Source organism: Megalops cyprinoides, chromosome 2, assembly GCF_013368585.1.
Source record: "Megalops cyprinoides isolate fMegCyp1 chromosome 2, fMegCyp1.pri, whole genome shotgun sequence".
Taxonomy (NCBI): domain Eukaryota; kingdom Metazoa; phylum Chordata; class Actinopteri; order Elopiformes; family Megalopidae; genus Megalops; species Megalops cyprinoides.
Window position 1 is genome coordinate 63,547,161 of NC_050584.1, and position 288,358 is coordinate 63,835,518.

General features: G+C 46.0%; 4 protein-coding genes across 6 annotated transcripts in view; 2 read left to right on the plus strand and 2 right to left on the minus strand.

Moving 5' to 3' along the window:
- Nucleotides 1-7,891, plus strand: part of galnt11 (UDP-N-acetyl-alpha-D-galactosamine:polypeptide N-acetylgalactosaminyltransferase 11 (GalNAc-T11)) — a 32,776-nt gene extending 24,885 nt beyond the window's left edge. For 2 of the 3 annotated variants that reach the window (XM_036521055.1, XM_036521056.1), the window contains exons 9-12: nucleotides 997-1,215; nucleotides 5,035-5,139; nucleotides 6,125-6,262; nucleotides 6,696-7,891. In XM_036521055.1, the coding sequence (XP_036376948.1) occupies nucleotides 997-1,215; nucleotides 5,035-5,139; nucleotides 6,125-6,262; nucleotides 6,696-6,827 (594 nt within the window). In that variant the 3' untranslated portion in view covers nucleotides 6,828-7,891. Of the gene's footprint in view, nucleotides 1-996; nucleotides 1,641-5,034; nucleotides 5,140-6,124; nucleotides 6,263-6,695 lie in introns of those variants that run through there. The other variant, XM_036521057.1, reaches the window with a different exon arrangement.
- A 2,978-nt stretch (nucleotides 7,892-10,869) lies between these two features.
- Nucleotides 10,870-144,132, minus strand: kmt2ca (lysine (K)-specific methyltransferase 2Ca). The gene is made up of 61 exons (XM_036520305.1): nucleotides 143,449-144,132; nucleotides 125,743-125,913; nucleotides 109,877-109,965; nucleotides 105,335-105,515; nucleotides 101,831-102,031; nucleotides 97,874-98,031; nucleotides 96,676-96,785; nucleotides 90,061-90,223; nucleotides 89,401-89,569; nucleotides 87,196-87,310; nucleotides 82,889-83,061; nucleotides 80,488-80,651; nucleotides 73,943-74,038; nucleotides 72,637-73,412; nucleotides 69,321-69,440; nucleotides 66,713-66,829; nucleotides 65,894-65,995; nucleotides 65,418-65,522; nucleotides 62,546-62,727; nucleotides 61,535-61,699; nucleotides 60,968-61,077; nucleotides 60,086-60,184; nucleotides 59,204-59,416; nucleotides 57,143-57,271; nucleotides 53,867-53,986; nucleotides 53,481-53,611; nucleotides 51,290-51,485; nucleotides 49,733-49,837; nucleotides 49,170-49,217; nucleotides 47,318-47,455; nucleotides 46,111-46,143; nucleotides 45,598-45,720; nucleotides 45,074-45,224; nucleotides 44,512-44,744; nucleotides 43,746-43,819; nucleotides 42,372-42,566; nucleotides 39,171-41,156; nucleotides 38,648-38,991; nucleotides 36,623-38,367; nucleotides 36,048-36,159; nucleotides 35,886-35,949; nucleotides 35,713-35,776; nucleotides 35,159-35,391; nucleotides 31,132-32,718; nucleotides 29,432-29,635; nucleotides 27,503-27,667; nucleotides 26,651-26,792; nucleotides 26,333-26,477; nucleotides 25,309-25,487; nucleotides 24,561-24,697; nucleotides 23,837-24,029; nucleotides 22,491-22,630; nucleotides 20,144-20,251; nucleotides 18,281-19,406; nucleotides 17,617-17,753; nucleotides 15,713-15,855; nucleotides 14,625-14,793; nucleotides 13,424-13,540; nucleotides 12,430-12,503; nucleotides 11,670-11,778; nucleotides 10,870-11,377 (listed from the first exon to the last, which is right to left on the minus strand). The coding sequence occupies exons 2-61, from the start codon at nucleotides 125,910-125,912 to the stop codon at nucleotides 11,285-11,287; spliced, it is 14,970 nt and encodes a 4,989-aa protein (XP_036376198.1). The 5' UTR covers nucleotide 125,913; nucleotides 143,449-144,132; the 3' UTR covers nucleotides 10,870-11,284.
- An 11,337-nt stretch (nucleotides 144,133-155,469) lies between these two features.
- On the minus strand, nucleotides 155,470-157,858 carry xrcc2 (X-ray repair complementing defective repair in Chinese hamster cells 2). Its single transcript, XM_036520317.1, has 3 exons — nucleotides 157,783-157,858; nucleotides 156,987-157,068; nucleotides 155,470-156,215 (listed from the first exon to the last, which is right to left on the minus strand). The coding sequence occupies exons 1-3, from the start codon at nucleotides 157,819-157,821 to the stop codon at nucleotides 155,470-155,472; spliced, it is 867 nt and encodes a 288-aa protein (XP_036376210.1). The 5' UTR covers nucleotides 157,822-157,858.
- A 1,594-nt stretch (nucleotides 157,859-159,452) lies between these two features.
- Nucleotides 159,453-174,444, plus strand: actr3b (actin related protein 3B). Its single transcript, XM_036521285.1, has 12 exons — nucleotides 159,453-159,648; nucleotides 160,780-160,835; nucleotides 161,491-161,615; nucleotides 162,074-162,184; nucleotides 162,511-162,606; nucleotides 163,064-163,171; nucleotides 165,202-165,345; nucleotides 167,132-167,305; nucleotides 167,997-168,089; nucleotides 171,078-171,203; nucleotides 172,748-172,831; nucleotides 173,534-174,444. The coding sequence occupies exons 1-12, from the start codon at nucleotides 159,605-159,607 to the stop codon at nucleotides 173,627-173,629; spliced, it is 1,257 nt and encodes a 418-aa protein (XP_036377178.1). The 5' UTR covers nucleotides 159,453-159,604; the 3' UTR covers nucleotides 173,630-174,444.
- The last annotated feature ends 113,914 nt before the right edge of the window (nucleotides 174,445-288,358 follow it).

Sequence of the window (288,358 nt, forward strand, 5' to 3'; positions counted from 1 at the left end):
TTTTATATCTTCATCCGCTCATGAAAAGCTCTGGCCTGGCATCAAATGCTTGATCAGACCGTCAGATCAAATTAAAATGTTTCTCCTCTGAGAGAGCATTTTGCGTCTGAGGAGAATGTTCTTTGTGTTGTGCTGTGAAACACAGCGTTAAGCTGGCGCCGTTGTGGTGATGTTTGTTGTTTGATTGTTGTTAGTTTATTTTTGGCTGCCTGCAGGACAGAGGTGGCTGAAGTCCTGCCAGAGAGAGCAGGTTCCACAGAACAGCTGTGCGGTCAAAGGGGAGCCAGAAGGCAGGGCCGTGGTGCATTCTGGGAAAACCAGGCAGTCGTGGGACAAAAGGGGGGGGGGCAGAAAGGGCTACAGGCGAAGCCATAGCGTGAGCAGAGATGTGTGCCGTATGTACTGTCTCACAGACAAGATGGATGGAGATGATACGTCGTCGCTCTCATTCTCTATCACGGCTCTAATTGGTCTCCAGGGAAACGAGTAGCCGGTGTGGCAGTGGAGGATAAGCCAAATTCCGTGCTGGAAAACACCGGGGTGGCAGTGCCTGCATGAGCTGCCCCTGACGCGGCCGTGTAAGGACATGAAGGGCATTTACATTTAACTACATTTAATATTTTGAAACATTAAACATTAAACATTAACATGGAGGGTTTTTTGAAATGTTTTTATTTGAAATCTTTTTGAGATGCAGTATTTGAAGCTAATACATGCTCTTAGAAAGTTATGTCTGTCTGTGTGCATGTGTATATGTATATATATATATGTATGTATGTGTGTGTGTGTGTGTGTGTGTGTGTGTGTGTGTGTGTGTGTGTGTGTGTGTGTGTGTGTGTGTGTGTGTGTAAAATCAGTATATAGCAGTATATTTGACTTTGTTAGTAGGTAGGGTCGTGGAAGTAATGATGTTTAGCTGTGGTGTGGTAATTGGTATAGTAATTGGGACCTGTGAGGACCTCTCCTTCCCTTTCGACCCCCCCCCCCCCCCCCCAGGAGCAGTACTTTGCCCTGCGGCCGGAGCTCAGGACCCGTAGCTACGGCGACATCAGCGAGCGGCTGGCGGTGCGGCGGCGGCTCAAGTGCCAGTCCTTCCGGTGGTACCTGGACAACGTCTACCCCGAGATGCAGGTGTCCGCCCAAAACAGCAAGGCGCAGCAGCCCGTCTTTGTCAACAAGGGCCTGCGCAGGCCCAAGGTGCTTCAGCGGGGAAGGGTAAGAGCTCCGCCCTCCTCTGCCCTCCTCACAGGGCCCAGTGCTCAGCCCCGCCCACTCACGACTGTCAAGCATAAACACCCCATCCACATCTGACTCAGTCATAAACATCTCGCCCACATGTGACTGTCAATCATAAATGCCCCGCCCACATATGACTGTCAGTCATTATCACCCCGCCCACATGGAACTGTCAATCATCAACACCCCGCCCCCCATCTGACGTCCCGACTCAATGAACAACATCTGCTGTCTGTTGAACATAGCTTGTGTTTTGTGACTCCAACTGGCTGGCCTTAGGAGAGTCTTCTTCCTTGTCCCTCTCACTTGCTGACTGTGAGGGCCCCCCCCAGGCCAAGGACAGTACCTTCATTTCACCACTAGGTGGAAAAACAGCTCCCTAACAATGTCTGCTCTTGTGCCTGATTCTCATGAATGATTGGGAATTGACCAGGCACCAAGGTGATGGAGTCAGCTCTCAAAAGAGTGGTGTTTATGTGGTGATTAAATGGTGTGGAAAAACACAAGCAGTTCTTTACATTTGGCTTTATGCACTGAAGCAAGTTTGTGTTGTGTTTGTCTCCTGTCTGATCAGCTCCTTCTGTTGTGTCTGGTACACTGTGCTCAGTACATTCAGTTTCTGTGAGCCTCTTGACTTTTTGTAACTCTACCATACTCGGATACATATTCAGCTCCTATTTATGCTTCTGCATAAAACACTATGTATATTTTTACATTTAATCCAAAGTAATAGCTTCGCCTGGCAAAAGTCAAACCACCTTTCAATACAGGCAGTCATAACTGTGTATACTGCAGTACATTATTGTCGTTTAGCAGATGCTTTTATCCAGAGTGACTGGCATATTAAAGTAAGTATGTAGACTTACGTAGGTTACAGTTTTATCCACTCATACAGGTATCTACTGAGGCAATTGTGGGTTAAGTACCTCGCCCAAGGGTACAGTAGCAGTGCCCCTGTGGGGACTGAACCAGCAACCTTTCGTCTCCGAGCCCCACTCCTTACCAATACGCCACCGTGCTGCCCTACTACACTGCACTGCATTCTCTCTCGAAACTTGCTCCATATTCAGAGCCAGTGAGGCCACTGCGGTGCAGTCCAGAGCATGCTTTGGGAAGGAGGAGTTTTCCTGAGCCGCGGTCGCTAATGACCCCTCAGGAACAGCTGCTCTTGGATTATCTGTCACATGTCTAAAGGCTTCTGCTCACCATTCATCCTCCAGCTCTCACGTGTCCACTTTGATGTGGACAGCGACTGACCTGGGATCAGCTGCCCGGAGAGGGGGGTGGATTCCAGAAAAGCAGCTGTGTCTGGATCATCTGGGGTGATAATGGGGCATTTTAGAAGGCAAACTACACAGAGTCTAGTTTTTATCTTTCAGTAAACTGGAAGCATGAGTCAACCAGCAGGTGGCAGTGTGGTGATGTGAATTGAATCGTGCATGTTTTATGTGGTCTTCTAAGCTTCTCCTGGACAAGGGAACCTGACAAATAAACAGTAACAATAATAGTAACTACTATAAAAACAAGATTCAGAAATAAAAAGTGGAAAATCGTCACGTCTATAAGTTTTAATTTTGACAATTTAACATGGCAGCACAGCTACATTTCAAAGTGTGTTGTAAACGCATCTCTCAGTTGTGTTCAGGTAGCCAGGACGTTGTGCCTGCCAATCACAGAACACGTGAGTCACATGACACTCTTTTTCCCCTCCCCTCCCCTTTCTCATTGGCTGCAGCGTTTTGTGAGGTCAGTGGAGAGTTAGGGACTGCCTGTGTTCCATGTACACTGTTGGTCTGGAGAGGAAGAACTGTCTGAGAAGAATACCCAGAAGTGATTCTGACACCTGATATCTACTGAATTTTCCTCAGAGTAAATCATGGGAACAGATTAAAAGATGTTGAAAACAGTCGCTTTTGTTGTATGAGGTATTTCAGTCAAACAATGAACTCATTTAATGTTAGATGTATTTCAATTGCCAATGTTGTTTAGAAGAGGAAGAATAGTAAATTTGTATATGGAGGCCCTAAAGAGAGACTCTGTGACCAGATCTGCCTCGTTCTAGTTCTTGTAACTGGCTAGCGTCAAAGGGCCACAGTGTAGCAGGTAATAAAATGATCTTTCAAGGAGGAGTGGAATTATACCTGGAACACCAGGTGCGATGACGTTCTCTCCCAGTGAGGAGACGAGGCAGAGGGTGGACCAGCTGACCCTGAAGATGCTTAACATTGGAGCTCTATTCGGCTGGACTTTGTTACATGAAACCCATATGACAGAGTGTGTTCTTCAGATAGATTATAAAGATTCTGTATGTTTCCTATACAGTACAGATGGATTGACTTGTCAGGAAGTGAGGCGGGGGGAGTGGCTGTAAGCACAGTGATTTCCCACCCTGCCCCAGGGAACATGGCACACACCCTGGTCTCTGAGGTTGCCTATTCTCCCAGCATTGCATCGCTGGTGGTTTCACGTCTTTGACATGGTGTGTGGGAAATGTGTCTCAAGGAGAAAGGTTCAAGCAAAGGTGTTGCATTCATCTGAAACCCTTAAGTTAGGAAAGCAGACAGGTATTCATCTTTAATTATGTAAATTAATTAGCTGCTCAACGAGGCCTTGGACAACTGATTGAATTACGAATTAAACTTAATTGTGACAGCTGTACTGGATTATTTCAAGGGACAAATAACAATGAAAATTTAATGAATGAATGATTAGGCCACTTTATATGAGGGCAAACGCATATCTAACACATTTCGTTCACAGAGAATTTATAGAAGACGAAATGTAGAGATGTCAGATAAAGAGTATCTGGGAAACAGCTCAATGAAAAGCAAGATGGAGCACAAATGGACTGGGTGTGGTGAATGTGTCAACAAATCAGGCCACGAGTGATATGAATATGTCAGCCAATCGGGTGTAGCTGAATGAATGTGTCAGGCTGGGAGTAGGATGAATGAGCAAATGAATCAGACCGGGCATGGGAAATATGTCAGCAATTTGGTTTTGGGGTTTGATGAATGTTAATGAATCGGCTACATATATATATATTACACATACAGTAACTATGCATGTATTGATCGGATTCAGATGGCTGATATGAGTATTTCTAGTTCTTTTCCATTGCAGTGCTGGAACCAGGCTGACTCATTAAGTTCATATCCAGGTCACAGTTTATTTTGCGGATACTGGGCCTCGGCCTGCAGTCTCATCAATTCCTATCGTTCAGTATGAGCACGATGTCATGTGACACAGCTCTGGTGACCTACAGCGTGGTGGAAAAGCAGCCGTGCCATGACCGGCTTTGGTTCCAGCTCTACCGTGGGTGAGGGGTGTTACTGACCTGTACAGATGCATCAGAGCTGCAGTGAGCCTGTTTGGCCTGTAGGTGTCTCTTAAGCAACAGCACTGTGGTCCACTCTGTTGCGAGGAGACTGTGTGTGGATCTGTCTTACTGATCCAGGATGCCTGCAGTAAGACAGCTTCAGTCACCTCTCTACAGTGTTTGTATGTGTATGGATCTGTCTTACTGTTCTGGGATCTGTCTTAATGCCAGCAGCTGGCTCTTTGGAGAGTTTGAAGCAGTGTGTATGTGTATGCTTATGTACTTGAGTGTGTGTGTGTGCATTTGCCAATGCATACACACACACACACACATTCAGACTTGTTCAAGAAGGTAACGTTGTCTAAGCCAGTCCCTCTACGCTGGGTGTTATGGGTAGGGTTAGAGTTGGACGGTCAGCGTTTTCGGTCCCCGTTTTACTGTTTTACTCTTCTCCCATCCTCCTCTCTCTGCTTTCTCAGCTGCGGAACCTGCAGGCTGACAAGTGCTTGGTGGCGCAGGGCCGACCCAGCCAGAAAGGCGGCATCGTGGTGGTGAAGGAGTGTGACCCCAGCGACTCCGAGCAGGTATCTCCCAGCGGCTTACCCCCACCAATCCCAGACCCTGGCACATGCGTGCGTGCGAGCGAGAGTGTCACTTGATACTGCCATACATGAGTGAGAGCGTTAGCATCATTGGATACTGCCATACTTGAGCGAGAGCGTTAGCATCATTGGACACTGCCATACTTGAGCGAGAGCGTTAGCATCATTGGATACTGCCATACTTGAGCGAGAGCGTTAGCATCATTGGATACTGCCATACATGAGTGAGAGCGTTAGCATCACTGGATACTGCCATACTTGAGCGAGAGCGTTAGCATCATTGGACACTGCCATACATGAGCGAGAGCATTAGCATCATTGGACACTGCCATACATGAGCGAGAGCGTTAGCATCATTGGACACTGCCACTGTAGGCGGTGCGGTGCGGTGCGGTGCGCTGAGGGGGAGGTGGGCGGGGCTGCGGCTTTGAGGATTAGAGGAGAAGCAGGCTGGAGGTGAGAGAGCGTGCTGACATTCACAGCAGCGCGGTAGAAGAGTGAGGCGTAGGCGGGCGTGGAGTGCAGCATTGTGCAGTGAGTTACAGGCAGCACTCAGCCATGCTTGGTGTTCCTGTCTCTCTGCCTCACTGTCTGCCTCTCCCGTGTCCCCTCTCCATCTCTGCCTCTTCCTCCTTCCTCCTCTCCCTTTCTTTTCCTCTCTCCCCTTCTCTCTCCACCACTGTCCCTTCCCCTCCCACTCTCTCACCACCTCTCTTCCTTTCTCTCCTGCCCTCTTTCTCCCTCTCCCCCACTTTCCTTTTTCTTCCCTCCCTCTCCCCTCCCCCTCTCCCCCCTCCCTGTCCCTTTCTGTCCCCTCCCTCTCTCCCCCGTCCCTTTCTGTCCCTATGTCCATCTATCAATCACCCTCATTCTTCCCCCCCCCCCCCCCCCCCCCCCCCCACCCCACCCCGGGTCCCTTTCTATCCCTCTCTCTCCCCCCTCTTCTCCCTCTCCCTCCCCCCTGCAGGAGTGGGCCTATGATGAGGAGCATGAGCTGACTCTGGCCGGCCTGCTGTGCCTGGACATGTCGGAGATCCGCTCGTCTGACCCGCCCCGCCTCATGAAGTGCCACGGCTCGGGGGGGTCGCAGCAGTGGACCCTGGGGGTGAGCTGTGTTTCGGACTCGGTCACTTTCGGAGGAGCCCGCCTCGTTTTTATGCTGCAAACCCTCCTGTCAAAGAAAAACTACACAACCATATACACAATGTATGCTAAGTCTGTTGAACACTGTATAAACCCATCTTGGTCATTGTGAAAGAGGAGATTGTGTTGTCTGTCAGAGAGCTGGTGCAGGGGTCCCAACACCAGTATGATTGGAGGTGAAATAGATACTGTGTGAACAGGACATTACATTTCATTGCTGTCATTTAGCAGACGCTCTTATCCTGAGTGACTTGCTTAGGTTACAACTTTATGTGTTACCCATTTATACAGCTGGATAAATAACGTCCAAACACAATAAGAAGCAAAGCACAGGATTCCAGTGTCCTGTTTTCACCCAGTACCGCCCCCCCCCCCCCCCCTTCCTCCACTTCCAGAAGAGCAACCGCCTGTACCAAGTGTCCGTGGGCCAGTGCCTGGCGGTTGTCGAAGCGCTCCGCCACAAAGGCTACGTCGCCATGGCGATCTGCGACGGCTCCCTATCTCAGCAGTGGCAGATGGAGGACTGACCCTTCCCAGCGTACCACGTTCATCCCGCCGGCATCACCTCAGCAGTCCCAGGTATCGGGGAGCGTCACCGGGTTCCTACATGCAGGAGGAAAAGCACACTTCCTTTTGTTGCCAAACGGCAGAGCTACTTTTACCAGGAGCGAAAACAAAACAAGCCCTGGTTTTACAGGTAGGATCCAGCTGCAGGCTTAGCCGTTAGCGCAAACTGCTCGTGTGCATTATTCATTATTTTTTTTAAAATTTTGTTTTGTTTTTTTCCCCTGGGAAAGTGTTTTCTGTTTACAGAAAGTATTCTTCGAATCTTTTACCACAAGTTATAATTCGTTTTTATTGCAACATGTTATTTATGATTTTTAATCAGTTTTGACCCTCTCATCTGAGTTTTATGATTTTGCACAGCAAAAGTAACTGGTGTTTCATTTTTTTTTTTTTTGGTATAGCAATCCCAGATATGTTTACAGAGTAGTACTGGCTGACAGTACAAGACCCCCGTTTCATATCGAAATTTATAAGAATCTGCATTGCTACACAGAAATGAGTTATGTAAAAAAGGCAGAATATTTCAATTTCAAACACAAGCAAGAACTAGTTCACTGGTTTTAATGCACATGTCCTTGGGAGGGGGCAATTTGAATTTCAGAACTTTAAAATTTGAATCACAGCTTTTAGAAACCTTTTGGTCATGGGGAGTGACCGTTTTTTTTTTTTTTTCCCTCATAATCCATCTGAAGTCACTGCAACGTGAACATACGGAAAGATTAGGAGCTGAATTCTGCTTCAGTGGTAGTGATGTGTGTACTGTGAGGCAGGAGAGGGACAGACAGCCGTGTCTGAGCAGGCCGATGCCTGGGCGGCCAGCAGAGGGCGCTGAAGGCTGTAGCCTCCTCCCTCCAGGCCCACCACAGAAACATAAGAGCTCGTATAGCAGACAGTCTTCTGAACTTTAGGCGTAAAGTGTCTGTTTAATGTGAATGTGAAAGGTTTTAAAAATTTGAATATGCAGTATTTTCTGTTTGTTCTTTGTTTTTGTAAATGATGCAGCCAAATAAAGAGGTTTTAATTCCCCGCCTGTTGTGTGATTTTATTTATTTTCCTCCAGTAGGGCAATATTTACCCGAATTGATTGGAAGACACGTGGGATCTCTTCAGGGCCGTAGCCTTGTGTGTCTTAGGTGTCCGTGAGAAACCAATTTAAACAGAGAGTGAAGGCCGTAGGAAACCCTGGTCATAACACACAACCGCGCCCGAGAGGTTTCTTCTGGTTTTGTTGTCTGTTCTGAGCTCTTAATTGCACACCATAGCTGGATAAATTATGCTAAATTAGGTACTCGGCATCTCATCAAATCCACATGGTCACCTGAACGAGTTCAGTGCAATAGCTGATCTGATTCCGGAACCAGGAGCTCGGGTGGCATGAGCGAACAGAACCATGCTTCAGGATCGGGGTGGAATGAGGTGGAACACGGTGGCCTGTGGCAGGTGCAGAATGTGACCCGCAGTCAGCTTCCGAAAACCAGCCAGCCCTGGCTTAGGAGCACACATGCGCGCATGAACGGGACATTGAACACAGACATCCACAGTGTTTTTCTGTGAGTAATCTAACAGACCCAAAGTGGCCAGGGGACCGTCTGGCTGCTGTTACAGGTGGGGTTTGGCTCTCTCTCAGCGGTGGGTGGGTGCAGAGCACTGTCCCGAAAGCGTCCTGCTTAAACTCTGTCGTCCAGGCTCCGCTTTTGTATTTAACATGAAGTTTCCAACTGGCTATCGTCCTGTCAGTCACGTGTCCCTGGGGGAAGGCGGGGAAAGGCACAAACAAGCCGTCGTGATTGGATGCCGGCTCAGAAATCTCACCCAATCCTGGCCAAGCAATGACGTGAGACTGAGCCATAATGCGCAGCATCTCAATAAAATTCTTCACAATCTGAGAAGTAAGTATTATACACTGCATAGCTGTCTGCTGGGCAGGCTAGTGTGGATACGCAGCACCTGGTTTGGTGCAGTTCCGCAGGGCAGTCCAGCTCAGACCAGGGTGGTTCTTTAACTGTTAAATTGGCATTTTCTGTTGGAGTTGCAAAAAATGTGCAAAAATCTGCAGGAACGGCTGAGCTGTGTTTCTGTTGAATGATTTATTTAGATGTGGCCTCTTCACCCCCATTAGTTTCTGCAGAGAGAAATGCAAGGCCTTCCCCAGCGTATGTGATCAAAGGAGGGCAACATTATAGAACACATTTGGTTAATTCAGCACAGCCTCTTTTCACTTTTGATATGACCTCCTACCGTATGGTTTAAGGACAAAATAAGCCTACCGCCTCTGAAAGTGCGAGTGAATCACTAGTGTTAGCCTGGTGTTTGTGACTGACTGAAGAAAAAGCGATGATGAAATAGATGTAAAATATTTTATTTTTTTGTAAATGCTCCTAAGTCTGGTTCCACAAACTCCAAAACCCATAACACTCTATAGAATTCAAAAAGGCTTCATCTCTTTTTTTTTTTTTAAAACAGATACTACTATACAGACCAAAGAAAAATGATGGACAAATACTGGTAAGATGTCAATATTGTACAAGAGGAGCAAAAAAATATCCAAGAAACAATTTCATTACAGCTGTTTATCAAGGAAAAAAAAAAACATATATACAATTGATTCTGCCGAAAGTTAAAAAATACATCATGCCATATACATTACAAGTTCAAGACTGTGTCTGGATAAATCAACAATTGCACAGTCCTCTGAAGTTGTGCACATAAATGAAAACTTCATTTCAAACTAACTGGTTTACAGAGTGTCGGTACCAGATTGATTTCTTCAAGTCCAAATAAAAACATACCCTAATTCAGACTCTTGTACTTTTTTGACCAGCCAGAAATAAGTCTCTTAAATGTAAACAAAATCAGACCAAATGATTTTCCTTTTTTTCTGATTCAGTGTGCCTAACCCCAATTTCTAGGCTCCTGCAACTTACAAGCACAAGGCAAAAGGTTTCTTTCCAAATACCTGGTTCAATGACGACTTCTGAAGTCTGCATGATGTGAAAATTTATGGGAGGGACTGTTTGTGCCTACATGAGATTCAGAAGCTCAGAGATTCTGTTTGGGTGGTTAAAAAGAAAAATTCACAGTTATCACTAGTTCTAAGGTCAAACCCGAGGTGTACTGAGATAGACGAACAGTGAGAGATCCGCGCTGCCTAGCAACACTGACCACCACACAGTTTCATCGAAGCATCTTCCCAGCCTGTGACTGCTGGAGTTCATCTCTTTCAAGAAAACGTTTTACGGTGAACTGACAAGGAAAAAAAAGTTTAACCTTTTTGTTTGTGTTTGGGAGAATAAGCGTGTCACAAATCTTACTGCGGCCCCCCCAGATTACACAAGTCAGGATGAACACTCAAAGCAAAGAGAAAATAAAAAGTTAATGAGTTAGAATTTTTTTCAAGTGGTCAGAAAACAATTTCCATCACAACAACGATACTATATTCTAATTACAACGAAAAATACTCATTTTCATTTTACGAATTCTGTACATATTTATACAGTAAATATCCTCTCAGAATGGCAGGGCGTTCTTACAATAATGTTGTTGAAAGAAAAATAAAGCAAAACAAAGACCACCCAAACAGCCTTGATGTTAAGGTAGCATTTGGTCAATCATTTTCTTTCAGATGATTCTTCAAAAAATATATATATATTTACACTTTGTACACAGTGACAAGATCTGTCCAAGCTGCCAGCCATAGCAGCAGTTTGGCCTTCTTTTTTCCATTATTTAAAAAATATCTTCATTCATTTAATAAATACAAAAATGTTCTCTCTTATTTTACAGAAAATCAACAAAGGAAAAAAAATTATAAACTGACTCACGGAATCAAGTATTTCAATGAATTTTTAGTGCAAGTTAATTTTCCCTTAGCTTTATCCCTAAGGAAGTCTTCTAAGTACATTCCTTGTTCAGTGGTGTCTACATTTCAGTATGTACATGTGTATGTGTACACACATACATACACATATACACACATATACATATATACACATACATATATACATACATAAACATGTGCATACATTTTATATACATATATATGTGTATAGTATATATTCATTTCATTACACTTAGAGGGCCTGCCCCTTCAGACAAATAAGGCGGTGGCCAGCACAAAACACCCTCCAGTCCGCTGGTGAATTCTGTAATCCCCCTCCCCTCCTCCCTGCTGTCCCCAAACTCCCCCCCCCCTCACTCTGCACACTTAAGCCATTTGACCTTCCTGCTATCTGGCTTCAGAAAAGAAGAATAAATCCCTAATACCACTTTCCTCCTGCACTAAAGTGCCATTGATTCACCAATTTGCGCCTCTATCCCATCCCAGCCCTCCCCCAGAAAAAAAAGCTCCATCACTGTGCCTTTTCAAAAAAGGAACGCAGGTAGGGTTTTTGCCCCCTCTGCATCTCTTTCCCTCTCCTTAGTTCATCCACTTTCGGCAGTTGACTGCTCCACAGTGACACGGAATCTTATGCTGGTCGTCCTCGAGGTCGAACTTGTAGTCATAGCACAGCTAGTAAAAGGAGAGGAAAAACTGTTTGATAGAAATCCTTTTTTTCTTTTAGACACACTTAAACAAGAACTTCACTTTGCACAAATGTGTGTGAGAGGTTTAACGGGCATGACTCAGAAATGGTGGGATTCATACGCAGTATAAGGGTATCCGGGTAAACTAAAATGTTCGGGTGCTCTGTGTTAGAATAAGGGAGTTTCGGCCACTGAAGTGGTCACGTTATGTGTCTCATACATGGTGATTGCTCTGCGCTTGTTTCGAACGGTACACAATATAAGGGGACATGTCCCACCTCTTCTCCTCTCTGAATCCGACGGTTGGAGCTGATGATGATTTTGTGGCCTTTTTCAAATGTCACCGCCTCGGCAGTGCAGTTAGGCGCACAGGAATGGTTGATATATCTGCAAAAAAAAAAAAAAAAAAAAAAAGATTGTTGCAGAGCACTGTCAGCATGATATGAGGATTTAGTACAACTGTAAAATATGTGGTAATACTTTATATTAATCTTTTACCTTATAAAAGTAGCACTTGACTAAGTGGTAATAACATTGTTACGTCCAGGTAACTAATGTGTAAGTAAACTGTGAGCTATAGAAGCTAAGAAGAACTTACAATAAAGCAGAAATTAAGATCTTAACTGAGGAAACTACATCACTAGTCCAGCGTTTCACACACGCACCCACACATGCAAAAGGATGACGCCCTGACGCATGAGAGGCATGGCCAATCCCTGACCTGGACATGTCAGCTTAGTCCCGCCCACTGCTCAAAGAGAGGCCTATTACACCTAAGAGCAGCTTGCTGATTGGCCAAGCTGTATGCACCCAATCACATCTGCTGAATGAAGGACCACCAATCAGCCGCAATGATTTTTTTTCCCCCACGCACTGAGGGCCGCAGGGAATTGAGGCAGCTGCCGAGGGGGAGGTGTGCGTTACGCTGAAAATGTACACCGCTGCACAGCCCTAACAGCTCAGTCTCTTCTGCTGCCATGACACCCCCCACCCCCGCCCAATGCTGTTGGCCCGTTCGCCGAACACGGCGGCTCCTACCTCGCCGGGCCTCCTGTGATGGTGGCGTCGATGACGTGTTCGCTGTCGATCCGGAACATGTACACCCCGCGGTTCTGCCAAATCAGAGACGTACACGTTAGACAAGCTACTCTACGTTACATCATCGTCATTTAGCAAACGGTTTTATCCCGACCAGCTCACAGAGGTTACAATTCTTACATGTTATCCATTTATACAGCTGGGGCGCAGCAGTGTAGCACAGTGGTTGAGGAGCAGGACTCGTAACCGAAAGGTTGCCAGTTCGATTCCCTACTGGGGCACTGCCATTGTAACATTGGGCAAGGTGCTTAACCTACAATTGCCTCAAGGAAATATCTAGCTGTATAAATGGATAACATCGTAAAAACCTGTGATTGATGCAAGTCGCTCTGGATAAAAGTGTCTGCTAAATAATGCTGATAATGTAATATGCAATGGATGTTTCCTTGACGCAACTGTAGGTTAAGCACCTTGCCCAATGTTACAATGGCAGTGCCCCCACAGGGAACCGAATCAGCAACCTATCGGTTACAAGCCCTGCTCCTCACCACTACACCACACTGCTGCCCAATATGGCCAATACTATGGGACACTATTCAGGGACAGAGCAACTGAGAGCAAGGCACCTATACTGATTTACTAATGTCAGAAAGAGGAACTATTCCACCACTGCAGTAACTCAGCACAGAAACTCTGCTGCCCTTATTTCACATAAGGATCTTTTCATATCACAATCATACCATAAACACAGTGGATGCAGTACATTACACTCACTTCGCAGGCCCTCTTACCCAGAGTGACTTCCAGCACAACAGAACAGAAATGTATCCATTGCAGTTGAAAGAGCAACAGCGTCAGACCAGGCTATGGATGTCCTCACACTCTGAATATGCTGCTTCCCCTGTTTGTTTAAGGCACCCGGTAGCACCTGACTCATTTCTGACGCCTTGCGGAGCTTGTGAAAAGCACGCGGGACGCACTTCGTATCTCTTACCTGCGACTCGTACATCTTCTCCTTCCTGTTTGCCACCTCGTTGCGGATGATGGTCCCGATGTACTCGATCACCATGGTGTACTTCTCAATGTCCTTGGCAGCGTACAGCCCCAGACCCTGCAAAGGCCAACGGAGTCGTCCGCGGGGTTACTTTTGAATGCCAGCGCCTGTGTCCCCGCCTCTGTTGTGACATCACTCATTTTATAATATATGTTTGTATTTCTCTTTTCCTTTGCCTCAAATAAAAGGGCAACGTCTGTCTTAGTCAGCCTTAATTAATTGTGCAATTACTTGCTTTAGGTCAAATAACAATGCATTACTCTGCAATCATGACATTAAATTGAAAAATGAATTATTAACAATTTGGTGGAGGTACATTTTAAAAGCAAGATGAACAAATTGCTTTTTTAACACCTTGCCACCACACAAATTTCTTTTTCAAACAACTGACTGTCAAAGATCAGTATTTGGCTGGAACAAAAAAACATGCAGAGTCTAGTTTAGCTCACACCTTTCTCCAGTGTGACGTAGCAAGCCTGTGCTCTGCACCTGTACAGCTGAATATTAACACTTCTGGCTGTGTCACAGCTCAGATTCAAACCTGCAACCTCATTGGCTGTGAGGCTAGACCACAAGCGACTATGTCACAATGCTGCACTTATGTGAGGGCTCAGGCACATCTGGCTCACTGGCCAATCAGGTTTCAGAGAAGCATGGATACTGCACGAATAAGAGAAGAGAATGAAGGGAAAGCGGAACATGTGAGATTTCACTCTGCTCCAAACCCGGTGAGCTGGCCCTTTTTTTTGACTTATTCCTAAAAGGAAGGTGTATATACAGGGTACACTTGGATGAGATGTCATCAGTGTTCAAATATTGGACAGCATGCGATTAATCTTCTTCAGCGTCACAGCCGACTACATGGAGGAAAAAGCCCTCCTTAACATGATTTGCTCAGCAGACAACCTTATCCAAGCACAGCTCATACATCTTACCATTTTCACATACTGTCCGTTTACCTAGCTTCATAAGCGCTGAATCGGTTCAGGCTAAGCACCCTGCTAAACTGTACAGCAGAAATCCCAGTACCTAATCGCTACACCGCCTCACAGTAAAACTGCCAAAACTCCAAATCAAGCGACACACAAAAAGATAGGCTGTTTGCTGATTGGTTGGATTCGGAGGGGTCCCGCCCACCCACCTGGATGCGCGAGCGCGCCAGGTACACGTTGCTCTTCCACTCGGTCTTCATCTTGCGGTACTGGGAGGACTTGGAGTGGACAAACTGCTTGCTGTAGGGGGCGCTGATCTCCCCCGTCACGGTGCTCTGGAAGGACTTTGAGGAGCTGGTGCTGGTCAGGGTGTGTGGCCTGCAGGGGTGGGGAGGGACCGGTACACAGCAGAGAGACACCCTCAAGCTTTTGCCTCAACCCGCAATGGATATCAAAAACGTGATTGGACGAGGACATGCATGAGAGTAAGGGAGTGGGCCCCACCGCAGCGGGGGGAGAGGACAGACAAGAGGTGAGGCCGGAGGCTGGAGGCTGGAGGCAAACAGTGTACAGGCACAAAAGGAAACCCTCGACATCGAAGGCACCACAGAGACCACGCTAAAGGGCAGAACATCATTGATCTAAAGTGTTCCTAGAAGGCTACTGTGAGCCACTCATGAAGGGGTCTGTGCTTATTTTCATCATATGTCCAGAAAGACTGATGTTTGGTGCAACGCTGTATTCACCACCCCCCCCCCCCCCCCATGTGAAACAAGGTGCTTCATATTATGGTTCCCATTTGAGTAGGCTGTCTCAGATGGATGCAATGATGTTACCTTTTCTCCCAATGTCAATTCATCTCTATGTATGTATATCGAGCAATATATACAGGAATGAAATCAGGAACACCGATCTTTTAGTCGCCTATCTGGGAAGTGCTATCTGTTGCATACTGTCTGCTCCTACCTCCTGTTTACTTCAATTTTCACCTTCCCCGGTGACAAACTGGTAGAATGGTGGCAATAGTGTAGTTTCATTTTATTCCGTCTTTATATCAGTTACACTGATCTCCCATCAGCAGTTATGATACGCACCGCATGGAAAAATGATTAATGGATTATTGCTTTTATTGAAGCATATTAGGAGCACTTTGAGGAACAGAAAATGGAGATGGGGAAAAACGAAGGAGAAGCATCTGGGGTGGGGGTGGGGGGCAGGAAGACAGGAGTCGCAGGATAGCAAGACACGACAAGGGGGGAGAGGGGGGAAAAATCAAATTTAAAATCATACAGAATACCTTAACACAAACCTCTTGACATGGGAGCTGGCCTTGGGCTCGGAGCGGGCGCAGCCGGTGGGGTTGACGGCCAGCGGCAGCTCCATCAGGGGGTTGCGGCCGTAGCGGAAGGTGTACCTGTCGCACGCCTCCACCCCCGGGAGCTGGAACATACAAGCAGGGGGGCGCTCAGGTGGGGGCCGAATGGGGTGCATCGCCAGGTACAACGCACACACATTACACTGCATTACTGTCATTTAGTAGACACTCTTATCGTGAGTGACCTACATATATTACCATTTTATCCATTTATACATCTGGATAAGTACCTTGCCCGAGGGTACAGCAGCAGTGTCCTAGCGGGGAATCGGACCGGCAACCTTTTAGATATGAGCCACTATGCCACACAGCATTACATTACATTGATTTAGCAGACACTCTCATCCAGAGTGAATTCCAGCAAAAGAGAACAAAAGTGCATCTATCATCCAAGTTAAATTAGCAACAGCGTCACCCGGGTAAACAACACTCCCAGACCAGTGAGCGTGAGCATAACACCATTGAAGCACTACCACAAGTTAACTTGTGCTAACCTGAAACTAGACAGCCTAGAAAACTAAGGGAGGTCAACCACATACAGCACCATATATTGCACAATCAGAAAATCACAGTAGCGCCAAGACATTACATGACAATACATTACTGTCATTTAGAAGACGCTCTAATCCAGGGCAATTTACAATGTGATCCATTCATACAGCTGGATATTCACTAAGGAAAATGCTGATTATGTACCTTGCCCAAGGGTATAGCAGCAATGCCCCAGCGGGGAATCAAACCAGCAACCTTTGGGTTACTAGCCCTGCTACTTACCGCCACATAACACACACTGCACAATACTACAGGTAAAATAAGCAACAATAAGGTACACATGACATGGACCTCACTTAGGGGCTGGAACAGTTAGGTGTCCCAGTCCAGCCCAGGTCTAAGAGGCTTTGACCGGGCCTGTTCCAGCTCCGCACCCAGAATCACCCAGAATCACCCCTTTCCAGCACAAGGCTCTCGGGTGATGCTGGGAGGAATAACTCAACTTCAACTCAACTTCGACACTGACGGAGGTGATCAAAGTTAGGGCTGCCGCTACCGCTAAGCCGCGCTCGGCTCATTTGCATTCCCTTCTGATTAAACCGAAGTTTTCACCTGAGGAACAAAAAAAAAAAAAAAAAAAAAAAAAAACTTCATTCTCATTCACAGGCAGCGCGACCATAAACGCCAAAACGGAAATTACGGCCCCACGTTACACCTCCCGAAACGGCACACGGGGGAATTCGTTTTACACTCTTAAATGTCTTCCGCCGCTTAACCTTAGACTGAAAAGGGCATTAAAAGCTTTCAGCAAATCAATCACAGTGCTGGGTAAAAATTGAGTGTCTCGGGAGCATGGAACTATCCTTACTGTACAGCTCTCTGAAGTATGAACTTCAGTTTTTGGAACTTTTCACTTTTTTTCTTGCTCATAAACATCACATCGGATGCTAAAAAGACAGACCTCTGTTGATATCATACAGAGGGGCTGCTGAATCAGTATCCAATACGGATGGGATACACATTAGATTACACTGCTGTCATTTAACAGATGCTCTTTTCCAGAGTGACTCCAAGGTTTTTACATTTATACAGCTGGATGCTTACTGAGGCAATTCTGGGTTAAGTACGTTGCCCAAGAGTACAGCATCAGCACCCCAGCACAGAATCAAACCCACGACCTTCCGGTCACTAGCCCTGCACCTTACCATTACGCCACACTGCTGATCCATTAGTGGATGTGAGCAGCTCCTGCTCTAGGTTTGTGTCCGGGAACACGGCGACAGCGGAACCCGCTGGTTCAAACGCAAACAGGCGGCAGCGGCGATCCCTCTTACCGACTCCACGATTCTGGTGACGGCGGAGACGGTGAGGCCGAACAGGTCCTCCCCCTTCAGGTACGCCGGGAAGAGCTTGAGCGTGCCGCACTCCGCCCTCCGCTCGGCTACTGGCTGCAGCACCTTGTCCCAGACCCCTGCGCAACACGGACAGAAAAAAAAAAAAACATCAGGAGAGGAAATGAGGCCTGAGACGGCCCGTCTCGTTAGCCGGATCCGGCCTTCCCTTTCCTGTCTCCTCAATGGCAGTTAGAGTTTCTCTGTTCCTCAGCAGTCTAAGTTTTAGAGGTGTATAAATAGACTGTTATTACTCATACGATCCTTTTAATTCCCCATCTTTAAGAATATTTTGAGACTGTCTGTCGGCTTCATGACTGAACTGGGAGCTGTGAGAAAACCCTGACACGTACACCTTCTCAAAAAAAAAAAAAAAAAAAAAAAGCATGCAGGTCACTGGACGCACAGCTACTGTCTGCTCTACAACGCTCAGTTATAGGAGGCCACATTCCATCTGTTGGAAGGGTTCCAGAATCCCCCACTTGGTTTCTTAATGGTTACGTTGATCGAACCAACAACCTTTCAGTTACGAGCCCTGTTCCTTACCACTATGCTATACTGCCACCCTCTTTACCGCCCCTCACCTGAGAACCGAGAGGTGCCTCACCTTTCGGGGTGGTGTCGGTGAGCACCAGCTCCTCGTGGCCCTGCTCCAGCACGCGGATGCTGAACTCGGGCCGGCCGTCCTTCTCGTCGATGCCGCAGAGGTAGCGGCAGCGCCGGCCGCCGTGGCGCATGCTCCAGTAGATGCGCGTGGCCTCGTAGCCCACGGGGAAGATGGCGGCGGGGGCGTGGAAGGCCCGCATCTGCTGCGGCAGCAGCTGGCCGACGGCGTGGAAGATGAGGCTGCCCACCCGCAGGGTGTGCTCCCGCTCGCCGCGCCGCACCACCCCCGCCAGCTGCCGCACCTCGTCCCGCTGCACGTAGACGCGGCGGAACACGGCGAAGTAGCGCAGCTCCTGCTCCTGGGCGCACCCGCGTGGCCGGTGCTGGTGGCACAGCATGGTCTTGTCCTTGAAGAAGGTGCACTGGGCCTTGAGGGCGCAGGTGAAGTGGTAGACGTTGGCGCAGCGCAGCCGGTGGCAGCCGCTGGTGGCGCCGGTGCGCTGGCAGTAGGCGCAGCGCACCGACAGGCCCCGCCGCAGCGCCAGCTCCACGTTGATGAGGGCGCCCGCCTGCGTCTCGTACACCTCGGTGGACCACAGCGCGCAGTTGAGGTGCACCCACAGGTCCACGTCCAGGTTGAGCAGGCGGGCGGGCCCGTCGGTCACCCCGTCGCCCTCCTCGTGACAGAAGCAGCACCGCCGGAGGTCCCGGGGGAGCGGGTCGGGCCGGAGTGACGCCCCCAGCTTCTGCAGGAGCTCGTCCACCTCGTCCTCGGCCGGCAGCCGGGGGGCGCCCTTCGGGACGAGCACCTGAATGCTCCACTTCCTCCAGCGAGAGCCCTTCCAGCGTTTTCCCTGTGGGCGGGGCCCCTCGTCCGAGCCGTTGGCCACCGCCCGGGGGCGGGGCTTCAGCTTGACCGTCACCTTGAGTGGGTCGGGCTTGGGCTCTCCCTTGGCCTCGGACGCGGCGGAGGGGAAGGAGATGGGCGGGGTGGAGGGCGGGGACTCCTTGGGCTGGAGCTGGGCCAGGCAGTGCACATCCAGGGCGGACATGTTGTTGCTGTACTGATGCTGGATCTTAGAGGGGCTCTCCTTGGTGGCGGAATCGGAGGGGGCACACAGACCGTGCTGCAAAATCGGCAAGAAGGGAAAAGCTGAATGCAATAAATGCTATCTCTCCAGTTTAATTTGCCTCAAGTGTGAGCGTGACTATCTAATTATCTGACGTGGAACACAGCAACCCGAAACACGCACCTCAGTGCTTTTCCTGGGCTTCACTGCAGCTCTGAGGAGTGAAATGATCCCATAATGTGTCTTTATCCCCATCAATGGAATTGCAGCAGTAAAAATTTCCATATAACCTCTCCATACTGTACCTGCTGCTGTAATCCCTAAGGTTACTAATCACTCACACACTCTACTGTTAAATTACTGACGGGCACACGTTCAAAATGCGCTGAGGTCGCCTTCGGTTAACCCTATGGCAGATCAAGCAACAGCCGCTCCCACCCTGGCCGATATGACAACATATACTTCCAACCGCAAAATCATTTTCCCGACTTTTGTTTTACATATTGCACTGGAAAGATCTCACCACTGCAATCCATTTTGCGCATTTTAAATATTCTTCTAGAATTTACAGATCTCAGAATAAGGTTTGCTGTCAGGTGTACTACCTAAGGCTTCCTGTGTGTACATCTGCCTATGCATGGCCTTTTAAAACATTACAGGGAAAAGCCATTAGAACAGTTTGCAAAGGGTCTCCCCTTGTTGAGGCAGGGACTGATGTTCCAGTTCTCAGCCCACTCCCCAAAAAAGCCAATGTGCACCCCAAAAAACAATCACGGGGTGTGTCCAGGCCGTACCTTGGTGTCCGCGGCTTTGGGCTGCTTGGCGGTGGCGTGCAGCAGGAAGCAGTTGTGGCTGCAGAAGACGAGGCTCCCCTCCGCTCGGCCCCGCCCCTCCGCAGAGTCCTGGCGAGGAGAGAGAGCGGGCCAAACGTGACACCATGTTATTTACGTTATTTACACGACTCACGCGCTCTCTGCAGAGGCCCATATCTGCAGCGGCACACGCATCATCCGTTTATACAGCTGGACATTCACTGACATTTAAGCATTCGGCCCGAGCGAACTGCTGAAGGGTACGCCCACACACCCACTCGGGAGCGGAATTGAACTGGCAACCTCTGAGCTGTGAGACCTGCTCTTTAACCACCTCTGCTCCAGGAGAGGAGAGAGAGAGAGAGAGAGAGAGAGAGAGAGACTGGGGGGCGAGAGGGTGGGGGGGGGAGAAAGATGGAGAGGGAGAGAAAGAGGGAGAAAGAGAGAGAGAAAGAAATGAGATGAGAGAGACAGAGTGAGAGACAGCAAGAGAAAGAAGAGATGAGAGACAGAGACAGAGAAACAATGAGATGAAAAGACAGAAAAAGAAAAAAGAGAGAAGATGAGAGAGACAGAGAGAGAGAGAAAGAGACAAAGAGAAAGAAAGAGATGAGAGAGGGAGATGGACAGAAAAAGAAAAAAGAGAGAGCAAGAGAGTGAAAGAGACAAAGGCAGAGAGACCATCATCCGCCTCCATATCGCTATAAATTATCACTGAAATGCAGGCCGGGTGACGCAGGAGGAATCAGAGATCAAAGCCTCCTTCCGCACAAACCTTTGTTGATGCCAAAAGGAGTTATTAAATTTACATATCGCAGGCACATCAAAGGTACCTCACTCCTGAATTACCTGAACTTCAAGGGCTTAACCGTTTGCGAAACTCGAGCTGCCTCCTCCCGCTCGGGGCCCGAGCTCAGCTCGCCTCGTGTCCTGACTTCCCTCCTTCCACTGCTCCTGAAGGTTAACCCCCTAATTGCTCTGGGACGGCGCGGTACGCTTGGCGCGGGGCGGATTTGCATAATCACAGAGCCGCCCCGCTCCACGCACCCCCGAGAGTAACCCTGGAGCCCACGCTTCTGAAGCCCCCCCTCGCCCCTGCTGCCCTGTTCACGGCCTGCTTATGTAACCCGCCCCTTCCAGAGGGGATCGAATTACACACGGCTGGAGGGTGGAGCTTCGCCGACCACACAGTGGGAGGGGGCTTACAAATTGCTGTCAATCAACTTTGTATGAACCAATCGGAGGCCTTTGGCTCTCCACAGCACTGGTGCCCATGAAACCTCACTCTAACTAGCCATCACGATTTTTCACATAGATTTTCACATAGTTTCATATGGATACATATTAAACTAATTGCTCAGCACATGCTCTTACCCAGGCACTAACAAAGCTCACATCTAGCTCACCAATTACCCGTTCATTCAGCTAAAGGTTCACTGAAGCCAGCCACAGGAAATAAAAGGGCCGTTCTGTCCCACCTGCAGCCATTAGTGTGCAACAGAGGCAGCTAGAGAGATGAAAAGGGGCCTTTTAAAGGATATGCCTTTAATTCATCTCATCGTGTGAGCGACATATGGGAGGGAAAAAGGGCCAAGGACATCTCCCTCATTATGGGGAAAATAAAGCAAAGTTGTGTTAGACTGTACTGCGTCGTGCCGAAGCATGAAATAGCAGGGGCATACCTGGGAGTCACACCTGAAATATGTCTACTACAAGCACAACTGCTTAACCTTAAGCTTCAGTAAAATACTGCTCTGCGTGAAAGGACAGGATTTAACATGTGCTGTAGGTCACTGTGGATAATGGTGATATATGGTGGTGAGCGTATTTGACTTCTCTTAGTTCCTCTAGGGTGTCTAGTTTCAGGTTAGCACAAATTAACCTGTGGTAGCGCTCAAATGTGGCCTCGGGAGTGTTAGCTTGGTCTGATACTATTACTGCTGCTCATTTAACTTGAATGGATAGACTTCTGTTCTATTGTGCTGGGAGCAGATAAGAGTATCTGCTAAAGGAATTTAATGTAATGTACTGTAATGCCTTGTGGCACAGTGGTAAGGAGAAGGGCTCATAACCAACAGGTTGCTGGTTCAATTCCCTGCCGGGGCACTGTTGTTGTACCCTTGGGCAAGGTACTTAACTTAACCCACAGTTCCCTCAGTAAATATCCAGCTGTATAAATGGATAAAATTGTAATTTACTGTATGCTGTACAGATAACAGCATCTGCTAGATGACAATAATGTAATGTAATGTAATGTCTGCCAGGTAAATGGATATGGTAAAGCAGCCATGCAGGGCCAAACAAGGCCTCTCAGGTCCGCTGGCGGTACCTGTGCAGCTCCGGGCAGGTCCTTGGTGGACTTTCGGACTCCGTTTCCCAGAACCACCACTTTGCAGTGGCAGCACCACTGCGGCCTGAGCTCAGGGTTGGCCTTCCCCAGTGGGTAGTCACCTCTGACCCCAGCTGCACCTGGAACACAGACACACACATCAGCTAGCGCACCCCTGACACGCCCCGTCGCCCAGAGAGGACAGCGCAAGGTTTCTGCCAAAAAGACACATCACTCACAAAATCACTTAGCAGTGACAAGGCCGTCGGAGAGACCTTCAGGACATCTTTTCGGTTTAGGTTCAAACTCCAATGATTGAGAGCTCTCAAAACGCAAACACTTCATGCTGTCACAAAAATATGGATTCCTGTGTTGATCTGAAACATTGACAGTGTTGCCACTTTAATTTTTGTTACTTTCAAAATTTCTTTTAAAATGTTGTACTGTGCAGTGTTCATATTTCTTTAGTGGCTGGGGCATTGTTCGATATTTAATCATTTTTACATGAACCAAGATTAAGTTCTGAGGTCCACTGCATACAAAGAAAGTTATTCTGATTAGAAATCAAGGCAACTGAAGATTATTCTTTCAAAGCACTCAAAGAGCCTTAAATCTCGTTTGGACATCCAGGCTGATTGGCTTTACTCATTAAACAAGATCTGACACCAAGGACTTAAAAGCAAGCTGTTGCGTGCTAACGAGCTCCATCTAAAATTGTCACTCGGTTAGGATTTTCTGCGTTATTAATAATAATGTACGTCTATATCCCTCACCAGCAGCCTTCTGCTTCAGACAGAGGGTGCTGTCCAGACACCGAATAATCATTTAAAAAACACTTAAAAGGGATTAACTATTTAACCCTTTCGCGTGTACGGTCACACCGGTGTGATTAGCCGTTTAGTGTGTACGGTAAAACTGGTGGGATTGGAACACTAGATTGAAAAAATTCTAGCTAATTTTAGCTTTTAGGAAACAGCGATTTAACGTTAAAAAATATAGCAAATGTGGCAGTGAAAACTATGAGAAGCTTAATAACGCTAATGAAAACACAACAAACCATGTAACGTAACACGTGCTACATAGCATAAAATAAGTTACGTGCAAAAGGGTTAGATGAAATGTAATATCTTTAATCTTTAACATATAAACCAAAAACCAAAGCATCTAACAATGGAAAAAAAACACAAAAAATGAAGTTCCATTAAAGGCCACACCCAAACACCCAAATGACCAATCCCATGAGGTAAACATCAAAGGCCTGCCCTAAACCCAGAAGCACTCTGAGGCACATGCCATCCCCCCGTGGAGTTTACAGCAAATGGGGGTGCTCCTCTGTCTGTGCTCACCTGTGGAGGGGAAGAGGAGCTGGGACTGCATCATGCCGGGGGGGCCGGGGGCCCTGAGGATGGTCATGCCCGGGTGCCGGGGGTCTGAGCCCGGGTGCGAGGGGCCTCGGTCCGGGGAGCTGCTGACTTCGTAGCTGCTGGGGATCTTCACACACAGAAGGTCCGCCACGGCTGCCACCACGCCCGGGATGTTCTGCATCACAGTCAGAGGGCTCGGTTAACATGGCAACATCAACCCCGCAGTGTAGCATAGCAGTTAAGGAGCAGGACTCATAACGGAAACGTTGCTGGTTTGATTCCCTGCTGGGGCACTCCTGCTGTACCCTTGGGCAAAGCACTTAACCCACAGTTGCCTCAGTAAGTATTCAGCTGTATAAATGGATAAAATGTAAAAACTCTAACCTATGTAAGGTGCTCTGGATAAGAGTGTCTGCTAAATACCTATAATGTAATGTATGGTTCAGTTTCCCCATCACCTCCAAACACACTAACCCATAGGTTCGGGTTGGTTCCTTGTTGCCCCCCAAAATAGAGACCCAAAAGCCTGGGGAGTCCGAGTCAATCTCCCCTGCCTGGGTCATGATGACTCAGAGATCAGGACCGTCAAGAGGCTCACCTACTTGGCTACCCAAAAACTGCATCCTGAGCCCCATTCTGAAATGAAAGCCTCAGCAGACAGTACCCCAAAGTCCTCCACTCCAGCTCCACCCTCGTAGTCACTCACCTCTGCTGCAGCTGGGTTCAGGGTGATCGCTATGGAAACCAGTCCGGTTCTGGAGCAATTCGGAGGATGCCCAAACTGCGACCCGAAGAACACGCTCTGTGGCTCCATCTTCACTTCCCTCTGCCGGGCCTCGGATCCTAAGCGACAAAATGAGACACAATGCTGCTTGAAAATTTTAAAAAATCTTTATTAAATGCATATTCATAAATGCCCACTCATTGGTGGCTTGGTAATACACTGGTCTCTTTTCCTCTTAATGAGGAACTTTCAATTCTTTGATATATCCGGCATGGTAAAACAGGCTGGAAGTGAGGATCTTTAATTAGTCAGCATATAAATAAATGAGTTCCTTCTAACCAAAATATATACTCCCCATACTTTATTTTACTTATGTAGATCCATTATATTTCATGTTTTAGTAAAAAAAAAAAGTTCTTCAATATTCGTTTTGTATAATTTTTTAAAACTTGCATATGAAAATTGTTTGCTTGTTTATGTGAAATTTGCTTTGGCAATACTGTGCATATGTGTGGTCATGCCAATAAAGCCCGTCTGAATTTGAATTTGAATTGATCAAATGCAGGGCCAAAGCTCACTGACAGCAATTCCACAGACTCCAGCCAAAAGTCAGATCAGACTTAGCAGGCATCCATGACACTGTGCCTCAGAGTCATTTTACTGCAGTCATCTAAATCCAGCTCCTCACAGACCAAAGGAGGGGGTCACTTTCTGGTTTTGGGGTGCCCACCTTTCCCGCTGGAGCTGGGCAGCATGGGGATGACTGGGGAGGGTGCGGGGGAGGGGGGCTCCTCCTTCACCAGAGACAGGTCCGGGTAACGGCTGATCTCCATGCCGACCACACTCTCAGGGGACGAGGAGGGGACGAAGCTGTCAGGGGTGTCCCGGTCTTCACAGTGTTCATGTCCCCTGTGTGTGTCACAGAGAGAGAAAGAAGAGAGATGGTGTGAGAGGGACAGACAGAGAGAAACGGAAAGAGAGAGGAGTAGAGAGAGATAGACGGCATGAGTGTAAGAGACAGAAAAAGATGCAATAAGCGAAGCGGAGAGGGAAAAGGGTGACAGAGTGAGAGATGGAATGAGAAACAGAACAGAATAAAAGTGCATGAAGAGAGAAAGATGATATAAGAGAGATGGAGAGACACAGAATGAGAGAAAAGTAGAGAGAGAAAGATGAAATAAGAGAGAGATGGAGAGACACAGAATGAGAGAAAAGTAGAGAGAGAGAAAGATGATATGAGAGAGAGATGGAGAGACACAGAATGAGAGAAAAGTAGAGAGAGAGAAAGATGATATGAGAGAGATGGAGAGACACAGAATGTGAGGAGCAGAGAGAGAGAAAGATGGTGTGAGAGTGAGAGATGACGAGAAATAAAATGAGAGAAAAGTAAGGGGAGAGAAAGATACCATGAGAGATATGGAGGAACGATGAGAGAGGAGCAGAGAGAAAGCTGGCACGAGAGTGACAGATAAAGACAAACACAATGAGAGACATGGAGACAGGAGTAGAGAGAGAGAGAGAGAGAGAGAGCAAGAAAGGCAGAAGAACAGAGAGCCTCCATGGCTGGACCCCTGAGTGCAATTAGGAAATGACTGCGAACTGGGAAAAAAGCGTAACCGGCACCTGCTGAATGCGTTTCGCACAGGGAAAGCAAGTCACAGAGAGTGGCACAGCCAGAGAGAGCGCGAGAGAGAAAGAGTTAGATCCTTCACACTGGGACCGTCACCTGAAGGGCATTCACAGACGGGACCAACCTGAGTTCCTCCTGGTTGTTGTGGGGAGGCGTAGGGAGAGAGGCGGGCACGTCCACGCTCTTGGGCCCCTGAGCGATCGCTCGCGCCAGAAGGTCTTCTGGTCTAAACGGCGTCTGGAGCTGCTTGGGCACAAGGCTTTTGGTCACTGTAGGGGGGAGAAAGAGAGGAAAAAAAAAAGAACAATTTACTTATGTGGTATAATAGTCATGCAACATTTACCTTCTTTATGCTGTTTATACCACATGCAGCAACCAGCAAAATGAAACAGAACCTGATCTAATTCAGTGTTTCTTGGGAGTGATAAAACCAGGACCTTACCATCATGGCCGCCCATGACCGCCGCCTTCCTGGCCAGCTCCTCCGTGGTGGCGAACCCGTTCACCATCTTCTGCCGAGCCACGGGGGGTGGGGTGGGAGGCAGGGAGGCCGGCGGGGTGGGGGGGTTGCTCAGGTTGTTCTGCTGGAGAGGGTAGAGACAGAGCACACCGGTGAGCAGAGGGCAGCCACAGGGAGCAGGACACATCACGTGACTGACAGTCGCACACTAATGACACCGCAGTGCTCCTTTGCTTAGCAGATAAACTTATCCTGGCTCACTTACACACCACGCATTTCACGCGTTCTCCAATAATATGGGCAGCTACATGCCGAAGCACTGTGCTATACTGAGATATAGTGTATGTATGTGTACTTGACGTCCCTTAGCTTTCTAGGCCGTTTAGTTTCAGGTTGGCACAAGTTAACTCGTGGCGGTGCCTCAACGGTGCTGTGCTCCCGCTCACTGGTCAGGGAGTGTTGTTAGCCCAGTCTGACACTGTTACTCATTTAATTTGGATAGACACACTTCTGTTCTTTTGTATGAAAAGTCACTCTGGATCTCTGATAAATGAATGCAATGTAATGTAATGGTAACAGCCCATTACTCAAACCTGCAAGCCCAGTTCTGAACCGCTACGCCACGCTGCTGCTCTGACCGGAGAGGGAGGATGCACAAACCCCATGATGGGTGGAGATACCACGCACAGCCAATCACAAACAGACTCTGTGCAACAAAATTCTGATTGGTTTGAATCAGAGTGTAACTGATTCATGGTAGCTCCGCCCACTTCAGGGACAGGGAAGCCTCCGTTCCAGAGCTCGCGGGCCAGCCGGCGCTGTGGGCAGCCGTACCTTGTAGATGAGCTGGGAGTAGTAGTCGGACACGCCGTCCAGCGATGCGCTGCCGAAGGCGCCGGACAGCCGGCTCTCTCCATTCAACTGGCCGCTGCCATAGGGGGGGAAGTGGGCAAAGTTGACCCCGATCATGGGCTCCATCAGTGGGAGGAGGGACAGCTGCTGTGTGGGGGAGGAGGGGGAGGAGGCGGAGAGTCAGAGGAGGCAGAGAGTCAGAGGAGGCGGTCCCGATGCAGCTGCTGGTCAGTGATAACACGCCCCCCGGCCCTCCCAGCCCAATGACTGAGCAGTCACTTTCCAGAGGCTCCTCCCTTCACTGACTGGGCTACTGAGTTTCTATTGGCCAATTCACTGCAAATGGTAAAAGCTGAAAAATGTACTCGCCGAGCTTTTCACCAATCACCTCACGTTTCTCTCCTGTTGTCTAAGAACGTGATCACAAGATTACACAACCTCACAGCTCCTTTGACATTTGTTCTGTGCTGAAAATATTCAAATAATGTTCCATCATGTCTTTTGCCCCTTTTTCATGGGGAGTCCTATGCACCCATATTCATATATACATAATAATCAGAATTTAAAAGTTGCTGCGTCTTACTTCTCTGAAAAATTTGAAGGCTATGAGGACCTTTTCCTTTGTTAACCGTTACAATATAATTATGCTCCATTTTCAATTTAGATCCTATTTATGTCTCCCAGGACTTCCATCAAATGCATTTTCAACTAATTATTCCTTACCAACACGGCAATTAACGTTTAATGAAAGTAATTACTTATCAAGATGACTGAAATTAAATGGGTAGATTAATACAAAAAAGCAACTTTCTGTCAGAATATGAAAAATGCTCGTTTAAAACATTCATAATTGCACTGCCAGGCAAACTGATGTTAAACGAATGCATGGTACCCTTAACAGGCTTCAGACTGCACACGGTTCAATATTTACTTTGAGCAGCTACGTATTTTATTACTTTGAAAATATTCCTTTCCTCATTTGAAAGTAAGCTATTTTGCAGATGTATTTGTTCTCCAACCGTCACTAGAGCTGCTCAGGTTGCACATAAAGCAGAGCCTTTCACTGTTAGGGAAACAATGTACTTATTTCATCAGTAACAGTAACAGTAACAGTAATTTCTTTGCTGCTGCAATACTTTGTCACAGCCATTTAAACAGAAACGAGCCACTGAAAAGTGAGCCTTCAGGAACTCTATAATGAACGTGCCCAGCACGTGCAGTCAATCACCAACTTGTCTGAACCAATCAAATGGGCTGTGTTCTCCGCAGCATCAAAGACATGATTGGTTGGTATCAGTGAGTCACTGACAACATGCGACAGCCCCTCCCATTTTGTGGCTCATAAAGGCTTCCCACTCCCATCACTGGCTATAACTGCCCCTGCCTGGACGTCATTGGCTGGGATTTGGTCACTGTGCCACGGTCTGGATCTACAGCTGGGATAGGGTACGATATGTGCACCACAGACAGGTGACATATGTCAATAAACGAAGGCATTACATGGACGTCACCTTGGCTGGTAAGCCAGGTGTCAATCAGGTGCTACCTGGACAGTGACTAAAACCTGTGGGACTCTGGGATTTTCTTTTAAGCCCTGGGATGGAACTGTCCTTCCCTGGTGCAAAGAGCTTAACACCGCGATCGATGCGTCCCTGGTGACTCAGTTTCAGCTCACCGGCCTGCATAACACAAGCGGCCCACATCAATGTCGCTAATCCATTGAAAATGCTTTCTTTCCTTCTCTGCATTAATTGTTCACCGAATGGCCAAACTGACCAAACGAATAAAACCCAATCCGATCCTTTCTCCTGAGCAGTTTTTATAGCCGCTGAGCATCTGTGCACTACGGATAAGACAAACCAACGCAACTCGTCTCGGGGGGGGGGGGTTCCGCCCGCCGCGTGGCGTTACCTGTTTGAGCTGAGTCATCAGCGTGTCGGTGCTGGAGAAGACCACCTGCCGCTCCTCCTCCTCCTTCTTCCTCTTCTTGTAGCGGGAGGCGGGCTTCTCGCTGCTCTTGGGCGCCCTCTTGGTGCGCTGCTTCTTCTTGCCCTGCTCGGACATGGCCCCGCCCACCTGCCTCGGGCTTCCCGCCGGCTGGGCGTCGGCAGCCGCCTGCGGGACACAGTTAGACCGTAAAGACTGCGCTCTCTTCTTTAAGACTGGAAAATCTGCGTTTAGCTAACCGAGGTCACTCTAGAGAGTGCAGTTTGCCCTGTATGAACGACAGAGAACGTGTGGTTAACTGATGTCAACTTAAAGAACACTCTTTAACCTCCCAGGCTGGAAAAATCTGTGTTTAGCTGCTGAATTCACCAGCACCACCCAAGGCTGTTTGAATAGCGTAAATGTTTCCCTCACAGAGCCTGAGACACCAATAATATCTATGAAAAATTATCAATGCCCAATAAAGGGGACGATAACATCTACAGTTACAGCTATATCAACACCTAAAAAAAGACATTAAGAATGTCAGTTTGCAATAATTTATGCTCGTTTTTTTAGCTAAAAACCTTTTAGTTTTGAGGTCTAATGACATCAAAATCTTTATTCCTCCTCTGCTTTGGTACTGCTATGGCTAGCGAAGACAGCATTCAGGTGATGTTAAAGATTAATTCTTTCAGCACACCACTCCTCTTTGTACAGCTCCTCTGGAGTGTGAGATGGAGGCAATATGAAGAAAAATAAGTATATTCATGTTACCGATCCATGAAATGCCTTTCAAAGAAATGCAACTCTACCTACCAGTAACCAAAATTCAGATTTTCTCTGTTAAATGCCCAATTGTGTGAGGGTCAGGAGTGTGAAAAAAAATACAGACACTCAACATTTGTCACAGGAAAAAAAAGGGAATAATTATATTATGACATCATGCACTACTCCCCCCCCCCCCCCCCCCCCGAATGTCACGTGTCTGGTCTGCTTTATATTTTTATATTTTATGTTTCCATGCCAACAGAATACTCCTACCCTTTTGATTCTGCAGTGCGAGCTTTTTTTGGGTGCAAAATTTCTGTGTTAACAGACAATAAAGCATTATCTTATTTCATCTGATCTACAAAAACAGATTTGGATGGATTTTCTGCTGTGCTTACTAGACCAAAACTTAAATTTGATGTTTGTCACAGGGAATTATTAAATCAATTTCTCATTTAAAAATATACGTACTAGTAATATTTGTTGCTGTTACTGTTTTTAGTTGTTTTTCATTAAAGATAAATGCCAATAATGTAATGAACTGTCATCATTTTAGATATAATCAACATAACTAACCAAGACAGACTTGTTTTTGTCAATGTCCTCCTTTTAACATTCTCAAAATAAGCATATGGTTAAGAATTTAAACTTTGACAATTACGTAATTTCCAATTTTGCACTTGTTCCGAAAACATTGTTTGCCTTTTCAGAGTGCACAGGAGGTCACCTCTCCTAACTGTGCAGAAACATGTTTTCCACTCCTGGCTAGCGCGTATTTCCTCCTGTGTTTCTGGTAGCCTTTCCCAGGCCAACAGTAGAAACTGTTTTTTAGTGAGTCAGACGTTTGCTTTAAACCGGAGGAGGAGATCGATGCGCAAGAGCAGAACGGGGAACTGAGTCATCCCCTCACTCACCCCAGCGGGCTCCGTGGGCGTGTGCCGCTTTTGCAGGGCCCTGCCGTCCGTCGAACCCTCGTCCTCCGAGCGAAGGCCTTCGTCCGATCTCTGGCGGGGTAGCCCCGCCGCGGGCGCGGCACCCTTGTTCTTCAGCAGGTGCTTGAGCAGCTCGTTGCTGGACTCTGCCCCCTTGGCGCAGTGGGCGGGGCTCTGGCCCGCCAGGCGGGGCGAGACTCCCTCCTTCCCCTCCTCAATCTTGACCACCCCTGTTCCCATCCCCTCCTCTGTTTTCGGGTCCACGGGTCCGCGGCAGTCGCTGGCCTCCGTCCTCTCCAGCTTGATGTCGCAGAGGGGTTCCTCAGCCCTGGGGCCGCCGGCGGGCTGAGGGCCCAAGGCCCCGCCCACGCCACTGCCCCCCGCGAGCTCCCGGGAGGGGTCCTCAGACGGGTCCTGCTCCCCGGGGTGTGGGGCGGTCCTCGTTGGGGTGGAGGACGTGTCGGACACGCAGGGGGTGAGTGGGGCGGTCAGGTCCGAGTGCGGCGTGGAGGGCGTCTTCACCGACTCCGCATCCTCGTCCTTCTTCTTCTTGCGGTTCCTCTTCTTCTTGCCCTTCTCCTCGGGGATGATGTTGGAGTACAGCTGGATCAGCGACTGGCCTGACCCCGGGTAGCTTGGGGGAAGGGGCATGGACGGCTCAGCCCCGAAGGGCGGCCCCTCCCCAGCCCCGCCCTGGGGTATCGCGCCGGGCCCCCCGAACCCCCCCGCGGGTCTGGGCTGACCTGGGGCGAACCCGGCCCCCGCCATCATGGGGTTTTTTGCCCGGAAACTGGGTCCCATCTCAGGACCGAACGGTCCGTTTCCCTGCATGGGCCTGCGTTCCCCTCCCTGCATGTAGGGGGCGCCAGAGAAACCCGGCTGCATGCTCTGCTGCTGCTGCTGGGGGAACATCTGCCCCTGCTGCTGCTGGTTCTGGGGCCTCTGCGGCTGCATGAAGTCGTGGGGCAGGTCCGAGTTGTAGAAGGCCATCTGGGAGAGCGGCTCCCGGTTGGCGTCGGCTCCCAGCATGCTGTGCTGCTCCATCTCCAGCCGCTGCTGCAGGGCACGCTGCCGCTCCACCTCCTGCATCAGCTGCACCCGCTGCCGCTCCTGCTGCTCCCGGAGGCGCTCCTTCCTCTCCCGCTCCTGGAAGCCCTCGCTGAAAGGGTTGTTGTCGTCGAACTTCACGTGCGGGGCGCCACCGTTGCCGTTGCTGTTACTGTTACCGCCAACGCTGCTGCCACCACCGCTGCCCGCCGGGGGTTTGGCGCCCGCCATCGGGTGCTGTAGGGGCATCTGCGGGGGCAGGTGCCCGGGCATCCTCGGCCCGCTCATGGGGGCGGGGCCTCCCGGCTGCCAGCCTGCCGTGCCCGGCATGCGGACGGGGTTGGGCTGGCCCATGTGGTGCTGCATCGGCATCATGTGAGCCATCATGGGCGGGGCCCCCGGCATCATGGCCGCCTGGGGCTGCATGCCGGGCATCATGGGAGGCTGGAGAGCGCACTGCTGCTGCTGTTTCACCCGGTATTCCTCGATCAGCTCAGCGTGCTCCTTCTGCTGCTTACGAATCTTAAAGGAAAGACAAAGAAATAATACTCAGCACAATAAAACAAGAGCACTTTAGCTGGAAACACTAGACTGATGTTAACATTCATAAGATTCAGGTGAAAGGGTCAAAGGATCTATTCCACTTCAGGGAAATAAGGGTATTAGTTATCTTAGTATGATATAAGTGTATTGCTTTTAAAAGTTAATTGTTAGAGAATATATTTCTACTTTATGTTTTCATTTTAGCACTGATTTTCAGATTCATTAGCAGTCTTAAATCATTTTTTTCTGGGCTTTGTGTCTCCATTCCTGTTATCTGTACCGGTTGCACCTGTATTGTGCTATTGTGTAGTGTGCTTTGTGCATCATGCTTTATTAGCATTATAAGTTGCCCTATATTAAGCCAAAAATACTCATTTACAAGCTCTACATTCATATTTATAAACACTTCTGTACCCTTATTTATCTGCTTATGAAGGCAATGTGTCCATCTACACAATACCCCTTTAAACAGAGCGTCGCCAGTTCAACAGAACACAATGACACGTAAACCCCCATAAATCTGCTCCCAGCCATCTGCGAACCAGAGCGGGCGAAAGAAGCGCTGGAAAGATATCAAGGTTGTACCGGCTGTATGAAAAAGGCCTTGGGACAAATGTTGACAGAGGGAAGTACAGGATCTGAAAATGTCAGGGTATAAATTCATCAGCGGTGCTCTCCAGGGCACCGGGCTGGAGCGGGGGTCTCCCTGCGCTCTGTCACCGAAAGGTCAGAGGAGCCGGGAATCATGTGAGGAATAAACCAATTTCCACCAATTGGGGGGGAAGGGGGGGGGGGGGGGGGGGCAAAGTACGATCTGTAGGATTTATGTTTTTTCCCTGGATCCTACAGCAAGGAACCTTCATCAGAAGTAGCAAGCAGTTCTATTACAGCGAAACAACACTGCACAGTTCCTTGTTAAAAACTCTCTTTCTCCCTCTCTGTCTCTCTCATGTCCTTCTCTCTCGTTTCTCCGGTCCCTCTTTCTTGTCTCTCACTCTCTCTCACTCTCTCTCACTCTCTCTCCTGTCTCTCTCTCCTCTCTCTCTCTCCTCTCTCTCTATCCTGTCTCTCTATCCTGTCTCTCTATCCTGTCTCTCTATCCTGTCTCTCCTGTCTCTCCCTCTCCTGTCTCTCTCACTCTCTGTCTCTCCTCTCTCTCCTCTCCGTCTCTCTCTCCTGTCTCTCCGTCTCTCTCTCTCTCCTGTCTCTCTGTCTCTCTCCTGTCTCTGTCTCTCTCTCTCCTCTCCGTCTCTCTATCCTGTCTCTCCGTCTCTCTCTCCTTTCTCTCTCTCACTCTGTCTCTCCTCTCTCTCCTCTCTCTCTATCCAGTCTCTGTCTCTGTCCTCTACATCTCTCTGTCCCGTCTCTCCGTCTCGCTCTCCTCTCGTTCTCCATTTAGCAGAGCCTCATGCTTCATTACAGGCCGAATCCACTCTGTTGTGCAGATCATCCTAGTCATGATGTGACACATTAGCAGTTTTGTTTTTCCCCCTTTATAAGGGGATTACTGGGTAAATCTGCAGGGAAAAACAATATCCAATATGCTAATCGTCTTCAATTACCAAGTCTGCAAACGCCTCGGCTTGTTTTCCAACCAAACAGAAAACAATTTAATGAAATACGGTTGATCTTGATCAGCCAAAAGACCATGCAACTGCACTGGCAATGATAATAAGGACAAAAGCTTTATTTGGAGTGGAGCTTAAGCCGTGTGGAACGCCGCCCATGCTAATTTCATTAAAGCCATGTGGAGATCTGAGGCACTCGGCACGTCTGGAAGTGGTATTAAGACACTGGGACAGGCACACTCTCCCCTGTCACATGACCACACCAATATGGCACCACTGAGTTTAAAGAAAGAAAAAAAACCACAAAACAAAAAAACCACATAACCAGCTCTGGAGTTGCTCAGTGGTTAAGGTGCTCACCTAGAGCACAGGTGGAGCTGTACGGCCTAGGTTCGATCACAGATGTGTCATCGGGCCGATGGTGACAGCGCACAAAGGCAGAACAAACTGGCTTTGTTCCACCTGAGGTAGGGGTGGGAATGCCAGCAGCTTGCTTGTCTCATCACTCTAAGGCACCCTGTGATTCATCAGGAGATGCTTGGATGATGTCAATGAAGTAGCCCCTATCCTCCAACGGGCGCCCACTCCACTCTGTGCTGTGTGACTTGGAGTGCAAAGAACAGCCACTGGCTGTGTGTGAGTGTATCAGAGCACTGCATTCATCTTGCCCCAGGTTATCACGGTGAGACGAGCCTAGTGTACAATTGGTGAATCCAAAAAAAGGCAAAAAAAGGACTAAATAAAAGACAAAAAAGCCCAACAGACCCTGGTCAGCGGTTGCAACTGCTTTGCCAGACTTTCTGCCATCTAAGGAAGGTAGTGCAGTTGCTTTGTGGTTGGGGGGGGGCTACCTGCTCCAGCTGCTTCTGCACCATGCTCTGCTGCTCCGTCACATGCTTCAGCTGCTCCAGGTCCTCCTCGGGGAACTCGCGTCCCGCCTTCTTGGCCGTGCGCTGCTTGGCCGAGAGGGCCTTCTTAGACTTCCTGTGGGCCCCGATCTGGTCTTCCAGAAACTTCTGCTGCATCTGCAGCAGCTGCTGGGTCTCCTGCAGCCACTCCTCGTATTGTTTCCTCTGAGCTTCGTCTGCAAGACAGGAGGCAGCGTGTTTGCCTGGGGTGAACAGAGCCACGGATGGACAGACAGCAGCCTGTGGACCTCCAGCACCCCGTGTGGGGATGACATGGGGAGTGTGGAGAGTGATTACAACAGGGTGCTTCAGAAATCATCCTGGGTTCTTTTCCAAATGTCTGGAAGACGTTTTATTACATATTTGCTTTCCAAGTTTTCTTTAATACACGTATACACATAAATAAAATAATCCACCAATTCTACATTGACTGTTTTGAAAGGACCATCCATCATCACCAGAGCTTTACTACACTGAATCTTTGGAGATAAACTTACTGACAAATCCAGGACCAAAGTTTGGAGGGGTCGGTCTCGCCACCTGTGGCTCCAACTTGCTATCCTGAAGCACATTTTTATGGGAAAAAAAAAGACAAAACAAAGGAATGAGGTCATGTTACTTTGTGCTGAAACGATGTACAAAGTGAGGACCAGAGAAGAGCAATCTATACCAGCCCAACAGGAACTGGAACAGCGCCTCCTTCAGGATGCTGAGCACCAGGCATCTGCTGAATCCTGAATACATGAAGTGAAGCACATTCAGTTAGCACATAAAGCCAAGTTTAATCAACCCAACAGTGAACAAAAGCTAATAGTGTTGTGACGGTTCCTACCTGTTCATGACCATGGGGGACATTCCCATTGTGCTTTGCACCATTACTTTGTTGATCCCTTTCAGGGCGACCATCTTTGCTTTCATAATCGGGTCAGTGATGGCATCGAAATCTAACGGGACGCAGAATACAGTTTCAGCAAAAACTGAACATTCACCATAAAATAATTGTTTGGATTACTTCAAATATTGCTTCTTAAAACAATTTTTCATACGGACTTCACAAAAATTCAGAATTTTCCCAGTCTGATAAAGGCTCAAATTTTCACTCATGGATCCTCCTCAAAGGTTTCTGAAGTTATTCTTATTGTTCAGTTGTTTGGAGGACACTCTAACCCATGATGACCAACACAGATTAACTTTAGTCTCTTCATTCAAACTGACACACAGCAAAGCACTTCAGGTCGAGCACAGTGACCTGCTTTACAAAAGCTGTGCCCCATCTGGAAATCCAGCCAGTAAGTCCCAGCTTCCCAGCCAGGTCCCTTATGGACAATACCATCCTGCTGCCCTTCTACCACAATGACAGACACACTGACACATCAGCAGAGACCAGGTGGGAAAAGACGCGCTTACCGACGTTGGGGAAGAAGGTGTCAGTGGAGCGCTGGCGGATCATGGCCTGCATCTGCCTCTGCTGCTGCTGCTCCTGCCTCTCCTGGTCCAGCAGGTCCTGCAGCAGGAGGGGCTGCTCATCCAGCAGTAGGGGCCTGTTGGGCTGGTTCTGCTGGCCCATGGGCTGGGGGAACATGCCCTGCTGGGCCGAGGCCTGGGCCGGGGACGCAGGCGGGCCCAGGCTGTGGGGCAGTTGCTGACCCCCCATCGGGAGGCTCTGATCCACCTGCGGGACGGCAGGCCCGAAGTTCTGGCAGGGAGGCTGCCCATGTGAGAAATTTGGGTTTACCAGCCCCGGTCCCTGAGGGAAAGAAGGATCCATTCTGTGGGCGTGACCCGCGGTCAGGTTCGGGTTCATCGAGTGGTCTGGGATTGGTCCACCTGATGGCATCATCATGACAGGGTTCTGCTGCAGGCTCGTGACTTGGTTCATCGGAGCCGCCGGGTCAAGGGGACCGCCGGAGCCCATCGGCGCCATCCCAGAATCCTCCATTTTATCCTTGATGAGTAAACTGGAGAGCACCGGGGCAGAGCCAGGGATGACAGCAGTACAGGGCACGCCAGCCTGCTGAATGGACGCTTCTGGGAGGCCTTCATGGCTACTTGCGGGCCTTTCACCAGCTTGGCTCAATCCTTCTTTGACCTCGGTTTTGATGGTCGGCACCGCACACATCGGATTAGAGGTCCCACTGGGACTTTCCCGCTTGACGTGCCCCTGCTCCAGTGGGTTAACGGATTTTCCCGCCAGAGGTGCTGGTGCCGAAGGGCAGGCTGTGGAGGCAGCGCTGCCAGCGCTGTTGTTCCTTTTCTCTGACAGCGCTTTCTGCAGGTCGGAGGCCTCGCCGTGGTCGTCGATGGGATCGCTGAGGTCCAGCTCCTCATTGAACATGTCCTTCTTGTCTCCCAGGTCGAGCTCGGGGTCGGTGTAGGCGAGGATGTCGAACTTGCCGGACTGCAGCAGGTCATCAAGGTGCAGGTCATTCCCGTCGTCCGGGTCCAGGTTGAGGTTTTCCAGGTCTTCATCATCCAGATCTTTGACCTCCACGTCTTCGAGGTCCTTCACCGCCGCATCATCGGCGTCCAGCTTCTCCTCCATCCCCTCGGCCGCCGGTATTGGGATCTCGTCCACCTGCTCTGAGGCCACACCAGGGAGAAGAGTGGGTGGAGCGACGCTGAAGGTTTCGCTCGTCACCGGGTGGCTCAGGGACCTCATGAGGGGCGGGTGTTCTGTCCCAGCATTCACTGGCACCGGCTGCTGGTGGAGGTTCTCCATGCTAGATGACAGCTGAAGGTGGCCTGCTGCACCGGGGGGCTGGCCCATCATCGGGTCCGCCATCCTGGGACCCCTGTTCCCAGGGAACCCCACCTCCTGTCCGTCCAGGAACCCCTGGGGTCTCTGGGGCTGGCAGGGGCCATCCGTGGCCGGGGCCCCGAAGGGAAGCCGCAGCCTGTTCTCAGGGGCCCTGTGGCGGAGCTCAATGAAGGGCTGGCCCATGATGTTGTGCTGCTGCACAGGCAGGCCTCGCGGGGGGAAGTGCTGCGGGAGTCCTGCCGCGTTGCCCCCCAGGGACCGTGCCAGGTCCACCGACAGCGACCTCCTCATCTGCTGAGGGACGTCCATCATTGGGCCCTGCATGGGATGGGGAGGGCGGACGAAGTGCTCCTGACCCCCGACTGCCCCCTGACCACCAGGAGGGAATCCAAACCTGGGAGGGGGGTAAAAATATTAATATAAATCTGAAAAATGGCAATGAATATTAATACTGAAAGGTAGGCATTTGCTCTGAAACTGCTACCTTAACATGGGTGGTTGAGAAAGGGGTAAAATGTTATGCTCTCAGTTTTTTCCCACTTATGTCTGAACAATGTTTGATCAATGGCATCAATAGCGGCAAATGCTCATTCTGCATCAAACAGAGAATTTACCTGAGTCCAACCTTGGACAAAAGTACCGTCCGAAATCAACCTGCTGTCAGAAGCAATTACCTTGCAGCGTGTGGCCTCATGCCCATGTTGGCCATGTCTCCGGTGAACTGGGGTCTGGCAAACTGGCCGTCGTGGGGAAAGGGCCCCCGCTGGTCGCCGGGGAACGGCCCTGGGAACCTCTGACCTCCGGGGCCCATCAGAGGACCACGGACCGTACCCGGGTAAGGGGGAGGAGGCCTGCTGAAGAGCTCGTTCTGGGATCCAGAGTCCTCCTGAGACCAGTGTCGGGGAGTCCCGGGCGCCGCCGGGGCCTGGGACATGGGGGGATCCTGAAGGCCCTTCTCCTGCCGAATGGCGCTCTTCTGCTGCTGCTGCCAGAGGATCAACTCCCGCAGACGCTGTCGCTAAACAGGAACAGGAAGAGAGATCAGCAATGAGAGCTCCCTGCTTCAGCCTCATTTTCCTGTTCACTATTTAGCATGTGAGGGCCACTGACATGCTTGCATCTTAGCCACTACCTTGAATTTCACATCTGTAAACTGTTGACTTGAAAATACTCACAACCTCTTGATCAGACTCTTACCTGTCTGAGCTTCTCCTCAGTGTCCGCCAGAGGTGGTTGCATGCTGCTCTGAGCTTCCGGGGCATTCCCAGTGGGTTGTGGGAACTGGGCGTTGCCCTCGTGCACCATCCCTTGCTGGTCTTTGACCTCGTGAGGGAGCCTCTCGCTGGACTGTGGCTGCAGGGGCACCGGTGCCTGCTCAAAGGGGTCATGAAGAGGGGTCTGGTTTGGATTTGGCTGAGGCTGGGCGAAGCCATCATCAGACATGCCGGAGTGCTTCGGTGTCTGAGAGCCGGGTGCCGCCGGGCGGACGAAGGTCTCCTGCATTCTGTTCTGAGGTGGCGAGAAGGGGTCCTGGTGTGACGCGGGTCCAGGCCTGGCTGCTGGTCGGATGAACACCTCAGGGCCTGCCCCGGGCCGAGGCGTCCTGGGAGGCTGGGCGTAAGGATCGTTCAGCACTGGTCTCGGGGGACCAGATGGCTGAGCGTATGAATCACTCTTTGCAGGTCTTGGTGTGCCCGGAGGATGAGCATAAGGGTCTGCAGGGTGTGAGGGCGAGGGCCTGCAAGTGGCCGGGCCCTGCTGCTGCTGCTGCTGGGGATACTGCTCCAAGCTCACTGGGCGGGGCGTGCAGGGTGGCTGGGCATAGGGGTCAGAAGATGGTCGGGGGGTACCTGGGGGTTTGGCGTAGGGGTCAGATGAAGGTCGAGGGGTACCAGGGGGTTGGGAGTAGGGGTCAGAGGGTCGTGGGGTACCAGGAGGTTGGGCGTAGGGATCAGATGATGGGCGGGGGGTACCAGGGGGCTGGGCATAGGGGTCAGCCGATGGTCGGGGGGTACCGGGAGGTTGCGCATAGGGGTCAGGCGACTGCTGGGAGTAATCTGGCCTGGGGGCTTGAGCGAATGAGTCTCTGGATGGATGTCGTGCCATGGGCATGGGCTGAGAAAAGGGCTTTCCCTGGGGGTGCCGAGCCATCCTGGGAGGGTTGGGGAAGCCGTCATTCATGGATGGGCGGGGAGTGAGGGGAGGGTGGGCGTAGGGGCCACTCTGATCATTCTGAGAAAGCCCCTGCTTCTCATACGGGTCACTGGGCCCACGCCGCATTGCTGAGGGGGCAGCTCCGTAGGGGTCCTGAGACTGCGGCGGGGGCATGGGGGCCTTGAAAAGGGGCAGGGAGCCGGACTCGTTACTGCCGGGTATGGGCGTCAACAGGGGCCTGGAATACGGGTCAGAGAGGATCATCCGGTTTTGGGGCATGCGCTGGTAGGCCTCGGCTCGGAGTGCCGGCCTGGCGAACGGGTCCCCGCCGCCACGCCTCCCCTGCTGCTCGGGGGTGGAGCTCACCCTCGGCAGCCCCGTGGGCTTCAGGAAGGGGTCAGCGGTGGCTGTGGGCCTGGGCGTGTCCGGTGGCTTGGCATAGGGGTCGCTGCCCGTGGACGTGGGCGAGCCGAAGGGCTCGTGAGCGGGCGATGGCTGCTCCACTGCTGCCCCTGCGGAGCTCCTCCGGGGCGCGCTAGACCCGGCGGGGGGCGGCCGGGGGGTGCCCACCATTTTGGCGTAGGGGTCCCAAGGAGAGGACGGCCGTGAGGAGGAGGAGGATGAAGAGGAGGAGCCGGGGGAGAACAGCTGCGTGGGTGGAACCTGGGCGGGCTGCCCGGCGAAGGAGGCCTCGGGGGTCCGGGTGGCAGCGGGGGGCGGGGGCTGGGGCCGCACGAACACGTCGTCCGAGGGGGCGGAGGCGGGCGTCCCGGGGACCTGCGGCCTGGCAAAGCCGTCTTTGGGGGGCGCCGGCTGCAGCGGGGACCCGTTTCCGTTGCTGGGCTGAGGGGTCATGGGGCTTCGGCTGCCCCCGGTGCTGGCATCACCCCCAGACTGGCCGCTAAACTGCTGCTGCTGCTGTTGAAGTAGCTGCTGCTGCTGCTGCTGCAGCTGCTGCTCGTTTTTAACCTGCTCCAGCTTTTGAGTGGCTTCAATCTTGGCCTGCTGTTTGCTTTTCTGTCTCATTTGCTGCCATGGAAACATGAGAAAAGGGGAGAAGAATAAAAAGAGAACACACTTTACTTCCTGGGCTTTTTGCATGCAATTAATTTTTTTAATTTTTGACATGACATGTTGCTGAGACTTGCATTTCCCTCACTTCCTTTAAGCTTACTCTTTTTTTGCTTTTACACAGTCTAACATGTGCTGTTGATCCATGCAGAGAAAACAATTTGTTGTGACATTGTTAAATGCAGAGATGAGAATGAAGTTTGGAGTTAATTACTGTGTGCCTGCAGACCAAGGACTTACTTACTGGCTGGCCACTTTCTCCCTACAGTTTCACTTACTGTTGCTTTTCTTACACCTTGTAAACTTGTTTTATAGGGTTCTTGGCTGATAGATGCCAGAACAAGCGTCTTGCCTGGGATCTTACCAGAGAAATTTTTCCACATCCTGTAGCTACAGTTGCCTGGCTGGAATGTCCAAAAAGGACTTCTTTATTTGTTGATTTTATGGCTTTGGTTTTTGGGACCTTTTCCTGTTGCTTCTTAACGGGTCCCAACATCTGATTTAACTCTCCCTTTTCAATGCAAATTAAGAATTAGTGCCCCACACAGTGCCCCAAGTGTAGATAAATGACAATGTCAATCCATGCACATAAATGTCACATTCCCCAGGGGGGTTAGGATCTCTCTCAAGCTCCCCCCTCCCCCAGCAGCAATGATGTTGGTGCACAGCTAACATGCATATGCATGCATGCACACACACACACAAACACAAACACAAACACGCAGAGACACAGACACAGACATAGACATAGACACAGATACACAGACACAGACATAGACATAGACATAGACACACAGACACACAGACACAGACATAGACATAGACATAGACATAGACACACAGACACACACACAGACATAGACATAGACATAGACACACAGACACACAGACACAGACATAGACATAGACACAGACACACAGACACACACACAGACATAGACACAGACACACAGACACACACACAGACACAGACACAGACACAGACACAGACACAGACACAGACACACACACACACACTTCACCGACCCATGCACGCACAAACACACATATGCACACAGGGACGCACACACGCACGCACGCACACAAACACACACACACACATGCAAATTGCAATGTATTGCTCCCTGTACAGGTGATATATATATATATATATTTTGGCTTGGCATCCCTCACCTGCCTGAACTTCCACTCCTGCTCGTGCTCGGACTCCTTGTGCTTGAGCGGGTCTTTGAAGAGCAGCTCCGAGTCCAGCGGGAGGCTGGGGTCGAACAGGTCTGCCTGGGCCTGCTGCTGCTGCCGCTTCATGGACTCGTTAGACATTTGGACTTTGTTTATGCGCAAGGCGGCCCTGTTATCTCTGGCCTTTTGCTGAAGGAGGTTTGGGGGGGGGGGGGTGGGAGGGGGAAGGGGGGGGGGTTGGGAAACAGAACAGAAAAAGCATTCGACTCGGTGCAAAAGGGTGATTAATAACAGTCTTGGCATTTATCAGGGCGCTAAGAGATTCACCACGTACAGCTTTTAAGTAGGTGTCCGTTCACAGCTCCAGCTGGTTGCATGCCCGGGTCGCTTAATCACGGCGACTACTGCGGGCTTTAACTCTCATCACGAGCCTCCTTTGTTAATAGAATTATATTTTTGTATGCTTTAATGGCAAACCTGCACACGGAGTGCACATCTAGAGAGAGAGCGTGTTGACTGGATTCGGTTTAATGGGAACAGCATGAAAAAAAAAACAGTCAAAGGAAAGCTGGCATTAACAGTGTATGTGGACTGCATCTGTGGAGGAACACTAATGGGCACTGATCTACAGAGAGGTGTCTAGACTGATATCTGGCATGACAATGGAGCACATTCATCTATTTCTTTAAGTAACAGTATGTTATGACTGCCTGGCATGGGATGATTCAGTCAAAGTAATGGCAATATGCAAGTTGCTTTAGAAAGGGGGGGGGTAAACCCCCAAAAACTTTGCATCACTGCCTTTTAAGTTAGAAAGTTACACAACGAAAGCTCAAAGACAAAGAAACAAGAAGCCCATGGGTTTTGAAAACCCTTTAAGAACAGTGCAGTGTGGAGAACAGAAGCATTCGCAAACGCATGCATGAGCTCTCCCTCTCTCCCTCGCGCTCCCTTCCAAGTTTACTTCAAGCAAGGTAAATTTATTCAGAAACCCGCCGTCTCACTTTCCACAAAAAAACAAAATAAGGAACTGCGGTTTCCAAGGTGCAGTGACGCACTCAAGCACAACACATCGTCAATATATATATATTGCTCTCAGAAAGCAATGAAATCCGCCTGACATATTCATTTGATCTCTCGCTGAAATCTTTCCACATTTATTATTAATTATTTATTTGGCAGACACACTTTTGAGTCATTTTTTTTCTCTTCTGGAAAAGAAAAACACATTAATGTAACTAAGACGATGCAGCCAAGTGCAATTTGAAAATCGCCCGAGAATAAAACTAGCTTAATATTATCTTCAGTTTAAAAGCAGCACAGGGTATGTACATCGGCGCTCTACAGAAACCAGGCAGAGCATCTTACCACGTAGGGCGCTCTCTCCTGGGAGCTGGCTTTCCTCCACAGCTTCGCAATTTGTTTAACCCTTGTAGTCCAATCTGAAACATAATGAGAATATTTATCAACCGTAACACAGAAGCACACTTTTGATCACTTGAGATTATATATGTTACTTACGTCACTATTACACTTGACGTTATTATTACCAATACAAACACTACTTCTACTAATAATAATGCGCAAATCATAATTAAGTATGTATTTGTATGCATTACCTCTATCATCTTTATGATCATGATTATGTCACATTTTACATTCTTAATCTTGCTTTGGCAATACTGTACATCATATATGCATGATTTGCTGAAGTGCTGGACGTATATACAGTGATGGCAGACGGTTTTTAAAAGCAGGGAGAGCGGCGGGATCTTAAGTGAAGTGTAGGGAGAGAGAAATGTACAACACTTAGGGGTTGGAGTGCAGCATTGTGGTAAGGAGCAGGACTCGTAACCGAAAAGATTGCTGGTTCGATTCCCTGCTAGGACGCTGCTGCTGTACCCTTGGGCAAGGTATCTAACCCACAATTGCCTCACTAAATATCCAGCTGTGTGTAAATAGACAACATGTAAAAAACCAAGTCACTCTAGATAAGAGTGTCTGCTATATGACAGTAATGTAACGTAATGATTTGGATGTGAAATTGGGCTTGCGTTTGAAAGGGCTCGCAACACATTCCCAACAGGAGGTTGGAATTGGGAGGGTGGGGGGTGGGGGTGGGGGGTGCACTCACCAGGGAACTCCTCTTTGAGGTTGGGGAAGTTAACATTGGTGTAGAGGACGGGGGCCACCGTGGCCATCTCCCCCAGGGTCTCCTCCTTCTCCCACTTGAGCGTGCTCCTCTGAGCGTTCGACATGGTGTCCGTCTCACCCTCGGGCAGGGGGGCGGGGACAGGGGCGGGGATGGGGGCAGGGCCAGTCCAGGGGCACCCCACCTCGCTCCTCATTGGGTTAAACTTCTTTTCCCTGTTGGGAGGTTGAGGGGTGGGGGTCATAAACATGTGTGACACCTGCTTCAAAAACCACTTCGAAGAGACTGACAGAGCGAGACCCGTTTTGTTTCTTTTTTGTTTTTAATCCGTAAAAATGTCACTTACTACAGTGAAAACGCAAATCCTATTTGCTGAGGACACTGGTGATAAACTCTAAAACTCTGTTAAACTGTTGTTTGTTTGGTGCTTTTAAAGCACATGACCGCAAGGCTGAGAACACTGAGTTTGAGTCAGAGTACGTGGCACGTGTTCAGAGCGTGGAAGGTAGGGTGGTAGGGTTTTTTTTGGGGGGGGGGGGTGTACCTCATATTGTCGGGGAATGGCATGCGTTGCATGGGAGGGAAGGTTCCGGGGCCGCAGGGTCCTGGTCCCGGTACCATCTGATTCGGGGGGAAGTGGGGGTTCGGCCCCATCATCCCATTCATCATGGGCATTCGCGGGAACATGCCGTCTCCTGCTGAGAAAAACACACACACACAATACAATAACAACACTACAGAATGCAAAGACTCACATTAATTAAGCATTAAAGCCTTCTTATGTTGGATTATTATCCCTTGGAAAAAAAAAAAAAAAACCAGACCAAGTGCTCTTACTGGAAAAAATATCATGAACCATCAACAATTTGCAATGAAAACATCCAACCCACTCAGCTAGCTAAGCCCCTCCACTACTTGTGTGACACAGCCATCATAAAAATGTTGACTGAACCTGACAACCCTCTCTAGCTAATGTTACATGACGCAGTGCTGAGTGTGTGTGGGTGGCCCCCTGTACGGGGTGGGGGGGAGGGGGGATCATGTAGGGAATCAGGATCTGGAACTCACCCGGGTTTGGCAGAGGCATGGGGGGGCCTTGTGTGGCAGGCGTGGCGGTGGGGGGTGGGGGCTGGCTTGTACTGGGGCTCAGGACCGCCGTGAACAGATCCTCCACGTCCTTCCCCTCCAGCTCTGTAGGGGGCGACATCACTTTTAGACACCGCTGGTAAAGCCCCATCACACATTACATTATTGGCATTTAGCAAACGCTCTTATCCAGAGCAACTTACATAGGTTACAGTTTTTTTTTTACATTTATTGTTAAAAAGGCCAGGCTCAGTGCAGAGAGATGTTTTCCCCTTCTCCTGTTTCCCTGTGTTCTTATTGGTTACAACTGGATATTTACTGAGGCATTTGTGGGTTAAGTACCTTGCCTAAGGGTACAGCAGCAGTGCCCCAGTGGGGAAATGAAATGGCAACCTTTTGGTTATAAGTCCGGTTCCTTAACCACTATGCTACACTGTCACCCCCAACAATAAATGTCCAAAAACACCTAACAAGAAATGGGAAGGCAACACTGACCTGGTATTTTGTAGAGCTTGCTGAGAATTGCACCTGAAAATTGCAAGATGAGAGACATATCAGAGGCAGATATTCCAGAGAAAAAATGACTTGGATTTTGGAAATATAGCTTTTTCTTGTAGTGCTCCACAGGAGGAGAGATTCAAAAAAATAAATAAATAAAAGGCATAATTGAAGGTCTGGGAAATGCATACAGTGTCATTTTAAACCAAAATCACTTTTGGTTACATATCAAAGTTTGCATGAAATATCATTTGTGACATGAGGAGGAAACCGTTCTACTGTAAAAACACTGAGCCGACATCTTGGAAGGCCAAATGTTTACTGAAGGAACCAAACCACTTTGCGGGTGTCCGCATCAATTGCTTGCTCTTCTGTGATGAGTTTAAGTGGGAGAGTAGACATTTAAGAACTTATATTTTCACACTTAACTTTAACAACAGGTTTCTAAATTACATAACCGTCTTTTGGAGCTGCCTGCCCAGGACTTGGACAAAGCTTAGTCAGTTAAAACCCCCATTTTACAGTGTATTATCCTGACTGATTATTCCTATCCTGACATGAGGAGCTCCTGGTGACACAGAAAAGCAAACTAAACAGCTTGTTAAATAGTTAAAACAGCTTATGAACAACATTACACCACCTAAAATAAAATGATGGACATAACTGATATTTTTGACACTTTTGCAGCTTGGACAAAAATGCCTCCTATTGGATCAAATTGATTCAAATAAACACTTCCTGACTGGCCACCATGAGGAACACCACCATCTTGGTGATGCAATCACAGGACTTAAATGACTGTAAATTAGGATAAAAAGCCTGTGCATAAAAGACAAAAAAATTAAATAATACGGCATATCTTTAGCTGTGCCATTTTAGAAGCTGTATGATTAGTAGCTATTTACATTTTGGGGAGGAAAGGAGTATTAAATAAATGAGGAATGTGGCAAAGAGCTACAGTCTGCTGCATTCACATGGGAGCTGTGACCATCTGTAGCCACATGAAAACCACCAACCTGACCATCTATAACCACAATCAAGCCAACAACCTCACTCTGCAACCATAAACAAGTCACCAACCTGACCGTCTACAATAACAATCAAGCTAATGACCTGACCATGTTTGACCACACCTTACTGTCTATAACCACAACAAAGCCAACAAACTGACTGTCTGTGACCACACAGCAGCCGGCAAACTCACCGTCTGTGACCATCTTGTCCAGTTCGGGGCTGAGGATCCCGTCCAGCGGCTCCACTGGGAGTGTCCTCTGGGCGCGGCCTGGGTGGGTCTGGGGCGCGTTCACATGATCGTCCGAGATGGGTCCGATATCCAGACCAGCTGAGGAAGGAGTGTGGGGAGGATGGGTGGGAGGGGGACAGACAAGCTGAGTTCATTCTTGAGCCAATACACCACAAAATAACCCCAAACATAACAGTCACACTAAAATACAGCAAATCAGAGCTGACGAGCAATTTCGAATCTGCTGTACATCTAGGCTTATCGGGAGAGAAAAAAAAAAAAAAAAAGAGAAGGCTGAAAGCCCACCCTTCATGTCGCCCGCTCAAATAAGCGCTTCATCCTCTCGCTGTAGCTCAATTTTGGGAGAATAATGGCCTCTTAATTTGCCTGCCTAGCAGAGCATGAAAATGGTGTCCCTTGAAAACGTGGGCATCATTTTGCCCTCTCGCTTCACGACGAAGGAGAACGGGGCCTAGTCACTGAGAAAATGCTCGCTGTGGCTAACCAATCCATCAGCCACAGTAACTGCCATCAATATAACACATTCTAAAATTACAGTGTGCATAATAGCAGCTAACAGCGTGGTATTTACCCAGCAGCATGTGACCTTGGGATGATGAACTCCTCTACAGTGGTATCGGAGCAGTTCTGACCTCTTTCAGTATGAAGGACCCACTTAAGTTTAAGTTTATACTTTAGCAAAAAAATATAACTTCACCTTGTTCCCACAAAGGAAGGAAATTGATCAACAGCCTCTCACATCCAATGCCCAGCTTTACTATGACAAATTAAATCCGCTCCAGTGAACCATTTTTTTCCCAATTAACACTGATTAAAGAAATAGCATTTACACCGAGGTGAGACATAGTGGAGTGGTAGGCCGACAGCGTAGGTTTGAAACAGGTCCAGTTCAGGGCGCGGAGCTCTGGAGTCTAGCTATTGGACCAAGTCAGAAGTCTCTGAGCTTTCACTGGATACAGCCTACTCTGGGAGTATTCCTGGCAGTATTATGAGGACAAAAACAGTGCTACTATGGTGTGACAAGGACACTGAGTTTGCCAATGCACATTTTAGAGATCACCTGCTCCACAATGACACTGGTCTGTGAAACTAAAGGGCAATATCCCCATATCCATTACAGGTGGCACCATTACAGAGCATTGGAACCTAAAGCCACTGTTTAGGTTACTGCTCTGTTGATGTAAATCAGGGAGCTGCATAGACATCTGGGCAAAAAGCTAACTGACAAAAGCCTTGTCAACTTAATTCCGATGTAAAACAAAACTCAGGTAACCTTTGAATCTTTTTGTAAGTCTTTGTCAGTTTTCAATAAAAAACATAAAAATAATGGAAATGAATGTATCACAATGTCAAGTCTAAATGTACAGAGATTTCAGATTACAGACACTTTAGCATTCAGCTACGGGAACATGGTTTTCTGCCGTTCTCTGTGACATTTTTTTTTTGATAATTAACAATTAAACACGACTTACAGCAGGTGTGTGCAACCGACTGGTTTGGCAGAATGGCACTTCTTTAACACATCCTTTCATTTCTTTACTTTTTTTTGCAAGACAATCAAGAGCAGATTGAAGGGAAAAAAGCGAGACAGCACTGTGTACATGCGGTTTGCCTGAGCAGTTGAGATTCTGCATGAATTAATTCTCCGCCACCACAAAGAGCTGGTGAGAGCGAGCGAGTGGAGGGGGGGGGGATGGGGGCGCATGCGCACACTCCACACTAAAAGCAGGGGGACGCGTTTCGGAAAACGGAGAGGAGGCCCACAGGGACAGCGCTACTGCTAGTCTCTTACCAAAGGGCGAGGGGGAGTTCTCCACCTGAAAGGGGCACAAACCAAGACCTACAGGAACCCAAACCAGATAAGGTGAGTGAACACAACCATGAAATGAGAACAGAACCAAACCTTTCAAAGAAATGACAACAATCAAAACAAAAAAACATAACAGAGAGCTCCCAGAAAAAGAAAGGGAAAGAAAATACAGGAGGGAAAAGGCAAATGGAGACATGCTTGTTTGCAGGACCGAGAACATTCAATGTCATGGCCAAAAAGCCCTCTGAACTGTACAGGAGAACGGGAAACACAGAAAGACAGAAAATGCCACAAACAAGGGAAAGAAAATTAGACAGAAAGGAACAAACTTGCTTTAGTAGATGAAGCTGGCCTTGAGGCTTTGGGAGGGGAAGGCGGGGGGGGGGGGGGGGGTGTGAGGGGGTGGGGGAGGGAGGTTGGAGACCATACGGTAGAGCGCAGAGCGAGACAGAGAAAGCAAGAGAGCTGGATTTCACCGGCTACCGACGGCCAGCAGCCAGCAGGCATTTGGGCCGAGGGCCGCGACGCAACGCCACCCATCTAACCTGAGCCGTCCCCTGGCTTGCCCAGGTCATCCGACAGCATTCCCAGGATGTCTTCGCCTGCGTTCAGCACCTCCGACAGGTCGACTAACGGGTCCTCAGAGTGGGCTGGAGATCGAGAGAACACCCGTTTTCGATATTCATTCTCCTGCAATGGACACCGCAAGACTACCCAAAGTCCATTCCCGCTAAAAACTCCCAGAAGAGCGCTCACGGCTTCCCGTTGGCGCGGCTACACGTTCCTCCTCCACCCCCCCAACCCCCCCGTTCTACCGCATGCAGGGCATCGGCGTGCATAAACTGGACTCATATCCGAGGTTGGCCTTGTTTTTTTTTTTGTTCAAACCGCAATCCTCCGTATCTGAGCAGAAATGAAGCATTATGCATTTATGCAATTAAAGCATTATGCGGCTTGTTTTAATAGACTTGGATCACCATATCTGGTGGCTGTTAAACCACAGTATTAAAAAAACCACAGTGATCCACTCTACTTGACATCCTGTCTGGGGAGGTGGTTAACAGTTAAACTCGCTGTGAGGAAGGCTGTGCTGTTATAAAATCAGAAATGAAAGGGGCTTAGAAGAGGCCCTTAAAACCAATCTGGGGGGAAAAAAAGCCAAGGATGCACTGCCCTGCACAAAGCTTGAAAACGGTTAGCGATCGCTCCTCCAATGAAAGCAACACGGCTTCAAAAAGCACTGCTGCTTTGATTACATGCTTCTATCTTTTTTTTTTTTTTTTTTTTTTTTAAATAAAAGGCAGGGATAGTGAATTTAGGACAGTGCTGAACCTTTGGCTAATTGGGTTTATAATGGATATAGGTCCACACTAAAGTGGAGATGTTGTTCTTTAGGTGGTGGATGGAGGTTGACAGAACTCAGGATGAATAAACACAGTGAGGCATGAATGGCTGAAACAAAACTGCTGGTCTGAATGCTACTTGGAGGAACCTGTGTGAACCTAGTGAACCGGGTTCATCCACATCAGAGTGGGTGAGGTCAGAGACCATGTGACCATCACGGGCTCTGTGCGAAAGGTGATCTCCACCTCTGAGGTGCTAGGTTGGCCTTTATCATGGACATACTGCTGCTTGTTCAGGCTGCCGCTGTACCGGAGGGACAGAGGAGAGGAGGGGGAGGGCCACTCTCTCTCTGTGGAGGTCCCTGCTGTACCGGAGGGACAGAGGAGAGGAGGGGGAGGGCCACTCTCTCTCTGTGGAGGTCCCTGCTGTACCGGAGGGACAGAGGAGAGGAGGGGGAGGGCCACTCTCTCTCTGTGGAGGTCCCTGCACCCCTGACTGGAAGATCAGACCCGGTGGGCCACCACCAGGGGAGGGGAGGCCATTTGTGTGTGAGAGAGACAGAGAGTGCATTGTGTGCGCGCATGTGGGCATGAGCAAGCAAATGAGAAGCCAATAGTGTGTGAGTGTGTGTGTGTGTGTGTGTGTGTGTATGTGTGCGTGTGTGTGTGTGCGCCAGATAGAGAGGAACAGAGTGAGAGAGGGAGAGAGAGAGAGACAGGGAGAGAGAGAAACAGAGAGGGACAGAGAGGCGTCCGTACCCAGCGGCCCTGCTTTGCCGGAGATGGGCGTGGTGGCGGCGCTGAGCAGGGGGTCTGAAGAGGGGTCCAGGAAGCTGGTGGCGGCGCTGGGGGGCTTGCTGTCCGCCTGGCTGCGGTCATCGTCCGAGAGCCCCGTCTCCAGGGTCTGCCGCACCTGCTTGCTCTTGTCTAGCAGGTCTTTTCCGAAGAAGGCCTCCTGCAGTGGACGAGATGAGACTGCATGGACCAGCTTTTCAAAGCGTGTGGAGAAGGGCTTGCTGTAACCTGCTACATCACCTCCCATCTTCCTCCTCCTCTTCCTCCTCCCTCTGAGCACACCCCAAATAACACGCAGGGAACAGCAGCAGGACATTGCTGCCCGGGTGGGCTCTCGCCAGCTTCACTGTCACACCATTCCTGTTTTACTCTCTACACTAACTTGTCTAGACGAATAAGCAACATGAGCTCTTGACTTCACCGCCCCCTGGTTCGGTTCATTAGCTGACCCTGACTGAGACCTGCTTAGCTCTGGGCGGCAGACCCTGAGCCTTCAGATGGTGTTAGGTTTGAGACCCAGAGTGTGGTGGAGATGGTGCTACACAGAGCTTGTGTATCCCGGGTGGACCATTTCCCTGCGGATTTCAGGATCTCCTGTAGATCAGAACAGCGCTCCAGGCAAAGGATTTACGAAGACACACACAGCCAGCATGTCCTATGGCAGGATCAAGCACATGACACACACAGCCGCGCGCACACACACACACACACGCGCGCACGCACACACACACGCGCGCGCGCACACACACACACGCGCACACACACACACACGCGCACACACACACACACGCGCACACACACACACACGCGCACACACGCGCACGCATTCTCACACACACACACAAGCACGCACATACGCACACACACATACACACACACAGCCAGATACACAAACACACACACAAGCATACAAGCCTACAAACACATGCGCGTACACACACCCAAACACACACACTCTCCCTCTTACCAATTCATTCTCTCACACATACACACAGCCAAACACACAAACATATACCAGCCTGCAAACACGCACGCACACACACACACACACACACACACACACACACACACACACACATACACACACATACACACACAGAGTCTCTGATGGTGCTGGCAGCCTGCTGCTTGTTTAAGTAAGTTGGGAGCAATTCAGCGTATCTACAGTAACGGCTCCAAAGATCGCCATGACGGCTCCCTGCAGCGTTAAAACATTAAAAGCCTAATGCGCAGGGATTTAAATAATTGATTAAAGTCATTCCTCTAGTGAGGACCTCTAGGTTTGATTTGAAAGTTTGCAGCTGGAGAAAGCCCATGGTGACAGCTGGCGAGCTTTCTGCACCCACCCCCAACCCGCCCCCCCCGCCCCCCCCCCCCCCATCCCAACAAGCGCAGGCATCCCTCACCAGGCTGCCAGGTCCCACCCACTTCCCCCCCCACCCCTCCCCCTCTGGCCTACTCCCCGTGGAAACCGCTAGCGAATCAACTGGGTTGCTTTAGGCAAAAGAGATGAAAAATCCTTTTTTTTTTTTTTTTAAAGAGTGAATGAAGACAAGCTCTGTGTGAAGAACAAATGAAATGTTTGTGGTTTCAAATGAAACCCTTTGGAGGGAGACGGGTGTTTGGGGGGAGGTGGAGAGGGGGTGAGGGGGCCAGGAGGGGAGACTGATGGGCGACTGGGCCGCAAGGCCTCTCCGGGACATCCGATAAAGGCAGAACCAGGGGGGCTGTGAGCAAAGCCCTCTAACACTGCTCAACAACACACTCCTCTGAAGACATCGGTATCCACACAGCACAGTGTACTTAAGACAAAGAAGGCCAGCATCAAAGCAACCAAAACACCGTTTTTGATGTTAACTGCACACGATTAATAATGCATGAATGACAAATAGTTGTTTTGTTATCATTTATTAACACATCAGATGCACTTGCCGAGCTTTAAGTTTTTGGCATGTTGTAAATTTATACGGGCTAACATGTAATGCCAGGATTCAAACCTGAAACCTTGTGGTTGTGAGGCCAGTTTCCTGAATACTGTTGGGTCTTCCTATTAAAATGCTTTAAACTCTGTTCAGAGTGTGTGTGTGTGTGTGTTTGTACTAGTACCAGCTTCAGAGTGTCATGAAGCTGTTTGTCTGTGGGACAAAAAGCACACCTGCAGGTACGATGGGAAGGCCTCCTCCAGCTTAGTCTTCTTCTTCCTGTATCTCTTCTTCACCTTCTCCAGGGACTCCAGCCCCGGAGCGTTCTCCTCCACTGGGGTGTCGGGCATCAGCTCGCTCCAGCCTGCAGAGTTGAAAGGGTTAATTCCCATCAGAAAGGCTCACATCTTTTCTACTGGAGTTTTCAGCGTCTCAGGCTACACAGGGAGAGTGCAGCACACCTCAAGGCACCCGCTGGAACTGAACGTCACCCAGCCACGCCGCCCCAAAGGCAGACGCACAGACTTTATAGGCAGAGACAGTCACAAATACAGCCGGCAAATGGGAGAAGGCCAGACAGAAGCAGGTGAGGCCAGAGAGCCAAAGGACTAGCGCCTACCTTCCTCCTTTCCTGGCTGGTTCTCGGACACGGAGCCAGTGGAGTCCTTCCGCAAGAGTGACCGCTTGGCCTTGCCTTGGCCTGCCCGGCTCCTCTGACGCACCATGAAGCCGCCGATGCCTGGTGAGAGGGGGAAACCAAAATACCATGAGTCAGCGCCGAGCCCAGAAGCCGGAGACCCAGATTGGAGCCGGCGGGAGCTTATTCATGCCAAACTAGAGGCTGCTGTGATGGCGTGGCCCTGACAAGAACTCTCTATTAGTTATGATGAAGTGCGAGAGGCTCGGAGCCCGGGGAGAAGTGATTCATCACCTGACTCGCCTCCCTGAATGGAACATTCCAGGTGAGGCCTATTTCTGGAGCTCCCACCCCCTCAGAACCTCCACCCTCTCTGGAAGGAGTTGCGGAAGCTGGGGGGGGGGGGGGGGGTATTGGGTGGTTTTCGTTGCAGGCGAGACATCGGACTCCCCGGTAATTCACACTGAACGCTCTTGTCCCTACAACCTACAGAGTTCCGGTGGAGCCAGATGCTCATGAATATTCATGAGCCGAGAGACCACCACTTCCTTGAGTTGGGATTCTGGCCGATGCAGACACGTGTACAACCCTTGTAACTGCCAATCATTCAGACTCCCGGAAAAAAAAGGGGTTTTGGCCTGTCTGCTCATGAATATTCACAAGCAGTGACTGAAGGAAGCATTAGCCAGGAGACACCAGTCTTGCGAAGTATGATAACTGGACTTTCTAGTGCATTTTACTCTTTTTACTTTTTACTAATTTACTTCTCAAATTCAGAAAATCACCCTCCTCTCTGTACATGTCATGTGGGTGGAGAAACAGCAAGAAACACACTGATATACATGGGGAAACTGATCAGTAGCTGTGTAACACAACCTCTTAAAAAGTATCAGTCAGTATGTATAGGCTCTGGATGGTTCAGAACAAGCTAGGGGGAAAATTGTGGGAAAACACAGCAGGCATCCCCCTGTGAGAGGGGAACTGCTTTCTCTAAGGGAAAACCTTCCACTGTAGTATTTCCGAAACCACTTCTGAGCAGAGATGGGACACTCAGGGCTTCGTGTACCCCAAAACAGGTGGAGCTACTGAGCCCTGTCGATCACTGACTCATTAGAACGATTCACTATCCACAGCAAAACGTGATGTGATGTGTCAGCCACCAGCAACACGCTGTGGCCCCGCCCATTCTGGCATTCAGGAAGCCTCACTGTCCAATCGGATGACAGCACCCAGGATGCCTCTGTTAAAGTGGCTGAAAACACTGCTGGTAGACAAAAGAAACCAGCAAGGGGGGAGGGGGGGGGGGCGCTTTCAGACACTGAGATTTGCTCAGTTTACATGTGCGCAAACAAAAAGCACCATTAGCAGCAAATATTTACTTGAGAGGGCCTCTCTCTCTCAATTATCCTTTAAACAATAAACCCACAGAATCCGAGAATCCCGGTTTCAGCTGCACTCAGACAAAAGGAGCAGAGAACGGAGGGAGAAAGACTAGAGGAGGGAAGAAAAAGACTGAGAGACGAAGGGAGACAAAAGAAGTAGCAACAAGCGAAAGTACTACGGACGGTAACCGCGGGCCGAACCGAACACCCCCGCCCCTTGCTACGCTACGCGTGCTGCGTGCTGGCTAGCGTGCCGCTCATGCACGCCGCGCACGTAGACGCGAGGCGTTATCTCGCTAGCGTCGCCGCGAGCGATGGGAGGTGCCCGCCGGTGTGGCAGGCCGGCCCCGTGTACAGGCAGCCCGGGCTGATAAGGCCGAGCTCGATAAACACAGGCAGTATTGAATTTTTTCCCCCCGCTATCGCCGCTCCGACGGTCTCACCTCAGGGCTGAGGGGGGAGGGAGAGGAAAGAGCGGGTCATGCAAAGAGGGAGCTCCGGTCGAGCACGGGCCGCTGACGTTATCCGGCAATCTGCAGGGGCCTCATTTGCATGGCCTTTGCCTCTCTCTCTCTCAGCCTTTAGACAGTTCCCAAACCAACAATGTTTCTACCCAGGCTATGACAAAACAGGAAACACTAGGGGAACCATCTGTTGTGTGTGGCACCCTTGTGTATGAGGGAGCAAATTTGTGGGTGTATGCATCTGTGTGTGTATATCTGTGTGTACACCTGTGTGCGTTAGTGTGTTTGTGATGTGTGTGCCCTTGTGTATGAAGGTGCAAGTGTGTGGGTGTATGTGTCCATGTGTGTATATCTGTGTGTGTGTGTGTGTGTGTGTGTGCGTGTGCCCTTGTGTATAAAGGTGCGTGTCGGTGTATGTTTGCAGATCTGCATGTATGGGTGTAAGATAACACAGCAATACCACTGAAACACCCACATGTCCAATCTACACACACTATTCAGCTTAAAACCCACAAACACCCACACGGAGCAGTCAGAGGGGTCCTCAGCAGGGCAATGACTGTCGCACTCGGCACACCTTCGCCCCACCCCCCCCCCCCCCCCCTGCCGGGCCCACCACACGCCTGTCTCTTCTGCGCTCCTCAATCCCTTAACGACTTTCTCGTTAGGATGACTGAACGATTGGCGAGCTTAAATAATTGGCCTTTCTGTACAGCGCTGATGCTTCCTGTACCTGGCATTTAATCACAGTCTGCCGAGATTAGGCTCCTCGCTACAAAATGCTGACAGGATGTCAATAATGGTGCAGGCTTAAAGATACAGGTGAAACTGCAGCCGCGATTCATACCGGAGATAACACGGAATGCGCGGCGCTGGTTATCTGACAAGCCCGTCAACACGCAAGTTTGAGATCAGAATTTCCGGAGCAGGGCCGGGAAGCAAACAGCAATGCACTGTAAAATTTGGAGCCCAAACACTGCTGTTGCTTCCTAAGTAACAATACACAGCAGAAAGCAGACACCCTGTGTCAAAAGTTCACAGTCAGCAAGTGGAGATTCATTTGTGCTGATTTTTTACTTCACGGCAGGTCCAAAAGCAAAACCATAAGCGTGCGGAACCAGAGTGCAGTGAAAATTTGGATTTAGAGAGCGTAATAAGAGAATAATAGCAAAATAACATTAACATTAGATATTAACATTAATAATTTTTAAATAACATAAAATAAAAAAATGGATTTAGAAAGAGCACAGAGGGAATGTTCTTTTCTGGCATGGTTAGGCAGCTGGGCCTTTAAAGTGCAGAGCATTGTGGGAATGAATTTAAGATGCAGAGAGCAGTTCTCCCCCCTCCCCCCGTGCCATTTCACAGCCCAGCGGAGCTGTCGGTTCTGATCAGATCCCCCCCCCCCGTACCCGGGCGGTAGGGCTTCCTCTTCCTCTTCTTGGCCCCGTCCGCTCCCTCCGCCCCCTTGGCGTCCTCGTCCACCGCCTCCCTCTCAGGGCTAGAGTCCGACTTCCCCTCGCAGTCCAGAAGATCCCCCTCTGCGAAAAAACGGGGGGAGAGAAACACTGTATAAGCAATCAAGACCCCCCCCCCCCCCCCCCCGACCAACTCCAGCATGACCCCCTTTTCCGATGTAATTTTAATAGAAGGAATTAAGTGCCGTCATCCATTTGGTGCACGGAAAAAGATCCTTAAAAGCCTGCATTACCAGGGCCGGGCGTGGCGCAGGAGAGAGAAGGAGAGAATTAAAAATGGAAAAGATGAGTGCTTAAAAGTATCTGAGAACTACCTCTTTACACCTCCGAAAAGAAAAAAAAAAAAAGCAAAATGTAGGCCGGCCTGATTTAAAACGCAATTAAGAGCATGGCAGGAAAAAAAAAGGAAAAGAAATATGGATAAGAATATGTAGAGTGGGTACAGGTCTGAGCTGCTAATCGATGTGCCTCTCACCTGCACGTGAAACTGTTATGCACTCACACTCATGCACACTCATGCACTAACAACACACCATCAACTTCTTCCGAGGGGAAGCGCCTCATTAAAAGCTGCTCTGAATACGGACCTAGAGCAAAGAAAACACGAGCATTGCTACCGGCATCAGACTGTTTCTTTGGTTTTGTTCGCTGACGCCTTTCACTCGAGATGGATCCCACGTGATACACGGCACCCGTTTTATATTTATGCAGCTGGACATTTAGGGGAAGAAATTTAGGTCTGCAACAACTGCTGTGCCCCTCGCCTGGATGCATTCCTGCAACCTCAGGCAATGATGAGGCTCGGTCCACGGGCCACGGAGAGGTGTGTGTGTGTGTGTGTGTGTGTGTGTGTGAGGGGAAGGAGTTAACTCAATCTGATGAGAATCCATCACCTTTGCCCGTGCTCTTTCCTGGAGCTATGGGCTGATGGGAAAGGCATTCGTTTCAGCTGCGCTCTGCAAGTCCCATTCTGGCATTGGCAAAAGCAGGTGTAATGTGCTGACGACTGTTTTCAAAATCTCTCCTCCCTCTCAGAGTCAAATTCATTACACACGGATGGTCCCTCTCTTTCTCACCCCCCCCTCCCCTTCCCCCTTCAAAAGGATCTTTTCCAGCTCTGAAAAGAGACTGAATTTTGCATTTACATGCATCTCAATTTCCAGGTAATTTGAGAGCAGAGTACCCCCCCCCCCCCCCATACTCCCCCCTATACCTCTGTTCAAAAATCAGAGCATGAGAAACTCCACGAAGATCACTCTGCCTCTCCGTACCGTGACAAATTAAGAATCAAGTGCCCTCCGACCTCCCTACTGAAATCCACACTCTGAAGACCCCAAAAGAAATAGCTGCTTCCCGTGAGGCAGAGTGTTTCTACACATTCACACAGAGTCTCCGGGGAGTCCAGTAAACTCACACAGAACCAAGGGAGAGGCTTCCACACTGCGGTTTCATTTGGACTGGACCCCATCAGAACACCCCCACAGTCCCTCTCTCCTCTTCCCTCTCTCTCTCTCTCTCTCTCTCTCTCCACCCCACTCACAGATCTCCCATTCTCCTCCACTCTCTCATATTCCTCCCCCCTTTCCTCCTTGTTGCACTTTCTCCAGCCCCCTCTTCTACTCACTCTCTCCTACCCCATAAACTCTCTCTCCTCTACTAGCCCATACTCTCCTACTCCCCGCAAACCTACAGCACCTGCCTCTTTCCTCTATCCTAACCCACTCTCCCTCTCTCTTACTCCCTCCAATCCTGCCCCCTTAACATCTGCTTTTCTCCTCTACCCTCAACCATACTCCCTCACTCCTACCACCCACCAACAGTCTCTCTCTCTCTACCCTCACCCACAATCCCTTTCTCTTACCCCCTCCAAACCTGCCCCAACTGTCTCTCATTCACTCCAACTCTCTCCTACACTGGCCCCTGCCTGTAGTATAACCCCCCTCTCTCTCTCCTCTTGCCCCCCCCCCCCCCCCCCGCCCTTGGAGGTGGGGGTACCTCGGCAGTCCTCGGGGTCCTCGTCGCGGCAGAGCTCGGGCCGGGCGTCGGGGGGTGTCTGCAGCACCGCCACGCTGTTCTGGTTGATGATCTTCAGCTTGAGTTTGGGCTTGGGCCGCTTCCGGCGGGAGGCGGCCGCCGCCAAGCTCTGCAGCTGAGACAGGCCCGACTCCGTCAGACACACCCCGTCCTGCGTGTACGTCTTCTGTTGGTCTGTGGTGGGGTGCGGGGGGGGGAGGGGGGGTAGAGAATAACAGTCAGCGGAAGAGGAAACCCGCGCCCACGCGCCGCTCGAAGCACTCGTGGAACGACAGTTTTCCACCGCACAAGCCTCCCTCGCCTGGCCGCTAGAGCTCGCCCAGAGCCCCTTCCGCTCCCTATTATCTTGTCATTAACATCTCCTTAACGAGGAAGCTATTTAACATTTGCAGTAAGGTGACACCATATGCACGCATGAGAAAACTGCTTCTGCTTTTAACAGGAATCATAAAAAAAGCAAACCACATACAACTTGCGTATATTCAAATGTGCAGTACGCATTCATAAGCCTTGATAAGGGCACAGAATGGGACATTGGGTTCACTAATCTGATAATTCCTATGTGGTGCAATGTACAGGCTGCAGATTTAACAGGGTGCAAAAAATATGCTGTCTCCAGTGTACTGCAAGAAGAGATATCTGTTTGATACATTATACAAGTTCACATTCGGAACTGTCTGGATAAGGAGTAACATTTCAATGGTGCAGATCCAGGACTGTTCAGAGCGTATGAGAATGAGACCAGACAGATCTGCTTAGCAGAGGAATGGTTTTTATATCAAGTGAGATGAATGATATTTCTTACATCTATTATGACCATGCAGAGATACATGCTGGGGTTACCTTGTTCTTTTTTTGTCACAATCTGGGACGTGACTGGTGAGTCATTGCTCTCGGTTACCGTCGCTGTTGCTGGTGCTGTTGCTGCTGCTGCTGCTGCTGCTATAGGACAAAAAATAGTTTTATTGTCACTGAGTCCATATTAACACAGACCCATCTTCATTCAGGAAATCGCAAATTTTAAACCTTTAATATATTTATATGCATGTGGAATTCAATTTAAAAAAACTGTGATCCAAACTACACACATGAGTAAAAAATCCCTTAAAGAGGGTTTTATAAAGAGGACTGCTGGTTCTAACCCTAAATTGAAACCACAAAAAGCATTAGCCCCCCTCCCCCCTTTTTTTAAGAGCAAGTCAACGTTTCTCTTTAATTCCTGCTGCTTTTCAGTAGCACAGCTTAAAGGAATACATTTGCCTTTCTGGGAGCCAAACCTTCACTTACAAGTAGGGGATAATCTCCCTTTGTCAGTTCTAGAGAGATTAGAGCCCAAGTCCAAGAACAGGTGCAGAAAAGCACTGGGTTTTGCTTTGCCTTCAGCCTGGCCAACTTGCAGCGCACTGCTTGCGTTTTACACACTATCCATTCACGCAGCTGGTATGCCAAAAAGTTTAGTACCTTTCTCATGATTACTACAGCAGCAGCCCACCTGGGATCTGAACCAGTGACCTTCTGGGTAGAAATGAAGTTGTCTAGATACCGCTTGAAATGGTGCCACCACATTCCATCCTATATAGGTGTATATATATTTAATCATTTTATACGTAATCATTAATTCATATAATAGGTTAATTGTTAATGACTTGCAGAGGCATGGAGTAGAGAGGACTGGAGCTCACGCAGAGGATCATGGGTAATGTTAAACACGGCCGCCGGGCTTACCCTGTGATGGGGCCATGTGGGCGCGGCACATGCTGCAGTCGAAGCCGCTGTCCGCTGCGGTCTCCACCTCCTCGTCCGTGTTCAGGTTCTGGCAGGAGGCGTGGACCCACCTGGGGAACAGGCACAGACACAGACACACACACACACACACACAGCGTGCGCACACACAGCACAGACACAGACACACACAGACATTCACACACATGCACACACACAGGCAAACACATGTACATTCAGACACATGCACACACAGGTACACACACCGCACGCACACACACACACATACACCACACAAACATAAGCATATGAGTGGTGAACAGGCCTTTGGCTAGACTCAGCTGTAACAGTGAACTGCTACAGTACGCCAAATGATCACAGCCCCTTTATGATCCCTTCCCCATGCACACCTACGCTACACCAGCTTCACCTCAGAGGAGTCTGGGAAGGGGGCCAAGCCACACCCCGGTCAGAGCGACACGCCTCCGAAACGCCGGGCTATTTAAGGGCAGCTGAGGCCGGGGGTGGTGGGAGGGGCGGGGCGGGGGGGGGAGGAGGGGCGGGGCCTACCTGTCACACTGCTGGCACTGCAGAACGAGCTCCTCCTCCCGGTAGCCGCGCAGGCAGAGCGGACACACCGCCAGGCTGGCACAGGGGGCGCACTGCGTGTAGTTATTCTGCCACTCGCACCGCACGCCCGGCGACGTGGCACCACAGTGCGTGCAGGAGACGCACCTGCCGGGGGGGGGGGGGGAAGGAGGGAGGGAGGGAGGGAGGGAGGGAGGGGGAGGGAAAGGGAGGTACAGAGAGGGATAGAGAGAGAGAGTGAGAGATCAGCAGACATGTCTCAAATACAAACCCACACGCACATGCACGTAACACACAAGAGCAAACTCACACATACGCACGCATTTACACATCCACATAGGCACACACCCGCACACACACACACACACTCACCTGCTCTCTGACAGACACACGCACCCCCCATACGCAAACACCCACACATGTAATAAGGACGTCGTCTATCCCCAAAACCTTAGCCCAACCTCTCGCTCTAATCAGCAGCTGTGTTTACCTGTGACCGCACCACACACTTCACACACACACACCCCTCCCACGTGTATGGAAATGTACACCAAAAGGTTAGCCTAAAAATAGCCCCTTAATAATAGCCTGACGCTGCTCTCATTCACTGCCTCCGCAAGAACGCCCCTCTGAAACCTAATTCGAGCTACATTTAAACAGGGATTACGTCTAACAATACACACGCACACACACACTCTCACACAGACACACACACAGGAAATCCCTTTCCATCATTTCTGAAAAGAGTTGCTGAATCCCTGCTAAAAATGAACGGGGGTGGGGTTGGAGCCGGGGGGGAACAGGTGGCAGAACGTGGACAGGGGGCGGGGTTTCATACCACTTGCACTTTCAGTCACCCTTGGGCACAGTCTACGGGGGCAGGTCAAGGTTAGGGATTAGGGTCAGGTTCAGGGTTAGGGAACTGTGCTACATTTCGCTGTTGGAATGGGCAGGGACGGAGGGGCGGGGACAGAGGGGGCGAGGTTTTCGTACCACTTGCATTTCCAGCCACCCTTGGGCACGGTCTGCAGGGGCGGGTCCAGGCAGTAGGTGTGGTAGCTGATGTCACAATCGTCGCACAGCAACAGGCGCCCGGGGTCGGTCACCTTCCCGCACGCCTCGCACACAGTGCACTCCAGACAGCGCCAGCCTTTGCTCAGCACCACCTTCGTGATCTGGGGAGGGGTGTCAAAGGTCAGAAGTCAGAGGTCAGCGCAGAGGGCCCAAGGCATGGGGGAGGTCACAGAAGAGTAAGCGGAACTGGGAGGACAAATCAAACACACAACAGTGTCTGTCAGAAGTACTTAAGATTGAACATACAGGGGTAGGGGCTTTATTTAAGAGAAGTAAGTGGTGCCCGTTCCCAACAACATGTCTGTTTCAACTTCAACACCATTATGAAAAGTTTTCCGCAGGGAGTTTGACCACCAAATTTCACTTCCGCCAGGGGCTTCAAGGGCTCATCCTGTCCAAAGAAACTGCTTCACGCTTTGACTGTTTAGGCAACAGAGTGGAATTTAAAGACTACAAAACATCATCCTCTGAGCTGCCACGGCACATTAAAACGCAAGGTTAGCGGTATTTTCCAAGACGGGGAGGAAGTGGTTCACCGTTCCGTTGGGCAATGTAAAACCACAAGGAGCCTCAGCTGCACAGCGCGTTAGCAATTGCCCGGCATTAGCGAGGCGGCCCTCTGAAAGCCAGGCCTCCTTGCCCTTCGCCTACTTGGGCAAAACATGGAAGCCAAGGACAGATTAGCCCTTTTTACAAGCTACACAGGAGTAAGTCATCTCTAACCGAAGGCAATCTTCTGCGTTCATTAGCCTACAGCACCATGCATTAAAATGTCTTCAGAATGAACCCTTTTGCATGTGACTTATTTTATGCTATGTGGCACACGTGTTACGTTACATGGTTTGTTATGTTTTCATTAACGTTATTAAGCTTCTCATAGTTCTCACTGCCGCCTTTGCTATACTCTGTCAAGTTAAATCACTATTCCTCAAAGCTAACATCAGCTAGAATTTTTCCAATCTAGTGTTCTAATCACACCAGTGTGACCGTACGTGTGAAACTGCTACTCACACCGGTGTGACCGTACATGCAAAAGGGTTAACAGCACCGTTTGCCGTTGGTTGGCTCTGATCAGCTGGGGCAACTCAAACCCAGCTGGTAGGCAGAAAGAGAGAGGTCTCCTAGTTACACTGGAACGTGGATACAGCTTGGCGCTGTTTCGTCATTGACTGCATCTGACCATGACCGCATTTACATTCAAATGGGACATTAGGTCAGGGACCTGGCAAACCGTCACAAACCTGGCAAACCTGGCAAACCTGGCAAACTTTCACCCTCTCTTTACCTCAGGATAAACAAGTTATGTCTACACAACCGGAACACGATATTCGTTTTATGCTTTTCTGGAAGTACAATAAAAATCTAACACTGTTTGACTAAGCTCACACCTGGTAGACTGCTCTTGAAAGTCCAATTTATAAATGTTTTGAACATCCACTTGGTTTTGGGTTGAAGTGGATTGAGCTCTCACTTCGCCTCTGCTTAAAAATGAACAGCCTCTTCTGGGTTCCCTGCCGCAGGTGAGGAGCCTAAATAGGTTTACTCAAAAACAGAGGCGCCGATTGGCAATTCATCTCTAATGATCTTGTACACCTGTGGTGATGTCTTAGAACTGGGTATAAAAAAGGCTGCTGTCAGAACACCGTTTCTCTGAAGGTGGAGGAAAACCTTGACTCTCAAGCCTCATATATACTTAAAAACGCAGAACTGTGAATCTTTCACGAGCGGCGGTTCATCCGATCAAACGCTTTCCACGCTCCTCACAAGACCACTCAATGTGTCTTTTTGAAATGTTTTAAAAGCGCAGTCATGTTTGAAATAATACGAAGCAAAAGAAATCATGTTGCTGAGCATGAATGCTCAGCAGAAGTAGAGGAGGTCTACTCAGGAACATACTGCTGCGGAATCAGACAGAGCCGGTTCATTTTCTCCCTCTCAGGACGTAAGAGGCCTGTAAACTTTAATAAAAACGTACTCGCAAACCCGGGCCTGCTAATCTCACCTCCCGGTGTTTGCTTGCTGTAATTGGCTGCATTATATGATAACGATCTCACACGACGCTCCAGCCACGGCTTTATTCTCTTTAGCGAGATACAATGTGGTTAAAGGTATGCCTTTAAATCCGCTTACTCTCCACACATCAGATAAAGGAGGCCTTAAGAATTAAGTCGAGACTTAACGCTGTATCCCTGTAAGGGTGTGTGCTTGTGTGCGGCACATGATTAAACCAAGAAAAAAAAAGAAAGAAAGAAAGAAGAGGCGGGTTTTCAAACAATGGGAAGGTTTGAGCTAAAACCTCCAGTGTAACAGAGACCAGACCTATCTGCCTCACATCAGATCATTCATTACCAAAGGAAATGCAGCTGTGTAAGAGGGAGGCAGTGTACCGTAGTGGTGAGGAGCGGAGCGGGGCTCAAAGCCGAAAGGTTACTGGTTCGATTCCCTGCTGCAGCACCCTTGGGAAAGGTACCTAACTCAGAATTGCTGCAGCGAATACCCAGGTGGGTGTAAATGGATAACGTGAAAATTGTAACATATGTAAGTGGCTTTAGATAAGCGCTTCCACTAAACGACAGTAATATAATGTAGTGTAAGGTAGGAGCTCTATGTTACTGTGGGCTATAAATGGATAACATGAAAACTGTAAACTACGTAAGTCACTCTGAAAAAGAGTATCTACTAGATAACAATAATGTAAGGGCTCTGTGTTACTGTGGGGTCAGCTGGGGGGGGGGGGGGGGGGGTCGGGGAAGGGAGGGGTCAGGGAGGGGCCAAGAGGGAAGTCCCTTACCTTGATGCTGACGCAGTAGGGGTGGTAGCACTGGCCGCACTGGGAACAGGCCAGGAGCCTGCCCTCCGCGCCCTGGCCGAAACTCCCACAGACCACACACATGTCCTGCAACAGAACCAGCAGAGCGACATCAGTGGCCACGCAGGGGAGAGAGCGAGGGGAGAGGGAGCAGCACATCCAAAGGGGGCTCCGGTGAGGGGGGGGGGGGGGGGGAGGCAGGTAGCAGTTTCATCATGCGGTCATGTGACACGCGATGGAGCTTAAGAGCTTTAGCACAAGGCAGGATTTACCCCTCTCAAGGGACGGCCTAATGAGGGGTCGCGACCCCTGAGCGCTGGCCAGCTGTAAGCGGAAGAGGAGGTTTATGAGAAGGCCGGGCCTCTGACACAGTGCACGTGCTCCGTACGCTCTCGGCGGAGTAGCAACCTGCTGACTCGAACCCAGGGCCGCCGGAGCAGCGGGGACGGAGCACCCACCTGTTTGAGCGTGAAGCTGTCGGTGCTGGAGAACATGACCACAGTGTTGTGCATGGCGTTCTCCTCCTCCTCCTTCACGGCAAATGTCTCCACCACGCTGACCTGCTTGCAGAACAAACAAAATGTGGCACAGTGCAGCACAGTGGTAAGGGGCAGGGCTCGTAACCAAAAGATTGCCGGTTCGAATCCCTGCTGAGGCACAGCTGCTGTACCCTTGGGCAAGGTCTTTAACCCAGAATTGCCTCAGTAAATATCCAACTGTAAGTCACCCTGGATAAGAGCATCTACCACATGACAATAATGCAGCCATGAGGGGCTGGATGGGGCCCTCCTGACTACATATCCCATAATCCCGCTGGAGACAGCAGACCATGCACAACGCAGCCAGACAGAACACACAGATATGCGTCACGATAACTGTTGAGATAAGATCACATGACACTCATTACCTGGACATATTGATTTGTGATCATGCTTGGTGGCAGTCCTATTTTACAGATAGTGCTGAATTACAATAAGCCTGTCAGTGAGCTATATGTTTATATTCTCTGTGTCAGCACGCTAAGCCATTAATACATTATTTACTTCTTCAGCACATGCTCTTATCCTGGGAAACATCTTGCATTTTTTATTATGAGGACATTCAGTCAAAGTGCTCTGCTGAATGGCATTAAACCTCATCTTCCTTAAGAGCAGAGCAGGCATAGTTCATGCTTATATTTGGCAACCACTGAAATTCCCTGTGTGCTGAAAATACAGATGTGAGGTAACACAGGGATGTGTCTTGCGCTGGGGTTTTGGGGCTCAGGCAGGACATACCCCCGGGGTGGCGGCGGGGCCGATTTCACCCTTCAGCTTGGAGCGTCCCCTGCCCCCTCTCCCCGAGAGGTTGGCTCCCCTGGGCCGCCTCCTTCCTGGGAAGCCTGACCCTCGACCCTTTCAGAGAGAGAGAGAGAGAGAGAGAGAGAGAGAGAGAGAGAGAGAGAGAGGAGAGAGGAGAGAGGAGAGAGGAGAGAGAGAGAGAGAGAGAGAGAGAGAGAGAGAGAGAGAGAGAGAGAGAGAGAGAGAGAGAGAGAGAGAGAGAGCACATCTCATTGGTCCACCTAGACAAAAGATTGTGGAGGAGGGGGGAACTGTGGTGGCCGGGGGAGAGGGACCTTGGGGAATTTTAGGGTTGGGGGGAGTAATCTCTACATCCTTCTTTATGACCGTCTCCACCCAACTCAGTGATTCTCTGATGGCCGCTTGTCTTAATTGCAACAATGTCCCACCCTGTGCAAATCATCCTTCTCCAACCCTTCTCTAATACCCTAAAGAACAGACCCTCCCTAAAATGTTTACTGATGTCTGTGATACACATCACCACAGTAAACTTGCTCTTTGCTCGACCCACTTTTGGCCTTATTTATTCAAAAACTTTCATATACTTGACCTTTTCTTCTTTTTCTCCATCTTTTTCAAAAAAACTTTCTTTTTGTGAAAACTAAGCACATCTGAGAACTCAATTATTCATCATGACAGAGTATGGGGGCATTTTTGAGAGAAAGAAAAAACTCAAGTGATTTAATGTAAAAAGTCCCAAGAAACTTCCCTGGCAATTAAGACAGAGCTGTCTGAACGGAGATGTCGTTTTTTTTTCTCCCCAGAAAATCTCTCAATTACTGTGAAGACTCAATATCACCAAGCAATACGCGCTGGTCCAAACAGACCATAAGGGATATTCTTTCAAAAGGACACAACAATAAAAAATTAAGAACAAATAACGAATGACAAGTTCTAACAAAAATGGCTTTATGCCAAACTACTGAAAAAGTTAAAAATAGAAAAAATATATATTTTTACTCAGATTTCAGGGCCATTTCCTTTTTACCCCCCATGATTACGCCTCACACACAACGCCATTGCTTTTTCGACTCTCAATAATTAAAACTCTTTCTATATCTATACATATCTCTCACAGACTTCTGAACAAGCCTGCATGACAAAGGGTGTCTTTACAAGCACGCTGCCATTGATGGATTCAGCGTTAAAGCAGATCCTTATCACACAGGTCAGGTGAAATATAACGATACTATCCTACTTTATAGAAGACACTAAAGCCTTCACGTTCCACCTCATGCAACCTTTGCCCTTGCAGAGATCTCTTATCTGCACATGGTACATGAGATCCTGACCCTGGATCAATTCCTCCTTACAGTTACAATCTGACCGCGGTTAGGACTGCTTGGGGCAAGCTGATCCTGGATCAGGTGGTGCGGCCTGAACTACATCACTGTGCCTGTTCTCTTACTGCCATTGCCTCAGGTGGCCTTTTGGGTTCACGCCGGGTAAACCGCCCCTCTCCTCCTCTCCCTCCCCTCCCACAGCCGAACGCACGGCGTCAGCCACACATATCAGCAGCAGGGCTCGTTGAGAGATGTGAGGTCAACCTCACTGGTGCGTCTGCCAAACCTGAGACCCTGGTCCAATCGGCGTGAAACAGAGGGACCATCTGTGGTAACTGAAGCAGGTGAGGTAACTGGCATTGTGAATTCACCTGCAGCATGTACCTGCATGCACCTGGTGAGCATGTAGTCAGTGAAGGTGACACAGACGTGATGGCCACAGAGCAAAAGCCAGTCCATAACGTGCATGCGTTTGGACACCGCAAGGCTTGCAGAGACGGCAAAAGCTGCTTCAGAGCTGCTCTCGTTTTTCACAGGATGCCTCATTAAAAGGGCCGGCGTCAAATCTTAGCTGCACGGGATGAGTTCAAACCAAGGGCACACTCACTGCAGTTTTGGAAAGCCTCCAAGTACCTCTTCCGACGGAACCGCCAGCCGTAATGTTGGCCCAAACGGGAGAAAACAGGCAGCCAACGCTCGCCTTCATTTCGAAATTGCTGCTCCGCTGCTAATAAACAGACAGCAGATTGCTTTTGATCTCAGAGGTTACCCGACGTCCCTCCCCCTCCCTGAAATGACTACTATGAGCTACTGATCTCAGATTCAGCCGAAAGGGGTCACAGAAGGACGCAGTAATGACAGGTAGCAGCGTGGTTGTTTTTTTTCTTCTTCTTCAGGTGGACGTTGAAAAAAGTGACACTAATTTAAGCCCTCCTGGCAGTCACGGTGAGACGGCTGACTCCTGGCTGTCACACCCCAGCTGATCCCCAGACATGTTCCTTATTGTCACTTCCGGGGGTGACAGGGTGGGGGGGGGGGGGGGCAGAGCCTGTCTGCTGTGGCAGCAGGATGCAGGCACCAGACGGCTAACCCAGGCTGGAACCCGGCCAGGCCCGGGAGATTAGTGCTCAAGGCGGCGGAGCCTCCAAACGGCCCGGACCGCCGACAGATGGAACCTCGTGTAACAGCAACATCCCCCACCCGCTTATGCCCCAAACGCCCGGCCACACCTGGGTGGGCGGGGCTCCGGGTCGAGCATTTACCACTTTGACGCTCCAGAGGTGCATTCCGGGCGTCTGCCGGGTCTTTGCCGAATCCCACCCATCCAGGCGCTCAGGCGACCAAGAGGGTGAGCTCATGGCGCTACGGTCGCTCCACGCCCCCTACGGCAAAGAGCGGGTGGGGGGAACGGGGGGCGGGGGAGGGGGGAGGGAGGAGGAGGAGGAGGGTGTGGGCGAGAAACAGACAAACACAAGATGCAGCAACATAAATCCAAAGCCAGCAAAAGAAACGAACCCAAAAAACATAAACCGGTCCGAGGTGCCAATGGTGGTGAAGCTTGGGACAAACGCTCTTACAAGAGAAAAAGTGCTGACTCGTCCTTCACGTGCTTGGAACAAGGCCACGTTTTCAGGTCTAATTACAACACGCATAATCGCATGTAATGCTTTGAAGACGGGACTCTTTATTTGGGAGGTGGGAGATTGTCCTTTCCTGGAACTCTCCTGTCCCTCCACCACACAAAGCAGCGCTGACACGCTTATGAAAATCATATTCAGATATTCATCTATTCAAATCCGCCACACACAGGCCGGGGATAGCTTATGGGTGTGTTTACAAAACAAGAACAATTATGTCAGCATGGTACCACACCCGCAACACAGGGAACGTTGCATTATAACGCTGCGAGGTTCATATGGCCAGTTTAATAAAATCATCTTAGCAAGACTGCTAAGCAATTAGCTGCAACGCAACCATCACTGTAAGGCAGACTCGGAGAGGCGCAATTTGCGAGGCCAAGTTATCTTTATGTCATAAATAATAAAGAATAGCCGAGGGTTTTTGGGGGAGGGTCCCCTCCCCCCTTCCCTTTTCTCATGTGTAGATTTGTCCCAAACTTACATTTTTAATGTCAAGCATTTAGTGAAAGTTTTGCAAAACATACCCATGAGCGCAAGACAGTTTAAAAGTATCATTACACATATACATACACCAAAAAAAAAAAAAAAAACCACAGATATGGTTTGGAGTGAGAGGCAAGTGTTTGTCTCCTCGAAGAGGGGGGTGGGGTTGGTTTGTGGGGGTGGGGTATCATGGGTCAGGGTCGAACTGGTGGGCGGGGCCAGGGCGGGGTGGGGTTAGAACGGAAAACCTGGGAAAAACAGTAGTTGACATGCCAACATCCAGTGGAGCTCCATGCTTGTGAGAGGTACAACTTGCAGGCACGAGCAGAGGGGTGCATACAGACTAAAAAGGACGGAGAGGCTTCACAGTACAACACAACAGGCAGGGGGAAATACCGGGCAGCCAGAGAGGGACAGCCGACCGGGGGGGGGGGGTAGGGGGGGGTTAGCGGGAACGAGTCTGACCAAACCCTGCAACGTCACCACGAGAAAGAAACTCGCAGGGCCGGACGTCTGCCTCCAGCGCTCTGTCAACGGCGACTTTGCCACACTCCTGGCCAACAAAAACCGCCAGACATCCAGACTCTGACACCTTCGATCTAGCAATTCTAAGACAGCTTGAGGAACTGCAGGAAGTCCAATCAAGAACAAGTATTACAACTATTCTGTCTTGTCAGGCACCTTGCCACACAAAATAAGCATCGCATCCTTGACACAATTCAAATAAAACACTTTTGAGTCCTCTAAAGCACTTCCAGTTCCTTCGTTTAAACAGCTTTGTGCTGGAATGGCTTTAAATCAGCATTGAGGCTAATACTCAGGGGGGAAAAAAAGAGATTAAGCATATCCATAATACCCCCTGCATCTTTGTAATATACGAACAATATTGACCATCTGCGACAAAGTAAGCTATTCTATCCTCTTACAATGGCTGAGTAACCAACCAAGGGCAGAAGCTGGAGTCCTGCCAGCTGTCTCTCCCTCGTTCTCTCTCTGTGATGGTGCTGCCCCAAGCCTCCCCATTACTTTAGATACGCCACCAGCCTGAAAACACGCAGGAACACAGACAGCACCAGGCCGCCGTGAAACCTTAGAGCTGGGGGCACGCTACGCACGCTTCAAACCGCGTCTAAATTAATTAGCTTTGATTGATTGAGCTGTCGAATGCCGATCCGGGTTCGACATCACCTGACAGTCACTAGATTCGAGTCCCAGGTGAGATAGGAGTAGCCTGTGCGCGTTTGTTGAACGTATCTTTGCACGTGTCAGGGGCTCCAGGTTGCGGCAGCTGTCTCGGTCCAGGTTAACTGGCGCTAGTGGATCTATTCATCCTATTCATCTATTCATCTATTCATTCAGTCCTGGGCCCCAGTTAATTTAACAACGTCATATAGATCATTCAATATGGATCCTGACAGGTATTTATTATTCTGATTTTGTTAACCCTTTTGCATGTAAGTTCTAAAATACTTCCAACACACACACATACACGCACACACACACACACACACAGTGCTTACACACGCACGCACGCGCGCAAACACGCAAACACACACACGAGACACACTGTTAGGAAATCCCAGCTCAACGAGGCGACACGAGCCCACCCTTCAAATTGCAGACAGAGAGGCATGGAGCTTCTCCCCACCCTTCAAATTGCAGACAGAGAGGCAGGGAGCTTCTCCAGGGAGGAGAGAGACAGGAAAGAAAGAAACACAAACAAATGGGTCCGCGAAACGAATCCCGCTTCAAATCCTCAGTGAGTCACACCGTCAAAAACGAACGTCCTCTTAAGTAGAGCACAGTAAGATGACCAAAACATAGCCATCCACAGGAACAGAATGGCCAGTTTTACTACTGTAACATGAAACGTGACAGGAACAGTCTGATTCTCTGCAAATGACATCAAAGGACAGCCTGAGAAAGTGGACATCTGGGTATCTTAAACGTGCGATGAGGGAGGAAAAAGAAAATTCAATTTCCCTGACAGCTCGGTTCTTAAAGAACGAGCACTAATTTGGAAAGCGTTCAGGCGCACATTCGCTTTTTCACGAGTCTGCAGCGGAAGAATTTCCGAGCCTCGCTGCTCTTCACAGTCAGATGAGCACTCATCGAAATTACACACCTCAGAAAAGTCGCCCCCTAGCGCAACGCGCCCCCACCACCACCACATCAAACACCTGGCACCAGACACAGGCTCCGAACTCCTGGGTTCTTCAGCACAGCGTGAGGGAATCCACCCAGAACGCCTCCAGATTAATTACACACCCGGCTCTACACCCAAACCAATCAACACCACTGAGCAAAATGAATAAATAAGGATGATAATATAACAATGCGCACTGAGGGGCTCTGTGAGGCAGGGGGTGGGGTTGGGGGGGGGGGGGGGGGGGGGGGCTGCAAAGCAGGCTGGGAATCCCTCTGGAGGACCTGCTCCTGACAGCGGGAGGCCTACCTGCTTCACTCTGGGCCTTCCTGGGGAGAACTTCCTCTTGGAGATCGCCGGCTTGCCCATGCCGATTTTGGGGGTCAAGGGGATGAAGGTGGACGGGGGCGCGCTGGCAGCCAGGGCAGGCTGGGACAGGGGCAGAGCCACCTCTTTTGGCGGGGCCTCTGGGGAGGGGGGCAACCGGGCCAGGTCTGACATTTCGGGGGTGCGTTCGGGCGGGGCGTCTTCCTGCGGCGGGGAGCAGCGGTCGGAGAGGCTGTGCTCACTCGGCGGGGTGGTGTCCATCTGCACAGGAGGGGCTGCCACAGACTCAGACACAGCTCCCAGCTGCTCTTCCCCCTCTTTCTCATCCTCCTCTTCTTCCAAGCCCACCCCCAAAGCCTCCCCCTCCGGCTTGGTGCTGGGAGCGCTCACTTCCACCCCTGCCTCCTCCATGGGAGGAGGTGTGGAGGGAGAAACCTCCATGGCCTCCTCCTCCGTGGCCACCGTCGGCTTGGCGTTCGTTTCTTTGGCGGGCGAGGAGGGCGCATCTTTCGGGTCTCCGGGCCTGCACCCCTCCTCCTCCTCCTCCTCCTCCTCCTCAGCGGGGACTGCCTCTGCCTCCTTCTCCACCCTGACGGTGTGCGTGACCTCTGTGACCCCCGGCCCCTCGCCAGACCCGCCCTCCGGAGCGCCCTGTAGGGGTGCCTCGCCCCCCTCCGCCTCCTCCGTCGCCAGCTGGGGCGACGTGGGGCCCGCCGTCACCGTGACCGTCACCTGAATCTCCTGGGCCGGTTCCAAGACTAGAAAGACATTCGGGAGCATTGTTTAAAACCTCTACAATGCATTTAATCCATTTAACACCACCCCTCCCTAACACCGCAACCCCTCTCCCCCCCAAAAAATAAATCCCACTGCAGATTAAACTGATACCGCAAGTCTGTAATTTACACATCCATCAGTAAATGCATTTAGTTTAGATAATGTGTTGTTAGCGCTACCGTGTGCACATTCGCTCAGAGATGGAAACACAAACCCTGTGTGGTGATGACTAACAGCAACTTTGCCCACTCGAGCAGAGAGGCTTGCGGCACAGAGCTTTAATCAGCTTCACTGGCACTCGCGAATTAGGGCCAGAACACGCATCAAATGGATTTTACCTGCACTCAGGTGGAGTGTGCTTGAGTTTCAACCAACAGCCTACTACAGGCAGTGAGATCAAGGTTGCTCCCCCATCACCCCCCTCCAGCCCACAGTGATGTTTTTCGTGTGCCTGCGGTTTAAGTGCCCCCTATGTTTTCGGCAGTGGCGATGTTCTCCTGCCGAAGGGTACCTGTCGGAGCCTCTTTCTGCTCCTCATTGGACGGGGTCTCGCTGGGTCCTCCCTCTGGTGGTCCCGCCTCTCCGACCTCCTTGCCCTCCGACCCATCTGGGGCAGAAAAAAAAAAAACAAAAGAAAGAGAAAACAGTCATTCACCAACACCCTCTACCACTGGCTCTCGTTACATGACCGCTACGTTACATTATTGGCATTTAGCAGACACCCTTAGCCAGAGCGACTCTCATAGGTTACAGTTTTTACATGTTACCCATTTATACAGCTGGGTATTTACTGAGGCAGTTGTGGGTTAAGTACCTTGCCCAAGGGCACAGCAGTAATGCCCCAGCAGGGAATCAAACCAGAAACCTTTCTGTTATGAGCTCCACAGAACTACACTACAATGCCGCCCTCCTGAATCTCCTTACTGCGCCATTGTGGAGATTAACAAAACAAACTTTGTTTAGGATCGTGGCGGCTGATTAAATGTTAATAATAGGAGAAAAAAAAAAAGATGATAACTCCATCAAGGGTTTTATAAAAACATGCATTAAATTCAGTCCTGCGGGCAAACCGGCAGTGAAACAGCACAGCCTGGAGTCATCCTCTTTCAAACGGTCCACGGATGTGTAGGCCAACAAAAAAATAACCCTGATCCATCACCCTGCCACCTGAGGCCTCTGGCTAACCACCTAGCCAGCTGCGGTGCTCCATCATCGTGACCCTTTGCAGAGCATGCCAACCACTCAGCCAAATATGTGCATGCTCACGATTAGCCATCTAATTAATGGAATCTTAAAAAAAGATTTCCTCTAGGTATAAATCATTTTCTCCCACTCCTACATTAAAAACACAGTTGATTTCATAACTAAATATTGGACTAGTTTAGCTAACGCTTGCTCCTTACTATGAGATGTAATTAGTCTACAGCTTTCTCCTCCTTGTATTGTACACTTACATACCAGAAGCAAAAGGGCAAAGACGGTGGGTCAACACAGAGGCTCGACAGTAGGCTCAGCATTCAATAACATACCTCATTTTATTTTTTAAAAGACTAAGAGAAAAAGGGAATAATTCTGAAAGGAAAGGAATATCATATCACGTATTACACACATATATGTGTCTGTATTATATTGGCATGGCAAAAACGTGTATATATATATATATATACACACACATACACACACACACACACACACACACAGATATATAAACATATGCAATATTTGAATGAATAAATGGCGGTATGTTAAATTTTTATACCATCAACACTGCATGGAGTGACACTGTATTATACATGTGGCAGCTCTGCACTTTTAGCAGTTACTAATTTGATATTTTTTGCACAGAAAATACTGATTGCACTTCAATTTCTCCAGTTAAATAACCATTTTTGCTTAATAATGCGCACACACGCGAAATAAAATCCTGAAACCAGAAAATAAGTTGAAAGGCATTGGCCAGCTGAGGGAAGTGTTTAAATCTGTGGAGCGGGAGTGGGTGCTTCCTCACTGCAGTGCGACACGCATCTCAATCTCCAGTCTGCCTCCTTCTCTTCTTTTAAAAAGCACGACTCTAAACTCCCCCTCCTCCTCCCCCACTCCGCTCAGGTACGTGGAACCAGTGCGATTCGCCGCAACCCGGGGCGCTGGGGATTACCATGACAACGAGCACTTCCTCCCATCGACCTCTCGTTAGGCACAACGGCGAGGGGTCCCAGGGGGGAGGAGCCGAGCTCCTGAGCGGAGGAGACTTCCTGCGGGGGTCGCCCACCACGTTGGGCCGTCCCGCCACAAAAACAAAGTTAGGCCGACAGGGTGGCCGAGGTTTCTGACCAATAGAAAGGCCAGGGCATGTTCACGCTGGAGGATTGGGGTGTGTCCAATATCCTCTCCAATGCAGAAACACAAAGTCTCACACACACACACTAACCACACGTCCCCCACACAGGGCACAACACAAGACTCTGGACTGCCATTACAACACTGACAGCAAACGCAGCTACTAAACTCCCGCATTACTGAGCAATGTCTTTCTTATTAACTCACGCTCAAAAGAGGAAGGTCTCAGGAGGCACTCTCATTTCTGTAGGCATTCTAACTTTGGGTCAGGTATTCCCTGGGTCCCAAATCCTTCGAAGCGACATCTCACACAGATGAGGCATGCATGCTTGCACACACAGAGAGCAAGAGAGAGACAGAGAGACAGAGAGAGAGAGGGAGAGAGGGAGAGAGGGAGAGAGAGGGAAAGAGAGAGAGAGAGAGAGAGAGAGAGAGAGAGAGGGAGAGTGAGAGAGAGGCAGCCCTCCTGATTGAATTCCCCCCAGACTGCAGCATAGAGCTTCCCACTGCATCTCCATCACTGCCCTCACAAACTTCAACTGGAGCGATTTAAAGCAATAATCCCAAACACAAACATGAACATGAACATGCCATCCACTGCCTCTGGCTCCAGGGAGTCTGAACTCGATAGCAGCACTGGAACAGGGTGTGTATGGTGTTGGTACGGGGAAACAGATCTGATATGAGTCTGTAATTGACACTAACTGACAATCTCAAAGCATACACACTGTGCATCGGCTGTTCCTACGTGGAACCTGCTTTAAAGATGTAAAGCGGGCATGTAAAAAGCACGCGGGGCCACGGCAGACACCGAATCGAAGGCCGGGGAAGAGCGCTCTCTCGCTCGCCTCACTGAGCACCGGCCCCATTAGGGCCCTCTTACATCAACCAGCAGACCAAAGCCTGATTGGTGGAGAGCTGGAGGGGGAGGGGGGTTATTTTTAACTCCGCCACAGCCCTGACAGGAGCAAAGGAGGACCGCCCAGAGAACCACACGCCCAGGCCAGAGAATCCGCGGTGCAGCCCTGTGTGCATGATCCAACGGGGGGGAGGGAGGTGGTTAGCACACTTATTGAGAGGAGCTCCGAGGCGTGACGTTGGGTGTCTGTGTGCTGATATTTGGTGGCCGTGTGACGCTGGCCCCGTTCGATGACACTGCAGGCGCACTGGGAGGGCAGTCTTCTCAGAGCTGCGTTCTGCAGGTGAGAGGTGACTGGACAGGCGGAGAAGCTGGGGCGTTCGGGCGTGGCAGTAACACTGACAGACCGAGACAGGGCCCCAGGGTGACTTCTCACACTCAGGGTGAGAAAAAAGGGGAAAAAAGCAGCCCTGGCACGCTACAGTCTCTCTCTCTCTCTCTCACACACACACGCACGCACGCACGCACGCACACACACTCTCACATACTCATAATACGTGTGTGTGTATATATCTGTATACATTTTACAACCACAAGCTTCCTGTGTGTGTGTGTGTATATATGTCTGTATGTATAAATGAATATGTATACATATATATGTATGTATACAATTATCTGTCCTATACTTTCATTTATTCATTTGTATTCATTATTTTTCCTGTTTCAATGTTTTTTTTAATAATCATTTTGTAAAACTTTTCATATTTATGTGAAAAATGATGTCGCAGTACTGTGCATCTCTGTGGTCATGCCCATTAGGCTTGTTGTAATTTAAATTTGAGAGTGAAAGAGAGAGAGAGAGAGAGAGAGAGAGGGAGAGAGGGAGAGAGGGAGAGGGGGGGAGAAGAGAGAGAGAGGAAGAGAGAGAGAGGGAGAGAGAGAGAGAGAGAAAGAGAGGGAGAGGGAGAATGTGAAAGAAAGCAAGGATGAAAGAGGGAGTGAGCGACAGAGAGGAAAACCACGAGAGCAGCAGAGAGTGGCACCATGACAGAGGCAGACAGTGAGTGAGAGAGACAGAGAGCAGAGGAGAGAGCCGGAGACAGACAGCCACACAGGATCGTATCTCCCCTGACTGAGAGACAAGCTCAGGTGTCTGCCCTTCAGGACGGCGGCAGAGACATGAGACACTCTCCGGGACACGGTCAGAGGCTCACCTGAGGGAGGAGCTAACAGCAGAGCAGGGCAGTCAGGGATTGGCTCAGCCGCGAGTCCCCGCCCTCACGGGTCCTGACCTCACAAACCAATAAAGGCCCATGTGTAACACCTGCTCAACTGGACAGGTTAATCTCACAACACCCAGCAGGGATGCTTGTTTTTGAAAGGGCCCACGGTGAGGATCGCTGGGCTTGTAACCAGAAGGTTTTGGGCTCGATTCCCAGGGGTGCCACTTGGAACTCCAGTGCACGTCAGGTGAGCTGGACAATTTCAGCTGAATACACGGGTGACTTCGAAAACACACACTCCCTGGAAAGTCCTGGAATGTCGCCATGCAAATAAGAACAACCGTGCGCTAGCCCTATGTTAGGCTTCACGCTTCAGCATGCAGAATGCATTCAGACGAAGACACGCGCCTCTCCCTGGAAAACGAAATCTCTTCAGAGAGCACACTTGACTTGCTCACCCTGAATGTTAAATCACCATGACATGCTGGGTGCAAATCAGCTTTTTTTCTCCCTCTGCGCTGACATATTCAGAGTGATACTGCAGGTAAAGTAAGCAGCTCCAGAAAGCACGCCTTCTAACAACAGAGTCTGGCTGAGCACACTCCCGAGACCTGTGTGTGTGTTGTGTGTATTCGTGTTGTGTGTGACCTTATCGAAACATCCAAAAAGGGCATTTCAGACAGTCTGGAGGCGAGACAGGCAGTCAACACTGCCGCAACCAGTGGGCCTTTCATTAACCAGCCGACCCAATCCATCCTGTTTGATCCTGTCAGACACCAGCTTAATGAGTCTCTCTCCAACAGCTTCCTACCGGTGGCCTAGCCTCTTTGTCAGGACGCCGTGCCAAAAATTCACGGTGCACCATGGCCTCCTGCCTCTCAACGCTTCAGGATGAAACAAGGACACGTTTACCAAAGCTCATAAGCCGTACGTGAGGTGTGTGCTCACCGCGGTTAGCTAATTTGGAGCGTTTTGCATCTGTGGGTTTGGTTAACTGGGACAGGGCACTCAGTGCTGTTTGTATGACTCAGAGTTACTGCTGTTATTACCGCTGTAGTATCCAGGGAGATGTGGGGGAACGAAACCACAGCATACTGCTCCATGGTACAACATCACCACATCGGCAAGAGACAGTACAACAAGGATGAAATGCACAGCACTGATGTCACAACATCTTGCCTTACAGAGAATGACCACTGGATTGTTATTACTACATGTTATATATGTAATATGTTATGATTTGGAGAAATCCTAAATCTTAACATCCATTCACACATTCAAGGACTGATATATCTGACTGCTGCAGCCTCAACTTTGGTGTAGGCTACAGATTTGACCAATCAGAGCCCGGGCACCAGGAGAGGGACAGGAAAGAGCCCATTTTCATTAGTCTGCGTAACAATGGCTCCAAAGAAAACAGTCGCTCTCAGCTTTCTGCGATTGGTTACCGTCTGGGTCCGTGCACACAGGAAGGCCATGACTGATGCATTGATTTCCCCACACACACACGTGCACACGCGCACGCACACACACACACACACACATACACACACACACAGGTCCCCATTCTGGCCGTTCCTGCCCAGACACAAACATTCTGTCCGTCCCCCAACCCTTCCATCTAAACAGCTCCAGAGAAACATACTGCTTTGCTATTAAACCTCATAAAAAACCAAACTGTATTTAAGGCTTGCGGCAGGCACTTGGCAGATTGACACCGAATACTGTGGAATAAGGGCTCTGCAAATCCCCTCACACGCAGGTTGGCTCACCTGTCGGAGAATTTTATATGTATTAGAGACAGTGACATACGGGCAGGAGAAATAAAACCCAGTCCGCTGTGGCTGAGGGGACCATAGCACGCCAGAGGACTTCTGAGACCACGCCCGTTCCAGCCCGGAGCGAGTCACACAGTCCTCGCCAGCCCCTGACCTCCAGCGTTCACCTCTTACATTGCCATCAGGGGTGTGACTAACGTTCATCCCCTTCTGTGATCAACTGCCCCCCCCCCCCCCCAAAGCAAAAATAACATGAGAAACTGGTACCCGAAACGCTGAATTAATGAACAAGACCATTTATTCTGACCAAGGTATGGAGGGGGAAAATGCAAAAACGTTGAAATACTCTTGTAAAAACATAAATCCAAAGCCAGCCCATCCCAGCCCAAACACCAGCCCAGCAAACCCTCACACAAAGACATGACAGTTGTCAGTACACATTGAGATAAAATGTAAAGGTTTACTGCAGTGCTGCAACCCATGTTAACAGTCCCTCTGTCTGTCTGTCAGTCCCTCTGTCTCTCTCTCTCTGTCCGACTATCTTTCCATCTCTGTCCAACTGTCTGTTCATCTGTGTGTGGAAGAGCACTCTGAACTGCTCTTCCTCAGTTCAGAGGGCTTGCTTCCTCTGAGAGCCGAGCGGCTTTCACGCAGAGATGTGTGAAGTCTGTCACGCCGGCAGGCCGACTCTCCACGGCGTAATCTCTTTATGGAAATGGCCGACGCCGGCCCATTCTTCTCCGCTTCCATTTGCTGAGCAAACACACGCCCATCCAGAGCTCTGATAACACCCGCAGCAGGGCCTGCGCGGGTATTCTGGCGACGCGACCATGCCCGTTTGGACGGGACCGGGACTCACCCGTCTCTGGCTCCAGAGCGGGCTCGGTGACCTCGTGGGCGGGGCTGCTCTGGGATTGGCCCGCCTCCCGCTCCGCCTCCTTGCATGCGGCGCAGACGTAGTCATCCCTGGGTCCCGGCTCGGCGGCTCCGCCCACCTGTCTCTCGCACTCCAGGTGGAGGCACCTGTGCAGAGAGAGTGGATTTCGACAAACACCGTCACCCGCGGCACCAGGGAAGAATGCGAGCTGCTAAACCAAGTGAGTCACACAGACAGAAACGAAAACGGCATCCAAAAACAACAACAACAACAACAACAACAACAACAAAAAACCCAGAGCGGTTATTAAACGAGAAGCGTTTTTTTTTTCTTTCACTCTTCTTTCTGCAAGTTCTTCGAATGGAGAACTTTCTTCTGACAGCTTCCATTTCGCGTCCTCACTCAAAGGCTTATTAGACAATGCGGCCTGACGGATGCGTTTTGGCAGCCACGCTTTTTCCCCCCTCTGTTCGGGCGGATATTTTTCACGCCTCCTCGCTGCAGGTGTGCCGCAGCAGGGGGTTGGCAGCAGCCGTGGACTTGTTTGCCCCCCCCCAGACCTCCCTGCCGTGATGCCAAACCCACAAAGGGCAAGCTGGGACAGTTCGCCAATTACGCGACTCCACTTAGGCGCAGTCCGCCGTCGGGATGCCCGCTGTCTCGACCACATGCGTTTGGCCCCTCTCCCCACCCCCATTTGCTTCAGAGGCCATCTACACAACAGTAGCTGTGCTAAGCACTACATTATTACCATTTAGCTGCCGCTCTTACCAATTACAGGTTTCTACAATGTTATCCATTTATACAGCTGGATATCAACTGAGGCATTTCTGGAGTAAGTACCTTGCTCAAAGGTACAGCGGTGGTGTTCCAGTAGGGAATCGAACCAGCAACCTTTTAGTTACAAGCCTTGCTCCACTATGCTACAGTACTGGCTATTAAGCTTGGAAATGCGCTCTGGCGATGTCGTGGAAACAGTACACAAAGGACAGGGCGGCTGTGTAGCAAGTAGCAAGCGTTCAAAACGCACACCCACTGCCTGCCTCCAGGAATGTCTTACACCATAGAAAATGGAGAAATACTCATTTGCATTCACTGGGTCTCATTAGACAGCACTTTCAGTTGCTGGGGGGGGAATAAAAACTGCTGAGTAATGTAGTTACACCACTCGCCCCAATTTAAAAATGAACTTCTGACCTGACCGGTGCGGGCCGGGGTGAAGAAAGGCACTGCTGTGCTGAATCCTCCCGAAACATTTGCTCAGAAGAATTGAATTAATGGCCGAGTCTCCTAATCTGTGTGTTCCTGATTACATTTGACCCTTAGCGGGTAAATCTAGATAATAGAATCCATTCGCGACACGCATTACACGGAGAGTTTACAAAAGCGGCACTGTGTAAACCGCATACGCGCTGATCCCAGTGCAGTCCAGTGACCGCACGCTCAACAACCACACTCTTGTAGAAATCAGGGCTTCGGCAGAACAGCCAGAGACATTCCAATTAGTTAATCAAGCCTGCTGCCGTGGACCTGTGACCCCTTCCGAACCATTCCAGATCTGAGGTAGGCCAGACTGGATGGAAACAGAGTTCGAAAAAAAGTAACATCAAATCAACCGCTTCAGTGCGGTCTCGAGACACGGCAAACAGGTAAATTCACACATTTTTTCAGAAATTAAAATGGCCCAATACAAAGTGTTCATTACTACATTACATTATTGCATTTTCAATGACATACTGGACACGTGTGCCCTTCCTGTGACAAGTGTGACTCAAAACAGGTGTGCATTACCTTCTGAAGGTGTGACAGGAAAGCAGGTGTGCTCTACCTTTTACAGGTGTGACCCATACACAGGTGTGCTGTATCTTTTACAGGTGTGACTAAAACGTGTGTTTTGCCTTTTACAGGTATGTCTAAGTCAGGTGTGCTTTACATCTCACAGGTGTGACTCACATAGGTATCCTTTACTTTTTACAGGTGTTTTACAGGTGTGACAGGAGAGCAGGTGTGCTCTACCTTTTAAAGGTGTGACTCATACACAGGTGTGCTGTACCTTTTACAGGTGTGACAGGAGAGTAGGTGTGCTTTACCTTTTACAGGTGTGACTAAAACGTGTGTTTTGCCTTTTACAGGTATGTCTAAGTCAGGTGTGCTTTACGTCTTACAGGTGTGACTCACATAGGTATCCTTTACTTTTTACAGTGTGACTCAAACAGGTGTGCTTTACAGGTGTGACAGGAGAGCAGGTGTGCTCTACCTTTTACAGGTGTGACTCATACATAGGTGTGCTCTACCTTTTAAGGGTGTTACTGATACACAGGTGTCACTCAAACAGGTGAGTTTTACCTTTTGCAGGTATGACTCATATAGAGGTGCGCTTTACCTTTTGCAGGTGTGGCAGGACAGCAGGTCCTTGTGGAGCTCGGGGTTCAGGGCCTTCCCGCACAGGGGACAGGGCGGGGCTGCATCCTGCTGGTAGCAGCCGTCACACAGCAGACAGTTGTGGTGCCACTGGCTGCTGGTCCTCACGCCGCACTGGACGCACACCCTGCAGTTCTGGGGAGACAGACAGCGCCAGTTACACATGCTCTTCTCAGGGCCTAAAGGTACCCAAACGCCCGACTGCAGCACGGGCCTGGGAGCAGCACTGGCGGGATGTCCCGGAGACACGGGGCGAGACGGTGCCACCGTGCCACGCGGAGACAAACTCCGCCGGGAGCTGGCAGTCACAGCTGTCTCGCTTCGGTCCAATTAAAATCCCCGAGGGCCAGAGGCAGACCGGGCCGACTGGGAGAGGAGGGGGGAGTGGTCTACTACATCAACCAGCCGCATTCCAAAGTGGGGCGGAAAGTGCTCATTAAAGCTAAAGAAGGATCTGCCAGAGATTAAACGAATGACTGGTCACACGCCTCGTTTCATAAGCAGGTGTTCCGTGATCGAGCAGTTCATTTTACAGGCGAGTAATGATTTTTAAATTGTTTTATTTTATTATTATTTATTCATTTATTTTTACACACAGAGTACTTAACTTGAGATCTTCATTTTAAACCTCAGAGATTCCAATTACATATGGGCTACTACTGATGCACAAAAGTAGCTCCGTCCAACAATAACGCCTGAGATTCAAAGCCGTGACCTCTGTCCACAGAAATGTCCTAACCACTTCTCCAAGCCACACTGTTTCCCCCGCGGGTTTTTTCAACTCATCTGTTCACTAATGCTCAGCACTCTGCTTCCCCCAGACAGATGAGCGGTGCCATTCTGTTTAGATGTAAATTTGAAAGCACCATATCGATTAAAGGGAACGCGTTTCGGTTTTGAAATGCGTAACTGCGTAAGGCTGCAGAGCCGAAATGAGTGTTGAGTGATGAGGATTTACTCCTGTTCATTTCTCCAGCACCGCTTTGATCATTTAAATTGGCATCTGAGATAACAGACGGCTGAGCCTATGCTTGGAGCAGTGCATTGTGGGATAGAGGTAGAGGCAGAGGTGCTTCGGCAGAGAGCAAGAATAGGACTGTCGCCCCCACTGAAAACTGCGGGCCTGGCGCATGTCCAGGGGCTGCCAGCATCCACCGGTCAGGAGTTTTGAGTTAAATTTCTGGCTGCCAATGGGGCTGTGGAGCCGTCACATCCACAAAAGCCTATGGCAATCTCCTCTGGATAACAGGGGGATCCAGAGCAGGTAGGCTGGGATTTGGGAGCTGAAGAGGGGCCAACGCCCCACGGAGGGCCGCCCAGGTACCTCAGTTTGGCCTCCGCTAGGGAAGCCCGCCTCACTGACGTGGAGGTAAGTGACACCATTGGTGGGGATTAATGACAGGACAGCGCCAGGCCACCGATCAGAAGACGGAGTCAAAGGCCCGGGGTACTTTATCCCTCCCCTCCCCATTATTGCCCGACATTTTATTGGATGATGTCATTAATCACACTTTCATCCTCCGAGAAATATCAGATTATCCGACACCTCCATCATCTATATGTGGCTGTTTTTTTTTTTGTTTCTATTTTTTGTTCCTTTTGTTGAGGGACGTGGAGTAATGCGACTCTCCCCATATCTGGCCAATAAACCCCGCACAACGAGCAGCTGTGCAGCGGAACATCCTTCACATCCTTCAGAGAACGCTGCCGAGCAGACGGCGGCTCTCGTGTGGCGGAATTCGAAAGGCGATAAGGGAAACGGATTCCGATGGTTATTGCGGCGATCAATCAACTCCGAAGGGGGATGGCGCAGGCCCGCCGTTCCTCACATCTTTTGAGCGATTCTGTCGCTCTGAGCTTGCCAAAGGACAGAGAGAAGGGGGAAAAAAAGCGCACCTACAGAAGCCAGCGCCTCTCTCTTTTGAAACCGAATCGCCACACATCTCAGGAAGGCTACCCTTTCATCTCTCCCTCCCTCCCTTTCCATCACAGGTCGGGTCCTGATGGCGCGGGCTGTGATGATTCTGACAGCTGTGCTCAGATTAGCTATCGCCGCGAGAGGCGGAGAGACGGACAGGTGGTCACGAGCAGGGGCGTGCCGAATCCTTCTGAAAAGTAGCACCAAATCGGGCCGGCGCCGCTCTGAAGAAGCGGCCATCTGACTGCTGTGGGAGTGCTGTTCAGGGGGTCCCACCTCGCAGAGCACCCGCGCTGGACCCTTTCAGTCTGGAAATCGACTGGGCCGGTTTGGTCGACAGGGACCTGGCCAATAAGAACACAACCCACGCAGACAGCAGCAGGGGCCTCACGCATGGGCAAAACGGGCGACACCCAGACGCACGCCCGAGAGAGGTTTCACGCGTCTCAACACCCAGACGCACGCCCGAGAGAGCTTTCACGCGCCTCAACACCCAGACGCACGCCCGAGAGAGCTTTCACGCGTCTCAACACCCAGACGCACGCCCGAGAGCTTTCACACGTCTCAACACCCAGACGCACGCCCGAGAGAGCTTTCACGCGCCTCAACACCCAGACGCACGCCCGAGAGAGCTTTCACGCGCCTCAACACCCAGACGCACGCCCGAGAGAGCTTTCACGCGCCTCAACACCCAGACGCACGCCCGAGAGAGCTTTCACGCGTCTCAACACCCAGACGCACGCCCGAGAGAGCTTTCACGCGTCTCAACACCCAGACGCACGCCCGAGAGAGCTTTCACGCGTCTCAACACCCAGACGCACGCCCGAGAGAGCTTTCACGCGTCTCAACACCCAGACGCTCTCCCGAGAGAGCTTTCACGCGTCTCAACACCCAGACGCACGCCCGAGAGAGGTTTCACGCGTCTCAACACCCAGACGCACGCCCGAGAGAGCTTTCACACGTCTCAACACCCAGACGCACGCCCGAGAGAGCTTTCACGCGTCTCAACACCCAGACGCACGCCCGAGAGAGCTTTCACGTGCCTCAACACCCAGACGCACGCCCGAGAGAGCTTTCACGCGTCTCAACACCCAGACGCACGCCCGAGAGAGCTTTCACGCGTCTCAACACCCAGACGCACGCCCGAGAGAGGTTTCACGCGTCTCAACACCCAGACGCACGCCCGAGAGAGCTTTCACGTGCCTCAACACCCAGACGCACGCCCGAGAGAGCTTTCACGCGTCTCAACACCCAGACGCACGCCCGAGAGAGCTTTCACGTGTCTCAACACCCAGACGCACGCCCGAGAGAGGTTTCACGCGTCTCAAATGGAAACGCATTCCTGCCAACGCCGAACTCACCGCACAGCGCGGGGGGGGTTGGGGGCTTCTGAGGGACATTAGCATTTTAAAAGGGGGAGTGATTAAAACCACAGTGGGGAGGGGAGCGGGGAGCAAGGGATGGGGCGGGCTGGGTGGCGATGAACAGAATGTTCCAAACGGTAGAATGCTTCACAGAGACTAAAAAAAGAACACCCAACAAAAAAAAAAAAAACAAATCTGGAAATATCCTGAAACCTGCCGCCCCGCTGCTCTCGGTTCTGGGGGTCTGCGGTGGGGCCTTGACCCAGGCCTGGCACAACGCACAGGCTCGTACCGTTGCCTAGGTTTCTGACCGCTCGGCGAGCACCGCGCTGTTGTCCATAGAGCGACCGCCATGGTACTGCCCGTGTCTAAGAGCTGACACCAAAAAGGCACCAAAGCACAAAGCTATTTTCAACCGGCTGACAAAAACAGCCGTGAAACCTTACCAAAAGCAGAGGGCTGAGGGCCAAGAAACAACACTTCACCAATGAAATAAAACATACCTCACAACCCACAGAAAGTCACAGTCAATCAACTAGCCCAATACTCTGTACATTGCTCTACCCTGTATTTCAATGCTCCATACCCTATTCACTGTCTCATACTGTACACTCCCAACACTCCATATTTTAGTACTGACCTGAGAAGCACCCAATATTTAACACTAATTAGATAAACAGTACATAACACTTTAATCTGAGAGGTGGCACAATATTTAACACTCTAGTCTGAGAAGTGGTACAGGATTTAACACGCTAATCTGAGATATGGTTAAGTATACTACACTAATCTGAGAAATAAAGCTATGCATTATACTCTAATCTGAGAAGGGGTACAGTCTGTTACTCTAATGTGAGAAATGGTACAGTACTTTCCTCTCACCTGAGAAGTGATACAATGTGTTACACTCTAATCTGAGAAGTGATAGACTCTAGTCTGAGATAAGGTACGGTGCATTAGACTCTGATGTGAGAAGCGTTGCAGTACCTTACACCTCCAGCCATTGGTGGGGATGGTCTCCATCACTGGCTGCAGACAGAACGTGTGATACCCCTTATCGCACGTGTCACACACCAGCATCTTGCTGTCCTCTCCGGGATTTCTGCAACATGAACACGAGCACAAACAACTTCCTGATCAAAAAAACACGAAAGCATCATCACTGAATCTGAACGGGCCACATGTTCCATCTGATGACATGCGTCCCCCCACAGAGACAGACAGGTCCACGCAACCCAGACATACACGCACGCACACAGTCCTGCACCTACACACACTCCAACCTGCGCACACACACACACACACACCCATACTCAAATGCACAACACCCCCCCCCCACTGCAGACACACACACACACACACACACACACACACACTCAAATGCACAACACCCCCCCCACTGCAGACACACACACACGCACATACACACACACACACACACACCCATACTCAAATGCACAACACCCCCCCCCCCAACTGCAGACACACACACACACACACACCCCCATACTCAAATGCACAACACCCCCCCCCACTGCAGACACACACACACACGCACACACACACACACACACACACACACACACACACACCCATACTCAAATGCACAACACCCCCCCCCCACTGCAGACACACACACACACACACACACACACACACCCATACTCAAATGCACAACACCCCCCCCCCCCCCCCCCCAACAGCAGACACACAAACACACACGCGCACACACACACACACATACATACACCCACACACACCAACCAGCAAGGAGATTCTCCCTGCATCTGGTTGCTGAACTGTGTCATCAGTCCCCCTTCCCCCGATGAACAAACACGTGCTCAAACCACAGCCTTGTTTGCTGGCTCTCAGGGATACATCAGAAGCCAGGGCCCGAGATTTTGCACAGTCAGGGGGCAGCAGCGAGACCAATCAGAGCCGGCGTAGCCCGGGATTTAACGCCAATGCAGATCCACACAAAATGAGACTGTCATCTGATATTTACAGCAGCAGAGCATCATTAAGCCCCTCTCTCTCCTCTCTGCACGTGATCCTCGCACCAGCCCTTGGCTCTGGGGGAGACCATTTTCACCCCCCCCCCACACACCCACACACACACAAACACACACACACACACACACCCCCCCCCACACACCCACACACACACACACGAGCACGCATCACCAGTGCAGGGTGCCACTAATGCACGCAGACAGCCATTAATGATCCCCCCCATGCAAGCTCCGGAGGGGGGAGCAGGGCTGTGGTCACAGCAGCAGAGGACAGAGAGGGGTCTCCTCGGTCAGTGCCAGGGTAGGGGTGGGGGGAGGGGCGCTCTCAGCAAACGCAGACGCCACGACAGACCCACTTTGGAGTGAACACTTCCGTGCTCCCCGGCACGCTCCGAAACCTAGTCTCTACAGACCGGCGGAGACATCTCAGAATCTCTCTCTGATCTTCACCCCCATCCCCCCCCCCCCCCCCCCCCCTCAAAACGCTTGCGAGGCAGCAGGGTCGGCTCTGCCGCTAATGTCTGGGGGACGAATGAGGAAAAAAATTAAAGGAGGGAACGAGAAGGGAAGAGAGGAAAGAAAAAAAAAATTCACAAGCCATCTTAAGTGAGCCTCTAGAGTTCTGGAACATCCTGGCGCTTTGCTGGGACTCGAGCAGAGATTAACCCTTGCCTTTCCTCATCTCCCTCCCTGTCAGCCTCCTGCTCTGATCTCTTTCAGTGATCCACGAAATACACACATCATTCTCACTGAGGTCAATCAGCAGAAGCCCTTGTGACAGCCAGCTGGGACTGCAGCCCCAGAAGCTCGCAGGCTCCATTCCTAAGCTGGACGCTGCCAGCACACCTTCGAGGCAGGTACAGTGTGTACCCAGAGTTTGAAAACAAGCAGCAATATGAAAATGGAAGCGAATGTGACTTGCCCTGGATGACTCTTAGGGTGCCAGCTAAGTTATCAGAATAAAAATGTAGGTATCACAGATATAACACCTCTACATGAGCACCAGCAAATCCCATGGGCTGTGGTGATGGGCGGGGCAGGGTGTGCCCAGGGGTGGGGACCGAGGCGGGACTCACTGGCATGTCCGGCAGACCTTACAATCAGCGCAATGCAAGACTTCCCTCTGCAGAGAGCTGTGGTGAGGGGCGGGGGCGGGGACTGTGATGGAGGCGGGACTCACTTGCATGTCTGGCAGACCTTACACTCGGGACACTGCCAGCCCGCCCTCTTCAGGGGGCTGGCGCTGATGTCCAGGCAGAGCCCGTGGTAGTGCTGGCCGCAGCTGGTGCAGAACAGCTGGTCCAGCAGGTCCCCCGGGCTGTCACACAGTGCGCAGTTCACCTCGTCATCTGCAGGGAGGGGGAAACGCCGTTAAACATCAATTAATCAATTAATCACTCAGCCAATCACTCATTGAGTCCATCAAGCAAGCAAATGACTGATCTATCGAGGGCTGTTACAAAATGTTGATGCAAAAGTACATCAAATATATGACACAGAATGGAAAATTAGGAGCAGTGACACAATGAATAAACTTCACAGAACATTTTACTTTAAGAGAACTAACAATGAGGGACATTTAACTGTGCTATCATATACAGAATATACAGAATGTTCTATATTACCATGGTACACAAAATATGATACACTAGGACACTGTTCATAGAATTTGCCTGTGAGGAAAACGCATATCAAAAACAGTACAGCATTCGAGGCTCATACCCCCACGAATGACAAAGCTCTACTGTAAAGCTAACTGTTCAGATTTAAGGGCAAACCACACTGCATTTCAATTGAGCCCGGGCTACGCTGCCCCCACCAGGCCCGGAGGACCACTTACATCGCTGGACGGCCAGCTGGATGTGGGCGGGGCAGAGGAGGGTGCGGCTCTTGATGTCCTGAAAGGTCCCGGCGGCGGCGGCGCACGGGTAGTGGTAGGCGCGACCGCACGTCTCCGCGCAGCACTTGATGGACGCACCAAGGCGCTTGCAGTATACACAGTGCTGGGGGGGGGGGGGAACCACAGCTTAATAATGACACACAAGAACAGGAGCACAGTTTTACCAGGAGGCTAGGCTATATTCAAACACACTGGCCTCATCTTTCTGTACTAATGAAACATAGGAACAGAGGTGGTTTCGCCAGGAGACCACGCCGTTCAATCCATCATTCTGCCTGAAGTGTGGAGGGAATGTAGCTTGGTGTCAAGCCAGGTCCCCCTGATTCCCAAAAACCCAATCGGAGAGGACAGCATGCACATTTCACCTGAGAGTAAAAAGCACGCATCGTGATGACTAAGAAAAAGTGTTCCCACTCCTAAAAACGCTAATGAAAAAGCAAAAAGTTGATTGAAATGACAGGATGAGCAAAGAGGAAAAATAGCAAGGTTTGGCAATGATACTGATAATAGCTGTCAGGGGGAATTTTAATTAAATGACTGTGGATGTTCATGCTGGAACGTGCGGGGCAGAATTCAAGCTATGCAGTCCCGGACGCGGTGAGAACGCCGCTTTGCTTTTAACTGGGAGCTCGGGTCTGAGTGAGGATAAAACCGCAGACAGCCACCGAAATAAAGGCTCTTTAAGCGGCAAGCTTAAGCCTTGACGAGATTCTGAAGCTCCCGCCAGAGCCAGAGAGCAAGGGTGCGGAGGCTTTAAACACGGAGATCCCAGCAATTATCACTCGCACGCTGGTTTCTGTGGGGGGGGGGGGGGGTGGCGGCCCCTGTGTTCATTCATTTCGCCACTCACTGGTTTCATTCCGTCGTGTTCGTGATTTACATTAGCGACGGGAGAGTGAGGCTTCCTGACCCCAACTGTGGGCGGAGCCATCATCTGCCTCTAGTTGTTTAATCCAATCAAAGCATTCTGCTCTGCGGAGGAATGCGTTTTGATGGGTCTAGGCACAGTCGTTGATTTTCGGGGTTCGCAAGTTAGAAAACTGGGGTCGGTGAGAGATGAAGCCCTACAGCTCCGTGGTAACCATTTCACTGCCAGTCCGACCCTTTTCCAGCTCTGTTCTCTCCGCGAAAAACACACGACACAACTCTTCAACTCTTACTCTCCGGTCGCCTGCCGATTCACCGGATAGAGAATGGCCCCCTGCAAGTTCTTCCTCAGAGGCACGCAAAATTCTGCCATCACTGCGGCTAACCGCCACAGGGAAAAAAGAGAATTATGGCACAAGCTGCAAAGAAGAGAGAGAGAGTGAGAGAAAGAGTGAGAGAGAGGGTTATGGCAGGTTTCCAAACAGTGCAGCCAGACTCTTTTGACAAACAAAAACCCAAGCACTGAAGTGCTCAACAGCACCTGTGCTCAAGGCGGAGAAACTGAAGAACAAGGCAAGTCCTCGCAAAGCACCATGAGGGAAAAAAAAAACCCACTGGTGACACGAAATGCAAGAAGTATTACAAAACTGTCATATCTGAAAAAGCAAAGCATTCTGGGACATTCAGTGCAGAGACATTTAAGTAATAGGGTTTTTCCAAAGACTGGAATTCTAATCTTGCCCTCCCTCTGATGTGGACACAGGAACACCCAACAGACGGAGAAGGGAAATATTATGTCGCAACCTTTTCATTGGTGCTTTCCCATTTGCTTTCATTATCACTGAAAGCTTTGGCTGTGACCTGCTTTTGCTAATTTCCCTGCGGCACACGCCAGTCCTCTAACCAAGATCAACAGATGTCACCGCAGCTAAGGAAGACGAAACACAGCCTAGTGACACAGCAGCGTTTTACATGAACACAAGAAAGGTAATCCCCCTAAATGTTATGAAACTGTTGAGGACATTATTAACGGCACGGTGGAAACCTGCCGTGCCGTCATGCCTTGGGGACAGCATACATGGGGAGAAGTCTCACAGCAACTTGGTAACATCAAGGACAAACTCCTTGTTCGGCCAGAAGAACCTCTACGTCTATCTAGGAGAGCGTCTCCCTCCATCTGGGACATCCCTCTGTATCTGGAGGAAACTGTCTTTCAATCTGAGAGAAACTCTCCCCCCATTTGGAATGAACCTTTCTTCTGTCCAAGAGAATCCCTCTCTCCAGTCTGGAGAAACTCTCTGTCCATCCAGGAGAAACTTCTGCAAGAAACTCCTTGCCATAGAGTCAGCAGCTGACTGACATAAACAGCAGCTAAACATTGTACCGCACAGAAATTAGAGAGGTTTTCAAACAACCAGCCTGTTTTGTTGCTAAATGGTGATGCGATTAAAGGTCACAGACTGCAAAAACATCTTGCAACAGAAAACCCAGGCTGATGGCAATGAAGTATGGAGCAGAAATGGCTGCCAGCTATGGGGATAACACCACATTTTATCCCCTCAGTTATCTGTTTTTGTGTATCTGCACTATGGCGCTTCAACCAAAAATGTAGACCATGTATTGGGCTAAGGTTAATGTCAAAGTGCAACGCTGATTGACCAACAGATATCCATCAAATTCGTTTTGAAACAGAGGTGCGGTACGGAGGGCAGGGGTCTGACTGCAGCCGCTGGAGCACAGCGAAAAGGTCATCCTGATTTAATCTCATATCTTTCTGTGGGTTCGGTCCAACCCTGTCAACAATCACCTGAGGGGGGGGACTAATCAACCGACACACGGCACTGTTCCCCCCGCCAGCGAGACAGCACTAATCAACCGACACACGGCACTGCTCCTGCACCAGCGAGACAGCACTAATCAACCGACACACGGCACTGCTCCAGCACCAGCGAGACAGCACTAATCAACCGACACACGGCACTGCTCCAGCACCAGCGAGACAGCACTTATCAACCGACACACGGCACTGCTCCAGCACCAGCGAGACAGCACTAATCAACCGACACACGGCACTGCTCCAGCACCAGCGAGACAGCACTAATCAACCGACACACGGCACTGCTCCAGCACCAGCGAGACAGCACTAATCAACCGACACACGGCACTGCTCCAGCACCAGCGAGACAGCACTAATCAACCGACACACGGCACTGCTCCAGCACCAGCGAGACAGCACTAATCAACCGACACACGGCACTGTTCCTGCACCAGCGAGACAGCACTAATCAACCGACACACTGTTCCTGTGCCAGCCACCTTCCATGAGAAGCTTCCTGCTTAGTGAACGAACACACCTCCACACACACATGTGTGACACGCACATGAACACGCACACACACACGCACGTGTGGGTGAGGAGACACACACACACACACACACGGAGCAATTTCACTCCACAGTACAGTAACGATGTGCCGATAGCTGAGCGGATTAGGGGATGCAATTAAGGGGACTCGATGGTGGGGGGGGTTGAGAGGAGCGGGTGCTGCACCGACCCTGGGGCCCCCCTCCCTGGCACCGTGACCTTTCCATTTCACAGCTGAGCAGGCGGTGCTGCCGGGGCGACCTTTCCTCCCGCGCCTGATACATCACGCTACTCCGCGCCTGCATGCAGGAACAGGAGCTGTGATGTTTAAGGAGTCACTGTCGCATGCAGGCACAGGAGCTGTGATGTTTAAGGAGTCACTGCCTAATGCGGGGTTTAAGGAGTCACTGCTGAATGTGGGGTTTAAGGAGTCACTGCTGAATGCGGGGTTTAACAAGTCACTACTGCATGCATGGTTTAAGGAGCCCCATTGCATGTACGTAAAAACTTTTAATTACTATGTATTCTTTGCACTTTCATGCTATATGCGATTTATCTGCTCTGGGACTACCAATTAAAATCAGCCTGTGGCAAACTCAGGTACATTACGGTATGCTATTTAATGTTTTTACTTTACGTACAGGTATGTACAGAAATGTATATGTTGCATGCATATGTTGTAATTAATGCCCACTGCCCCCGATAAATCACACCGCGCCCTCTGTGCTCTGTCAGACGGTTTCTGACGCGCTCCCGATTCCCGATACGCCCCTTTCCGTTTGCTTAGCTGGCATCCTTACCCAGGTCAGCTCGCACAGCTCACTCTTTACATGCCAAACATGTCAGCAGCTGGGTATTTACTGAAACTGCTCGGTTGAAGCACCTCACGCCGGGGACCCGTGGAAGGGCCCCAACTGGGAATGGAACCTGCAACCTGAAAGTAAGACATCACGCGGCATTCTGAGGCGTAGGGGAGGTTGCAGGTTTGAAACCAGCGTGAGGCTGTGGCGTGTGTCTTTCGTATCGTGCTTCAGCTGAATACATGCAGTAAATGAATACAACAGGAATACTCATGTAGGCATGAGTATGAATACAAGAGGATAAAAAGCACAAATACAAGGGATAAGCATATAATGTATAAGCACACAATAAACAGTCATCCTGGCCTAATTATCCATTCAACTACAACCCACCACACCCCCTAACATAACCACACCTCATAACACCCCCTAAACACAACCCCCATTACACCCCCTAACATAACCCCCCACCCCCCATTACACACCCTAAACACAACCACACCCCATTACACCCCCTAACATAACCACACCTCATTACACCCCCTAAACACAACCCCCATTACACCCACTAACATAACCCCCCCATTACACACCCTAAACACAACCACACCCCATTACATCCCCCCCCACTACAAAACAGGCCCCACTCTTGACCACACCCTTTCCATACTGTCACACCTCATTACACACCCCTCTATATAAAAACGCTACTAAACACCCCCTACACACAGCCATGCCCCACCACACCCCTGCCAAGTACCCACAACACACCTCCACTGTGTCATTCACATTCAGAAACGCACTGCATTCAGCTCCATCAGTGCCAAAAATCACAGGATGAGATCCAACGGAATATTAAACTCTCTGAAAGTCTCTGATATCGCATTTCATATTTAGTGAATATTGATGGAGGGATCAAGGTCTGAAGAATTTAACAGACGCCAACAGAGGATACAATAAAAGTTCACAAAGGATTTAGGTGCACACACAGAGCAAACACACAAATCACTCCTGTTAAATTCTACAGGGTGATTCAAGCTTTAGGCACTGGGTAGGGATTAAGTGCACGCTTAAACACCCATCGACTCAGCACCGGTCTTTAAGGGAAGCCAGATCGGCAGGTTTTCCCCTCACTCCGGCTCTAATCTACCGGATTCAATTTATCACCATCTTAATTGGACCGGCTTAAGCCTCTCTCCCCCTGGTCGTGATAGCACTGGTGGGCTTTAAGCTCCTGAGAACCTGGAACTGTCCCAGATCAGGCCTGACAACCTGCTTCAGCCTGCCTTCTAATGCGACATAAAAAAAGTGTAGCGTAGCGGCAGTGTAGCAAAATGGTAAGGAGCAGGACTCAACCGAAAGGGTGCTGGTTCGATTCCCCTCTGGGGCACAGCTGTTGTCCCCACTGGGCAAGGTACTTAACCCAGAATGGCCTCAGTAAATGTCCAGCTGAATAAATGGATAAAACTGTAACCTATATAAGCCACTCTGCATAAAAGCATCTGCTAAATGCCAATAATGTAATGATAATTTAATGTAACAGCAGGCATCATACAGAAAGGGAAAAAAAAAAAACACCGTTCTTCTCCGACAGGCCTGAATGCTTGCAGGAAGCACTAACAAACTTAAGCTGGTGGTATGTTTTTATGAGCCATATGATCCACTTGTTCATGCCTAACAATTAAACTCTACAAGTCCCGAATACCATTAAGGGAGCTTTTAATCATCGCCGCTTTTCTGCGGACTCTGCCTCTCAGGGCAGCAGAATCACACAATGAGAAACTCCCCCTCCCGCCACCTTTCATTGTATTAATTGGGAGTAATGCACCACCGAGATCGCAGTGGCAGCTCGACACTGCTGAACTCCTAATTAAAAATATTCAAAGAGCGGGGTGGGGGGCTCGGCTGAGTTCCTCCCTACTCCAGCTAAGAGCACATGAACTGCTGGTTTACTTACAGGACGCAACCAGAAGTTCATCATTTTTATTACAGACGGTCATTTTACTGTTTTATTTAAAGCAGTTTCTGAGTCATTGCAGTTCTAAATATGAAGCAGTTTCCACGTGCAGACTACAGTTAAAATGCTACAATGACAATATGACACCAATGAAGGCACAGGGTACAACTCTCTTCAGCATGTGTACCCTAAAAGGGCCACAAAGCTCAGCTGATGGACAAAGACGAGTGAGACTCTCCCCTTTCATTGATACAAAAACCTGAGCACACGCTGTAATGTACTGAGCATCTGAGCAACGTTTAGTGAGGCTAGAGAAACGGACCAATGAGCACAGAATGTGCGACTGGGTGGATGGCTTTAGCACTTAAAGCGGAGACTGTTGCACGGCTACTGTGAAAAGGTGTGAAATGGGTTTTCAAAAAAAAATTAAAAAATTAAAAAAGCAGAAACACTCTTGATTCGAGACATCCACGGAAAAGCCCACAATCTGAGGTGTCCCCAGAACCACTGCCGATTCCAGACGTCAGCAGTAATCAGCAGCAGCGAATAGGAAGGGAGATTCTTACCTCTGTGCTCCCTGAGTCGATGGCTTTGTCCACGTACAGCAGCGACTGCCCCTCCCCCCGGCACACGCCCGCCGACCACGCCGCACAGCGCAGATGCGCACAGCACTGCCCTGCAGGTACAGGAGGAACACACGCATTCAGGCAGAGACACACACAAAGACAAGCGCATGCACACGCACACACACACACACACACACACACACACACACACGCACACACACAGGCATACACGCACGCACACACACAAGCACACAAACATGCACACACAGGCGTACACGCACGCACACACACAAGCACACAAACATGCACACACACAGGCATACACGCACGCACACACACATGCACACACAGGCGTACACACACAGCATGCACAGGCGTACACACACAGCATGCACGCACGCACACACACAGGCGTATACACACGCACACAGGCATACACGCACGCACACACACAAGCACACAAACATGCACACACACAGGTGTACACACAGACATACAGACATACACACACACAGACACAGACACACAGACACACACACACACACAGGCATACACGCACACACACACAGGCATACACAGGCACACAGAGAGGTTGAAAGGAAAGAAGGCGGCGGATGGGATCTCCAACCACAAAACTTGCTCTCAAAACTCTCTCACACCATTCACATAACCCTGAACAATCACAGCCTCGGCTCAGTCCCTCACCCTCTTACATCTGAAAACCATATTCTTCCATACCTTTGGCCTTAAACACGCAGGTGGGCTTACGAACAGCGGTAGAGGGAGGCTCCATGACCCCCAAAATGTGCAGAGCCAAATCTCTCATTGGTTAAAACAATTCAGGAACTAACAGCACATGGTCACCCCATTCACCATGTGCTTCATGGAGCCTTACTCTGCCATCACGAATGAATTCTTTCTAATGAATGAATAGCTACTAACTTCTTGAGAAAATGCTGCCAACTTTTTGGATCCAAATGTGTTTTTTGTACTTGAAACAAGGATGTAAATAGCAAAATGGATGCTAATGGCATTAGTTCACTTTGCAGTGGCCGTCCTGCGTGGCCCCATAGCTAACCCACCATAAAGCCTGACTGTAACTCCTACTTGTAAACTCAGTTGAGAAAGGTGGCGTTAACCCCATTCGCCGTTTGGCTGGGCGGCGCAAACCCCATAGCTGCAACCTCGGAGAACCTACCTGTGGGATCGAAGAGGGACTGGACGTTTATGCCGTGCGGCAGCCCGATCTGACCCAGCTCGTCCCAGAACTTCCGGACCGGCTCCTCCCCGAAGGCGTCTGTGATCCCAGCAGGTGAGGAGAGCGGGCCGCTGTCGGGAGAACCAGCCCTGTGTACGCTGGGGGGGGAGAGAAAGAGGGGGATGAGGGGGAGGTAAGGGTTATCTCCCTTTGGCCCACGCACAAGGACTGGCTGTTCAGCCCCCGCACTCCGCCGGATAGGGAGAACCCCCAGAATTACAGCCTTCTTGGACGGGCCACTAAGACTCCGCTGCCGAGGTGCGGAAAAGCGGAAAACAAGAATTTGCATTTAAAAAGGCCCTCGGCCTAAGCGAGCGGGCCAACGCAAGGCACTCTGGGAAGGGATGAAAGGCCGCAGTACACTACCTCTGTGTTGCAAAGGCACATCTGCATACGACTAAATGGAAAACGCATTTGGCTGCTTCCTTCCCATTAAGGGCTAAATAAGCAAAAAAAAACAAAAAAAACCCACACTATCTTAATGTAGCTTTTTTCCCCTCTTGTCAAATTACAGCCCTGTGTTATAAATGCTTGGGTAAAAGACATAGTGAAAAATCACTCCTCGTAGCGAGCTGAACTCTAATATGCAATCTCCAATTCATTTTCGTCCTGCCTTTTTTTTTTTTTTATTATATAGTGTATTATAAATCATTATTAGACAAGGAGTATTTTCTTTTCCAATTGCGTTCAACGTGGAAAAGTACAATTTAATTACACATTAAATGGCCTCCAGAAAAGACTGTTTAAGGTGCAGAAAACAGCATGTGCAATATATCATCACCACAGCATTTAGACCTACATAGCGGTCTTCTATTTTGATTAAAAAGTGGGTTTTCATTAGAAAGCAATTTGGGGGATCCCAGACAGAACACGCTTGACATTACCGTGCGTCAACGCTTGAGAATTGTTGTTTGGGGAGGGTACAAGAAGTAAATTCAGGAATAAATTTCAGATGGAGATGACAACCCCATGAGATTGATTGCAAGCCTGAATTCCCCGCACAAATGCCCCCAAGTTCTCTCCTAATTTGGACAGATGCTCTTATCAGAAGAGGCATAACTTCATTATGGCAGTGATTAGATTCTGTCTGTCAGAGTTTGCCTCAGTTATATCATGTGAGTGGGGATCTACTGATTGGCTAAGGCAGAAAGTGTAAAACTCCCTGGTTTGAGTGGCTATTTAAATTAACCCTCACATTGCACCTGTGTGGAATCATGGTAAAATGGGTACTTCTGTCTGACATCAGCTGAACAATGAAGAACTTAATACGAAACATCCCCACAGATTTTTATTTCCTACACAAGACGTAGCTGCAGTATAAATTTAGATAAATGCCTCAGACTGAAATAATATTTTTATCCTCGACTGATAATAATGTGTTCGTTAATCACAAATACTACCGCATATCAGGAGACTAACAAAATCACTCATCCTCACCATCATTTTCGCATGCCTGTGGTGTAACCTGATCTGTGAATTGCTTGGACACAAAGTTAAGTTGACAGAATTTTATACGACCTAATATACATTTTATGGCTTAACCTAGTTTGCGAAGGGGAGAACGGTTGCAACCCACGGTTGCATATTTTACACAAAACGAGGTCATGTGATAAGAAAGCCATTTACTTCACATCTTATTAAGTAATTTCACAGAAAGATATGACGGCGCTGTGATTTTTCAGCCCAAATCACACAAATACTCCCTACAGTAGTCACTCAAGTTGAACTGTAACCATGACTAATTCTCAAATAAACTGAGAGGTTTTATTTTTAGATCTTTGAGGGAGGTGAGGAAAATTAAGTTTGGATGGCAAGGATACGCCTAGTCATCGCCGGTCCACCTTAACAAGCGCCACCTTAAATATTGTTCAATAGCCCCTCTCCTCTTTTTGTTATTGTTTTCATTTCACTCCCCTCTTTCTAACACTGGCAGGGCTCCAGCCCGGCCGGCCAATCGCAGGCCTCCAACGCAACAATGCACGGCTGCCTGGCCGCCTGCCAGGGCTGCACTCGGTGCCTATTACGTCACCTGACCCCAGGGGAAACGGTTGATTGGTTCCAAAGAGCCGAACAAATTAGGCACTTGTCCAATGAGCCCAGGGAGTATCTTTTGATGGGAGCCTTTAACAACCGCGGTCACGTGCGCGCGGCGGTGACAGGCAGGGGCTGAAAGTCCACCGCCAGCGAGATCCTTCGGAGTGGAATACTCGCTTATGGATTATTTTTTTCCCCCTTCGCCTGTCGTCAGGGCCATGCTGCCGTCAAAATAACTGACCTAAATTGAATTGTGGAACTCAATTCATTAGCATCGTAAAGCACCCATTCCCTACTCCAACCCATAGACAGATCAACCTGCCTTCTACTCGGTTAATTTGGCAGTTTTTTTTTTTTTTTTTTGTGGGATTTTACCCACTGTACCTATTGAATTTGGAGATTTCAGCTTAAGGAATGCACTCCGTGACTGTGTCTGACTGTCCGCTGTGTCCACACGTCCTGCCTGTCTCTTTAAGATGATGTCAATGGGGAGAGACAGAGATGGTGGGCGAGTTCCATCACCAGTGAGAAAGGCACTTTCCCAGAATCCGCAGGGACGGGCGCGTCTGATCTGAAGAGCCACACAAAACCACTGGTGACGGTCAACTGCGGTTTGCTGGGTGGAGGGGTTGCTTTCATCGTACGGCCCAGCCTCAAACTGACGTAAAGAGAACTATGGCTATTATAATGGTCACGAATGAAACTATGCCGAATAAATACTCCCTACCCTCAATCACCCGAGTAAGGTCTGGGAAATTCCAGAACAATCAGAAGCCCAGCACTCTGGAATGAATGGGTTAAAAGGCTACCTATTTATCCAGATGCTCATTCTGTGCCTATTGTTCCTGTCCTGTTTGATAACACCGCCACAAAAGGGGAATGGAGGGACAGCTTTCAGTTCACAGTCAGACAGCGCCGTGCCGTTCAGCCTGCTGGCCCCCGTTGTTTTTCTGGGGTCAAAGCCATTTCCCCCTCTCCGTTTCGCTCCCGGTGAGGGGCGAAACGGCGATTCGGCGCACGGCCTGCAGCTGCGGCTGGACGGGGTGGGGGGAGAGGCGCAATCACGACCTCTCTTCTCCTCAAGCCCAAATCAACATCACCTCTCTGGAGTTTCACACCTCCATTACCTCGGCAATCACAGCCACCCTCCTTTACAAAATTACCCAGAAGACATCGCTAATGATCAACAACCTCACTTGCATTCACCTCTTCCTCCCGTTTTACTGCCGGAGGAGACACTTACGACACCTTAAGATGATTCTGTGAGATCAACCTCCTAGAATCAAGCTTTCACAAAAAGGAAAAATGGTCTGAAACAGGCCATTGGCTTAGGTGTGCATTTGGTATGGCCAACCAAACACCTTCCCTGAGTTTCTCTTGCAAATACCACCTTTTTCCCCCCTTCTAAAAGCAATTCCAGGATAAAGCAAGACTTTACAGAACACAGAGGCACAGAAGTTAAAGAAGTAGAATTTACAAATTTAAATGGTGCTGCTAGTTCAAATCCCAGGTGTGGCTCTACTGCAGTGCCTTAGAGGTCCCAGCGAAAGTAACAGGCTGTATAAATGTATAATCAGTGAAAGAGAGTAAGCTCGGTAAAGCAGGCCTGGATCAGACCGTCTGCCCTGCAAATGAACGCTGTGAAGTAAACACCCTGCGGGCATCGCTTTAGTTTAAGAGCTTGGCATCGCACTTTCGGGGTGGTTCTTATTCAGAAACGAGCGGGAGGGATTAAGACTCCGGGAAAACATTGGGGGGGAGGGCGCAGACAGGGGGTAGAGGCCGAGCGCTAGGTCTGTCGTGGATGCCCTCCGTAGCATGAGAGGTCTGATCGGCTGCTGGTGGGAGGGGGGCAGTACTTACTTTGTCGGGGTCCCCCGGTCGGGCTCAGGTCCGGGCGTGTCCGGCTCGGGACTCCTGTCCACGTCACCGTCGTTTTCGGAGCTCGCCCTCCGGTTGCGGATGTGGAGCGGGACGTAGCCGGGGGTGGGGCCGAAGAGCTTGAGCTCGCCCTGTCCCAGTAGGCTCCTCTCCCCGCAGTAGCAGAAGGCACAGAGCTGTTCGCTGCGGGGGGGGGCACACGACCGTTTAACACAGCCTGGCTTCAGAGGGGCGGATATGGGTCTCGGAATCACACAGGAGGCTAAATTCAGACCCAAAACAGCCCCGTTTTTGAACATAACGCAAGCTCACAACACAACACACGCTCTGCTGTACACGTACCCATGGCCTCCTCTGAAAATTCAAAAAGGCACCCAAAGAAAGGGTTCAGCCAGACACAGCAAACGCTGAGATTTTAGTGACCGGTTTCCTGGTGCGTGATTGGTCAATCCAACAGAGGGTTTTCCCGGGGGGTCATTTTGTCATCACCTTATACTGCAAAACTAACTTCACTTTCCACCTCAACTTTGATACACAGGCTAAATTAAAACTGCTGGGGGGGGAGGAGGTTTTAGTTATGAGTAGCATTTTGTTTCTTTCCCAGAAAAACACCAGGACTGAAATCCAGTCAAACCTAAAACACCAGTAAATGTAAACTGGCAGTGTGTGTGTGTGTGTGTGTGTGTGTGTGTATCAGAGACGCGGCTCCAGGGTGTTGGTGCGTGTCCCTGAGTGGCGTGTCACCAGCGCAAAAACCGCTCTAAGCGTGTGGCGGCTCTCTCCCTTCGCCACTCGGACTCTGGCTCAGAGAAGCAGCCTCTCAGTAACTAGGACACCAGCAATTGAAAAGCCAGCTCGTTCAACCACCTAAATTCACTCGCGCGCGCGCGCGCTCGCTCGCCCGCCCACCCGCCTCAGAGAGCGGGGCTTATCCCACCAGCTAAATTAAGGCTGAAATTAATTCTGAGGTCAAGTGTGGAACGGCAGCGGCGGGCGGCTCCTTGGCACGTGACTCCCGCACGCACACACACGCTTTTCAAATCGAGTGGAACAGCGGGCCTAGGACCCTCTGAAAAACACATCCTGGCTGAGCCCTGCATGCTCCCTCATCAGGACCACCAAGCCTGCAAGTGGGACATTTTACCATGAAAGGTCAGAATCGACATTGCAAGACATTGCAAAAAAAAAAAAAAAAAGTAAATAACATTTAAAACCTGGTGTGTATTCAGTCACAAAACAAAAGAACAAGGTGTCTGAAGGCTCCTAGATACATGCGGTACAGCTGAGATGTTGTTATGATGCAGCCCGTATCTAAGCTACGGTGTATAAGAGTATAAGGGCATTCTCCGTTCCATCACTCTCATACTAGAACCAATCTGTGAAAACAAATTTAGCAAAAACTATTCAGGCGTCAACATTTTTTCCTCAACCAAATCCTATATCTTTCAGAGGTGCCGGAGCCAGGGAGCTGACAGATAAGTGTTGTGAACCTTAAAAGAAAAAGTGGTAAATATTTATCAGATGTTTATTTGGAAAAATCCCAGCGCTAATAAGTTCCCCGGAGAAGGAACTCATCTCTTTCCTTTAGGAAGCATCGACAGAGCTGTCCGTCACACAGATTGATTGTAACCTTTCTGAGAGTGACACCTGGGAAGGGAGAATATATCTGGGTCTACAATTGCATCTCAGCCCTTTCAACTCTCCCTGTGTGTGTGCGTGTGTGTGTGTGTGTTTTCTCCTATCCCAAATAGGCTTTTCTCACACAGTCATAAAGAGGGCCTTCAGTGCGCTGAGGTTCTCTTTCACACACGAAGATACACATAGACAAACACAAAGACTCAAGCACCTGCACACACACACAGACAGAGACACACACAAACACACACACACTCAAGCATCCGCGCACACACACACACACACACACACACACACACACACACACACACACACAAACACACAGACAGAGACACACACACACACACACACACAAACACACACACACACACACACAAACATCCGCACACACACACAGAGACACAAACACACACACACAAACACACACACACAGATCTGTGTTAAGTGAAAGGCAGCCCCATCCTCGTCAGGATGATGCGCATTTGCACCTGGATTTCCTCTAACCGGCTCCAAAGCAGGCACCTGCACTCTTCCTCCACAATCACAACGCCGCAAACCCCGACTCTCCCAACACGGACAAAGCATGGTCGAGCCCTCTGTGCCACGACACCTTCCCTGCCCCCTGAACCCCCCCCCCCCCCCCCCCCCAAGTTCAACGAGCAGTTCAGAGCTCGGGGGTACGCCAGCAAGTCACGCAGCGTGACTGCACTGGAGGCCTTCCCCGCTGCTTAACGGCCTCATCGCAGATCACACGAATCACACGGAACAGCCGGCTTCCTTTTCTGCCCCCATTCAAACTGACAAAATAAATTTGCAGAGGCCCATTGCAGCCAGCGGGAAAATGAAGAAATCCACACTAAATAAATCTCCGCCTAACGACAGCCCCGTCCCGTGTCATTCCGTCATATTCACCCCCGTCGCCATGGCGAGCGTCAACAGTCAAATACCTCACCGCCAAAAAAAAAGAAAAAAAAAAGTCTTTATACAGGCGCCTCGCCACGTCCTGAGAGGAACCCACACACCTTCCCGTGTGGAGTTCAGTCAAATTTCCTCTGAATCCACCGCCTCCGCTGGTTAGGCTACCTCCTCTCCGCCAGGCTGTAGGCCCCGGGCCTTTCTGCATTAGGATATGCTGCCTCTTCCCTACACCTGTTGATGCCTGCTTGGTACATTAGAGAAAAATCACAATATGTGCTAATTGGGAGTAATGTTTAGAAGAGTCTCCCTCTCCTCCTCCCTCGCTCCTCCTCCACCCCCCCCCCCCCCACCCCCCCGCCTGCGCTAATTACAGCAGCAGCCCCACAGTCTGGGACCTGGCAGGGCTCCGGCTGGGCTGGAAGGCTTCATTTATCCAGACCTGTTTCAATACCCACAATCCCCTGCTCAATTATTCCTGCAGCTCCCCCATCACCCCCCCCCACCACTCACTCGCTCACTCACACAAGACTGCATGCACACACTCACTCACTCTCCACTCCCACACCCTGAACCCTAATACACCCCCACTCACACACAGAACCCTGCACGCCCCCTCCCCCCAAATAAAACACATACAGACAAACAAACAACTACTCTCTCGCTCTTTTCCCAAAGTTACTCATGCACATAGACACACAAACCCACACACCGTCAAGCACACACACACTCGCTCACCCACCCCACTCCCACGCACTGCAACCTGACAGCACGGACACACACCCAATGCAGGCAAACACGCACCAACTCCCACAATCTTTTCCCAAAGCTACGTGGGCACAGAGACACACACAGACACATACGCGCACTCGCCGTGCAGACTCCTAGCTCCCCCCCCCAGCCCGCATCTCAGCTCACAGGACGGCCCTCTCTCACCTGACTTTGGCCTCTTCGGCGGTCAGCGTGGAGGATCCGGCCGAGTCCTCCGACACAGAGCGCTGGAAGAGTGGGGAGAGGGGCCGGTCCAGGCCCGGGCCGTCGGTCGCCACGGAGACCTCACTCTCGCCCTCGACCTCACCCTCACCCTCTCCCTCGGCGTGCCGGTCCTTCCATTCTGCTGGGGGGGAGAGCACAGGAACAGGGCTCGAGACACTCCTCCGCTGCAGCACCTCTAATATTGTGACTCCGTGTACGGCTTTCACTTGTGTTGTACTCCACCTTACTTGTAAGTCACTGCGGATAAAAGCGTCTACCAAATGAATAAATGTAAATGTAAATGTTTAAATGCAAAATGTCTTTGAAAAGCAGAGAGCATACTTCTGGATATGGATTTGTTATGTGTGCCGTTTAGAGATACGTGACAATGGTTTTGTACTGAAACACATTTGTGTCTGTTCCATGCCGCAAGCACAAGTTGTAAGAATAAGAAATAAAGATTTTGGTTTCTTATTGTTTATTATGTTTATTGCTTAATGCCAGTAATGCGCACAAGACCCCTGTCAGTGAAGCTGCTCAGCATCTTCAGCACAAGAGAGACCCGCAACTCGCCTGGTTTTCCCCCCCATCATGCACCAGCACGTCGGCATTTCACGGCATTGTTTCTGACAGCTCATTCAACACCGCGATAACGATCTCGGAGAACCGCTCTGAACTTTGATTCCTCGGTGTAATTACTGAATGGCAGCGTTATTGATGGATCGCAGTCATATTCCAGGCTGCGCCCGCATCGCTGCCATTGTGAAGGCCGTTTCCAGGGCAACATACACAAATTGCGCAAAAAAAAAGAAAAAAAAAACTACCACGGCCGATTACACAACGGCACGAAAACATTTCTTGCGCCGTCCTTGGCCTACTGAAGTTATGCCATTCACAACAATGCTGGAGTGGAAGAATTCACAGCAAATACATTCTGACAGTTTACCGCCAGTATAGCATTGTATATGGCCCAAACAACACTATTCAACTTCTGCAATATAATCAGGGCACAGGGCGTTTTGTGGGTACGGCGTGTCAGACTGCACATCTCTGGTTACAGTCACAAATACAGGGCAACAGAAGGCACAGAAATCCAATCCGTAGCTGTTTCTTTCTTTTTGCATTTTCTATACACAGTAAACAGAGACACTATAGATTCACCAAAGATACAGTAATAATACCACTTACTGTTATTGGGATATAAATCGCTGCAGTGCTTTAAAGTCAGACTGCAGGCACATACAGTCACCATTTTCTCTGTAGCTGTTTGACAGTATCATAGCCTGAGTCTGCTGTCAAATTCCGCCAATGTATTCACCCAAGGCATCTGTGTACAGATATACTACAGTGTGTGTGACATAATAAAGAGAAAAAAATGCATACAAACTGCAAAAAACTGAAGAAAACAGCCCCTGAAAAATTATCAATACGAAAACAAAATAGAATGGAACTGACTGCCATTAAAAAAAAAAACGTGTAGGCTTAAAGGAACAAAAATAGACGGTTTGCTGGGTTCCAGAACATTCGCTGTTGTTGGCTGCATTTAAAATAAATAACATGTAAAAACTGTACACAGAGGAAAGTTTTCTCCCACTTGTCAGAAGCTCTGCAGCCAAAAAGGCCTAAAATAAGAGGCACATCATACTGGCCTGGGTCTGCTGAAGGCTCTGTGCTACCGAGGGCTGTTTTTCTTCCTGGCTGCGCAGAGCTAACACTGGAAGTGTGACAGTGGTCTGGAATTGGGGGGGGGGGGTTCAGAACGGGTCACTTTGAGGCTGTTCCACCGAGGAGACGGAGCGGAAGGTGTGAACAGGGTAGCCAGGCCACCTCACAATCGTGAAGGCAATATCCGTCACGAAACGAGAGAAGCCAAAACGCGGAGCCGGCGCGAAAGGGTGCGCGGCGACCTTTTCGCCGACCTTTAAGAGACGAGCAACGCGCAGTTGCTCTCCGAGTTGCCCACACAGCGTTTTTTTTTTCTCTCCCTCCCCCCACACAGACATGGGAAAAGGCAGAACGGTGTTTTTAAACCGAGGCGAAGACGAGCTCTCAAACCCAGAGAACAAACCCGCCTTGCGCGAATGACGCATGTAACATTTCGATAACAGCAAAAAAAAAAAAAAAAAAAAAAAGATAAATTTGACGCTGCTGGGAGCAGGTTCAACGGACACCGCAAACGGGCCCGTTCATTCTACTAACAGCACGTTAGTGCTAGCATCCGCCAATGAATGAGGCGGGGTCATTTTAAACCGTCTGCCATCAAAAGAATATTGACAGAAAGGAGCAGAGGCTAATACCTAATATGGCAACATAGAGCTTGGTCAAGTAACGCCTTCTTCAGTGTAGGCTCCTGCGATGTCAACCTCTCAACCTCCTACATGCAGAATGTCACCAGGATCTTCCTCCAACCACAGAGCTCCAGGAGGCAGCTACAGCTAGACAGCGGTGCCCTGCACTTTAGGAAGTGTGGTCACGTGGCCTTTTTTCGCTTGACTTCTGCGGTCATGACTTCTGACCGTAGGCAGCTCTCCCCAAGAAAAAAGAAAAAAAAAAAAAAAACATGTTGTTTTTTTTTTTGTTTTGTTTTGTGGGGGGGAGGGGCATACCATATGATGCCGGTCCTGAAACCGTAAGGTTCCGGGCCCTTAGCAGTGCATCGTGGGTACTTTAACAAATCACTCACTCACTCGCCTTACGCTCCGGTGCACCGCAAAGACTAAAGGAGTTGTTTTGAAGCGCTGACCCGAGAGTGATTTCTGCTCCCTCGTTACGGAGCTGGGGGCTTCTCTCCTCCCAGCAACGGCGGCGCGCTCCGAAATGTGAGCTCCGTCTGACTGCCTCCTTCATCTGAGGTCGTTGCTTGGGGCGAGCGTTGCAGGCTGCGGTCCCCTCCCTGCACCCCTCCGAAATCACCTACACAACAAACGCGCCCACTGGCTGGGAGTCTGTGACCATGTGACCACTGAGTCCCCCTGAAAAGAAGGCTCAGGATGCCTGTCAAGGCAAGAAGGCCGAGTCCTGGAAGGTCCCTTAGAATGGGGGGAAAAAAATGAAGACGTAAAGCCCAGGCCAATCAGAGGGGCCCGGGCTATGATTAATGGGGAGGGGTTAATCCAGGCAAGCTGCTTTTGAAGCTCCGCCGGTCATGCGTCACGACCACGGAAGCGTCTGTCAGTCTGCCTCAGAGCCAGCACCCGGGGGACAGTGAGCAGGTTGTGTCATTCGCTCGTGATGGCGTTTCAGGCCAGCGGAGCAGCAGTGTAGGTTTTTTTTTTTTTTTTTTTGTTCTGGTGCGCTAACGATGATTGCAGTGAAGGAGCATCATCAGGGCTGTGGGCCAGGAAGCAGCCTCCAAGCTGGGGGTTGGGGGAGGGGCCAGGCTGCTGTAGTGGGAGGAGACAGAATGACCTCCACCAATCAGGAAGAAGTGCCCTTGGATTGGGAGGAGCGTAGGAGGAGACGGCCAGGCGATCTCTCAGGCAACGGCCGCACGTGCTCACTGAATCAGGGATCCTCAGCTGAACTTATCTCAACTTCCCACACTCATCCGCAGAGCCTAATTCACTCGAAATGTCATTTGGACATTTTTCTATAAATCAGCACCCTGTGAAAGGGCAGATGTGTTTAAAGAGGCGTTGTTTCACACAAGACGGCCGCACATACTGTCTAAGATTAATTCCGAATGATCGGGTGAACTGAATTGACGAGGTTCTGTCAGGTAACTGCTTTAAATTTCATTCTCTCTGCGTTTTGATGGGGGGGATTAAAAAAAAAAAAAAAAAGCGTTTTATTAGTCTGTAGTTCTACATTTTCCCGGTACTGCTAGAGAAACCAAGCCCAAGGCCAAGAGACACAAACTGCAGAAAAAAAAGCAGCAGTAACACGTGCTCAGAGAAGGACACAGAAAGCAAAAGCAGGGTGGGACTTTAAAAAGCTTTTAGAGGGCATTAGGCATCTGACATCTTTCTTCCCTCCATCTCACATGGGGGGGGGGGCTTCAAGGGGATGTTAAAGCGTTTTCAATTACACAACAGAGAGGAGTCGTGCAGCACCTCAAAACAGCGCATCAAATCCCATACAGAGGAAAGAGGAGGAGGAGGAGGAAGAGGAAGAGGACAACCATCCTCACCCCCACACACATCACCATCTTCACTGTCACCATCTACACCCGTGTTTCCCAACCCTGCTCCTGGAGGCACACTGTCCTGCATATCTTCTATGTATCCTTCCTGCTTGACTAAATCAGGTGTGCTCAGCTAATCAAAAGTGCCACTGATGAGTTCAGTCAGGTAGGTAGAGCAGGGATAGATAGAAGATATGCAGGACGGTGTGCCTTCAGGAGCAGGGTTGGGAAACGCTGATCTACATCATCATCATGATGATGGCGCAGTGATGACAACTGTAATGACTGTAGCAGTAATGACTACAGCGGTAATAATGTCAGGGGTAATGACTGCGGTGGTAATGACCATAACGACGATGGCATTTATGAGGAGGACTCACCTGACTCCAGAGCACTCTCGGACTCTGCCATTTCAATCCCATCCATGCTGTCGTCATCGTCGGCCGCCGCCCGCCCCCTGCTGCGAGGCCTAAAACCAGGAGGAAGAGGAAGACTTACTGCCTCAGCAACATGGGCACAGTGTGTGTGCGTGCATGTGTGTGTGCATGTGCATGTGCATGTGCATGTGCGTATGCGTGTGTGTGTGTGTGTGTGTGCGCGCGCATGTGTGTGTGTGTGCGCACCTCTCTCTGAGGGGTGGCGTTTCCACCAATACCTCCAAGTTCATCACTGTTTTCATGCAGCTTCACACATACAGAATACCTTGACTACGTCACATAGATCTGGTTGGGACGCAAAGAGCAGCCTTATACAGCAGACTATGGCCAAAAACCGCAAGCTACTGTATCTGTAGGGCCAGGAAAGCCAACATCAGCCAATGTCACCTCTGTCTGTTCAATCCATCACAAACACATCGAGATCTGTCACACACCGCTGTCCTTGGGTACTCGGCACAAAGGCAAGGAAAGAGCAAGGACTGATGAAACTTCAGTTCAACGTTGTCTAGGAGGGGAGACCTGTAGCTCAGTGAGATCAGGGTCGAGCTACATGCTGTCAACATCCATGCACTCTTTAAAGAACGCAGACTGCCTGATTAATACCAAAGCCGACAAACAGCGGTAAACCAAGCACTGACTGGTCAACACATGGGAGGAAGCATGAACTACTGTAATTCCTCATAGCTGTACGTCTGCATTGCAGCTGGGCAGTTTCTCCAGACCTCCCAGCCAACGCAACAAAGAAGGCAGCAGGCATAAAGACATTGGTGGAACGCACATCATATTATGTATTAGTTTTACAATTTTATCTGTACTGCTTCCCTCGGAAATTGCCTAAGAAAAGGGGGAAAAGGGCCATGATTTTGAAATCACTTGCAATGCAACGCATGTACCCATTAAAAAACCTGTTGGGAATTGACTTCATTTCGGCTAAAACCGATGCCTGTGAGGTTTACATATGACCACTCTCTCACACTCTCTCACACTCTCTCACACTCACACACACTCACACACACTCACACACACTCACACACACTCACACACACTCACACACTCTCACTCTCTCACTCTCTCACTCTCTCACTCTCACTGACATCTTCCCAAACAGCAGTTTCAGAGTTCAGAGCGGGAATTTTCCTCCCCAGCGGTTCCCCCGTGGTGCGAGTGGAGGAGCGGCCTGCTGGGGTTGGAGCGAGCGCTGGCTGTTTATCCAGCCATTGTGCTCTCCTGGCCGCTGGCACTCACGTTAGCATTGCAGTCTGAGGGGGGGGAGGAGGCGCCGGGACCGCCACGGACCGGCTCAAAGTCCAGGCCACACAGCCCCCCCCCTCGGCCGGGCCGCAGTGTGTTTATTTTGACTGAAACTCTCCAGCGGCAGGGGGGCAGTTCCAGCTCAGCCATGTTTTCTGAAACCCCAGCCAAGCCTCTCCACTGCGTTCAGACGCGAGCGCCCCTTTCCTCCCTGCTCGGATTCGTCTTCCACTCTCGCTTGGCTCTTTCAGTTTTTCTACACCGCCCCATTCTCTCTGTCTCTCCCACACACTCACACACAGACACACACACGCTCTCACACCCGAAAACCTGCTCACACACAGACACACACATGCTATCACAGACATAAACACACACACCTATACGCACACCCTCACACACACAAACTTTCTCAAACACACAGACACACACTCCCATAAATATAAACACACACACACTGACTCCACACAGGAGTAAAATAGGTTTTATTAGCATGATAAAGCCTTCACACAAACTCAATAAAACATTTCAGATTAGATACAGGTTACATAGTCCCTCCTATGCTGACTGGCTCACTCACTCACTCGTTCTCTCTCTCTCTCCAGTTCGGCGCTGGCTCACCACTTCCCCACCCCCCTCTCCCTGTCTGTCTCCTCCAATGCTGTCAGCACCGGTGTCGCAGACTCAGAGAGCAGCCAATGGGACACATGGCGTTGCCCGCAGCTAGCACCCGGCTGCTCGTTACCACGGCAACAGAATCCAGTTTCTTGTAACAGAAAGCCGGTCACCAGCACTGCAGATTGCGTTCAGGGGAAGAGAGAGGCCGAAAACAGATGAAAAGTTGCATTAAGGACCAATTTACCCAGAAGGTATTCAAATTAGGGCTCAGAAGTAATCCCTGACAAAATATCCGCTGTGCCCATGTGCTTTTAAACAAACTGATCTCACAGAACTGATGTTAAACTGGTTCAGTTTTCAGATGAAAACTCTACAAGTGCCCCATCACTCGGTCACTGTCCATCTGCTGAAGGAACGTCTTATCAAAGTCAACTCAATTAGCTTACATTTTTGCATACAGTCTACTTAAACCACTGGATTTTTGTTAAGGCCCCAAACCTTTTTTTTCCAGGTCAAGTGCCTTAATCAAGGATTATGACAACAGTGCCCATTTTGGACTCGAACCTATGCCCTTTTGGGTTACAGCTACAGTTATCAATACTGCCTGAAGCAGACAGCAAATCCTGTCAGCACCACTTAACGTGCTGATGCTCGTTAACTTGTGTGCGCATGCCTGAGAGCCGCAGCCGTGGTCACACAGGGGACAGACGTGTGAAGTGAAGTTTAGCGAGTCAGTCTTTCTACTCCATTATTTGAGCCATGCTCACTAGCAACACTTTTAGACAAAGACGGCAAGCCCAATCTCAGACTGATCTGATACATGTCAACAGGTGTCCCGATGCCGGTCTGCATCGACGGCGTCCCTCTTTAACCAGAGCGAGGGGAGAGCTTGCGGCGCACCTCTGGACTCAACCCTGGCGGCCACCTGGCAGAACCAGAGCGAGTTCTGCCTTTTTTTGGAAACACGGAGCGAGAAGCAGCACTCCCATAACGCTTGCATTCGTACATTAAATTATTACATTACTGGCACTTAGCAAACGCTCTTATCCAGAGCGACTTACATGGGTTACATCAGGAGTCTCCAACGTTTTTTCATCTGGGAGCTACTTTGAAAAAAATGAAAGTGGCCGAGAGCTACTCATGTCTTATATTACTCACGCTTACTCACAAAATGTATCAAAACACTCACGTTAACCAGCTGAATTAAGCTACTTTTTGTAAATACATGTATCAAATGTCAATATCCAAAGCTCACATTTTGGATTAAAAACAAAATCCACATGAATTCTTAAATTCACATCAACAGCATGTCAAATGTATGTTCTGTATCCATATGTTTCAAATTTCAATGTATCAAGTTCACATAATATATCAAAACATCTTAATTCACATCAAAGTCATAGAAAACACAGAAAACATTACTACGTGTTTATGACGTGAGATGTCAGACAAATTTGGTGATCATTGGACACTATTTTGGAACATTAAGCCATGTTAAGCCTTTTCCTTATACTAGGTGTTGATAGAGAGGAAAACGCTTAATGTAAGATAATGTCCTTACTCATAGGATTTCGGTTTTGATTTTTGACAGGTGGAAGTGTTTATGACCAGACATGTCCACGATAAATTTGGTGATCATTGGACGCTATTTTGGAAAATTAAGCCACGTTAAGCCTTTTCCTTATGAGTGACACAAGACCCCAAAACCTATGACCGACCAGGCTGAGGCCTTCCTGTTTGCCGAGCTGAAGCTGAATCCCTGCTCTGAAGCTGCACTATAATCCTTTACATTACATTACTGTCATTTAGCAGATGCTCTTATCCAGAGAGATTTACCTAGGTTGCAATTTCACATGTTATTCATTTATACAGCTAGATATTTACTGAGGCAATTCTGGGTTTGGTACCTTGCCCAAGGGTACAGCAGCAGTGGCCCAGCGGGAAATCAAAACCAGCAAGCCTTCAATTACGATCTCTGCTCCTCACCACTATGCTACACTGCCACTAGGCTCTGTAGTAATGGCTAAGCACGTTGGCAGCAACATATCGACCCATCCCGCCCCCCCCCCCCCCCTCATTACCACTCTGCTACACCGCCACCCTCAGTAAATAAGCTCTGAAGCTTGCCTTTGCTTTGGTCTCAGCGGTCAGCCTAAGCACCTCGAGCACCAAGATCCACAAACAGGTCATAACATATGGTCGCACAAGATGTGAACACCACACGTTATACCTTCACACTTTAATGGACACTCACTCTAGCCAGACCAAACACTGTACTGGCTGGTGTACATGCAGTTACTTTGACATCATATCCATTTAAAATTTCATTCCACATTTGAACGTCAACAGCTGACAACAGGTCGGTCACAGAAAATGTACTGTGACTCACTGATCAGGTGTGTGTTTGGAAAGTTAGGGGAAACCTTCATCAGCAGGAGGTCCTGAAGCTTAACGCGGAGGAACTACACCCTCTTAAGAGGAGGTGACTCACTCTCTCAGTCCTGCTCTCTCTCTCTTGCTCTCTCTCTCTCTTGCTCTCTCTCTCTCTTGCTCTCTCTCTCTCTTGCTCTCTCTCTCTCGCTCTCTCTCTCTCGCTCTCTCTCTCTCGCTCTCTCTCTCTCGCTCTCTCTCTCTCTCTCTCACCCCCTCTCTCCCTCTCTCTCACCCCCTCTCTCCCTCTCTCTCCCTCTCTCTCCGCAGGTAGAACAAAAGACTCCTCATTCAGACCACTTACCAGCAAGCCTCACCGCACTTAAAGCCTACCACACTTTCTACTTCGCCCTGTATGTAGAAATTCCCCGAGCCTCAGGGCCCCCGGCTGGCACTCTCAGGCGGGGCAGATTTAGCAGGAAAGTGACCCCCTTCCTCGCTTATACGGATTTAACGTCGAGACCGAACCGCGGCGACAGCATTCGTCTGAAGAGCCGAGCCGCCCTCGCTCCACACTGGGGTCCGGCGTATCCACCGCAGTGAGTCTAACGCAACAGAACCCCTCTCAGCACCAGAACCGACAGCATTTCAAAGCAGTAACAACATCAACGACTTCTCCTCCGCTGCAGCGGAGTGATCCAACACAACTGGAAGGACTGAAATGAAAACAGAAGGGGAAAAGGAAAATAAAGGCAGTCACGGAGAACTGTTTGTAGCGTGGGGGTTGTCTGACGGCTCACAACCCCAGATCCAACAATCATCTCCCCGCCCCCACCAAACAAACAAACAGAAAACAAATCAAACAGAGATAAACAGTCACACACATAACAGCGACACCTGGTTTCCATAGAAACGGTCCATCCCATCATTACAGGAAATTGCGCACGCTTGGCCAAAGGAATCGCTGGAACTCTGTCTTTTCCATGTGTCATATCATTCTGATTTACGGAAACCCAAAAAAAAAAGCACAACAGTGCCCACACCCCACCCCCCAAAAAGCGAAACACAAGGGGGCCCCCGAAACGCCCCCCGGAGCAGGCGGAGGCTTCCCGGTCACGGTCCCCGCCGGGGACTGCCGCCGCGTTGGCCCCAAACACAGGGTAGCGACGTGATAATTGGCGGGGTTGGAATTACACGCCGTTTAAAGTCTTGCGTGGAACAAAATAAACAGCCAGCAAGGACGCGGCTCGGGGCCCCGCTGGGAGAGCAATTATCACTGCTTCAGGAGAGGAGCTCAATCAAACACGCTGGCATCACACCTCCCACCTAATGAATTCCCGCTCTCGGTAAACAAGGGCTCGGCGTCCTCGAACCGTGGCCCGCGGGGGGTGCCTTCGCGCTGCCTGACTCCGCCGCGCTGTCTCCCTCCAACCCTGTCTCATATCTAAGGAGCAGACTGCGTGGGCTACACACCACAGCGCTAAGTTACACTACTGCGTTTATGTCATTTAGCAGACACTCTTACCCAGACAGGACACACGGGTTACAATTTTATCCATTTATACGGCTGCATATTTACTCAGGCAATTCTGGGTTAAGTACCTTTCCCAAGGGTACAACAGCAGTGACCCTACAGGGAACTGAACCAACAACCTTTCGGTTACCAGCGCTGCTCCTTGCCATTATGCCACACTGCTGCCCACAGCATGTAAAATTAGGCCTCACAGGTGACGATATTAAACATGCATGCATAATAAAGTGTTACATTGATATTGAAGTGATGATATTAAAGATATTGATCAGAGCTGGCGTTATGTTGGAACACAGTTCAGAGCAATTAAAATATCACTATTTTTTGTGGAACAACAACAAAAAAGCAACAAGCAAAAAAAAAAAAAACATTAGGCTGCACATAACAACTAGTGGCTCAACACAACAGCAACAGAAACCAAAGTGAAGAGCACGGCTGTGCAGGGCTTTGAACAATCATACGCCTTACCAAAATGTTACCGTTTCAGTCATACCTTCATGACTAAAGTTACCCAGACCAGAAGCATGCTCGGCACTCGTTGCATTTGCATAGAGTGTGTGGGGCTGCTGACTTCAGCAGCTATGAGATGAGCTGCTATGAGCTGCTACGAGATCTGAAAACGGAAAACTGAGGAGAGCGAGGCCGGGGAAACTTCGCTCATCTGACGTCACACGGATGTCTCATCCATCATTTCCCCCAGCAATAATAATAAGCACGTCGAACTTATTGTCAAACTGCGCGAGAAAGCAGGTTGAACGCGACTGCACTCCAGTTCATTCCAGTTGAGTTGAGCCTGAGTGCAACAGCAGCAATCAAAGGCCAAGCTCTTGTCAGAAGTACAAGCAGAATGTAGACTGGCAGAAGCACAATAACTATGCCCCCTTCAGTTCCTGCACTTCATTAGTGTTCAAGCTACCTTCCAAACGGACAATTATATAACGCGCACACACACACACAGACACACACAGACACACACAGACACACACAGACACACACAGACCACTGAGAACTCTGCCAGCAGAGCTTATTGTCTTGAGAAGTGTTATGCAAGGGTGGGGTGGGGTGCAGTTGACCTCTGACACCCACTGGAAAGGACCTGAAGCAAGATACACCTGCAGATATCCGAGAAAAACTAAAACTAAAGCCATGTTCAACAGCCTAGAGGCGGCCGGTGTGGCCCCAGGCCCCAGGTCCGCCTGCACCTGGAAGCGGTTGTGTTGGGCATCGGAGCCGCCAAAACCTCACGTCCCTGTAAAAACAGAGTGTGGCGGAGCGCTTGTCTCAGGATTCAAATACAGCATGATTCAAATACAGATTCACTGGGTTCCTGGGGCTCGGGAAAACGTACACCGATTGTCTTCGATGGCGAGGGACAACAAATCAAATTACATTTCCATGGATTGCGCCGCTCAATCCGACAACAGTACGGAATAAATTGCTTCATGAATATGGGCCCACGAAATCAAAATCACACAGAAGAGCAATTGGCAGGCCAATTGGAAATTCAATAACTCAATTTCGTTTTGAGATTTACAATGTAGAATACTCCAAGCCACATCTCAAATGAGTTCATTATTTCATGAGACAAATAACTTTCTACTCCATGCGCTACAGAGGCAATCACTGAAACCAATACACTTACTTGGCCACAGCCCATCTACTACAGAAATGCACAACATTTATGACTTTAGAAATGATAAGTTTCAAAAAGTTTCAGATTGGTGTGGACAGTGTATCGTTTGTATCGATTCACTGGTGCATTTCTATGAACACTTAGCCATTGAATAATTCTGTATAGGCTGTGATATTGCACAGGTCTTGGATCTAACACACCTCACTCACCATTATGACAAATTGAACATTCACCACCACAACTGCAAGTCCTCCAGGAATGGCCACTACCATCCATTTTGACAAGCCTAGATCTTAGGTAGTAGTACCAACCAAGCACATTTAAATTACATGACTTAATATAAGCAAATAAAATCACACAGAGATACAGCTGAAAAGGATACTGAAAAGAGAAAAAAAAAAAAGATATTTACCACTTCTGGAGTCTATTAAATACCAAGAATTAATTTACATGCAGTTAAGCAAATTCCAAATTTATTGAAAAGGAACAAATTACACAGCCAAACACTGACAAACAGCAACATTTTCTAAAAGGAAATTCTCTTAAATATTCACAAAGAAGTGATGGAGTTTACAGTTGGGAGAATGCATTTAAAACATTTCAAGGCCTGCAGGCTATGTGCAATCTATCAGTGTATCAGGTCCACAGATTAACGGCCCCATCACGAGGATGTGCAAATTTGTGCAAAAAGGGACACCTTCTGCTTAGGGAAAACAGAAATTTGCAGAGAAATATCTGTGTATTCCTGCCACGGGCTCTGTGAGACAGAATGCATTCAGCAATGGTGGCAATATTGCTACGTCTCATCAATCAGCACGAAAACCAGCAGCAACGGCCAGGCTTATTAGCCTAGCAAAATCAACGCTAATACTGAGCGTATGACATAAGTTAGAGCTTTAAGCACACAGTCTGTGGCAGAGTTTGTTTCATTTCTGTTCTTTTCTGGAATAATTTTTTTTTCCTGCTTCGTGAGTTAAAGGAAAAATCGTGAGCGTGCTTCTTTGATGCCGTAGTATTCTGCTGTCGTGGCTCAATTGAGCTTTCTGAGCACGCGGTGACTTGGTGTGACGGCACTCAAGTTTCAACCCTCCATCCCACTTTTTCTTTTTGAAAAGAACGACAAACAAATCATCACAGTAGTTTATTATCATCATCATCTGAAAGGCCAAAAAATGGCATTTTATAACAGTCCATAATCACCCACACCTGCTTCAGCAACATTTAAAACCAATATGTGCTAAGCTTTATGGGAGGGGAGAAATGACCTTCGTGGTTTCACATGTAGCTTTCAGAGAGCCAGATAGCATACAGAGCCATATGACAATGATTCCTGAGCTGACTCCTGGGCAGCAATGTGGTGTAGTGGTAAGGAGCAGGACTTGTAACCAAAAGGTTGCTGGTTTGATTCCCAGATAGGGCACCACTGTTGTATCCATGGGAAAGGTACTTAACCCACAATTGCCTCAGTAAATATCCGGCTGTATAAATGGATAAAAAACTGTATCCTCTGCAAGTCACTCTGGATAACCGTGGCTGCTTAATAACAACAATATAATATAGTAATACTATATAACAATATAGTAATATAATAATGTACCGATTTATGATACTGATCTGAAACACATCAGTCAACTACAGCAATCGCTGGCTATTCTCCGTCCATGTGGTTGTGCATATATAAGCATGTATAGGATGGCACTGTGGTGCAGTGTGGGTTAGTGGATGGGCTGCGCAATCAGGGGACTGCCAGTTTAAGTACTGAAGGAATAGCCTCAGAAAGGCACTAGATTTAAACTGCTCCAGTAAATATCCAGTGTGTAAGTGATAAGCTGTGACAGTACTAATGCAGGCTACAGACTAAGCCAAAACGAAGAATCCAAATTTTTTTTTTTTTTAAGTACATGAGTTTTTCCAGGATATGAGCTCTCCACAATCACGTATCGAGGTTTTCGATTTCTCAGCTCGATCTCTCAGCTGCGGTGTCTGGAAGCTGGCCGGCTTTGGGGCCGTTTTCCTGGTACGACGCCGCGTGGCTGCAGTCAGCCGGTATCGGATGTCTGGGGTCGGGTTTCTGCCCGAGACAGATACCGGTGCCGGGAACGCTCCAATCAATGACCTATATCAATGAAAATACGGGGGCATTCAACTGACCCTGGAACAGGTTTAATCCAGGTCACAGGAAGCCATCTCTAAGGCCATGCTTCATGCGGCTGACCCCAGAACTGTGCTTGGGATGGTGGCCGGAATGGTGTTAATATTTATACTGCCACATAAATGCTCCTTTCTCTGGTATTTATGATAAACAAGTATGAATATCACTGAGGAATCGGCCCGAATATCAGCATTCCATGCAAATACTGAGGCAGAATTTTAGGCCTTAACGAACAATTGATTTGTAAACACTATTAAAATTGACAGTTCCACCAAAAAAGCATTGGTTTCACAGCGTTCTTATTCAGAGAGCCTTTTCAGTGAGTTACACAACAGCCAGGGCAGATGCAAGCAGTGAGAGGTCCCCTGACATGGGGGGGAAGGAAAAAAACTCAAAACAAAACAACTCACTATGATGTTGACTGCAGACATTGAATTATACATACATCATGGTTGTCTGGCATCCCAGAATCCCCTGTGCTTCCGAGCAGGGATCCGTAAATGGATTTTGCTTGTATCCACCGCCGCCCCCCGCCCCCCCACCACAAGAGGAGAGGACTAAACATGAACTGGGATAATGAGGCTTGGTAAGGTTAACAAGCAGCAGATAGCCATTGTTCAAAAGCAGGAGATGGGCCAGCACCGTTGAGACGGGCCGTCAGGAAGACACAGGGCTTCATCTCAGTGGATTTCCTTTATCTATCCCCTCAAGAAGAAGGGCTGAACCAAAACCCCCAAATTAAGCAAACAGTGCGCACGTCACCACCCCCCCCACGCCCCTCAAAAATGGGCCAAAAAGAAAAACGCCACCCAAATGAACAGCGAGTTGAGCCTGTGCATCAAAACAGACTCCCAATAAAAACACAAACAAGTCGCGATCATGTGGTAGCTGCCTCCCCCCATTCCCCCCCCCACCTCCCCATTACCAACATGCAGGGGTTTGGGTGCCACACTGTACACATGAACGCATACATATCCGTCAAAACAGATGATGTAAAGCCAGCCGCAAGTTGCCCCGCTACATCCCTAAAAGTTTCCATTAATATTTCATGGCGGGCGGCTCACGTTTAGCCGCTGCGAGCTCAGTACATGCTTGCACCTTCTAGAATCAGGCGTTTCATTGCAGAACAAAAACAAAAAAAAGGGGGAAAAAAAACACACACACACACACACACACACACACACACACACACACACACAGGCTCTTCAACACCCAACCCCCCAGCCCCACTACAACTTATCCTCATGATACAGGAGAGAGAGGGGAAAGGGAGAGAGAGAGTGAGAGAGAGAGAGCTAAACGGAGAGAAAGAGTGAGCAAGAGAAAAAAAATGTTGGTGCAAGTAGTTCCAGCACTAAAGGGAGGTACAGAAAACCTGGCCTGGATTCACTGGCTGACAGCAGACAAACACACACCCTCTCACCAGCCCCACTGTCCCATCATGCACTTCAACCAGTCAGCCTTCCACCTCACAGAGCTCACACCTTGTCAGAATGGACACATTCATTTATTTCTACCGAATACGTTTTTCCAAAATAAATGTAGACAATAAACCACAAAAACTGTGAAGGAGTGATCTGTTGTTCACAGAGGGGGGTCTAGTTTTTTGGCATCATTAGTAACCCAATTTTTAATGGTAATTTGAGTTTTAAATAAAGTTTTCTGGGAAAAGTAAGTGATTAACTATTTGGAAAATAGCCCAGGAGAAAGATATAACTGACTGTACCCAGTATACAGAAACTCAAGGGTCATCACAAGGCATGTCCAACCAAACACTTTCCCAGGGTTTCGCCACTTCGCCACTTCCATGGGAAGGCATTACAGGGACGGCCAAACAACGTGAAGTGTCACCAAAAAGCAGCAACAAATAAAAATAAAGGGCCAAAAAACACACCCGAATACTCAGGCAGGAGTCCAAAGAGTTAAACTGTTCCATCGTAGTGAGGTCTGGGGGGGGGTGGGGGGTGGGGCCCTTATCTAAAACTCAACATCAATGAGACCAGCCACATCTGACTCGCACACTTTGCCCACGGTACACCTCATCAGGAAATAAATCGGGGCAAGTTCATTAACCAATGAAAACGACTTTCTGTACAAACACCCGAAAAAGACTGAGCTAGAGATGTAAACAAGGCAAAAAATGTGACCTCACTGAATGTGTCATTAGCGCAGCGCCACAGCGAGGAAGAGCCCTGCCCAATCAGCAATGGGACAGCGCAGGGATGACGCCTTATCTGCGGCTTCCGGTGTTTTCCGCCAACATTCAAAACCCAGCAGGACAATGCTTTGCCATTACAACCTCAAACATTGCGATAATCTTAGAAAATGACAACTTCCAGCTATAATAACAATAATTGTACTAATAACAGTGGTACAAATCAATTCCCATACCTGGGAATCAAGTCAAGCTGAGAACAGAAGGCCTTCAGCATTCAGCTTTAGGCAGACTAACGAGTAAAGTGCCGTATAGTACGTTCAAAGCTAGGTAAATGCTACAGAGATGCTCCGATCATGAAAATATGGTTCAACGTTTGATTTAAAATCCTCATCGTTTTTAGCACACAGGTATTTGGAATGGATGTGGCACGGGAAATGGCAAACATAATTCGTAAATGTGTATATGCCATGTAGTTTGGATGAAGGTAGCAGTACAGCGACTACTGAAGCCATCTCTCAGAACAAAACCAAAATGAAAAGCCTACAAGTCACCACACAGCACACAGGTAATCCTCTTCTGACCTCCATCAATACCGAGATTAAGTTGGCTGTTGTATGTGGATTTTGTTATATACGTATATGTTTTTGTGAAGGGGAGGGGGGGGTTGGTGGGTTTTTCAAATTATAGTAACTGTTTATCAACTGCTGAATTTAAACTACCAGCATGTACCAGAGAATTTGGGTTGTGATCAATTGTCACTGAAATCACCAAAACAAAATGAAAACTGACAGGTTTTTGCACTTAGTTTTTTTTTTTTTTTTTTAACTTCCTGAAATTAGTCAGCTCAGAGTGACTCACAGACTACCCCCACACACGATCTTAATGACGAGAAAGCAACTCCAGCTGTTTACTCCTCACTCATTGTGCTGGCCATCGGTGACAAACCAGCCCAGCACTTTAAAAAAGGCTTCATCCACAGAGATTACAGAAGTGGCGATCTATTCATCCGAGTGCAGTGACGACCATCAAAAAGAACTGAAGACAGCGCTAACGAGCACCTCTCCCACCCCGCCAACGCCCCCCCCCCCAAATCTCCAAACAAGCGCCACTCAGTCCCCCCCCCCATCCCCGTCCTTCCCTAATAAAGGTCTGATGAGACACAGTCCATCGTGGAGGTCCCAAAGGGCAGAGGGTCCATAGAAATACAGCAACGATGCTGCTCTGTCTGCTTTGACATGCCCTCAACATCAAAGACACCCTCAAAACGGGAGCCACCATCGTTACCATCGAGATTACGCGCGTGCACACACACACATACACAACCTTTATTTAACAAAAGAATCCTCCTTCATTTACATTTAGATACACAGGGATAAACACAGGCACACACAGGGGACCCAAAAGACAAAGAAGATTGAAGCTTAATACACCGAGCAATTTCTGTCCGCCACAGAAATGACCTGAACATATTTGTGTTGTTCTTAACTTCAGCTCAAAACCTTTATAAAACACAGCATTCAAGTAATTATGTACAACTGCATGTGTATGCACGTATACTCTGTATGAAAAAAAAAACCAAGCCTCTCTCCGACCTCCATCGTCCTCTTTTAAAGCAAAGCCACAGCAGCGTGCGGTCACACACACACAGAGACACACAGAGACACACAGAGACACACAGAGACACACACTCACACACTCACACACTCACACACTCACACACACACAGGCTTTATCAAGATAGCCTTCTTCCACCTGGCGACAATGCCCCATTGACTCGGTGACCGTGCCGGGGTCACAAGAGAGTCACGTCCTTGCTGAGCCCAGGAGCAGATTCGGGATTACCCCAACAGGTGACGGCTTTGGCGCTCCAGGCACTCGGGACGGAGGGCGTGGCGTCAAGCATTTTTTTTTTTTGGCAAGGGCGTCGGCTGGACAGACGTATATTCCCACTAAGCAGATTACCTCCGCTGCGGCGCCCAGTCCAGGCGATCAGTGACACAGACCCCCCCCCACACACACACCTCTCTCCACCCGTTCCCACACACACCTCCCTACCCCCACCCCCCACCGCGTTTTACGGTCAATAACAGGACGGACACCTTTACCAGGCCGGCCAGGCAGTCACCTTTAAAGAGAGCCCGTGGCTAATCCACCTAATGCACCGGTACGTGTTTGGAGAGGGCGATAGAGGGAGACCAGGTAAACACACATCACGCGAGCTTGTTTACGACCGCCGAACAGCGTTCCAGAAGACTAGCTTTTGCGTCCTGACCATGCTGCGTGTACGGTCCCAGCACTCATAGTGCAGCCGCAGTTCCAGGATCCCCGACGCCACGTTGTTTCAACCGTGACGAACCCCCGTATCAACTGAGCCTTTAGGGCCATCGCCCGGATTTAGAGAGGAGGCTCGTGTTTCAGAGAGAGGGCTTTACGGGGGCGAGTTCGGGTACCTACCCACCTGATCCCCACCTCGTCGCCGTGACGGTGAAACCCATTCCAGATTCCACAATCAAACAAGCTCTCAGTGGCTCCAGTCTTCCCTCGCCCTGCACTACAGCACCGTAACAGAGCAAACAGCAGCGTCACACACGTCCATCTCCCTGACCCTGCAGAGTAACACTGGGACAGTGTATTTTTCCAATTTTCCCACCCCCTCTAACACACCAGTGTTAACAGTGCAGCTATGCATTTCCACATCACTGCTATGTATAGACCTTCATATGATACTAGTAAATTCCTGTTTATATAATAACTGTTTTTTTTATTATTATTAATGATTTCCAACATTCAGAATAGCATGTGAGAGCAGGAAAGCACACTGACTACCACCCAATGCGACCCTAAAGCCAGCGGGAAAGTGTACACATCCCATCGAAAGCACTCCTTCCTCCGGGAAAACAGGGATATTTCTGGGCCAGATTTGTCAGGGAGATGTTTGCCGTGTCTAAGCGGTCGCTCCTGCCCTGACAATCACTCCCCCACCAGCATAACCATAGGACAGAATAACCACAGAATAACCACACCCCCCCCAACATACACACACCTGAACAGGAGCCCTACACACACACACACGCACACACGCACACACACACACACACACACACACACACACACACGCACACACACACACGAACACGGACCCTACACACACACACATGCACGTCCCACCAAATCGCCTTCCGCAACATGAGGGCGGGGGTTAACCGTGGCTGTCCGTCAGCCATCTTGTGCCTCCCTGTCATATACCCCCCCTCCCACCCCCCCAATTTCAGTGGCACATGGGAGATTAAACGCCGGCAGATTAAATAATTCATGGCACCTAATAAATGAGGTCTGATTTAAGCGTCGCAGGGGGAGCGCCCCCGCTGAACTCCAAAGACCTCCGTGATAAAAAGGGTAACAACATCTATTAAAAAAAAATACAGATTCAAAAAATAGCTCCTGCGCTATGAGGCATGTCAGTGTTTCTTTACTCCATATTACTACAGGGTAGCAAATCTACCAACGATTCTCCCATTCTTCTCTTCTGTCCAGACCTGAACCTTTTACATCAGCTTCAATTTAAATGTATACGGGAGGAATGGCAACTGCTAGACTTGCACGATAACAAAGAAACTCCACATTCTTGCAAGAATACTTACTCAAGAAAAGCAATGTGGGACTGGCTACTGATGAACTTAAAATGTAACGGGCTCCATCCAAATATCACCTCAAAGCGTCCTAACAGGTCGCAGCCGAAATCAACCGAAAACTCACTGACAACACGACTGGCTGATTGGGTGTGATCGGATCACATGGCAACATCTCCTGCAGTGTGCTCCACAATTGTTCCTCAGCAGCTTCCCAAAAACCATGACCAGCTTCCACATCCCTGCAGCACAACACGAACCCCCAACTCCTGCAACTCCTTCCTCCCACCAAACACTCCTCCTCACCCTCGTCCTTCCTCTGATCCCCCGCTGTCGGCCGGCAAACAGCGGCCAGCCACACCTGTACAGCGCACCCAGCGGTAACTCAGTGCGCCTGTGTCTCTTCAAAGTGCAAAGAGCCTCTGTATCGCTCAGCGGCAGCTAGGACAGGAGAGGGGTGGACCTACTTTTTCTTGGGTTTGGGCGTGGGCGTGGGAGCGCCTGCATCCTTGCGCGGCCGTCCCCGCGGGCGCCTGTCGGTGGGGGCCGGGCTGCCGGCGGGCGTGGTCCCGCCGCTGCCTGGGGGCGGTGATGGTCCTTGGTCAGAGGGCTCCAGACTCTTGTCCTCTGATGACATTCTGTGTGGAGACAGATTTAGCATCAGACTTTCATGCTTTCAGCCTCTCTCACATATATGCCCGCGCACACAATCAATTTGTACAATACAAACCCACAGCCTTCTCCCCAACACAAACACACACCTGCCTACTCACACAAACTATTTATCCACACACAAGTTTCTAAAACACAAACTTAAATCCCCAAATGAACCCCCCCAACACACACACACACAATTTTTAACAAACAATCCACCAGCCCCCATACAAACTCGACCCCACTCACTCACACACACGCATATTTCTGCGGCACAAACCCACATCCCCACCCCCACACTAACTCACCCCCCACAGTGCCCCACCCACGCATAAACACACCAGGCATCTGCGCGGAAAGAGCTGCGTTGCTGCCGCTTGGCATTCCGCGCTCCACGGCTGCATTCACGGTTAACGTTTCTGACCGGCTACCCTGTCTCTCACACACAGCTCTCAGCACGGGAGGGGAAGGTGAAGTTCACCCACTGCGACGAACAGGATTCGCTCTTAATCTCTGGCTTTGGTGGACATCAGGGTACGGAGAGGCGGTTTCTTCCCCCTCATCAACACGCTAAGACGTTTCATGTTCACGGTCCTTTCATATATCTTTCTATCTTTCCTTTCTGTGATCCATAGTTTCTATGACCCCTACCTATATGTGAATGTACAGGGCTCCAAGCAAGACATCTCTCTGTTCTCAACCTAGCAGTAAAAACATTTCTCCAAGACCATTTCTCATACTATTACTCTGGTAAATTTCAGTTGGCAATGCGTTACTGCCCATTTTGTATTCAGATTTCTTGTTAAAAGAACTATATTATTATATATTATATAGTCTAATTATGAACCAGCTGTAAAGCATTAATTTCAGGATCTACTATTGTTAAGTTCCCACACGTCAAATGCGGAGGGTTCATCAAACCCCTGCACAGCAGCATTAAGTGTTTTTAAAGCAGCATAACACAGTCGCAGCTTCAAAGTGAGGATCTCCTAAACACCACTCGCAGCTCTCGGACCGCGCTAAAAAAAATCTGAGGACGCCGCGGCTGGCACCGCCTCCCTCGAGAGGAGCCGTGCGCCGCATGACCCAGGCTGACATCGCGAGCCGCGTCGGCGTGACTGCCTCCCGGAGCCTCTCCACCGTATGAGAGAGCGTATTTCTCATGGAGGGAGGGAGGAAAGGCCAGGTGTGGGGTTTCATGAGCAGGCTGCTGAAACTGTCCCAACGCTATACGAGAGGATCGAACATTATGACGATTAGCAAGGGAGGGCAATCTCATTACTATTACTACTTTTAAAATATAATCATCATCATTAGTAATTGTTGTTAAGTATTATATGCAGTTCATCGCTATCATCATTAATCATCATCATCAATTATTATTTAAACACGCTCCCTGCTCCTGTTCAGGCTGCCATCATGAACAGCTTGAGAATGCAGTGTGAGAAGTCAGACTGCATGTTCCCTTTCTGTAAGGGGAGTCAGTGAGTGAGTGTGTGTGTGTGTGAGTGTGTGTGTGAGTGAGAGAGTGTGTGAGAGAGTGTGTGAGAGAGTGTGTGAGAGAGTGTGTGAGAGAGTGTGTGAGAGAGTGTGTGTGAGTGAGTGAGTGAGTGAGTGAGTGAGTGAGTGAGTGAGTGAGCGTGCGTGTGTGTGGGGGGAGGGGGGGTAATGACACCCCCAGCAGCTGCTTGGAGAGCCCGTCACCGCGATAGAGGCCCATGCCTGCATGGCGCCGCTGCTCTCTGCGGAACGCCGCGCAAATTAATTTAGAAATTTCATTCAGCCGAGTCACGCTGTGAAAAAAAGGGCCATCCCGCCGCGTTCCTGTACCACTGCGTGTTTGAATGTTGATTTAACTGGAGGGCTCTCTCTCTCTCCCCCTCTCTCTCTTTCTCACTCGCCCTGCTGTACATCAGATGCTTAACTGTCACTGGCTGACCACAAAACCTCTCTCAAACACCACGCTCTCTCTCTAAAAAAAAAAAAAAAAAAAAAAGCCCTTTTACAGAGCACTTGAAATAGGCCTGAGAATCAATTCATCCTTTCATATTTATGCACGGCTGTGATATTCCAACATTTTCAAAATAATCATAAAAAATTTAACAGTAGAATCTCCCAGCCTACATTTTTTAAAAAAAAAAATCTGTTTTCATGTAGCATTTTAATCAAACAGCACTGAAGTGTAATCGTGCAGAACAAACGTTTTTGGCAGCATGGCGTGGACGCTCCTCAGGGCAAGCTCACGTTTGCACACTGACTGAACCCCCGCTTGTCTGGTCTGTAGTGGTACCCCAGAACCCAAACCCACAGGGCTCAGGCCAGCCACGCCCTCACACCTCCTGGACAGTCTGCACGCACCCAGCCAATGAGAGCAGGGAAATCATGCTACTGGCTTGACACAGCCTCTACTGTAAGAAAGAGAAGCAAGAGAGCAGTACGGCTAAACTGATGCCTGTTACTGAAGGGACTGTTCTGCCTCTTTTCCCCCAGCAAGCACACAAAAATGTTACTTTCACATTCAGGGTGATGTTGCCACAACGTAACCACTTTCTAACTAGCTGTGTGCACAAATAAGCAACTTGCAACTGTACGCCCAAAAGACCTTCTGCACCTCTACACTCAGCTTGCCGTTTGTTAATGCATGGATGTTAGCGGTCTGTCTCGATGCGAGATAAATAACTTGTGGGACGGGCAAAAGCTCGTCTGTGAATTCCGCCCTCGTCTTTGACAATGCGAACAAGAGGGGCCGGCTTGCTGGTCTTGGCCATTGCGCATACACATCCTAAAAATGGTTTCCGAGGTAACAGCCCTCTTTACAAACAAGTGCCCAAAGGCTGCAGGTAGCTTGTAAGTGACGTGAGTGCTGCTGACTTTTTGTGTGTACTGTGTGACTTCAAGCTTGAACACCCAGCTCGACGCCTGCATTCTCTCCACAACACTCCCCATACCGCGGAACAACACTCATATCCCGCTGAAGTCCCCCTGCCATTTCCACCGCCCCCCCCCGCTTCCCAACATAATTATACAACACTGCCACAAGGCACTTACCATCACTACGGAAATCACTTTTACACTCGGGTCAAGCAATTTGCGTAATTACGCTTACTACGGTAATAATCATATTTCAAAACGCAATTTGCCCGCTTTGCCTTTCCTTTGAGTGAAAATGGGAGCCAAGGATCATAAACATCAAAACCCCTTGTAGGTGACAAACGCCAATCTGTTAACCATAACAATAGGACTGCCGTAACTGTTTTCAAAAGAGCACCTGGAACTGGAACCTGGGGGAAAAAAAAAAAGAGAATCCAAATCTTTTGTCTGCATCAACATCAGACGCGGAATGATTCAATTTGTACAGTGTTAATTAAGTCAAGACCTTTGGTGGCCCTTGGTGATTTTTGCTTAATTAACCCGTACCTCCATTTCAATTTCAAATTCAACTGCACGTTCTTTCCTTAAGCACGCATTAGGTTTGGAGGTTTCCAAGGCCAGCCTCTACACCGCAAATCACTCTCGCAAAAAAGGCTACATGATGTCTGAGCATCTTTTCTGTCTGTTTCTGAATTTCTGTCTGGAGATAAGCCATTGAAAGAACGTTGTGTGCACACAATGCTACTAAAGACACTCTGTGAAAGAGCTCTGGCTAAAAATTGATAAGAACTTTTGGGACAACAAATTTAAGTCTGAAAAAAAAACAAACAAAAGAAAAACATAATTCAAAATATGAAACCAAGAAAATGGCCTGTGTACTTTCTCATATATATACTAAGCACAGTACAGTGAAAACAAAGCAAGTTATGGCCATGTCAGCATGTTCAGGACAGGGTCCTTCATCAGTTGTTTGTTAACAGAGAGGAATATCTGTGTACAATGTACAATGAGACTCTGATGACCCATTATAAAGCAGTCCTCCCTCTGGACCTGGAAAACGCAACGCCCCGTTACAGTAACGCCCAAAAACGATGAGGGCACTTAGTTGGGTAAGTCGGGTAAGTTGCTGAACAGAGATTCTGACTCACTGTGGTCATTAAGAATCCCATGGCTCTTATCTGAAAGTAAAGGGTTTAAAACTCAGCATCCGGGCCCAACTCTTAATTTGGCTCCCTCATTCTAACAACCTCATCCTCCCGCTAGATGCAATTAGGGAATTTTAACCCCCTGTGTTCCCTTTCCTGTGAGGAGCTGGCGTCTCTGCAAAGCTCCCTGCCGAGGGAAAATGGAAACCCCTCCGGAATCCTCCCACACATGACTTCGAAGAGTTCTGATCAGGAGCAGTGCTCCTGCCATTTAAAAGACCAATGATCAGACCCTGACCAGACTATACAAGCAACACTGATCTGTAAACAGTCACTGGAAGAGCAGAACAGCACTATGACCCCCAAGTACAACCATGAGGAGGACTGATCAGAAGCATCAGACCTACCCAAAGCTAGCGACTGACTAGACCAATGTCGCCATATTGGGTGTCCAGTCCTTGATCCTTTGATGATCAAGCTGATGCTGAGGATCCAATGATTCTTAAACAATTCATCTGCCTCTTATTCCAGCCTACAAATGGAACAAGTGCAGAGATACTGCTCTGGCGCTGCATCAACTTTCCTGTCCTATCGCCACCTAGTGGTAAAGAAGGTACTGCTGTTCACTAATGTGGGAGTCACTGCTTGTCGGGCAGACAGAGACATCAATGTTTCAAGGACTGTCTGTCCCAGCTGCACCCAAAGGCATAGTCCAGATATATAGCTTATTGTTTGGTCTGATGACAGTTATCTCCTAAACTGACCATATGGAAAGTTAATGATCTTGGGTGTAGAATATGAATTTCATACTTCACACTAAGTGAAAACAGAGTCATGTATCAACCACTGAGGCACCATTCTAGATCTGTGGGAAAAAAGGAGAAAGCAGAAAGATCTAAATAAACCCATCCTTTAAGCTCTGTGACTCATAGTGACTAACTTCGACTCCCTGCTGTGTGACAAAATGATTTAAATCTGCATAACCTTGTACTAAATATTACACCTCTTTCCACCGCTTACGTAATCCTCACTGTGCAGAACAGGGTGCAGGCTGCTCCTCTGTCATATGCGCATACTCCATCACATGCACAGAGGTATGTCCAGGTGTGCATATGCAGTAGTCCATCTATACTGACATTGTCTGCTGTTAACCATTTCAGACCTGAGGTGTCAGTCACATGACTGCAACTGAAAACCATTCCAGAATTAAACTTTCAATTTGAATTCAAGGCCTGATTCAACTGCCTCATGTTCTTGTTGCGAAAACAATGTATTCCTGGAGAACTTACTTGCCTCCCACACCCTACCTCTTGAACAGTTTTTAGAATTTATAAAAAGTACACACGTTTCACAGTGACCACATTATTTATGATGTGCTGAAAATGAATTACGAAATTCGTTACATCATATATAACAAACATGATCATAATAAGTTATCAGGGGCAGGGGGTGGGGTGGTGACTGAACAGAGTCCTTATTTCACCAAGATATGGAGAAACATTTATTTTCACAACTGCGTTTATGACTTGTTCTGTAGGCCACATAGTAATTAAGGTACAAAGGCGTGGTCTAACCCCCTTAGTGATTCGTGATTTCTCGTTTATCATACCTCACACACACACACACACACACACACACACTTACTTGAAGAACTCCTTATGATATCCCTTTTCCTCTCTAAAGCACACCAATGCTATACATAGAAATTACAGTGCTATTCCTACATACTTTCTCTACACAGAAAACACTATTCTGTTTTTCCAGTGGACATGCCAGGCTGTAGTTATGCGTTATCTAACATTAACTATAAACATTTAATTTTATCATTAAACCGTGATGATACTATGCATGGATCATGGCTCAGAGATGCTGAGGTGGATATGCAGTAACTGGAACATTAACCTGAACCAGGAAAAATGTACATTTTGAGAGAGAAGAGACAAAGCCAAAAACCTAAGCCAGGTGACTGGGTTACTATGAATTTAAACAGAATTTGAGACTAACACTAGATATGATCATACATAGCAAAACATATCTATTTTACCAAATCCAAAATGAGCACGAATGGTCTTAATATCAATTTGATAAAACTAAAGATCTGTCTGACAGACAATCAACAAAGCAGAGAGAAAATGTTCCTGAAGTGTAACTTCTCCCAATTTCTGCTCACCCAGGATAAAGAAAATGAAAGTACGGGTAAGCAGAAGGAGATAGCACGCGCACTTTCAGTTACCAAAAAAAAAAAAAAACAACCTCTTCCCAGGTAACTGCACAAAAATCGTAGCGGAGAATACTCACACGTACACTGACAGGTAATTAAAGACTCCGGACTCCCGCTTAGCCCGGGAGCCCGAGCTTCAATACGAGTGACAGCGTTAGAATTAGCATTAGAGAACGAAGCAACAATTCATTCCCTCGACCAGCCGCCTTTCACAGTAATTATCAATGGGAGTTTATAGTCGATAGCGACGTGTGAGAATGAATAGCCTGGCGATGCGGGGATGAAGTGGTCGCGCGATTTCATTAGCACCATTAATCACCCAGCTTTCCCCCCCACACTGCCCTGACTGCTGACCGTTCTTCACTCAAGCTCTGAAATCACCTGACGGCTTATGAATAGGGCTGGCTGTGCCCCTTCGGGGTGTCTGTGCCCAGGTGCTGCATCTCGCAGTATCAGTCCAAGACAGTCTCTTCACATTGCAGCACAGTACAGTGCGGCAGTGTAGCATAGCGGAAAGGTGGTAAGGGCTTGTAACCAAAAGGCTGCCGGTTCGATTCCCCACTGGGCCAGTGCTGCTGTACCCTCGGGCAATTCGGACAATTAACTCAGTAAAAATCCAGCTGTATAAATGGATAACATGAAAAAAACTGTAACAAATGTACATTGCTCTAAATAAGAGCATCTACTAAATGTCAACAAGGTAATGGAATATAACGTAATTGTCATTCAGTGGATGCTCTTATCCTGCACGACTTATAGTTTTACCCATTTATATTTACTTCATATTTACTGACGCAACTGTGGGTTAGGTACCTTGCCAAAGGGCACAACAGCAGCGCCCCAGTAGGGAAGTGAACATGACTACTTGGTTACGAGCAGTGCTCCTTACCACTACGCCACACTGCTGCCCGGTCTCTTACGCATGAAAAAAAATTATTCATTCCAAGTCCAACCCTCACATTCACTTCATGTTGCTTGAGATTAAAGGCAAAACACCAAAATGTAGGATAGCAATATTGTTTGATTAATTTGGTACCATTCCTCTTGAAAAAAAACTTCAATATAAAATGGTTTCATTAGAGAGGAAAAATAAAGCATTCAGTAGAGAATGGACTTCCTTAAACAGAAGTCTTTAAGAGATTGAGGTTTACAGTAACTATTTTTTTCACTGGTTTAACCCTGAAAGGAGAAGTAACAATCATTTTCAAAACTCTACTTTTACATTTCAAGTAATTTTCTGGACCCATAAGCAGTTTTATTTTATTACATCTATTGTTTAACAAAAAGGCCCTGTATATTTTTACATGATCTACTATGATTTGCGGACATAGTTTTTCTATCATATCATTACAGTATTATCATCTGGCAGACACTCTTATCCAGAGCAACTTACATCAGTTTCTATTTTCTCCTTTTTACAGCTGGGTATTTACTGAGGCAATTCTGGGTTAAGTACTTTGCACAAGGGTACAGCAGCAGTGCCCCAGCAGGGATTTGAACCAACAGCCTTTGGGTCACGAGCCCTGCTCCTTACCACTACGCCACACTGCTGCCCACATCTTTCTGTGGAACTGTGCTTTTAAGCCACATTCCTTGGCGCACATCGAACCTACTGCAGGGACGACCCATGATGATTGCTTCTGCGTTGCTCCAACATTCTGAGGATGGCGGGTCACCACTCGGAGCAGGAGGTGCCAAAACAACGCCACGGAAAGCACTGGCCTCACCTACCGACTCCCGGAGTCTGACCTTTCCAGGTGCTAAAGCTGGATGCTGACATCATTTAACAAACTGAAGCCTTCCAATTAGCTGGGTGTGAACCCGTAGCTGTGTTTCATGTACCGTGAGCGCAACACTAATGTTTTAAAAGGGCAGGTATGGCAGCACAAACTCAGCCATAGATCAGTGCGGTCTGTATGCACCAGGTCTATATTTTATGTATTTACATATTTATTGTGCATTTTATTGTATATTGTACATTTTTAGGTATTTATTGGGTATTTTACTGTGTACTTGTATTTTTATTATGTATTGTGTATGTATGTAGTAGCTCGGGGGGGTCATTTCATCTTCTACGTTTTCTCTCTTTTATGTTGTATAATGCTCATGTAAAGCACTTTGTGACCTATGTCTATGAAAAGCGCTATACAAATAAACTTTACTTACTTTTTTTACTTACTTACAGTGTTTCCATTGCATTTGCTCAGCCAATGGCAGGCGTGCATTTACTGTGACCCTGCCGAATGAGGAATAAGGAAGAATTCGCTAACTCATGCCTCCCGCTCTCCGTGCGGTAAAGACTGGTCTTCAGCTTTTGTTTATACCGTTACTGCAGAAACAACACAAGTAGGAGAGGGAAGGAGCAGAACAAGGCATTCAATAATGGCCATTTTTCTGTATTCCAGAGGCGTTTTTGCACTGAAAGCTCTTGCCCTGACCTCGTGAGACTCGGCAGCAGTCTTCAGCTTGGTGCATTCGTGTTGGCTGGAGACTCGCTGGAGAAAAGAACCCGAAATACAAGGTACGAATGAAGGTCATGCATTCTCACTTTACTAATCCAAAAAGGAAACTGCTTTGCCAACAGTAAGGCATGAGGGGAAACAAGTACACAACATAAAACAATAAGAAAAGTAAAAAAAATGCAATAAATAACATACTGCAAAATTGCACTGAGTGAGCTCACTGCACTTAAATGGTTAGTGCACGTGAGAGGCTTCACAATTAACAGTGCCAACGTCAACTCAATACTGAATACGTAATTTTCTCTAACAAGCAAAAGTACTTTTGTTCCAATCCATTACTGAAGTAACACATTTTCACCGCTGGTAACTTAACTAGAATTAACTACTATTTATATGTGGCTAGCTAGCAGATATTTGTTATCAGAAGGATCACAGACAGAGCTGCCTTCATAAACACAGGTAAACGTCTACAGAAGAGCTGTAGCAAAGTTGATCTCTGATGCGGCTTGAGTGGACGAAATTCAAGTACTATGCAAGCTGCCATTTTGAATCTCCCAACCTACCATGGTACAATGCAGCTACCACTGAAAATGGCAAGGATGAACCAAGGATTTAATCTGATAAAACTATGGGGTCATCTGCCATGTAGTGTCTGAAACCTGCATCTTTCCAACCAATTTATTTCTTTCAAGCTTTGAAACAATTACAACACAGAAACAAACATCTATGTGTGTACTATGCATTTTGCTCACACAACTAACATTTCACATTACATAACAGCTTTCAATCAATGGTATACAAAGCATACAGTAATGCATAGTGACTACACAGACTTTGAATCATTCCTGTCCTAAAACTGTCTAAAAAGCCTGTCTGTGACTACACAGAACAATCCAACTGTAAGACTCAAATTGGGCTCACTTGTAAAGTGTAACGCTATGTGGAATGGAATAAGAATGGAATAGAATAAGAATAATAATGAACAAAAAAAGAGATCAGAATTTGAATACAACTTTCTCATCTCACACCAACTACCAAAGGACCCAGCACGCAGAATATTCTGAAAAAGAAAGTTGCGGGGTTCAGCTCTGTGCCTGGATGCCGTTGGACGCAGCAGGAGCGAGAAAGACGCTTTATAAGAGATGAAACATGAAGCCTTCTTGAGTCTCACAATGAAAGAAACACAGCTGAGACATCGGGCATTGCACAACCCACACCGTGGAAGACTATGAAGAACTAAAGATGTGTCACATCTTGAAAACAAACACAAACAGACAAGGCACCACAGCGCCAATTATCACAGACACTGAAAAACGACATGAGTCAAACGGCAGCTTGGCTTTTTCATCCAGCTAAGGACATTAACATTAACTGGCAATTCACATGGTGACATCTGTCATTTTTTATTTTATTTTAAAAAGCATTGTACAAAAACACCAAATAATCAAACACATTTTGCTCCATTGCTACAGTTTGCAAACATACATGTGCACTTTACCCCTGTATTCTAGAACGCCACATATAAGAACCTGGTGCTTATAAGCAACATCATTTTGGACTGAAATGCAGGCGACAACAGGGAAACAGACTAGCTCCTGCATCGCATTCTCAAAACTCATATCAACCATTATCCTGGTAGAATTTGCCAGTTACCGAGTTCCATGTTTGTTTTGACATTCTCACTAGCAAAACGTTCAGAGTTCATTAAAGGAGCTACATAGTTCTGGTACTACACAAAGCACTGGTCATCTAATGATATCCCCCTGCATGCAAGAGAGCGTAGGAGGTTGTAACAGTTGTGTTTCTAAAAATGATGGCTCAATGGGGATTTATTAGCAACTACAATAAAAACAACTGGTATGCAATAAAAACAACTTAACAACTGTCAGTTGAACTAAAAATGCCAAACAAATTTTAATCGTTTTCAAATTTTTTCCCTGGAGAGTAGGCAAACGGGTAGTGTTGTTCTGACCGGTCAAGAAAATTGTACAATAAACCTAAAAACTAACCTAAATCATAAACGTAAGTCTTATTCTTGACACTGGATTCTACAAGACCTTGTAAAAATGTTACAGAGACAAAATCTGCATCACAGAAACAGTGCTGTTATAATGACAGCATGGTACTACATCATCTATGTATGGAGTTAGTGCCTGTAAGGTACTGGTAGTATTATGCCATGGGGCACCTCAAACAGTCCTCATGGAGTGGTCACGGACAAGGGTATTTCAACTGGAACTGGAAATCTACCAAACTGGAATGGCTGGGGGCTAACAGGGGTGGCGCCTCACCACTTCCGCACCCCTCTGCTCTTTCAGCGTGGGCTCTTCCAGTCTCTCGTCATGTTAACTCACGTCCCATTCTCTGCTCCTACGCTCCTGCCTCCTGTGGGGGGGGGGGGGGGGGGGGGGGGTCTCTCTCTCCTCTTTTCCTGTCAGATGCTGTCCTCTCATTCCGTATGGGCTTCTTCTTCTGACTCCATTAGCCACTCCATTCCTCCTGTGCTCAAATTTCCCCCGAGCCCCCCCCCCCCTCCGCAATCCTCTTTTCTCTGTCTGCGCTATGAGGGTAAAACCATCTACTTACCACATGGGGGGGGCACTGTCACTTGCTCTTCCCGTTCCTCTTTACTGCTCTGTATCACACCCGTTTCGGGCTTCACCCTCCAGCTCCACACAAATTTAATCTGAGGACACTGCAGGTATACATCGTGGGCCATTATAGGACACGCCCCCCCTCCCCTCCTTGTCCATCAATCCATTCACAAAAACTCGCATCACGCGAACAAAGAGGTCCTGAAGAGGTCCTGAACAGCCACCGCGGAGGCTGCTCTCATACAGTGTGTGGAGGGCTCCCCTGCCAACCTCCAGTGGCACTCAGCCACTGCCCCACTGCATTCTGGGAAAATCACGGCCTACACTCAGTCTCTCTTACCTTCATCACAACCTGAGTGATGAGTTTTATCTGATCGGTGTAGACCTAACAGTACACCAGAATATCTTTGACACATTCTGCCATGCACAAGTAAAGCCCATGAGTTGCAGAGATAGACTAAAATAGTTTTTTGCTGATACAAGGTGATGCAAGGCAGCTGCGGGTCTCAATGAAGCGGACACCTTTAATTAATGCTGGGCTTGGAAACTGCCAAAGACAACAGTAAGTTTGTATGAGCATTACCAGGATTCTTGTACACTTTTTGTTTGTAGCTACGTCCATCTGTAACTACTTCCGTCAGGCAAAGCAGACTGGAAAACCATCATAGTAACATTCGTTTTAGAATCCCACTGTGTTCTTGACAACTGTATTATCCACCACAATGAGCAATTAACCAGATCAACATGTAAATTATTTTGTACATTATTTACGAATACGTCCCTTTACTGTAGAATGAAAGTGCCACAAGGGGACATGGTTTCGTAAATCATATGAGCTTTATGAATACTGTATTTGAGATCTTGCTGAATTTGATCATAAAATCTCACTGTCAGCATTGTTATTGTCAAACGCTGCCACTTTAAAAGATAAGCTTACCCAACATGGACGACTGTCCAGACTCTCAACAAAAGTTCGCTTGTGGCCACACCCTAAAGGCTGCATAAATCATGGCTTGTGTTTATGACAGGGCAGCATCATAAGGCGTTGATCCATATCAAAACTTAAGGACACACTTTGCAGATATGACGAGGCTGACTGTAGTATACAGTCTCAATGCTGTATGGGTATGGCACACGCCGTGCTAACCCATAACTAGGAAGATGGCATCCCTGCCATCCCAAAGATGGCTGACCTGCAGCAACCTGTGAACAGCATGGGCCCAAACGACTCCTCCTTCTCCACTGCTACACCTGTTCCATCCAAGGTCTTTCTTGAACTTTGCCCTCGCTTCCTAGTACCTGACAGCTCCGATTACATCAGTAAAACACTTAGCTGGGGGGGAGACTGGCCTACAGGAAAATGGTAAAAACCTTTATATTTCACAAAGTGAAAACCTTACAGATCTCCTTTGTTGAGCATGAGGGCTAGCTTCGTCCATATACTCATCTTGCAGAGACTTGTACAAAACAACAGAACTGCAGTACCTTTAAACAAACACAGTCCCTCGCCTTGAAAATGGGAAAATAATCAAATCAACCCTTTCTTACCAAGACTTCTCAAAAGCCTGAGAGGAGACTGGGGGAGGATGGTTGAGATGACTCAACTACAGTAGGACTTGCAAGTTTAAAAAAAACAGCAAAAAGACATTACAAAACATGATTCATTCTTTTAAAGAAACATCTCCATAACTCTCTGCACTTCACGGTTTGTGAACAATTTCCAAATACCTTGGGGTATCATTTAGGGAATACGGATTTGGGGTACAGTTCCGAACTGCCATATACGCTACCTTGTCTCTCAACCTCACCATCAGTTGACTTTATTCAATCTTGAGGATTCTTTTATCTAACGGGGAGGAGTGAGAGAGACACACAAGCACGTGGACTGAAGTAACCATTTCAAATTTCTCCTCATGAACCCATCCTCATCACCATCACTGGCTTCTGCCTCTGAGAGAGCTCTCCCAGCACTTCAGCTATATAGCACATTCTGTCAGCACTCCATTTCCGCCTTCATTTTCCACACAGTGTCCTCATAAGGATGCATTTGGAAGGAGCTGCCTGGTGCCCCTCAGGAGGCCAAGTATCTGAAGGTTATCAGCTCTTCTTCTCAGAGTTTTCATGAAATACCTACAGAACCAAACACTGGGGTGTAAACAGAACCTCTAAACAAATCTGTAATCTTGGACTTGTCTGTCCGTGAAAAAACCCATGGTGATTTAACGATAATGAACAAGTGGCAGACATTTCAGCTTCATCTACACCATTTACAGTGGTCATTGATCACATGTGTCACTTGGCTGTTTACTAAAATGGTCGCCATCAGGTCAACAAGACCACAGGTGCAGATTCTAACAGAGCCAGGTACTGCATTCTAGTTCAGTTGTCATTAATGCTGCCATTGAGATGGGCAGATCTTGAGTCTGTTTTAGAACCTGTATCAGTCAGCTACATTACATTACATGCATTTAGCAGATGCTCTTATCCACTGAACTGAATCACAACAGAAAATAAGTGCATCCATTCAATTTAAAGAAGCAACCGTGTCAGACCAGCCTCACAACACCCCCAGACCAGTGAGTGTGAGCATAACACTATTCAAACCCTACCACAAGTTAACGTGCAATTCTTCACTGTAGCGAAAAAAACCATATTAAGACTTTGGTTCCAGCCCAGTCTGCCCTTAAAACAGTACTGGCTAACTGCCTATCAATATATCACCTCTTTTGAGAGCAGAACCGCACACCTCAACAAGGCCAAACCCACGACTGTCTTTTTATGTGTCTTCGATATGACCCCCCCCCCCCCTTTTTTTCCCCCTCTCTCTTCTTTCATGAATTGTGTACTTGTTGCCGTACTGGTGGTTTGTATGTGTTGTATGTGTGTAAAAATGCATCTTTGCCCTAATAAAAAATGTTGATCACGAAAAAACTTGTGCAATTCTGACAATTCTGAACATATTTTGAGGAGAAAGGATTGACTGATGCCCAAAACCAGAACCAAAACCAATCAGTTTGATAAGTGTGAAGTGATGCTTTAGAGAAACACTTTTTGGGGGGGTTGGGGGTGCGGGAGTTTTGAGCCAAGACGATGTTATGAGTCCACAGACACTCCAAAGCCAGAAAACAGGCCTCCAATCATAATGGTGGAGCTAACGGCATCCGGACTGCATCATCTCAGCCCTGGCTCACTGCTAGAGCTTCCACATGATGGCTTCACCGAGATGCACACAGACGGGCACTCCGCCCACCTGACTGCGGTGTGAACATCCGGTTTGGACTTGTTAGAGACGGTTCACACTGGACCAGACAGAAACGCAACAATGGGTAGCAAACTGGAAAGCACATTTTCTGTACCCTGTAGTACACTACCATGCACTGGATTCAACCCATAGAGTTTATGTTGCTGCTGGTCACCACATACTAACATACTGAATATGGCTGCCAGAAGAACAATTTTTAGTCAACTACAAGAACCATTTAGCAAGCTACATATCCCTACGTTTACCGCATTTTTATAGTCCTAACACAATAACGATGAACTACTTCATTTAAATATAAATTGTTTTCACCTTTACATTAATAATTGAATAAATGAACTATGAGATAATGCACCACTGAAAGTGTCAGAGCGGAAAGCTTTTCTAGAACTTTGAACAGTCTTAATATATTCCAGTTGTTATTTCATCTGCTGAAATAACAACTGGTTGTTCACACTCCTACTGAAAAAAATAAATATTAAAAACCTGAAGATCCATTGTCATGTTTATCTAACAAAATTGTAGAATCATACAATGAAATATCCCATTTTAATCTGCATCTTCTTTCAACACTTTCATAAATATGAGATTAAGTAAATGAGTAACACCACAGAAGTGCGACTTGGAGGTGAGCAAGCATGGTGATCTCGAAACGTTACACCAAATGCCTTCTTCAACTTTACACTGCCTTTGGAAGCTACTCAGATTTAATGTTGCAATCACTGAAAAACAATCCAATTAATTACATGTCTTTGCCAGAAAAGCAAGTGAACCTGGCAGATATGGTTGAAACTCACAGAATTATTAACAAACTGACAATAAATGCCAAGACAGCATCAGCTTCTACTGGTTGAGGAAATACTCGAACTGACCACGGAAAGGGGTGCTTTATAGGCTACTTCTAAAATGCACGTAAGATTGTACAAAAGTACAAAAATGTACAAAGATTTTGGCCAGATAATGTGTTGATTCAATCTGCAGCGCTTGTAGTAGTCTACGCCACATCTTCATTTTCCCCTCCGACTAGCATCTTATAAAATCTCGACTAACTTGTTGATAAGTCGGCTGCCAAACGCTGGTGTGACGGGAATTAGCTTATCTCGGCCTTAAAGTGAACAGCACTACCCAAACCGTTTTCAAACCAGTATGAAAACTACAAAAAAGCCCACTACACTAAGTTTCGAAACCTCATTTCATATTTAAGCGTGAAAATGAAAATAAGTAGGATTTTAAAGACAGCCGTACTGCTGAGCTTCGTCGTTAACACCCCCACTTCGCCACTACACTAAATACGACAGTTCCACCACGCCGTTTCTGTCTGTCCGATCAGAAAGATGTTTGCCTCCCTCACAAATTCAAGTTTTTTTTTCTTCTTCTTCAAAAAGCCATGTTTCTCTGTATGCATGAAAATGGGGACCTGATATTCACGGGTATTCACGTCTCGAATACGGGCAACGACTGCTGCGCTGTGGATCGACGTTCCCCGGGAGATTTCGTTCGTTCGTATGTGACACTGCTGCCACATGTAAATAACGGGGAGCGTAAGCGGGGATGGCGCTGAGTGAGTCACCGATACCACCGCACATGCTGCGCAATGAGAGCTGTTTCCAAATGCAAACAGCCAAGATCGTTTTTTTTTTTTTTTTTTTTGGGGGGGGGGGGGGGGGTTAATCATAAATAGTAACGGTTATTGCAAACTGTTAAGTTTTTATTTGCTCTAGGCACAATATTTATGCTGATTCTAACACAACCGTGTTATCCCAAATGCACTCCGTGTTTATTTCTGTATAGTTCATGCAACTGGTTACAAGGTTAGCCCTGAGCACTTCAAACCAACACTCCCAGCCGTGTGCCAGCGCTTTAAGTAGGTGTGTAGGTGTGCGCACCTCGGCATCAAGTGCGAATATAAGCGCCTTCTCCTTTGCGCTTATTTCAAAACCAATATCTCGCATTCAGCGTAATTCTAAGGTAACTGCTAACACTGAAACATGGGTCTGCTTTGGAGAAGAAGGTTCAGCAAACAGTAAACAATGTAACACGTAATTGTGCCAGGAAAAAAAAAAAAAAACATACGCCACAGGCATCGTCACTCCGATAGCGACATATGTAACACGTAAGATATTAGCGGCTTTACTACAAAGCGGCAGACGCAGGCTTGGCAAAACATTTGTTTAAGCGTTTTGTACTGACCAATATAATAATCAGTCATAGGACAATTGCTCTTCAATCGAATTTCAACATTTCAGAAAACAATATTTCGTAATGACAACTTCAACTAACCTGAAGCTGTGTTTACAACGTCCGCTAGTGAAGGTAGCCCCATTTTAACCAGTTGTGAGCGTCCTGCAGTTGTGAACTCATAACGATTAAAGACAATTAGCGTCATGCTATAAACAAGTCTTTACAATCGCACTAAACAAACTGTTGTTTCACAACAACTGAAGGTTGGTAACCAAACAAAACGCTACTGTTCAAGGAACTCAAACACGACAAGTGTCAACCTTCTACTACCGTTCATTGTTAATAGGAAAATATGCAGAAACTTTCAACATTACTGGATAAAAGTCCTCCAGACTTAACGCTTGTTTGTAACGCACTTACTTTCAAACACAAACAACAAAAGCGACAAACAGGTCCCGCTTTTGCGTGCCTTCGGAAACCATAACGTTACTTACATAGCCTAATAAGCAAGCAATGAGAAGCCACAACTAACGAGGACATTAATTTCAAATGTGTACGTTACACACAAATAATACGCGCCTATTGTTCCATTTTATTGTTATGCTGGCATTTCATCTGGTTTAGAGATCGCTGTGCGGACAATGTGCGTTTTATAATAACGAAACGAAACTGTTAGCTGACATGGGATAGCCACACGGAAACGTTCCCCAGCACTGACAAAAAAAAAACACCCAAACGACAGAAAACATAGTTGTTCTCACAAGCAACATTCACAAACCAACTTACCTTTTAAACCCTAGAAGTTTGGAATTATTGCCTTCATGACCTTTATGTCATATGAGAAACGCAATACTTGTTTGTTTAATATTTTTGGGGGGATCGGGGGTCGGATGTCGCCGTATCACTCGCCAGTTTAAAAATATGGTTGGAGACCAATGCCGTTTACGCGTTTGAAAAGCAAACAAGTATCTAACGTTATACTCCAAGAAGCATTTCTCTCAGCTGACGGAAAATAAAAAGTACAGGGTTCCGGGTCCAAAAGCAAACCCCGTTTCGTTCCCTTTAATTAAAACAGATCACTTTCCTTTTGCTGAAGTGCGCTGCTCAACACAAAAAAGATTCCGTATTTTACATCCCAGCGGTATCATCTCTTACTCTTCGCTAAAAATCAAAGAAACGAATCCACAGTCGTCAAATGTTGATAAAGTTCCAGTAAATGGAAGTGAAAAATGATGAAAAAAATAAACATTCGGGAGAAAAGCAGAATGCTTACGAAATTGATGCAATTCTTTCTCCAGCTCCCCAGCCAACTTATACCAGTATGAAATCCGTCATGCAACTTTCCCAAAAGCTTTCAAAGGAATAAAGCATATTTATGTGTAGTTTTTCGATTGATCATTCCTTACGCAGAAAAAGAAAAAGGTGTTTTCTCCGAAAAACCTCAAATTTAAAGTTATTGCATACACTCCATCATGGTGGCCATGTTTGAGAGACCTAGGCACTGCCTGTCAACGACACACAGACAAATAGTCCCAATTAAACGTTAAGTTGGGCGTAAAATGTCGCCGTGAGATCTGACCAAATAAGACAGCACGGAATAAAAATCAGATATTAATGCTGATTTTGAAAACAAGTAAATTTCAGTTTGTTTTTTCAGACAGCAAAATGCATTTTATTTTTCAAAAGTATTGCTGACCCTGCGGAGTGATACCCCAGAACACTCACCAGGTAAAGAGACTTTCAACCATCAGCAGTGAAAGATATATTTAAAACATGGCGTGGATCTACTGGATTGAACTCATTTTCTTCTGGGTTTTATGAGCCATCCCGTGTCCTTCTTAAGAACTGACGTCGAATAAAAAAGGTGCCGCACGTCGGCCCGTTACAAAATAGCTAAAACTACACCAATGATGTGTGACAAAGAACAATTTAGGAAATCCAAATGCCTGTTATCTTTTTAAGCGTTTTGTCTTACGACATAAGATTGTGTTTGCTTGATTCACAGTGTAATTAAGCCGTGTTATATGAGAGAAAAGTAGACTTTGGCCAATAAAATCGTTTGTTTAAGATTCCACACGGTCATACATTTGAATTTTCCGCAATTAAGTGTCGATTAAAAGGTCAAATACAGAAAAAAACGAGTTTTTATTCGACGAATATTACAGAATAAATGAATGAAATGTGTAGCTTTTATTAATCCTTTCTTTTTTATCTTAGAACATATTTGGTGTTTTCAGGATGCAGCTACATGTGATAGTATATTACATTATTTTCATTTTACAGACACTTTTTCCCAGAACAACTTACATAGGTTACAGTTTTTACATGTCAGCCATTAATACAGCTGGGTATTCACTGAGACAATTCTGGGTTAGATACCTTGCCCAAGGGTAGAGTACCAGTGCCCTAGCACGGAATTGAATCAGCAACCATCATGCTACACTTTCAACCCCAATATATGTGAATTGATTTAATCTGATGTCACAGCATGAATTTACCTTGATTTTATTTACTCATATCCAGAATGGCTTACCCTTTTAGCTTAAATTTCACTGATTCATACAGGTGGACCTTGATTGTGGTTTACAAACCTCCCAAAATGGTATAACATCAGTGCCACAAGTTATGAGTTCTACTCCTTGTCCAAACACACACACACACACACACACTCACTCACACACTCTCTCTCTCTCTCTCACTCTCTCTCTCACACACACACACACACATACACTTATTTTTTTCAAGTTAAAATTGCAGCATTGTGGGAGCTTGGAGAAGTAGGTCCAAACCATTTGGTCTGCATGTTTAAATCTGAATAAATCTTGCCTGCTGGAGCTTAAGGACGAACCACTGATCGGTACATTAACACATTTAACCAACCAGGGAAATCACACAGTTGGATAGGTTATCATGTGCAGTTAAGCAGGAAGGGAGCACCATGCTGTTTAAAGCAGCCGCCCCTCCCCTTCCTTCCAAATGTGTTCCTTAGGTCAGGCTGGAAGTTTCTCTCACCTCTACAACTCCTCAGTGACCCTGCTGAACCAATGAAATGTGTTCACAATATGCATGAATGTTATCATAAGATCTATTCTAACAAACACATAAAAATACCATCCCATCCCATTTGCTACAGCTTGTAAAGCTCCCTCAAATGTATATTATCTACTAATATTTAATTTTTTTTTCTTACCATTGTTCAATTGTTGCAGCTCATGCTGTTTCCAATTCCCCATTTGATGGTGTTGAACCAAGCAGTGTTTTACACGTGGAGTTTGCATTTAACGAGAGAATACACCTTTTCCTGGCCTAACAGTGAATGTTCAATGCATAGACTTTGGATATTTGGATATTTAAATGCACCCATGTACAGCCTGACAGTGGCAAGTCGTACTTGATTTAGCCACCAGAACTGGCCATGTGGCATCTTATCTTTTAAAGCTAATTTTTATGCAATTAATGTACCTATGTATGTCTCTCTCAGCCTGTCTCCTGTCTGTCTGCACAAAGGTTGGCACATCAACTGATAAAGGGTCTGTAGTTTCAGTTTGTGTTGTTACGACACTGTCAGATCAAATGCACAGATCATGTTGTCGAAGCACATTGTAGCTTACAGCGATGTATTTTAAATCAGTAAACTTTAAAGAAACCACTGTCGCAGGGTCATTTGAGTTTCTGAAACTGTCCACGGGTCGTAATGTATAAATCTTTCACTGTAACTGAGAATGTCCAAATGTACTGAAAAATGTACTTTGAACATGCTTGTTTCTGGCTTTGTGTCGGGCCCCAGTCTTTTCAAAAATACAACATAAAGCGGTGAAATGTTTCCCCATTCTTTTTCCCCACCCCAAGTTAAAAAGAAGCGTCCGTCATGTAAAGACTCATTGGAATTCTCTCCTCATTGGACGAGAGGAGTTAACTAAAGGTCATGGTTAGGATGGAGGAAGGCCAGGGAAGTCCAGGTGCAGGCGGAAATGGGTCTGAGAGTGAAAGAGAGTTCAGTGTCTGGAGAGACAGTGCACCACTGATCCCACTGCTGTGCGCTCTTCACATATCCTCCGCCTGCATCTTCCGCACTCCATATACGCCCACACCGACACACACACACACACCCGCAGACGCACACATACACACGTGCACACGCACACATACACATGCACACACACACATAGGCTCATAGTCTCTCAATCACTTTCTAGATCACACACACACACACACACACACACACACACACACACACACTCATAGTCTCTCTCTTGCAGGCACACACACAGGCTCAGTCCCTGTCTCTCTCTCTCCTTCTTACTCACACATTTACATGCATCCTCACACACACACACGCACACATACTTTCATGCATGCATGCACGTATATGCACGCCGGCACACACACTCTCACACATGCATGCTCACACAAGCAAATTGTCTAAGCAAAATCGGGCATAGGTACAGATGTGTGTTCATGAGTCGCCGGTCCCTTGAGATGCATATAGAGATGTAGAGGCTGCCTTTTTTCCCCTGTACTCAAAAGAAGGATGAGACAGGAGGAACAAAGTACAATCCAGAAGGAAACCTGTGTGCTCTCAACGGCTCCTGCTGTGCATCTCCTCAAAAATCCACCCAACAGCACCCATAAATGCTGGTGACAAACCCGCTTTTCCAACAGTGAATTTGACCACTCTTACTGAAACATGCATGTTGTGTGTCTTCCGAGTAATTCCTTCTGATCACAGAGCAGGCATGTCCATAATCAAACACTAGGCAAAAATGTAGTGCATAATCTCTCTGTAGTGTCCAGCAAACCACATACAGTGGCTAAATACGTTATTACTAACATGAGCAATGTGTAACCTCAACACCATTAAATACTGCTGTCAGTCCAGACGTGTCACTGAAAACACCATAATGGGGAAAGTGTACGGAGCTGTTAGTGATCATTTATTAATGACACGGATGACAAACTTATTTTCCCTTAATTAATGTCTGTTGTTTTCTCTCTGGCAAAGCCTGTAATTTCCAGCTTCCCTCGGAGATGTTGCCTGACACACCGTAACAACCTCCTCCAAGACCCACCACCACCACCCGCCCCCCCCCCCCCCCCCCCCGCCCCTCCACAAAAGGAAAAAAAAAAACACCCCCGAGCCTTTTAAAACAAGATGATCCAACGGAACAAAAGAATAATTATTGAACACAGGCATCAATCCGTTGGTGCTAATTAGTCCTTCTTTTGTTTGTCATCTAGGAGACGTTCGACGCTCGGGTAACTCAGGCCACACATTTAGAAATGAGCCTGCTCTGCTAGCTCGGGGTGCTGCCTATTGTGATCAATTAGTGCCTCGTTCACACGCGCATCAAGGTGCAACTAAATGCGGCCCTGCTAAAAATACCACTGCCACATAAAGACTGACGTGTGTGATGTTAGGAGAGGGGTAAAAAAAAAAAACAGCAGCGTCAACAAAAGCAGGGAATGTGTTCTTATTCCCATAATCCTTTGACATACATTCTAGAACATTACCATTACAACCCTTCTTTTTTCCTTCTAGAACATCATCATTAAATCCTTACGTCTGTGCTTCTAGAATATCATAGTTATTATATCTCTATTTTTTGTCATAGAAGCATCCAGTTTTCCAATGATTTCCATACTGAAGTAGAGAAACCAGGGAACAAGACAGTCAGCCTAGTCAATATATAAACGTCATAATACATGATCACACTTCAGTCATAATTTAAATCAATTTAAACTTTCAGAGACTCTTATTGCACCCATTTTTCACGCACATGTTCAGACCTTAATTTTAAATTCACGTGTACATCTCCATTTGAGATTTTAAAGATGCTGTTGTGCTAAAATGTGTGTTTATTTGAAGAAAGACAAGTGCAGATGCTTCGTTTATGGATATTGGAAAATTTGCCATCGATTAATGTTTGCACCCATCTGGTTGTTTGAACAGCGCTTCCATCTGCGTAAGACCATTTTGAGAACTGATGACAGTGTCACCGTTTTAATTAGTGCTTGCCTCTTCCTTCGTCTCCTTTATAAATTATCACTGCAGTGCAGTTCCCTCCTTAGAGCTTCCCAAAAGTGTTTTCATTCTAAGGGGGCAAAATGCTGACTCAAAAATGTTTCCTGAGATGCGTTTGTAATCTAAAATTAGCTGAGGGACATCAAAATATTGGTTTAACCGAACTCAAACCTGTCACTTCAGTGAATATACATGTTTATTTCTCATGACGGAGACAGGAGATGTTAAGGCAGTGTAGTAAACAGTCTAAACCAAAGCCCAGCTTCCGCTCGGGCTTGAACTAAAAGTTGGCAAACAATGAACTAAGAAGGACCGTAAGACTAAGCCTCTTAGCCTCTTAATTAAAGATGTTTTGTTTCACCCTCTCCTTTCAACCCTTATTCAGCCATGCCGGTTCCACAGTGAACGTCTGAAAGATCCCCTAAGCAACTAAACCCTTTCAAAATTGAAAGAGATAATTACAAAAAAAAAAATCAATTAGGAAGACCTATGCCCGCTGAAAGGGGTTAGTAATTGGAAGCCATTTGTGCTCCGTGTGAAGCTCAGTGCTGGAGTGAAAAGCGACCCCATGGTCTTAAAGCCTGGTATGTTTGTCCAGACAGGAAGGAGAAATCTATCAATCAAAATAAATCCTCTACAGTGCATTTCTACAGCTGTATTAAGTGCCGGACAGGGGGCAGGTTTTCCAGAGAAAATAAAAACCCCAGCAAAACCTGTGGCAGTTTGGAGGAAAAGGGTTGTAAGGCTAACAAACTAATACCCACAAATAATTATACCAGAAGTGCAAATGCTTTTGTTTGAGGCGATTAAAAAAAAAGCATGAAAGCACGGGGCAAAGCATGTGGACAGATGTGACAGGCATTTGTAAACCACCAGACTTGGCTTTATATGTGTGTGTGTGTGTTTACCCACAATGCATCTGCGATGACTCAGGCACCCTGTGGAGATCGCCCGCCCAGCTCTCGTCTTTGTTTCACCAGCAGGATGACATCACATCTCATGCCTGCCCATCACACGTTCAGCGCGTTCTGCGCTTCATTTCACTACATTAAATTTTACTGTATGCACTTAAAGAGGCTGTTATTGAACTACATAGGCACGTGTAGTCATTTCAATGCGCGCTTTGCATTAGCACTTAGAATTTACAGCTGGGTTTTACCCCCGGAGCTCCTTGTCTCAGAACCAGGAAAGAAAAATACATTCCTTTCGCCGATTTATTCGGGCTGCCCAGGTGGCATGCCAGGCACACGAATCAGTGTCACAGGTGAGGACAATCAGGTTCACTGAAGATGTACAGGCAGCAAGATCTTCGCCAGGAGACAATTTAGGTACATTAACAGGGAGTGGATAAAAGACAAACTGCTCACACCCACCTGTTGGATAGAGGGGGGACCCAACCCATTCAGACTGCTGGAAGCGGTGGGAGGACGCAAAGAAGGTGTTTAAAAAGCAAACGCGGGATAATGTCTGTAATTCTCAGCCACTGCTGTGCTGTCAAGCAGAGGCCATAATGGATAACGGATCGTTTCTATCGGCTAAAAACAATGGGAGGTGCATAAAATGGAGGCATTTGCTGTCTCCGCTCTGAGAAGCGATGGGAAGCGCTCTGCTGTGTAGGGATGTGTCGGAGAGAGAACAGGGTGAAACAGCGGCGGGACGCAAACACTTCGGAGGGCTAAGCAGCAAACATTGCATTACGTTATCGTCACTTAGGTGACGCTCATATCCAGAGCGACCTACACGGGTAACGATTTACATTTATTTATTTAGCAGACGCTTTTATCCAAAGCGACTTACAAAAGTGCATACAGCAAGTATAGCGACAGTACGGGGACAGGATGTGTACAGTTCCACAATGAGACTTCTCTGAGAGTTCTCAGCTGAGAGCAAGGTCTGTTTGAGGACACAGTACTATTAGATTTGTACAATTACAGCCTATAGGGCAACTAATACGATACACTTTCAAACGGCAAACTTCAACAACTTCAAACGGCGCAATGAGCGTCAGGGTAAAGGCGGCAACAAGAAACAATTTAAAAAGCACAATTTAAAAAGCACAGCAATTTATGACAGCACCGATTGAGGGGGGGGGGGGGGGGGGGGGGCAGCAATTGTGTGCTGGGTCAGTCCAGGTAGAGTCTGAAGAGGTGCGTCTTCAGGCCCCGTCTGAAAGAATGGGGTGAAGAAGCTGTCCGTAGCGAGACAGGGAGTTCGTTCCACCACTGGGGAGCGATGTAGGTGAAACGCAGATGTCTGGCAGAACGAGCACCTCCTGCCTTGACCATGCAAGGAGCGAGGCGTCCAGTTGCTGCTGAGCGCAGGGGTCGGGCTGGTGTGTAGGGCTGGATGAGGTCTTGGAGGTAGGCAGGGGCTGTTTTACATGTCGGCCATGCTGTGGGTCCAGTACAGTGCTGAACAGCAGAAATCAGGAAGCTCTCACATTAAAATCCAAACCAGCTCACTATTATATTTATAGGAGAATGAGAAGTGCAAGGCGACCTCATGCGGAGCAGCAGTTAGGTTCATGGCCTGGGTTTCACAGAGTCCTATCCAAAAAAAAGAAAAAAAAAATCACAAAACCTGAAGTAACATTTCATATTCCTGCCTGTTGAAGTAAAACTGCCAAAAACTTCTCCTGCAGCTGTTACAATACAGCAAAGGCCGTCCGTTCATCAGAATTTGACACGCCAACTCATATAAAAAAAACGACAAATATATGAGTGAGCGGTGATTTTCGTGGTTGAAGTCACAGCATGGCTAATGCTGCTTTCTTTCCAGAACAGACCCGGAGCAGCCCCTTAGGTCGCCCTGTCCAATGAGCTCTTTCACAGTTACTTACTGTAGAAACATGATGATTATCAGCTTGGGACAAACTGTTGAGCCTTTTTTGAAATCAATATTTAACCCATAAAACTCTTCATAAGTTGCACAATGCTGGGCAGCAGAATATTTTTTTTGAAAGAATGAATGTTCACCTCTGGCCCAAAGCCAAAAAAAGATCTAAGATTTTTTTCACCTGAAGTATGCATATTCCTGCTGAAACATTGTTCGCAGTGAATGCAGGACCGTCACGAAACATTTGCATCTCTGTCACTTCCTTTACAGCAAAAAAAAAAAAAAAATCTGAATTTGCAGCAGTAGAACCTCAAACATTTTCCCCCAGGGTGTCACTGGGTAACAGTGGACTCTTAAACTGTCATCTTGGTTTATGTTCCCTAACTGGGAGTATTAGGTAGGGTATTCTACACCAGTGTTGATATCACCGTTTAAATTATACTGACCATTATACTGGGTATTAGGTTTGCCTCAGGATATTTTATGCACATGTTGGTATAGCAGGGGTATACATGGGCTAACCAATACTTTACCCTCTACGTCTGTCATTTGTGTGTGTACTGCTGTTATTTATTTGATTAAAACCCACATCCAGTGTCACCCAACTGTATAGCTGGATTTTGGCTGAAGCAATTTGGGGTGAAGTGCTTTGCTTTAGGGCACAACACCAGCGCCCCAAACGGGAATCGAACCAGCCAGACCCACAAAACCTGCTCTGTACTGCTGCACCACACGTCTGCCTTCAGGTGCAATCTATGGGGGGGGGGGGGGGGGGGTCGGGGCATGACAACAAAGACAGCCAATGACTGCTTTCTACCAGGGCCCTCCCACAACCTGCAGCCAATCAGAAACAATCTGTTTGTGGCCTAATTACCCTGCACGACATGATGATATGATGAAATAAGGACCAGTGCAACAGCGCAGGGCTCAGCTGGTTTAAATAAGGCCTCCTGTTATTTGCTGTACAGCTAGCCTCCCGCACAGGGCCTGAAGCAGCCCCCTTTAGGCAGCACACAGTCAGAGCAGCCATAACAGGGTGATTTACAGTTTTTTCACAGGTCTTTATAGCAGGGATTCTGCCTGCAAGTGTCACAAGTCAAAAGATGATTAGACAGAGCGAGGGGGTTGCCTGCCAACAGGGCTAATCTCACCAGTTTTTAGATTTTTTTTTCCTTCGCTGTGCGTGAAGGAAAGCCGTACCTCAGAACTGATGATGTGCTCTTTACTCCGTAATGAGTGAGATGCCGTACTCTCTTCATGTAATTACATCTCGAAAGGGAGAAAAACGGCCTATTAGAGGTTCAAAAAGCCATTGCGGTGCACATATCATTTTCTGAGTGCTGAAAATACTTTGTCCGAAACAGTTTTCATACCATACCAACACTTTTTTCTCCCTGCCCCAGGGTTTTACTACGATCTCATAATGAATGGGATTCATTTGCTTCTGGACCTACATGTAAGAGGTGACATACCCAGCTACCTGTTACAGTGCTGCCACTGGACATTTGACATCCTGCTCAAACGGTAGCCTGTAACTGAAAAGCGCTTATACCTACCCGAAGTCCCAGAACACAAATTTTCACTCCTCTGTCTAAAATCACAACTCACGAATTTGGGTAATGCTAGAGATAATGTATTAGAGGATAACATTACACGTATTACAGGATTACATCTTACATTATTTACATTTTACATTTACATTTATTCATTTAGCAGACGCTTTTATCCAAAGCGACTTACATAGGTTACAGTTCTTTACAATGTTATCCATTTATACAGCTGGATATTTACTGAGGCAATTGTGGGTTAAGTACCTTGCCCAAGGGTACAGCAGCAGTGTCCCAGTGGGGATCGAACCGCCAACCTTTTGGTTACGAGTCCTGCTCCTTAACCACTATGCTACACTGCCGCCCAATAATTATGAGATGACATAAGGCACAAGGCTAACTTAATATAATTGAAATGTTGGAATTCTACAGACAAGAATCATATCATTTTCCCTTTAGTTTAATTTTAAACCCAGCGAATGCAGTACCCGCCATTTCAGAGAGAGGCCAGGGTCACTTAGGATGGCTCTTACACCAGAACCCCCGGCAGCCCACCCCTTTTACATTACATTACATTATTGGCATTTAGCATCTTATCCAGAGCTCCTTACATCAATAACAGGTTTTTACAATGAAATTGATGGATATTTACTGAGGCAACTGTGGTTGAAGTTCCTTGCCCAGGGGTACAGCAGCAGTGCCCCCCATGGGGAAGTGAACCGGTAACCTTTTGGTTACGAGTCCTGCTCCTTGACCGCCCTGCTACACTGCCGCCCCCTTCGGCCACCGGCGTCAGAGAAACACCTCAGCGCCCGGATCGGGACAGCACCCGCGCCAGGGCATCAGCACATCAGCGGGTCCAGGGGAAACTCCTCCTGACAGGCCTCTCTGCTGAGTGCAGGCCCCGGCGCAATCGGCGGAAAAAGCAAGACATGCTGCAAGTATTTTCAGCACTTTGTCTGAATGACTACTTTCAAAAAAAAAAAAAAAAAAAAAAAAAAAACTTTTCCATTGGCGTTCTATTTATAATGCATTAAAAAAAAGCGTATCACAAAAAAAAAAACGCCAGAATAGACCTTTGAGGAAAAGCACACGTTCGCGGACCTCGAGTGGATGGGCTGAAACGGGCACTGAACACGCTGTCAAACAGACTCGCACCTTCAGCCACCCCCGTACATGTTCCACTAACAGCGGTGGTGAGTCAGAGCGGCTCATCAATAATTCAGAAGGCGCACATCCGACCAAACTTGTGCGGAAAACACTTTAATGAAACGTTACGCCTTACGTAACGCAGTGCACTTTTTTCCCCTGCTAAGGTACGCTCCTGAAATAGCTTCCTGTAAGAAAAATATGCAACGAATATAAATAAATTGGAAAATGCATTCCAGATCGTTTAACTCTGACGTATGGTTTTCTTTTGGATATACTTCACAGTGGCAGACACCTTTCAATGATCCTATTTTCCAAATCCAGCACTTTGTTTAAAAAAAAAAAAAAAAAAAAAAGGTTTTGTGAAAAAGGGAAACGGGAAGCTAAAGCAAGCAAACCACTGTCAATTAATCACTGGTTTTGCAGAACTACATGCAGATAAAATAAATTATGTACACAATTGGGAAGTAATAGCAGCACAGGTAGACAGACTTATACAAATTTACACAAAAATATTTTTAAAAGATCTTAGTAACAGTGAAGTCAGAAAAAACAAAGTAATTGAAACTGTACAGAGAAAAGGACTTTAACAGGAAAGTGCTTGAAACCATCAGCTGAACTCCCATTATCATTAAAGATATCCTGCTGACCATCTCCCATCTCCCAAATGAAGCTTACCAAAGAGCTGACAATCCGTGGGACGCCTTCTCCTTTATTTATTTTCTACCTTAAACAGACATTTAAAAACCTACGCAAGGTAAACTGTTTGGCAAATAATGCATTCCTGCAGTATATCTTCACAGAACCTGCGTGGATCAACCTCAATAGACATGGCAGATTTGGACCACGACAGGTGTGGCATTTAAAAAGGGACCTTGAACAGATCTAACGAAAGAGAACTGAATGCTAAATGCAGAGGAGGAATTGTACTGAAAGTGCTGCTAACATATGTCTCTGAACTCACATTCTCAAAATGTAGTTTATTAAATCTATATATCAGTAACAACATATAAGATTCTGATTATTTTTGAATTTACTGGGAAAAATAACAACTTTTGGAAAATTACAGCCCCACCACTGCCATCTGGACAGCCTTTTCCGGGCCAGTTTTAAAAGGCCTGGTACATACAGCACAGCCACACATTCCCCGGGTGTTGTCACTTTTCTGAATCACCCATGGTGCCTTTTAATGCAGCTTGTTAACACATGAGACAAATAAAAAATGCTAAACTCAACAAAAACGTTGAGGCAACGTTACAGAAACTGGACTCTGGCGTCTGTGACGCAGAAGGAGCACGTTGTTGTGCGCTTCGTCCTTGAGTAGGACGTGACGGAGAACACCTGCTTTTTGTCCTTGGCCACCTCACCTTTCGTAAAGAACACCTTGTGGGTGACGATGGAGTGCCACGCCTTGCACAGGTAAGCTTTGCTGAGGTCAGTGGGCGGGGCAGGTGGGCCACGCCTACAGGAGGAGAAGGAGGAGGAGGAGGAAGAGGCCTCTGCCTCGGACGTGTAGTTCCTCATGATGGCGTGCGTGGTGGCGAACACCACGATGCCGTAGTACCTCAGGAACCTCTCCAGGAGCCTGGCGCACTTCCTGAGGTTGGCCTCCTGCCGGGCCAGGCTCTCCCCGCCGCAGGCCCGGTCCACCCAGTAGAATGCGGAGACGCTGTCCAGGACGAGGGTGGCGATGGCGGGCCGGCTGCAGAACACACCCTCCAGGTAGTGCAGGGTGAGGAGCAGCTGGGTGGAGCCGGAGCAGTGGGCCACGTAGAGCCGGCCCAGGCTGGACCGCACTGCCTCCTCCCCCAGGCCGGCCGGCAGCCGCCGCTCCAGCACCGTCACCAGCCGTAGCACGTCAAAGTGGTAGTCCGTGTCCACCAGCACCGCCTCCGCCTCCAGCCCCCCGCCCTCGGCGGGGAGGATGCAGCGGGCCAGCAGGTGGTACAGCATCTCCGTCTTGCCCGTACCCTCCGCACCGTGGAACTCCACCACGTCCCCTGTCGGTGTGAACCCCGGTTACAGACAGACTCAGCGCCCGGAGAAAATACAGAGGGGTGCACTTGAAATCCACAGGGGGCACACAATGTCATATCTTAAAAAATGTAATAAACACTATGTAGACAGCAGGATATAAGGAGCCAAGGGGGGGGTCTGCTCTGACTGTGGGGGCACTCAATGCTGACTTGCAGCTCTAACAGAGGCCAGCCACCGTGTGACACTGATGGCCACCATGCCGATTGGTGTTTGGCATTATAAATTAGAGGATTATTCATACTCAGCGCTTCCCCACCACAAACGCTTTGCTGTTTTACATTCAAATTTCAGGTCATCATACCTGACCCTGGTCTGGATATCCAAAAACTTGAGTAACCTGCTTGCTCTTGACTTAAATAAATGAGTGGTTGGAGCTATATTGATTACATTACATTACATTACTGGCATTTAGCAGACACTATTATCCAGAGTGACTTACATCAGTTACAGGGCAACTTATATAAGTTACAAAGTATTCAACAAATAAGGGGCTATTGTGATCTTTAGATACAATCTGTCCCCTATAGTTGTTTTTAAGTCTATCAATTCCAAATGGGCAGTAGTCGTGGTAGTGTAATTAGTTGACCTCCTCAGCTGTACTGAACAAAACCACGCAGTGGGTTACAAGTGGCAGACTTGGAGAGACGCTGTCCTCACCGGCCAAATGTTTTGAGAGCAATTCAGAATTTGCATTATAAACGGCACTCTCTTTTTTCATCCGTGTCGCGACTAACCTTTAGCTGGACCAGCATCCTCAGGAAATAAACGAGGCTCGATATTCTCCAGCGATCGTCTCCCTTCAAGTCTGGCAAGCAACTGAAACAGAATTTAGCACAACAGTTAGGCATCAAGGTACAGACAAGGAGAAGTGTATTACAAACGCACTCTTAACATCAGTTGACAACTTGCTCGGCTGCTAGTTATTTAAAACATAAGTTAACGTTCTCGCTAAATCCCTGCTAACGCTAATATGACACGGTGACTGTCGGCTGGTCAGTCACACCTAATACATCGGTGACCTTAACAAATACGACGTGTTTTGGCGGCCTGATCATAACAAACGGTCAAGAAACGATGTTGTGCCAATAATGAATCGAAACGACAAACACTTAAGCCAGATGGCTAGTTAGAACGTTCTTATCAAGCAGCATCAAGAGTAAAAACCCAGTTAAGATATGTACCTCAAAGGATGAGTTCAAAGAATTAGCAACGAACGTTGCTCGCAAGATAATCGATTAGTTTAGTTAATCATGTTTTTGCACTGCACGTTGATTGAAACTGCTAGCATTAGCTTCTTCACAATAGCTTTAAGTAGTAGTTTATATAGCGGCTATGATAACCACTATAATGTTAGTGAAGAGTCATTATTAGCTAGCAGACTAGCGAGCTAGATAGCAAGTGTGAACCTCTACCACTTAAAGTCCAACTTCGATTTCAGAGTTTTTACTTTAATGTCATGCAAAGACGTTTTCCACAGCTCCCTTGCTATCCTCCTTAAAAGTCATGCGAGCAATTTATTGCTAAATTCACCTGTACGCCAGACTCTGCCGATCTTGCCTGATGGCTCATCCTCGTTTAACTTGAAGTCCCTTTTGAATCCATGAACATTTTGCGGAAAAATCTGACTGGTTGCTTTTGCATTGCTACTTCCTGCTTGTTCCTGGGCCCCAGTTTGCCGTAATACATACAGTATATGTGCACATATCACATTTATGCGATTGTAGTGTCCAATGGGAGTTTCGCTTTAAGCAATGCAGTTAAAACTATCATATTAATAGATTTTAGTAGGATACACGCAGGTTTCTCAAGGCAAGCACCCATGCCTACGTCGAGCAAAGATAGTACGGTGTATGAAGGAAATTTAGTGGCGACATGACAAACGCACCTCAGTTCAAAACTATCAAAATACAAAGGCATAGTTTTAGTCATCAGTTCTAATGATCTATATTTTTATGGTTACAGTGGCAATAAAAATGTATGAATTCAAATATTACACAACCCTATCCATTTAGATGTAGATAATATTTTATCAAGAAAACTTTCCATTAGAGATGATTAGAGATCATTTGATAAGGTTTTTGACAGATCTTTTATGCACCTTTCACATATTGCCCAGTTACACAAACCAAGGACAGCTACCTATGTAAGGTGTACTTCAAATACATCTAGTCTAGTTGTGCCGTTGAGCAGTATTTAAGGCGTTTGGTCAGTTGCTGGAACATTATATGATGAAATGATTAGATGATGATACGTCACCACCTGGTGGCGGAAGACAATATTGGTATAGAAAGTGAGAAATTATTTCGTGGGCTGTATTGTACCTTGGAACACATGTTGGAACACATGTTGATACAGATACAGACTCCTTACAATAGTTGCGACGGAACTAAACAAAAACAAGAAGAGGAGAACCAAACGAATATTTAGATTGTAATCCTGTACAATACCCTGTATACTGTATTATTACTTATAAAGACTACAGTGTGGCCACGAAAATTAGTGACGAGGCTTGGCTACCTGGCGAACCTCAAGTATATGCAAGAAAGATAGCCACTACATGGGTTTAAGTTGTTCAGTTTCTCCATAACCCGCAGTCCTAAAGCTATCAACAACGCTGCAAAAGACGAAGTTCGTGAAACCCAGGCTATAGCTACCCTTCCATGGGTCGTACTTTCCACGGTATCGGTTGCGCAGATGGTTTTGCAGTTTCTGCACAAATGCATCAATCTTTTAGACGGCCGGGTTAGCTGATCGCGGGCGCAGCGCGGAACGCGGCGTCCAAGTGACTTATCCCAGAATCTGCAGCATCAGCACAGCGTCACGTCCCAGAACACAGTGTATGAAAGCGCCGTGCCGCGCATGGTTCAGCTCCGATCTATTTTTATTATGTGAGGGATCATCTGGCAGGTCGGGTATCATAAAGTCACCAGGGTGAGCGATCCAGGTGAATTAAAGATCCGGTGAGTCTGCGAGGGGGCTGAGCAGCAGGACACCGCCCCCCACCCCCCCACAAAAAAAAACTCCATTGTGCTGGCGCACTCGCCGTTGCTATGGAGACAGCATTCCCCGTTTGATTCGAGAACATCCGGCAAATGCGTTCGGAATGTGTTTTCTATTTTTTCTCTTTTGCCTTTGACTCGGGAAGCAGTGGCACTGTCAGACGAAATAACGGTGCATGCGTGATTAAGCACAGCTGCACAATACCGAATCGGTACTTATGCAGTTAGCCAGTTAGGTGCAAGTTAAAAGTTTATCGATACATTTAGCTGCTGTCGCGCATACCGGCTGTCGCTAGCTCGTTTAGCATTGGCAATTCATGTGCTTTTAGGGGTCCTCTCCGTCATCCCAGAGCATGGCAGTGCCATTACCTCCTTGCGTGATTGACTGTGGAACTGGGTGAGTTTGTTTATTTTGGTGCGCTAGCTAGTTTGCTTGCTAGCCGAAGTCAGCTTTGCGCCCTGCGAAATTGCATTGCTCAAGCTACATTTTCATCGTCAACACACTGCTAGCAACCAGCTGCTCTGCTCGTGCAGAGCCAAGACACGGCAATGTTGATACATTGCACAAAAATAGAACAGACTGTGCTATCTAGGCAGACCTAGCAAATATATCTAATACCTGTCAGTGTACTAATACCAGGTAATAGGCGGTTTTTAACACTTAGATGGAGACAATCATTTGCAATGATGGGACATGTATTTGCTTGGTAGCGCGTATGACAGGCAGTTAGTTATGATCATTTAGTTCTGGAAATCGATTTTAATGATTTTAATAATTTGGGATTGTTGCAATGGTGGTTACCTTGCTAACTTGCCAACTCTTATTTGGGTTTGAGCACACAACATGAACAGGCCAACGTTAGTTAGTTAGACTGTTACTTAAAACGGAATAAGCAAGTTATGAACTTTATAATTCTGCTTCAAAGGGAAACAGCATTCATTGTAATAAAACTATGTATTAGTTGTTCAATTCCTGTGGACTACTGTACACTCATTGTTCGTCTCCTTTTTTTTTTGTTAAAAATGAGGTCAAAGAAAAAAAGAAAAGAGAAAAAATATTGTGCCAGATATGTCATAGGGATGGAGCTGTGCTGTAGCCAGCAAAATTATTTTGCGCAGTTGTTAGCGTGTAGGAAACACGTTTTCCGCGCAGATTACATTCATTTACTGCCTAATCGTGTGCTGTACCTGGCAGATGTAAGGCGTGCATTGATCAGGAGAACCACGCCTCTCTTCGCGAACACTGAGTGCTTTAAGTTTTCATAATGAGATGTTCACCCCGAAGGTAACGCCAGTATAGACCAGGTCGCTTTAATTAACTGCAGCATGTGGGAGAGATCACTTTGCCAGATTAGTTTGTGTAGGGGAAACAACTTCGCCAGAACCACTTTTCTAATTATGGTAATAAATCTTTGAATAGAGTAATTAACATTTGTTTATTTTTTTTACTGAGTGCATGCACTTGAATATGATGTATGGACATTGTTAATGTGTTTTGTGTATAATTATTCATTTTTTTCACGTACAGATACACTAAGATTGGATATGCTGGTAACACAGAACCTCAATTTATCATGCCCTCATGTGAGTATAATAACATAATAAAATAATATAATAATATAATAAAAACACTTGCAGTTTTATGACTCTTAAAAATAACTATTACTGTCCAGCATGTATGTTTGTTTATAACGAACCGAGTCCTTTACAACATAGGGAGACTGAACAAAATGAGGCCAGGATTATTTGACCAGTGCACATGTTCAATAGCCAATTGCAGAAAACAAGCAACGCCTGACCAGCCGTTAAAAGTATGTCGTTCAGTTACTTGTTAGCATTTACATACACGTTGCCTTGGGGGGGGGGGGGGGGGGGGGGGAAGGAAAATGGACATCTGCAAAATCATACCTGCACCTGAGGATGTATTATGTGAACTGTAAACAGCACTTTTCCTAACATGTAGCCCTGCCGCTATGTTTGTATGCATTAATATGCAATTACATGGAGTCTGGAGTCCGATTTAACATGGAGTCCGGTTTCCTGGGGTCAGGGCAGAGGAGCCAAGTGATTGTAGCAGAAAATATCAAACGTTTGGTTGCATTTTCGGTTTCCCCACTATCACACGCTGGAGGCAGCGTTTAGGCAGGAATACATTTAGCAAATGTTGGCTGGAGGGGAGGCAGGCCAGATTTTCGAAGCACCGAAGAGTGTTTTTTTTTTTTTTTTTTTGCAATTTCAGGCATTGCAGTCAGAGAGACGGCCGGAGTGGGAGACCAGGCCCAGAGGCGACTGGTGCGGGGAGTGGATGATCTGGACTTCTTCATAGGCGACGAAGCTATTGATAAGCCCAACTATGCAACCAAGGTGAGGTACTCTCAATGCGTCAATGCATCACTTTGTTATGCGTTACCATTTAATAACTGACAGAAGAAGCTGGTTAGTGATGTGCAGCAGCAGATAATTTTTTTTAGTTCATGGGTATGCTTGTTTGGCCTAGAGGTTTGTAGTAATTTGGTTACGGACTAAAATAGATTTGACCTACAAAAAAGTCACTGACATACCCATATTTTGAAGTTTTTAATAAGGCCTTAACCCTCTGATTCAAAAGTTTTCAGCGCTAAAAAAAGGGATATTCAGATGAGTAGCAACATCATCAACACGAAAATTAAGGGCATGTTTCCACAACAGGAAATGCTGAAGTTCTTGCACGTAACTTTCACATCTTTGTCCTAATGTTTCACATCGAGTCTTGAGTTCAAAGAGAGAAGCCTTTTCTACCCCAGTTGTTATCCATCCAATCATATGTCTCTGTTGCTTTGCAGTGGCCAATCAGACACGGCATCATTGAAGACTGGGATATGATGGAAAAGTTCATGGAACAAGTGATATTCAAGTACCTGCGAGCTGAGCCAGAAGACCATAACTTTCTCATGGTATTACACAAAGACAGTTCTCATACAGTGGACTAGTCAAACAACATTACTACTGCAAACTGTTAATTCTACTGTCTTACTTCTCTGTATGAATAAACATGCAGGTAATATGCCATTTGGTTGAAATGCATCTGAATGCTCCATTGTGGCAGCTGTTTAATGTAATAATTTTCATTTTTCAAGTTGTTTAAATTGAAAAGAGATGCTCCATGTGTAAAGTCATTGCAAGTTTTACTCAAACCCCTGAGAAATTCATTGTGGTTTTGGTATTTCATAAAGAAATTACAGAGTTTCAAACTGTGTTTGAATAACTTTTGTGTGTTCAGACAGAACCTCCGCTCAACACTCCTGAAAACCGCGAGTATCTGGCAGAAATTATGTTTGAGACCTTTAATGTTCCTGGGTTGTACATTGCTGTACAGGTACATAGATTTACGTTACTACCCATAATTATTTGCCTTTGTTTCGTCTTATCACTTGGGATATCTTATGTTTTTACATATTTATCCATTTGTGTAACAAGATACTTACAGTAGCAATTGAAGGTAGCTATCCGACAACTTTCTACTACAACTAGTAAGTGTGCAACAGCAGTGCCCCACCTTAGACGCCTTAACCTCACATACCCCACTCTCTAACCACTATAGCACACTGCTGTGGTCTCACAGAGGAGCAGTCATATGAGCATATTAGGATATGTAGTTTTTATAAAATAATAAATTTTCCCACCTATCTGGGAGTGTTGTTAGCGTGGTCTGACACTGTTGCTCGTTTAAATTGAATGGATACACTGATGTTCTGTTGTACTGGAAGTTGCTCTGGATAAGAGTGTCTGCTAACTGCTTGCAATGTAATATGTAATGTTTTATCTCTCCTGAGGCGGTTTTGGCCTTGGCCGCTTCCTGGACCTCCAGGCAGGTGGGAGAGCGGACGCTGACAGGGATTGTGATTGACAGCGGAGATGGAGTCACTCACGCCATACCCGTGGTAAGGGCAGCTCTCTGCTCGCATGTGTGGGAGTTTCCCCTGGATATTAACGTGCCTGTGGAGAGAATACACATTCACTGAAATAACACCGCTGCCCATGTGCGGTTTCAGGCCACGGAGCTGTCAGTCACTGACGTCATCGCAGTTTGAACCCCTGTACCTGTATATGGGAATTGAACAGGTGTCAAATTTTTATGGCGGTCGGATTGAGTTTCTCTGCATCGTTTCCTGATTGAGCAAAGCGTCTGTTAAATGCTTAATCTGTTAAAATATTTGGACAAAGTCCATCATTCCCCTAAAATTTTTCTGATGTTTCTAGAGGAAACGTGCATGGGATTACCCAAGAATTCTTGGGATAACCTAAAATGGGCACTGACCCAGGCAGCTCAAGCCATTGTCCTGAAATGACCATGACTGTTAAGTTTGCTGAAATGCCACAAGGCAGTTCTTTCCCAGTTGACTATTCAGATTATAAATCCGTCAGACTGAGTGGCACACTGTCAGGAAACAGAAGCCCATTCCAGCCCAGGCTGAAGGTTATCAGAGAACGTGTAGAGGAGGACAGGCCTTTACGGGATTAAGCATTGTAAACAGCCCAGCAATCTGTCAGGACGTGCCCTCCTATGACAATAAAATGGGGTGTGGCCAGGGTGTTGGGTGTGCCCTCTGAAGCCCCTGTGCGTGTGGACGTGCCCCCTTCCCCACCCGCCTCTGTGGTGTTTTGTTCAGATGTAGTACTTCTCATGTTACCTGAGTAGCTAGTCGGTTATTGCCCCTTACCGCCATGCCCTCTCTTTCTTTTGCCCTCCTTGGGGCTTGTGGTTAGCTGGTCATAGCAAAACCCTGCTCAGTTTCAGCACTATTTTCAAGCTGTGAAAAGTGATATTGGCACCCTAAACAGAGTTTAACAAAACTGTGTGTGTGTTTGTGTATGTTTGCTGTAGTTGTCCTTAACCACAGGGTTATTGCATGCTTACTGTAGTGGGTTATGAGAGTCCTTGATGTTCAGACAGTGTAAATGTTATTCATTGTACTATTGTGCTGTAATTATACTGTTATTATAATATAATACTGTACAATGTTGGTTTGCCCTTGTCTGTAGTATATCTGTAGTAGGTGCAATATACCTGTGGTAGCTATAGCATAGCCGCAGTGACTGTAGTATACCTGTAGCAGCTGTAGTAGGTGCAGTATAGCTGTAGAGGCTGCAGTATAACTATAGAACTGTAGTATAGCTGTTGTAGGTGCAGTATAGCTGTAGAGGCTGCAGTATAGCTATAAAACTGTAGTATAGCTGTAGTAGCTTCAGTATGCTTGTAGTAGCTTTAGTATAGCTGTAGTATCTGTATTATGGCTGTAGTGGCTGTAGTATAGATGTAGTAACTGTATTATGGCTGTAGTGGCTGTAGTATAGCTGTAGTAGCTGTAGTATAGCTGTAGTATCTGTAGTATAGCTGTAGTAGCTGTAGTGACTGTAGTATACCTGTAGTAGCTTTAGTATAGCTGTAGTATCTGTATTATAGCTGTAGTAGCTTCAGTATGCTTGTAGTAGCTTTAGTATAGCTGTAGTATCTGTATTATGGCTGTAGTGGCTGTAGTATAGCTGTAGTAACTGTATTATGGCTGTAGTAGCTGTAGTATAGTTGTAGTATCTGTAGTATAGCTGTAGTAGCTGTATTATAGCTGTAGTATCTGTAGTATAGCTGTAGTGATTGTAGTATATCTGTAGTAGCTTTAGTATAGCTGTAGTATCTGTATTATAGCTGTAGTAGCAGTAGTATAGCTGTAGTAACTGTAGTATACCTGTAGTAACAGTAGTATAGCTGTAGTATACCTGTAGTAGCTGTAGTATAGCTGTAGTAGCAGTAGTATCTGTAGTATAGCTGTAGTAGCAGTAGTATCTGTAGTATAGCTGTAGTATAGCTGTAGTAGCTGTAGTATAGCTGTAGTAGCAGTAGTATCTGTAGTATAGCTGTAGTAGCTGTAGTACGCACAGCTGTGGCAGTGTTCTATGTTTCTCCCTCTCTCAGGCTGAAGGCTACGTCATCGGAAGCTGCATTAAGCACATCCCCATAGCGGGCAGAGACATAACCTACTTTATACAGCAGCTGCTGAGAGAGAGGGAGATAGGGATTCCACCAGAGCAGTCCCTGGAGACCGCAAAGGCAGTCAAGGTAGAGTTTACCACGCAGGCGCGTACGCGCACGCACACACACACACACACACACACACACACACACACACACACACACAGAGTCAGTGTGTGAAATACCCGGTGGCGATCGGGGGGGTCCCCCCTACCCATGCCTGCCAACATTTAGGTTTCAACATGCGGGAGGTTTTTTCAGTGGGGGGCAGGGGGAGGGGGGTTTGATAGTAAATAAATAATTTATGTAGTGTCTGGATTGTATTTCACAGACGATCTGCCAACTTTGGTAACGTCAAACAAACATACAAAACCTATGAATCCGTGTATGGTGTTTATTCATGATAAAGTTTGCCATGCAAATTACGGGAGTTTCCCGGGAGAAACAACAAAACGGGAGGGTGCTGGGAGATGGCCTTGGAACACGGGAGAAACCCGGGAAAAACCGGAGTGTTGGCAGGTATGCCCCTACCTAGTTCTCCAGTGTTATGCTGGAGTCTTACACAGACTCAATACGCAATATACAAGATTTCATTGATGTAAGCCAAGGCAATCAAGTAGGCTATACACACTTTGCACACGCATCACCAAGGCTTATATTGTTAACAATAAGGCCACTCACACAACTACACAACCACGCAACAACTATGCCCTTCAAGCAAATACATTATTTTGTGTTTATTTTTCATACAAAGTGGGATGTAATGTCAGCCCTATGTTGGAGACGATGCAGAAATTTGCTGTGATTTCAAAACCAGATTACTCGATAAGTTCTGCTGTTTATTTTGATATGCGGTACGTTGTGAAGCAGTAGGGACTTCATGATTTCAACCGAGAAACAGGAGTGTGAAAATAGGTGAAGAAATTAGTAAAGATATTACTTTGCAGAAGTTTGATCTGTCTGTTTGAGCTGTATGCAGATTGTAACTATGATTTAAATTTGATGTAAATTCAAAATTATTTTTGTCACCAACACTTCGTCGCATAGGCAAGCAACTAGCATAGTTAGCGATGAATACTTTGTGAGCAATTCACCCAAGAAGAAGGGATGTGAATTTGGATGCAGGCTGCGTCTGTCGGGCTTTAAGGGTTAAAAGACATTTTTAGTGACAACTGCAAGTGACAAATAATTTTTTAAAGATTTTTCCAGAGAACCCCCCCAAAATGTTGCTGTTGAGACTTTCAGGGGGTGTCGTTCAGGGGGTCTCAGACCCTCCGAGACCCCCGGTATTTCGCACCCTGCAGACAGTGCTTCCACACCCTTACAGACACCTCCAGGGAGAAATAGGCTGATACATACAAGCACTGACACACACACCAAAGACACTGCTACAAAGACATTACTACAATTGTTATCCTCATATTCATACACATGGATTTAAGGGAATCTGGGAAGCTGTGTGGAATAGTGGCTAATCCAGACCCATATCCAGGAGGTCGCACGTTTAAATCTTAGGTGGTACACAGCGCTGTGACTAGTTGCACCCTGAGGAAGGCTATGTGGGTTGTGTCAACAAATGTCTGGTTGCATAAATGAAAGGTTTGGAAAGTGAAGCCATGCAAATGTCCCTGGGTAACAGTAACTACCAAAAGAACTTATTATGTAAATCACACTTTAATCTTGTAAAGCTTTTGTTATTAGAATGGCAGTAATTGGCTACATGGGATGCCAGTTCCTGATTCCTCAGGATCTGTGGTCACACAGCTGTCTGCGTTTTACCCCCCAGTCATGCCTCCATCTGTCAGAGACATTCATTATTATGCAGGAAATCAATTTTCCGATTTTTTTTTTGTTTGTTTGTTTATTTTCCTAGGAGAGATACTGCTATATCTGCCCTGACATCGTGAAGGAATTTACTAAATACGACTCCGATCCGGGGAAATGGATCAAGAAGTACAGGGGTGTTAATTCCATCAGCAAAAATGAATTTCTTATCGACGTTGGATATGAACGCTTCCTTGGACCAGAAATATTCTTTCATCCAGAGGTAAAATTTTTTCATATGAGGGTTTTTACTTTTTTAGGCTATAGTGTCCTCCTAGTGGAGTTGAGTGGAACTGCAGTTACATGGCATGTGTTTTTAAATTACGTTGATTTAGCAGACGCTCTTAGCCAGTGACACTTCCAGCACAAGAGAACAGAAGTGTACCCATTCAAGTTTTATTTTTTATCCTTTAGAGATACCCTGTGAGTTGCGCTGCAGAGGTTTTGTATAGCACACTTTTGCTGTGTCCAGCAATAAGATCTAAACATGGACATTAGCGCATGAGCTGGAATTACACCTGTGAAAGACAGTAACAGCAATGTGGTGTAGTCAATAACACCCAGGGTTTGTAACCGAAAGGTTGCTGTTTCAAATCCCAGCTGGAGGACTGCTTTGGAACCCTTGGGCGAGGTACTTGACCCAGAATTGCCTCAGAAAATTGTAACCAGCTAAATGTAATGTAAATGTTACGTCATGTAAAATCATGGTCATACTCTGAATGCATCCCTATTTTTTGGAACTGTGAGTCCTTTACCTTCATTCCTTGATTAGTGTGATGTGAATACACACTCAAATCTATTTAAAGAGCCATATTCACTATAAGCTTGATGTCATTGAATAAAACATGTATTGGAATCGTGCAGTATGAAGTGCACCTTCATGAGAACTGACATAAGCAGTTTGTCTTTTGCAGTTTGCCAACCCTGACTTCATGCAGCCCATTTCCGACGTAGTGGACGAGGTCATTCAGAACTGTCCGATAGATGTCAGGAGACCACTGTACAAGGTACAGCTTGCACCCGGTAGACACCCGTTCACTCTGACCTCCTCAGGGAATTTAAGTGGCTGAGCTGAAAAAAAATTACACGGAGACCAGTGTGAACGTTTGGCTTAAGTGGTTACACAGCAATTCTTCTAACCCAGAAGTTGCCAGTTTGGTTCATAGGGGGCGCTGTTGTTCATCGAGCAGAGTACTTAACCTGTGCTGCTTCGGCAAATACCCAGCTGTATGAATGGATGGTGGGTGTGTAAGGTCTGTATGACGCACTGGTCAGGGTGTAATGATGTAATAATGGCCGTGTGTGCTCTCCTTATTTGTCCGGGAGGGGGGAGGGCTGTTCTGTGTCAGTGGTGTGCATTTCAGTGAGAGGTGAAACTCAATAGTCCTAATCACTTGGGCTCAGAGAATATGATCCTATTAGGAGGGGTTTGAAGCTAAAACGCCCGGAAGTCTGGAAGTCAGCAACAGCAGTTGATGGTCATTTTCAATCAATCCATCAATCTGTCTGGTATATTAATAAAGAAAACAGTGACCCAGGATTATTTTTGATCGAATGTAATCAATTGATCGAGTTTTTAAAAATATATTTCTACATGTTGTTTTATTCATTAAAAAATAAAACCTTGTCTGTGAGTTGAGAGTTCTGGCTTAAGGCTTATTTTTAATCACTGTTTAGTTTGTTGTAATCTGTTTGGTCGTCAGTCCTTCCTCAGTCTAATCAGTGTGAAAGCTTGTTATGAAAAGTGAAATAATTGCTCCGTAGATTAACAAGTATATTAATTAAAAGCTGCCTACACTTTGATAATGAAAAACATTCTTAATTGCAGTTCATTTTAGACAAAACTGAAGAATGTTCTTAGTAAATTAGGTATTTTGCTTCTGCACTTCACCAAGTGTGGAAAAAAATGTAAAACCCCACAACAAGACTGTTTCATGTGCCCACGCGGTCCTTGATTGCAATGCTGATTGCAAGTGTAGGCGCAATGCCTTTTACGAGGGCTAGGGGGCAGTGTGTACCTTACCCAGAGTCATCCTGTACAGATGAGTATGGGTCGGTGTGAAGGCAGGGGAGCGTCTTGCTCCCTGAGATGAAGATTTCACAGATTACTGAGGATTACTAATATGACAGCACTGTGCATTTCCCTTGCACTTGTTCTCACAGTCTACCAACAGGGAATTTTACACTTTTTCTTCACGCTATTTTTTTTTTTTTTTTTGTGGGTTTACCCTCCCCTCAAACGCAGCCCTCAGTTAAGGTTAATTACTGTACCACATGTCTTTGTCAGCAGTCCAGTTTGACTCAAGTATATCCAAAGTCTTACGTTTCCCAGCGCCACTTGTGTATTTTTCCCTTATTATCCATGCCAAATTGTTTTAAAAATTGTTTTGAAAAAAACTAAATTGCTTTTTTGTGGCACGATCTGACCCTTCTGTTGTTAAGAGCAATGTGTGAAGGCATATTTGATTGATTGATTGATTGCTTGCACTTTGAGTGACATCACAGGGCCGACTGCATACTAGCAGTGGGCCTGAACCAGGACAAAGAGTAAAGAGGGTCAGTCCTGTGACTTATCAGGCCTTCCCTAAATCCTCATGGCTGAGAACCGTGAACACCTGGCCACCTGGAAGAACGACACGAGCTGAACAGCTGAACAATTCAATTAAGCAATCACTTACTGGTATGAAAATTCAATTAGGCCATTACCATCTGGTATGAAACCAAAACGGGGGAGACGTTGCATTTCCCCAGGGGTGGCCAGACACGTCACCTTTCAGTAAAGGCCTGGGAAATTTAATCACCCCAGAAGCCAATCATCGCGGACCGTCAGAATTACGCCCGATCAATATTCCCTCCGATACCCCCGGGCGGGCGTAAACAATGAAAAGTGGTGTCTGAGGCACGATGAAAACGTCTCGTTCTGAAATGAAAACATCTGATGGCTGTTGATCTGCCCTTTAATCTCTGGGTCTGGCTCAGAATGCAAGGGGGGGGTTGCTGGCGTTGCATTTATAAAATGCAAAGCAAAATCTTTTCTATTTTCCCTTCTTTTTATCTTCCCCCCCTCGGCACAACATCAAATTCCATTCAAAACGCCCTGATAAGTTTCCTTTGAAATGAAGGATTTAACCTAACCCCTGCGCCCCCCCCCCACGGCACAAGATCCATCTCCAATCCCCTGCCGTCGGCGGCTGTCAATATTCAATTCCACTGAAAGAACAGCAAGCCCCACCCCCAGCTGTCACCTCTCTGGAGGCTTCCCTCCGGATCCCGCTGGCGTGCTCCGTTTTACAAATGGGCACGTTTGCGCTTCCCCCCTCTGAATGTTAAACAAAATGATGGACACATCATGCACTGTCACAGAGCTCCCCAAAAGTATTTAATAAAGACAAAGGGAATGATGGTTCTTTTTTTATAAGTTAAACAACTTTTTTTTGAGTTAAAGAATTTTTGGCACCTCGTGTCTGTATGTGGCCATGCGTCGTTTCACTTTGAGAAGTCTTGAATGTGTTTATGAATCTGTTTTGATGTGGGTATGAATGTACTGAAGGATGATAGCCTGACTGAGAGTCAGGCTTTAATTTCAGATTGTACGGAGAATCAGAGTAATTGTTTTGTCATCTGTTAGTTTTTTTTTTGTCTCCTGCTGTTTATTGTGGTTTAAAAATGGATTGACCACCAGGGACAGCAGTGCAGTTTCGTGCTTTGAAGTTGCTGGTTGATATTTAAAATCACAGCATGTGTGAGTGGTGTGTGGGGGGGGGGGGGGGGGTGGACTGATAATATAAATAAATTGTTATGCTTTGCAGGGCTCTTGGGCGCTCCTGTGTCCTGATCGGTAGTACTCTGAGTTTGCCTTCAATTTTTGTTCATTGAGAAACATTTTGGCACTGATCTAGTAGGGATTTCATGCTCGTATATTGGAGTAATTGAATGTTGGCTCTCTTGTCTTGGAACCGGCAGTACCATGGCTGTTCTGGGTTTGTGTGTTGCAGAATATCGTGCTGTCTGGCGGCTCCACCATGTTCAGGGACTTTGGGCGTCGACTTCAGCGAGATCTGAAACGCGTGGTGGACGCACGCCTGAGGCTGAGCGAGGAGCTCAGTGGCGGGAGGATAAAGGTACACCTCCTCGTCTTCCTCGTCCTCTTCTTCCTCCATGGACTGATTCACTCTGCCATGAAATGACCTGCAGAGGGAGGCGTTATGAGAATTGAAGTCCCCCAGCCAGGTAGAACAATGCCTCAGCCTTTGGCTCTGGACTTCATTTCCCATAGAGAAAGGTTCTGTGAGAAGAGTTTTCTCGGGCCTTACTGGCTGAATTGGACCCAGCCTTGTTTCTCTACTATGGGTGGTGTTAAAAGGGGACTGGCGTTTGTGGTGAGAGAGTGTCCAATACTGGGAAATTCTAAGCATGAGCTCCACTTTCATTGGTCAAAGTGTAAGTCTGCCTTGAGGGCCATTCACTGGTATTAGATACTATTCTAGTACTACTGGGACTCATATACCTACCAGAATTGTCCATAGATGTAGTGAAACTGGACGTGCTGAACAGGAGCAACACTGCCAATTTGCCCCTGTGAAAAATTCATCTTACTGGTTCCTCATTAGGGCTTTGAAGGGTTGTACTGTGTGTGCACACTGTAAGCCACTTTCAGACAAGTGAATGAGGCTCAGATAGGCTTCATATAATCAAATGAAAGATGTTATCTCCCACAATAGTGTGCCATTTTTTGTTCATGATGTCTGTAGGAGATAGTTTTAATATGCTGTGATTGCTTATAAGACCCAGAGAGACAGAAGTGAGATGGTTTGCTGCTTAAATTGATGTTATTGTAACAACCAGAGGGCGTAGACTGGCATGGTGTGATACATTCATGATTGTATCGCACAGAGAGAGAGAGAGAAGACTGTGGGGGTGTGCTACTTAAATGGATGTGACTGTGTGAAAGTGAGAAGATGAAGAGGGTGTGATAGTGAAATGCATGTGACTGTAATTCGCAGACAGAGCAGACTTAAATGAATGTGACTGTACGAGAGAGAGAGAGAGAGAGAGAGAGAGAGAGAGGGAGGGAGAAAAAGAGGAGAGAGAGAGAGAGAGAGAGAGGAGAGAGAGAGAAAGAGGAGAGAGAGAGAGAGAGAGAGAGAGGGAGAGAAAGAGGAGAGAGAGAGAGAGAGAGAGGAGAGAGAGAGAGAGAGGGAGAGAAAGAGGAGAGAGGGAGAGAAAGAGGAGAGAGAGAGAGAGAGAGAGAGAGGAGAGAGAGAGAGAGGGAGAGAAAGAGGAGAGAGAGAGAGGGAGAGAAAGAGGAGAGAGAGAGAGAGAGAGAGAGGAGAGAGAGAGAGAGGGAGAGAAAGCGGAGAGAGAGAGAGGGAGAGAAAGAGGAGAGAGAGAGAGAGAGAGAGAGAGGAGAAAGAGAGAGAGGGGGAGAAAGAGGAGAGAGAGAGAGAGAGAGAGAGAGAGAGAGAGAGAGAGAGAGAGAGAGAGAGAGGGGACAAAGACGTGATACTTAAATCAACGTGATTAAGACAAAGAGAGACCAGACTGAGATGGTGTGCTACATTCGTGTGATTGTATGACGCAGAGAGAAGACACAGATGGTGTGATAGTAAATGGATCTAACTGTAGACAGAGCAGACCTGAAGGTTCTTCCCGTTCGATTCTGCAGCCCAAGCCGATGGAGGTGCAGGTGATCACTCATCATATGCAGCGCTACGCCGTGTGGTTCGGGGGCTCCATGCTGGCGTCCACCGTGAGTCTCGTCACTCCACAGGGGTGACAGTTCCTCTTTTAGATCCAAGTTTTATGTTGCTGCGGCGATCCCTCAGCAACACTCACTGAACTCCAAAAACAAGCATTTCAGATGTGTCATTTCAAAAGATCCTGCCCCACATTTTCTACAGACTCTACAGAAAAAAAAAAGTCGGACCCACGTTAGCGCCATGTCACCATGTTATGAAATGTTACGCACTGTACATATTTCATTCATTTCAGATAGAAATTGTTGTGCTGGAAAAATAACGCATTCTCTAATTTGTTATTCAAGGGTTGACTCCCATCCCTGAACTCTGATTTGCAACAGAGTACTAAGATTAAAGCAGGTCGGAGTCAGATGCTGGCACTAAAGAGCCTTTTTCAAAGTAGGGCTCAGTGTGGTGGCAGTGTAGCATCGTGGTTAAGGAGCAGGCCTCACAACCGAAAGGTTGCCGGTTCGATTCCCCACAGGGGCACTGTTGCTGTACCCTTGGGCAAGGTACTTAACCCACAATTGGTTGAGTAAATATCCAGCTGTATGAATGGATAACAAAGTAAAAAGAGTGTCTTATAAAATGCCAATAATGTAATGGCTGGTGCGTTCTCATCCCTTTATGGTGTCTGTGGTTAACCACACGTGCCTGTTTGTTCCTCTTTTACCCCAATCTGCCCCCCCACCCCCACCCTGTGCCCCTCACAGCCTGAGTTCTTCCACGTGTGCCACACCAAGAAGGACTATGAGGAGTACGGCCCCAGCATCTGCCGCCATAACCCCGTGTTCGGAGTGATGTCGTAAGGCCCTGGGCGGGACCAGCTCTGTGGGGCCCTCCCCCGGCCACTCACCCGCAGTAGAACACACTCAACATTAGCGTTCAGATAGCAGCTACGGAGGGGTAACCAAACGCCCTCGAACCCGGAGTGGGGGAAACCGAGACTTAACACTGGAAGCATTGCAGGTAAAGCCATACACTGGATGACTGTTTTCGAGGATTAGGCGAGCGCTGGGTGGGGGGTAGGGTGGGGTGGTGAGGGAGTGCTTTTGGTCCGACCACCTGCGGTGCTCTGCCCTTAACTTTGAGTAACATTTCTCTTGTCTTTGTGTAGTTCTCACAGAACATCGCCGGTCTCGCCGTCATTGAATCTACCCCAAAAAATACTATGACTAGAAAACAAATTAGCGTAATGTTTATCCTGAATTCAGTGGTTGTAGTAAAGGGCAAAGCATATTGGGACTAGATCGAATACACCCTCCCCATCTCTCCCTTTGGCTTGCCTTGAGTTCCCCTACAGTAGAGCTTGTCTGTCTGCATTGTTTCAGAGTTTAGTATTACTCTCTAATTACACAACATATGAACACGGGCATCCAAAGCTAGTTTTATAACAGCCCGCATCGGAAAATCTACAAAACTTTAAGCTTTCAAAATTGTATATATGATTATATATATAAATACGTACATATATATCTTATAACAAAGTATTTGAGAATTAGTTTATATTTGTATGAAAGATAATAGTTTATCATAATCTGGAATTAGTTGCTGGATGGCGTGCAGTACTGAACTGAGTTAAAAGGAGTGCATAGGTTTCAGTGCAAAAAATGCACCGAGGTGTGGGCCGTTTCATTAGGTTAAGTAATTTAATAAACTATATTATTTTTCATCCATGGTTTGCAGAAAAAATGGACTGATCTTAATGTGAAATAACACAGTATAATAATAAATATAGTCATATTTATTGCCTGAAACATGTATTATTTATATTTTATTTATTGAACTACTGTGTACTATGGTAGGACCCTGAGAGTAAATTATTATTTAAGGAATTGTGTTGGCTGGTGAGAATAAGAAACTGCTGTATCGAGGTAATGTCAATAAAGGCACTTTTCACCTTTGTCTTCTCCTCGTTGTCTCATTTTCTAAGGGCAGGATTAAATCAGCCAATAAGCTCAGTGTAACGATCACAAAATGCTAAGGAAGACACCGACAAAGTTCTCTGGGGGTTACTCATAAGCGGCTGGGTTTTTCCACAGCCAGAGAGACTGAGTTGGCCCTGTTTCAGTATTTTAGGATTGTGGGTCAACAGGGAGCTGTTGACATTAGCGGGAAAGCTGGAAACGCCTTGGTGTCCTCCTCTGTCTCTGATTTGCATATTGTTGAGGTGATTCATGAAACAGAATTGGGGCAAAGAAAAGCACGGAAGATGCCGACTTAAATCACTCCAGTAAGACAGGTGGCGATGTGAACAACATTTCATATGAGGATCACGGTGTTGTTCTTGCAACACTGCCTCTTGATAAGGCGTTGATTTGTCATTTCATCTTTCCAGATTGTGTGTTCATAATGAGAACTACCTCAGTGTTTCAATCCTACTCCTGGAGGCCCACTGTCCTGCATATCTTCTATCTATCCTTGCTCCAAACACACCTGATTAGTGTGATTAACATGCCCTTGTTTAAATCAGGTGTGCTCAGCTAATCAAAAGTGCCAGTGTATGAGTCAGGTAGGAAGAGCAGGGAAAGATGTTAAACGTGCTGGACAGTGGGCCTCCAGGAGCAGGATTGAAAAACGCTGAACTACCTGACGATTCGCCTCTGTGTGCTTGTGGTAGTGGCTAAAGCACCGGAGCAGAAGTGGCAGTATTCCTGTGCTGTTAGAGGTGCAAGTTGTGTTGTGGTCGACAGACCTGTAGGCTTTGTTTCACTGGTTTCTTGTTGCCCACTTAAGAGTTAACCACAAGCTCGATTGCAGAAACTTGGTGTCAGTTACACAGAAACAGGAAAGAACATAGCTTACTTTGATGGGAAATACATGTTGCTACACCACATTTCCCAAAGTTGAAAATGGTTGAAATTGTTCTGTAGACATTTTGAAGGAGTCACTTGATTTCTCCTTGACCTTAGAGGCGCAAGTTGCGTTGTGGTCGACAGACCAGTAGGCTTTGTTTCATTGGTTCTTGTGTCAGGCAAAAGAGCTCAGTGCAAGTTTGATCACAGCAACATGGTGTCAGTTACACCAGAAACAGAATAGAACATACCTTGCTTTGATGGGAAGTGCATGGTGCCACACCACATGTCTTCAAGGGTGAACTTTGAAAGTTGAAATTGTGTAGAGAGGATATTTTGAAGCAGCGGCTGAATTGTTCCTCAACTGTGTACTGGCCATTTTTGGGGCCACAATGAACATCCCTCTCTTTCTTTATTAGGATGAATTTTCTTTCTCACGTGTAGATATTTTCACTAGATTCGATAAAATCAAGAAAATCTGAATTTACACTGTGATGCAGTGGTCAGGTGGGCAGGGGGAGGTTGGGGGAGTTATGATCATTCTGAACGTCAGAGGAGTACTACGTGTATGTTAAATCACATTATAGTCATTTAGCAGATGCTCTAATCCACAGCAATTACAGGAGCAGTTACAAGTTTATTTACATGTTATCCATTTATACATATTTACTCAGGCAATTCTGGAGTAAGGACCTTGCCCAAGGGTACAAAAGCACTGCCTCAGCGGGGAAATCGAACCAGCAACTTTGCGATTACAAGCCCTCATCCTTACCACCATGCTGCGATGCTTCCATGTCCCAGGTGCTGCCTATGTCCTGGTGTCACGGTTGATTCTGTCATTTTGATGAGGTTGCATGGGGATTCTCATACAAACTATGACGGACAGTGGTCTGTCAGATAGTTCACCTCACAGAGACAGACACATTGTGAAAACCTGCCTGCCTGCCTATGTGGCTCCCGGGAGAAGGAGAATGCACCTCCTCTGCTCCCACACGTACAGGCAACTCAGGAGAGCCCAATCCCTGACTCTGCACACACGTCATGCTGCATTAATGCCTCATAGCCTGGGGATCCTCTGCCAATCCCACATCCAGAGAATGTCCTCTCTCTGACCTTGGAGAAGCTTCTTTGGATGGGGCTGGCAGGGGGCAGTAAGGGAAGTCCTGAGTTTTGACATTGAGCTCAATGTTAAGCCCTCACAAGAGTGAGAGGAGCCACCAGGGGCGTTGAGTTTTGATGTCGAGCTCAATGTTAAGTCCACACATGAGTCAGAGGAGTCTCGAGTTCTGACACTGAGCTCGATGTTAAGTCCCCACAAGTCAGAGGATCCATCAGGGGTTCGGAGTTTCAATATTGAGCTCAATGTCAAGTCCACACAGGAGTGAGAGGAACCTTCAGGGCTCCTCAGTTTTGACGTTGGGCTCAAATTTTAAGTCCACACTAGAGTTGGAGCGTCCGTCAGGGGTTGGAGTTTCGATGTGAAGCTCAATGTTAACTCCCCTCAGGAGTGGCACTGCTCTTGGTGCCATTTTCTCACTTCTCCTCTGTTACCAAGGTCACTCCACATTAAAAGAGAATGTAGGATATCGGGATTTCCTGAAATATTACGTCACATCATTGTCATTCAGCAGACAGTCTTACCCAGTACAACTCACACATGTTACAATTTTTTTGGTTTATAAAACTGGACATTTTGCGGAGGCAATTCTGGGTTAAATACCAAGGGTACAGCAACAGTGACCCAGCAGGGAAGCCCTGCTCCTTACCACTATGACTGAAACAAAAAGGTCACCTGAATATAAGTGTGCTCCGGTAGCTGTGCAAAAGTACAATGATACCTCTTAAAATGCTAAGGGGAGCAGATGTACTCCCGAGAGGAGTCAGTAAGTTGCTATTATGAAACCTGTGCTGTAGGGGCAGTGATATCTTCTCGGATGAGCGAACAGGTGAAAGAAAGCAGGCAAAGGTGTCCCAGCTCCCTGAGGTACAGCTACTTGTGTGATCCGACTGTCAATTTAACTACGCTAAGCTTTTCGTCCTCGTAAAACAATTTTTCGTCAGACCCATCCTGGACCCGGTCCTGGGAAGGTCAGGAAACAGGAGCATGTCCAAACAGGGGTCAGCTCTACAAGTGCAGGGAGCTGTGCCACCTGTTGGTCTGGGTGCAAATTGCCCTGCAGCCAAAAGGATCATGGATGACGTGGCCTGCTGGGATGTGAGAGGCAACCCTCTAACAACAGGCCGGAAAGGGGGGGGGGGGATAAAAATCTATGATGCGCTAGAGGTAGTGGCATGTCTGATGAGTGGGAAGCCGGGCCCATGAGGGGTGGGGGGTGGAAGGGGGGGGGGTGGAAGCGGAGATGGAGAGCAGTCGCATCTGAATACGGCGAAACGCTCGGAGCATGAAATGAGATGGACACGGCCGCTGTGCGTTCGCCCGAGAGGATAAAACCGAGATAAAACCAATACAAAAGGCAGCGAAGGAGGAATTAAAAAGATAACAATGCGTGTTTCTCGGTATGGGGAGAGACTGTGCGTCCTGGGAGAATCGCGGGTTTGCTGGATGCTGATGGTTACGTATGCCTCCTGGCATGCCGCATACATTGTCGAGGGTTTTCTATTCTGCATCACGTTTGTCAGAACCTAAATGCTGTATTACATCAGGGATACCTAAGAGACCACATGCTCGCAGCTTAGGGAATTTGTCATGCAGAACTGGTGTTAGTGCACATGCAGTACAATTGGTTTGTGTGTGTGTGTGTGCGTGTGTGTGTGTGTGTGTGTGTTCATGTCTGGGTCGACCGAATAACTGCAGAAGACTTGTTCCAGGAAACGAGACCCTGTCAGATGACCCTGGCTCTCAGTCACTGGGCCATCGATCTATCTAGAGAAAGGGAAGGAAGTAGTTGTAGGATGCGATCATTGGACAATCCAGTGATCCATGGGAGCCTCAGTGTTGTAACCCAGACTCCTCTGAATATGCGATATGATACCATCACTATAATAGAACTTGCTGCAATCAGCAAAGGTAGCTACACTCAGGATGGACCGTACTGAAGCACAAGCATTCTCCTTCAAGTGGGTTAGCGTTCAGTCCACAGGTAGGAAACATATTGAGGCTATTATGGAAATTCTGGGAAAACATCTGGGTTGCCAGGCTAGGCATTTGTGTTTTAAATGGGTTTGTGGAAACAGAATGGGTCATTGGGTCTGGGTATGGATTCTTTAAAGGGTGTAACCTCAAACTGCAAATGTGCCTGGATTAACCCAAGCACAGGTAACAGGCACACTATGAGACAATGTGACCAAATTTCTATCTTAGGACCGTACCACTCAGAAACACACCTGATGATGTAAATTATGTGAAATAATCTGTTTATAGACCTCAGCCAGTTTTTGCTATGTGGGATCTGTGACCCTAAAATTTGCCTTGTGCAATATTTTTTTCCCAAGATTCAAAGCAAAATGAGTAGACAGGGGGAAGGTGGGGTGGCAACATTTCGGCAGCGGCCCCTGAAGAGATGGAAAGGGCTGTGTCAGTAGGGTTGCCAGATAGGACTTAGCTCCTAGTTCTAGGGGATTTTTAAAAATTAATGAGGAACTTTTCAGAAGAAAAAAATTCGAGAGGAGATACAAGGAAAAAGTCTCGGAAAAAAGTTTTTTGAGTGTATTTTAAACAAGGTGCCTTACACGAGTCACGCAGCACTGGTATTCAGTTCGTCAGTCATAAGTGTGGTCCCGCTTTCATCTCTGAATGCTGTGTGATCTTGACACTAAAAATTCAGTCAAATAAAGCTGACAGATAATATATAAAATATAACTAATACATTTTTCATGTATCCCGAAAGATTAGGTGTACCATATAAACTGTTCTAATCATTTCCACAATGTTACATGTAATACTAAATGTTGTATGATGTAGCACATGCCATATTTTAGAATAATGGTAATGGTACACTTTATTGATCCCCGTGGGGAAATTCGTTTTCTGCATTTGACCCATCTGAAGCAGTGGGAAGCCGCAGTGTAGCACCCGGGGACCAACTCCAGTTCTTTTGTCAGTACCTTGGTCAAGGGCACTGACAGGAGTATTAACCCTAACATGTTCATGTCTTTTACATACAAACCCATGCAATCACAGGGAGAACATGCAAACTCCACACAGAAAGGACCTGGGACGGCAGGTGACAATGATTAATATGCTTTCAGGTGAATGTAGAGTCGTTTGACACATGTTGAAGTGAGTGATGAAAAAATAAGCATTTAACATGTCATGCTGTAGTATGTTACCTTGTCATTGAGGGTATGTGGTGTGACCCTCCGGTCTGTGGATCTGGGGTCAGTGATCTCTACTGTGAAGAGATGGGATATTTCAAGTGAAGCCCTCTCCCTACATCCTGGGACAGTGAGTAGCTTTCCAGGTATTTTCTTTAGGGGCACCCGTGCCTGTTCCAAACAAGAGTTATTTCTCAGGGCAGTGAGTTGGGGCACTAACTGCCACAGGTTAAGGACCGTGACTCCATTTCTAGCCTTTAGGCAAAGTAAATACTGTAAAGGAAACCTTGTGAGGTAGTGAGAGGGAAGGTCAGAGTTTTTGGGAGCTGCTTCCTACTCTGACTGCTAGCAGTTTTCTCTTAGCAGCTGTGAAATCAGAGGCGATTACAGCCAATAAAGCATAGAGCAGATATCAACACAAATGTATAGAAAATAAGTTTGGACACTTTCTTTATTTTTACCATCTTCCACTTTTTTAGAATAATAGTAAAGACATCAAAACTATGAAATAACAAAAATAGAATTATGCGGTGATCAAAAAGGTGTTATAGACAAATCAAAGCTATCTCATATTTTAGAGTCTTCAAAACAGCCAAAAAGTATTTTTTAAAATTAAATTTTTTGGGAAGAAAATTCATTCATAGGAATCAACTTCACTACATCTTTTAAAGGAACAAATTTCAAGCATTTAAGTCTCTAGTTTAAAACATCTGTGAATGCCATTGTTTCCCATTATTTTAATCAGGAGTGTCCAACCCTTTTTTCACACAAATTACTTACACAACCTGAGATTTTCACTAATTAGACTGAGATTTTTTTTTGATTTGTGAATCACTCAACTCTGCTTCAGTGCAGCCCAAAAAGAAATAAGTCTTTACAGGTAAGCATGTGCTTTTTCCAGCAAGGGCTTCTTCCTTGTCACTCTTCCATAGCTTGAAGATTGTTGACCCATGGACATAATTTTCATTTGCAGCCACTGACTTCTGTGGCTTGGTTAGAGTAACAGTTGGCGTCCCAGTAACCTTTCTGACAAGTGCCATTCTTGTTCGGTGACCAAATTGAGGGGGGAGGCCTGCCATAGGCAGTGTGGCTGTAGTTCCATATTTCTTCCACTTCTGTATGATGGACTGCACTGAGCGTGTGTGTGTGTGTGTGTGTGGGGGGGTATACAGGGTATGAGTACACATTATACAGTTGATTTAAAAGGATGTGGAGATGAGACTGGATGTTTGGTCTCCAGGCCCAGGGTCAGAGACCACTCAATCAGGCCCTAAAAGTCACCCTCACAGGGAGAGGGAACAGGGACATGCTGTTAGCATTACATACCCTGCACACTACAACGCCATGCTACTTATGCCAAAACATCACAGAGATTACATGTTCTTTTGATTGCAGCTTCCTTCACTTCCTTCATATGAACATTCAAAGGATAACACAGGAATTATCAAGGAATTACACCTCCAGGCCCCTGACTCCAACCCTATCCCACACTCCCTACCCCCAAATGCTGGGAGAAAAAAAGAGGAAAGGCTAAACGTTTTCTTCGTCCTTTACGGCTTATCTCTCTCCCTCTCTCTCCCCCTCGTTTCGCTCTCAGGAAGCTCAGTGTTAATTTTCCACTGCTTTGCCTTAATTTTCTCCCACAGCCTGCAAACACAGCCCTTCCCCAGAGACTCGTTAAAGACGGGGGGATGTCTCCCCTCGTGTCACCCCGGGATGCTGAATTCATATCTCATTAGCACATAATCGAACCCCTCAAACACAAGCTCTGCGTAGCTCCATGCTGGAAAGATGATCAAGGCCAGAGGAATTTACATAGTCATTTGCATAGTCATAGACCAGACAATTACCGTATGCCTTCCCACGCTAGTCATAATTCAGATTTGGACGCTTCAGGCGTAACTTTAAAAAAAAAATGCATCTTAGCACAAAACCGAGAGGCTGGAAACAGTTCTCTTTTTTGTTTTTTAAATGTGTCTTGAGGATTTTTTTGTTAATGATTTCAAGGGAAATGTTTAATGGAGGTAAACTGAAATGAACCAACTCCTTAGCCATAGAGCCAGAGTTTGAAGATGACTGGTGTTTCCAATCCATAAAGACTAAACTGCTTACTTTTCATCTAGGCCGTCTTTTGAACTGAGAGTGAAGGAGGACAGTTTTGGACTCTCAGGTTTGTGGTGGTTTAACTACAAACTTTGTGTGTGTGTGCGTGCTTGTGTGTCGGTGTGCATATACATGTGTGTGTGTGTCTGCATGTGTGTATGTGTGTGAGTATGTCTGTGTGTATGTGTGTGAGTGCATACATTTGGGTGTGTGTGTGCCAGTGTGTATATCTTTTTATGTGTGTGTATCTGAGTGCAATGTTTGTGTGTGTGTGTGTGTGTGTGTGTGTGTGTGTGTGTGTGTGTGAGTGTATGTGTGTTCATCTGTGTGTGTGCATGTGTCTGTGTGGATGCGTGTGTGTGAGTGTGTGTGTCAGTGCATGAGTGTGTGTGTCAGTAACTCCAGCAGTAATGAGCCCTGGTGCAGGCCTGGCTCTCTCCAGGATTAGGGTGTGCTTTACACTCTGCTGATTGTTAGCTACAAGGCTACAGCAACCGGGAGGACCTTCTGACCCACCAAACCAAAGGGGACAAACACAATCAATAGACTCTGCCTCCATCTCCTGAATGTGTCTGAAGGCCAGGCTTCAGTCCATTACAAACTGACACTCAGTGGATCGTTTCCTCCATTAAGAGGAAAGCTTTACTGGAGCGTTCATGGTTCCTGACAGCGCTCTACTAAAGGAGCTGGACAGCCCAGGTTCCTGCTGCGGCTGGGAGGTCTGTCCGTGCCCATCTGAAGGACACAAATCGAATAAAATGAGACTGGAGACCACTGCACACAGGAAAAAAAACTGCACGGTGTATTGGATAGGGGAGACACTGGCAAGGTAGCAAGGCACAGAAAAAGACAACTGAAGACTGAAGACTAAGGTTCCCATCTAAGACAACCTATTGCATTGGACACTCTTACGCTTAGGTCCAGCAGCTGGCCATTAGAGCAAAATGTATTTCATTTACATGATTATATTGCATGATATATTTCATAACATATACTTCATATATTTCATAACATGTCCACATGCAGTGTTTTTATTAGAAAAATACATACATGACAGAGGCAACAAATCAATGTAAAAAATCTCATTTTCTGACACGTCCAGTATGTTTGGTCTTCTGTCCTGTACAGTAACAGTACTGAAATGAAACAGGCCAACCCTTCAGCTGGGCATCTCATGATGCACACACACTTGCAGCAATGACTAACATCCTCTCTACAGTAATTAGGGGGAATCCATCCCTTTGTGTGATTTAAGAGACAGAGAGAGAGAAAGTGTTAACTATGGACTGGCCTTTTTTCATTGTTTTAACGATTTGACTTCACGATCTCTTCTCAACTGGAATCGATCAGATTGACCTGGCCATACACCGCGATAAATCACTGCTGGCATGGAGGTCTCCTTGGAAATTTCTACAGCTATACCACCTTTCTGTATGCTGAGTTCAGGCCTGGTTCAGCCCTCTGCAGAATAAACCGTGTGGAATCCTCAGTACTGTGAAACAAGAGATTTACAGTCTGCTTGGTGCCACTCAGAAAAAGTGCACTTGATTGGAAATAGCAGGGATCTGTTTTTGAGGTATTGTAGCATAAATCTTAAATAATATAAAGCAAATCACACATCAAATACTGTGTGTGCATGTGTACTTCATAAATAGGTTGGAACTCTCTGACCTGACTCGTTATTTGACTATGACCTAGTTATTTATCTAAATTTACCTTTTTATAAATATAGATAAATAGATAAATCTAAGTAGATAAAAGACAATACTTACTTGTCCACTTTGCATCTTTCTCATTATAAGACAGGGCACCTAAATAATTTTCCGTTTTTGTTGAAAGGACATAACAGAGTCAACAAAATAAGACATAGTGAAACTATGAAACATTTGTTACCTTTTGTGAGATCATTACTACTCCATTGTATGCGATCAGAAATAGCTGACGCAACTACATGTAATACACACTTAAATAAATAAATTACTGCAGGTAACCAGTGAAAAGAGATGTTAGCACTTGAGCTTGTGTGTCCACATGGAAAGCAGAAAGCTGGTTGTTAGTGTCAGATATTCTAATGTGACCAGATATCCATTGGACCCCTGTGTTCCTCCACATAGGAGGTTCTGTAACAGAAGTTTCTGGAGCTGTCTGTGTTCCTATACTAACTATGCATGTCCTGTTTTAGAACACGCCCCTTCAAGAATGTGCATAATGAGCCAGCCAATCAGAACACGTGTAGCCTCAGCAATGTCACTGGTAGAATTTTCAACACGACTTACACTGAGATAATTATCTGGTCCCTGCGTTAAACATCTATGGTATGGCTGTAGGTGTGCCCTAATGGCTAGACAGGAACCACATCAATCGGTTACAAACATCACACTCGAAGAGTCAAAAGTGCATCTGTGTTACTTCCATTCTCCTGGCCTGGTGCTCTGTCTCTGATGTCTTTGAAAGCACCGGCGCCCCAGTTAGATTTAATTTGCTCAGCAAGAAAAAAACATTATCAGATCCAACAAGGAACTCTGGTGCGATATTCTCTCCCATTGTCGTTGTTAGATCTGGTCGTTGTTCAATGAAGTGATATTTGATATACAATGGAACGGCACAGAACAGTGCAGAGCTTTAATAGTTCAACTACTGGAGAACAGACTGTCTGACAAAGCAGCTTGCACTCCACAGTAAACTGTTATCATCTTCCCGTGAAGAGTTCTTTTCCTGATATTTCAGTTTTAATTACATATTATGTCATTATACATTGATAATTACAGTCTCCACCCTTCCTTAACAAGTGTACTGCTAACACATAAAAGGAATTGTTAATTTTTTTTTTCATCTTCAGTTATTTTGTGGTGATTATACATCACAGATGTTTGTTCCTTTTGATTCTGAGTTCTTTAAAAAATACTTAACAACTAGTCTATTGAGTTTGAAAAAAAAAAAAAAACAACTCTTTAAATTCTGAAAGCATGAGTTGGACTCCAAATATCAAACGTATTTATTTTCTGACAGCTGCACACTCTTGACCTTTGCTTGTGAGGCCCCGAAATGAGATTCTGTTCGGCGTTTAGCTGTCGGGTGTCAGACGGGGGAACAGCGAGTCGCACTTCGCGCTAGCGGTAACATTCATTTGAAATGTGGATGCCAGAAAAATACATTGATTCTGGGCAAGGCTGTTTGATGAGATCATAGAGAATTGTTTGGAGGCTGTCTGTGGACATAGGACACAGATCATAGCGTTTCAACGTTAATTGTACATAAAAAAATGACAGCAGTTACTCTTACGTAACAACGAGGATGCTAAAACGTCTCAAGGATGAATGCGTTGGTTGAAAAAGTATCATGAGCTGTTTGGATGTGTTCAGTTCCTCAAAGCTGGTCCTGTTTACACAAAAAAACACCACATCCACGATGCAGTAAAATTACTCAAGCTTTTATCTAAGCTGTTCAAACACTATAGAAATGGAGGTCAACAAACAGCCAAGAGAAAAAAAAATCGGCTGGCTAGAAAGGCAAGTCAAAGCATCGCTCCTGACAAAGGACGCGAGGCAGCCGGCAGAGATAAATGTTCTGGCTTAAGACAGACCTTTGCAAGGAGCCGGCTGTTTGCAAACAAAACGAGGTTCATAAATAAAAGCCGGTGAAAGAATCCATTCAGGAGGACGATATCACAGGGCGGATTCCAAGCCCTGGATGATTAAAAGCCGAGACGAGACGAGGCTGACCGCACACTTTCGGCTCCGCGGACAAGGACAAGCAGCCTGTTGCTGTGAGTTTGTTTTTGGATACAAGGTGGCATTGTAGCGTAGTGGTAAGGCACGGTTCGTGGCCGAATGGTTGCTGGTTCGATTCCTTGCTAGGGAACCGCGGTGGTACCCTTGGGTACACGGTACAGAGCCGGCGCCAGCGGAGAACGAATCGGGGGGGCAATTGAAATGCAGTGAGGGGGCGGTGACTTCACCCAAAAAAATTATGCACACTGCGCACAGCTGTACGATCGTTTAACAAGTGCATTATTACAACACACACACACACACACACACACACACTCACTCACAGATCAACAAACCTCAGGAAACACGTACCATCCATACAACCATGATAGCGACTCTGAGCTTGATTTCAGCAGAGCCAACAACGTTTACCGATTTAAAGCAAGGGAGCGCTTAAAGAAACAACCACCAGGTCAAGTCACATATACAACGCTCTGGAGAAGCCTCTGCTAATAAACACATGCACCTGGAAACTGAGAATCAGTTTCTACTGAAGAAAAGAATCTAACACAGGCAGTGCAACATAGCAGGCACATATTGTCCTGTAGGCTGGCTATTATAAAACTAACAAAACTATTAGTGACATAAACAATAGGCTAACACAATAGGCCTACCCAACAAATGTAAGTATCCCTCGACCAACCTAGCACTCCAAAACATGAAAAGAATATTCAATCCTACCTTATTTCAGTACAGTTGAAGCCAGGGGGCATTTCTAGCTATTGAAAAAATCAGGGGCAAAGTCAAGTTTACCTGGGGCTTGTCTTTTGTTTTTTTTTTTTTTTGAAGGGAGATCGCCATCGGTAGGTTGGGGAGGTTATATCTACCTTTATAATAAATAAATATTATCATACCTTTGGACGCTGCAAACTCAAGTTCCGCTCTGTTACACAGTCTGTCTGTTGTTTTGCTATAAACACTTCCTTTTTCAGGGCGAAAATATTTGGGGCTAGGCTTAAAATATTCGGGGCTATAGCTATAGCTATAGCTAAATTATGTATTAGTATTTTAAAATGAAAATTAAAAAAAAAAAAAATCAAATTAGGCCTTAATCTTCACTGAGGGGACAGGGTAGTCCATCTGAGGGAGCAACGGCCCCTTACGCGCCCTGCAACAAAATGCGTTTTAGAACTCTTAAAAAAACATTTCAGCTAAATTTCGCACACAAAAAATAACACAAAAGGCCCTCCTTTCGTGTTTTATATTTGATGTCCTGTGTTTTATACAGATGTGCACGGTGTTGCATTCAATGTTTATGTCTCACTCCAGCAGCCTGCCGTCAGCATTTGATGAACATGGGGTAAAAACACGAGGTGTCAAATATTTACTGCATCAGAACCGGTACTGAATTTCAGGTTAATGCCGGTGATGTGTTTGAAAATAATTGTTGGTCATCAAAGATGAGCACAGTGCAGTTCTAATTATCTGACCTATTGCTTATAAACACAATAATTTAAGACTGAGTACATCTGGTTCACCTGCTGTAGCATTTTATCCTTCAACTATGACCAATGAAAGCAAACTTTATTTATAGATATATTTTCACCTCATGCTTGGCAATCAATGTAATGACCAATAAAAAGGTATTCCATGCTGATGTGCATTATTCATTTATTTGGTAGAGACTCTAGCCCAGTGTGACATACAAGGTTGTCATGGCAACATACATGTAGTGCATACCACAAGAGTGGTAATAACAGGAACACAAGTACAGAGTGAGCAAAATACATATAAGTTAAATAGTGTCAAAGGAGTGTGAAGATACAGGCTTACAACTGCAGCCATTGTAAATGTACACAGCATATAATGCTTAAAAATGAGGAAAAACTCCCCATAGTACTGATGAAATGCCTTTCAATTAACCACAGATGCCATCATAAAAGCAACCCAAATGAATACGGCTGGATGTCTTTATTTATTTTGCATTTTGCATTACTGTGAGGCCTGCTCCCTGCTGGCTCACCTTTTTGTTGAATACTCGTGAGAAAGGCACAGGTGACCTCTGACCCCGCTAGAAGGGATCTAGTGTCAAATATGCCTGCAGAAATTCAATAAATATGAGCATTTTAAAGAACTTGGAACCGACACGGCCAGGGACAGCTGTAGTCGAATGCAGCCAGTGAGACCGCTGATAGAGCCCCTCGGTACTCCAGTTGCAAATATGAATGTTTCATTTCCTGGCATCTCCAACCAACAAATTCACCACCCCTAGCCCCTGCCCCCAAAATCAATAACAAATTTATTAAACTGTTTGGATCAGGGCAGTGGTCATTATTCACTCGTAACAAAGTTGGCCTTATTAGCCAAACGCAAATGGAAGGAAGATTAATATTCTCTGTGGCAATGTTTTTTTTTTATTCATATTTTATTACAAGACAGGAGATGATCTAGGTTTAATTAAGCTTGCCTGCTCTGTCTCATTCAACATCTGGGCATAAAACTAACAGTGTAAATGTTGCCTTTGAAACAGACGTTGGGTCCGGTGCGGTGTGTGTGTGTGTGGGAGCTGCGTTCTGGCTGCTTCAGCTTGATTGTTTCAAAGCTGCTTGACTCAGATGAAACAATCTCCACTTGTGTTCTGTGTTTATGGATACATTACTTTCTGCTCTCCTAACAAAAGATACATGCAATTAACACCGACGCTGGTTCACAGAGGGAAATTGCAGGGTTGCTAGGCGCCGGTGGGTGTCATTACTTTCATCTGATTGCCTCTACCGTCAATCAGCTGAACCAGCGCTTCTCAGATGGGGGTGTGCGTACCCCCTGGGGGTACGTGGCAATGCCCCCGGGGGGTACGAGGGATTATCACCAAATTCCAAAATAGTTACAAATATTCACGAAAGGCACGGTAAACAATCATATCGGAAGTGATAAATAGAAACGAACTGTTATAAAACTGACATCGCTGTGGCAAAAAAAGGCCAAAAACTTTTAGAAATATTTCTTATACCTCTTGTGTTGGGTTGATTAGGAGGTTGAGATGTAACAAACGGATACAATAGCCCAAATACTTTGAGATCCACCAGTCTAAAAAACAAGTACCGATACCTTTAAATGTATCCAGCTGGTTCTGAAATGCCTGAAGCTTGCTGTTCTCGCAAATCCCTCATGCCTCAGAGCCTCTACCTGCTTTTTTGGTGTTTTTTGGCATCTCTCCTCTGGTCAGGTATGCTGGGTATCTCTGCCTTTCTTCTCGGGTGGTGGAGGGGAGGGAACTCTGAGGGCCGGAGTCACAGGGCAACACCGTTACCTGCACATTCATTTAAAATTTATTGTTGTGCATGTCGTATTATACAACTTGAAATACAAAATAAAGTTGTGTGTCCTCAGAAGAAATTCATCTCGCGTCACGTTAACATGAAGTTTGTGCTTTGCCTGTTGTTCTTGTAATGCAGGAATGAAAGTGCTTGCTGTTGAGTTTTTTTTTTTTAGAGTTTACTGTGAAGTGAAAGCTGAGCTCTCTGCCTCCCCTGTTCACAGTTCACCATCTGCCAGTGGAGACAGCCCCTGTCTGTCAGAGCCAATCTGTAAGCATCCAGGACAGCAGCCTTTTGCTTTTATCATCGTTAGCATTAGAGCTGTGGTCATCATCACGTTATATGAGCATCACACCTTTCACAAACATCCGCCAGTGTGGATAATCTGTACGCCATTGTGTGCTTTGGCAGTTTTAGGAAGTTTGTCGTCCGCTGAAAGTTAAGAATAAAGTTGTTGTTCAGCTTATAAAGGGTTTGGGCCTGTTGAAACCACCTTATAAGGGGTTCTAAGTATAAACTCAGACTGCTAGGCAGCTGAACTCTGTTAGGGCTGGAAGGGTTGTTCCTAACCTGCGAGATATTGGACCAGTCCTTTGCCTCATTGCTTTAAACAGTGGTGGCAGTGTAGCGTAGTGCTTAAGGAGCAGGACTTGTAACCGAAAGGTTGCCGGTTTGATCCCCGCTGGGACGCTGCTGTACCCTTAGCCAAGCTACTTAACCCACAACTGCCTTAGTACGTATACAGCTGTAAAAATGGATAACATTGTTAAGAACAGTGTCTGCTAAATAATGTAATGTAAACAGCCAGGTTAGTGCCACTTTCCGGCTTGCCTTTAGATAGCAGACTGACGTTGCTGATTCTTCTGCTCTCCCTCTCTGAACTGCGTGGAAACAGGTATCCTTTTACAGGAGCTTAATTTATACACTATGGAAATGTCACAGCAGATTATTGCAGAGAGCAGAGGCGGTCATGTCACTAATGCATGAACCCATTTTCAGATGTCATTTTCAAATTTTTTATTCGGTGAGATGACTGACGAAAATGGCTGATAGAAAGCTCCAATCTACCTGTTTCTCATTCCAGCATTTGACTCTCCTAAAATACTCATGGACTCTTGTTCCTCTCTTTGACAAATTTTCTGGCGATGGTCCGAACATAATCATATGTGATTAGTGGGGTACAGTATGTTTTACTATAATCTGTCAGGTCACATAACTTACTATAATCTGTCAGGTCGCAAAACAAGCCAGATACATTAATTACATTTACTTCCAAATGGAGGGTCTGTGTGTAAAGCAGGAACTGTTCCAGGTAGCAAATTAGCCACCCATAAACATGTCATCAGTGCTGTACCACCGCTGTGTGTCATACACCAATTAAACATCCAGAATGGAGCTCTCCAGATGTTCAAAACTGTTAGATTTTCATGGCAGGATTTCAAGGAGAAATGAACTCCCTGCGTGCGTTTGACAATTACATTATTTCTAGAATGCATTATCACCCGCTGTAAAGTGCACTAAACAGATTTATTAAAGTCTTCCCACAAGATCAAGGGTGGTCTCTTTGTATTAATTAAAAACAAAGCCTCAGATAAACCAATGATAGTCCGAGGCCCTTACTATCTCAGCACTGTGACAACCTTGCTCAAATGAGTTATGTACCGTGTGACTCCTCTTTAACGATATTGTGGTTATAGGTATCCAGGCTCTCTGCTTTCAAATTCATATAATTTTTTTTGACATTTTAACTGGCATTTTTCACCTCTGAAACATTGCTGAAACAAGGCCTTTCCCCCTTCTAAAACTTGCATTAGACATGCTTTTGTCTAGACAGGAGTGCCCTTCTGGCTGCTCCAACATCTTGATAAACCCATAGCGATTTGTACCAGATGTTACTGCTAGAATCTTCACCAAAAACCTACAAAAAGTATTAAACCATATTAAACTTGTTTTAGCATTGTTTCTCTGACTACCAATAAAGCACTGCTCTCATTTTAAAAAGGATGCTCTTAGCCTACAAGGCTTTAAATGGCCTTGTACTTTTTTATTTGACACAATCCCCCAACCCCCTATAACCCACACAGATTTATGTGTTCGTAAGTGTCCAGCTCTTTGATTGTTCTCTTTGATTGGAGTCTAATGGCAAGTGCTTTCACACTGAGCCCCTCTACAACAGAACTGCTCACCAATTTGTCCAGGAATCAGACACAATCTTCAAACTTCAATTAACAATGTATGTAAAATGTATGCATAATGTATTTAGTGTGTCCCATAGTCCCTTTGGGCCCTGAACCGAAAGGTATCTCATGGTTGTAAAAAACGTTGGTGCTGAGAGTTGACATTGCAGTTGTCTCATTGCCAGGGGCTCTGTCTATGTTCTGCCCTTAATATGGCAGGACAGTCTCAGAATACATGCATGGCTATGGGTTTTTCCTTTGCTTCTCACATCTTAAAGATGCTGCCATATTCTGTCCCTGTCACTGCCACAATGTGTCCCCATTGCTGCCAGAATCCGTCCCTGCTGCTGCTATCCATAACCTACTTTTTATTGCTATTCTGTTCCCTTTGGAAAACATAGCCTATCCAGTCCTTACAAGATATTTCATGCCTTTATCTTTTAAGTGAGCAATAATTTTAATAATTAGAATTTTAAAAATCTTAGGAAAGCCACCACACTCCAAATAGTACATACTGTCTTGTACTTTTATTCAGTTTGATGGAGCATATCAGGAGCTCCTTATCGACTGCTTAACCCACGTGTGCCGTGTCACAAGCTATAATCAGCCGGATAATTAATTACAGTCTGCCTGTGGGAAAATGTGAGTTAAAGACTTCAGCTGACTCAGCTCCTCCATCCCTTCAGCGCAGCTGGTGCCCTCTGCTCAGGCAGCCTGCTGGCCAGCCCTGTGCAAGAGGCGAAGGACCCCAGCCTCTGCTGACAAACTGTACGGAGACAGGTGAGAAGCATGACGTGAAACCCAGCATGTGGGGCACTATGGCAGTGTGATTTGGCAGACTGCGTTTATATCATTTTGAAAGCATTGCCTAATTTTGAATGGCAATGATGACATGAGACAGGGCCGTCGTATGTTTACAGTACAGTCACATTACATTACTTTCATTCGGCAGATGCTCTCATCCAGTGCAATTGACGTAGGTTACAGTTTCATCCATTTATACAGCTGGATATTTACCAAGGCAATTGTGGGTTAGGTATCTTGATCAAAGGTTCAACAGCGGTGACCCAGAGGGGAATAGAACAACCGCCTTTAGGTTAGAAGCTGTGTGCCTGACCACTGCACCACATCCCTGCCACCTCCATCTGTTTTTTTGAACCTTCCTGTTACAGCATGCAAAGAAGAGGCTGGTTTTGTCCTCATTGTTTGAATTGAAACACAACTTTATCTGAGGTAGATGGCAGCTATGAAGATGTGTGATGCTTATATTAACTATTTAAAAATAAAAAGTTGGTTTTGTAAATGTTTTCAATGTGTATTTCTGTTTGTAGCATTTCTGCTAGACATTACGGTACGGTCTATGCAGATTCTCAGAGACACTGGCAATGCATCAAGTTTTAAAAATAAGTATGTATTTATTATTGTTTATACTAGATATAAAATCTAATTTTTATGGATGTGGATGAAGGGACAAGGCAATCTCTTGGATCAACCCTTGTGTTTACTAAGTAAACAGTGATAGATTGTCATCAATCAACAAAGCAACTCAAGAACTTTCAAATTTAATTGAACCAATTCCTTTGCTGAAATGGAAAGCAACTGAATAGATGATGACTTTGAAGTGAAAGTGAAACATTGTTTTGATCAGCACTGTGTGTGTAGCGGATGCTGATGCAGATGAGGAAGTCAAAGCAGGTGAAGATCACAGTGACCAGACCATGTTAAATTAGAAAATGGCACTGGCTCTGACAGTTAGGCTCTTGTTTCCTGTGGAGCCCAAGCCCTATGGCCTGGGTATGAAACTGGTCATGGCATTTGCCGACGGTGACTGGGAGCCCATTGTGGCAGAACAATCTGGCTTCATTCTGCTGGGGGGGAAGGGGGCAGGGGCAGGAGCTTGGGTGGAGTTCAGTAGGTAGGCCAGGGTTCCCAATTTGTCTGTCTGGCCTATGGTTACACTGTGACCTCTAGGTGCGTCCAGGTGTATTTCACTCACCTCACTTTGGTGCTTCATGCATGAGTATGTGAAGAGACGACCCTATTGCAATACTTTACATTATTGGCATTTAGCAGACACTCTTATCCAGAGGGACGTACATCAATTATAGGTTTTTACAATGTTATTCATTTATACACCTGTATATTTACTGAGACAGCTGTGGGTTAAGTACCTTACCCAAGGGTACAGCAGCAGTGACCCCCTGGGGAATGGAATCGGCAACCTTTTGGTTAGTCCTGCTCCTTAACCACTACACTACCACTACTACTACACTGCCACCCCAACACAGAAGCTGAAACCAATTTGGGTTAAAGGAGGGAGGGGGCAGACAATTAGTGAACAGAAAGCAAGTGGACAGACATAACGCATCACTCAGTGGTGAAATGGTGAATTCCCCCAGTGCACAATGCAATATCCCATATGGTAAACCCAAAAAACTCATATAATAGAAAAGACGCATGCTTACACTCTGGGTCATTTCTTATAGCTGAATTTATCACCATAATGTGGAGGACAGTGCCAAAGAGAAGCTTTCATTTTGTGGGATCAGGCATAAATCTGTCAGGATTGTCTGCAGTGTTATTTAGGTACCTACTTTCTTCAAGGAGACCTTTTTATTCTTTTTTTCCCCTTTCGACTGACATTTGAAATCAAAGGGAACCTTGACTCAGACATGCCACAGATATATGCATATCCTTTCACCTTCCTTTCTGATTTCTGTACAGTTTTAGATCTACCCTGGGAGATATATGGCACATTAATAATGTCAGATTATGGGGTCCTCCTGGTGAGCTGGCCTTTTTCCAATGTGAAGAGATTTATCTGGCTTTAAAAGTCAGACAGAGATTTTGAGAACTTCAGCCTGATGTTGCAGCGTGTTGGACAAGCAAAAGATGCCTATGAAACATTTCATCTCAATGCACACGAGGAAATAGCGCAGTTTTGGGTGACATATGACACCTGTAGGTTAAAAGCAGGTTTGCTGCCTTTGAAATATACATGAGGCATAACTGTTGAAATGTAACAAAAAGTTATTTTTATTTCCTGAATTACTGCTAGTTCTAGCCCCATGCAGTTTTATACTAAGGGGGTAGGTTTGTCATGGAAATGTGGTCTGTTGAGGATATAAAAAAATTAAACAATTTTAAACAGATTAATATGAAATTGAATCTGTGCAACAGACCACCTATAACCTGCTTGTGTGAGGGAGCATCTGTGAGAATCAAAGGTAGGTGTATGTGCGTTGTGATGTAGTATTTGTCCTAGTCTCACTTTCCTGTCATCTTCTCGCAGCTTACGCTGTGTTAGCTGAGTATTATAAGACCAGATAAAGTGTCTGTTTTAGGTACCGCAGTGAAGAGAGAGCTCAGACCACACAGTTTTATTTCGTGGCCTGGCAGCAAATTAATTCAAGAAATCAGCTCGCTACACAGTAACAGAACTAATAAAGCCCACACAGCACACAGAAAACCTCAGATTTACTGTGCCCCTTCCTTCCTGTTTTATCTTAGGTCTCCATACTGACAAGATTTTCAGTTGTCTTAATAGTATTGAACATGAATTAATTTAGCATTTTCTGGTGTAGCTGTCCTTCCCTCCCTGATCACTTAAATGCAAAGATGCAGACGGCTGCTCAGCTAAGTTAGAGTAAGGGCTGTCTTCTCTCTGTACGCTGAGTTGGTTTGTGTCTTGTGGGAAAATTGACTTAATTACTATTTTAGCAGATCATTAACTGCATTGGTTATTTGGTTCAGACTCAGTTTTGGCTTCAGCTTAAATTTCAAGAAATGTCAGCACTTCAGTAAGAAAAGTAAATAGCTGTGTTGCCTCAAGACAGCTAGTTATACATGCCTTGAAGGGTCATCTGGAGATTGGAAAAAGACTGGGAGTTCAAACCAACTGTCCATACGTTTCTCATGCAATGAAGAGGGTGAATAACAGGTGCTGATATCGGAGAATGATATTCAAGTAGAAAGAGCTGGAGTTGGCTTCACAGTGAAACCAGTTTCTTGCTTTAGATGTATTCAATTCTGCAATGTAAGGAACGCATTCAGCTAGATTTTGGCTGACTTTCCCCTTGAGTAACATCACCACAAGATCAATTTCAGAAGTTCTACTGTATCATTAGGCCATGAGCAGCAGTAGAAAAGTAATTAAGTATGAATGTTCATTCATTCATTCATTTGTTCAAAAATTTTTGATCCCTTTTCTGTATTTGACATAATGAATGTTGTAATCCCTTTTAGAAAAAATATGACGAGGCCTATTATTGGAAATTATTGATCCAAATTACATTACATTTTGAACTTTGGAATTTACATTGCATCGAGGACATTCAATTCCAGGTTTACACAGCTTACAATTTATCAACCATTTCTACAACTGGATATTTACTAAGGTGAAGAGGGTTAAGCACCTTGCCCAAGGGTACAACAGCAGTGGCCCATCCGGGATTCAAACTGGCAACCTTTGGGTTTGAACACTGCTCCTTACCACTACACTACATGGCCCTGGAGTGATAAGAGGACATATCAAAGAATGTGTATGTATATCAAAGAACATAACAGCACATATTCAGAGAATTAATCAAAGTTTCTCTCACTGTGACGGAAGCCTACGGCAGTCTTCAAGAAAAGATTCTAAACATTCCCCCAGTGTTTGGAAAGGCAGAGAAAACATTTTTGACATAACTTTGCACTCAGAACTTTATTTACCTGACATTTTGTTTTGTCACGGAGGGGGAAAAAAAAAAATAAATGTCAGGAAAAGTCAGCAGACTCAACACTCAATCTGGTGGCTTTCATCTCTCTGTAAAGAGCTTACATCAACGCACAGCATTATTGGGGCAAAGCAACAGCGAGTTGTTCAAGCAATATTCAAAGCACACATTCGAATCTAAATATTAAAAAATCCTCCTTGCCAAAAGTCTTGGGCCCTCCAGTATGAGAAGTATTTATGTTCAAAGGGACGAGAAGAATGATAAAGGTTCACTTCAACAGACCCAGAAAAACAGTTCCTGCAAAATGACACAAAACTCAATAGGTCACCAGGAAATCTTGGCTCAGAGCTAAATGACCTATAAAATCAACAAATATCTATCAGGCCTCCTTCAAGCTTAAGCTGTACAATTAAAACAAAGGGCAAATTTCAAGAAAATACCACAAGCTTATTAAGTTTTCAAGCTGTTAGACCCAACCTTCATTCTGAGTGGAGTGGCTTTGTATGTGATTTCGAGATCATTACTTTTGAATTTAAACAAGAACTGTAAAGTTTTTGTTGTTTGTTTCTTGTGCTGTCATGAAAAGCAATGAAAAATGTTGAGTCAGACCAGAAAATATTTAATGCAAAACACTGTGTCTCAAAGCAAAGGGATTTTGTGACTCAGTCATCAGATTGAGTGAAGTCTTAACTCAAACGTTGTCATTGATGTGTTGAGTGTGTGCTTCATCTTAACCAACAAGAAAAGTAATGCTACAAGGTATGCACCACTACAAAATTAATCATAAACATTAGGGGACATTGTCCTCAATTTGAGAAGGTATTATTATAAATATTTTATATTTATATTTGTATTTATATTTATATTTATACAGTATATTTCCTTTCTGTGACCATCTAACTCATAGTGAGGTATGAGTTTTATAAAATGTGATGCTTGAAATTGATACTCAAAGTTCAGGCCCAAAAGCATCATGCTGGTTAGATTGAATGCCCCCTCTAAAAAAACAAACTCACAGAGCAGACACACAATAAAACTGTAATGATAACAATATGCTTGGTCTTCCTCTGGAAGTGTAGGCATTAAAGAGCACTTAGCTTGGTATAGCGTGGAACTGGCTTTCTCGAATTTAACAGATCAAATGAACGCACCTATACTATGGAACCGGCTTTCTTTCCATTAAACAAATCAAACGAATGTGAGTCCATTAGAGCAGCTGTGCTCACAGGTGGAACAAAAATGTTTGGTAGGGAAAAGAAAATGACACTGTTCTCGTCAAACAGTGACACACCTTTCAGCCATTTATTGACAAAAAAGCGAGCTTTATTCGTGAAAGGGTCGAAGTCAATATATTTCCTGTTAGCGGTTGCTCTGTAATGGCTGTCTGGTGGGGAGGCAGCATTTTTAGCCGGGGGCCAGTTTTACATTACTGCTCTCATATGAAAGCAGCTCCTTCAGGCTGTGCTTTTAAATGCTTCTTTTATTTCAGAATAAAAATAACCATTCAATTGTAACTTAATAACATGTATTGAAGGAAAAGGGGAAGGATGCATTCGTTATGGGGGTGAAGGTGAGGGGAGGGGGGAAGCTTTCCGATGTTCACTGGCTGCTTTTACGAGTGTCAGTGCTTCGGCCCCCTAGCTATTGTTTTGGTGTTTCTCCCTGTCTGTCAGTGTCATCCATGTGCTTTTGTTTACAGTTCCCATGTGTTCTGGCCCTGCCCCGCTCTCCGCCCTGTCCCCACCCACCTGAATTCCTGATCGCCTCCACCTGCCTGCCTGCCCACCTGCATCCCATCTCCTCATCAGCCCCAGCCCTTTGTATTCCCTGCTTGTCTCTGTCTTGTTGCCAGTTTGTCCTGGTTTTGTATCCACCTGCTTATTCATTGTTGTTGATCCTGTACTGACTTCTACTCTGCCCGGTTTGACCCAGCCTGTTCCTGTTTTTTGATCCCTGCTCCTTGTTGAGTCTGCCTCGGACTGCCTTCCTGGTTTTTGACCCTGCCTGTTCTGCCACTACAAACTTGCCCTACGATTTCAATTAACCACTTGGAACCTGAGTACGCTTGGTCTGTGTTTGAGTCCGTGCCTGTGCCCTGACAACGAGACTCTTGGGGTTTCTGAAATGGCATCCTGTCTCACCCACGTGGTGAGGATTCAGCTGTGGGTCAGCGATACAACTTCATGTCTCCATCAGCTGTTTTGGTCCAGGCTCTGAGAACTAGTGTAAAACCTTGTCAAAAGTTATCTCTCATGAGAGAAAAAATATACAAAGAATCACAGACCATTGTGTGAGAGGGCGACGGGCTAGAGGATTCCTTTTAGGCTTTTTTTTCATTGGTACGGGTGAGACGTTACTCTTTTTCCATCTGGTTGGTGAAATTTGACTTACGAGCACTGTGGCAGACCTCAAAAGATAAAAGGAAATCTGAGAATCTCTTGGATATGCTGGCAAAGTCAGGCTCTCACTCTGCATTAGAGGAGCTGATGCAGAAGCAAGCTGAATTTTCTATTTGATTTTCTCCCTTCTCCACTTTCCAAAGCAGAGCTACTCCAACACAGTCCTCCAGGGCCCCGGTGACCTGTAAGGTTGTACTTTGCTCCACAGATCCACATAGTATCTGATTCCAGTAATCATCATCTTGTCTGTATGGGAAACTGCAGGACCAGCACTGACTGTCCTCGGGTTTATTGACAGAGATGGAGAAGTAGGGTGTAGCAGAGCTGAAATGAATAGCTCGTGTGAGTCCTGCGTAAAGCCTGTCGGGTAGCAGGTAGCTGAGCGGTTTCAGCGGCTACGTCACTCCCCGAGACCTGGCTAACTAGTGTTGTTGCTGACAGGCTGAGGGCAATTTGCCTTTAGCTCAACTGGCAATGACGCTGGCCGTAAGGGGTTGGCAGCAAGCGGTGAGAACCTCGGTTCGAAATTTGCTGGCTGACCCCCGTAACATCTAATATGCAACGCAGTGTAGAGCCCGCTGGTTACATAAGCAACAAACAGTACACCTACCTGCAATTAGGGACATTTTTGTCTCAAATGGTCATAACCTGCAATGAAAAAGATGGCAAGGGAAAGATCTTTGAAATGATACTTTCTGCTGTTGCAGAGGAGTGCAGAGTAACACATGGCAGACACAGGAGAGTGGAAGGCCTTTCCTTAAGGTTATTATTTTCAAACACATCTTCACAGGAGAGGTCTGAGTCAAAAAGTAGGTTGCCCTGGGTAACCATGCACTCTGCACCGCTGAATACTCCATTGGATCTTGCTGCAAAAGACCTCGGTAAATCCTTCATTAACATTGATCCGGGGATATTGATCTTGCTCTTTAGTAAACTTTAAGAAAAGAGAATGTTTTGGTACCATTAATCAAAAGTGACCACATCACTGAGCATATGGATAAAAAATGTGTGTGTGCAAGTGTGTGTGCATGTGCATGCATGTGTGTGTGTGTGTGTGTGTGTGTGTGTATAGATGTCTCAGACTGAATACACCGCAGACTGAGCCAGTTAATTACCTTATTTTTCTGTCTTTTACACAGAGCTAGATGGCAATTACAGGTGGTCTGAAGAAGAGTGCCTCACAAAATCATTGTAATAGACTTTTCAAATCCAATAAACAGCGTGTCTAACGCTGCTGTCTCATGGCCTTAATAAGAATGATCATCTTCAGAAGGATATGCATTTTCTGAAGGAGTTCATAGCAGAGACAGTCTGGTGACCACTCTCCTCTTTGGAAGACCCGAGAGAATGTAACGTTCTCGTGACGTCAATGTGAGAAATGAGCAATCGATTTGCGGCTGCAGTCCGTTATTTTTAAAATCCTCTTGCCCCTTTGTGCAGCCCTAGTTTGGAATTGGCAGTTGGATACGCTACGTTTGACAGCCACCCACTCAGGAGTGACGGTGCATAGCCGATGCTGGCCTCTGATACACTCACACACCAGCCGCAACTCCTTTCCACACTGCAAGTCACCCAGCACAATACGATGAGCGAAACATCATTTGGAGGATGGGCGTGGCTTTGCTGATGTCACCCAAACAACCTGCAGGGGTCCGATGAGTCACAGGGTGCCTGAGAACCACGAGACGAGCAGCCCCTCATGACACAACCACCTCTAACCCTATTGGAAGGAAGCCAGCTTCCTCTGCTTTGGTATATTTACATTTATTCATTTGGCAGACGCTTTTATCCAAAGCGACTTACATAGGTTACAGTTTCTTTTTTTTTACAATGTTATCCATTTAAACAGCTGGATATTTACTGAGCGACTGTGGGTTAAGTACCTTGCCCAAGGGTACAGCAGCAGTGTCCCAGCGGGGATTGAACCAGCAACCTTTCGGTTACGAGTCCTGCTCCTTAACCACTATGCTACACTGCCGTGGTATCCCAGTCATTGTTGGCTGATGACATGGCTGGAATCGAAACCTGAACCTTTGAGTTCAGCATGCACTCAGAGTGAAAGCTTTAGCCATTGAAGTGCCCATTATTGGTTTAATAACAGTTTCACTCTTGAATTGAACATCATACTCGCAATGATGCTGAGTCCTTTCTTATGCGTTTCAGATATTACAGGACATCTAACACAAAAGCCTAAGGGTGCAATCTCTGATAACTCATTAAGAGAATGAGAAGAGCTCTTCATTGTAGATTTAATTATTTTTGTCCACTTTTTGTCTCGTGATCTAAGAGATCCTGAAGAGTTTCTTATCCGGTTATTTTCAGCCGGCAAAGTCACGGTCGTTCCAAAGGAGAGCGGTGACATTAACAGTGTTTTAAATGTGGCTTTGCCGTTTGGTCTTTGATCGTTTGAGGTTCCCGGTTCCCCTTGCCCCCTCTTTATGGAGTACATCCATCGTGAATGACAATGTGACCGCCTTAATGTCCGCCGCTCGTTAAAATATACCCACTCGAATAGGAAAAGCGGTTGGCATGATTGAATGGCTTTGAGAAGCTTCATTATGCTCTCTTTGGAAGGGAGAATAAAAATGTGTGCCACCACGAATTCCCCACTTCGTCAAGGTCACACAGAGCAAATGCGCACCTGCACCGATCTTTTGAGGAGATATGCAAATGGGCCTGTTGAATTTTCAGTCACGTGCCTGGTGCATATTATGAGTCATTGTCATTACTGTGGAACCACCGCTCTGCTATTGAAATAGCACGACCTTTTAAAGTCAGTTTTAAAAGCCAGGCCAAACTCAGTCAAACTCAGTCAAACCCTATATCTTAAGAGAAAAAAAAAACAGATGGAAGAAAGAGAAGAACAATCAAAGACATTTCATTTTCCATTCAGTTGCTAACTGCTGTGAGAACATAAGAATTTTAATGGCAAGAACAGGCCATGCAACCCAGCTAGGCTTGTCATTCTGCCTAGAGTCTAGAGTGTATCTACCATTATATCATTTTTAGTTCTCCTAATACCTCCTAATATCCGTGTAAAATTTAGCCCTATGTCTTGATGTTCTCCTGGTATCCCATGCTTCTTCTTTCTTCCGGTTTGCATGCTGGCTCTGCGTAAATGCAGCTGGCTTGTCTGACACAGGGCTGTCACTTTTTTCCGATCTGCTCCTTTCTTAAAACAAAGATGAAGAAAGACTGTGTCCTTTTCATTCATCTGGGTGGGGGTCTGGCAGCTCAGAGAATTAGGGAGGAGGAGGGGAAGGGGATGGTGGGGGGGGGGGGGGGGGGGGGGTTGGGGAGGTCCCATGAGGCCTCATTAAATCTGAAGCTATTTCTAGCCATGCCCACTTTTTCAGACGTCCACAGTGCAGGTCGTTCCAAAGACGAGCGGAGCACCTTCCCAGTGATCGTCCCTCGCCGGGTTCCGCGCTGAGGAGGAGCTTCGCAGGTTAAGCGTTCGTGAACACGGAACAGAGCAACTGATGCCTTTGCGGTACGCGTCAGGGGAGCGCGTATCTACTGAACACACTCAAGAGGGAACAGTGCATGGTGTACACACCGCTACGCACACCCTGTGTACACGGCAGCACCACGCAGCCACAGTGGGGCCTGTCTCTCATCCTCTCATCTCCTCTCGCATCCCTGTTAATGTGGTGCAGGACTCATTCTCTGCCAATTCACTTCTTACTGGAGCAATTTCCAGAAATTGGTCATGCAAAGCAGAGATAGCATTGTGAAAATATCAGTAAGATCCCCGGATCTTAAATGACTGCTTAAAAGCTATTAGTGCTACTACCACTGCTGCTGCTACTACAAGTGGACATATTCTATTCATCATTATTATTATTTTATAAACTCCAAAGTATTGCAAACACTATTATAAACTACAAGGCTCATGTGGCATGATATATTAAATACATCACAACAGAAACATGAACAAGTAAAATAAAAGTAAATAAAACAGTAATCACACAGTAAGTACCAATTAATGCATAAAATATCAATGATACTAATGCCACTACTTCTGTTAGTGTTACAGCTGATAATAATACTAATGAACTGCATTTGTGGTTTTTCACAGTGTTTTTCAATCCCAATCACATCAAGACACTTCTTAATGTGTCATAATTTACCAGGATTTGCACCATGGAAGCACATGGAACATCACCCTGACAACAGTGATTCGGTGTTTGGCCAATCAGCTGGCACAGTGTTCGGTGTTTGGGTGGGGTCTGCACTCATCAGGTGAATCAGTGAGGTGTCCAGAGTCCCTGAAATGAAATAATGTGGGTGGGGTGAAGTTTTGACCTCATAAAAAGATCATGTTTGTAATGAATGCAGCAGATTTAATGGTCTCATCCATCACTGGGAGCGCCCATGCTTTTTTTCCCACTGTTAACCCACTCCAGTCCTTCTTAATGCGTTATTCATTGGCTGCACAGCCTCCCTTATCAAGGCATACGAGCAGTGCAACACCTTTCCCCATAACCTGTTTGCAGCTTTGTTTTAATGTTCAGGTAACACTGCTCTCTGGTTACTTCGCCATCAGCACCACAGCTGGGATTCAGACATGTGACCCACAAGATTTTTGTGGGCTTTTGTAGTAGATTCAGATCAGATTCACATTCAGCTTCCCTTCATAGTCATGTCAAAAAGATTATTATCGAGGTTCAGCGAAGATTTCTAACTCTTTGGCCCGGATCTTAGCGATGTGCAGATGGGCTTCTTTTTTGGTCCAGAAGTAAAACACCATTTCTTTTACCCTCTTTATGTTTAGAAATAAACAATGATCCTTACTCTACTACACTAAACTCTCTGTCTTGTGTAAGTTGTGACTCTCCTCCTCACTGAGCATATTTAGACTAGGGAAAGCTGTTTGCAGGACTTGAGAAGTTTCCCTTGTTCAATGTCTAGTCTGATCGCCTTGTTGGTCTTCACCAGGCTCAGGGATTTTTCCACTTCAGCTCTGCTGAGCTCAGTCTTGGCCTCCCTGTTACAGATTCTCCATGATTTCACCCATTTTATATTCAGGTTCATAGGTGTCCAATCTGGACTTAAAGTGCTTAATTCATCAGAGAGCAGTTCCTACTCTACGTCACGAAGGAGGGTCACACTACATTTTAGGCTTCATCCTGTTGTAGCCTTCTTTTCCAAGCTTGCCTAGGGTCGTAACTTTCAAGTCATTACATTACATTATTGGCACTTAGCAGACATAATTTTATCCAGAGCCACTTTCATAAGTTACAATGTTTTTTTTAACATGTTACCCATTTATACAGCTGGATATTTACTGAGGCAGTTTTGGGTTAAGTACCTTGCCCAGGCCTACAACAGCAGTGACCCAGTGGGGAATCGAACTGGCGACCTTTCAGTTATAAGTCCTCCTCCTTACCACTTTGTTACACTGCAGGCTCATCATTAATTTTACCCTCATTTTTTATGTATTCATCTATACTTTGTTTAAACACCTTCATTTCTTCCCTGTCATTGCCTTTGAGAGCCTGCTGTTTTTTAAAGTCTCAGTGCTTTCATGTCCTTTGGTAATCCATGGTTTATTACTGGTTTATTACAGGTTTACTACTAAACCTTAGATGGCTTCTCCCATAATTGATTCACAAGAGATTATGTAATATCTTTACGGTATCTGTGGCCTCATGTCTTTGACTTGAACTGGGGCATGTGGACATGAGACATAAATACAGATGGTCCCTCCAATCTCCAGCCTGGGTGTAGATTTGTATCTTTCCCTAGCCATCCATATCTGGATTCTTGCCTCAATCAGCCTCTTTGAGCCAGAGAAAAAACTTTAAGCAGCTCTTATGGCACACATTGAGAAAACGGGAGCTTCCTTTTAGTTCATCCAGTTTATGGGTTATGCAGTACAGCACCTGTGTTAGCTGTTACAATTGACAGGAGTGCTAGTTTAAATTTTCTGACTTCTTAATCTTACTCTCAGTCCTCCTCATTATCCTTAACACGGTCAGGTTATTGTCAATCTGTCAAGGTAGGGCAGGCCTTGAATCTTACACAAGCTCAACTTGCCTGCTAGTAATGAAAGCCATTCCACAGATCTTTTAGGCATGGCATTTTCTCTGACCTGTTTGATTGTTGCATCGTCTTTAGCCAGCTGACAGCACAGGGACTGCTGGTGGTGCAAATGCATACGAAAGAAAAAATGTCTTCAAGAAGGCACATGGCACCCAGCATCAAAGCTGCTGTCTTCAGAACAACACTGTTTACCGAGACACACAATACATGTTCCATTTCACCAAAGCCACCAAATTCCGGTGCTGTGCCAGGACTTTGCCTGTTTATGCACCTGTACCAGGTACGTACACCTAACGGTAGACTGAGGTGGCCTGAAGGTATAGCCAGTCAGGGTCTGCCGGCAGTGTTTGAACACCCTCACAGACAGAGCTGTGCTGGCTTAACGTTGCCTTTAATGATTGTATCACCCTCACAAAGTGAACAATATCACAGTGTACACATATTTTTTATATTCAGGATTACAGATCTATGAGTCTCTTTATCTTTCCTCTGTGCTCCTTTTTTCAGAAATCCTTACAAGGAAATTGCATTATACTTTCATCACTTTGTAGCAAACCCAGAGAACCGGAAAACAACCCTCCCTGGCAAACAAAAAACAGCCAATCATCAAAAAGCCAAACCAAACAGGTTTTTTTTTTTTTTTTTTTTTTACTTTCCATTGAGCCGAAAGCCAGCTGCAGCAGGAAACAGAACTGTCTGGGTTTACTGTCTTCTGCAAAACGCACTGTTGCAAAGATGTGAGCAATACAAATGATACGAAATGAGGCTGCGCGTCTGGTTTTCGACCAGCTGAAGAGGGCCCACGTTACACCTCTCTTTGTCTCGCTCCACTGCCTCCCTGCAGCTGCCCTCATCAGGTACAAGGCCTTGGTGCTTGCATTCAGAGCAAACAACAAAACTGTATCTACCTACCTGAACGCTCTACTACAAGCGTGTGTTCCCTCCCGACCGCTACGCTCTGCGATCGAACGGCGTCTGGTGGTCCCGTCACATTGCGGCACAAAATCCAGAACTTTCTCTGCTGTTTCTCTGCCCCCTGATACCCTCCGCATGTCATCCGTTCTGCCGAGTCCCTCGCTATTTTTAAGCAACATCTGAATCGACACGTGTGCCTTGAGCTACAGAAAGAAGGACCAGAACCTATGAGGAGGGAATGGTGGTGGGGCTGGGGGAGGCTTGAACACAAAATTTGAACAATCAAGTACAGCCTGCAACAATAACACAATACATATGTGAAATTTTATTATTTGAGTATAGCTGAAATAAATTAGTCATTAATAAATTGCTAATATGCAATAGTGAATTAATACATTGTATTACACAATATATAATAAGACATAATGTGTATCTCAAGTATTTGTCACATTCAAGAATTTGAATGAAATCTGAACAGTGCATACTGCAGTGAAAACACAACTCCTGGAAGACCAGAAGGGACTGGAAATGTGAACTCATAACCCATGTTGCGAACCATGTGTTTCACAGCAATGTATCTTTTTCCATGTTCGAGCACCTCAACTGGGTGCCACATTAGCCTGAAAATCATTATTTCTCACTGGCTGATAATAAGCCAATAAAACTGCAGCAGGAAAAGACTGTTTCAACATGGTACTCCATGCGATTTACTGACGCAATTTCACACGGATACACATTTCCTCTGAACAAAACACTGCAAAAGCACAACCGCAAATGCCCATCAGATTCCCTGAAGAAACTGGTCAGCAAGCATTATGACATCACTCAGCGTACCCACTGTTCTAAAATTCTGGAATCATAACAATCATAGACGTGTTGGGATTCCATTTCAACTGTGGGAAAAGACAGCTATACCTGGACGACTGTGATATGAATGCACTTCAATAGGCTTTCAAAACCGCAAGAGCAGTTGCAGCTCGCGGTTACAGCGGGTTTTGTGCTGCAAAGCAATTAATAAGATAGAGTCAGATACACCGGATTACCATTTGAATTAATTTTGGCACTCCATGCAAAAAAAGACAACAAAATGTAAATGTGTGATTCACACAAGTCAATTTGCGATTGCCGGAGAAAAGCAATAAGACAGTAAATCTTATTTGATTTGAGGAGCTTGTCTTTTTTTTGTTCTGCCATATGGCTGTAGCGGGTGAGAACAATGTTAAAATGAGTCCCGCTGCGCGTCTTAGGGATGTATTACAAATGGAAAACAAATGGAAAATTGATCATTCATGCATTCGCCATCTGTACGACCGAGCCGCGTTGCCTGTTTAAATGCCTTACTGCCGTAGTTTATGATACTATGCCACCGTGTTGATTCCGGTTTCTTGCAGAACACAGTCGCTCTAAACTGGGCAATTAAACCGTGTGCATAGGCAGTACTAGGACTTTGCTCCCATTAGAAAGCTTCATGCTGATCGTCATCGTCTGTGCTCACTTTCTGGGGTCATTTCAACATGAGGCACAGCTGTGAGCCCCCAGAGACACCATCGTTCTCTAATTGGAGTCTCCTTTTCATAGGTGGAAAAAAAAAAAACATTCCACAGCTTTTTCTGGCATTTATTTTTCTCCTGTTTTTCTATGATATATAGTGAAATACCAGCATTATTGTTGACTTTTAGCAGACACTCATCCAAAGAGACTTACATCAGTTGCATTTTTATTACAACATTGTCCATTTATACAGCTGGACATTTACTGAGGAAATTGTGGGTTAATTACCTCGATCAAGCGTGCAGTAGCAGTGCCCCAGTGGGGAATCAGACCGGCAACCTTTCGGCTCCTTAACTGCTACGCTACGCTGCCGCTACACAGTGTATTAACATGGCTCCTCCCCAGCACAGATAACCCCACCCACCATTGGGTGGAGTTTTCCGTAAACACGGGCTGTGCCTCTGAAGTGGAGTTAGGCTTTATCATTACCATTTTTGATTCTCACAGGAACACCGTGAAAGTTAAACCCTGTGATTAATTTGCGAAGGCATTTATTTGATGGCTTCGCCTCATGCTGAGTCATTACCAAGCACATTAAAGTTGATTTAAGGTCACCGAGTCAGTTTCTATGGCCCATGTTGTACTGCATTGAGTTCAAAGGCAGTCTCTCCTCTCTTTGTGCTAGAGGGTTTGTGAGAAGTACGACATAAATTGGGACGAATCGCTTTCGTTGCTGATCAAATCTGAGCCGTAGCTGAAGATATCCTCTAATACATGTTTGTTTGCCATTAGAACACACTGCCAAAAATAGAAGAGCTAAATCCTGTATTTACAACAGGCCTATTGCTTGTTGCTTATTGCTTACAAGCAATAAGCTGTGTGTAAATGATGAGGGACAAAAACGCATATAGCATTATTGAAAGAGATTACTCTGTTCATGTTGAAGGAGAGCTGAATTGTGAGAATAACATTAATAAGAAGGTACTACTTTGGTGTGGGATACTTAAAGTAAACCCGGGAACCCTGATCAGTACTCGTTACTCTTTATGTATGTGCTCCTTACAACGCAAACAAAACAGGCGATACTAACAGTACTGCCTCCCGGTTTTGTCCGTGCATTTCAGAGCGTGACGAAACGGATGACTCTGTTCATGTCTACAGCAGATAAAAACTGGCAAGGTTACCTCAATGTGAGGGAAAAAAAACATTTGGAAGAGGGCTTGAATGCTGGCAATCTTAATGTTTGCGTGCCAGATGTAAGGTCTGAACAGTTATTCTCCACCTGCTGCTCTGACGAAATTTCAGTAAACCTGCCTCAGCTTCCGTGCAGCTCACAAAGTTGAGCTGCATCTGCAAATATGACCCAATAGAATGATCAAATAATTATATTAATAATTATATTATTAATATTAATAATCATATCAGTATATTTCTATATATTTAGGGATTCTATCAGTTCTACAGTTATCATGGCAATGCATTTTCCTGCAAGTCAACACAGCACAAGAGGGAAAAAGTTAAAGGTAAATTTTCATTGACACTAACAGGCATTTTTTTCCCCACAGAGAGTTATTACAGCACCGAGTAGTTCATCAGGACTCTTAGTGGGAGACCCTTGGGTTGTACAAAACCGGGCCTGACACAGTTCTGGATACACACTGGACTACAGGCAAAATGACAGGCCTCACTGGACTCAATGGCCTCTTTTCATCATTAAAAGTTTCTTATTTTTCCGTGAACTTTGTATACATTCAACGATCGATGCTGACAGAATTGTTTTTGTCATTTTTGAACTGTGTTTTTTTTGCCTTAGCTTAATGCACTAAAAGGGAAGGGCAAGGCTGTACTGTTTGCTTTTGGGAGATTCATTAGAGGCCAATCAACCTGAGAACAGGGAAGCCTACACTGTTTCTGAATCTTCACATTTTAACACACCGTTTCATTGCCCGTTTGTGGAAGAGATATCTTGAACAGAGACAGGAAACAACAAAACACCCTGGGGGGAGAAACGGCAGTACAATCAGGAGTTCGGATTTCCCTCCTGGCAAACGGGGTCATGTCAGGCTTTGAAACAGTCTTTGGTGTGTGAAAGATACCGAAGCTATCTTTGGCTGGAAAATCGGTGGCGATGGCCAGGCCTTGGGGTCAAAGTATGGCCGCGCCAGCGCCCGAGCAAAGATCGGAGAGCGGAAACGGAAGAGAGGAACTAGAGGATGACAGCAGGGAAATATCAGAGCGTAATATCGGAGAGGTCTATGAGCTCTGTCCTGCTGATTGTGGAGGTCACAGGGGGGAGGACTGCAGTGACTTCACATCCTCAGCTCAATGTTGTTGCATTCTGCAGCTCTGAGGCTGGGGGTGCATACACCTGATGGTCGTCTGGGGTGCTCCGATGGTGGAGACAGTCAGGGTCTGCCGCTAGTCTCTCATGAACACTCTCTCCAACAGCCGATACTGATCCTACATGTTGAATCGAGCATGCTGACCCTCAGCAGCGGGCAACTACGTTTTTGCCTACCCCCAGGCACCAGTGGTTTTTTGACTGACCATCAGGTGTTTGCATCCCCAGCTCAACACGGCATCTTCTGCGGCAGTGCAGCATAGCGGTAAGAAGCAGGCTCATAACCACAAGGTTGCTGGTTTGATACCCTGCTGGGGCACTGCCGCTGGACCCTTGGGCAAGGTACTTTACCTGGAAATGCTTCAGTAAATATCCAGCTGTATAAATGCAAAACATATAAAAATTGTAACCGATGTAAGTTGCCCTGGATAAGAGTGTCTACTAAATGACTGTAATGTATACAACACACCATGTTGACCACAGGCGATGGTCAGCCACCAGCGGTTTGTGACCCACCATAGGAGGTGTTCATCCCCAGCTTTTAACAGCACATATTAACATCTCGCAGCTCCTCCATTTACGGAGAGAAAACACTGCACTCTGTTTCCTCGTAACGATCTCCTCGGGCCAATACCAGACCCCGCAAACCTATTCACAGCTGCTCCACAAACGCACCGAGGCAGGTCTAATTTCTGAGGGCTGAGAGATGTAATCGCTGTGCGTTTGTAATGAAGCTTCCATGCTGCAGGGTGCTGGTGTGTGGAAAAGGGGAGGGGGTGGGGGGGGTCTGCTTCTTTACTGTGATTTTAACAGTCCGGCATCTCCGCGCGCATTTCTGTAAGCCAGTAAGGAGGGAGGAAGGAATCTGTGTTTCTATTCATCAATATTAACGTCCCCTCACCGCCGCGGGTCGCCTCGTAAAACAGGATAATAGCTTCCTCTTTATGGAGTCCCCCCTGGCAGCTTTAAGCTTGTAAATATGAGGCCGGTCTGAGGGGAACAAGCATACGAGACACGGTTAATAAAGGAACCTGTGAAATGCATGACCGCTCCTGCGCCGGAAACACAGCGGCCCTTTTATTGCGGTTGATTTTTATCTGTTATAATAATCCGACAAGAAAGTGAAATATAAATATAGCATTTCTCTATGTAGGACAATGGCTTTTACTCTCTTTCAACATCTCATGCACTGTGTGATACTATAGGCAAAAGGCAGGTCTTGCATTGTTCCAAGTTAAGTTGTTCCAAAATGAGTGTCTGTAGAAAGGACATTCACTCTAAAAGAAACATTGATTGTTCTAGTCAGCAAAATGTTGTGTGTTTTGGGATATTTGTAGTGATGACCAAAATAACGAAGTATAGATTTATATATACATTACAAAGTGGCACAGAGACCTAATGCTTATTATAGTTCATTTCTGCAAAAGCCCTTGCCACTGGGAACGCCTTTAATTGGTTTCAGAGACCAAATGAATTGAAGAGCAGCACCTGGGTGCTTGCAATGAATGTCTGTAGAATACTTTCATCTCCTGTTCAGGGACCCAGGTTTCAAACAAATAAAAGCAACCGATGATGGTGTACAGCTTCATGCCAAATTAACTCTGTTTGCGGCTCAGTTTCACTGCTGTTGCATTCAGCACTGTTTAAGCTGATTCATTTTTTCACTAAAACTGTTCTTCCTGGGTTGTGTTTTACTTAACAGCTATTTGAACACTGATGTGAAAGTTATATCTACTGAAAGACACCTGCAGTGAACACTTTCTTATGAAAATATATAGTTTGAGATATGCTTTGGGGTAAAAAAAAACAAACAAAAACATTAGTTTGTTTTAATTGTTGTTAATATCTGGTGCTTAAACAGATCCAGGGCCTCTGTCTCAGTATGCTTAATGGGTCATTGACACAAATGTAGGTAAGGTAAAAGTTCAGAAATTACTCAAGCTCATTTGGAGTGGAAAAAGAACACATGGTTTGGCCCCATGTCCAGGACTGGAACCTACTGCCCTAGAGAGAAGTAAAGCATGGAAAATCCCAGCTCATTTTATTCTGTGGAGTAAGGGGTTAAGTATAACGCTATTGGAATTAATTCCTCTTCGTTCTCACCATGTACGAGAAGCAATGTGTCTGAAATAGCAAATCGCTTAACCGCTGTGTACTGAGGAACTACTGCTGATGATATTACACCTGAAGTTTTTAATATACATGGTTAAAATTATGTTCAGTTTAAAGTCTCCTCCAAATGATGGCACCTCCTACAGTACAGTGTCCTCGTCCTTACAATAAGAGGTTGGTCTCCTGTCTGGCCAAGAGAGAAATCTGCCCCCTACTGGCCCATCAGCCCCACTTCCAGCAACAATCTGGTTTTCCCAGAAGCTCTCCCATCCAAGGACAAACAAGGCCAAGCGGCTCTCAGCTTCATCCTCCTGTCCAGAGACAGCCACAAACCGGTAACCGCTGCTGATCATGACACAGCACCACTGCGGGGACAGGGACATGCCCCGCAGACCAACGTCACACCCCAAAATTAGACTTAGCTCCCCAAAAATACAATCACAGGAATAACAGACACTGCTCCTCCCTCACGGCCCACTTCTCTCCCAGGGGCCTCTGGCAGACCAAGGCTGCAGAAAACCGGATGGAGTGTAATCTGGTTTCCCTGCTTTCAGGCCTGGGGTACAGTTTCCAGCGCAACACCTCTAAGGGTAAACAAGGTTAATTTCCTCTTTGGAGCGCTTTCAAAGCCTGTATGGATTTTATGGCGTAACCAGGTTTGGGGAACTCGATACGTGGCGGCATTGCGCCACGCCGGCCGCTCATAACGGAGGATTCAGCACTTTTGCTTGGAAGCGATTAGTTATTCCCCACCTCAGCCCCCCTCTTCCCCCAGCCAATACCCCCCCACCCCCTGCCGCCCCAGCCCCCACCCTCCCCGTGCTCCATGCACACGCTCTCTCCCTTTCATCTGACTCCATAGATTTTTTTTTTTTCCCCGGGCTCCTTTGAAATGCCTATGTTGTCTTGGCAGAGACTGTAGCCTTTTTTTTTTAATCTTGTTTTCTTTAGATAGGTATGCGGTATAGGCTCCCCACCTATAGCGGCCGTTTTTCAAGTCCTGGCCTTACCTGCAGGACTTTGTTCTGCTGTGGGGTTGTGCTGACTGAGTGGAGTGGTGCGCCTCTCTCTCTCTCTCTCTCTCTCTCTCTTTCTTTCTCTCTGTCGTTTTCTCTCTCTATCCCTCTCTCTCCGAGGACAGTCCTGAAAAGGACTGCTACATGAAAGGAACCACCAGCCCTCCCTCCTAAGATAACCCATGCAGCCAACTCTGCACGGGGAAATCTGTTTCCTGTTTGAGTCACATTCAAATCTTGGAAACGCGTCCCCTCATTTCTAGCACTAAAGGTGCTGTTTCGCTTCTCACAGCTATTCATTATCAACACGGTTTAAATACTTAATAAACACTTTATGTGAAGTGAACATTTAAAGTTCACATTTTTTAATGCTGAAATCTGAGTTTGCTACCTGGCTCGTGTCTTACCTGGGAGCTGGACCAGTGAAGTGTAGGTCACAAGCCCAGTTCCTCATCAATGCATCACGCTATTATCCTTTGGGGTACAAACCTCTGCGATGTGAGTGTCTGTAGGGTGTGCAGGTAGGACAAAATACAGGAAGGGAGTGGGCGAGACCATTCAACTGGCTGGACACTGATCCCAGACCAGCTGCAAGGCTTTTGGGCGGCAGGGTAGCATAGTGGTTAAGGAGCAGGACTTGTAACCGAAAGGTTTCCAGTTCCCTATGGGGGCACTGCTGCTGTTCCCTTGGGCAAGGTACTTAACCCACAATTAGCTTAATAAATATCCAGCTGTATAATAAATGGATAAGATTGTAGGGTACAAAGTAGCATAGTGGTTAAGGAGTAGGACTCGTAACTGAAAGGTTGCCAGTTCAATCCCCTGCTGGAGCACTGCTGCCACTCAACCCCGAACTGTCTCAGGACAGTGGTTGCCATTGTAAAAAGCTGTAACTGATGTAAGCTGCTCTGGATAAGAGCGTTGTGACAGTGACAGTAATGTAATGTGACTCATGGGTGAACACTCAGTGAGCTCAGATTACATTATGTTGCATTACAATATTGTCATTTAGCAGACACTTATCCACAGAAACTTACAGAGGTTACAATTCTTACATGTTTTCTATTGTTTTCTATTTATAAGGCTGGATATTTGCGACAATATCAATAATATATTAATATATTAGAGACAATTCTGGGTGAAATATCTTGCCCAAGGGTACAGCAGCAGTGCCTCAGCAGAGAAATGAACCAGAAACCTTTCGGTTACAAACCCTGCTCCTTACCACTATGTTACACTGCTCTTCGGATACTGCTGAAGAAAAAAATAATCAATGGGGTGGTAGGTAAATAACTGCACAGCTCATTGGATATAGATGTGCTGGCAGCACCTGCTGTGGTTACACCACAATCAACAAAGGGTGGCCAACAAGCCATTTACCTGCAAAGGTGCTGACTGACGCTTTGAACCGAGAGAGTCGCGGCAAAACTCCCCGAGGCAACGGTGTAGTGAGTGAACGTAAATGAAGCCTGTCACTAGAAAAAAGTGGAGGGGAAGGGAGGGGGCAGGGACAGAGGAGGGGGCGGGGACAGGGGAGGGGCAGGACAGGCCGGCGCGGACAGATGAGGGGGCTGGGACAGGGGGCGGGGACAAGGGAGGGGGCGGTGACGGAGGATCAGACATTGTCATTGAGTGGGTGCCAAGCTGTTCCCTGTAGGCCTTTGGAGATGCGCTCCCTGTTACTTCGTCAGGACCACTTGAGAGCAGACGGTTCACTTCTATGTTTAAATAAGGAGCTGTGAAATGGGTGAAAGCTGGGGGTGGAGATTTACGCACCTCGTTACACCCCTGAAGGGAGACGCTGTCCATGTCACCTGCTCTGCTCTCTCAAACTCTCGCGTGGTGCTGTGCTGGTACAGAGGGATCCTTGTTTAAAGTTCACCCCGGACAAAAAAACGGCTTCCGAGATCACTGTCGGTCATGACGGACTTCTGCTGTGTTTTTTATTTAATATTTACTGCATTTTCTATGCCCTGTTTTCTATGACCTGGCTACCTCGGCATTCTGTTTATGTCGCCGGTCATGCTCCGTTTCATCACGGCCTCCTAGCTTATCTGTGGCAAAACCCACCGAGGCAAAGCTACCTCGAGTAAACATAAAGTAAAGAAACCCCTTCGTCAGAGAGAAGGCGGGGAAAGAGCGAGCCATCATCCACACAGCTGTCCCAAGATTCCCTGGGGTGCGCTGGCTGCCGCGTGCAGTATTGCTTTAGGTGACGACTCAGCAAGCTTTAAATCGAATTAGAGAGAGAGAAAAAAAGATTCCCTCTTGATGCATAGAGATTGAACTACACCAGCCGCTCTTTTATCATGACCGGGGAAGCTACTGTCCGGATGAGAGGGAGGGACGCATAATTCCCCCCCCTGAAAAACAGATTCAATTTAAAGAGTTTTGCCTCGTTGTGCCACGGAGAAGATGGGCGGCGATAGGCCGGGGCGTATTTCTAGGTGACAGCGGTGCTCCGCGCTCGTAGCGAACGCTGTAATGGAATGTTGATTCAGTATAGAAGAGCCTTGAGATTGAATAGCATATTTGACTAACGGCTAAGCTGTGGCAGAACAATGTGCTTTTTTTTAAATGCTTACATACAAAGTCCAGATAATGATTCCAGATAACAAGCAGCAGAGCCTCATTAATTTTCCCTGGTAATAAAGATCCCGTCCCTTTTAAAAGTTGCTTTATTTTCACCACGATTCACCCCCCCACCCCCCACCACCAACCCCCCCCCTGTAGATGTCCTTGTTAAACCCCATCTAAAAACCATCCTTTTACAATCACATCACAGCTTCCTGTCGCATTTTAACTGCCTGTCAAAGCAGCCTTTAAAAAATGCAGCCAATGAAACGGGTCTTAAATTAGGTGAGATCATGCACGCATCCAATCAAGCCACAGGTGGCTGATTCCACTCTCCCCCCCCCCCTGACAGTGCACGTTCACGTTCGAATCCACCTCTCCGAAAGTTTAGAGGGCAACCGAGAGACAAAACAGTGCACCGGTAATTGGCCTCAAATATTCATCGGGTAATAGAATTTGCACCTTAATAGTATATCGTACAACGGCATTGATCTATTATTTAACTCCGCTCCGCGGGTCACCGCCCTCTCCTGCAGCCATACATATTTAATCCATCCCTAAGGTGACCTCTCATTGACAATAGCGGCTCTTTCCAAATTGCAACACAAGACAAACAGCCGATTTCCCATTATCCAGTTTACATTTTACTCTTTACTGTGCCTCGCTAATTCATTCACCCCCATGGGCTTGACCTCTGCATCCCGCCTGGGCGTTCTACATCATCAGTGTTTGCGCAGCATTTGAATCCGAAAGGGGAAAAAAGATCCTACAGAGAAAACGAGAGAGAAAAAAGGAAGTGGACAGGAAGAGTTCCTGAGGTCCTCATGGCAGGTGAGCAAGGCTGTGTTTGCCCTGCTGTCAGGGTGTTGCATCTCTGAATTACCAAGAGAGCAGAACACAAGAAAGAACCACCACAGAACAAGCAAGCAGAAAAAGCATCGTCTTGAGGGGGACTAACTTTTACTGTAACATTTTTTTTTATATAGCACATTCCACACATGATTTCAACACAAACTGCTTCACAGAGACAATTGAAGAAAAGTAAGCAATAGTAAAAACAGTGAGAAAGAGAAGACAGAACTACAGATACAGCCACAGATGATAATTCATTATATTCATTCCATTCCATTTTAAAGATGAGTATGCGTGTTTTATATTTTACTGTATCGCTGTATGTATATTATAACTGCATATACAGTGCCTTGTAAAACTATTCAGACCCTTCACCATTTCTCACATTTTACTGCATTACAAATGATAAGGGTGATATTTTATTTTAAAATATGAAAACTGAAACACTGAAACTCGAAATTCATTATGCTAGGGTGACATGAATTTTATGTTAGGAAACCATTTTGCAAGGCGCTGCATGTAAAAGTGTTTCTGAATGAACAGCGTGAGAGCTCCGTTGTGACATCATCCTCTCGTTTTCCCCTCCCCCCACCCCCTGCTCTGTTCCGGGCCTCTGCAGCTCTGATTACCGATGCACTCGACTTTCATCGATTCCCGTCACATTCCACCAGGCGTGATGAATATTCTAGTTTTATATGGTGAGCAGCTGGTGGTGACCCCGGTGCCACAAATTGGCCAATTTGTGTCTCTCTCTCTTGGAAAGGAGGGAGGAGACGCGCTGACGGGGTTGGAGGGGGCGTGTGGGTAACCTGTGCAGTTGCTGTGATGCAATCTGGTTGGCGGGAATATTTTGGATTCTGCGTTCCAGTAACTGATGTATTGTAGTACACTTGGCTTCCATTGCCTAGTCAGGTTGCATAAGTTAACTTGCGGGAGTGCTTGAACGGTGCTATGCTCACACGCACTGGTCTGGGAGTGTTGTTAGCCTGGTCTGGCACTGTTGCTCATTTAATGTCAGTGGGTACACTTTCGTTCTCTTGTGCTGGAAGTCGCTCTGGATAAGAGCTTCTGCTAAATCCATGTAATGTAAAACCATTCAGTCACAGGGTTCTCTGCTGCTTTTGTGAGTGATGCCCACTCCCCTCGTTTTCGTGTCATAACCTTTTTGAGAGTGGCTACTCTTAAGCGAAGCATATTCACACCGCGTATTGGGCCGGTTTGAATTGTTTAGATGTTGCTGGGCATCTGTCCCTCATTAATGTCTCACCCTGCATTTGTAAACTCTCCCTTTGAAGCCCCTTTTATGTCAGTGCTGACCTATTGCGGCTCGGTTTTTTAATTGGGCTGTAGCCACACACTTTAACACAGACGGCTTAATCATAGGCTCTCCTTTCCGCCTTTTTTCCCCAGCGTCATTTCATTAATGTAGTTTATATGCGGTATCCGTTATCAATTTAGCCTTTAAACTTCGTGGAAGTGTTCATCCACACCGCGAGGACACGGCAGCATTCTGGTCTGCTAATGAGAATACGGCCATCACGTTTGAGCAAGTTAGAGCTCACCAGGTCAGCGCTGATTCAGTTGGCTGTGCGGTGAGGCGGCGTAATGCACAAGTAGGTCCCCTTAGCGAGGGTGGTTGCATCTAGCCGTGCTGTTACCCACAATCCTCCTCTGGCATGCTAAACAGAGGAAGTTGTCTGAGAATTGAGCTTGGGCGGACATCCCAGAAACAAAGCGTCTGGCTCGGTGTCAGCAGGCTCTGCTTTCGCGTTTATGTGGAAATTCGATACGTGCCCAGCGCTAAACTTAAACCCGATATCTCCACCAATCACCTTCTTCACTGGCGGCGCCGTGCTTTGGGTGAAAGGAAGGTTGCTGCCCCTCCACTGAGATGGAGATGAGGCCCTGCATCTCTCTGTGAATCTGATATGTCCTCTGAAGCGCTACGGAGAGACAGGGCTCCAGCACAGCGTCCCGAAACATGGCCTCCCTCTGCCCTCCGATCGTCCAAACAGGTCTGTGAGATGGATTTAACAGAGGGTTATTCTGCCTTTCTGTGTTATGACTACAAAGTGAATGAGAAATGAACTGATCAATTTGCTCGATTCACAGTGGGAAAAAGAAAGCGTAAGAAAAAAAAAAAACTAAAATACAGTAAGCCTACCTGTACACCTTATTGGAAAATGAGGGGGAAAGATTGTTGACAAAGTGACAATAGTAACAAGGATAAAAAGAAGAATAGGTTTTTGTTTGCAAACAGACTTTTTCCCCCAGTGATGCTTTAAGAAAAAAGATACCAATACACTTCTATACAACAATCAGAACAGACATCTGCACATACAAGGGGAAGAAACACATCTCACTCCATGAAACATCGGTTCAAATCCCATCATTATCAGTTTATCAGAACAATATAAATTGCATATTCTTCTCAATTCTTTAATTAAGATATACAATAAGTACAATCCCACTCCCCTCTCTTTCCTATTCTCTCTTTTTAGTTATTGCTGTTGAAAGCTGAATGTATGGCAGGTTTACCATTAAAGCACTGCACCTCAGGAAAATGGCGGCCCAACCATCTCTGTAGACGTCTCATGCTAAACAGTAGAATTGGGGCTAGGTGTGGTTAATTCTTGGATGGGAGCACTTCTGGAAAAAAGATTTTGCTGCTTGAGGTGGTGTCGGTGAGCCAGCAGGGGGCAGTCTTCTCTATGCTCTGTATGAGGATTGGGTTCTCATTTGACCTTCCTAGTCAAATAAACAAATTATCAGTAGCAGACCTTCAACAAGACACAATAAAAGAGAGCTACTCTAAGTGACAGCAACTTATCTATTGTTCAGCCAAGAGGGATATGGAAAAAATACTCTAATGACTGTTTTCAAGCTCTGTAACAGCAGACAATTTAACAATTTAACATTTACTGACAGACACCAACTCTCAGCCTGACAACCTTCCAAACTATAATTATTCCAAGGTTCATTGATCTGTGAAAGAAGATTTTTTTTTGAAGTACTGTGATCAATGTTAACGCTCCCGAAAAAAAAGGAATTCCATCAGGGAACTGTCACTTTTGCTCTGAGTGTCCTCATATGGATATGCGCAGAATATGTCCCTGAAACTATCCAAACAGAGGAGAATATTGGTACATTTCGTGCATACTTATACATCCACAATGCGGTACCATTGTAGTCATTGATTTTCAGAAATCCTCCCTCCTGGAAATAATGAGGTGAAATATGTTTTTTTTTGTTGGGGTATTATTGTACATCCTGTCATGTAACACAGGTTTGTATTGACTACTTTTCCATGAAATCTCCATACATGAATTGAGAGGCTTGGGCAATGCAATAGTAACTGAAGGCCCTCAGTCAACAAGCATCACTGGTTTGAAATGAACATTGTGGAAACTCAACCACAACCATGGCTTAGCCTTCAGGCATGGTGCTGTTTGTGTGAGCCTAGGAGGCCTGAGATGCCACTGCTTTCACTTTTCAATATACCGTCTATTGATGCCAAACTATTGATGTAATTACAATAACTACTAATGCTCTCTCTGCCTCTTTTTTTCACTCTTGTGCCCTCTCTCTCATTCATTCTCTCACTCTCTCTCTGTCTCTCCTCTATCTTTCCCCTCTCACTGTCTCTGCCTCTCTCTCCATTCTCTATACCTTTTTCTCTTGCTCTCTCTCACCCTTTTCCTTACATCCATTCTCTCTCTCTATCTCTCTCTCTCTCTCTCTCTCTTTCTCCCTCTCTCTCCCTCTCTCTCTCTCTCTTTCTCACTCTCTCTCTCTCCCTCTCTCTCTCTGTCTCTCTCACTCTCTCTCCCTCTCTCTCCCTCTTTCGCCTTCTCTCCTCTCTTTGGTGAGAGTCCAATGTCTTAATGAGTCCCAGTCAGCGATGAGGTTCCTCCACTAATGAAATTCTAATGATGAATTACAGGGAATCTTAATTGTGTCGTGTTGCTCCAGTGTGACGATGCTGTTGGTCCATAACGAGAGGGAGATGAAAGATTTTGGGCCGGCCATGTCACAGACACCTGATAGAGAGCACTGTTCAGAGCTCTCTCATTTCGTTTCTCCGACCAGGCAGTGCATCAGAAAGTGAAATCAGACCATAATGAAACCAGACACTTCACAAAAGAAGATTAACAATATTAAAGTGTGCCTGTTAGAGAGGCAATAATAAGGCCATTCCATTGGGGTTCAGAACTGGGCTCTGACTGTAATCCGATGCAATCACACTTCACTCTGAGGAGGTATTTGATGTTTGATAGAGGAACTGGAGAGTGGCCATATCACGGTGAAATCTCTGCAGCCCCCAGTCATGGGCACATTTACAATTAAGTGCTCTCACCCAGAGCGGCTCACACAGGTTACAGTTTTTTTATATTACCCGTTTATACAGCTGGATATTTGCGTGTGTGGCTGGGAAAAACCTTCACTCAGTGAAAATTTCACATTTGATTTTCCTGTAGATCTGAAAACTACAAGACCACCGAAACTCAGGTGTGTTTGAATGATCAAATTATCTTGTTCAGAAGTTGTGGCAAGTTGTGGCATTTTTTTATCCAATGTACTTTCAAAAGTGAAAAGGGGGAAAATCATGTTTAAAAATTCCATTCAGATTCCATTTCAATTCCTTTGAGAGACACAGGGAAAAGACACCAGCAGTCAGCCTTATTGTCTCTGAACAGTTTGCTACTGTGATAATTATTTTGGAAACACTTCTGAAACGGCCCTTGCATTTTAATCGAAAATTATGACTGCTTTAAGCAAATATAATGTAAGGCAATTATTAAACAGATTTAATAGACCAGAGTCCGAACACACAGGCTTAAAAGTACGGACTTGTTTAAATTTACAGAGCTGAACAAAGAATTGCTAAGACAGATTTATATTGCTCTTTACCAATACACCACACTGCTGCCCTGCTCCTTACCAATACACACTGCTGCCCTGTTCATTACCGCTACACCACACTGCTGCTCCTTACCATTACACCACACTGCTACTCATCACCACTACACCACACTGCTACTCCTTACCACTACGCCACACTGCTGTTCCTTACCCCTACACCACACTGCTGTTCATCACCAATACACCACACTGCTGCCCTGCTCCTTACCGCTACACCACACTGCTGCCCTGTTCATTACCGCTACACTACACTGCTGCCCTGTTCATTACCGCTACACCACACTGCTGCCCTGCTCCTTACCACTACACCACACTGCTGCCCTGTTCATTACTGCTACACCACACTGCTGCCCTGCTCTTTACCACTACAACACACTGCTGCCCTGTTCATTACTGCTACACCACACTGCTGCCCTGCTCCTTACCACTACACCACACTGCTGCCCTGTTCATTACTGCTACACCACACTGCTGCCCTGCTCCTTACCACTACACCACACTGCTGCCCTGTTCATTACTGCTACACCACACTGCTGCCCTGCTCTTTACCACTACAACACACTGCTGCCCTGTTCATTACCGCTACACCACACTGCTGCCCTGCTCCTTACCACTACAACACACTGCTACTCCATACCATTACACCACACTGCTGCTCATCACCATTACACCACACTGCTGCTCATCACCACTACACCACACTGCTACTCCTTACCACTACGCCACACTGCTGCTCCTTACTGCTACACCACACTGCCGCTCCTTACTGCTACACCACACTGCCATTCCTTATCGCTACACCACACTGCTGCTCCTCACTACTACGCCACACTGCTGTTCCTTACCGCTACACCACACTGCCGTTCCTTACCGCTACACCACACTGCTGTTCCTTACCGCTACACCACACTGCTGTTCCTTACCGCTACACCGCACTGCTGCTCCTCACCACTACGCCACACTCCTGCTCTTTACACTACACTGTGGATTGCTCCAACACTCAACCACAACTGGCATATGATTAAACCGCCCATAAGACTAAGATCTTCATGTGAGACGTTTCATTCCCTCAGGAAACGTAATGAGAAAAGCATGCTTGACTGCCGCCTTAATTGAGCCTCCGTTTGTACAGGGTCTTTAAGTGCCTCTCCCACACTGCCTTTCCCCGGGAAGCATTAGAAATATGTCTTTTTTCGATCCACGGAAGCCAGCGATCCTTGGCGTTGGAGGGTAAATCATAATTGCCATTTGGCCAGAACAAGCTTTAGCCATGTCAGGCCAGTGTATTGCTTCAGGGTTCATAGAGCACCATTTTTACGGCGTCCATCAATCAATGGGCACACCTCTGCACAGCTTCAACGCGATTAAATAAAGTAATATCTTTTATGACGGGGCTGGCAGGTGGACGTGCCCACCGAATATTCTTCGGAGAATTAAAATGGCAGCTTTTGAAAAATGGGTTTTGTCAGTAGAAAGTTCCAGAGTCAGCTGTTACATGCCACTCTGCCTTTCAAGGGATTTTTGTACTGGCGGCGATTGACTTGCCACTTGTATGTTCAGATTTGCCGCTTTGGATTGACATCAGACTCTAAATCTGACACTCAATTACACATACTTTTTTGTTACCTCCAATTCAGAATAATATGCCTACAACCAACACATAACTCATACTGCTAATGTACTACCTGCTTACTATCTGTTTATTAAATGCCTTAAAAATAAGTCACTAAGTTATAAAACATGTATCATTTTTTTTCCCAGCTGTCTGAACAGATCCTCAGGATAAAATCATAAAATAAAGCCAGAAAGTGAAATTAAAGCCTGGTTAATAAGCAGCCTTCAGCTGCGTCTCTGAGAGAGGTATGAAATATGTATATTATCAATATGGAAGACATACTGTACATCCACTACAATACAGTATGGTTAAATCTGTGTTCATGCTATTATTGACTTAGTCCTCAGAAACCATTGACCATTATCCATGTGCATGTATGTGTGTATATCCTGAAGCATTTCAGGTGAAACACCGTGCTCAAGGATATTACAGGAGATATCCAACCTGGCAACCCTGGGGTTATGGTTCCCAATAAGATTCAGATTTAAGTTTATGTAATCCACATGGCAGAAAGCACCTATGAGATTACATCACATTTACACATATAATATTTTTCTCCAATGTCACATAAATGGTTAAAATAATATAAATACCAGACAAGTAAAGCAACAAATACACTTCTATATGTACAAAGCAACCTTATATATAAGAGACAAGATACTCAATAATGTGCAATAGATACTACTGTACAAAACATATAGCAAAACTAAATGGGAAAACCAGAACTGGTTGTTTCAACAATTTTCACTAAGATGTCTTGTGAGGTCAAGTACATCAGAGTTCTTTTTGTGAAGAGCAGTGCTCTGGTGCTCTCTACATAAGTTCAAGCTCACTCTACGTAATACCATTTCAGCCATGCTTTAACACTGTGTCACGCCACGATCTTGTGACTTCTGATGCAAAAAAAATTATGAGGCAGGACACATAGGCAGCGGTACAGCTGGTGTTTGGGGAGCAGCTCTCATAACCTGAAGGAGGAGCACTGCTGTGTTTAACCTGAACTTCAGAACATTTCCACCTGTACAAAGGACACTGTGTGAAGTTTAAGCTATGCAGGCCGCCCAGGATAAAAGTGTCGGCTTAATGTTGTATCATTACATCTTAGCATCTCATCCTGGATGTAGGTTTTCTATAACTCAGCAAGGGGAATTTCCAAGTGTTACCTGATTAAACAGTGGAACTGCCAACTTTGCTTTGCTTATTCAGATTAGAGCATACAAATCAATCAGATAAATATCTGCCATTGACATTCTGCGCAACATTTTCTCTCCAGATTTTGATACATCTTGGCCCAAATGAGTCAGATTGATTCAGATGGTTCATAATGTTGAATGTGTTTGTCTTCCCCCATCATTAGCCCACTGGTGGTCGCCACAGACTGTGAGAACACGGCTTTCCTCAGGAAAGGTCCAGGAGCTGTGCCTTCACCCAGGCCCATCGATAAGGCAACAGGCATGCAGTTGCAATAATGATTAATGAGCGGCAGCATGCCGGTGAGTCAGGCAATGTGTGGATGCTGTCTGTGGTCCTGTATCACACCTGTGAGTCCGTGGTTGTGCAGCACTCGCGTGACTATTATGGGTGCTGTCCATGGTCCTGTAGCACTGCTACGAATAGGACTCGCACTGTTCTTTGAATAGCTTGTCCGCTATTTGCTTTTTTCCCTACTTTAACCTTGATTTACTGACCCCAGGGAAAGAAAGATAAAGAGAAATGAAGAAGCATTTAAGACATTCATACCTCACGCGGCAGACACCACGAGTGCATGGCGTACTCTTTCGGGTGGAGTGCGGAGGCTTTACAAGCAGCTGTGCGCAGCTGCGTGAGGGGACTGATCGCACAGCCTCCTGAGGCAGCTCCAGAGCCAGGGGTCATAAATCAAATCTGACAGGCTGCTCCCCTGGGCTCTCTGCCCTCCCAAGCCCTGCCTCGTTTCCTTTCCCCAGAGCGGGCGTCGGCCGGCGTACGCTGTCATCACCATAATCAATACCGCCCTTCTCCCCATGTCTTCACTCTGTCGGTGTGAGCAGTGTGGTGGGCACTGGGCTTTTTCACTCATAATCCGTTTGTAGGGAGGAAAGTCTCTTAACATGCACTGTGTACAGAGCTGTAGGATCTCTATGCGGCATCTCAGGGAGATGAAACATTTATAATAGACAGGAAAACAAGTCTTCGTTTACAAGCAATTTACCTGTGAGAGTTTCAGAATTTAACTCGCGCTGTTCTAGTCTGAAAATCCTGACCGCTCTGAACAGTATAGAATACCATGATTACATCAAGAGGGAATATTGCCAAGAAGAAAAATATTTCGTGCCAAATTAATTCACCCCTTTATTCATTTTCAGTGGGAAATTGAGTGAGGCACACAAATTGAGGAGAAAGTCGATAGGATTAGGCTCTGTCGATGGGATCAGGCCCTCGGGACACAATTAAAAAGTCAAAAACAGTGTGGCCTCCCCCCCAGCGGAACTGCAGTGAGGAATTCACACCTGTATCGCAAGCTGGGAGATGGTGAGCTTCAGGTCTTCAGCCAGGCCGGCCAGGAGGAATACTCTCTGCAGTTTTCCTTCTGATATTGCCTCTGCGGGAATTATTTGTCACAGTTAGAGGGAACACAAAGCTTCAGCCCTTTGGAAACGGATGCTCTCTTCTTAAAAAAGGGATGGAGTGTCAGAGGAGTTGAGGAAGATGCTCTACCATCCTGTTTGCTCTTGGGGCTGTACTGTAGTTTCTTCCGAGGTGTTTTCTGTTGCAGAGACTTTTTAAACACAACCGGAGCGCATTAGCATGTTTCTCAGCGTGTCCCTTTTCGATCAAGCTTCTCTTTGGTCTTTAAAAAAAAAAAAAGAAAGAAGCGAAATCAAAGCTTTAGCTTGGCAGTGTTTCATATGTAACATTCATGGCCCTCGCCTTTAGGATACCAGGCTCACAGCGGATCTGGGCCTCCCCATTGTCGGCCAGACCTATCCCTGAGCAAAGGACAGAAATTTCAATTTGAATAATTTATCAGCTGGATAGCAGGAAGGAGCGGATCATTGTTATCGAATAACTGAATTTAAGCGATCCCCCCCCCCCCCCCCCCCCACCTCAGGGTGTCCCCTGCAGTCCTTAGACAGGCCTCTGAGCTCAGGCTACCTTGCTGCAACCCCTTTTTTAAAGGGCGACAAACACCAAAACTGTACTGTTACCACCTGTGGAATTGAATCTCACGGGAGACTTCCATCACTCTACACCAATATAATCACACCGGCTAAGTCTGGGAAGTGGAGCTACCTGCTCATTACTCCTACATGTGCCTTTATTCACAGTTTAACGCTTTTGTTCATAGTCCTTTTTCCTGGACGGGCCTCGTCATGGTTTTAATTGTCTGTATTTTGCCTTCACTTTGGTATTTGCACTTCCGCCTCTTTTTGTCCCCACCTGCTTTTGGTGTTTGCTCACACCCTCGGAGCCCCGGCCTCCTCAAAGGAGAAAATAAACGATTCATTAAGTTGCGTCTCGTCTCCGCAAACACAGTAACCCGTTTTGACATTTTAGCCACAGTGTATTGTTTATATAGAGGTCGCGGTTTATGACATATCACTCATTAATTTCCCCTGAGATCTTTATTACCAGCCTACAGGGGGAAGGTGGCAGGGCATGGCCTCAATTTCTGTGGCTGAGAAACAGAAGAGAGGCCATGCTAAAATAAATTAGTTATGTCCATAGTTAATATGTACATCATATGTAATAAAACACGCAGGCATGCACACACAAACGTGCACACACACGCACACACACACACGCACACGCACGCATATGTGCTCCCACATACACATACACATACACACAAATACATGCAGCACACATGCACTTTTGCACGTTGCTTTGGATAAAAGCGTCTGCTAACTGAATAAATGTAAATGTAACGTAACATACACGCACATGCACCAATGTGCAAACATGAACACACAGACACAGACACAGACACACGCACACACACACGCACGCACGCACGCACACATCTCTGGCCACTGTCATCCAGTTATTGGGTGGGATTGCTTTGTGACTCTGTGGCTTCCTCTCCCTTGGTGGACTGACGTCTCATTGCTCCGTTAGTATGTCTGTTTGTCTCTCTGGCCATTGATTTTCCTCTCTGCTCCAGACTGGCTCTCTGTCACTCGGTCATATGCTGCATATCAAAACAAATATCATTCATTAGAAATTGCCCTGAGATGGGAAGACTCAGGTAGTTATTGTTCTCCATGGTGATCTTCAGACTGCAGCACCATACAGCCAACACAAAATCACCTCTTATAACATTGCCGTGATGTAACTCTTTAATAAGGGTTTCTTTTTGTCAACGTTTGCTTCAGTGAAATTGTTTTTAATCTGATATAAAGCTGTGATATTTGTCTCGCAGTCTCAAAAAGGTTTAATTACAAACTGTCCCACAGGAAATGAACTTTATGCCTTTTTCAAAATGACTGTTTGAATTTCCAATATCGATATCTCCCCGAGGATAGACAGTTAAATTAAAATGTGAATTAATTATTCGGGTTTTTGTTTTGTGATGCAAATGAAATGAGATCCCATTTAATACAAAGTGTCAATCATTTCTGAGGCCCTCACTCAGTTTGTGTACCTTCGATTCTTTTTTTTTCCTCAGGATTGTACAAGGACAAGGGCACACTGACCTCAGCAGACTGACCGGTGGGTAACCACCACTGACTTTAATCTGATCCATTCGCCAGTGCTTGAATGATATATTTTAATCTCATTACAGAGGGAACATGGTGGATTTGATTTTATGTTAATAATATCATATAAATCAGATCCAGTATTTATATCTTTTTCTCGGTCTTTTATGTCATTAATTCTGTGGTCAGGTAACCTAATCTCGATAATGTTCCTGGGACTCACTCTCTCTCACGCACACACACTCTCTCTCCTCTCTCTGTCCCTGTCTCTTTCCCTCTCTTTGTTGCTCTCTCACAATCCTTTTCCCTCTTCCTTCTTTCTCCCTTACATTCTTCCTTGTTCTTCCCCTTCCTTTGACTTTTACCCTCTTTCCCCTCTTTCTAACACACTCTTCTGTCTCTTCTCTCTCTGTCTCTTTCTCCTCTTCCTCTCTCTCTCTCTCTCTCACTCTCTGTCTCTTTCTCCTCTCCCTCTCTCTCCCTCTCTCTCTGGCTGTATCCTAAACCTGTGTTTGCTCACATGGAGATCTGGTCCAAGCTCCTGAAGAGACAAATCTGTCTGGAGGAAGGAGGTTTATTATGCTCTATACTGCCCCTCCCTGTAAGTCTGTGTAACGTGTAGACTAAGAAGCCCATTCCTTTCATTACAGTGGAGCCAAACCAGCATGGAAATGACAATGGAGTAAGGTCAGATGCAGAAGGTAAGGTAGATGTACATAGTTTCAAATGGTTAATGGTTATTTGTTTACCAAATCACTTGTGAAAGTTGTTGTGTGTGGGCTGGTTTAATGGCCTTAATCTGTAACAAGACAGGGTTGGAAAGTAGTTGGCTAGCTTGCTATTGCTCTGATTGATCTGATTGTGGGGGGGGGGGGGGGGGGGGGTAAATGCTACAAAAGTTAAATTTTTTTTTAAAAAGCAGCTGCCGCTACCAACTCCACAGCAAACTACAGATTTGTCGCTGGATGTTAGCCTGAACATTCCATGTGTTCTGCTAAGCCTTGGTGGGATGATTTCTGCTGCAGTGTGGTAAAATGCACTACCTCTTTCCATTATTGGCATTTAGCAGATGATCATATCTAGAGCGACTTACATCAGTTACAGTTTTGTTTTTTTACATTGTTATACATTTATACAGCTGGATATTTACTGAGACAATTCTGGGTTAAGCACCTTACCCAAAGAGTACAGCATCAGTACCCCAGTAGGGGAATCGAACCCACAACCTTTTGGCTACGAGTCCTGCTCCTTAACCACTATGATACACTGCCACACCTTTTCACCTCTGCCCCTGGGAACGGCAGCGGAACCATCCCCCTTGAAAGACAGATGCCAAGCGGAGGTTATATGAGTGCACAGAGCAGCTTATCAGGATTCGCAGCAGCAGCAGAGATCCTTAGAGGGTCCGAGACCAGGCTCGACACAGTGCCGGAAACACCCTCCCAGACTGCAGGCGGAGTGACAAGCCCTCCTGGGCTGACTGACTGGCCTGTTCTCCTCATAAAAATTATTATGTTCTTATGATCTCTCTGTGTCTCTGCCGCAGGTGCAAGACAAGTCTGCCTCCTCTCCTCTCTCTCTGAGCAAATGGATGTCCTGATGTATGGTGGAGGTGGGGGAGATCACTCTAACTCTCTATGGCACGCACTTACCCCCTTCATCTCCTCTCTCCTCCACTCATGCACAGTGGGCAAATAAAGCTTGGAGTGCTTGGGCCTGCTGCTCCCTCACAGGAGCACACGTTTGCTGTGACACAGAACAGGTAGCCCAGGGCTGTTTCCCAAGCTCCTCTGTGTGTAAGGTGACAGGGGGAAATAAATACTCCATAAAATGCACACATATATGAGACATCCAACATTTGTATGGCCAGGGGGTGAATAAGACACGTGATTATAAAATAATGAGGTGATGGCAGAAAGACAAAGCTGCATGCGGCTCCATGGTATCATACAGTCTGTTTTCCGTCACTGTGCGTAAAGTGGGTAATGCATTAAAATAATTCCCAGATGCCTCTGGGAGAGAGCTTGGTTTTTCATCCAATGATATTGAACATGAAAATGGAAAAACTGACTATAAATAACACCAATCGTTAAATTATATCACCCATCACCAATTAAATATGAAATGTATTTATATAACCCTATATTTAATATGCCACATTAAATCTGAGAAGCCATTAAAATAAACAGGTAGTTGATGACAATAATTAGTAATGATAAACCATCTCAGTAAAGATGCTTAGTATCAGATTTTTGCACATGCTTCTGTCCATGCCTGGCAATGCTCCCAGTCCTCATCAGTAGATATTGAGCTTCATTGTCATACTGTCATATTTCAGTTCGACATGGCTCATGCTGTCATATTTTGTAGATGATGAGTAGATTTCTGTCAATGATCAATAAGTTCTCTTTCAAACTGCATGCAAACTCACATCCCTGGACAAAAGTTAATGGACTGTGTCCCAATGATGTCTTTCCGCCAGACTGTAGGAAAACTGAATGTTTGCATTGCGTAATTTGCTGTGGTGTTGAAGTTTTCGCAGCAGAAAAAAAATATTTTCAATTTAAAATCTGTATCATCGTTTTGGCTGAATGATCAATGAAGACCACCTGTCCATCAAGGCCCCATTTAGGAGATGCTGAGAAAAAAAAGAGTTTTTTCAATGACTTCTACTTGAGAGGATCCTCAGCTACAGCTCTTGACGAAGATGAGTAATCAAGTTCCACGTGATGCAAAAATGCAACACAGGACGGAGTAAACTCTAAACAGCCTGGGTGAATTAGATTACCACAATACATACAAAGTATGCTGTTTCTCACTGGACAGGATAGTCTGTGATGTGCTAAAACATTAATGTGAGAGAAGACTGGTGACCGATGGGTACAAGATGTGCTGGGAAAAAAAAATGGAGACAATAGCAAGAGGCAAGAGGTCATTTTCAGCAAGAAGCAGCTCCCCTTGTGGCAGGCCTGAAGTTCATTTCAAGTCTTTTCAACAGCAGGGAAGAGATTACATTTCAGCAGCAAGAAAAAAGAAAAAATTTGGCCCTGTCTTGGCTTTTAAATACAGCCTGGTCTGTTCTCTTTCCACAAGGCCGAACCTAATGTGTTGAACGAGTCGAGTTAAATGCCATCTGAGTCGCCCCAAGGGGCTTCAGACAAGGAAACAGTGCAAACAGTATGGCTTTGGAACCCAGTTTATGCCATATAAGTATACTGTGGATGCTCAAAAGAATTGAGCTATGTGAGAGATCGAGATATAGGGTACATAACCACGCTGAAATTATTATGTCTGATGCATCTCTTGATGGAAGGTAAATCACTTTAATGGCCAGTATAGTAGCATAACAGCATCCATATGGCTGTGTTATTTGTCAAGTTGCACTAATTCCCTAACCGTTAATGAATTGACCAGCCCGTGGTTTTTTCAGGAGTACTCTTCTACATCTCTTTTACAACTGAAAACACTACCCGTGTACCCGTGCCGTTGCAATGCAATGTTGTCCCTCAGTGTGAGTGTACTTGTTCTTATTTCTGTTGTTACCCTTGGTGATTTTCTCCCTGCGATGGTAGGGTTCCACCAGTATCCTGGCAAACCAGCCCATAGATCCAACTGCAAAATCGTGTGCACTACATGAATCTGGTAAAGAAGAAAGGGCAGCAGTGTAGCATAGTGGTTAAGGAGCAGTTCATGTAATCGAAATGTTGCCAGTTTGATTCGCTGCTGGGGCACTGCTGCTGTACCCTTGGGCAAGGTAATTAACCCACAAAAATATTTGGATATTTACAAAAGTAAATATCCAGCTGTATAAATGGATAACAGTGTAAAAAACTGAAACCCATGTAAGTCGCTTTGGATAAGAGCATCTGCTAAATGACAATAATGTAATGTAATGAATCACAATACAACCAATGTAGCTACCATACATGAACAGGTTATCTCTGCAGGGGAAAATGCATCACTGTTACGGGTATGCCACATGACGTCAGGAAAAGGGTGCACGGAAGTAAGGTTTAGGGGTCACATGATGTCAGGGTCACGGGTGCACGAACTTGTGCACCTTGGGTAATTTAAATGTCTATGGCGGCAAGCACAGTCGGACGGAATTTGAGTGAGTACCAGCGTACTATATCGTGCGAATTTAGTGTTGTCTCACTTTGTGTTTAAGAGCCGCTTTATGTGTAAAGTTCGTAAGACGGTGGTGCATTTTTTGTCGAGTTTATTTTCTAGTTTTGTTTTGGTTGTTTTGGATAGGACGGTGGAGCCGGTCCGACGGTCTATTGCAGACTGGCCGGTCCCCACCGTTTTATTTCATTCTTTTGCGCACCGATCTCCAGATCTCCATACTTTTCTTTACTCCACATTACTTTCTTCCCTCTCTCTAAAACCACTCTTTCTAAAACTCCAGTGCACTGCTATCTCTCCAACTATCTGTTCTCCAATCTGTATAAATACTGTTCAACCCGTTCAACTGCGAAGCACTCGCCGCTGCGTCTTCTGCCCGGCTGGACCAAACTCGGAAGAATGAGTAGCCGGGATTGTTATATTATTATGTGCGGAGTATTTGTCCTGCCAACTGCCCTGTGACTGCCTGTAGTCACCTTTGGTAGGAGTCTGGCCGTAACAATCACACATTTGAAAAAAAGAAAGCAGAACATTGTTGCATTTTATTTTCTCTTCCTGTCACAGGGCTGTGGTCGGAGGACTCAGCCACGGCTCACGGCTTTGGCCTTTCGGATCCCCGAGAACAGGAAACAACCCTTTCAGCTACCGCTGGGTCGAACCAAAGGTGGGTGAGTGGAGTCGGGAGACACCTGGCTGGCGATCAGCGGCGGGAATTGTCTGATAACGGAACATACATAATATACAGAGTTTGCCATGGGGTGGCAATGTGGTGCAGCGGGTAACGAGCCGAGCCAAAAAAAAAGTGGCAGGTTCCAGCAACCCCAGGTGGGGCACTGCTGCTGTACCCTTGAGCAAAGTGCTTAATCTGAATCGCTTTGGCAAAGATCCAGCAGAATAAAGGTAACGCGGGAGACCTAGATAAGAGCATCTAATAAGAAAACACGTGTAGAATTTCCTACCACAGTATTCATAAGCTCACCTCAGCGATAACTCAGAAAATGTCAGGGCTTGGGCAAGGACTCAGTCGCAGACCACCGTGCGTAGATGTCTGGGCAGAAGTAATCCGACGAGCAGATCGTAAACAGTATACAGGCAGGGTCGAAAACCAGAGAGGCAGTCCTTGGGTAAATCCAGGAGAGGGTAAACCGGAACAGGCAGGGTCAAACAACAGGCAGGCAGAGAGATCGGGTGAACAGTACAGATCGGCAGGCAAAAATCAGGTCGAAAAACGGGCAGGTCGAAAACGGAATAAGGCAACGAACAGGAAAAATTGCGGGGACGAAGACAGTCAGAAAATGAACTGCTACGAACTAGCAACAGGACAGGGAAACGCAGGGCAGATATAGGGCAGGGCTGACAAGGGGATGGGAAGCAGGTGTGCAGGCAGGCAGGTGAAGGCGATGAGGCAATCAGATGTGCGGAGAACCGGGCGGGGAGCAGGGCAGAGCTAAAACACAAGGAAAACAAAAGCACATGGATCGGGAAAAAACAAAAACACAACGGCTAGGGGGTGGGAGCACTGACAGAAAAAAGAAAAATCATAAGGAGGACTTCAGCTGCGTCACACCACAGGATCTGTGTTATTCATAATAAAAAAAAAGGAAAATAATAACTTCATGAGAATTACGAATGCGACCTTAAGACCTTACCTTACAGTTTTTACATATTCAAGAGAAAATGTTATACAGGCTAACAGAGCAGTGATCTCAAAGCAATGTACAAAGCAGCTGACAGAAAACTGAAAACACTACAGACCCTGTGCTTTTCCTGCTCTGTTTGGGTTCAAACTGCAGATAAATAGCAAGGAGTGCACCATATAGTGGAATGCAGCATTAGACTAAAAGATGACAGATAGGTGACTGAAGCCAGAGGCGAAGCTTTACTTGTAAAAGTGATGGGCTGATTAGAGCTTTCTGCATGCACACGTCATGATCTTATGGAAGCAATCACAAGTTAAACCATCCACAAGCTAAGGAAAAGCCTTAGCTAAATAACTTTAAGAAATTATTTAGTTTTTTAGTTTCGGAGACACTTTGCAGTAAGTAAATCAGTGATTCATCCTTATGTAACACTTCTGAAGAACAGTTACTGATTTATAGTGAATCATGTCAATAAACCTTATCAACATCAGTTAATACATTGATTTAACCATTGCAAAGGCTCATTGATCATTGTTTCCTATTTGTGAACACACTGGCTCATATATGGTCAAGTGTTACATTGGTTAATTAATGGTTAACTAATAGTGCTAGTTTTATTACTTTCACTTTTATGGCATTTCCAGTGATACCTAATAATACCTATATAAACAACTAATTAAAAAACGAATTTTTAGTTTTATTTGAACTATTGGTTAATATATGAATATATATGAATATTGCTAACATTTATTGTGGTTTGTGTCCTTAAGCAGACAATTAGATTTTACAAGTGACTTAGGGACAAGTACTGCCAAATAAGTCAGTAATGCTCTGTATCATTTTTTTGATGTCTGATTGGCTGTGTTAACCTATTTACTTAATTGCTGAGTAACCTTTACTTTCGAACAGACACTGCAAAATAAATGCTGTTAATAACAGGCACTTTAAATGTTAATAATGTTTTATTCATGTATTCATTAATGGTTAATAAATGTAGCGGTATGACCCACATTGCATCTTAGACCCCCACAGTTCTGGAAAACTCAATCTTTGCTAAACACAGGAGGGAGTCTTCCTGATGATGTCCACATAGCTTTTCAAAGAAGGAGCTGGAAAGGCAATGTTATCTCCCTCTCTCTCTCTCCCTGTCTCTCTCTATCTCCCCCCCCCCCCTCTCTCTCACTCCAATTGTAATACTGACCGGAAAGCCTAGCTTTCCCTGTGTCAGACAATGTCTAACACTTGCCTAGCTTCCTCCCTTATATTCTTGTCTTGTTCTCCTCTCCCTCGGATTTTCACCCTCTTTTCCCTCTCTCACACACTCTTCTGTCTCTTCTCTCTCTGTCTCCCTCTCTCTGTCTCTCTCAGACCATCTCTAATACTTACTGGATAGCCTAGCTCTCTCTATTTCTCCCTTTCTCCCAGGCCGTCTGTAATACTGGCTGGATAGCCTAGCTCTCTCTCCCTCTCTAATAAACTTTATCACTGGCTGGAAGAAACGCTCAAAGATGCTTTTCTTGCTGACTTTCCCTTTCACTGAGTCTCTTGGCACAGACCTGCTATTTGCTGAACAGATATTGAGCTCTTTGTGCTTAACTCCGAAAATTTAGTCTCTGCTGTTGCTGAAGATAAACGTGCACCAATTTGCCGGGTCATTGTGAATATTCACAAGGGAACGTGATTGAAGACATAGCGTCCATAGCTGCACAGCACAGGCCATAGCAATAGCACAGTAATGCGGGCAGCACAACAGACAATCCTGTTAGACTGGGGGGCATAGGGAGCACACAGCTGAATGTCTAGTCAGTAAATAGAATATCTTTGCCTGTAGAGATGGCATTCAGTAGATAGTGTATTATTGACCATGAGGCTTAGGTAATGGATAATTTAAAAATGAATGAGAAGAAACATGCTATAACATACAGGTGGCGGTGTATCATAGTGGTCAAGGAGCAGGACTTGTAACCGAAAGGTTGCCGGTTCGATCCCCGCTGGGACACTGCTGCTGTACCCTTGGGCAAGGTACTTAACCCAGAATTGCCTTAGTAAATATCCAGCTGTATAAATAGATAACATTGTAAAGAACTGTAACCTATGTAAGTTGTTTTGGATGAAAGTGTCTGCCAAATGAATAAATATAAACGTATGGATTTACGCATGCCTAAAGACTGAACTACAGGAGATGGATTTTCCTGACATTTACTTTTACCTGTAGGTTGTAAAATACAGCGAAATCAACCCTCAGATACAAAATCGCATCAGTAATTGTTTTCCTTCTGCCTCTAAAACTGTGATTTTACTGAAGGGAAAAGTATGATCCCAGTGCAAAAAAAAAAAAACATTTTTAATGTCAAACATGCACCTTGGTAGTACATGATGTTTTATGGCTGAGTTTTGTTGTTTTTGATGACATACAGTTGACCACATACCATGACCAGCAGGGAAAGTGACCCATTTCTTCAGTGCTTTTCATTCACTCTAAAATTTTGTATGTGCTGTATATTTCTTCATTTCAACAACGGAACTTTCAAAGGATGAAAAAAAACCCAATAGTAATAATAAGCCATTATCAGGTATGGCTATTTTTATTGCACAATTTCATGATTTCAAGTGCGGCTGAATCATTTGCAAGAGGCCATTTCCTGTTGGATAAGGACGTGTTTTTGTGTCTCTGAGAGGAGGAGGCATTAAAACCTGGGATTTTGTTGCGATTTTGCTTCGCCTCACACCAGCGCGAAAGACTTAATCAAACGTGCCCCTGGCTGGTAGAGTGCTCTCAACGTGCGAACGCTTTGCCGGGGCTCGAAGCTGGCACCCACGGAGATCTGATTTCCAAGTGCTCTTCTGAGTTTAAGGAGTCGCTTCTAATGCGGGGCGCGGAGACCGCTCTCCGCCATTATTCAAACCGACCAGTCGAGCGTTATTTTTACGTCACACACTTAATGAAGGAATTATTGCTTGCCGTGCTCTGTGGGTAACGTCTCACGAACGCAGTTCTGGTGAAAACAGATATGACAGGGAGAATGAGAGATGCCCTAACTAAAGGTGCGCATCGGAAGTAAAGCAAGGTACAGAGGGTTAAAAACACACACACACACACTCACACACACATATGCAAAAAACCCATCACGAGTGAGAAAATTTCCCTTCAGTCCCTTGCAGTGCAACTAAGGTAAAAATGTTGAGCTCAGACATACTTTACTTCTTTTTCAGGTAGTTGCCTGAACTGAACTCACTTCAGAGGAACCTAAGTTGGAACAGAACAACACAGTTTGCAGCACTATCAGATACATTTACATTACAGTTACATTTCGTCATTTGGCAGACGCTTTTATCCAAAGCGACTTACAAGTGATATTACGAGATATTAGCAGCTGAACCAGAGCGACACGGGCATAGAACCCAATGCAGAGCGGGGCCTCTATATTGGTCAGGGTGAAGTTCCGTTGTGTGGGCCTGGTGTGAGGTAGGCATCAGGGGGCACATGGGATCTTGCTGGGGGGGACTGTAGAGAAAGAAAGGAAGAGTAGGAAGCCCCTAGGTCCCCCTGATGCAAGCGATTGATAGTGGGGATAATATAATGACATCCCACCACCTGAAGCTGAACCTCAGTAAAACGGATCTCCTCTTCATCCCAGCCGGCCCTTCCCCCCTGCATGACCTTTCCATCACCTTCGATGGCACCACAATACCATCCTCTCGGACAGCAAAGAGCTTGGGCATCACCCTCGACAGTAACCTGGACTTCAAGGAGTACATTGCTCGCACGTCACGGACCTGCCGATTCCTCCTCCACAACATCAGGAGGATTCGACCGTTCCTAACCACATACGCGACGCAGCTCCTTATCCAGGCCACAGTTCTCCCTCGACTGGACTACTGCAACGCTCTCCTTGCAGGCCTCCCAGCATGCACCACCCACCCTCTCCAGCTCATCCAGAATGCAGCTGCCCGACTGATCTTCAACCTCCCCAAATTCTCCCATGTTACTCCCCTGCTGAAATCCCTCCACTGGCTTCCTGTCGCTGCCAGGATCAGATTCAAGACCCTGACCCTCGCCTTCTCTGCAGTCAACAGGACAGCCCCTGCCTACCTCCAAGAACTCATCCAGCCCTACACACCAGCCCGACCCCTACGCTCAGCAGCAACTGGACGCCTTGCTCCCTGCATGGTCAAGGCAGGAGGTGCTCGTTCTGCCAGACATCGGCGTTTCGCCTACATCGCTCCCCAGTGGTGGAACGAACTCCCGGTCTCGCTACGGACAGCTTCTTCACCCCAGTCCTTCAGACGGGGCCTGAAGACGCACCTCTTCAGACTCTACCTGGACTGACCCAGCACACAATTGCTGCCCCCCCCCCCCCCCCCCCCCATCAGTGCTGTCGTAAATTGCTGTGCTTTTTAAATTGTGCTTTTTAATTTTGTCTCTTGTTGCCGCCTTTACCCTGACGCTCATTGTGCCGTTTGAAGTTGTTGAAGTTTGCCGAAAGTGTATCGTACTAGTTGCCCTTTAGGCTGTAATTGTAAAAATCTGATTTTACAATTCAGTACTCAGTACTCAGAAAAAAATCAGAGTACTGCGTCCTCAAACAGACCTTGCTCTCAGCTGAGAACTGTCTCATTGTGGAACTGTACACATCCTGTCCCCGTACTGTCGCTGTACCTACTGTATGCACTTTTGTAAGTCGCTTTGGATAAAAGCGTCTGCTAAATAAATAAATGTAAATGTAAATGTAAATGTATAACTTTACACGATCATGCAGAGGCCCGCAACAATATGATAGTGAGACTAGGCTGTAAACGGTTCTCTTTAAGCCCAAAAAAGTAGGTCTCGTTTTCCCAGGAAATCACTCCTGTCACTGAGAGGGTGTATGCAGAAAGAAGCATGAAAATGTCTGTTGGGTGGAAACTCTCAGCAGAGGAGTCCCTTTGGAATGTAACAAACTCTGTTTTCCATCCAGGACTCCCTAAGCAGTAGCTTGTAAGTGGTAGATAACATGAAAGAGGGTGCCACCAGTATTTGACTTACTGGAACAAATGATATGATGAAGTCTCAAACTCAATCCAATATGGCACTTTGATCTTAGGTCTGAGTGACAACTTTTCATGTCACCTGGAGCTGGACACTGACATGAAATCAGCAAAGTTACTGTACAAGAACTGAAACAATGCATCATATTTCAATTTACTGCTGAAAGTCGAGGACAAAGTCGCCTTGTGTATTTGGTTGAATATGCGGGCTATGGTAAATGCCTGCTAAATGCTACTCACCAGCATTTGTTTGTAGCTTGTAGAGGAACTTGAATGAGTTATAAGCGTGGATAACTATATTCGGTGGCGATCTTCCTGTTCTATTAACTCTGATAATTATAGAGTATTGATTATACAGTTTAGAGGAAGGAAAATGCTGAACATGAAGGTTGTCTGGAGGCAAAGGCAAGATCCTTTGATAATAACTATATTTACTTTCAAACAAGCCAACCAAGAGAGCTGGGCTTATTGCCAATCCCAAAGGCATTCTCTCCCTAATATTACCCCCCCCCGTCTGGTGTGGAGAATCACAGGGCTTTCGGTGATGACCTCATGGGACCTTGTTCCAGGTGCATCTCCGTGAATTACGATTTAAACGACGTCCTTCGTGGTGAACGTTTGTCTGTTCCTCTATTTCTTTATGTTGCACTTGCTAGTGCATCCTTGTTGTTATTAATCGTGGGTTTAATGAAACCTCATCTTGATTAGAGTGATGTTGATGACAGGCCCGATATGGAAAGGCTGACGGAGGCTTGGTCACCCTGACAAATCGGCATTAATGAAACGGGTTTCCTTAAATTGCTCCGCTCTCACTGAGTCATGCTGAGGCATTGGACACTCCAGCCACATCACTCTACTCTGTTAAATACGGACAGGCAAGATGAATTAATGGCATTTCCCCCAGCAGTGCCGATGCACCAAGTTTTCCTCGGTATCTATACCAACAAGCCAATTCGTGGTGGTAACGAACAGGGATTGTAACCAAAAGGTTGCTGGTTTGATTCCTGGGACACTGCTGTTGTACCATGCCTTCAAAGCTGAAAACGCATCTCTTCAAGCTTTTTCTCTAGTCTACCTTCCTCTCTATCTATCTGATCTATCCCTATTTTCTTTAAAAAAAGGACTCTTCAGTAGTTTAACACTTAACTCAGTATCTTACTGACCTCTTGTAGTACGTTTTGGTAACTACTCTTAGCATTGTGATGCACTTATTTGGAAGTCGCTCTGGGTAAGAGTGTCTGCTAAATGACACATTGTAATGTGACGTACCTTTGGGCAAGGAATTTAACCCACAACTGCTTCAGTAAATATCCAGCTGTAAAAATGGATAGAATTGTCACCTAGGGATGCTATGGATAAGAACATCTGCTAAGTGACAGTAGTGTAATGTAATTGTATATCTACAATCAGCTCTAGTGTCTGCACTTTCACCCGTGGGTTTGTGTGTGTGCGTGTGTGAGCAGGAGAGAATAGAATGAAAAAGGATTCGGCTCGATCATTCAATAATGAATGAATACCATGGCTCTTTTTTTTTTTACGTTATTTACCCACTTCAGTTTTCAAAGAAAACACAAGTGACAAGTGACCACGCATGTACAGCACATTGAGCGGTGTATTCCCCCAAAAAAGGTTGGGGAAGCCCAAGCTGCTTTGTGGTTGTCAAATCAAATCATTCTGCCTGGGTGGAGCTAAAGACATAGATGCAGAGTCTTATCTACAGGGTGCATACGAGCATTACGTTGGCTACTTTTTAAGTTATTTGCCCATTTCGGTTATAAAGAAAACACAAGTGACGAGTGACAAGTGAACACACATCCACATCAGACAGCATATTCCAAAAAAAAATAAAAGATAAAAAAAACAGTGCCCAAAAAATGGCTTATGAATGCCGAGGTCAGACCACTTTGCCGTTTTCCACCACATCACCCTGCCCGGGTGGAGCTGCAGATGAGAGAGCAGAGTCTTTTTTTTTCCAGTGGCCACATGAGCATTTAGACCCCCTGCGTGTGTCTCCAGCACCCTGCCGCAGCGAAAAACACTGGACTCTGAAAAAGAAGTGAGAGGCAGTTTGCAGTAAAAGATGGCCCGGCTGCCACCTCCCGCGGCGAGCATTGATTTCCTATATGTTTCCCGTGTCACTGACCTAATATCTACAAAGATGCATGAGGCCGTAGCGCCGCTACCCCGTGCAGTAAAACTGAGGAACACGCGAGCATCGCTGTATATTTGGACAGGCGTGCTCAGCAGGTGCTACATGTATAGCGGTGTTCAGATCCTGAGCAGGACACTGCTGAGATTTCCTCAGGCAAGGTCCCTAACCTACACAAATCTGCAGCGTCTGCCGAGCGTGGATACGATCATTAAAAATGAATTATGCAATTCCGCTGTGCACCATTACTGTGGCTTTATAACAATTCGTTACATCGTTTGGATTTTGGTCTGAATTTTTGCTTTAGCGATTATCAATCTTGTGATTATGTATAGGCATTTTAAAAATGCATCCCACTTGGTAACATTCAGCCCTCTAATGTGAGGTAAACTTGTATTGTAAGGTTAGCTAAGGTGAAATAAATGGGAATTAGACAGAAACCTCTAAACCAGCCTCGATCTGAGATCTCCTGATCAGTAAGAGCCCTGCTTTGAAGGGGTGGACAGGCAATGAGAGCCGCAAGCAAAATTTTGAGTAACAGGCTTAATGGCCCTAGAAATCTGTTACTGATATGGTCCACTTCCAGTGTCTTAAAGAAAAGCTCAAAAGAGCAGCTGCTGCATATCTAAAAAGTATAACCTCATCTCTTCTCATGTCTTCGGCACTAATGGAGTTTTATAAAATGGATTCACTTTTTTTTCCAGACACATCTTTGAAAACAACCTTCCACCTACCTAATTAAAAATCAGTTTCCCCAAAAGGCAAATGTCTCCGTGCACCTGTACAGACCCAATGCAATAGTCAGTTCCAACAAAAAACCCTAATGTGCAACACATATACGCATTATGTTATTTATTTTGTATGTTTTTAACTTGGGATTTTCTGGGGTGATGAATCACTGCAGAAAAAGGCTGGCATAAGATAGTATAAAACACAGTGATGTATTATCTGGGTATAAAATGTATACACAATGCTTTTCTCCCTCATGTTGCTCTGTTTCTTTTTTTAAACTTTTTATTCGTATTTAAAGCTAAAGAAACTATGGAGAAGGGAGGGCTAAGTAATACGAATCATCAAATAAACACCAGTGTAAAACAACAGCAGCCATCAAATGCACACTGAGAAAGACAATGCGTGGGCCTAATCTCTTTAAAGTAACTGTGTCACTTCCTCAGTGACTGTGTGACAGTTCCACTGCACTGCTGGTGGCTCTGCGAATTCTAGCTGTAGAGGCTTCTGTAAGAATTGTACTTAGGCAATATCCCTGCTATATCTGTGCGTAAGGACTGAGAGACTGGTACGGTTGACAAACACCTCAATGTGGGCTTCTTTGCGGCTGTCAAACCCTGGCAAAAATCGTCCTCTGGGATTCAAGGTCAAGCTCAAAATTCTACCCATTGTACAGGCTGGTATCATTTTACCAGTTAAAAAAAAGGCAGGAGAGCAGAGGTCATGTGACAGGAAGTTTAGTGATTGTGACACAGCAGAACTGGAGATACAAGCACACGGAGGATCTCATTGCAGAATAATTCTTGAAAGGAGAGCAGGCTAAAACAGCAATAAATCACACAGTATGCGCATATTACACGCCGCGCAGGGAGAATGAGCATCAGGCACAGAAAGGCAGTTAGCGAGGGACGGAGATAATGCATGCAGCGTAGAGGAGAAAGGAAACTAAGTTTACGGATTTTAGTCAATGTCAGTCAAGGCAGGAGTGATTATTCCACCCACACAAAAGGACAGCGTTCTTTGTTTTAAACCGGAGAGGGGGAGACTGCGATTCTGCAAGTGATAAGCAGGAGCTAATGCCTTTCCCACAAAGCACCGGGAAACAGGAATATCAGAACAAAACCACAAATACAGAAAGAGACCATAAATACATTTGCAGGTCTGAGCCAGAGAGCCCCGAAGTGAGGCTGGAAATTCGGTTGGGTGAGACCCCTGGAGGATTTAGGACATTGCAGCATAGCTAGGCTCATTTTAGAAGAAGAAATGTGAGTAGAATGAATTAGTTTGACTAATACACATGCAGAGAAGAGGTGGCGGTAACACGTAAACTGAGAAAATAATACATTCATTTTAATCACAGAAATTCCACCACGAACAGTTATCTGAAGCTCAGACCATCTATCAAAAAAACTGACTACATATTAGATGACATGCTCTTGTAATTGCTTAGAGGTTCTTACACATTGTTATCCTTGCATATGTTAATCTGTCACGACGTGCAAAGGTTGAAGCAAATAACATGACAAATGGGTTACTTTGTCTTTTGATACGAAATCATGTTATTAGCAATTTATCTCACTCTAGGGCAATATCAAGGCATTCAACTCTAAACCCTCCAGTGGAAGTAGAATCAAGTTTTCTTATCTATTTTTTTTTTCTGACTATTGAAGACCAAGGCCGCACTTTCCCAGAGAGTCAGTCTTCTTCTCACAATTAGTCTTTCCTGGGGGATTCGCGCGTTTCCCGCTAAAAGTGAGACGTCTCCTCAGTTCCCGCGAGCGAGAGCTGCCTCGGGGAGATAGCTTTTCATTCCTGATACCATTAGGGGTCCCAGGGGAGGCATTAATCAACAGTGATGGCCCGCGTGGGGAGGAAGTATGACAGTTATTCACCTTGAAGTCGATTCTAAAGGCCGTTAACTGAGGGGTATCAATTATCTGAGGGGGGCTGGGAAAATGGTGTTAAAAACGATGTTTAAAAAAAAGGAGTGTGTGAGGAGTGATACTCATTAGTTTCTGCATGGAGATTCTGGCTTAAGGGGGCGGGGGACAACCAAAGTACCTTGTTTCGTTATCTTTCCCGGGCTGATTAAAGCTGCTTGAATTCGCCAGAGGTTTCGGTTCATCGGATTTTACAGTGCCATTTCAAGGTGATTTACAAGGCAACCTATTCACGTAAAGGCAGCGTTGTGGCCAAATTAAGGAATTGAGTTTGTAACCCTAAAAGCTGCACGTTCGATCCTCAGGTGGGGAACTGCTGTTATACCCTTTAGCTGGGGTTTATCCTGAACTGCTTCAGTAAATATAGCTGCATACATAACATACGTACAGTTATGTATGTGTATTTGTGTGGCCGATGTCTTCATCCAGGGCACCTTGCATATCTGACAATGTTACATATTACTCATTCATTCAGCTGTAAACAGCTTATGTATTACTCATTTATACAGCTGTATATAGAGATGTGTAATACGTAAAACTGTCAGTTATGCAAGGTGCCCTGGATGAAGACATCTGCCATGCAATTGCATAATAAACAGATAATAATATGTAATATATGTGTAATATATGTAACATAGGCATTATAATATATGTATAATCAGTATAACAATATGCATAATAAGAACTTTACATCAGTAGTCCCATTGAACACTGTTTATACTTGCTAATGGGTTTAGCCTTACAGTTAGTACCTGTCAGGAGCTAGCTGGACCCAAACATTCCCCCACCTTTCCCACTACAGAAAAAAATTCAAAATATTCAATATATAGATGGTGCTTTAGCCCCCCCACACATGGGGCTAAAACCATCATCAAATCAAAAAAGCTCTCCAAACCTCCCTGATGCTCACACACAATAAAAGGAGTCTTTGTCAGCTTGTCCGGACCCCTGTAATCTCCCTCCTCATGCTGACACCAGCACACTGGAACATCTGTCGATCCACCCCTCATCACATTCACACTGGTACCAGACAGATGATGTACCATGTTCCTTATCAGTTTACGGGATGGTGCTCCTGCAAATGCACTCACTCTGTGAACCAACAGGGGTGTCAGCATGCTGGGACTCCTGCCAAGGAGGTACATAAACTCGGGACATGTGCCCGATCCACCCCTCATCACACTCACACTGCTACGGGACAGACGATTAACACGCAGGGTGGTGCTCCTGCGAACACACTGGCCCCCTGACTAAGCCAGGAACATCAACTCCTTCCCAGGTAGGTAGTGGAGTCTGTCTCTTGCTTCCTAGTGGAGGCCTCACTGTATGGCCTGTCTGGTCCGCCCCATCCCCCCCCCCCCCCCCCCCACACACACTTGGTCCCATGCCAAGAACATCACAAACAGCCACAGAAAACCCTCAAGCTGAAAGGAAAGACACCACAAAAGGGGTGCTTAAATGCAGCCGTGGAGACCCGTGCCATGCCCAAAAACAGGTCCACTGGATTTTTCTACAATCAGCTAATCGCACTCGGCTGGCTGTGTTCTCACTCCCTATTTCAATGCCTGACAGGACCTGTACATGTGACCAGAACATGACCGAAACATGACTGTAACTTTACTGGGTGTACTGTCCTTGTGAGGCAGTGCTGTGTATTGTAACAATTTTGAAATTGAATTGAATTGAATTTTGAATATTGATTTTTTTTGGCAGGCTGTATTAATGATAAACCTGTCAGGGTTATGCAAATCTACCAGATAACAATGTCTACTTATCCTTATAATACTGTAATGTTGTATTAATGTTACCAGATGGATCATGTCTCAGACTTCCTCTGAAGACAAGAAGGAACTGAAGGCCGTCATACTGTCAGTCTGAAGTCACAGGAAGGCAGTGGAAATAAAATAAGGCAGAGGCAGCGGGCCCAGGCCATTTCTTGAAATTTATATGTTTGCTAGATTTGGCAAATAAATCCTCTGGAAGTCAGGTAAGGCCATGTATACCCACCCATAGTGCTTCTGCTTTGGAAATACAGTTTCTGTGTGCACCTGTGTGTGTGTGTGTGTGTGTGTGTGTGTGTGTGTGTGTGTGTACGCATATTCCTCCAGACACAGGGTAGCTGTCTGTTTCCTAGTCAGAAAAATGCATCACAGTTCTCATTTGCCTCACTGAGGGAAGTGTGTGGGTGCTAACGTGTTGTCATAAGGCCTGGTGCGCATTTGAATTTAACCACCTGCGCGGTGATTTCTTGGTTCTGTTATTTATGAAGATGCCTTTGCGAGAGAGGAGGTCGTTTTACAGGCCGGTCACGTACAGCTTCACCGGTCACACTTAACACAACTGCTAACTGAAAGACAGAGCCCCCACCTCTCTTTGTTCTATCCCCTCTTCATCTCATTTTCTCAGTCATGTGCACATAAATACGCTTAGCATTTCTAATTCTCTGCGGTCAGGTATGTTCTCCCATAACACGTACACCTGCAGAATGTGACATGGAATTTTCTTCATGCATGTACAGATATCTGCATAACGCTTTATTTGAAGGGTCCTACCCGAGAACTCTAACCTTAATAAGCACTTTTTAAGACTTGTATAAGTGTGTATAGCTGATATACACTGCCATGGGGCATAGCATAACACCATCCATGCCAAATATAGCTTTTCCATGATACACTCAATGCTGTCATCTTGTCATGGTAAATATGATGTTGACATGTAGCATGTTCTAAAAAACCTCTTTGTTGGGCTCTGTTCAGTTCCCCAGAGCGGAATGACTGCACTAGCATTTTTTGTTGGTCTTCCGGCGCCTCGTAAAGAGCTGCCATAAGAATGACAACCAGTGCAGATAACATACACCACGTTACAGGAAGGGAAGGCAAAATCTGAATGCCAAAGGGAATAAAAGCTCAAAGAGAGATTTTTTTTTTTTTTTAAATATACACTGTTTTTAAGCGCAAGCTCTTTTTTTGATTTTGAAGACATGTCTGAAGCATGACACCAAAGAAAACTTGATCATATGTTGAGCCTCTGTTTCATCTGGTATTCCTTCCCACAATGCACCAGGTCTCCCTGCTACTGCACAGGCTTAACATTTTAAAGGGAGCCTTTTGCTTCGGTGTGTTATTAGATGCAATTCCCATGGCGGATACGTACTGGAGAATTCCAACTGTTGTTTTGCCTTCGAGCCAGTTCATTCCGAGTTAACTAATTCATCCGGGACCATCACAATACACATTACTGCTCCTTGTCGGTGAGAGAAATGGTATGAGACATGACAACATCCACAGGAAAATCTTTACAATCAGGCCCAAAATGTCACAAACAAAATTGCAATGCCTATATTGAAAAATCACACAATAACCTTTATATTTCACAAGCTGTTCTTTTGTTTTGTGTCAGCAGTTTTTTTTCTCCCCTGGCATGACATTTATTTCAACCTGCTGGGTGCAGAGCAGTTTGAAAAGTACAGCAAATATACGCTGCATGTGTTAGCAATACACTGATCAATAAATAAAACTTCAGGCTTAATATATGCATGTTGTGTGCTTCATAATGTATGACTGAGCCCGCCACTGGGCAGTGAATCCCGGTAAACAACAACCCATGGCAGAACCATGCAGCGCTCATGAAGAGGGGATGAAAACAGCTACACTGAGCAAACTTGATCATCGATAAAAAAGTTTTAACAGGTTATCTAACGTTAGCTGTCTGCAGCTCAGAGCCATGCACACAAACAGACAGAGAGTCTGTTGCATGAAGTCACTTATACCCGCACACAGAATATGTGTATTTGTCTTGCTTTCCCTCTCGAAATTATTTATTGCTACTCTCAAATTATATCCATTAAACACACACACACACACACACACACACTTTTTATATGTCTACATGCCTGCATGCATACATACATGGTACATACCTACATACATATGCACACACACTCACAAACAATCGTGTTCCTTTTGGAAATCCAGCAGTTCTGAAGGAACTTCCGTTCCTTCAGATGAAAAATTGTGCCCTCAAAATCATAAACTGGCAACCATTAACATCACTTTTGCTATGTGCCCAAAATGAGTAGCATGAAATCAATTATACTCTGCTGGACAGGCTATAGTGGGACCTAAATGATTTGAGTTTTTTTCCGCGGGAGCACTGCACCAGGCAATTCCGGCTGAGTTATTGGCCTGGCTTCAATTCCTGTGGGAAGCGGACATTTCCTACTGGGTGATCAATGCCCGGTCTGGCTGGAAAAGCGCCCTCACCAAGACTCCTCTGCGTAATTTCACCTGCTCGTTAAAGCTTTCGAAGAAGCACAGAAGTGCCCCCTCAAACTCGTGCAATTGTTTGAAAGTTAACATCCAGCGCAGGAAGTGAGGGAGATACAGGCTTTCTGGGTAATTGGCACAGCCAGTCTGACTGAGCCCCGCGCAGTTTTTTTTTTTTTTTTTTTGGTTGTTGTTTTTGCTGACTCGCTCCAGGCATATCTAAACAGGCTGTGTTTTTGATATTCCACATCAAAGAGGGATGGACACTCTGAGGGACAGGCAGTACAGCACAGTGCTGACTCCACTGCTGAGCTGGGGAGGATCCTTTGAGCTCGCTGGGAAAAAGGTGAAGGCTGCCTGCACAGAGAGATATCAGAGGCATTCGGTTGGGCTTGTAGCCTACAAATTACTGCACATTTGCTTGGCAATGTGAATGAGAGTGTACACAGTTTATGTATTATCCCTGTGTGCAGCTGGATGTTTACCCAGCCAGTTCGGATGAGAGCTTGCTCAAAGTTAGAGTGGCAGTACCCCAACTGAGAGCTGAACCTGCAACCTCTGGGTTGCAAGACATATTCATTAAGTGCTATGCCACACTGCTGTGTATGACATGAGGCCCAAACTGAAAATGACTCAAAGCAATGCAATGCTTTTAGAATGAGTGATAGAGCATTACCGCCTCTTGTTTGATAAGTAAATGTAATTGCTCAGAGGGACAACAACAATGCCCCACCTTAGAGTCGAACCTGCAGCCTTTTCTTTGTATGCCTACCTGCCTAACTACAACATTGCACTAGGGCCTACACACATTTTTATGGCAGTAATTACACCACTCATTAATGACTTTTTTTTACTGTCCTGGTCAATTAACACCTACTCAACCGAAACTGATCAATACCCATCTGACAAGAGCCATGTTCTGCTGCTCACAAACACCCCAAGGGGTAGAAGTCACTTTGTGTTATACAGGGAGAAAACATTTAATAAATGTGTATGCTACATGTTAATTATGCAAACACATATTCTATATTTATAATCCATTAATAAACACATATCAAATAGGTCATAAATAGGTGATTTTCCATGTTATATAAGTATGGCTGTAAATAGATAATATTCTGAGATTTTCATTTTGAATGCGGTCTTTACAGTTTACGAGCGTGGTTAACGGTCAGTGTCTGAGGTCAAGGGAGGTCACTACGCTCCTGGCCAGCGGATTGGCTGGATCGATGTTCAGCCGTGGAGGGGCGTGTGGCGTAAATCTCCGCTGGAGGTGACAGCGCCGTTTGCACCTGCCTCCGTCGCCACGGGGATCACGACCTAGAACGTGTCCCCATAAAACGTCCTATTTCATGCCTGTCCTGAATGATACGGGGTGCGGAAACTTCCAGCGAATTCCACCACGGCCTCCGTTCTGTTGACGGTTATGACATTCCTTCCATGTTCTGTGACACTGTCCGTTCGCTGAACTGACATCCTTACCTTGGGCAACACACCCAATTCACACTCTTACAGACCGACACGTACAGCTGGATATTTATTGAGGTAATTAACCCACTCGAGAAACCAACCTGCTTCTCTCTCATCATTAACCCCAGTCCCAAACCACTATTCCTCATATCCTGCCAGTACAGAGGGGTGTCAAAATGCTCAAGGCTACAGTAACGAGGACTAACTCAGTACTCAAGCCCACAATTCCGCTTACCTGTCTAGTTTCCTAGCAACTATGCCACACGACTGCCCTCAGAAAGCCGGGAGAGTGGGTCTGTGCCAGACCCGGGTTACAGTGAAACATTTCATCTGATATTGCTCATCACCTTATTACACGTTTCATTCACAGGGGAAGCAATGCAATGAAATTGTCTGTGAGTGAAAGACATCAGAAAGCCCGCCTTTGTCTGAACCCAGACTTGTTTGGAGTGAAATGACTAGCTTGCCAGTGAATGTTGCATCATCTTGACACCTGATGATTATGCAGTTATGATTATAGTTTCAATTTTTTTAAATACGTGATAAAAGATGAGGTGTGGCTGTTTGTGTTAAATAACTCGCAATCTCTGTTTATCATAATCACTTACCCTCTTTTTTCATTGCATTAATGAACACACAGTGCCAAGGGGCAATAAATTGATGATTAACCGCTTTCAATTATCTTTTAATAAGCCTGTGAGTACATCCACCCAATCAAATTACAGAAACCAAACTGACAGCTAAAACCAAGAGCTGGGTGCAATCCAGTAGCAGTCATACAATGCTCAAAGCCTTCTAGAATGATGGCTTCTAGAACATTGACTACAATGTGTGTTACCACGGTTAGCCAAGATAATTCTGCACTCATTCAATATTCAAAAGAGAGGACATTAATCACAGGTTGTTAACATGGTTTTCATTATGTGCTGATGTGCTGTTATGCCAGAGATATGGCTGGCGTGCCTCTCTGATGCAAATAGTCCATAATCTGAAATAGATTTTAAAAAAGGCGTACGAGTACTGAAAAATTGAGACTGACTTCAATTTGTCATGAGAAGGTAATGCCAAACCATTATGAGTGAATTGACCCCCATACCCAGACTTAATAATAACTCTGCACAAATTAATGGACATTTTCAACTTGATTTCTTTTATCATTTTATCATTCCCGGGAGCCAAATTAAAGAGAAAAGAAAAATTTGAATCAGATGAAAAGGCCTCTGGGAAATGGTGCATGATACGATTTTCAAAACTGATTACAGGGCCTTCCAGCTTATTTGAACTTGGCAGGGAAACCGAACTCCTCCCCAAAGCCGGATTGATTGTGCACTCTCCTGTGGGTTCATCATTTTTTGGCCAAAAAAGGAGAGCAAGCCGAAGGTCAGCCAGCAGTGAGCACCTTCTTCCTTTAAGAGTTCCACTGTAAAGTAAAAATGATCAAATAAACAGCTCTTCCTTGCGTTGCGTATGTTTTTTTTTCCCTTGTCTTCTTAGTTTGCTTCTTTGTTTTGTGTTTTTTTTTCTCCGTCCCTCAAGGTGAAGGAGTTTAAATAGAACACATCCAAGCCTCATAAAAATGTATTCTGTAAAAAAAAACACGTGAAAGTACCATTCCCTGTATTTTGACCCCATGCCCAATAACAAGATTCCAGCTGAGATTAAAAGCTCAGTGTAGCTCTGCATCACTGCCGTGTGGGTTAAAGCAGATTGGAAACGCTTAGCTCTGTCAGTGGCGTAATGCCTCCAAAAAGCGCCGCCGAGGGCCGGAATTTTCCAATTTTCCCACCACTGTGAATTTAATTTATTCATTATTCAAGATAATGCAAACAGTTAAAAAAGGGGACACTTCAGGAAATTGGATATTCATGAGTGAACTGGCAAACTTACATGTTTATGTGGAACCGAGCAGACACTTTGGCGGTTGGTGTACTAGTTCATTAGGGAAGAGTTAATTCAAAAAAAAAAAAGCCTCATTCCAGTAGTGCTTCGGTGCTTAGGTGCCATTGGGAAGGCATTAGAAAAGACATTATTTCATCATTCAGCTGGATCAAATGCTTTTTAATAAGGAGTACATGTGACACTGTGCATTAATTATTTTATTTTGACTGACTTATAGTTTTAATGTGCATGTGTGTGTTTGTTTGAGTTCTGAAAATTAATCTCATCATAACAGGTTTAACTGCCAGTATTACACTCGTAAACCAGCAGTCAGTCACGGGTCACAAACTGGACAAATGGAACAAGGGGAGAGGCTCAAGGTTAATTATGGGCGAGCCACAGGAGGTGAGTGGCTGTGTCCTCGGGCCCCCCTGTAAGGCGATAGGTCAAATCCTGTGAATGACAGCTCCTCCCTGCTCGACTTCCTGAAGTCTTTTGAGAGATTTCACATTCTTAAAGAATGTTTCATCACATGTAGAAAGTATCCTACCGAGCACCAAAAAAACAAAACAAAACAAAAAAAAAACTGCTGTTTTATTTCCGCACAACGTGACACTGAGGAGCGTTGGCTCAACGAACTCTGGCAACGAACGCAAGATATTAAAAACGGGTAAAAAGCCGAAACCGTATTAAGTCGATTTACAGCAACCTCCAGAGGAGTGGTTTTAAAAAATTTAAGGTCACATTAGAGTAAAAGTTCCCTTCAAGCTCACGCTAAAACACAGCGTGCAGCCCTTGGAGAGCTGGGCTTGATTGCATTGTGTTTTTTCCCTGTTGTTGTTGTAACCAGAGTGTAATGGAACAGCTAAAGTTCCCCTCAGCGCCTTGTATTGCAATCAGCACCGCTTCTTAAAACTGTGATTTATTTCTTTAATATTGGGACGCCGATGTCTTTGGGCAAAGGAATTTGTAAGCAGCGGGTTAGGCACGCTTTTAAAATATTAATAATGAATGCCTACACGCCCCAGTGACATTTATTATTCACCGAGCAGTGAAAGGTAATTGTTAAAAAATCATTAAAAACGTGTTATATCCCCAGTCTTACAATATTGCTTTAAATGCAGAGCATTTTTTGCTGTTTTTTTTTCATTATTTTCCCTGGCAGGTTAGCACTTTGTGAAAGCGTGCATGTGTTCCTGCTATAACACCCAGACACAAAAAAAGGAATGTCATTAAGAGAGAAGTGTTAATGGTTTATATTGGTTCATTAACAAAACACTGCTTTTACATTTGAGTTTAATGCTGGAAAAAGCCACAAAAGTCGCACTGCTGAAGCTTTTCACTATACTGATTTAATACATGCTATGATACTTGGTTTACTTCACACAGCATGTTCTCCCCACTGGGCAGATTGCTAAAGACTCAAACTCGATCTCAAACAGCAAAATATACAGTCCTCAGTGGAATAAGGCAAATGACCATGTAAGTAATTTGTTACTCTTTGTGCTTAGACATTAGTCACATTTTAACGATATGCAGGATAATACTACTAATGCATCATATCAATGAGCATTATGCAGGTGGATAATACATGAACATGGAGCCTTGGCATCCCTGTTAACCATATAATATAATTCTGGAGATTGTGCTTAAGTTGTCCAGGCTCCTGGTGACGTTCAGGCAATCCCAGCCTCAGACAGCAGTGGTTGCTTTTTGGTGGTCTTGGAGGTCCGCAATCCCCCTCTCACTGAGATCAGCACTCCTCTCTGCAAAGCCCAACAAGGTCTCAGGTAGGCCTGAACAGGAAGCTGCCAAGGTGTCACAGTGGTGACTGGCAGCCGCCTCTGTGGTGCTGAGAAGAGCCTGAGATCCGAAGCTTGGCCCTTGCACACTGTAGGTGTGATGGCATCCACAGGGCAGTTGACTTCTTTTGAATGGATGCAGGTTCAAATCCCTTGTGGGGTATAGCTTATTATGTAAAACGTAAGCTATGTAACTGAAGCTGTCTGCTAAGCCAGCAATCTATTTATCCATCATCTCTCTCTGTCATTTTACTTTATGTAATATTATTAACCATATATATATATATATATATATATATATATATATGTGTGTGTGTGTGTGTGTGTGTGTGTGTAATTTGTGTGTTTTTTTTAAAATATATTTTATATCTGTGATAATTCTCATTTAATACAAATGAAACAAAAACCTTTGCATGTGTAACCAGGCAACAGTTTCAATTTACAGGATATTGACAGTTGTGGTTCATATCGCCATTTCCACAGCCGTAATGCTCAGAGGAGTTACCTCTTCGAGCAGGTGATCCGTTCAGCGGTTTCACATTGCAATGTCTTTTTACACCAGCGAGTTCCATTATGATTCCATTACATTGAGCTGCGGCGATCTCATTCCGCCGTAACACCGTGTTATAGCAGGTGCCTTCGGGCTGGGACGTCCCGCCAGGGAGTTCCTTACCCGCAGAGGTAATTACATATTGAGTCTGTTTGATGGGTCTCCTCACCGATATAAAACCCACACAGGGCGTAATTACATCACGATAGCAAATGGAGGACCTGTGAGTGCGGTCATGTGACCTTCTATACATTTGATAGGGGGGAAAACCGCCTCCAAACTGGGGTGGGGGGGTGGGGGGGGGGGGGGGGGGGTTCTTGAGCTCTGGGAGTGCCTGAACTTGACAGAATCCGTTTGATCGGCTCATCCATTTGAATAAGTCCACTCCTGACCTAAATTGCATCATTTAAGGCAGACGGTGTGACTGTGGAATTCGTTCTTTTAGTTCCGCCTTTGACACTTTCTTTTTTATTTAATTCACACAACCCCCGAAATGGAATAATGGGGGCTATGATGGGAGTGTAGCTGCTTTCAAAGAATGCGCTGAACAGCACGGCCCGGTCTCTGGGCTAATGAAACTTTCAGCTGCAGTCTGAGAGAACGTTCAATTGGCGCGACGTTTTTTCTCCTGTTCAATTATTCAAAAAATAGCCCTTTGATTCATATACATCGGGAGCTTGTAATGGGCTTTGTACTTGTCTTTGTTAGAGTAGCCAGGGCTGTGTTGTTGCCCATGTGTTCTGGGGGGAATTTCGCTGACCATTGAACTGGACTGAGAGATCAGGCCAAGGTACATTCATAACTAAAAAAGCATGAGCCACTTGCTCTTGAGCTACTCTGCGGTGTGGAGAAAGGTAAATGATGGTGAGAAAGGGAGAGGTAGAGAGGGAGAAAGAGAGGGGTTACAAAAGAGAGAAGGAGAAAGGGAAAGAGAGAGACAGACCAGGCTCTGCGTCCAGAGAAAATAGAAAGGGGTGCATTTGCAATCCACAGGGGGTTGGGGCACAAAACATCATAAAAAAAAAACGTAATGATACTATGTAGACATTGGGTTATAAGGAAGTGCATCACACCCCTTAAGCACCCCCATGGTGCCGGCCCCGAGGCAGACTGAAAGAGAGTGTATGTGAGAAAGAAAGGCAGGAAGAGGGAGAAAGGAAGGGAGAGAGTGCATGTGAGAGAAAGAGAGGACAACGGAAAGAGAGGTGGGTAAGAGTGTGTAAGAAAGAAGGGGAGAAAGAGGGGAGAGATACAGAGAGAGGAGGGAGAATGTGAGGAAGGCAGGAAGGGGAGGAAGAGGTGGACCGAGAGAGAGAGGTATCTTGATGGTTAGACTTAGCAGAGGGTGTAGAGTGTGAGAGAGGAAGGAAGAAAGAGGGATAATGCGTGACAAAAATGAAGGAAAAAGAGAAGGCAGAGGGATAGAAAGAGAGAGAAAAGAAGAGGAAGAAAAAGAAGATGCGAAGGACTGGAAACACCTTTGGTCATCTGACCTCCAATTTGTGAGATGCGGCCCCGCATGGTTTTCCACTGTGCAGGTTTATCATCATCGTAATTACAGTGTGCTTAAATGAGTCCCGCAGAAAAAAAAGCCAATGGATTAAAGTCCACTCTACAGTAAACACTTATCTACCTATGTGTGTTTTAATAAGTGTAATACAATGTAATGTAACAAGCTCAGAATATAAATGAAAAGAAAAACAGTTTATTTGTGCTCAACTGTAGAATTTTTTTCACACCTGAGAACTCCAGGTGAGTTGTGGGTGACTTTGTTTAACATGAGTATTGACCTCGTTCTGTTTTTGATTTAAATAATAATCAAATGCTATAACAAATGGCTAAGACCACCGATACTCACAGATATCTTGTATGAGCTTGACAATTTCCACTTAGTCTTCCCTTCTGCAATCTGGATGCCTCCTCTGCAATCTGACACCCCACAGAGCAGCAGGGTACCTCTACTCACTCCCCCTGGCCACGTCCTCAATTACATCATCGGCTTTCACTGCTCACCTGGCAGCAATCAGTGGAAACGCCCACTTTTACTGAAAATGAGGTAAGTAATTGGTAAATGTTAAGGAAAAAACTACGTCATGAGCTTCACAAAGCTGATACTTATGGTAGAGCTGCCATTCAGATACCGCTTGTAACAAAGCCAGTGGGAAATAATGCATAGCCTAGTGTAAAGAGCACAAAAATGGAGTGGAATTCTGAGCAGCGGGAGAAAGTCTGATGATTCTTCTTTTTTCCTACATCAGGATGGGTTTATGATTAAAGGAAGGCAAAGGAAGCCTTCAACCCACGCTGCCTGTTTCCAGCTGTTAAACATGGTGATGGGCCTGTTACGGTATGGGAAGCCATCTCGTGGGACTCACTGGGTCCGATTACTACTCTGCATGGCAGAATTACAGCCATGGAAAAACGAAGTGATTTTTAGGTAACCGGGTGCACCCTATGGTGGAGATATTGTTTCCTCAAGATGCTCCCATATTCCAAGTTGATAACACCCCCATACATGCTCCTAAAGGGATTCAAGAGTGGTTTCATGAACTCCACAATCAAGTCAAACCTTCAATGGCCTCCCCAAATGACCAGATCTAAACATCATTGAATCTTGAAGTTCTGGAACATACAGTACAGAGTAAATTTCCACCTCCTTCATCGTTCTAAGTGCTAGAGGCTCTCCTTCTTGAAGGATGGTCTAATATCCCTATAGAAACAATTCAAAACTTGTATAATCATTCCAAGAAGGAATGTTCTGAAAGCAAAGGGTGGCCCAACTCCTTATTAGTTAATAAATATTAATATATTGTTTGGTGCTTCCGTAATTTTGTCTACCCCCTGTATGGGGGGGTAGACATCTAATAAATTAACAATGCAACAATCTGACGGTCTAACGATACAGCTACATTTTCCCTACGATCTTCAGCAAACCGTAGAAAACTATTGCATTCTCTTGTTCCAAAATAGCTGTCAGAGTGAACAAACTAGAGATTTTTATATGTTACAATTATTTCCACAGGCACATGGCGGCATTTTTTTGGTGATGTATTAAAAATTGATCGGACTGCCCACCAATAAAAAAAAAGGTGAGAGCAGAAACCTATGAGATCCTGTTCCTGCCTGTGCTGATGATTTTCATTCCTCCCGTGTTTTCCTGAAACACGCCTGGGGGTTATTGTGTAATCACACTTTCCTTTGAACACAAGCAAAACAAGGCACTTTCCCCGATATGTATTTTAAACATTAAAGCCCTGTGGCTTCGGAAAGAAGTGCAGCAGGTTTCGGACACGCAGGAGCGGTGAGCCTCGCGAACATCTCTGTCGGTTCCATAACCTTCAGACGTGACGTGGCGCTCAATGCTGTAATCATTTACATTTATTCATTTGGCAGACGCTTTTATCCAAAGCGACTTACATAGGTTACAGTTTTTTTACAATGTTATCCATTTATACAGCTGGATGTTTACTGAGGCAAGTATGGGTTAAGTACCTTGCCCAAGGGTACAGCAGCAGTGTCCTAACTGGGATCGAACCGGCAACCTTTTGGTTAAGAGTCCTGCTCCTTAACCACTATGCTACACTGCCGCCCCGTAATCAGAGGCAATGAATTCACAGGTTGCCATCAGAAAGGGTTAAACCAGTAGCCCGTCACTCCTGTAACTCCAGTGTAAATGTTTGATAAGTCTGCCGGTTTGTAATGGGCTCATTGTGGAGGTGAAATCTGTGTACTTTCAATGGCTGAGGAAGAGCAGTGTAAGCACTCTGTCACAAGCGTCCCTAGTAAACCTTCCCCCAATCTCCTTTGTCCATAAGTTTGAGCAACGGGTTTGGTGAAGGTCTTATCTCTCTGCTGGTGTCTGAATGTGACTTTAGAAGCCTACTTAGAAGGCTAAAGGTATGGATTCAGAGAACAGACTCCCTGGACGCCTTCAAGAAAAAACTTTAAAACTCATCTTTTCAAGCTGGATCTCTAGCCTACCTTCTTCCTTATCTATGTCCATCTATCCTATCGATTGCTATTTTCACAAAAAAAAAAAGGCACTCCACACTAGCTTAGCACTTAACTGTATCTTACTGACCTCTTGTAATACTTTTCGATAACTACTCTTAGCATTGTGATGCACTTATTTGGAAGTCGCTCTGGGTAAGAGCATCTGCTAAAGGACGTACTGTAATGTATGGCCATTAAGGTAGACACATCACAGCTATGGGACGTCACTATGCAATGTATTGACATGTTTTCCTCGCACACGGCAATCACACATGTATCAGAAAGACAGCTCACATGTATTGATGTAAGTTACAGTTTAAAATAAACAACAATGACTAAGACTGATTCGCAATTACATGTAAATGTGTTTTTTTTTTTTCTGGGTAAAAGGACTGATGAATTCAGGGCCCAGTGTGATTTCATGGGTTGTGATAGGAGGGGTGTATGCTTTGGCTTCATCTGGGCTTTGGGGTATGTTTACGTTTACATTTATGTATTTAGCAAACGCTTTTATCCAAAGCAACTTACAAAAGTGCATACAGTAAGTATAGCGACAGTACGGGGACAGGATGTGTACAGTTCCACAATGAGACAGTGAGGTGCGTCTTCAGGCCCCGTCTGAGGGAATGGGGTGAAGGAGCTGTCCGTAGTAGGACAGGGAGTTCGTTCCACCACTGGGGAGCGATGTCGGTGAAACGCCGATGTCTGGCAGAACGAGCACCTCCTGCCTTGACCATGCAAGGAGCGAGGCGTCCAGTTGCTGCTGAGTGCAGGGTTGGGCTGGTGTGTAGGGCTGGATGAGTTCTTGGAGGTAGGTAGGGGCTGTCCTGTTGATTGCAGAGAAGGCGAGGGTCAGGGTCTTGAATCTGATCCTGGCAGCGACAGGAAGCCAGTGGAGGGATTTAAGCAGGGGAGTAACATGGGAGAATTTGGGGAGGTTGAAGATTAGTTGGGCAGCTGCATTCTGGATGAGCTGGAGAGGCTGGGTGGTACAGGCTGGGAGGCCTGCGAGGAGAGCGTTGCAGTAGTCCAGTCGAGGGAGAACTGTGGCCTGGATAAGGAGCTGCGTCGCGTATGTTGTCAGGAACGGACGAATCCTCCTGATGTTGTGGAAGAGGAATCGGCAGCCTCGTGACGTGCGAGCAATGTTGATAAATGTGTCCAGTTTACCTGCATTACTCCCTATCCAAATTAAAAATTAAGAAGTAAATATGTAAATAATGATAGCTACCTCGGTAGAGTGGAGTAGTCAACCCAGAATGAGTGTTTTGTTGTCTTTTAGAGGTATGCACTAAGCAGCCAGGATATAATGAATGACTACCAGGTAAAACTGGCACAGCTCTCACTGTTGTTCAAGGGGTTTCAAAAGCCAGTTGTATGTTAAATGACAAAGAAAAAAATATTTTTAAACCCCCCCCCCCCCAAAATAACCACTGGCTGCTTATGACACATACAAGCACATCCTTTAACTAAGACAAGAACGAAAAGAGAGAGGCCCCTTTGCAATAGCTTTTGTCCATGACCAATTTTTGCTCTACATTTTTCCAGTTGATGCTGAGTTCTCACCAATTGATTTCGGACAAAAGTGAGCCTCCGTTGTGAGAAAGGTGACACATGTATCAGGTGCTTACCTGCATGTTGCAAGCATCTCCAGTTGTGTTCTGCGAGTGTAAAGCCCCAGCTCTCCTCCTCGGGTGTATGACACAAGCCAGGAGCAAATCTGAAACCGAAGAAGACGTTCTCAGTTCCTTAGAGGATGACTTGCTGCAAGAGCAAAGCTCTGCTCTCTTTTACACAAAATTTCTAAACAGTGGAATCATCCATATTCACAAGCCATAAGGCAATATGCCCTCTAGATGTATTTCTGCATGATACTTTGAATTATTAGAGAGCATCTGTGTCTGCAGGAAGAGCAGGGACTTTCTTTTTCAGCGGGGTTTTGAATTTCCCCATTTACTCTACTAAAAAGCCCCTGTTAGTAGTGAGTGTTGCATATTTCATCAGCCGTATGCATTGACATCTACTTCAGAGATACCATAAAGCATATCCCATTTCAAATTTTGCACTAAACATTTTTAAATTCACCTTTATAAGACCGAATTAAAACATAAAGTATAGACTGATATTCACTCCAGGGTGTCAAAAGGCATTGAAGGGAGTTCAATTTGAAAAAGAAACCCATGGAAAGTTCTTTGTTGGACATGCTAAATATTAATTATTCAGCTTGGAAGGGCAACTGGCTTTGTTAATGCTTTTTACTGATTGTTTTCCCTGAGGGTCCATTTCTTTACACTCACCGATTTCCATTTCCTGTTGGGATCCCCCATACCTAGGCAGCACAGAGAGTTAGGCCCTTTCCAGGGCTTTTAGACATGCACAATAAGAGATAAGGTGAACTGCTTATTTTTCCTTTACTGGACATCCTTGTCTGGACTGTCAAGTAAGAAGATCTGGTCTGTTTTAGTAGCCACTTTCTACATGTCATTATTATTGGCATTCAGCAGATGCTCTTACAGAGCACTTTACAATGTTATCCATTTATACAACTGGATGTTTCACTGAGGCAATTCAGGGTTAAGTACCTTGCCCAGGGGTACAGCAGCAGTGCCCCAGTGGGGAATCAAACCAGCAACCTTTTGGTCACAAGACCTGCTCCTTAACCACCATGCTACACTGCTGCCCCATGTGATACACAAGAAGAGTTGGGCTTTCTGCAACAAACCCAACAGCAGATGGAATCTGGCATGCAGTGACAGAGTGGAATGATGTTCATCTTCATGAAGACAGAAAGAAAAAAAACAGCCCGTTACTGTTAATCACAGACGAGCCTGTAGGAACACATCTCCCTCACCGTACATTAGGAAATCACACGAGCTATCAAACGGAGGCCGTTTAAACAGAAGCCTGAGACTAGCAGTCATATCACGTCTGTGCAACAAACACACAAAGTTATTGATAGTATGAAGAGAAGACTTTTTTTCAAAATATCTTTCAGGAGGATGATAATGCTCAGGAACATTTGTTTGTCCCCCAGTTTGAAAATCAGCTGAACGTTACAGCACCCACGGGATGAGGGCTCTGAATACACGCAGGGATTCTTCGGGAATGAGGAATTAATTCCGTTTATATTCCGTAAGCGGGTCATGCTCCATTCTTCCATACCCCTCCGCCATGAATACATTAAGGACAAAGGAAGGATATTTATTTTGGGAGGTTTGGGCGGGGGGTGGGGTGTTTACAAAGGAGGAGGAGAATGCAAATGATATCTCTCTGCGGAGTGAGCTGGAGGGTGGGGGGGGGGGGGGGGGGGTGTTGGGGGGGGGGGTAAGGATAACTCATTTACCATCAGCACATTCAGAAAGTCCTCAAACAGTCTGGCAAATCAACTGACGGCAATGCAATGGATGGAAGCTACTTTTTTTGATGAAAAAAAATTAATAAATAAAAATAAGATGATGCATCAAAGCGTCGGTGAAGCTTAGCAGTGACCCAAATACATCTGAAGTAACGGCTATGAAAGGCTGAGAGTGGTGGGACCCCAGGAGGAAGAGGCCCTTCCTGTTCTATATTGCTGGGGATTCGGTGCGGGAGACAATGGTGCCGTTATAGCAGAGCCACATGGCAGCCTCTGACATATTTACAGCGGCCAGATTAACCGCCCACGTCAGCGTGATTGTTTTTCGCAAATTTCCCTGTCGTAAATCTGCTTTTATTCATGGCGATAACCCCCTCTCCCTGCCCCCCTACACACACACACACACACAATTACACATACACACACACACACACACACGCCACGGCATCACGCCTTCTGTTTACACTGATAATAAACAGGAAAGTGTGCAAACAGTGCTATTCTCACCGCTGCATCGCAATGGGATTACATCAAAATAATCCAGTGCCACTTCACAATAATTCCCCTTAATACCTGCGCTTACACTGCTCTTCCATGGAGGAAGTGTGACCACTGTGACACCTACACATTCTTTCACTGCACTTACAGCTGGTAAACCTGCGTACGGCCTGTGTAATTACACCTGTATACATTACATTACGTTACAATAACAGCATAACATAGACAACCAAATTCCATTTTCCATTTTCCAAAACGAGATCCAAACGTCCTTTTTGATGTCCAACAATCTCTCACATCTAGGGTAATGCTTTTTCAGTTTGGATGTTCTAAATTCAAATGTGGCAAAGCAGAAGCCAGAAAAGTCCCAACCTTCCAGTGTGTGATCAAAGTTTCTTGTACGCTGAAAACAGATTACAAATTATTTATACATGATTAGACCACAGTTAGAAGACCTTAAAGAGGCTGTGTTCCCAGATGAAAAACACACTGAAGATACATCAATAGGCTTAAGTCAAAAGGTAACAGGATTTGATTTTACCCTCCCAAAATGCAAAACAACCTTTAAGAATAAAATCCCTTCTCCTCTTTGTTGTGGGTAATGTCTATGATTATCAGTGCTCCTTTCTCTACACGGACATTCACAAAGCTTACAGCATTACATCGTTTACAAGTCACTGGATATCAATGCCAGCAGTGGCGTTCAAACGGGCAGAAATCAATATAATGTAGCGAACATGCTAATACACGCTAACAAGGAGGTAGGGACTGACCGGCCAGCCTCAGGTCATCCCCTTGAGAGCCATTGCATCAATTTTATCTCAATCTGCATCCTTTTACACACAGTTCGACTTCATTTGGCAGAATAATGAAGTGCAATCAGCACAACGATCAGATAATGATGCAACCCTTCCAGCCTTGGGGTGATTCAGAGAGCGCTCGCACTGTGATAACTGCTCTGTCTCCAAGTACACTGTAGACCACAATTTCATGCTTTTCTCTCCGTCTGTTGATGGTTTAGATGGAAGGAAAGGCAAAAGCGCAGCTCAAAAAGGCGTTTCGGCAATCAAGTTGACAGCACCTCGTACATTGTGATTATTTATTTGCTGCTGTATTCAGACAACTTACATTTCAGCATAATGTCCTTTCATACAAGTGCTATGATACCGAAGCAATACAGTCACACTGCTTATCCTGACCCGCCTTACTAACAAGCCTGAAACACACAAACACATAAACACAAATGTGTATGTGTATAACCTGAAGCAGTTCAAGGAATATAAGCATCTTATCTTTGTATGTATGTATGTATGTATGTATGTATGTATGTATGTATGTATGTATCTATCTATCTATCTATCTACTGTATCTATCTATCTATCTATCTATCTATCTTGTGGGCAGCAGTGGAGCATAGTGGTTAAGGAGCAGGACTCATAACCGAAAGGTTGCTAGTTTGATTCCCCATGGGGGCACTGCTGCTGCACCCTTGGGAAAAGTACTTAGCCCTGAATTGCTTCAACTGCTTGAACTGCAGGTTTGGATTGGTTTGGGGGAGAGTAGATGTGGACCCAGGAACCTCCTGTCTTCCTGAGCATCAGTTATTTATATATAAATATATGTAAGTATAAAGGTCCATTTATACAGCTGGATATTTAGTGAGACAATGCAGATTAAGTACTTTGCCCAAGGGTACAACAGCAGTGACCCACTTGGAATTAAACCAACAACCTGTGGGGTGCAAACCCTGTTCCTCACCTCTAGACCACACTGCTTCTGTGTATTTATACACACCACATATATATTATCAAGGTAAATACACACAATAAAGTCCAGGGTGACCTACGGATCCAGTTTACGTCAAGTGTAATACACACATGAACTGTGAAAAGAATAAATGAAAAGCATAACAGGATCTACATTAATAGCACTGTAATAACACGGCATCACACTGACAGTAGCTACTATTCAGGTCTTACTGCAAGTAAAAGCTTTAGGAGTACAAGGTGCAGCCTGATAGCAATTTCTTTGGACCGGTGTGAATCCCCAGGCTAAAACATATCAACATCCTTCCTGCATCAATACAAATTAAAAACATCAATGTACTCCACATCGTGTCCATGAGAGTCCTCCAGGAATCCCAGAGGCGGATAACACTGGCGAGCTAAATGCTAATAATCATAACCTGAGGCTGGGCACTGATGTCTATCTGCATCCTGCATGCATGCTGTTGTTATTAGCACACTGGTGGAAGCCTCCTGTTTCCCCTACTTTCATCAGAGTATGCCAAGTGAATGAAGGTCAATTACAAAAGAGTGGTCTATGATGGTGTATGATGAAGTGTGTGTGTGTGTGTGTGTGTGTACATGTATGTTTAAGTGTGTGCGTGTGCAAGTGTGTGTGCAAGTGTGTGTGCCTGTGTGCCTGTGTTTGTGCCTGTGTGTGTGCCTGTGTGTGTGCCTGTGTGTGTGCGCCTGTGTGCGTGCCTGTGTGCGTGCGCCTGTGTGCGTGCCTGTGTGCGTGCGCCTGTGTGCGTGCGCCTGTGTGCGTGCGCCTGTGTGCGTGCCTGTGTGCGTGCATGCAGATATGTGTACGTGTGTGTATGTGTGAGCGTGCTTGTGTGTGGGATGGGTCCCATATTACTGACTCTGAGCATCATTAGCGTGATTCTTTCAGACAGCTGAAACAGATATCGGCTGTATGCACATCACAGTCGTTCATCTTTCCTGCTGGAAGGGGTTTTAATTTAACCCCTCTTCCCGTGCATTGCACAGGCCATCCATCACCGTTAGCGCAGCACAGAGACCATGATGCACTGGGAAACTGCTGAGCCACCCGGAGGAGCTCGGTGAGACCACGCCCACCACCGCGGGGACAAGGAAGTGAACACCACCTCCATCGTCTTGACAGAAAGCCATTTACCTCCATCCTTCTGTATTCACTTTGACTGGACGTTTACTGTTTTTTCCACTTTCAATAACTGAGACAAAATATCATCAAAGGGATCATCTGCATGGGAAAAAAAAAAAAAAATTCACAATATTTTGTCACAGATTGTGACAATTTTTTTCTAAGGTGGAGCACTTGATATTGTGCATGTTTGAATAAACACTGTTCATCAAATAGTTACGTGTACATATATTGCATATTGCATTGTCTTTCGGTGACATCATATTTGTCAGGACTCAGGCACGGACTCAGACGCGGACCACGAGTGCTCCAATTACAGGCGTATAATAGCAGAATCCTCAAACAAGCAGGCAGTCCAAAAACAGGCAGGGTCAAAATACCAGGTAAGCAGTCCAAGGGCAAAACAGGGATCAAAAACAGAAACAGGCAGGGTCAAACCTTGAAGGCAGGCAGATCAGGCAATCAGGACAGAAGGGCAGGCAAAAACGAAGTCGAGGAACAAGCGAGGCAAAAACCAGCAAAATCCAAACAGGGTAAACAGGCGGGAAACGAGACAGGCAGAAACACTGAAACAATCTGGCAAACAACACAGAGACAAGCAGGGTAGATATAGGGCTGGGCTGATTAGGAGATGGGAAGCAGGTGTGCAGGCAGGCGGGTGGAGACAATCAGGTGGGCGGAGACGGGGCGGAGAGCGGGGCAGGGCTAGAACACAAGGAAAACAAAGGCACATGGACAGGGAAAAACAAAAACACAACAGCTAGGGGGCGGGAGCCCTGACAATATTGTATTTTAAAGGCCTATTCGTATTGTTAGAAACACTGCTACCCCATAAGTAGAGACATATTTAATGATGACCTTTTTTAGGTCATTTGTAAAATGATGCAGTAAAGCAGGTATTAAATGGGTAGTAAGAAGAGACTGATTTATTTTGAATTCATTGAATTCTAACACTATACATTAAATTACATTACATTACATCACATTACATTAAATTACGTGACAGGATAAGAGCCTGGATCATAACTTGGGCTGTATATTTGGAGAGGTATGTGTCTGATCTTTGCACAAAAGGAATCTGCAGATACTGGTTGTGGCTGCAATACGCTCCTTGAAAGACAGATTGCTGTCCAAGATTACCCCTAGGTTTTTGGCAGCTGCAGCTGCCATTACCTCTGTATTTTCAATGCAAATTGAGAGGTTCCTCGGAGGAGACAAGCTTGTGACATCTTAGCAAAAGTAAAAGTAAAAGTTTCTTCACTTTTTCCTCAAGTTTCTTGTTTTTCAAAAGTTGAACTTAAGTAGTAACATATTTATTAAAGAGTTGATAGCACTATAAACAGGCAATTGAAATAAATAATGACCGAAGGGGGAGTTTAATTTCTATGAGAAAATGTGCCAGCAGCTTAGAGTCTAAACGATGTATCACTGATTAGGTTAAAACTTGGCTTGGTCTGGACCTCAGATCATTTCCTGCAGGCTTTTGTGCGATTTGGTTTAATTTATTTATTTATTTTTTTGAATCTATTCCATCCATGTGAAGACTTCACAGAAGCTTCAGCAAAACCACACAAAGATATAAATAATTCATATGATGGCCACCCCAAGCCCCCAGTAAAATTAAATCAGAAAATAAAAATAAATAAATAATAAATACATTAATACACACTTTTATGTATTTGTGGAACATTTTATTACTTATGTTAATTTTTCCAAATGTATGCAAGCTTCCCGAATTCCTGGTGCTGTTTCTCTCTGAAGTGCTTCCTCGGTTAGAAGCGGTGCCAGCCCCATTGTGTCTCTGGAGCTTTGTCTCACGCTAATGTTCTTACCCTGCAATCGTTCCCTTTACGTAACTCCCTAAATGACGCTGTCCCCACGCACCCTCGCCGACGGTACCACTGCAGAGGCAGCGCTGCAGCTTAGCTTACCCCACGCAAACTTTTTTTATGATTATTATTTTAAAGGGGAGTTTTTTGAAAGTTATATTATGACCCTCGCTAGAATAATTATCCCACTTATACTCAAAACTAATTGCGGCTTGAAAACAATTTCCGGTTCTCTGGGGGGAAAATGCATTAGTTTGAGTTTGTTTGACCTTTTTTTTAAAGTATGACTTTGCACTCTGTTTGCTGAATGTGTTTAACGCATGCCCGATGAATGGTAGACAGTTTGTTCAGATTCAAACACAAGTCCAATTAGAAATGCCCCAAAAACGAGACAAACAGCAACATCAATGACAGGATACCGAATGACGGAAAACACCTCCACAAAGGTTTGAGCTCAAACTTAAGTCAAACCACACAACCCCCCCCCACACACACACACACACACACACACACACACACACACACAACCACCACAAATCAAACAAGGACACAGCATTCATTATGACAGAATAATAAAGCGAGACTTCACAAGTTGTGTACATCGCCTCCCAAAAACAACCTTTTTCAGCACGGCAGCATTAGGCTCCTGTGTTTGTATTGTCTGTGATCCAATTAAAAACGGCACTGCACCGATCCGTTTCATTCTGTTTTAAAACTCAAAGGAGCTGTGAGTCATCTGTTTTGTGCGTCACAGACAATGATTTTTCGGTAATCATGAAGTGCCTCTCGTAATGCGTGCGCTACGCCCCAGGCATGGGGCCCGTCCCCTTTTTCAATACCCCAGGGACAAGGACGTGGCATTTTTCTGTGAAAAAAAAGAGAGAGAAACCCTGTGGTTTCAGATATATAAACCACAAGGAATCACGAAAGTGCCAGCCTATTATGTACTGAAGTATACAATTCTGTTATGAAAAAGACAAAGGTAGAGTTCAGTCTCTCATACTCACTGAGTCTCTGTGCAGGCAGGCGCAACAAAGGGGCAGAATGAGCTAGGACTAGTGGTAGCCTGTTTGTGTGTGTGTGTGTGTGTGTGTGTGTGTGTGTATGTTTTGGGGGGGTGTAGTTCGAGATTTAAATGCTGCTTATCATCAGGGTTCCTCTTCATGTGACCGGTACCATGTGTCCAGTGGTTCATGTGAGGTCATGTTTGTCTGAATGTTTCCCCTGGTGCAAATCAATCGCGGAATACGCCCAGCAGAGGTGAGGCCATCTGTTATTCTAATATCTCTAACACATTTCAAATGGCTCTCAGCACACCAGTATCACCATCCCTACCCCATATCTGTGGCAGGTGATTGTACTCGGTATGAGAATGTGCTTTTGCATTAAGACGCACAGGTTATTAGGAGAAAACGCCCACAGTGCATTCTAGTCTACCTGTGAAAACCCATCGCTCTGCAGCCTCCCTATTCCTCTCTGTCTTTACTCATGTATTCTGCTTTCCTGTCTGTTTACATTTGTTTCTACAATAAATGGATGTCATTTTAAACGGGCCATAAAAGCCCTGGCACATAGAATCAAAAGCAAATGTTGCACCTCATTTTATACATTCCAACGTTCAGGTAACAGTGCATATAAAGTTGCACTGCACCAGTGTAGTTACACTGCATTAATTCGGTGACAACACTGTGACTGCACACCATTACATATTAGCCACGAAAGCTGCCCTATTTTTCATGTTTCTTGACATTTGAACACCCCATTGAGGAATTTGATATAAGGCAAATTGTTCTTTGCAAGTAAAGTGTTAGCAACATTCTTTTAGCCAATTAGCCCACAAACGTGAGGGCCGGAACACATTCATGAGCTTGTTGGTTGAAATAAATGACTGCTGATATGAAATAAGAACAGCTTTTCACTTTCCCAGGATTGTCGGTGGATATTGTGTGCTATATGCACATGACCATTTCATGACAATGTTTTTTTCAAATTATAATAATGTTTTCTGTATTGTAATAGCTGGAGCCATTGAATATCAATGATAATGAGTCATTGTCACTTTTAGATTGCGTACACACGTCCACCAAAGTAGAATCATAATTCCTTTGTCCTCAAAATGTTCGAGCTAATTTCCTCAGTGGAGATTAATAAAGCCTTTCTATTATATTCTGCAATAGATAAACATTCTTCTATTCTTCCAAATCCACCATGCGCAAATTCTGAACAAAGTGAGCTAATGCGTATGAAAGCTTAGATTATTTGATAAGTAATTTGTGTGGACAAAATGTAAATTTAACTATGGATGAACCGTTGTCCAAATTTTCTTCCACTCATTGCATTGTCCTAGGTAAGAATTTATTTATTTTTATTTATTTATTTATTTATTTATGGAACCAAAGATGGGGTAGTTGTTAAAGATGAGAAATCGCATACGGACCTGAAGGCCTTAATGAAGAGACAAGAATTCACTGCCATTATTGCCAGCGGCTTTGAGTCCTATTACAAAGGATCACAGCCTCAAAGAGGAGGAAGGGGAAAGTGTCTCACATGCAGGGAAGCTCTTTTACTTAATTAAACCTGTAAGTGTCATCGGTAGAGATGCAGAGCGTGCAACCGATTTGCTGTTAAAAAACAAAGAGGCGAAAACGGTCCGAAAACCCCTTCACTGCATGTGACGGGGATGCCTCACACGTAACTGCAGATTGACGGCCCTGAAATTGGAGTGTCGTTAACTGGGACCCATAAATCATTTTCACTTGAGTCTCAAATCCCGCAGGGGTTTCGCACAGATGTCGGATGGGTTTAATGACTGTGTATGTGGCTGTTTTTAAACAGCTGACGTAAAATCCAACGCGGCTTCAGAGGAAAATCTGGAAATTCGTACGTGATGGGTACCGTTGCACAAGTTAACTCGTGGCAGGGCTTGAATAGTATTATGCTCACACTCATTGGTCTGAGTGTGTTGTTAGCCTGGTCTGACATTGTCGCTCACTCAATTCGAATAGATACACTTCTGTTCTTTTGTGCCGGAAGTCGGATAAGAGCGTCTGCTAAATGAAAGCAATGTAATTCAACGTAATGTAATGCAGTTTGCGCAAATGCAGTTCTTTGTGAGCCAGGCCTGGCGGCAAATGGCAGTTCGCGGAGGGCGTAAATGTGTTTGGCAGAGGTACGAGTCAGCAGGGGAGGACAAGCCTGTGGAGAAACGTGAGTGGCTTTGTCTGGCATAAAGCACAGGTTACGCGATTATATATTAGTGGAGCTTTCATGCATCTGCGCTGTCAGACATGTCTTTACTTGGTGCTCAGTGTGACAGATGGAGACGCTTCAGTACGGTGATCCCAGCAAGGCAATTACGCATCCATTTCTGTGTGGCGATGAGCGGCGTCGAGGTGTTGATGATATGTAAGGCCTACGGAGACAGGGGGAAAAAAAAAAGACAGGAAAGTCAGGAGAGTGTGGAGCCAAAGCTGGAGCTGGGCCATGCAGGGCCACGCAGGGTTATCAAGAGAAATAACAAGGGCACAAAGTGATTTCGAATACAGCATAGCACTCAGATCAGAGGGTACTGAAAACAGCCCTTGTAAACCACAATGAGTATGGTAATATGATCCACATTGCTGCAGCTCTTAGCGGTGGCTTTTTTGGCACCCCGTAAACACTGTGATTTCAGATAGTGCTGCTTTCACAGATCATTGGGAGGGGTTCACTTTAGCTGATGGAAGTGTATTGCTCTTAAAGATAATTGCTAGGCTGTACGTTTTTACCATCGTGGAACGCTGTGAAGGAGGCGCGGCGCGTTTTCACAACCGCAGGCATGAGGCAACTAAAAATTCTGTTGTTTGTGCGCGTTTTGTTACATTTTGTACTCCTTCCTTTACAGAGGTTGCCTTCTGGCAAAGCCTCCTCTGCAGTCCTGATTCCATTAGCGACCTTCGCACTGTAAATGGATGGAAAAGCACACCTGAGCCCTCTGCACATTCTGCTGTCCGGGCTGCCCTGGTCCCCCTTATGTCCTTTAAGGACATTTTCTCCGAGCGCTGATCATCCCTCTTAGAAAGTTTTCCGTGTCTTCAAGTCCCGGGTATTACAGTTGCAGGTGATGGTTCTCAGCGACTGGTTGGCTACTCCATATAATGATTGAGAATGTATTGTAACTCACAGAAAATGTCCGACTTTTGAACAGCAGCATATTTTTTTATTTCAGGGTATATTTTAATATGGGAGTTTTTATTGTAATCGTCCTTGTTCTGTGTTATCATTGTTCTTGTGACACTAATTATTTAAAGTATCAGACCAAGGGTGTCAGTGCTCCGCCTCCTTAGCTGTAGTGTTTTTGTTTTCCTTGTCCATGTGTTTTTGTTTTCCTTGTGTTCTAGCCCTGCCCTGCTCCCCGCCCGGTCTCCGCCTGCCTGATTGCCTGCACACCTGCTTCCCATTCCCTCGTCAGCCCTGCCCTATATCTTCCCTGCATGTCCCTGTCCTGTTGCTAGTTTGTCAGAGCGTTTTCTTACCTGTTTCGTTCCCGCCGTTGCTCCTGCCTGTTCGTTTTCCTTGGTCTTCGATCCTGTCTGTGCCCGACCTGGTTTTTTGCCTGACACTTTTGCCCTGTTTTCCTGATTGCCTGTTTGCCTGGTTCCTGACTCTGCCTGACTCCACGATCGCCTTCCCCGGAATTGCCCTTGGACTGCCTGCCTGGTTTAGACCCTGCCTGTTATCGTTTTTTCGCTATGCTGTTACCTCCTTCGAATAAAGTCACACGGAACCTGAAACTTGCGTGGTCCGCACCTGAGTCCTTGCCTGAGCCGTGACAAAGGGGGCACCCTTCACAAAGGGAATATGTGTGTTCCACCTGTAAGCATATGTGTGTGTGTGTGTGTGTGTGTGTGTGTGTTTGGGGGGGCATTTAATTTGTTTAGGTGATACTCTTATCCAGAGCGACTTACAGAGCTTGCAGGTTTTACATGTTACCCATTTACACACCTCTGTACTCACTGAGGAAATTCAGGTTAAGTGCCTTGCCCAAGGGTACAACAGCTGCTAAACTGAGAAATGAACCAGCAACCTTTGGCTTCAACCCGTGTTCATTATTTATCACTACACTGCTGCCAACATGGGAGAGAACTAGAGAAGATGGGAGCCAATCACGTTCATAGTTGGAAAGCACAATGATAGTGGGGCTCTGATGGTTCGTGAAAAAGAGTTAATGGAGGGTGAGAGAATAAGGACAGAAGACACTGTGATTTAGGAAGGTACCGCAATGGTGAGGGAGCGGGAGTCAGTACCAGGGAGATAATTTTGTTGTTTAGCGTTTGCATCCCGCCTTGGGTTGCCTATTTGCGCAACGGGAAATAAACTGCCCTGCGAGACAATTTCCGAAAATTACAGGTCTGTTTTTTTTGGGAAGACGTGCAGCTCAACTCACCCAGACACTACTGTATCTCGCTAAACGCTAGGTGAATCACTCTGGATGTGAACACCTGCAAAGCAAGCACACAGTAATAACAGTAAATCATGGTCAACTAGCCAGAAAAAAGCTGACAGAAAACATGAAAATGAAGACAAAAAATAAAAAAAAACAGGTGATCTTTGAATGGAGAATGAACTCATAGAAATGAGCATAATTCATTGGCTTTATCCTGGTTTGCCTTCTAAGCTAATGTTTTCAGTGATTCTCCTTAATCAACTCGCCCAATAATGAAGGCTAGTGTTTGAAGATGGAAGCTTTGACATGAAATGTCTCTCCCACTGTACATCACCGACCAAGTGTGGTCAAAATCCCACATGTTTCCAACAAAGGCCTGATTTCAAAGGCGGTCACAGACTTCAATCGCTGAGATTTCCAAATGAGTTACCCCCTCCAGCACACAGCAGTAATCAATATCTGTCTCCCTGGAGTGACCGTAAAGTGCGTATAGTCTGCAGTCAAATCAAAGCATTCGCAAACCAGAAGCACAGATCCCTGTGGACCTTCAGGATGCGCTTTGATATTAATTACGGAATTGAGTCACTGAGGTTCGCACAAGTTACTGAGGTGAACAGAAGTCCCGAGGTGGACCATGGCATTCCAGAGATTCAGACAGGCCTCTGTCCCTTTAGCACAACAGGAAAACTCAAACCTAGAGCCACGAAGGAGTCACTAATCTGCTCCTGAAAATCACCATCACATGATTCACCAGTTGGAGATGAGTCTATTTTACCTCCATTTAACAGAAACTGGTATTATTTTAGTTGAATCAACCTGAAAAGTGAAACTGAAGTCCCATGAGCATTTAATACACTACAGAGTGTGTCCCTGTCCTGGTCTCTGAGGGGCTCTATCCAGCAGGTTTTCCAACTGTCATTAAACGACAGACAACCTCAGAGCTGAGGGAGGCAATACATTCAGATTCCTACAAGCTGATCCCATGCTTTCAGGCTGAGGTCTGCCAGCTGAACAGCAGGGCAAAGGTGGAAACCAATATAAGGTAAATTTCCACCTCAAACTTGGTCAGTTTTCTCCAAGTGTATTTCTCCATTATTATTTCATTTATCACTTTATGGAATAGCTCACCAGGACTCACAATGGTAGCGAAGGCTGCAATGGAAGTGTTCAAGACCAGGCCTGACAGAGTGCTAAATACACTCCAGATTACAGACAAAGTGAGGAGCCTAAGAGGGCTAAACAGCCTGTTATTATTAAACTCTGTATGTTTTTACGGGTTATCATGTAAATGACAACTACACTTCCTGAGTTTAGCAACATCAAAGGTGAATAGAATAAATTTGGTAGAAACCCAAGATAAACCTTGGTATAGATATGCTTTATTTCTACAAATTCTGGTAGAGATCAGTTATTATTCAGAAATAATTAATACGGCAGCAGTGTGGTGTAGTGGTAAGGAGCAGGGTTCTTAACTGAAAGATGTCTGGTTCTATTCTCCACTGGGCCACTGCTGCTGTACCCTTGGGCAAAGTACTTAATGCAGAATTGCCACAGTTAAGATGCAGCTATAGAAATAGATAACCTGTAAAACTGTAACCTATGTAAATCAGTTAGGGTTAGGGTTGGGGTTAGGGTTAGGATTAGGATAAGGGTTAGGTCCGGATGACAAAAATGCAATGTAATATAATGTAAATAAAATAATAACAATCTCCATATGAGTAACAATTGGCTCAGTGCAAAAGATTACATGAAATTAAGACAAGTGATTTAGAATTTGGACTGAGAAAAAACCTTTTGCCTGAGAGAAGAACAAACGGTGATTTCATTATCGGTAAAGGACAGTACGCTGAAAGATGTTCTTTTTAAGACAGTTCTTACAGCTGCTGCTGCTTTCTGCAGAAGTAATATGAGACTGCAAAGGATTTCCATGCCAGCGCTGGTCTTTTGACTGTGCGTTTCAGCGGCTCATCTCTGGGTCTGAGCAAAGCAAACTTCCAGAACTCATGAAAGCGAGCCGGGTCTTTGAAACCTCATGGATGGGTCTGCAATTGGCTTTTCGAATAGCCTCAGCTGGGCTGGAAGTCATTGCCGTTTCAGTGACAGTCGCGCATTAAAACGCCAGGCGCTCTCTATTGCGCAGCCAACCCTTGCATCCCTTTGGAGAATTTAAAATGAGCATGGAGTCCATTTTGAGCCCTTCCCACTGTACTTCAACACCACCCAAGAGACAACCGAGCCAAGCAAATTCCTAAAAAAAATTACTCTTGTTTATAGAGTGGGGCATGGTACATTACAAGTGAAGTAAAGACCTCCCTCTGAGCGTCGGCAAAGAACACCCTTGTGTTAGCCAATAACAGCGTGGGTGCAAATTAGGCCTGAATTATAGATACTGGCGGATACTTCATGCTGAGCGAAACTTGGACTTCTGCGGTGCGAGGGGATGAATAAATGAGCGCTTTCTTAATGAAAACAGGATAAAGGAGACGAGCGCAGAACAGGAACTCAGTGTGGCAGGAACTCACAAGCGTGTCACTTCCTCCCAGAGGATCCTCAAGCGACAGCTCCACCCTCCTGTTGCATCTTGGCTTCATCAGTGTTCTAAAACATTCCGCATCTATTTGCTTTCCCCAGAGTGAGGACAGACAGACTTCAAACAGCCAGTTTGAGCAATCAGTCCATAGCCATCCCATGTGACTGCAATACTGGTAACACTGAGAAAGGCAGAAGGAAGTACATTACACTAACTGCATTACAGTCATCTGCCAGACACTCTTATCCAGAGCCACTTACATAGCTTACAATTTTTCCATGCTATCCGTTTACACAGCTAGTGGCAGTGTGAACCAGCAGTGAATCAAACCAGCAACCTTTCGGTTATGAGCCCTGCTCCTCACCACTAAGCTACACTGCTGCTAGGCTCTGTAGTAATGGGTGAGCACTTCGGGAGCAGCATATGGAAATCAGCTACAGCCCACCCCCCCCCCCCCCCCCCCCCCATGAAGCTCTCTGATTGGTTCCCTGTTTGTGTTAGTGCTAGAAACAGACACCCGGGAGCCAGGAGGAACAATTTCATGATTGTTCAAGAAGACAAAATTAAACATGATATTCTGGAGATATTTAAAAAAAAAATGAAATCACATTACATTAACATCTGACAAAAGTCTTACGTTTGCTATATATGCATACTGTGGAAATATATGTATGGAAAACTGTGCATACCAGAACAAATTATCCTGATGATTAAACTCTAAGCAGGGCTCATATCACATCAAATTTCATCAACATGATGCAATAGTACATTGGTGCCAATGCCTCCAGCTGAATTACAGAAGAGATCTGGCATGCATTGCCTTGCTGAATTTCCCGTTACTCTTTAAATTTTTGTCAGTTACAAACAATTCTGAGAACCATGTAAACAACTGCAACCTAGAAGCAGCAGAATCTTGACAGTGGATAAAAAAAAAATCAGGCGCAGAGACATTATCACCTTTAAAAAGAAAGGAAAAATTGAAGTCCTTTAGTCACCAGGTGATTAAATTCTATACTGACCATTGTATTACAGTAGTATGGCTGTAATGACAGTATATTATTGGAACACCCTGAGTGCCAATTTCTGACAGCTGTGGAGTGATTTCTGTAAGGGCATTTTAGCATGATAAGCACTCTAAGACAATCAATGAGAAATTTGACAGGTATGGAAGACTGACCTGACAAAAGGGAATTAACGAGCTCTTTATGGGCTACGTGAATGGAAAATGGCATCGGTGCGTGTCGGCGTTTTGAATTGACAGCTGATTGCTCTGCACTTAAAAGCAGGCAGAAGGCGGGTGAGAGCCTCTCTCTGGCTCATTCTTTCCGGCTCGGTCTGCGTGGTCCCGGAGCCGCGTGAGTGATGAACGTTGGGGGGGGAGAGATGAAAGGGTTACCAAGCCCAGCTGGAGGGCAGGGAAAAAAACAGCAGGAGCTGGAGGAGAGAGGAGGAGGAAGAGGAAGATGAGGAAGAGAGCGAAACCCAAGGAAGAGATCAATGGAGCGTGAAGGCAGCAGGGTGGGTTGCTAACGCTGTGACACCCCCCCCCCCCCCCCCCCCCCCATGCAATTCAGACTCGCCCTGCAGGGCGGCGCTATGCCTGGGGGCCGCGTGATTAAGGCACAGGCAGGATTTGAGGTCCCACTCACGCTGTTACAGAAGTGGGGTGCCGGGATGATGGACAGCCCCTCTCTGTCACACAGAGGGGACCCTTAAGAGCCCCTGGTCCTGATGCCCTCGATGCTGCGCTGTGGGGGTTTGGGCCTACAAACCTGCGTATCAACAAACATCTTCCTAACACCCAAGGTGATGAAAAAGGAAGAAGTCCAGGCAAGAAAAAAACGTCCGTTTTGGATGTTCATCTCACATGTAGGTGGGGGAAAACTTGTCAGCAGAGGTGTTAATGAACTTGTCCAAAAGCTGCCATCAACTGAGCAGAGGAAGACACCTGAAAGTGGCTATGTCATCACCCAGGCCAGCAAGGAAATTTGTTCTGACATGTCGGCTGTGCACGCCGTTGGGTCAGGAAGGCGGGGAAGGCTGGGGAGCAAAACTCAAAACTTTTGGACTTTTTCTACATTTTTTTTCTTAGCTGTGTGATACTGTTTTGAGCAAGTTATTGCACTTTTTTCAAAATTATTGCCATGCCAATCTTTTTCGCTGTTCTTAGTGGCCACCAAACTTGTGATGGTATGTACAAACAAACCAACAAATGTTGGTTGTTTAGACTGGGATTTTGTAGCTTAGGGCAAAATGAAACAACAACAAGAATGACCCTCTCAAACTGAACTAGCACCTTTTTTGTTGATCTTGTTAAAAAAACTTTAAAGTTTGTGTCTGCCTGGAAGCTGAGCAGCCTGCAAACACCAGCGTGTGTCAGAGTAATCGAACAGAAACACATCACTGTCAACATTCTGTTATCAAATGGAAATTAATTAAAAAAAAAAAAAAAAAAACCTTGAGGTGATATTTTCTGACGTGTGTGATTCTGGTCCCCGAAGTTTCATTAGCAAACTGTTTCTAATGTTTACGGTTATGGTTTTAGAATATGATTTGCATAACTGCAAGTTAAATCAAGTCTGAGGAGAATTCTGAGGGAGGAGAAAGCACAGCAGGACTGCAGGTCGGCATGGTAGTTTAGAAAAAAGGAGGTTGCAGCTTTGATTCCCAGAAGGAGCACTGCTCTTGGACCCCGGATACCCTTGTACCCCTCACATCCTCTATCCCTTTAGCAAATACCCAGCTGTACAGGTGGATACCATAAGCTGTGTTAGTGGCCCTGAAACAGGAACGCTGCCGAATAAGTCAATCATAATGCAGTTGCACTTACCCTAGCCCTAACCCTGACTCTACCCCTAACCCTATCCCTCTTGCAAAATAAACCACCTTTAACTAGCTCCTCAGAGGAGTGTTAAAACACAGGGAAAAGTGTGACAGCCACAAGGAGCTTTTAAGGAGACACTTTCCTGCAGTGACAAAATGAGGGAGTTTACTCTACCTGAAATGGGAAGCTTGATTCAGCTTCAAAGTCTCACAGCTTTGGAGCACAGAGAGAGACAATGAGCCAGGTGGTCCCACAGCTTCTGCCTGAACTCAGGGGTCACATGGCTTCTACCTGAACTCAGGTGTTTAGTGAATTTCCTCAGAAAGACATCGTTAGAAAGTCAAGATGTATACATTTACATTTATTCATTTAGCAGACACTTTTATCCAAAGCGACTTACATAGGTTACAGTTCTTTACAATGTTATCCATTTATACAGCTGGATATTTACTGAGGCAGTTCTTGGTTAAGTACCTTGCCCAAGGGTACAGCAGCAGTGTCCCGGCAACCTTTCGGTTACGAGTCCTGCTTCTTAACCACTATGCTACACTACACTACTACTACAAACAAGGATATGAGGTATCGGGCTCTTCTGCAAAACTGTGCTCTGTTCTCCCCCATTTTCAGTTCCTAAAATAATTCTGTAGACTAAATGAGAGCACTGGGAAACAGGAATAGTAATAGGCTACTCTCTGTAAAACATTCTACTACCCTGTACCCTGTAACCCTGTAAGGCCATGTCAGAACTGCACATAAAACAGTGGGATGTTTTTTCTCCACAGGCAGTATACCAAGTTACGTTCAAAACCACATCTAAATTTCTGTAGACTTTCAGTCTTCAAAAGATGCCATTACTGGCAGTTACCTTGCATTTTATGGGTTCTACAAATATGATAGAGTTTGAACGGAAAATTTACAAACTGTGTTTGAAAGAGTCAAATTCCCTGCATTAAAAGAGTCAAAATATTTAATATTAAAAAAATAATAATAATTTTATTATTTAATTATTTAATCATGCCTGAAAAAATTGAAGTATACTGTCTCAATCTTCATTTATGACCATATTTTTATCTGATCATTTGAAATAAGGATAGGGTTGTGAAGAATTTATACCATACATTGCATAAGAGTGTCTGATAAAAGTTTCAGGCATACCAGCATCTTCAAAAAGTGAAAAATTTTCGAAATGTTTGTTTCAGGCTAATAATACTTGAAAGAGCCAACCATGAGGAGCTTTGAAAGAGAAGGATGAATACCACAGGAATTGCAGAAATGTTTTTAGAACTTATCCATTTAATCTTGTTTTTATGTCTTGCTTGACTTTTTGTATTTCCTGATGATTGGTGATTTATAAAACTATCAGTTTGAAATATATGTTATTGCTATTTTATCTGAGGAAATAATGCTACTCATCTTACTGTTGTTGCTGTTACCTATGCTAATGATAAATGATAAATTTAACTGCAAGTAGATGTGGAAAAAGTCCAGAACAGATACTGTAGACAGTGTCTACAGAAATGCAAACTGTTCACACTGAGGTGACTAACAGCTACTACAGTTACCGAGCCCTGGTTGGAACAAGGGGTGACAAACTCCTTTACTTTGATTTACCAATTTACCTTGATTGCTTCCTAATCAATTTACTCCACATCAGTTGCTTCCATTTCCTAATTACCTATGCAAAACTTGAGGAATGTTACATTTGAAGAAATTTAATTGCCTTTGAATTTAATTCCCTACAATTTATGACCTTTTAAGTACACCTGTAATTGGATGCCATATTTTTTAAATACAAGCTTATAATAAAAGAAAATGCATACATGCAAAAATTTAACATGCATATTGTTTAATGAGTAGGAGATTTTTGAATGTGCCACAGGGTGCCAAAACTGGGAAATGGATGAATTGCAGGGCTATTGGCTTTAGCGTCACAAAGGTCCGCAGATTGTCATCAGATTTCCTACACTGCTGTGACCTTTTCTTTCAAGAGCTGAAAAACAGAAAATGCAGCACAGTTCCAACACTGCAGTGTAACAATAACAAGCACTTTAGAAAGCACTTTAGTAAGAAAGTTACTCACACTAAGTTGGATTTGTGTCAGAGCCTTTGTTCTAAGTGGTGATGATTGCTCACTGTGGAATCGATTTTTCGGATGTGTCACCGAACAGCGAGTGGGCTCCAGCTCCCAGCATCACGGGGGCCAGATCTCAAAGAGATCATATTACTCATTTGCATACTGTATTCTGGTTGGTTGGAGCCTGAGGGTCTGATATCTGCATATTTCATATATCTCAGCACTCTCCAGCCAGCTGTACCGCTCAATGCTAATTTATGCAGGACTTATGCATCAGTACTTTGTTTTACTCTGACTCTGTAGGGAGGTACAGAGAGAGAGATGGAAGTTTTTGGTTAATTTGATCATTGCCATATCAACAAGTCCTCAAATATCCCATAATACTGGGAACAAATTAATTGGATTTTAATTGTATCACATTAGCGAGTTTTGTGTGAACCACGCGATCACATCTGGCTCCATCAACATGAACAAAAAAAAAAAAAAAAAAAAACAAAAAACAAAATGAATTCTTAATCATTTGTAAATATTTTCAAGGCTTTATCCCTGAGGATGAATATTCTACTGTTTGTTTACTTGTATAGTCGCACTTGGCTAGAAAGAGGAATCTGATAATTGTGAATTAATTCTTGAATGGCCAAATCTCTCAGCTATTGGGACAAATAACAGAATTTTTTTTTCCTCTGGGCTTAGCAGCACACACACTTTAATATGTGTTTGTGTTTGAGGAGACATTTAACCGAAAACATAACCATTCAGGAAATGCAAATGTAATATTCTTGCGGTCTTGGGCTGGATGAATGCAAAGGTGTATTCGATCTTTGAGCTGTTGTGCCGTCACATGCCATCAGAATTCAAATGCGTCACTTTTTGCGGATACAGGAGCTACTCTGAGAACAGAGTGAATCAGAGCCACTTGTAATTTAACCCTTTCACAAAGAAGTGGATTTCAACATGAGTTCCACTGCAAACACATTCTGCAAACACATTCTAGTCCACACTCCTCGTGGTAGGTACAACACCACCAACAACAATAGTAAGAATTATTTAATATACTGCATTTTACAAGCAAGGTTACAAAGCACTCTACAGACGTTTTCCAGAGGGAATCAAAAAACATAAAAAACCCATGAGACGATCTGGGAAAAACTGAAACTTATTGAGGTAGTGACTTACATTTCAGATCAATATACAAATCTACTGACACAGACAGCTGGGGAAGACTCTCCTGGTTGTTCATTTGTTCACTTGTACAGGGCGGCGGTGTAGCATATTGGCAAGGAGCAGGGCTTGTGAAAGGTTGCTGGTTCGATTCCCAGCTGGGGCACTGATGCTGTACCCTTGGGCAAAGTACTTAGCCCACAATTGTCTCGGCAAATATCCAGCTGTTTAAATGGATAACATGTATAAATTGTGACCTATGTAAGGTGCTCTGGATACGCATCTGCTAAAAGGCAATAATATAATGTAATGATGTACACTTTTCTTTATATTCATGTGTTGCTGAAATTATAGTCACAGTTAGTATATGGTGGATTGTCTTTTTACACCATTGTCAATAATCCTCTGATTGCAGTTCCAGCTGCTTCAGCAGGGCTGCTCACTGGCGCCTCCTATGTGTGCGAGACACTCACTGCACGGTAGAGTAACAGTGTCCTGAGAGCAGCAGGCCCATGGGAAAAGCCTCCATAAAAATGAACTGCACAGGAAATTCAGGGGAACAGTTGTCAGGCTTTCACAAGCCAAATGATCACGGCCAAAATAATGGCCTTGGATCTGTTTTGCGAGAACATATTTTTCATGTTAATTTATTCTATTTAATATTCATTTGCGTGGATCTTTGAAATTCATGAATCCAACATGAGTATTGATGCAAGTTAGACTGCATGTCAGTGCCTTGTAATAAGGCCAATGTCCTGGAATCATGAAGGAAACCAAACCACACACACACACACTCACGCACACACACAAATGCACGCATACAGAGGCACTCACAAAAGTAGGCCTATAAACACAACACACATAAACACACACAAACATCGCCACATACCCACACACACAAACACACACACACACACACACACACACACTCACTCACATTTTTGCAGCAATTTCCACTTATCAGAACTTTGTTCCTTCATCACAGCTAGCACTCTCTGTCACTCACATTTATATTATTAATTTTCATTTCTTTTGAGTTTTGCTGACACGGGCATCAGATTGTTTGATAACAAGACAGATCCTCTTTCAGTTATTTGACATTTCTAAGTGGTTTCAATTAGTCACTGCAAACATCACGTCTGTAGTGCCATTATCATCTCCCTGACATAAAATCTTTCACAAGTTTTTGGTAACAGACTGCACTCTGGAAAAGCTGTCATGTGATATTTTCTGAGTACTGGTAGGCCAGTGCTTGTATCTGTGTCATGAATTCCAAGCAGAAACCGATACTGAGCGTGTGTGGGTGTGTGTGTGTGTGGGGGGGGGCAAGGGGAGATGGCCTGGCGGCTCAGAAACGCGATACAAGCAGAAATATCACATGACTTCTGACCTTACCTTGGTAATTGCTGTTGCTAATTGTTATTGTTGCACAAATGAAACCACCATGAAAGGGATACAGACAACAAATTAATCTGAACCAAAGCTGAACCTGAAAACATAGCCTATGTGGGTGACCTCTGACCGTAAAGAACACGTTTGCAAGCATGGTGTTATGGCAGGTAAGACCCCCACTCTAAGACACCCGTTTATACAACTGGACCACATACCAAAAGACCACAGCTTTGAAACTAAAAAAAGTTTAATGATTAATTTAATCTTTGAAGCATGGCCTCTTTTTTCCCAGACCAGGTGACTTCTTGGACCTTCTTTATATTATCATATTCACTTTTAACATACAGAGTTACAATATGTACACTGTTGGTGTGGTCTTGTAACCTTTTGTTGAGGTGTGTAGTGTTTGACTGAAACTAATTCGAGATCTTTTTCTGGGTCTTGAGGGGAGATGCTGTGGTCTGTCCATGGACGCTGTCTGATGCAATGCATAACATGCCAAACTTTCAGTCACGCTGATTGGTCGAAATACATTTTGAGGAGAATACTGATTACATCAGCATCAAATCAGGTTTACCAACATTTCCACGAGGCCTCCTGGGAAAGAACCATTTTGTGCGTTCCCAGGTGCATTGTGGGATTAAATCTTGTCAGAGGCTGAGCAAATGGGATGAAGATGATTTTGTGGGCGCTAAGGCAGTGTGTTGGGAGGGGTGGGAGCGCGGAGAGGGGCGAAGCGGAACCCTCCGAACAGCTGCTCCCTAATCGTTGAGCAAGATTTTGAGGTGCAGCCTGTTGAGCAGACTGCCATCTGCTCCCAAACCCCATCCCTGTACCCCTCTGTCAAATTTTCAAAATGAACAGAGGTGGCAGCGTATCGGGGAAAGCGGTGGAGGGGCGGAGGACTCACCAGTGACAGCAGTGGCTTTTCATGAGTCACTATGCACCATGGCAACAGCCCCCCAAACCATCATCAAACAGACACATTACTCTGAGCTCTGATCCATGATTTGAGGCAGGTGAATTTGTGTGGTACGCTAACCACAGGCACTCTCAGTACATTGATCACCTGGTGATTGCTAGGTTGCTCTGGGTACTGTGGCCATTTTCACACAATGAGCATTTTACACACTGATATTAAGGGAAAAATGCACCAAAACTCTAGGAGATTACTCCCTTATTGCGTCTAAAATGATCTAATCAAAATCCTGGACATTGAATGCACATTGCATAATTTGAAGCATGTTAACACAGAGAGCATAAGAAAGAGCAAAACAAAATCCATCTGTAATTGCTGGAAAGTCAAGAGAGAAATACACAGGAATAAGCAGTCTCCTAACAGAGGATTCGGTGTATCATATTGCATTCAGTGTGGGTCTGATGCACCATGTCATGGCAGAGGGAAAACTTTAAAAAAAGCAAGCTCCAGAAGAATCTTTGCAAGGAAACCCGTGACCCCTGACCCAGAACACCTCACCCGTACATGCGTCCCGTGTAAGGTTGCCTGCATGATCTCTCCTGCGCACCCCTGCAGCTCCGAGAGGTGTCTCTTCTGATCAGCGCCTTCACAGGTGCGGCGCGTCGGCCTGAATTTGCTCGCCTCAGAAAATGCAGCTCAGGGTGGTTGTGCCCCCGGGTCAAGAATGACAGATCTGTCCACTCGTCTTTAACTTTTCATCAGCAGTGTGGATCGGTACCCACCCCAACCCCCCCGGAGGCAGCTGCCGATGGAAACAGGGAAGCCTTCATCTAGCATCTGTCAGCATCCACCCGCATCTCTGTATTCAAACCCCACCTTCAGCGGCTCAGGAATGGAACATCTCATTCGGCCCATGCTTTAACACCTTGCCGAGGTGGGACTGCAGTCATGACATATCAGCAAATACTCAGCACTCAAAAATACACCCAAGGCCAGACAAAACCAAGTTTGATTCCTCACCCTCAGAGAACAAAAGGTGAGTGCAGCTCCCACTGTGATTTGGTGCGAGGTGGCTATACTGTATCCTTATAAACAGAGTGAGAGCACTTGACAGGACTACAACAGACAGCCCGCTTGTGTATTGACTTCTCACACTTCTTTGAACTGTAGTGGCTGAGCGGAGTATCATACTATGGGCTTCTTGTTCAGCAAGCAACTCTCATGAATTACCATCTATATTACCCAAAAGATGTTGCACATTACAGATGCATATGGCAAAAGTTAATTTCAGGTAAAGTTTCATTTTAAAGGTCCCATTAAATAACTATGAAATACTATATTATTATCAAATTATTAACAGTCATTGCACCGGTTGTTCTAAACCAGACATCACGCACCCTTCATCAGATGATTTTAGGAGAGGCACTACAAAGAAAGTCTCATGCTTCATAGCATTAACTGATGCTCAATCAGCATTCGTAAGTCATTTGTAAGGGGTGAGTACTGTCTACTTTATGACAGACACAGATTACAACTAATGAATCTTAATAGCATTAATGAAGGTAAAGAATTTTTTATCAGTTGATAATGAATGGACTCCTCATATAAATTTCTACCAGGGATTCAGCATTTGAAGTAAAATTAATCGGATTCATTTGTAGGCAGCTGTGTGCCAAAACTCGACTTGGCAAAACTGGAACTTGGAAATGAGCATTTGATTAAACATAAAATAAATAAATACAGATCCATCCTAAGTCTGAGACATTCAAATTGGTTAGAATAAATATTTCTGAATGGCTTGATCCACTGAACAAATAGAGAAAAGTACAGTGGTGGGCAGGGCCAGTGGATGGGGTGTGGACAATGAAGGAGGCGGGGCTATAAAGTCCTGGCCCCAAAGAGAGCTGCTCCATTGTACTGATGTATCCCTATCTGTAATGCTTCACACCAAATAAGGACCTTCATTAAAACACGATCATCCCAGGCTGATCAAGGTAAAAATGTTCACATCTACACAATTCAGCAATTTGATGAAAATATGAGCCAATATCAATTTCAATATCAATAACCAACATCACTGGCTGATTTCCTGTGTCCTTCAATGTGCGTTCAATTGGCTGTTCCAGAACCAGATGGGTCTTTTTATTATACATTCCTGAATGTCTTCTTTTTACAGCAGTTTGTTTCACCTGTTAATTCACTGACCTGGACAAACTAATCATACAAGAATGTCCAATTTACAGGAACTTCATCCTGTCCTACTGGTTCCCTTTAAAAGGGAGGAGATTACAGACCCAGCCACCATCTTCCAATCGGCCTTCAGGCTTCCATCAGCCTCATAATGGTGAAGACCAATGAAAATGCAGAGGTCATTCAGAGGACCAATTATTATTTTTTTCATGGGGCAGATACATTCAATAGAGATAGCAGGTATGACATATGCCACGTTAAAGACTGGTGGGGCAAAGTCCATACCATACTGCAATCTGGCCCCTCACTGTGGTTTCCTGACCTCAATAACCCTGACATCAGGCTCATTGTACACAATGTCCTCATGCATCCTGTAAAGTCTGAAATATTTGGCAAACCTGGATGCGGCCATTAATGATGGGTAGCAAGACACATCACTAGAGTCCTGGTTCCATCCTTGTCATGTGTGTAGGCCCAGCTGCCTGCATTTAACCAAATACAGCGAGGGAACATTCAATCTAAAATCACTGTGGTGCTTTGTCCTCAGCTTTGGGCAACACACACAAATTTTACTCACTATTCCATTGTTGCTTTCATTGACTGAGTAGGACTCAGTGATGCCTTACTTTTCATCAGTAACATAAAGTTAAGGACAAAGCTCCATAATGGTTTGACTGAATGACTCTTGTAGTCTGAAACCCCAGGAGACACTGCTAGGAAATAAAGAAATTTAGCCCAGCCAGAGTCAAAAAACCTTTGAATTGCTGCCTGCCCTGCAATTTTTTTGAAATTTCTTTCTGCTATGAGTCAGATTTTGATAAAAGAGCAGACAGACACTGATTAGCACTTGTCCTTGTCTAGCCTATTTAAATTGATGTGAAGGAGTCTGAAGGCAGAGCTAATTAAAGCCTGTGATCTCACGGTCAGCACTTTTGCCAGGCCTCAAATGGCCGAAGCCAGAGCTCGGAGACAACAACAACAACCAGTCTCAGTCAAAACCCCCCGGAGGGACACAGAGGACATTCTCTGTACGTGCCTTCAAAACTTTCGCCCCGAACTGAAAGTTTGCTGACACTTAGCCTCCTCCAAAGACAAACACACACTGATTATGTTCCTTCAGCTTGGCTACTTCTCATTTTCCTGCAGCGTATTTCCTGAACTTGTATGTGCTTTCTCAAGAACTACACTACAAGAAAATCAATCTGACTACTATATAAGCAGATGCAACTCTGGAGTGACTTTCCCCTAGCCTTAACCTAACCTACATTGTTTCTAATCAGAGCAGAAAACAGTTCTATGTTTGTCAATAGTCTATTAGTTGGTAGTTTAGGCTCCCCCTCTCAGTGGGCTGCGTTTAAACCACGAAGAAGGGAAATTAGTGAATGGTATATGTAGTTTGGACAGTGTGAACTTTGTAATCTCCACAGGATGAAGCACCACATTTATAACTTGTAGTTGTGTTAATTAATTTTGCATTTTAACACTGTGATGCTTAGCACTGCAAGGATTCATATAGCATTGCATAACTATCATGTGATTGTTGTTGTTTTTGCCTTGGTTACTTTCACATCACTGTCCCATAGATCACATAGATGAATATCAACACAGATTGCAACCCCCACTCCTTAACCCATCGGATCTGTTCTATACAACTATACATCCAACAAAATCACAACATCTGCATCTGTGTAATTGACCCAGGTTTTAATCATGTCTTATTTGAAATACCCCAACTGATACTCCAACATTTTTGTTCAATTAATACAGGATGAAGAAGGAAAAATATTAAGCGTAAAAGAAAATACACGATTCTTGCTCTGTGGAATAAAACACTCTAGACACCACTCTCGGCTCTCTTCCGGGGTTGCCAGTTCAGCATCCGGCTAGCAGGGAATAATAGAGATGTATTATGATGTGTCTCAGAAGAACCTTCAATCTGCCCATACAATGCTGACAGTGGTCCACCATTGGCTGACGCGTGACAGGTAAGGTGAAGATTCCAGGATTCAAAACTCTCAAGATGGTAAACAATTCTGAGCCTCACAAATAAAATGAACTCGGATTTACCAGTAGCGGGAATAATCCCGCTAATGCCGTAGCCAGGACAACTCACGGTTAATTGCAGAGCATGCAGGCAAAAGCTGTAGCCCTGCATTCCTGGTGTAGAGGTTCCCCAACAAGTACAGCACTCTCTGAACGCCTCAAATAGCTCAGGGAGAAAAACAAGTCAAGTTGAGCCAAAATCAGATATTCAGTTTGAAGTCAATAAATAAAAACTGTTAAATCATAGGTCTTTCATATCCACTGGGTGACCAGAATGCAATCAATTTGAAGCAGAATGACAGACATATAAAATTTAAGAAACAGAGCCCAGGAACAAACGCAAAACAACATACTGTCTGACTGCTAGCTGCCTGGGATTAAATTTTAACCTATGTTGCGTTCAGCCTGTTGTCCTCCAGATGTAAATTTAATGTTAAATGTAATCACACCTTGTAGATTGCTCTGGATAAGAATGTCTGCTGGATGTATATGTCACAATAAATGTAATCTCGTCTTGTACGTCACTCTGGGAAGGAGCATCTGCTAGGTGAGAAAATGTAAATGTATTACATGTTCAGAAAATGAACCCTGGGATGGTGTTTAACTGAACACCTTTCCCTGGGTTTGACTCTGTAAAGCTATCATTGGTGCTTTATAATCCCACATATTTGGAAAAATGACTTTTGACGTCAAGTTCACTGGAAATAAAACGAAATGGCAAGAAAGAAATTATTATACAGTGCTGTCAGGAACAAAGTCCTTGACAAAAGAGATTTTACCAAAATGCATCATGCATTAGGCATAAGTCCATTATCTAGGTGCAACTGCCTAGAATGCCACAAAATAGGAATGTTGAGAGGACTCAGACATCTGGGAACTGACTCACCAAAAAGTTCTCAAATCAGACTATCTGTTCAATGTTGATATGCGATGTTTGAGGAAACAGACTTGCTTTCATAAATTCTTGGAACAAATCCCTACACCAGTGACTTTCTCAAACTTTTATAATTCAAGAAAGTTGGTAAAGTTATATCCATTCTCCATGCCAATATTCTTTAAATGATGTTTCTGTGGTCCCTCATATAAAGCTCTTTGCAGTTCTGCCTGACAATATTTGTTAGCTTCTTGCCACTAACCCCCAGTCCACAGTCTACTGACAGAGAAAGTCGAGCAGTGCATACTGCTACTCTATGTGCCACAGGTAACAACACCTTTTCCTCAGCACCTCATAGGCTACAGAATTCTCTGCCCTCTTACCTTAGGGCAGATCTCTGCCCGCCCTCTATAAATCCCTTGTGAAAACACACCTGTTTAGAGTGGCCTTTGCTTTACATTACAGTACATTACATCATTGTCATTTAGCACACGCTCATATCCAGACCGACTTACAAAGTTTACAGCTTTTAGGTAACCGTTTATACAGCTGGATATTTACTGAGGTAATTCTGGGTTAAGTACCTGCCCAAGGGTAGACCACATGGTACATATTCAAGAATTCCGATTTGGAATTGTAGTAGAATGTTTAATTAATTTACAGCAGAATTCTGACTTATGTACAATACCATTTCCTAAGAGAGCTCCTCTTTCCTAAGAGAGTACTCATAAATGATGTCATTGTATTTTATGTTGTACCATATAGCACCTTACGTGTTGGCGAGCCAATCAACAAAGAAGAAGTCTTCTTTTATTATTGTTATTATTATTATTGTTATTAAGACATTTTTTTGCTAGAGCAGTCACATGTGTGGCTTTTCTATGCCAACACCTCTGTGAATCCATGTATCATCTTCATTGAGCAGAACAGACCTGTACCAAAGCTAACAGCAACCAGTAGCTGTCCAAGGTCCTGATGTAGAGTGCATACATACCGGCATACACTTTACAGAGTGGGAGACAGAGCTCCTCCTGCAGTTGAGAAAGTATTCATAGGAAAGAATTAAGGTGAGAGTGCGAATGCATGCTCATGTAAATGTAACAGTTTATTTAGTTTTTTAGTTTTCAAATAATGATTTAGCATAAGGTCTAAGCACAGGTTTCTCCAAACTGAGACGGGAGGCAGACTGGTAAAGACAGGCTTGGAGGTTTGGGTCCTCTGCATGCATTAAGCTCCAAGGGGATGGTAAGGTAACCCAGGATGAAATAGGTCTAATTCAGCCAACCAAATCCGCAAAATTCAAAGCATGCCAAGTAAGTTCACCCGCTCGGTATGACCATGCCAGCCCTGCTATCCAAACCTCTAGCCAGCCTGACACCATAATTCAGCTCATGACTGCATATAAAGCATGTGGCTACCTCTCCCCATCTTATTACTGAAAGAGAAACCTGATTGTTAACTCATCGTCGAAAACTGTACATGTATCTCTCTGTAATGTACGCATCTCTCGTGTGTACTCAAATACATAACAACCAGGTGCAATATCTAAATGCATCCCTCTGTAACGCTAGTGTCATGCGCAGAAAACTCAGGATGAGCAGAGTTCTGTATACGGATCTCTGTATAATTCTAACGCAATGTATGGAGAATACTCACCATATAATATGAGGTGGCCTTCCTCTGACTGCCAGGGCATCTAAACCTGTGTGATTCCCAGCATTTTGCAACAGAACAGCAGTGGGTACGAGCAATCCCCCAGATATGTTCCTGGCAGACACTGAACCTCATAAAATTGAACTAAAACCTATTATTCGGAAACTACCACAGAATTATTTGGGAAAAATCATCTCCGAGGAAGATGTTCTCTTCATGTTATTTTCATTCT

Excerpts from the sequence above, each read along its gene's own strand:
- kmt2ca (XM_036520305.1), bottom strand. The coding sequence starts at position 125,912 with ATGTCATCAGAGGACAAGAGTCTGGAGCCCTCTGACCAAGGACCATCA. Across the intron at positions 96,786-97,873 it reads GTCCCTCTTCGATCCCACAG|GGCAGTGCTGTGCGCATCTG; the intron begins GTAGGTTCTCCG and ends CTGTACCTGCAG. Across the intron at positions 38,992-39,170 it reads CTGAGGAGAAGCTCAGACAG|CGACAGCGTCTGCGGGAGTT; the intron begins GTAAGAGTCTGA and ends GTTCCTGTTTAG.
- xrcc2 (XM_036520317.1), bottom strand. The coding sequence starts at position 157,821 with ATGAGCCATCAGGCAAGATCGGCAGAGTCTGGCGTACAG. Across the intron at positions 157,069-157,782 it reads CGGCAGAGTCTGGCGTACAG|TTGCTTGCCAGACTTGAAGG; the intron begins GTGAATTTAGCA and ends ATTCTGTTTCAG. Across the intron at positions 156,216-156,986 it reads GGATGCTGGTCCAGCTAAAG|GGGACGTGGTGGAGTTCCAC; the intron begins GTTAGTCGCGAC and ends TCACACCGACAG.
- actr3b (XM_036521285.1), top strand. The coding sequence starts at position 159,605 with ATGGCAGTGCCATTACCTCCTTGCGTGATTGACTGTGGAACTGG. Across the intron at positions 160,836-161,490 it reads TCAATTTATCATGCCCTCAT|GCATTGCAGTCAGAGAGACG; the intron begins GTGAGTATAATA and ends TTGCAATTTCAG. Across the intron at positions 171,204-172,747 it reads TCAGTGGCGGGAGGATAAAG|CCCAAGCCGATGGAGGTGCA; the intron begins GTACACCTCCTC and ends TCGATTCTGCAG.